Below are 288358 nucleotides of genomic sequence, written 5' to 3' on the forward strand. Positions count from 1 at the left end.
TCCATGCTCTAACCGCTGACCCAAACCAGCCAGGACCAGTAACCTATCTCTTAAAGCCACCTGTAGGACTTCCCTGATCGTACCACTCACTCATCCCATTTATCCCAAGTTGAGTAACTCATTCCTCCAAACTTGCTGGAAATTTATTTCTACCTCTTAAGGAATGTAATACTTTCTACCAGCATTAAATTTTCTGTACATATAATAAACATACATATTACATATATAACTTTACAGAATGTAAGCTCATCTTATTCATCTTTCTATTTCTGCCAATACTGTGCTAGTGTATTTTATACATGACATGGCGAAGATTCACAATCTGCCAACATGTAATGTTACCATAACTACAAAGCCTCACCCGAGGACATTAAAAGACTTTACAAATATAAAAGTGAGTTGCTAGAATCTCATTAAGTTAAAAGAATATTTAAGACTACAATAATTCTTTCTGTATACAGTAGTGGCTGAAATCTAAATGAATCAACACAAAATATACTAAGAAACAATGTAACACTTAAATGAGACAGAAATTGCAAATTAAACCAATAGAAATTAAGTAGATCGGTTTATTTTTCTGTATATATCACAAGTATAATTTTGGAAGGGCTATTTAACAGATTTCAGCATTAACTGCCAACTCTATAGACATATTCAACAACAAAGGCATTTATTCTTGGCCCTTTTACACAGGAGCAGTGTCATTGCATCACAAATGGTAAGAGATGTGATAACATATTTGAGGGCATATTAAAAGAATTAGATATTTCCTTCCAAATGCCATTTAGTTCTTAACACAAACATACATTAATGGTTATGACCACCAGTGACTTGCAGAATAAAACTTATAGGCCTACCTACTTAAAAGACTAAAACTATTAAAATAGGTGTTTTTACTTATTTTCACAATCCCAGAATGAGATTTTCTTTTGTCTTAATTTTACAAGGTGTCGTGGGGAAAACCGGCAGTGTATGCTGAGTTGCAGAGTTGGGACAGTGGCTCAAATTCATCATTATCCAGATTAAGATAAATGTTTTAGAAAATTTAAAATATGTCCTTAATTATATTCCTATTGGGAATGATAGTAAGGATTGATAAGTCACCAGCCCTAAACACCATTTAATAAAAGCCATTAGGAGGCTTAAATAAGCGAATGAGGGATGTAGTAAAATGAGGTGAAAAGCAAAACGAAGAGTGACAATGTGTTTGAATGTTGGGGAATGTGAAAAGGCCACCAAAGAAACTACTTTAGTCACCACTCAGATGTGCTCTTCCTACAGATACCTGCACCTGGCTCACCAAACACCAAGTTTAGAGCACAGTTTAAGTTGAGATTACATTTCAGCTATGATAAAACTCCACTAATTTGGGCTGAGAAAGAATATGTCTGGTTTAGTAAAAAGCATCAATAATATTCAGAGGTATGGTTTTGTTACAAAAGAGCAACTAATTCCAACTGTTCAAGTTATAACAAGAAGAGGCCTTACCTCAATGAACAGTTAAGACTATTTTTAGGTCAGAAACAGAAGGTTGAGTAACTTGTAAATAGACTGCAAATATGCTCCTTCCAGTTCTTCAACAATTATTACTATCCCAAATGCCAAGAACTATAATTATTTTAGTCAGCTGTAGCTTTCAAAAGTGGCATTTTTCTCAAAACTGCACTATCAAGTAGGAGCTACTGAAACAGGTAATTTATTTCAGATGTTAGCCAAGACTTTCATGAAGTATTTATCTTCACTTTACTTCAGCATTCATTTATAATAAACAGGACGATTAAAATTAGCCATTTCTCAAACCACAACTCCACAATCAAAGAAATAGATGATTATGACTGAGCTCATCTAGTCAAAATCTTCATTTTAGCAATGGTGAAACAGCCTGCAAATGTCTTCAAACTAAGTGTTGAGGCAGAATCAAAAATAGAAAAATTTTAAAACTTCTATCCCAAGCACCGATAATGGAGGCTAAGCAATTATACCTACAAATCCTTAAATGACAGGTCTTTCCCAGTGGAAAATCCTGAGATTTTAAGCATGGTGACTTTATAGAAGGCAGGTTGGTTTAATGAGGAAATTTACTTTTAATAAAAAGACAATCAACAATATTTTATTTTGGGCACTTATTCAGTATTTCACAGATCCTCAAGTTTTGAGGTAGGTTAATTAGCATTGTATTTTACAAACTAAAACTCAGACAAAGGTTACATCACTTATCGCAAACCACAGCAGAAGAACCACATGTCAAGAATAACATGGTCTAATATTTCAGATTAATTTTCTCTGGTGCGTAGATTTAATGGTGATAGCTTGCACATATTCATTTAAAAAGACGAGATATTGCAGAAATTCTACTTTGGAGTATTTTGTAATTCTTTTTTTCTTTTAAAATATGGAACACTTCACAAATTTCCATGTCATCCCTGCACAGGGACCATGCTAATTAATCTCTGTAACATTCCAATTTTAGTATATGTGCACCAAAGCGAGCACTATTTTGTAATTCTTAAATCAATCCTACAATAATTATATATATATTGTGGAATAACCTACTTGTTCCTATTTCTTAAAATTACATATTAGCACAGTACTGATTTTTTTTTTTCTGCTTTTTGGGGTGGGTAGAGCAGAAAGATAATCAGCCAGCTTTCTTCAAAGCATTAGGCTGTCTTCAAGTGCAGGTGCTATATACTCAAGGCACCATCTACAATTCTTGGGGTCATAGGAAAGCAGGTACACAAATGGAGCCAAGATCCAAAAAAGATGTCTGGATCCAAAAGAAGGGAGGCCCTGTGCAAGTCAAAGATGAAGAGAAAAACTGTATCATCTCAGATTATTGATCCTCATTATCATACTACAGCATTATGACAACTTATTCGGGAAGCGCTCCTAATAGAGCAGTAAATTTGTCCCAGTAAAGTCTGTTCAAGTTCTTACTAGATTTTGTTTTTTTTAAAAAAAAGCAAAAATAAATTGATAGTTTATTAAAGTGACATCTACAGAAGCAAAACATCTGAATATATTAGTATGCGTATGTTCCACCTATCATGTAAATTCCTCTGTCACAAGCCTAATTTACTTAGCTCATCAGAATTTCTTAAAATTATTTACCAGAGTTTAGCTCATCCTGACATAGGTTTCCTGGGCCAGTCTTCTCAAGTATTTGTCTCATTATAAAGTTCCTTTTATTTAAACAACTGTCAAATATTAATAATAATACAGGAATAAGAATGATTAACTGAAAAGTGTAAGGAAAACATGATTATAAAATACAGCAGTCAGCAGAGCAAATTTCAAGAGCAAGAACACAGACACCTATGCTTCCAAATAGGGTGAACAGCACAGCCCAGCATGATTTGAGTCAAAAAAAAGGCAAGAAAAAAAGGAGGGAGGGGCCACAGGAAGCAGAGCATCGAAACCTTTTATAGTAGTGTCCCCAAAACTGGCTGTGGAAGTAAAAAGTTTCTACATTTAAAAAGTTTATATAAATTACATAAATTGTAATTTTCATAAAAGTCAAAATGAAATGTTCTGCATAGGACAAAAGATATGCCTAAGCAACATATCATATTTGCACAAGGCCACTGAATGTCATGGATATTAGGAACAAATGAAAAAGCTTAAGTCTATGGCAGACTGAGCAAAGATTTCAGTTTGGTATTCTAGTAAGCCCAAGATTATAAACTAGTCTTACTATATAAAGGCTCTAATGACATACAGAGTTTTGTGTAGGAACTTTTGTGCTTCTGGTTGGCACATCATCTACTTTTTAATATACGAAATTAATACAGACATTTGTGAGAGGTTGTGCAAAACTATTGTATTTACAAAAATGGCACAAAAGTGAATTCAACAGTCAATGCACATGCATACTTCATTCATATCTTTAATAACAAAAGGTACTCTAACTACAGAACTGATTAAGAATATTAGCTTCAACGGCAGTTGTTAAGCACTAGGGTCACATAAGTTACACCAGAATGGGCAAATATTGCCCAAGTAAACTTCTATTGTTAAAGCTGAAACAGGTTTAAGGCCATTCAAGTTCAAGCACAGAAATACAAATCTTTTGGAGCCCCATCTATTTGTGTTTGAAATATGTGACTTTTCTTCCAACTTGTGGTCTTAAACATCTGTTTATAAAATCCAAAAGGAAGATACAGAAGTCAATACAATAGAGGTTAATTAAATAAGAATAACATACAAAGCGATAATTAGGATGAATTAAAGAAAGCCAAAACATTAAAAATGTAAAACTTGCTTGGTAGTTGTTAGGACCAATCCTACACTAGGAGTTAGGTAATATATACAATTATTTTCAAGTAGATTACTTTATGTTGCTCTAACGTGTTCTCTTCATCAGTGCACTGTTAAACTAATCAAAAACTCTACACATGTATCTTCCTTTACAATAGCAGCACACACTACCACTACCTGCAAAGCTGTCACTCTCAAATGACTTAGTGAATGAACGGAAATAAAAAGCGGGGAAGTAACAGATTAAGGAAAAACGATGCGAATTAGAAGATTCATGCAGTTCCACTCTTTTAATCAGCCGGCCAGCTTGCTAGCAACAAGGGATGGTTTCCGTTGAGGAAGGTCCTGTGGAGTGGGAATGTGGTCACCAGTGACCTCTGTCTTATCCGGGGCTGCAGTAGGAAGCTGCTTGTTCTTCATTTTTGCTTTAGCCATGTTGTAATCTCCAGAATCAAAATATTTTTGCTACAAGGAAAAAAAAATTCAGAGAATTCAAAAGTCTTCATATGCCAATTACACTGGTTTAAAGTTGTAGATATGACCTTATACTGTCAGTATAAAATAAGTTATTGTAACAAAATTTAAATGAAACAGCTATGTCTCTGTGTAGAATTTCAGCACAAGTTAGCAACCAAGAAGTCAAGCAACAACCCCTCCCTTCAGGCTTACTTATATCATTCTGGTTTTAGGACAGAACACTCAAGATTGACATCAACTTCCGTGTTAATCCATCCAGGAACGAACAGTCCTGGACTAAAAGAGTGAAATGCAAATCTTTCATTTACTAATGGGAAAAGCAAGCTGATATTCTTAAGTGATTTTGAAAATAAATTGCATAAACTCACCAACTTGAGATTAGGATGTGCCACCCACTTTCAAGTAACCTTATAGTTATTAAAACTATTATTTATGATTGCCTGTACTATTACCTAGGATAAACATATCTGCAAGGATTAAAATCATTTAGTTGAACCAGAGTAGTTCACTAAAATAAAAATTAAGGTTAACATTACTGTTTTAAGTATACAAGGTGGTGTGGGTGCTCAAAGGAGAGGAAACTAACACCTCAGTCTAGGATAGGCAAGAGGGAATAATCCAGGTATGAGATGGGGCCCTGGACAAAGGGTGAGAGGGGAAAAAGCAAATACTCTCTTTTGAGACTTAAGGAATACTTTATGTGGTAAATGAAGTAGCTGGGAACTCAGAGCTTAGCAGTATAAGATTGAGTGGCTTGAGAAATGGTCTCATTGGCTGCCTCCCTCCAGGGACTATTCTTTGATAAACCAGATCTGGTGTAAGGCCAAAGGGTCTGAAGTTAGAAATCGCTTTTCATTTGTTGTTACGTGTAAACACATTGAGCAATAACAAGGAAACTGGGACCAGGCCTTTCTAAGACTTGCTGCAGCTTCATTTCTGCATGGTATAGTGAAAAATAATCTCCGAACTTCTTATGCGCTACTTGTATCAGAGAGCTACTACTTACTTGGTTAGTAGCCTCTAGAGGAGAACAAAGCAGCCTGCCGAGTTCTTTTACTGAGTCAAAAGCACAAAATGAAATATTTAACACACCATACAAATTGTAGGCAGATTTGCCCCAATGTAATTTCTAATGACACCTATTTTTTTTGTTAATTCTCACCTGAGGATATTTTCCCACTGATTTCTAGAAAGAGTGGTAGGGGAGAGGGGAAGGGAGGGAGGGAGAGGCAGGCAAGCAGACATCGATGTGAGAGGGACACATTGACTAGTCACCTCCCACACAAACCCTGACAGGGGCTGAGAACTGAATCTGCAACCCAGGTAAGTGCCTTTGACCAGGGATCAAACCCAGGACCCTTTGGTCCTCAGGCGGACGCTCTAACCTCTGAGTCAAACTTGACCAAGGCTCTAATGATACCTATTTTATAGTAAGCAAAAGTTCATCATAAGGAGATTGCACTTAACTGTAGATTAGGCTACTGTGCTCGGGAAAAGGAACTAAATGTATTTTGTGCAGCTACAGGCAAAACTAAAATCAATGCTTAGCAATTATAACTGCTCTAGGTAGAAGAGTAAAGAGATAAATGTTTCTCATATTGGGACAGTTACAGCCTAAGAAGACAATATTAGTTGTCTTTAACAATTTTTAAATTTTGTGTTTTTTTAATATAAAAAAATCTTTTTTTTTTTAATCCTCACCCGAGGATATTTTTCTATTTTTGTTCAGGTAGAGTGGGAGGGAGAAAGAGGAACAGAGAGAGAGAGAGAAACATCGATGTGAAAGGAACACATCGAGTGGCTGCCACCCGCACAACCGACCAGGGCTGGGGACAAACTGCAACCGAGGTACGCGCCCTTAGCGGGAACCGAACCCGGGTCTCTCAGGACCGCAGGCCGATGCTCTAACCACTGAGCCAAACCGGCCAGGGCTAAAAAAATCTTTAAAAGTTAACAAAACATATCTGGATCATCTGGATGACAATCTTATAAAACCTCTTCCCATCCATATTTAGGGTGCACATTTACATCAATCTTTATATTTGCACTGACACTAAGTGATCACCTAAGTAACAATGTTGAACTTTTAAGACTATGTTTCATAAAACTGGATCCTCAGTTTTCTTGGGACTTCACAAACTCCCCAAATAGGAAAAAACAAACAGACATGGACTGGTTCACGATATCCTACACAGCTCTGACAGTCTATGTGGTCATTATGTATAGATCATATTGTTAAAGCCTAAACTAGGTATCAATTCTTGACATCTCATAATAACATTGGGAAGTACAGTGAAACAGAAAGGGACCTCAAATAAGTAACATCTAACCAATCCTCTCAAATTAAGAAGAAACTAAAGATATAATGCAATTTGTCAGCTTGCTATTACAACAGAGAAAAACTAAAACCCAGGACTCTGTGATACAGGCTTCTTTAAAAAATCAACTCTTAACATAGAATTATGGTGTATAGTTATTTCTTGCTTCAGTGGCATTTTTCTCATTTGCAACTATTTACACCTACAATACTAACTTCAAGATAACACTTTGTTCACTTATCACGATGTAACCATCTCCGTGCTTTTCAATAGTGCTGCGGCTTCTAATTATAGATAAAGCTACAATGAGTATCTTCAAACTTAAAAATATGATTGTTCTTATTTACATTTCACCGATATCTATCATGGGTATTTTTCTCAGTGTTTAATATCTATCTATATTTCATGTTAAAATCCTTAACTTAGAGGCTCCTTAATGTTTTTCTTGTATATGTGAAAGATTTCTTTATGTAGTACAGATAATATCTATCAGTTTTGTAATAACTACCCCACTAAATTACTTCTCATGGAACAGTTTTTACATTTTTATATGTTTGGTATAACTCTTCCTTGACATCCTATTATTTTCAAAACGGTGAGTGTTATTTCAAGTAAGATAAGAAAAATAACATTCAATTATTATTAATAAGTAATCTTCTTTAAAGCCAGAAAAGTTAAAAAATACAATAAATTCTGTTTTGGCTATAAATAAAATATTGACACTAAAAAAAAAAAAGCTCTGGACAGTGTGGCTCAGTGAGTTGGAGTGTCTTCCCATACACAGTATACCGAAAGGTCACAGGTTCAATTGCTGGTCAGGGTATTTACTTAGGTTTGAGTTCAATCCCCACCCCCAGTCAGGGCATGTGCAGGAGACAACCTATCTTGGTAGAAAGACACATTGTATGTGATCTCATTTATATGTGGAATCTAAAAGCATCAAACTCACAGACACAGAGTAGGATGGTGGATGACAGGGCTAAGGGGTAGGGGAAATGGGGAGATGCTGGTCAAAGGATGTAAACTTTCGATTGTAAAATGAGTAAGTTCTAGGGATCTAATGTGCAGTATGATGACTATAGTTAACAATACTGGATTGCACACTTCAAAGTTGCTAATAAGAGTAGAGCTTTAAGGGCCTCATTATAACAAAAAAAAATGGTAATTACGCAAGATAAAGGATGTGTCAACTTATTGTGGTAAGCATTTCACAGTATATACATGTATCATTGTACACCTTAAACTTACACAAAGATGTATGTCAATTACATCTCAATAAAGCTGGAAAAAATATCCTTTTGGAATATGATTTGAGAAAATAATACATATAATTATAGCTAATATACACATATAAACATACAGACATGTTTTTGTAATCAAGCTGCAGATAATCAGAATTTAAAAAAATTTTTTTAATTTACTGATTTTAGAGAGGGAAGGAGGGAGGAAGGGGTGGAGGGAGAAAGTGATTTGTTCCACTTACTTATGTATTCATTGGTTGCTTCTTATATGTGCCCTGACCTGGGCTCAAACCTGCAACCTTGGCGTTTAGGGACAACACTCTAACCAACTGAGCTACCCAGCCAGGGCTAGATACCAGCATATTTAAAGTATTCATTTAGGAAGAAACATGATCTGACATCTGATTCAATAAACAATTCTCTTCCATAAGCAATATTTCATTCTTCCCTGCTCCCTGTATGGTAAATAATTTTAATGTGCTTAGACCAAAGATGGAGCTCTTAAATTTTTTATAAACGAAGGAGATAGAAAAGAAGACAAGAACAACCTAAGGAACAAACATGTAACATTATGTCAGTTCAGATCTCATTCTTAAAAAATAATGGTTTCTACCTCAGAAAGTATGGTAACATTTCAAAATGCAACAATTTGAACTAGTAAAATGACAATGAATAAATTCTATCAGAGTAACTGACTGTGAAATGTATTATGTAAGGGAAATAGTAAGCTATTGAAATACTTTTAGTTAAAAGTGATGAGTCCTGGATTGTGAATTCTTTTTTCTTTTTAAATTGTTATTGATTTTTATAGAGAGAGGGAGAGGGGGAGAGAGAGAGAACTGTCCATGTGAAAGAGAAAACGAATCCGCTGCCACCTGCAAGCTCCCAACTGGGGCTCAAGCCCACAACCCAGGCATTTGCTCTCACTGGGAATCAAATCGGTGACTCTGCTTTTTGGTTATTGGGACAACACTCTACCAACTGAGCCACACCAGCTAGGGCTTAAATTCATTTTTAAAAGACTTTTTTATGGAAATAGAATTCTATGTTAACATTTTCTTTTCTTCCTGCAATTTAAAAATGGTATTCACTGTCTTCTCACTTCCATTATTGACAAGTGAATGATCAGTGCTATTGCTTCTCCTTTGAAAGTAATGTGTTCCCACCCCCACCCTTGGCTGTTTTTAATGCTTTCTCTGTTTTGTTTTTTTGGCAGCTTGAGTATGGTATATAGTATGGTATACCTAGATTAAGCTTTCTTTTTGTTTATCCTGCTTGGAGGTCATTAAGCTTCCTCTGGATTGTTAATTCTTATCACAGAATGAACAGTTTAAAATATTGGGGAAAACACACACACGTGCACACACATATAGAGCTATATACTCAGACACCCATTTCACAATCCCTATCAGCAAACTGAGTTTATAAAATTTAAGTATTTGAAGATTACACATAAGAACTTACCCCTTTCTGCAATCGTTTCCTTAAGAAATCTGAACCTCCAGGCTTTTGCCCCAGATGAGGATACCTTGCTTTCAATTTTGCTTCTTCAGCTTTCTCTGGATTAGTCACTTTATCTTCCATTTCCTGGAATAATTTAAAATTACTTCTCTATTACAATTCAGTTATTTAAAATAATTCACCTTTCAATATCTGGATTCTGACTTTAGTTGTCTAATGCCAAATAATGCAGCATCTGACTAAAAAATCAAACACAGAAGCTTTTAAAACATCTCTTGTTTTTCCAGATGATCCATGTGATAGCTCTATTATAGCTGTGTGATGCATGTGTAGCACCCCACACATGGGATAAAAATATCAAGACAGCTCAGCTCTGAAGTCTTGCTTGCCATTACTTTTCAGTCATGTATAATACATTTATAGTTAGTTACCTTCTATGGAATTCATCAGCTCTTTGCCTATATATAGAAAATCATCTTAATACTGTTAAAATACAAAAGGTCTTTTTGATCACCTATTTATCCAAAATCATGCATGATTGGAAGCTCCTGAGATTCTTTAATACAAATTAGCAGCAGCTTACTTACCAGCACATTTTTCCTGAATAATTAAATACAGAAGACTTTTGATATTTGTAAAGGAAACATCATCTTTGTTGATTTTCACATCTGTGTATATTATTGCCTAATTATCCCCGAAAATTAATTAACCTGTTCATGCATTCTTTAATGTATCAAAAACATATTTTCTGTCCTTGCCAGTGGTTAGAGCATTAGCTCATGGATCAAAGAGTCATGAGTTCAATTCCTAATCAAGGGTATGTACCTGGGTTGCAGGTTCAATCCCCAGCCCCCGTGGTTCAGGAGGCAACCAGTGGATGCACATCGATGTTTCTTTCTTTCTGTCTCTCCCCCTTCCTCCCTCCCACTCTAAAGAATCAATGGAAAAAATATCCTCAGGTGAGGATTAAAACACAAAACGTGTTTTCTGACCAAGGACTGTCAACATTTTAAGGCTATTCACTTTTAACACCAGCCTTGATATAGTGTACTTTCTTCCTAAGAGCAACTTTTATAGAAGCAGTGTTCATTGCTTTATGGCAAGTAGTGCGGAAGAATGAATCAAGAAAAACAGAGATGCCCTGATAATGGGAGGCTGGGCAATGGTGAAGTGCACTTTGTAGCTAATGTACTCATTTCCACATGCCAGCTCAGCAAAATGACACACCCCTGCATATCCCAATACTCCCAGGTTATTTATGAATAGTCAAAATGCAGGAATGCTAAATCCATAAATGTCAAACCTACTGTTCCTGTAGAACAAGTAAAATTTATCAATCTAGGAACTGAAGAAACAACTTTTGTACAAGTTTTGCATATATTTCCCTCAAAATTATATTCATATATGTTTTATAATTAGTTTTATTCACCTTATATATTGTCGATATTTCCCTCATCTTGAACAACTTCGTGTATTGTTACATCTTCTCATTTTTAGTCTTAGAGGATTTTGAGAATAAAGCTGCTTCTGTCAAATATACTTGTTCTATGGGGCTTTTTTTTTTTATGTATAGGCTCCCTTCTGCTTCAAGTGTTTCACTTTCCACCTTTTATGCTGCAGTTTCATACATCTATTTTGATTTTTAGTCTCTTTACAGTGGTCACATCATTCACTCACTTGATGTACACAAAATTCAACTATGTGTGTTCAGCCAGAGATAAAGACTCTAAACAGCATCATTGATTCTGCCAGTCACTCCATTCAAGGGTTGGCTCCAGAGAGTTGAAGTGTGAGGTTTGTGATGCAAACCTCCCATTCCCATGGTCTCAATCCCTGGGCATCAGTTGAGAGTGTAAGCAAATATACATACTATTTATCATTCTAGTGATGAAAAACTCAGCCTCTACAACACAAGCCTACTACCTCAGCTAACAATCAAATGAAGAAATCAGCCCAGCCATCTGTTCAAACACTAGACAAGAAAGTGAATACTTACTTGACCTACTGAGATTGATGAGACACTTTCCAATATGATCATAACTTTGTTGGGATTTTTTTCAAGTGGGATTTTAGTTATATGTGATTTTGCCTTACAAACTTAAAAAAATTTTTTTTCTGCCCTGGCCAGTTTGGCTCAGCGGTTAGGACGCTGACCTGCGGACTAAAGAGTCCCAGGTTCGATTCCAGCCAAGGGCACATACCTCGGTTGCAGTTCGTCCCTGGCCCTGGTTGGGGTCTTGTGGGTGGCAACCAATTGATGTGTCTCTCTCACATCGATGTTTCTCTCTCTCTCTCTCTCCCTCCCTTCATCCCTCCTGCTCTATCTGAAGATAAATGTAAAAATATCCTTGAGTGAGAGTAAAAAAAAAATTTTGTTTTTTTTCTTTACTGATTTGAGAGATATAGAAACCGATGAGAGAGATCATCGATTGGCCGCCTCCTACATGCCCCCCACTGGGGATTGGGCCCACAATCTGGGCATGTGCCCTGACCAGGAATCAAACCAGTGACCTCTTGGTGCATGGGTTGATGCTCAACCACTGAGCCCTACCGGTCAGGCCTTACTAACTTTAAATTTAAGGTTACCAGTTTCATGTATTAGGTGGTCTGGGTCACTGCAATTTATTCTCTGTGACTCTGCCTTCACTCAGGCATCTACTATGGCCCCAGGGTATTTGCAGCGCTACAATTCAGAAGTGGAATTGGGAGGAAGGACCTACACTTGAGTTCCATTGTAAATTTGTTTTTTAAACTGGTTGACATTAAATTTGGACGTGGGTTAGAAAGGACTCCAACCTGATTGCAGCCTTCTGAGCAAATTAAAGGGTGTTAACTGAGTCCCACATTTCCATTAAAACCATCCAGCTTTCTTGGGCCGAGGAAATAAAAGTGCTCTTCTTCTCCCTTTGTTTGAGTATTGGTTCTCTGTATTTAAGAGAGATTCCTTAAAATTTCTTGTATAAGTGTAGCAACTTACCCTAATTTGCAGTATATCTTCAGGTTTTCCCCATTTTACCTGGCATCCCCTTATTATTTTAATAAGGAAAACATTTATATATTTATGTATATAATAGTAATTATGTTCAATTAAAATAATATACTATAGAAAAAAGTTTGGGGGCAAAACAGCAACTACGGCTGAAAAGATCATTTAGGTTCAGAATGGATTTATGTGTTCTGAAAAAAACAAAACAATTCCTGGACTTTCTTGCCAAATACATGACACAAGGCAACTCCTTGCTAGATGCAAATTCATAGCCAGATTCATAATTTGAGCTGTACTTAACACCAAAGGGTGAAAATATGACCAAAACATAGGAAGTTACTTTTAAACATAGTAAATACCATCAAGATGTCCACAATACTTTTCATGGATCATAAAAAACCATCTTAACCTTCGGCAGATGAACAGTTCTAGGATCTTACTGGTAAGCAAGTTTAAATGCTTGTTGGATATTCACCAACACTCTGACACAGCTACAGATTTGTTTGTGGAGTAAAGTATAAATAACACGGCAGGTGGCAGACTGGGTCCACTGGCATTCAGCGGAGTTACCCTTTTCTAAAAACTCCCCTGAGCCCTGGCCAATTTGGCTCAGCGGTTGAGCATCGGCCTGAGGACCAGAGAGTCCCGGGTTCAGTTCCTGCTAGGGGCACGTACCACAAAAAAATAAAAATAAAAACTCCCCTGAATCAGTAGTTCGAAGCCTGTAACAACATTTCCCAGACTGAATTCCTATTAGGTTCTGCTAATGGTACCTACACCAGATTAAAAAGCATGCAAGAAAGAATCTATTCTGTTCCTGATGTTGCCACCAACAATGTAGCAGTGGCTCCTGTAGGGGGGCATGGAGCAGATAATCTGGGGTAATGTAGCAATTACATTAGAGTGAGTATGGAGGACAATGGGCTCAGAACAGTGCTCACTCTTGCAGGGTCAACGCCTTTCCCCTCACTACTGGAAACATTATCTTCCCCCTTTGCTCTTCTATCCCTTCTCATACTTTGTAAACTAATCCCCTAAATCACCCCTTTCTGTTTGAAATACCCCAAAGGGTTTCTATCCTCCAGATAGGACACCAACAGATAAACTCTGGTAAAATAAGCAACTTATCCCTATGGTCATGTTTATTTTCTTTCTTTTTTTTGTTAATCCTCACTCGAGCATATTTTTCTATTCATTTTTAGAGAGAATGGAAGAGAGGGATGGAGGAAGAGAGAGATAGAAACATCGATGTTAGAGAGATACATCAATTGGCTGCCTTCCGCACAACCCGATTTGGACTGAAGTTGGAACCTACAACCCAGGTATATGCACTTGACCCGAGCTGAACTCGAGACCCTTCCATCTGAGGGCTGACACTCTAACCACTTAGCAAAACCGGCCAGGGCTCTATAGTCACGTTTTAAAAATGCAAAAGGGGACAAAGAATTTAGTGTGATTACATGTTTCTGAACATCCTTCAAAAGAATTCCTGAACATTTAATTATTTAAAATTGATCTTCAGAGCGAGAGAGAGAGAGAAACAAATCAGTTGCCTCCTACACTCCTTGACTCACCAGGGATCAAATATACAACCTAGGTATGTGCCCTGACCAGGAATTGAACCCATGACCCTTGGATATATGGGATGGCACTCCAACCAACTGACTCACACCAGCTAGGGCTATTTCTGAACATTTATTTCAGCTATAATTAAAATAAATCCCCCAAAAGATATGAGATGTAGAAGAAACTAGCAAACAAAGAAATTGCTAAATGTACATATATAGTGACAAACTAGTCACTTTTCTCATTTTTTCCTTAGCTTTGAGATATAATTAACATTCACTTTTCTTATTTATTTTTTAAATTAAAAAACAATTTTTTTGCCCTGGCCGGTTTGGCTCAGCAGTTAAGAGCGTCAGCCTGTGGACCAATTCCAGTCAAGGACACGTACCTCGGCTGCAGTTCGTCCCCAGCCCTGGTCGGGTCATGTGGGAGGCAACCAGTTTATGTGGCTCTATCACATCGATGTTCCTCTCTTCCACTCTATCTGAAAATAAGTAGAAAAATATCCTCAGGTGAGGAATTAAAAAAAAACAACAACAATAAAAAATTTTTTTGCTTTACTGATTTTAGAGAGAAAAGGAGAGAGATAGAAACATCGATCAGAGAGAACATCGAATGGCTGCCTCCTACATGGTCCCCACTGGAGATCAGACCCACAACCTGAGCATGTGCCCTGACCGGGAATCGAACTGGCAACCTCTTGGTGCATGGGTCGATGCTCAACCACTGTGCCATACCAGCCAGGCAACACTTTTCTTCTTTTAAAGTCTTACTATAAGGTTAAAAACAAACAACAGGAAGGAGGGGGTCAATGGGGGAAAAAATGGGAGACATCTGTAATACTTTCAACAATAAAGATTTTTTAAAATACTATACAACAGCATAGTATTTTTAGTTTAAGTGTTCTATGGTCCCATATTGTTTAAAAAAGGATTTATGGTATTAATTTTACAATCTGTTTAATTAAGGTGAAATGATAAAATGTCAAGGGGATCCCTGGCCAGTTTGGCTCAGCGGTTAGAGCATCGGCCTGCAGATCAGAGAGTCCCAAGTTTAGTTCCCACTAGGGGCACATAACTCAGTTGTGGATCATCCCCAGCCCCAGCTGGGGTTGTGCGGGTGGCAACCAGTTGATGTGTCTCTTGCACATCGATGTTTCTCTCTCTCCCTCTCCCGCTCTATCTGAAGATAAACGCAGAAATGTACTCAGGTCAGGATAAAAAAGGGCCCCGGCCGGTTTGGCTCAGCGGTTAGAGCGTTGGCCTGCAGTCCGGAGACACCCAGGTTCAGTTCCCGCTAAGGGCATGTACTTCGGTTGCAGTTTGTCCCCGGCTCTGGTTGGTCGTGCGTGTGGCAGCCACTTGATATGTCCCTTTCACGTCGATGTTCCTCTCTCTCTCTCTCTTCCTCTCTCTCCCTCCCACTCTATCTGTACAAAAAATGGAAAAATGTCCTCGGGTGAGGATAAAAAAAAAAAAAGAAAGAAAACAAAACAATAAAAACCCTCTGTATAAATAAAGTCACAGTTGAATGTAAACCTATGGGGAAAAAACAACATACCTGGTAAACACTAACCAAAACAAAGCCAGTGCACCTATGTAAAGATCAGATAAAAGACTTTGAGAGAAAAACCACTATTAGGAGACAGAAGAGCTAAATATTCATGTCTCTAAAAGAAGACTCAAAATATATAAAGCAAAATTTGACGTAATAAAGGGAGCAACTGACAAGTCTATCTGCACAGGTTTCAACACACCTTCCTCAACTATTTACAGGTGAAAAATAAAAAGTTGTCAAGATACCTGATTTTAGTTCTCTACCCAACAATTAATATGCATTTTCTTCTCAAGCACATGAAAAAAGTGACTAAATACTAGGCCATAAGGTAAGTCTTAACCATTTCCATCCAGACCACCATCTATGACTGCAATTCATTAGGTTAGAAGTCAACAATAAGCCCTGGCCGGTTTGCCTCAAAGGTTAGAGCATCAGCCCGTGGACCAGAGTCACAGGTTCGATTCTGGCCAAGGGCATGTACCTCAGTTTCGGTTCGGTCCCCGGCCCTGGTAGGGGTTGTGCAGGAGGCAACCAATCAATGTGTCTCTCTCACATCAATGTTTCTCTCCCCCTACACCTCACTCTCTCTGAAAATAAATGGAAAAGTATCCTTGGGTGAGGATTTTTTAAAAAAAGAGCCATCACACAGAGCTTACATACAAATCAATAAATAAAAAAGAGACTAAATGTATTTTTTAAAAAGTCAATAAGAAAAATTTGTTTATATTCCTGCCATTTGGAAAGTAGAATCCATTACTAAATAATTAATGACTTAAAAAGTAATCAAAAAATACTTGGAACTCACTAATAATAAAAATTCTATACATAACAAATTTGTGGGAAACAAGTGTTCCTTAATGGCTTATATTAGAGAGAAAAAATAAAAAGAACACAAAACTCAATGAGCTATGCATCTAACTTAAGAAATCAGACAAAGAACGGAACTGAAAGAGAATATGAGAAAATAAAAAGCAAAAAATTAATGAAACAGAAAACAAAGATACAATTCAGAGGCTCAACAAAGGGGGGAAATGACAAACTTAACCAAAAGTATTTTTAAAAATTCAAACCTGGTTTTGGAATTGTATTCTCCAAGAAACCTCTGATGCATAGCAATTTTACTACTGTTTAGAAATAGATGGTAGAGAGTGAATGAATTTATTTAGCTGATAATGCCTTTGGGAGCGAGGAAGAGAGGGAGAAGTAGCACCATTAGGATTCTGCAGCTTTTTACTATAGGTACAAACTGAGAAAGCAGAAACTCAGGATATCGTAACAAATATGCTTATGATGTACAAAAAATAATTAAAGCCCAGCTGGTGTGGCTCAGTGGATTGAACGTTGTCCCACGGACTAGAAGGTCCTGGTTTGATTCCCTATCAGGGCATATGTCTGGGGTTGCAGGTTCACAGCAGGCAGCTGATGTTTCTCTCACATCAATGTTTCTAACTCTCTCTAAAAAAAATCAATAAAAACATGTTTTTAAAAACCAGCCCAGCTGGTGTGCCTCAGTGGTTGAGGGTCAACCCATGCACCAAGAGGTTGCTGGTTTGATTCCGGGTAAGGGCACGTGCCCAGGTTGTGGGCCCGGTCCCCAGTGGGGGACATGCAGGAGGCAGCCAATGTTCTCTCTTGTCAATGTTTCTGTCTCTCTCTCCCCAAAAACCAATAAAGAAAAAAAATATTTAAAAAACAAAACAAACAACAAAAAAACTGTATTTTAAACCAGTTATCCTCTTGACAAGTACCTATGCCCTCAAATAATTTTCACTGTATACTCTATACCTAGCACAAGGCCTAACATTTATTGTTAGGCACTTGCATTTTTGAGAACTAGTCTACTGAAATACATTAGATATCCTGTCTGTAGATATGTGGGGTATAAGGTTTAAATACATACACACATATAAAAAAGACATTCACATACTTAAGGATAATTTTGTAGTCTATCATGGACTGATATTAAGTCTGAATGACTGATACCAATTTTCAGCCTTCAGCAAAAAGTTACACAGCAACACCAACAATAAAAATCTGACCACTCTTAAGCAAATTTTCCTCTACCTGCCAAGCAATACGTTCACTGATGCACTGATTTATGAACAAGTAGAAAAGATGAATAAAAGCAACAAATCCTCTGGGATATTGCCAGAAAGGTACCAATACTGTCAACCTCTCTGGGAAAATACTGTCGTCATCTTAAGTCCTTGCTGCTTGCCCAGTGCCTGGCATTTAATGGGTATTCAACAAATACAATGATGTACTCCAATTGTTTCAATAAAGCTAAGGAACCTTCTATCTAAACACCTGATAATTTCACCATCAGCTTATCTTTGGAATATTTCATGTTATAGCAGACACAGGGTTCAGGAATAGAAGTTGGTATTAAAGTCTTGCACAAACAGAAGCAAGCCTAACTGCTGTATGGTAAACTATTAAACTAGTAAGGAGAAATATTTTAAACTTTTCTGAGGTTTACCCCTAGACTGCTAAGGATCAACAGTTGCACACAAACCAAACTAGTACATTGAGCTCTGAATTGAAAATACTCTTAAGCCGTTTAGTTACCAAAGGTATTGTCAAAACAACCCTAGAAAATGCCAGTATTAATTGCACTTTTTAATAAATGGAGAAAACAGGAAAGCAATTTATATCTACTCTTTACTGGTGACATATGAAAGTAATTTAAATACCAGTTCTTTTCTTCTACCACTCAAAAAAAGGACCAAGCATATTTTCTAAATTGACAGAAATAATTTAGTTGAAAGCTCTACCTGAGTTAGCCTCCTCCAAGACATCTTAACTAACTTAACTTGATGAATATTGTAATAAAATTTCTAGAAATCATGCTATTGAGATCTTTTTATTTAAGTTTTTTATCCTCACCCAAGGACATTTTTGCATTTATCTTCAGATAGAGCAGGATGGAGAGAGAGAAACATGGATGTGAAAGGGACACATCGACACAACCCCAACCAGGGCCAGGGACAAGTTGCAAACAAGGTACATGCCCTTAGCGGGAACTGAACCCAGGGCTCTCTGGTCCACGGGCCAACACTAACCGCTGAACCAAACTGGCCAGGGCAACAGGTGTTTTTTTTTTTTTTTTTTTTTTTATCCTCACCCGAGGACACTTTTCCATTTTTTGTTCAGGTAGAGTGGGAGGCAGAGAGAGAGAAACATCGACATGAAAGGAACACGTCGAGTGGCTACCACCCGCACAGCACGACCAACCAGGGCCAGGGACAAACTGCAACCGAGGTATGTGCCCTTAGCGGGAACCGAACCCGGGTCTCTCTGGACCGCAGGTCGACGCTCTAACCGCTGAGCCAAACCGGCCAGGGCAGGGCGAGATCTTTTTAAAAAACATAAAAGCCAGAATTTATGTGGGGAAAATTTTATATACACACATCCCTTAATTTTGTAAAAATTTATTTTTTAAATAATTGATTCTAGAGAAATAGAGAGACATCAATGTTAGAGAGAAAAACATCGATCAGCTGCCTTTCATACACACCCTGACCAGGGACTGAACCTGCAACCTGGGTATGTACCTTGATTGGGAATGGAACCTGCCACCTTTCAGTGTACGGAATGACACTCCAACCAACTGAGCCACACTGGCCAGGGCTGTAAAAATTTATTCTTAAGTATAGTTGACATATATTAGTTTCAGGTGTATTACACACTGATTCAGCATTTGTATACCTTACAAAGCCATCACCACAGTAAGTCTAGTAACCATCTGTCGCTATGCATAGTTAGTATGATTATTATTGACTCTACTCCCTATGCTGCACATTACATCCCTGTGACTTACTTTATAACTGCAAGTTTGTATTTCTTACTCCCCTTCCACTTTTCACTAAGACTGAAGTGGGTCTAAGCTTTTTATATTACCATGGTTTATACCTCTCTTGCTCTCTTTTTTAACGGTGGTACTAGCATTGCCATTTGTATTAGAATAGTAGTTTGGCAATAGTTTCAATGGAAAAATTCTGAGAAAAATTCATTCAACATTTTCTGAACAATTGTTGTATGGGAGATATGGGAGAAAAGATAAATAAAAGAGGGTCCTGCCCTGGCCACTGTGGCTCAGTTGGTTGGAGGGTCGTCCCATATACCAAAAGGTGGCAGGTTCAATTCCCAGTCAGGGCACAAACCCAGGTTGCAGGTTTGATCCCTGATTGGGGCATGTATGAGAGGCACCAATTGATGTCTCTCTCTTCCTCTAAAATAATAAATAAAAAAATAAAGACATAAATAAAGAGTCCTTCAGCTTAAAATATTCACAATGAAAGCAGAATTATGTATTTTGTCTCCAAAATACATAAGCCTCTTCTCACCCTCATTGCCAAAGAGCATGTCTTTCTTAGCTTAGTAGCAAAGTGGAATTCACAGATAATAAATTCATAGTGCCTCTGCTAAAACTTTTTTACTTATTTTTTTTAATATTTTTTCTTTATTGATTTTAGAGAGAAGAAAGGAGAAAGAGACAGAAACATTGATGAGCCTGGCCGGTGTGGCTCAATGGTTGAGCATCGACTTATGCACCTAGAGGTCGCTGGTTCAATTCCCGGTCAGGGCACATGCCCAGGTTGTAGGCCAAATCCTCAGTGTGGAGCATGCAGGAGGTGGCCAATTCATATTCTCTCTCATCGATATTTCTGTCTCTCTCCCTCTCCCTTCCTCTCTCTCTAAAATTAATTTTTAAATTTTTTTTTAAAACTACTAACTGTATGAAAATTAAAATAAAATAAAAAACATTGATGAGAACATCAATGACAGAGAACATCAACTGGTCACCTCCTGCACACCCCACACTGGGGACCAGGTCCACAACCGCACCTCGACTGGGAATCGAACTGGTGACTTTTTGGTGAATGGGTCAACCTTCAATCACTGAGCCATACAAGCAGGGCAAAACTTTAATATTTTGTTTTCACTTCAGTGATAATCTAAAAGATCACCCATAAGCATATTCTTGGGCATTTGAATTGCCATCTTATAAGTAGAGCTATGTGACTTCCTTGTCTGAGCTTTCATTTACAACCACAAACTAAGCAGTTTTACTCCTATTGTCCAGGGTGAGAAAAGAACAGAGTTGAATTACAATTTAAATGATGTATCTATGACTCTACAGTTAAATAACCACACAGTTTACTTGTAATGAGAACTGAGTCATCAGATGGTCTTGGGCGTGTTAACTTGCAATACTCAAAAAGCTCCTGAACTTTAACAATTGCTACCATATTCTCAATACATTGGAAATTTTCACCAAAATACCATAGGACTCAGAAATAATAGTTTTAGACTGGTTTTGTTTGTATTTAATTTGTTTTAGTTTTAGGGTAGTATAAAAGATAATCGCTTAAACATATGTAATTAATATCCCAATAAAAATATTGTTCTTTAAAGTTTTTTTCTCTTAAAAAGGATACTCACACTACTCAAGTAGAGAAATAGTAGTCTAGCTCTTACTCCATGGACTCATTTCTTTGCCTTAATTTTTCAGAGGCTAACATACATGAATCTATAAAGGTATTTTAGCTGAACACTGGCTCTAATTAAAAGGTCATTTGGGTACATAGACAATAATCCAATGTTTTAGGTCATCTAACTATTCTTCCAAATAGAAAAAGCAGGTGATTTGGCCCATTGGAACACAGAAGTGACTCTGCACATTTTCCTAATGTTTAGGAATGGTATCCATGTTACCGGTACTCAATATTTACAGCCAATCCTTAATTCAAGAAGGGACATTATATTACTAACACTCTTTGGTGTTAATGACAACAACCCTAAAACTAAAGGACCTGAAATAAGTAACTTGGCCTATTACTTATACTATACATGTTTTCTTGTTTTGCTCCAGTTACTTTACAAGTAAACAGAACGATCCAGCTCAGGAAAAGTTACCGTGGATAAGAACACATGGAATGGGTTAGGTGCAACATTAAGCAAAAACCCTTACAAAGTCCAAGCCTTAGAACAAATCCTATTTATGATAATGCAGACTGGTGTTTTTTAAAAAAAGAAAATGTTGGTAACACTCGATAAACAATTTAGGAAACAATTTATCATGGACCTTTGTGAACCAGCCACAAGTATCCAGGAAGGCAGGGCAACAGAAATAACTAGTGGAAGGGGCAGGCACTAGTCCAGACAAAATATAAAGCCTGTACATTCGTCATTTGGGTCATACCGATTCATGGTATATTTCCCTATACAACAAAGTTATTACAAGTGAGTTTATAAAATATTCCTATTTTTCCACGGAAAACCTTATCAACTAAGTTGGTCAAAAATTTTAATTCCGCCCTGCGGTTTGGCTCAGCGGTTGGAGCGTCGGCCTGCGGACCGGAGAGTCCCGGGTTCGGTTCCCGCTAGCGGCACATACCCCACCCCACCCCCATCAAAATTTAATTCCAACCTTCCGATTTTGAGTCGATTACCATATGCAAATATCACTGGCTCACATTTCTGAACACAGACAGCGCTCAATACTGTCAATTACCCACGTCATTTAAGCCTCACAACCACCATATGAAGCAAGTACTAGAACTCATTTTACAGAGGCGGCGGCTGGAGCCGGAAGAGTTTACTACCTGACCAGGAGTACGAGGCCCACAGGGACTGGAGCTGAAATCCCAACCCTGGCCCGCCCAAACACGAGATCCCGCCTTGGGAATCGGCGCGCAGACAACACAATAGGACACTTAGTTCTTCAAGGGCAAAATAAAGCATCCTAAACCAAGCTACGGAAAGACAGGTTCCACGCATAAGGGCTGACCCTGGGGCCTCGCGTGTATTGAGGGGAGATGTCGGACGCACCGAGGCGTCTTACAAAGGCACGTTTCAGGGAGGACCTGGCGAAGGTTCAAAGTCCCAGCACGTTGGCGCTCACTAGCTGAGTTACTGCGGGCAGTGGATCTCGGAGTGTTGAGCCTCCGCGCCGAGGCGCAAGGGCACAGCCCACTCTGCACCCGGCGCGCGGGCCGGGCTCCCGCGGCCCCGCCGCAGGGCGCCAGCTGGCCGCCCGCCAGGCCCGGCCCCCGGCAGGGGCGGCTCGGAGCCTCCCGCGCTCCCCGGGCCCATTCCCCCCCACTCACCTTCTGCTCCTCCACGGAGGCTGCCTCGGGGACTTCCGCGGACATAGCGCTCCCTCTGCAGACGAGACGCCGGGGTAAAAGGCAGTTACCGGGTGGCTGAGGCCGCCCAGCCGCCGCAGGCCCGCCCGCCCCCGCTCGCTGAGCGCCCACCCGGGCCGCCTCCGCCCGCGAAAATGGCCGCCACCTGTGACGACACAGAGTTCCGGGGCGCCCGGCGACCCCCTCTCGCCGTCGCCCACCCCGCGCCGCAGCCCTGCCTACCTTACCCAGCTTCTCCCGCACCGCGAAGCCGAAGCACTTCCTTTCTTCCTTCAAGGGTCGCGGCTCGGGCTCCCTCACTTCCGCCAGCCCACTGCTTTCTGGGACTTGTAGTTTGTACGCCTCTCCCCACCCTTTCTGGCCTATTTCCACTCCCCTGACTCGCCTAGTCCACACTCCTCCTGGCCAGACGCTCAGCAGCCGCGCAGGTTTTCGTCTGGGCGCCCCAGGCCTCTGCTGCTTCCCCGCACACGTCTCTCCCCGTCTGCTTCAGCCACGTAACCCTATTGGTCTCTCACGGAGCAGCTCTGCGTCTTTGCCGCAGGAAATCTCATTGCCAGGCGCTACCCTGGATCCAACCACCTCCTCAACACCATCACATCTCTGTATAAGTCAACAACACACTGTATCATCACACAGTAATTGTTATTCCTTTATTGATGTCAGCTTTTCTGCTCAATAAGCCACATTAGTGCAGGAGCATCATCCATATTTGCTTCTATTTCACCCCACAGCCCAGCATATCTTAAATAACCAATAAATAACTAAGGAATTCGACCTCCCTCATCTGTGGCCTCCTGGGAGCAGCCACTCCCTCTACACAAACTGCTGACGCCAGATTCCTCCCATGACTTTCTCAACTGCCAAATCCTTTGGCTTTACATTTAATCCTCACTCTACTTGCCATTTGAATAGCTACTGGCATTACATGGCGGCTCCAATGAAGTGTTTTTTCAGAAATCTGGAAATAAGATTGCCTTCTGAGAGTTAAACTAGTGAAAAGCAAGATGACTAGAATTCTGTGGGAATTTGTAAACCATCAAAACTCAACCAGGCTATCCAGAGTAGAATCTCAGACTGGAAGAATTGTACTGACATTTGCAATTTAAAAACAAGAATTATACTGCACTCCTTTTGGAGGAAGTGTCAACATAAGAAACAGTCAAACCTGTAGAGAATTTTGTGAATTTCTGAGCCAAACTGTTGACAATGGTCAAGAAGCAAAAATCTCAAAGGATTGAGAAAATGCTCCAGAGAATGGCAGTTTCGCATCTTATTTTATATACAATCGGCCCTCGTTTATCGCGGTTAGTCAGTTCCAGACTCTACCGGGATAAATGAATTTCCCCGAAGGAGAATTCTTTGTTTATGTACAGTCATCCCTCTCCACTTGGTGCTTCCACTTTCGGGGCTTCACTCTATTGCAGCTGAAAAGCGCGAAGTGGCAAGGGACAACTATATTACAATCAAAACAGAAAACCTAAGTGGGTACAGAAAATCCATTTGTGATAGATTTGGGCGACAGAAGAAGGTGAAGTTGAGAAACCTCTGGGATTGGATAAAAAGTAAGATGGTAGAAACTTGTTTTATATAGGTGGGTAGAGTGTTAACAGTCAATAATTAACATAAGAATAACAATGAAAGGATTTGTACATTGGTGGTCCCCTGATAGGTCCTGAAAAGGGAAGTTGCCCTGACATTCCAAAGGTATATTATGGTAGATGCAAAAGACAAAAGACAGCCTTAATTAAGATAAAGGTTGACTTTTATCAGGGAAGAATCTAACTTAGGACATGACTACCTGCCATGTACTGCTTTTAGTTCAAAAGTTTTCATTTCAGACTATCCTATGTGGTTACTTTAAGTCTCTGAGTTTCTAAGGCCTTCATGCAGGCCTTCCTTGAGCTTGTCAGGCTTAGTATGTGACCCCTTTTCGTCCACAAAAGGAAGAGATTTGGATCCAGGAGGCAGCCAATTGATGTTCTCTCTCATCGATGTTTCTGCCTCTCTTTCCCTCTCCCTTCCTTTAAATATCAACGAATAAAAATAAAAATAAAAAAAATGACGGCTTCACAGGGGAGTTTTACCAAACCTTCAAAGAAGATCTAACACCCATTCTCCTCAAACTATTCCAAAAAAATCCAAGAAGACAGAAGACTTCCAAACTCATTTTATGAGCCCTGGCCGGTTTGGCTCAGCGGTTAGAGCGTCGGCCTGCGGTCCAGAGAGACCCGGGTTCAGTTCCCACTAGGGGTGCGTACCTCGGTTGCAGTTTGTCCCCGACCCTGGTTGGGTTGTGTGGGTGGCAGCCACTCCATGTGTCCCTTTCACATCAATGTTTCCCTCTCACTCGCTCTCTTCCTCTCTCTCCCTCCTACTCTATCTGAACAAAAAATGGAAAAGTGTCCTCAGGTGAAGATAAAACAAACAAACAAACAAAAAAACTCATTTTATGAGGCCAGCATAATCCTAATTCCAAAACTGGATAAAGACACTACAAAAAAGAAAACTACAGCCTGACCATTTGGCTCAGTGGTAAAGCATCAGCCCATGGACCAATGAGTCATGGGTTCGATTCTGGCCAAGGGTATGTACCTTGGTTGTGGTTCGTGGTTCGTCCCTGGCCCTGGTCGGGGTTGTGCAGAAGGCAACCAGTTGATATGTCTCTCTCACACTACAGGCCAACATCCCCAATGAACACAGATGCCAAAATCCTTAACAAAATATTAGCAAATTGGGTCCAGTGATACATCAAAAAAATTATTCATCATGACCAAGTGGGATTCATCCCACGGAAGCAAGGATGGTACAATATTTGCAAATCAATAAATGTGATACACAACATAAACAAAATGAAAGATAATCTATGATCTTATCAATAGATACTGAAAAAGCATTCGACAAAATCCAGCACCCATTTCTGATAAAAAAGCTCAGCAGTGTGGAAATAGAGGGATCATATTTTGACATAATAAAAGCTATATATGAAAAACTACAGCCAACATCATACTCAATGGGCAAAAATTAAAAGCATTTTCCTTAAGATCAGGAACAAGACAGGGACACCCACTTTCGCCACTCTTATTTAACATAGTACTGGAAGTCTTAGTTACAGCAATTAGACATGAAGAAAACTAAAAGAAATTTAAATTGGAAAGGAGGAACTGAAACTGTCATTTATTTGTGAATGACATGATATTCTACATAGAAAACCCTAAAGACCCCATCAAAAATCTACTAGATGTAATAAATGAATTTGGCAAAGTAGCAGGATACAAAATTAACATTAAGAAATCAACGGCATTCTTATACACCAATGATGAATTCACAGAAAGAGACTAAAAAAAATCCCATTTACCGTCACAGCAAAAAAATAAAGATAGCCCTGGCCGGTTTGGCTCAGCGGTTAGAGCATTGGCCTGTGGTCCCTAGAGACCTGGGTTCAGTTTCCTCTAAGGGCACATACCTCAGTTGCAGTTTGTCCGCAGCCCTGGTTGGGTCGTGCAGGTGGCCACCACTCGATGTGTCCCTTTCACATCAATGTTTCTCTCTCTCTCTCTTTCTCACACTCTATCTAAACAAAAAATGGGAAAAAAATGTCCTCGGGTGAGGATAAAAAAAAATTAAGATACCTAGGAATAAACAACCAAAGAAGTAAAGGACCTCCTCACAGAAAAACTACAGGTCATTGAAAAAAGAAATAGAGGAAGATATAAAAAAGTGGAAGCATATACCGTGTTCATGGACTGGAAGAATTAACATCATTAAAATGTCCATACATCTTACCCAAAGCAATCTACAGATTCAATGCAATCCCCATGAAAATACCAATGACATATTTCACAGAACTAGAACAATACTCCAAAAGTTTATATGGAACCAAAAAAGATCTCGAATAGCCACAGCAACCTTGAAAAAGAAGAACAAGTAGGAAGAATCATAATACCAGATATCAGGTTATACTACAAAGCTACTATAATCCAAACAGCCTGGTACTGGCACAAGAACAGCAGATAGATCAATGGAACAGAACAGAGAACCCAGAAATTGACCCAAGACAATATGCTCAATTAATATTTGACAAAGGTGGCAAGAGCATACAGTGGAGTTAAGACAGCCTCTTCAATAAATGGTGTTGGGCCCTGGCCGGTTTGGCTCAGCGGTTAGAGCGTCCGCCTGCGGTCCTGAGAGACCCAGGTTCGGTTCCCGCTAAGGGCACGTACCTCGGTTGCAGTTTGTCCCCGGCCCTGGTTGGTCGTGCGGGTGGCCACTCGATGTGTCCCTTTCACATCGATGTTTCCCTCTCTCTCTCTCTCTTCCTCTCTCTCCCTCCCACTCTGTCTGTATAAAAGATGGAGAAATGTCCTCGGATGAGGATAAAAAATAAATAAATAAATAAATGGTGTTGGGAAAATTGGACAGCTACATGCAATAAAATGAAGCTAGACCACCAACTTACACCATACACAAGAATAAACTCAAAATGGATAAAAGACTTCAATGTGACTTATAAATCCATAAAAAACATAGAAGAAAATGTAGACAGCAAAATTTTAGACATCACACATAGCAGAATTTTCACTGACACAAAACCTAAGGCAAGAGAAACAAAGGAAAAATGAACACATGGGACTACATCAAACTAAAAAGCTTCTGCACAGCAAAAGAAACAACCATCAAAATGGAAAGAGAACCCACTATATGGGAGAGCATAATTGCCAATGATACATCAGATAAGGGGTTAATTCCCAAAATATATAGAGTGCTCATACAACTCAACCAAAGGAAGACAGAGAACCCAATTAAAAAAATGGGCAGAGTGTGGCTCAGTGGAAGTCCCAGTTCAATTCCTGGTCAGGGCACATGCCCAGGTTTCAGGCTCGATCCCCAGAGGGGTTCATGCAAGAGGCAGCCAATCGATGTTTCTCTCTCACATCAATGTTTCTATCTCTCTCTCCCTTCCTCTGTCTCTGAAAAATCAATAAAAACATATAAAACAAAACAAAACAAAAAAAATGGGCAGAGGACCTAAAGAGACACCTCTCCAAACTGGACATACAAATGGCCAAGAGACATGAAAAAATGCTCAACATCACTAATCATCAGAGAGATGCAAATTAAAACAACAATGAGGCATCACCTCACACCTGTCAGAATGGCTGCCATCAACTAATCATCAAACAACGAGTGCTGACGAGGGTGTGGAGAAAAAAAGACCCTAGTACACTGCCGGTGGGAATGCAGACTGGTTCAGCCACTATGGAAGACAATATGGTGTTACATCAAAAAGTTAAAAATTGGCCCTGGCTGCTTTGGATCAGCAGTTAGGGCACCAGCCTGCGGTCCAGAGAGACCTGGGTTCGGTTCCTGCTAAGGGCACATACCTTGGTTGCAGTTTGTCCCCGGCCCTATTTGGGTCGTGTGGGTGGCAGCCGCTCGATGTGTCCCTTTCGTGTCGATGTTTTTCTCTCTCTCTCTCTTCCTCTCTCTCCCCCCCTGCTCTATCTGAACAAAAAATGGAAAAATGTCCTCGGTGAGGATAAAAAAAAAAAAAGAAAGTTAAAAATTGAACTGCCATTTGACCCAGTGATTCTACTTCTAGGAATATATCCTAAGAAGCCTGAAGCAACGATCAGAAAGAATATATGTACCCCTATGTTCATAGCAGCACTATTTACAATCACTAAGACCTGGAAACAGTCCAAGTGTCCATCAGTAGATGAGTGGATAAACAAACCGTGGTACATATACACAATGGAATACTATGCAGCTGTAAGAAAGAAAGATCTCTTACCCTTCGAGACAACATGGAGGGACCTAGAGAATATTTTCCTGAGCGAAACAAGCCAATCAGAGAAAGACAAATATTACATGATCTCACTTATTTGTGGAATATAATGAACAAAACAGATGAATAAAATAGACTCAGAGACATAGTAGTAGGGTACAGATTGACAAACCTCAGAAGAGGGGATTTGGGGGGAAGGGAAGGAAGAGATAAACCACAGAACTTATATGCATGTATGCATAACCATGGACATAGACAACAATGCTGGGGACGGGTGTGGGGGCAGGATTGGGAGAAGGGTGTCAATGGAGGAAAAAGGAGAAATATCTGTAAGAAAAGTAAATTAATAAAAAAATTTTTAAAAAAGGAAGATATTTGGGGAGGAGGTACTTAAACTGTAAAAGTTCAAGCCCTCTGCCTGTGTGGCTCAGTGGATCAAGCGTCCTCCGTGGACTAAGGTCCTGGTTCAATTCCGTCAGGGCACATGCCCAGGTAGAAGGCTCAATCCCCATTAGGGGGTGTGCGGGAGGCAGGCAATCCATGTTTCTCTCACGTTGATGTTTCTTTCTTTCTTTTTTTTATCCTCACCCAAGGACATTTTTCCATTTTTTGTGGGAGGGAGAGAGAGGAAGAGAGAGAGAGAGAAACATCGAAGTGAAAGGGACACATCGAGTGGTTGCCACCCGCAGGACCCATGCAGGGCCGGGGACAAACTGCAACCGAGGTACACGCCCTTAGGGGGAACCGAACTCGGGTCTCTCTGGACCACAGGCTGACGCTCTAACTGCTGAGCCAAACCGGCCAGGCTAAAGTCCACACTTTTATTAAAGAAAAACTTATAGGTACTTTCCCTCTGGGGAGCAGTCCCGGCATTCCCTTTCCCCTTTTCTTCCTTCACAGGTATACATTTCCTAAACTTTAAGGGACCCCCCCAAGACTTGCAACCAGAGAGGCAATGGATAGTGGCATCTCGTCCCTTTATTGATTTTAGATAGAGAGGAAGTGAGAGGGAGAGAGAGAGAAACATCGATTGGTCGCTTCCAGCATGCCCCACACTAGGGATCGGGCCCACAACCTGGGCATGTGCCCTGATCAGGAATCGAATTGTTGACCTCTTGGTGCATGGGTTGACACTCAACCACTGAGCCACACCAGCCAGGGTGTAATTTGTTTCTTGAGGCTATTTCTTCTACTGCTTACTTCTATGGCTGTGACTTTCTAAATAAACTTTCTCTTATAACTAGAGTCTTGACTCTGAATTCTTTCTTAGCCAGAACTCAAGTACCTGTGTGGGGAGCCATCCTTATCCAAGTAAAACCCCTTTACATCATCAACCATGAAGCTTCATGTTTATTGCACACTGTTCACCAACACCTTGTTTCTTAAAACTTTCTTCTCTTGACCTCTAGGATACCACTCTCTTATTCTCTGGCCATTTCTTTTTGTGTGTGTGTGTAAACAAGTGTGGTTTATTCATGTGTGCCAGGGTGGTTAACATTAATATGTACTTTAAAAAAAAATTTTTTTTAGTCCTCACCAGAGGACATTTTTTGCATTTATCTTCAGATAGAGGGAGAGAGGGAGGAAGAGAAAGAGAAACATCTATGTGAGAGAGATACACTTAGTGGTTGCCACCCACACGATCCCAACGGGGGCTGGGGACAAACTGCAACCACAGTACGTGCCCTTAGTGGGAAGCAAACCCAGGACTCTCTGGTCCCTGGGCCAACACTCTAACCACTGAGCCACACCGGCCAGGGCCATTAATATGTATTTTTATGCAATTTTATAATTAAGTAAATTAAAGAAGAAAAACCATATGAATCATTTCAATAAATTCTGAAAAAGCATTGAATAAAAGTCCAGTAGTTTAATGTTCTTTTAAAAAAGAAAAAAACAGGGTGCTGCTTCCATTCTTGTCCCAGATTCCATTCTATTCTCAACCTTAGCCAGTATGTTTAGTATGAAAGTCATTAAGTCCCGGCCGGTTTGGCTCAGCGGTTAGAGTGTCGGCCCGCGGACCAGAGAGTCCCGGGTTCGGTTTCCGCTAAGGGCATGTACCTCGGTTGCAGTTTGTCCCCGGCCCTGGTTGGGGTCATGTGGATGGCAACCACTTGATGTGTCTCTCTCACGTCGATGTTTCTCTCTCTCTCTTCTTCCCTCTCTCCCTCCTGCTCTATCTGAAGATAAATGAAAAATATCCTCAGTGAGGATGAAAAAAAAAAAAAAGTCATTAAGATTATGTTACTACCTTGCACAGAATCTGGCCATTCCTTCCTCATCTCCTTTGATAAGGCTTTGCTTGCCTCTTAATAGAAAAACTCTAACAATTCTGTTCTTGGAACGCGTTTTCTTCTTGTTTTGCACACTTCCACCCTCACAGCTTCAATTGCTGTCTATATATTTATTCTAGATCAGTGCTGTCCAACAGAACTTTCTGTAATGATGGGAATACTCTGTATCTGTGCTATCCAACATGGTAGTCACTAGCCACATACAACTATTGAATATTTGAGATGTAACTAATGCAAATGAGAAACCGAATTTAAATTTAATTTAAATTTAATTGACAAAATTCACCACAGGGATTAGAATCACTGACAAAAATTACTGACAGAGATTCTTATTAAGTCTGGAGCAAGGCCCAAGAACTGATGTTTAACCAAAGCTCCCCCTGGTGATTCTGATGCACACATGCACAAAAAATTTTTGGCTTAGTATTTGGTAGGTATATAAAAACTTTTAAAAAGATCAGGGGGTCTTGCCCAGCTGGTGTGGCTCAGTGGTTGAGGATGGACCTCTGCACCAAGAGGTCATTGGTTCAATTCCCGGTCAGGGCACATGCCCAGGTTGTGGGTCAAATACCCAGTGGGGGGCATGCAGGAGGTGGTCAATCAATGTTCTCTCTCATCGATGTTTCTATCTCTCTCTCCTTTTCCCTTCCTCTTTCACTAAAATTAATTTAAAAAAAAAAAAAAAAAAAAAAAAGATCAGGGGTCTTTTTGAGGTTTAATTGGTAGAAGTTTGAGTGAAGATGAGACCATATCCACCCATTCATTCCTCAAAGATATCAGAGAGGAAGTCCACCTGCATCATTGCTGATATTATAGCAAATACCAGGAACAGAAAACATTTTTTCTTTATTTTTTAAATTATTTTTTTTATTACAGATGTCCCTCCTTTCCCCCACTTTGACACCCTCCTCCCAAACCCCTCCCAAGAACAGAATACATTTTTTAAAAATATTTTTTTTCTTTATTGATTTGAGAGAGAGAGAGAGGAAGGGAGAAGGAAAGATGGAAACATCAATGACAGAGAACATCGATTGGCCGCCTCCTGCATGCCCTACACTCGAGATCGGGCCCACAAACTGGGAATGTGCCCTGACCAGGAATCAAACTGGTAACCTCTTGGTGCATGGGTCGATGCTCAACCAGTAAGCCACATTGGCTGGGCCAGAATACATTTTTAAAGAAAGGAAGATATAGGAAGACACTGGAAGATCAACTCAGGAAAACCAAGTGAGTTACAGAGTGCCAAAAACCCTGGGGATAAGTGAGCAAAGCCTGGGGAAACTTACCTGAATAAGCAGGTCAGATAACTGTAAAAAGAGTTGTTTCAACAGCTTGAATGTTGGAAATAGAACCTAGAAAGTGGAGGTTGCCACTTCTCTAGGGATTTAGTGAGAAGAGAGACCTTTATATGAACTGGAAAGGTTAGAACAAAAAATTTGAATGAATTAAAAAGAATAATGGCCCTGACTGGTTTGGCTCAGTGTTTAAAGCGTCGGCCTGTGGACCCTAGTCTCAGGTTCAATTCCAATCAAGGGCACGTACCTCAGTTGTTCAATCCCCAGCCCTACCTGGGATTGTGTGGGAGGCAGCCAATCGATGTGTCTTTCTCACACTGATGTTTCTCTCTCCCTTCCACCCTATCTGAAAATCAATGGAAAAATATCCTTGGGTGGAGATAAAAAAATAATAATAATAAAAAGAACGATAGCCCTGGTCGGTTTGGCTCAGCGGTTGGAGCATCGGCCTGCGCTACAGGGAGACCCGGGTTCGGTTCCCGCTGAGGGCATGTACCTCCGTTGCAGTTTGTCCCCGGCCCTGGTTGGTCGTGCGGGTGGCGGCCACTCAATGTGTCCCTTCACATCGATGTTTCTCTCTCTCTCTCTTCCTCTCTCTCCCTCCCACTCTAGCTGAACAAGGAATGGAAAAATGTCCTCGGGTGAGGATAAAAAAAGAAAAGAACGATAAACAGTGAGGTTTGGAAGAGACTTAAAACCTGAAACCTTGCCCTGGCTGGTTTGGCTCAGCGGTTGGAGCATTGGCCTGTGGTCCAGAGAGACCGGGGTTCGGTTCCCGCTAAGGGCACGTACCTCGGTTGCAGTTTGTCCCCGGCCCTGGTTGGTCGTGCGGGTGGCAAGCACTGGATGTGTCCCTTTCACATCGATCTCTCTCTCTCTCTCCTTCTCACGCTATCTGAACAAAAAATGGGAAAATGTCCTCGGGTGAGGATGAAAACAAACAAACAAAAAAACCTGAAACCTTTAAAATCTCATGAAGTATTTGCCACAATGTGTTTCTAAAACTACCCTCAACTAGCCCAGCTGATGTTGCTCAGTGGATTGAGAGGTCCCAGTTCAATTCCCAGTTAGGAGACATGCCTGGGTTTCAGGCTCGATCCTCAGGAAGGGGTGCGCAGGAGGCAACTGATTAATGTTTCTCTCTCTCTCCCTTCTTCTCTCTATAAAAAAATCAATAAAAAAGTTTACCACAAGAGGTCCCTGGTTCATATCTGGGTGCCCCTCCAAAAAAACAAAACAAAACAAAAAAATTTAGCAGCCCTGGCCGGTTTGGCTCAGTGGTTAGCCCGCAGACCAGAGAAACCCAGGTTCGGTTCCTGCTGAGGGCACGTACCTCATTTGCAGTTTGTCCCCGGCCCTGGTTGGGATCGTGTGGGTGGCAACCAGTTGATGTCTCTCTCTCACATCGATGTTTTTCTCTCTCTCTCTTCCTCCCTCTCTCCTTACCACTCTATCTGAAGATAAATGCAAAAATGTCCTTGGGTGAGGATTAAAAAAAAAAAAAGTTTACCAGAATATGCACATAATATTAAAAATTAAAAAATAAGCCCAGTTTGTCTCAGCAGTTAGAGCATCGGCCCACAGACCAGAGAGTCCTGGGTTCAGATCCCACTAAGGGCTTGTGCCTCAGTTGAAGTTTGTCTCTGGCCCTGGTTGGGTCGTGTGGGTGGCAGCCACTCGATGTGTCCCTTTCACATCGATGTTTCTCTCTCTCCCTCCCACTCTATCTGAACAAAAAATGGAAAAAAAATGTCCTCGGGTGAGGATAAAATAAATAAATAAATAAATAAACCTTTTCTCAACTATATTTTCATGTCTCCTGACAGTAAACTAAGTTGAATGGCTTCTGAGTTGCTTTAGAATATTCCTTCCTAAAGTTTTTTTTTAAAAAGTCAGTCTTTTTTCCCCTAATGATTAATAGACATTGCTTTAGTATATATCTCACCTATCACATGGCAAATTATAAACTTTATTGCCAAAAATATTGATGAAAAGTATATTTTAATGTCAGGCCACAATTACTAGAAAAAAAAAAAGAGTGAAAAAAAGCAAAATACCAGTGTAGTAGAGTAGGAAAAAAATAAACTTTAACTTAGATTTGAATCCTGGATCTTCTGCTTACTGTGTGATTTTGGGAAGCTCTTCAAGCTCCTTTTCTCTCATTGTAGAATATATCTATACTGTCTCTAAAGTATGACTTTACGCCCTGGCCGGTTTGGCTCAGCGGTTAGATCATCGGCCTGTGGTCTGGAGAGATCCGGGTTCGGTTCCCGCCAAGGGCATGTACCTGGGTTGCAGTTTGTCCCCGGCCCTGGTTGGGTCGTGTGGGTGGCAGCCACTCGATGTGTCCCTTTCACATCGATGTTTCTCTCTCTCTCTCTCCCTCCCACTCTATCTCAACAAAATGTTGAAAAATGTCCTCTGGTGAGGATTAAAAAAATGTTTTTTTAAAGTATGACTTTACGTATTAAATCAGTATCAACTGCTTACAGGGACTTGCACATAGTATGTATCCATGTTCTGTTCCTCCACCCACAGTGTCCAAGGTTAAAACACTTAATCTCTCACAGATAATTCAAGATGGAGTAGATAGAATGGGCAGACTCTGATAGGAGGGTCGTAGGGACTGAGTTAATTCCTACTGTGATGAAAAGCCTACTTCCCACCTAGACTGACACTGTGTTCCTAAGCCTAGCACACCATATGGAGCCATTTACCCAAATTTTAACAGTGACCATCTCTGTAAAGTGATACCTAGAAGGCAGACAGAGGGAAGGATTTTCACATTTAACATATATATGTAGTATGAAAATTTTTATAATAAACATATAGTCCCGCAGGTATGGCTCAGTGGTTAAGCATCAGCCCATACACCAAGAGGTCACCAGTTCGATTCCTGACCAGGACACGTGCCCAGGTTGTGGACCAAATCCCCAGTGAGGGCATGCAGGAGGCGGCCAACCAATGTTCTCATTGATGTTTCTATCTCTCTCCCTCTCCCTTCCTCTCTCCCTAAAATCAATAAAGGAAAAAAAAAATCAATAAACATATATTGTATAAGTTTTAAAAATGGAATTTTAGAAAGAATCACTGCTTCATTAACAAAACAATTCAGGGAAGAGCACAGATCCCAAGGATGATGTTTCTGAAGGAGAAATTGTTTCCTTTCTTTAACCCGGTGAGAATGACACATGGTGGGGAAAATGGCAGGAGGGATCCAATGCCTTCTACCCAGACCCCATTTAATAACTTATTAATATTTTTCATTCTCTTCTGGTAAGAAATTCTGGAGTTCTTTTCTAAAGGAAGTTATCAGTTATGACTCATTTTGTTAGTCTGTTAAACTGCCAACTGAACCTGAAGTGAGGCAATTTCTGTTATCTACCCGAATAGATAATAGATTGTCTGCTGGGATCTTGACCTGCGTGCCAACACTCAATCTACTGACATGATCTGTGAATGCAGAGGAGTGATGTAGAAAGTGTGGTCAAACCTCAGCCTATAACCAAAGGGTGGAAAAGAACCATTATGATAGGTACCAGGGCAGCGAGAACAGACAGGTGCTGGGTGGCCACGCCTCACTGGGAAAAGCAACAGGGGAAAAGAAGGCCCTATAAGTAGAGCGACAAAATGTTAGCATGTTTCCCTTGCCAGGAAGAGCACAAGATGTGCCAGATGCTTCAATCAGCTTCTTGAAATTTTCTAAAAAAATGCCCAGAAAGGTGGAAAACCATTTACTAGAAAAAATTCTGTAAAGATTACAAAACACATTTCTAATTTTTGGATTACTGTAGAGGTCAAAGAAGCAATAACTTAAAAAAAATTATTTTTTTTTTGCCCTGGTCAGTTTTGCTCAGTGGTTAGAGCATCAGCCCGTGGACCAATGAATCATGGGTTCGATTCTGGTCAAGGGCAGGTACCTCGGTTGTGGTTCGTCCCAAGCCCTGGTTGGGGTCATGCAGGAGGCAACCAGTTGATGTGTCCCTCTCCCGTCAATGTTTCTCCGTCTCTCTCTATCTTAAGACAAATAGAAAAAAAATGTCCTTGGGTGAGTATTGGAAAAAAAAAAAAAAGAATAAGATAAATAATAAAAAAATACATACTTTTTAAAGCATTATTTTTAACTACTTGGTGTTTTCCAAGTTTAATACAAAATTATCAATATTAACTTTTGTCAAATGTATAAGAAGTCTATGTATGTGTACTGAAATACTTATTCCAAGAACTAGATGACAGAATTTAAAAAGAAAGGTACCTTAATGACACTGTCACCCCATCTTCTCAATCACACAGACCCAGAGGGTTAGCGGATTCTTGGAGTCACTCCCATCAGATACCATTAGAGGTAGGATTATAATCCAACATTTTGGATTCCAATCTCATGTTATTTCCACACAGCCTGATGATTGAGAACAAATCTTTCTACATTTGTGCCACTGAAAACTTTTTTTACTGTTATAAAATACAAATAGCCTTTTCTCATCTGGTATTTTAAAATACATTTATGAGACTTCTTGCTGGCCAATGCATACTCATCACCTGTACAGATTCTTTTGAATAGTCTATTAGCCAGGTTCCAAAATAAAAACCTTCCAGTCTCTCAAATTCCAGACTGCTCACCTGGTTCTAGACCAGGACTCTTGGGTCTGGCCTACTTGAGTGGTACCTATTTCCTAACTTGCACCTTGTCCCAGTATTTGTGCTTTGCCATTTGATCTGCTGTTGCCTACTGTCTCTACACAAACATCTAAAACCACTCTTCTTTCTAACGGGGATGAAGAGGCTTATTAATGCATTCAAATTCCCTCGCTCGGTGGTGTTCTAGGTTGCCAAATGCCTTTCATTATGACCCTGAATAAGAAAGTAAATTGGGCCCTGGACGATGTGGCCCAGTCGGTTGGGTGTTGTCCCATACCAGGAGGTTGCTGATTCATGTTGTGCTCTCACATCAATGTGTGTGTGTCTCTCTCTCAAAACAAAAGATTTAAAAAAAAAAAAAAAAAGTAAATTGGGACAAGGCTCAAGACATCTTACCCTCCCCTCTGGTCAGCCGTAAAGCTAGAACAGAAGTTGTCTGATGGCTATTAAAAATGCACTCAATCGCATATATATCTCGTCTAAAAATAAAAGCCAAATACACATTTCTTTGTTGTTGTTTTTTTTCATATATTTACAATATAAATACTAATTTGTTTTCAAAGTACATACTCTTTTAACAATTTGCAAAAGTTATCTAGCACGGGACAGCAATTTAATGTAAAGCCTCTCTAGTAGTGATTACGGAAAAATAGAACTGTTTTGAGGATCTGGGATTCTGGGAGGAATATGACTGGGCACGATAATCCGAACCTGCGAGGGGAATGAGAAGCAGCTGAGTCCACATCGCACTGCCAATACAGAATGCTACAGGTCTACCATGTGAGACAGCAACCTGGAAGGGGTGTTGGAAAAACTAAACTCGGGAGATATAAAAAGTACACATGCTTGCATAGTGCGTTAATCTTAAAGAAGCTCAACATTCCATTCTCATTTTCAGTAACTTAAATGAATAATACTTAAAACACATCACACAAAATTAAAGACTTGTGCATATATTTCAGATTTAAACATTAACGTCAAAAATACATAGTATGATTTTACATAGGATTTGTGCTACATTAGAACACTAGAGACAAACATCACTTGAGTATTAAGGAAAACATTAAATATTAAATAACTGAGAAGTAAAATGTGTAAACACTAATCTAACAGGGGTTTTACTATTGCAACATGTCCCATGAAGTGGTTTCAACAGTACAAAAAGGCTTAGGACATGAGTGTTTCCAGTCTACTTGGAATATGTGGATCTCTTCCAGGAATCCTTTAATAAAAACTGGTCCAGGTTAACAGGAGAGGATCCACTCTCCTGGTTTTAATTTGGTACACTCTGTTCTACACTATTTTTCCTTTCAAACTCGGGTACTGAGCGTATACTTTAAACTGTCACTCGTTATCAACATCTTGGTGAAAACTGAGGGTTTGTTGGCGATTCAGTGTAAGATTTGAGTTCATATGCAGCACCGCTATCAACTTCCATTGACTTTCTAGAGAACAGGAGCCGTACATCTCTATGGAGGTAGATCTTTCCAGATTTAGAACTCTGGAACCTAAACAAACAAAAAGATGCATCATTTAGGGAATGAGTCTTTAAAACAAAACAAAGCAAAACCCCCAAATAATTACAATGTAAAGGTAGGAAGAATTAATCTTGCCACAATATTAATAGTAACTTTTTAACAAGTTATTTCAGGTCTTACATTGCCAAAGCATGTGCTGCCATATAAGTGCCTCTCCCTTACTATTCCCTAAACACTTCATACTCCCCTTTCCCTTGTGCAATGCCAGAGATGCTTCCTTCTGTAAATGTGGCACATACACTCCTACCTCCCATCCCTCACACCACATCACATGCACCTTTCCTTACCTACAGTGTCTAATTTCAGTTCACATCAGCCAATTTATACCACATTTTGGGCTTTGCAGCTCTAGCACCTTCTAGCCACACAGATTGGTCCATTTCACAGAACTTGCCCTTCCACAATTTTGAGTACATTAAATTGATTCCATACTAGAAAAGTTGCCACATAAAATAATCAAATTTTAAGGACAATCACAGGATGAGAAAGAACTGCTACCATCAGTAGTGGCTACCTAAATAAAGCCTAATTATCAGTAATACTCATTTAAAAAGTTAGCAGTGAAATGAAAATGGTTATCAAAACTGTGTATGAAAAAAAAAAACTATATGGAAAGGTTTCTACTCCTGCTAATTAATATTTATAGCATAACACAGGGCATTAGAATCTTTAATCATATAAACTTATCTGGCAGATAGTGAAACACAGCCTTTAGTGCTCATTTCTCTGCTTTTCCCTTTGCATAGCAGAAATGCTCTCTGGGTTTGTGGTTTTTGTTCCTAAATTAGCTGAATAATCTGGTGGTCAGTTGTATATATTAAAGCAGACCCCTCTGACTGTCTCACTCTTTTCTTCTCTGTAAAGGTTTTCATTATCTCAGTCTGAAGGAGAACATGGTGAGCTTTGGGAACTATGCCATGCTTTGCAAAGAGTTGTTTTTTTTTTTAGAGCATTTAAATTATCTAATCATTACATATGGATTATAAAAGCTGGGGAAATTTATTTTTATTTTGGTAAATGTCGGTTACATATGGCTATGGTTGGTAAAACTTCAAGAGAAATGGTATCAAATGGAAGTTTAAAGAGAGTTGAATCTCTTCCTAGATTGGGCTGGGAGCTATTCTTATATGCTGCTATTTAATACCAGTTCTTTATTTAAAAAAAATTTTTTTTCTTTATTGATTTTAGAGAGTGAGGAAGGGAGGGAGAGACAGAAACATCGATGAGAGAGAACATCAATAGGTTGCCTTCTGGCATGCCCCTTACTGGGGATCCGGCCCACAACCTGGGAACATGCCCAGACCGGGAATCGAACCAGAGACCTCTTGGTGCATGGGTCAATAATCAACCACTGAGCCACACTGGCTGGGCCCATTTCTCTTTTTAAAAGTCAACCCTGCCCTGGCCAGTTTGGCTCAGCGGTTAGAGCATCTGCCTGCGGTCTAGAGAGACCCGGGTTCGGTTCCCGCTAAGGGCATGTACCTCGGTTGCAGTTTGTCCCCGGCCCTGGTTGGTTGTGCGGGTGGCGGCCACTCGATGTGTCCCTTTCACATCGATGTTTCCCTCTCTCTCTCTTCCTCTCTCTCCCTCCCACTCTATCTATACAAAAAATGGAAAAATGTCCTCGGTTGAGGATTAAATAAATAAATAAATAAATAAATAAATAAAAGTCAACCCTGGCCGGTTTGGAGCCAGCAGTTAGAGTGTCAGCCTGCGGTCCACAGAGACCCGGGTCCGGTACCCACTAAGGGCATGTACCTCGATTGCAGTTTGTCCCTGGCCCTGGTTGGGTCATGCAGGAGGCAGCGACTCGATGTGTCCCTTTCATGTCGATGTGTCTTTCTCTTTCTCTCTCTTTCTCTCCCCTCTTCCCTCCCTCCCACTCTATCTGAACAAAAGGTAGAGAAATATCCTCGAATGAGGATAAAAAAATAAAAAAATAAAAAATAAAAGTCTTCCAAGCCCTGGCCGGTTTTGCTCAGTGGTTAGAGTGTTGGCCCTCAGACAAATGAGTTGCAAGTTTAATTCCAGTCAAGGGCATGTACCTCGGTTGCAGTTCATCCACCGACCTTGGTCGGGGTGGTGCTGGAGGCAACCAGTCGATATGTCTCTTGCATTGATGTTTCTCTCTCTCTCTCCCCCTCCCTCCTTCCCACTCTATCTGAAGATAAATAGAAAAATATCCTCAGGTGAGAATTTAAAAAAAAGTAAGTCTTCAAATCTGTTTTGGTATATTTTTCATTCCCAAAGTTTGTACATTTCCCATGAGGCTCATGTCAGGTGGTGCCCAGTTGGGTTTCACATACATTGTGCTGGTCAACATATCCTTAGTTTTGAAACACCAAGCAGAAGACTCCATGATAAGAGTACCAATTAAATCAGTGCTATGGGGGATGGGAGGGGAAGTTACCAATTAACTTAATAGACTTAATTAAGTGTATAGCTGACTCCTTATTCACTCTAGATCACAAGGCAAATCTACTGAAAGATAGTGGGTGGTCACCATCAGTAACAGATTTTAAAGAAGTCCTCTGCCTGGGCCCGGAATGAAAGATGCCTCCTCCTGATGAATAGGGCTTTTGGAATAAGAAGTTAAATTAAGATGAATTACTGTCACTGATATAATTGAGGACTTGGTACGAATGGCATCAGAAAAATATTAGGAATAGAGTTACAGGCAAAACACTATTGAGCTCTCTCTTAACCAACAGACTTGCTCATTAATCCTGAGAGCTAAACTAGGATTTCCGGTCTGAAAACCTTCCTCTAGGATGCTGGTGACATGGACCTCAAGGGTAAACAAGTGCTTTCTCACAACCTACAGCTGTGAGCTGGGTAGTAAAAGCTACAGAAAATATTTTGAATGGAATCACTAAAACATAAGCTCTATGAGAGCAGAGATTTTGTCACAGCTGTTTCCTAGTGCCTAGAAGCATACCTAACACATATTTATGGAAAGAATGAATGAAGATTAAGACTCCCCCTGTCTAATTCAGCAGCCACTAGCCACTTGTAGCTACTGAGCACTTGAAATATGGCTAGTTCATTTATTTATTTATTCTTAAACAATATTTTTTTCCTTTATTGATTTTAGAGACAGAGGAAGTGAAAGGGAGAGACAGAAACATCGATGAGAAAGACCATCGATTGGCCACCTCCTGCATGCCCCTGACTGGGGATTGGGCCCACAACCTGGGCATGTGCCCTGACTGGGAATTGAACTGGCAAGCTCTTGGTGCATGGGTTGATGCTCAACTACTGAGCCACACAGGCTGGACTAAATATGGCAAGTTAAAATTGAATTGTGTGCTATCGTAAAATACATCCTTGATTTTAAATATTCAGTATAAATAACAAAGAATATAAATATCTTGTTCCTATTTATATTTATAATAATAAATATATTTATAATAATAAACAATATAAAATCTCATAAGATTTATGTTGATTACATATTCAAATTATAACATTTGTATATATTAGGTTAAATAAAATATATTAATTTTTCCTTTTTCTTAATACTTTTAAATGTAGCTACTAGAAAACACAGAGCTATATATATGGCTCATATTATAATTGTACTGAACAGCATTGGTTTAGAAAAAGTGTCTCACTGCCCCAGATTTGTCAGCATTTGTTTTGATATAAAATATTTTGCAGCCCTGGCTGGTATGCCTCAGCGGTTAGAGCATCGGCCTGTAGACCAGAGAGACCTGGGTTCGGTTCCCGCTAAGAGCATGAACCTCAGTTGCAGTTTGTCCCTGGCCCCGGTTGGGGTCGTGTGGGTGGCAACCACTCGATGTGTCTCTCCCATATCGATGTTTCTCTCTCTCTCTTCCTCCCTCTCTCCCTGCTGCTCTCTCTCAAGATAAATGCAAAAATGTCCTCAGGCGAGGATAAAAATATATATGTATACTTTGCATTACACCGGTATAAGTGAAAAACTCCCCTAATTCAAGAAGTAATAATGACTGCAGGAAGATATTCCATGTGTTGTCTTGGCACATCATCACAGTTTCCAAGTTAAGCAAATTCCAAGGGGCTATGGTCTAGTGAGAGTAACAGTTTTTATTTTATTTTATTATTTTTTTAATCCTCACCTGAGGACATTTTTCCATTTTTTGTTTAGATAGAGTGGGAGGGAGAGAGAGGAAGAGAGAGAGAGAGAAACATCGATGTGAAAGGGACACATCGAGTAGCTGCCACCCACATGACCCAACCAGGGCCGGGGACAAACTGCAACCGAGGTACGTGCCCTTAGCGGGAACCAAACCCGGGTCTCTCTGGACTGTAAGCTGACGCTCTAACCGCTGAGCCAAACCGGCCAGGGCTGAGAGTGACAGTTTTTAAAAATAAACTAAAAATTTTAGAGTTGTTGTTCTAAAATTTAATCTCATTCCAAACATTACCTCAGATGTATGAGGTAGCGTAGTAACCTTTCTTCTGTATGTCGGATGTTCTCTTTATTAACACTTCTCTTCATTTCTTGTTTAACCGGTACAGAAAAAGTTCTTTGTCGTAGGAATGTCTGATGATTGGCTGGCATATCTCGTAAGTCATATATCACAACAAACATCTTCACCACAGTCTTATTAGGATTAAATAAGGTCTGAAGAAACAATATAGAAATTCTTTGTTAAAAACGATGATTTGTTGATTTGACTCAAAATGGTTGTGCCAATAATAAAATAGATTTTGGAATAATAAATTAATCCCAGTGGACAAAATTCAGTTTTGGGGACTAAAGTTAATAAAATTAAAGAAGTTTATGAGGTGATATTTCATATTTTTAAAAAATTGTTTAATTTATATACTTTTATTTAATAATATAAAATCCTAAAAAAAATCAAAATCTTTAGCCACACATTTATTTCATATTAATAATAGACAATACATAACTTTTACTCCCACACATTTATTTCATATTAATAATAGACAATACATAACTTTTACTCCTTGTTCATATTTTAAGATATCATTCCACTAGACTAAAACAAAATATACCCCACTAGATTAAAACATTCATTTATTTCAAGCATTAGCTTTATTTATTAAAGTATATCAACTGCAAATTTCTCAAAATAGAATTTAAATTTTCCTCACATTTTAATAGTAAGTAGAATTTTTTTAAAAATTAAAAGCTTAGTAAAACTAGACTTTTTAGTGTTTTAGGTACATATGGTTATTATAAAATTTAAAATATGTTCTCAAAAAAGAGACTTTTTCTTATTTGAAATGCTTCTAAGTTTAGAAAATGAAGTTCATTATTATTAGTTACAAAGTAGGCTAAATAAAACTTCATGTTCTCTTAGTTGGATTCATTTCAAAAACTGCAGTAATACTTTTAAAAATCATCATCAATATTATAAATAGACTAAAATATGTTGGTGAAGGCTGAATTATATTCAACTGATACTTGGCTATGAATAATCAAAGGAGTATTGTTTTTTTAAATACTGATTTATAAACAAAATCCCAAGCTGCTGATCTGACTTTAACCAAATTACCAACACATCAATAGGTAACTTGGTGCCCATGCTTTCTGAAGCTCATCCGTGGCACTGGACATCACTCACTGAATCAAAATGAGAAATATATCAATATTATGATCCAATTTCTTTAAATCTGGTGAGTCTTAAGATTAAGACTAATACATTCAACAAACCACACAACTAGCAAGCCAGGAGTTCAAACCATGCGTATACGTAATTAAATTATATAAGACAATAAAGGCATACCTAATTTTCATATTTAAGATTAACTATTAAAGTTGGCAGCCCTCAAACAAGAGGTGAATGTGCTGCCTTTGTGTTTATGCCTCATTATAATGACAACCAATAGCTATACAGCCAGAGGCAAGAGAATAGCTTATCCTTCTTTTAGTTCAAGATTTCCATTCAACATAACATTAGTTTAATATGCAGTGATTCTTCCTCAATAAAACGTATATATGTATATATTGCAATATACACACACACTTATATATTGCATAGCACTATTTCATTCTTGTGTGATATGCACTAAACAAATGTATAGACTCCTTTGCTGTACCAGAACAAAGGTGATAAGCAAAAGAGGTCTGGTGAGCACTAACCACACCAAAGCCAAAGGTCATACAAAGTTTTGCTGAATTATACCATATCCTAAGTGTGAGGAACTCACTAGATTCTTTCTTTTTTTTTAATTTCAGCTTTATTGAGGTATAATTGACAAATATCAGAGAGATTCTTTTTAGTCTGCAAGGGCCAACTCTGTAATAGACTTCTGGGCTTTCAGGATTATCCTGGGTCTGACTTGGAGATGAACTCAGAGGCACAATGGCCTTGATATCAAATCACTCTTGTGAGAACCTTAGACCAAGGATGATGAAGAATTGCTTTGGGCCAGAAGTTTTCCTGAACCCAAACTAGATCAACACAGAAAGGAAACATGCTTTCTCTGCCCTGACATCTGTCAGACTACATTTTGTGTAACCATCTCATGAGATCAATGTAGAAATTATTACCCTAGGAATATATAATTTTGTTTCCTAAGTTTTCGTGCCAAAGCAATGCTAATATTTGGGGTCTGCTTTTGAATAGGTTGATCTCAATCTGGCTTACTATATTAAATAGAAGGCACTAATAACGCTAGGTTCTGATTATATTGAAAATAGCTCTACTTAAGTTGTGTAAACTGTCATATACTGTTTTTCTAATGCGTTCACCTTGATTAGCTTATTAATGCTTTCCTTTTATGGAGGTCCCCAAATGGTCATTCCTGGGGCAGAGCAGGGAAACTCCAAACAAAGCTGCAGCCCCACTGTTACTTACCAAAGTTGTTGCAGCAGCAGTAGCAGGAGAAAGGGTTAAGTTCTATATGTGTGTGAGAGAATGATTATTGCAATTGTAGGCTATAAAACACATACCACTTGTATTGTTCCTGAAGGAGGTACTCGATAACCCCTTTTACCAAGGGACTCTAAAGTAATCACACCCTTGAAATAAAAGAAGACAAATTGAGTACAAACTGATGCATATGTATATAGAAGACTAAAATAATAATAATAAATCAGATAATTACTAAAATTTCAGAATTCTATTTGTATGAAAAAACATTCACACTGCATTAATAGAGATATATTATATAGTATGAAATAGTGAGTCCCACTTGTAAATTGTTGTATGAAAACAATTTACTATTCTTCCTGGAGATGTTGCAATAAATAATATATAATATCAAGTATGCAATAAATGACAAATATATCAAATAAACAATAATTATATAACACCATACTGCTTGAAATTTCTATTAAGATATAAGATATGAAAGAAGTTCTTTAACTAAAATGGATAAAGGGAGGTGACAGGATTATTCCCTTGTATCATGTGGGAGGAGGGAAATGAAGCAAAACAGTTCACTGATCTTTGGACATATAAAATGTCAGGAATATGGAAGGATCTAAGTCTTGGTCAAAAATGCAGTCAATTCTTTAGTCATATGTATTAGAGACAGACCATCATTATCTTTATCACCTGTGAACTTGTTAGAAATGCAGAATTACGGGCTTCTCCCCAGACCTACCAAATCAAAAATGCATTTTAACCAGACTTCCCAGATGATATCATACACACATTAACTTTGAGAAGCACTGCTATGCTATATAATGTTTCCTGAGAAGGATGTTCTGATCATTGCAGCAGTACCCAAAGAGGAAAGAAGCACAAATCGAAACAAAGAAAAGCTTTGATTGAATATGTGGAGATTTCTAGATAACCAGGATAACCAAATAATGACAGGACAGGCAGGAATTGTAATACTTGATTCTCAGATAGCTTTAAGAAAAGAATGTTGATTTGCCCGGCTGGTGTGGCTCAGTGGTTGAGCATCGACCCATGCACCAAGAAGTTGCCAGTTCGATTCCCGGTCAGGACACATGCCCAGGTTGTGGGCCCGATCCCCAGTCAGGGGCATGCAGGAGGCGGACAATCGATGTTGTCTCTCATCAATGTTTCTATCTCTCTCTCTCTCCCTTCCTCTTTATCTAAAACCAATAAAAGAAAATAAAAATAAAAGCAGAATGCTGATTCATTTGTTTTAACTGGGCTTTCGAGTAGTTAAGTAGAATAATTGCACACTCTACATTTCATATACCACTGTTTTATGTCATGCATGCCAAAACACGTCAACTTCATGTAAAAGTAAATATAAAACAAGACTGTCCCATCAGGCAACATCCATGTGTTTGAAACACAGGCCAGGGCAGGGATAGGAGGTAAAAGGGAGTGGCCAAAGGTAAAAGGAAAAAACAGACTCAGATTTGGAAATACCACAATTCCAAGTGAACAGCACTTGACATCAGACTGTTAAATTAACATGTTAATATTGGGAAATGTTCATGAAACCAGGCACTGAGAAGAAACGTGGTTCTTGACAAATATGATTTATCACATGGCCATTTAAAACATGGAAACAATGTATCAACAAACTATATACTTAACCAAAATAGCAATGAGCTTTAAACATTTTCTCTCTTACAAACTGCTCTGTATGAAAAATGTAATGGCATATACTGCCCTTCTTCTTCCTAGTTCCAAGAAAAAAAAAGTAAAATAGATATAAATAATAGCTACCTTTATAATTACATTGCTATAGGCAATATATTACTGTTCCTCCTTGTCACCCTCCCCTAAATAAATAAAGGCAGACCCTGGCTAATGTGGCTCAGTTGGCTGGGCATCCTCCAGTGCACTGAAAGGATGCTGATTCAATTCCCAGTCATGGCACATGCCCGGGTTGCAGCTGAATCCCCCACCGGGGGAATGCGGGAGGCAGCCAATTGATGTTTCTCTCTCTGCCCCCCGCTTCCTCTCTCTAAGTTCAAAAAAAATATTTAAATAAATAAATACATCAATAAATGTGGTGACTAAAAAACTATCAAGCCTATATTTATTTCCTCTAATGTATACAGTTCTAATAGTTTTCAGAACATGATACTAGTAACTAAATGAATTTATAAAGAAAGAATATAATTTGTTTAGAGTACATTTATCAAAGCTGGGTACAGTGAAACAAGGAAGGGCTTAGGATAGAAGAAGCAACAAAGGTTTAGGGGGTTAGCCTGGGATGAGCTGCTACTGACCACTGCTACCCTGGTGCAAGTCTTGTGGTGACCCTTAGGGTTTAGGAGATGCACGCCTGAGAGGGAAGAAGGGAAAGGTGTGGGGGTGCTCCCGGGAGGGGGAGTGAGCCAAGAATATAGATTTAAAAACAAAACTTTCAAGTTTAAAGCAACACTTTACAATTTCTAAGCAACGTAAGACCAGTACGGCACTGGCAAATTAGGAATTAGAAAGGAATTGAGAAAGTATTTGAAATTCTATGATTATTATTATTAAAGTTCTTCTTATTATAATTGGTCAGCACATCAATATTTCTATGTAGAAAAGGTTACTGTATTTCTGGCATTTTAGGATGGAATAGAAAGGTTAAGATAAATAAATTGAGTCAAATCTTATACAAAAACTTATTCTTAAATGATTGTGGAATAGAGAATATACAAAGCTAAGTAAATCAAGAATAAGTTTATCTTTTTCTTTTTCTTTTTTTAATCCTCACCCGAGGACATTTTTCCATTTTTTGTTCAGATAGAGTGGGAGGGAGGGAGGGAGGAAGAGAGAGAGAGAGAGAGAGAGAGAGAGAGAGAGAGAGAGAGAGAGAGAGAGAGAGAGAAACAGCAATATGAAAGGGACACATCGAGTGGCTGCCACCCACACAGCCCAACCAGGGCTGGGGACAAACTGCAACCAAGGTACATGCCCTTAGCAGGAACCAAACCGGAGTTGCTCTGGACCGCAGGCCAATGCTCTAACTGCTGAGCCAAACCGGCCAGGGCAGAGTAAGTTTATCTTAATTTGGTTACTTACAAATAGAAGAAAATAATATATGCCCCCGTTAATATGATGATAATACAAGTTATACCATGAAATTGCTATTGGCACACCTGCTTTAGACCTTTCTGCTTGATCCCACCATGTAATAGTTTCTAAACTGTGAAAAGTTGTCATATTATACAATACTCGAAGAACATTTTTACCTCTGACACCCAAGTGGAGAGAGATATTACAAAGCTTTGAGTTAATCTCTAAGGAATTATTTAATGAAAAGTCCTATAACCACTTCTATACCACAAAGACAAAGTTTTCTGTGCTAAAATTTTACCTTTGTGAGTCATTTGTGTAGTTTGTAATGCAAGGTCCCAAGGTTATTTTCAGAGTAATAAATAGGAGTTTAGTGTCTTAGCTCTGCTGGTCGGTAATATGTATTATCTTATCAAAACATGATCAATATTTTGAAAGCAGACAGAATTCCCAATATATAAATAAAATTCCCTGAAGAACAAGATTAATTTTATTAATTACAGTAGGAAAGATCTGTGGACTAAGATTTGAACTGCATCATTTGCAAAGGGAACCCATTTCTTATGAGTAAACTGACTTAGGAAAAATTATACAGTGGAAAGTTTATTGAAAATATTATCAGAAAAAAGTAAATCAGAAATTCTTTAAGAATAGACTAACTCAATAACCTGATTCAAATTCTTTCCAGTATCTATTCAAAATCTGTAACCATTTGAGTGTGTTTACTGAAGACAGAGTGACAAAAGCCTTTATCTCTTAATCCTTCCTTTATTAAAAAATTAAAAACATTTTTTTTTCTTTATTGATTTTTAGAGAAAGATGAAGGGAGAGGGAGAGAGAGATAGAAACATCAATAAGTGAGAACATTGATTGGTTGCCTCCTGCATGTCCCCCACTGGGGATCGGGCTCACAACCTGGGCATGCGCACCGACCAGGAATCGAACTGGTGACCTCTTGGTGCATGGGTCGATACTCAACCACTGAACCACACTGGCCAGGCTTAATCCTTCCTTTTTTAGATGTCAACCAAGGTCAAGGATTAATGCTGTTTTGCTTTTTTAAAGCATAGTTCAAATGACCTCTTGCTCATGAATTTCACTCAAAGATATTTATTTGAGCTGATTTTCAGCCAATTCACACTTTTATCTTATTTCTCAGCCATCCTAATGGTTATCAGGACTCTGTACCCTAATGACAGATTACAGTATTTTAGACCTTATCTTTCAATTCTCTATCACTGTGTGTCAGTAGAATACATGAAACTGATGAGACTTCGTGATGTCCTGGTAAAGCAAAACAGACATCTTCACAGTCTTATTCTAATATTGTAAGCATTCCAGTAGGACATACTTTATCCTGATATTGAACTTATCTCAGTGGTACTTTCCATTATATTAATTATCTAAAATTAGCAGTTATTTTTTAAAAATTAAACCAGATAAGTGGATACCTCTTCCTATGGTAAATGACTAACAGGTGGCTTATATGATAAAAGAGCAGGTTTGTACAGGAGTGGGCCTCACTTTTTGTAATAATCAATGCTATGTATCATTATCATTATGATTATGATCCACAAGAGCAAATATTATTGGGAAAAGGAAACTTTAAATAAATGAGCAGACACCAGTAAGAAATGCTGATCAGGATCTTGACTAAAAATTTCACCCTTGGGATGAAGTAAGGCTTCCTTGAGCAACCTGGGCCAATAATAAGTAGGCTATATTTAGGTCCCTAAAAAACTTCCTTCCTCTGTTGTTTCTCTCTTATGTAGAATTCCCTTTTCACAACTTTTATTAATAAAAGACACTTATTAAGGTCCTTGAAAGTCTAAAAGATGGGGGAGAGGAGGCACCTGGGCCAGGTGTTAGACAGGACATTCAAGTAGCAAGACCAGAGCTGTCTATTTCTTTTTTTTTTTATCCTCACCCGAGGACATTTTTCCATTTTTGTTCAGATAGAGTGGGAGGGAGAGAGAGGAAGAGAGAGAAACATCGACGTGAAAGGGACACATTGAGTGGCTGCCACCCGCATGACCAACCAGGGCCGGGGACAAACTGCAACTGAGGTACGTGCCCTTAGCGGGAACCGAACCCGGGTCTCTCTGGGTCGCAGGCCGACGCTCCAACCGCTGAGCCAAACCGGCCAGGGCCAGAGCTGTCTATTTCTATGCCTATGGCAATATATATTTTTCTCAAAGTGTGACCAAACATGAAAACCCAGCTCTGACTCCAGAACTGATATGTCACTGTAAACTTTTATAGACTTGCACTGCAGGCCACATTCTCCCTCTTTGTGTTTTGGGAAAGGGCTGAAACTAATCATACTCCAGGACTCGGTATCATTTTTGCAGTAGAAGGCTTATTTTATGCTAATTCATTAGAATAAAAAATGGGAAATACCTCCCTGGCCAGTTTGGCCCAGCCATTAGCGTGTCAGTCAAGAGCACGTACATAGGCTGCAGGTTTGAACCCTGTTTGAGGTAGTACAGGAGGCAACCAATCAATGTTTTCTCTCTCTCCCTCCCTTCCACTCTATCTAAAAATTCATGGAAAATTATCCCCAAGTGAGAATTAACCAAAAAATAAATAAAAAGGGAAAGATGAAATAATTGGACTATAAGGCTAAAAACTTCTCTAATTCCCCTTAACTATGTTAGTCTCCAGTAAAACATTAGCATGCAGTCAGAAATAACTAATATTCTCAAGGACCCTAGGATTACAATAAAATGGTCCAAAGACAAACTAAACAGGAGAAAGTGGGTAAAAGGGCCTCACCGAAACCTTAGGTTACCAAATCTTTACCTCAATTCTACTGAGATGAAGATCACATGTGAAGGCAACCTTTGTGGGAGCAGAGCACACAGTAAGCACTAGAGAATTTGTGTGAACTCAGCAAGATATGGAATTACAGTGTCAGTAATAACATTTTTATCATTTTTTCAAATTACATAGAAACAAGTAAATTTCCAACACTACTGTCAAATGCAAAAGAGGATATCTATTGTTACAGCCCACTCAGAAATAAGTTGTGAGGTAACATGTCGTTTGGTATATTAATGTGTCTCTATTCAGCCTTTAATCTTCTCTTAGGAACTACTTTGTATTTTCAAGCATTGCACCAAAGCAGTCCTCAATCTCTTTAAACTTAAAGACATTTGTCATTACCTTGGTTGATTTTAGCAGAAAAAAACAATTTTAAAAAATACTTGCCATATACGGAGAGGGAGCATTATCATCTGAGACACTGTAGAATGACACTTCAACCGGCAGAATCAAATGTGTAGGGCAGAAAACACCACTTGCCCCTACCTCCGCAGTAAAACCATCAACAATGCCGAGAGGATCTAAACGATAGTTCAAGACAGATTCCTGGGAGACAAAATCATTTTCAAGATAAAAACTTTAAAAGTTAACACATTCATTTTGTTTTCTAATTAAAGAAATGCATTACTATTCCTTCAGACACTAGAAAAGTGGTTGCTGTCACTGCAGTGCCCTCATTTCTGAGGTTCATCTGACCTAAAATTAACCCTTCCTCCATCCATCTCCTACCATTTTATAAAGCTTGGCCTCCTCTCACTATTCCAACCCATGCTGAACTATCCTGGAGTTTTATCATTAGTTAGACCTAATTGTTTAATGTGCTATTCTTATTTCTGTAAACAACAACAACAAAAACTCTACCAGAGCAGGTATAATATCAGAAATTTTGTTGATCCTCACAGAGCCTATTCATGGTACTAGCTACAGAGAAGCACTTGTAAACTTGTTACTACGTCATATATAAACATTTTTTTTTCTTTATTGATTTTAGAGAGAGAGGAAGAGAAAGGGAGAGAGAGACAGAAACATCGATGAGAGAGAACATTAATTGGCCACCTTTTGTATGCCCGACACTGAGGATCGGGCCTACAACCTGGGCATGTGCCCTGACTAGGGAATCAAACCGGCAACCTCTTTGTGCATGGGTCGACGCTCAACCACTGAGCCACACCTGCTGGTCCTAGGTCATATACAGAACTTCCATCAAAAGAGAAAGCCAAGCACTTATAAATTTAACCGAGAAATAATTGCTCTTTAAAAGAAAAAATTACTGGCGTATGTGACATATATTAAAAAATTTAAATGTACAGAATTACAAACAGTAAAGATCCTTGTCCATCTCTTCCAATCTCACTTGTTGAGATAAAACCATTTTAACAATTTAGAGTTTATCTTTCCAGGTATGAGAAACATTTTAAATCTTGCACAAGCTCTCACATGCATACACCAACACATATATGCACGCATATATGATACTATATGAATAGCATTTTTTGTTCAGTTATTCTTTGAAAAGGAACTCTGCAAGCCTTGTGAGTCTGATAGCCTGTAGTATACTCTAAATCTGAAATAGTGAATCGGTAATTCTAAAGTCTCCTGGTCAAAAAGATAAGATCAAGAGACCCATATCACAACAACCTTCCCTATCTTCTTCCTGCCCTGAAATCAATCCAATCCATAGCCTGGTGATTTGATGTCTCACTCAAATGGCCTCAGCTCTTCTCTGACCACCACTAACTAAGCTCACTCAGGCTCTCACCACCTTTCTTCCAAACAAATGTAACATCTAAGTAGTCTTTCCGTCTCTAATAAATCCCCTGTATCAATGCCAATGTTGTCTTTCTTTTTTGTTCAATGTCTTATATCACTCACCAGGTTAAAAACTTTGTGTTTCTGATATCTACAGGATGAAGTCAAATCTTTATAGCATGGCATGTAAGCCCCCTGTACCTTTCTTGCTTCATCCCTCCCCACCTGCAGAGTCCCATGCTCCAGTTCTGCTTGATGCTTTAAAACATCTCCAGACTCTTTTATTACTTTGGCACATGTACCTTTGTACCTGTAGTTCCCTCTGTCTGGAATCCCTTGCTACTCCCCACACTAATTTACTTGGCAAATTCCTATTCTTCGTTTGTAGCCAAGCTCAACTGACAATTCCTCAGCAAAACTTTCCCCAATCTCTTAGCAGACAGAGTGGGCATATGAAGACTGAGGAAACTTCTATTTCTTGGGTTAAAATTGATTTACATATCCATCTTTTTCAGTAGACTGTAAACTTCCATAAGGCAGGAATTTTATCATTTAGCTTTGTCTTTATAGCACACAGCACAACACATAGTAGATAATAAATGTTTCTCTAAGCCCAGTCGGTGTGGCTCAGTGGTTGAGTGTTGACCCATACACCAAGAGGTCACCGGGTCGATTCCCAGTCAAAGCACCTACCCAGGTTGTGGGCTCGATCCCCAGTGGGGGGCATGCAGGAGGCGGCCTATGGATGTTTCCTCCCATCAATGTTTCTATCTCTCTTTCCCCTGCCCATCCCCCCTCTCTCTAATATCAATAAAAAAACCCAAAAATTAAAAAAATAAAATGAAACTACAGTATGAGCCCTGGCTGGTGTGGTTCACTTGGTTGGAACATCCTCCCATGCACCAAAAGGAGGTGGCAGGTTCGATTCCCAGTCAGGGCACATACCCAGGTTGTGGATTTGATCCTCGTGTGGGAGGCAACCAACTGCTGCTTCTTTCTCTCACTCAAAAAAGAAAACAAAAAACTACAGTACAATAGCATTATACACACACTAGAATGGATAAAATAAAAAGACTGACCTTTGAAATATCTTATGATTTCACTTATATGTGGGATCTAAAGAACAAAATAAATGAACAAAGAACAGAATAATGGCTGCCAGAGGAGAGGGGTCGGAGGACTGAGTGAAAAAGATAAAGGGATTAAGAAGTACAAATTGGTAGTTACAAAATAGTCATGGAGACGTCAAGTTCAACATAAGAAATACAGTTGATAATATTACAAAAACTATGTATGGTGTCAGGTGGGCAATGGAAATATCGGGGGTAACATTTTGTAAAGTATATGATTGTCTAACCACTATGTTGTGTACCTGAAACTAATACAGAATAATATTGAATGTAAACTGTAAATGAAAAATAAAATAAAAGGATATAAGATAATTTCATGGAATCTAAATTTGGAAAATACAGTTTGGCCTTAAGGAAACTCATTTAAACACATCCTTAGATTAAAAAAAAAAGACTGACCATTGCAAACATTGGCAAGGATGTAGAGGAACTAGAACTGTCATACACTGCTGGTGGGAATTAAAAATGGTTTAACTAGTTTGGAAAATAGCTTGGAAGTTTCTTTTCTTTCGTTTTAAAAAAAAAAAAAGTTTTTTTTTAATTAATATTTTATAGAGGAAGGGAGGGAGAGATAGAAACATCAATGTGAGGTATATCAATCGGCCGCCTCCTGCACACCCCCTACTGAGGATCGAAACCAGGGCATGTGCCCTGACTGACCAGGAATCAAACCAGGACCGCTCAGTCCCTGGGACGATGCTCAATCTACTCAGCCACACTGGCCAGGCAGTTTGGTGATTTCTTAAAAGTGAAACATACACCTAACCATACTACCCAGACATTCCATTCCTAGGTAGCTACCCAAGTGAAATAAAAACTTCTGTTCACACAAAAACATGAATATTCATAGCAGCTTTAGTTGTAATACCTTAAAACTGAAAATGACCCAAATGTCTAGAATCAAGTGCATCAATAAACAAACTGTGCTATATCCACATAATAGCTATAAAAAGGAATGAACTTTTGATGCATAGGACAACACGGATAACTTAAAAATAATGGTGAATGAAAGAAACTCCTGACCCCCCACTCCAAGAGAATATACTGAATGACTCTACTTATATAAAATTTTAGAAAATGCAAGCTATTTTATAGTGATAGAAATTACTGGGGTTCCCTCATGCAGGAAAAAAATAACCCATTTCTAATGGTTGTCAGTATTGTGCTGGACTGAACTGATGAAGAAGAGATTCACAAGACAGATGAGGAATGTATGAAGAAAGGTTTTTGGAGTAGAAACCTTTAATTCAAAAAAAATAACTGGGAGAGGCGAGAGGCTATTGAGTTGTATAAGTTTGTTGTATATTTTGGATATTAACCCCTTATCAGATAGTAAATTCTAAATGGTAGCAAGAAAAAATAACTAGTCTAAGAAATCAGATAGACAGCCTTCTATTTGGGCGTTACTCTGTCAATGTGTTTCTAGACTACACCTAAACCCCCCAAATAATGTCAAAACATCCGGATTTCCCTCCACAACTTTGCAGGGTAAGGTTTTGCCCTGTTTCATGAAATAAGACCTGTGTGTCAGTTTATTTATTCAAGTCTATCTTCTCCCCTTTTTAAAACTGCTAACAGAAAGTTAAATTCACTGCATGAAATAAATATCCTCAGGGATTTATTGGGGAGAGCGTCTACTTCATTATAAATTAAAGAGGACCTATGAGTTGGACAGTCGCAGAACTTCTCTGTGATTTTCTACTGAAACCACATGAAAATTTATGCATATCTGCACAGAATCGTGTAAAAAGAACACTGTACTGATCTTTTAACCATTCTCCCTTTCCTAAAATTTCCACATATCAAAGCTCTCTTTTCCCCTCATAAATGTTCTTGAATATACTAATCAAAGGTTTCAGAGGACCTGACCCTTATAATAGCCTTATGTAATTTTATTTATTTATTTAAATTTTTTGTTGTAGTTTATCCAAACCTGAGGGTATTTTTCCATTGATTTTTTTTTTTAGAGTGCGAGAGAGGAAGGGAGGGAAGGAGGGAAATAAATATCGATGTGAGAGAGACACACCGATTGGTTGCCTCCCATTCAACCCCATCGAGGGCTGGGGGTTGAGAACCTGCAACCAGGTACCTGCTCTTGACCAGGAATCGAACCCACAACTCTTTGTTCCACAGGCCAAAGCTCTAACCCCTGAGCCAAACAGACCAGGGCAGCCTTATGTAATTTTAAACTGATGACAAACAAGAATAGAGAGATCAACATCTCTGAACTGACACCTTGGACAGTGACATGAAAAAGAGATCAACATAACATAAAATATATTTTCTTTTGTTGCTACTAAAACTTTGAAAGATAGCCTCAACATGCCTGGGTTGCCAGCTTGATCCCCAGCAGTGGGCATGCAGGAGGCAGCCCATCGATGTATCTCTCTCTCCTTTCTTCTCTAAAAAAAATCAATAAAATATATTTTAAAAATACAGCCCTGGCCAGTATGGGGCAGTGGTTAGAGTGTCAGCACATGCACCGAAGGGTTGTGGGTTTGATTCACAATCAAAGGCACATACTTGGGTTGCAGGTTCGATCCTGGCCCCAGTTGGGGCAGGTGCAGGAGGCAACCAATCGATGTGTCTCATTGATGTTTCTCTCCCTCTCTCTCTTTTTCCCCCTCAATCTCTCCCCTCTCTCCCTCCCTTCCAATCTATCTAAAAATCAATGGAATAAATATACTCGAGTGAGATTTAAAAAAACAAAACAAAAAAACCACACCACAAATTTTAACTTCTTTTCCCATAAAAATTACCAATGAAAATAACTTTTATTTACTTATTATTTTTCTTAATTGATTTTTAGAGAGAGAGAGGAAAGAGGAGAGAGGGAGAGATAGAAACATCGATGAGAAAACATCAATTGGCCACCTCCAGCATGCCCCCCACTGGAGATTGGGCCCATAACCTGGGCATGTGCCCTGCCTGAGAATTGAATTGGTGACCTCTTGGTAAATGGGTCCATGCTCAATCACTGAGCTACACCAGCCAGGCTAAAATAACTTTCAAAATGTCACTAACCAGTTCATGTTTAAGGCTTTTTTCTAATTAATGACAACCAAACCCATAATAATACACTTGATCCCAAGTAGAAATATCCATACTAAATAAAGCAGTACATGTACTGGAGACCTTTAATCATTTGATTTAAAAAAAAAAAATGCCTGGCCAGTGTGTCTCAGTGGGTTGAGCATCGTCCCATGGACTGAGTGGTCCTGGTTTGATTCCCAGTCAAGGCACATGGCCAGGCTGTGGGCTCGATCCCCAGTAGGGGGACGTGCATAAGGCATCTAATCAATTTTTCTCTCTTACATTGATGTTTTTATCTCTCTCTCCCTTCCTTCCTCTCCCTTATAAAAAAATCAATAAAGCCCTGGCCAGTTTGGCTCAGCAGTTAGAGCGTCAGCCTGCAGACCAGAGAGCCCCGGGTTTGGTTCCCACTAAGGGCACATGCCTTGGTTGCAGTTTGTCCCTGGCCCCGTTGGGGTCGTGTGGGTGGTGACCACTTGGTGTGTCTCTCTCACATCCATGTTTCTCTCTCTCTCCCTTCCTCTTTCCTTCCCGTTCTATCTGAAGATAAATGCAAAAAAATGTCCTCCCTCAGGTGAGGATGAAAAAAAAAAATCAATAAAAATATATTAGAAAAAAAAAATAATTTTATTTTAGAATAGATTTAGATATACAGAGAAATTGCAAAAGTGAGTCAAGTCTATCCTGCAGCTAGAGCAGCAGATAGTCCAATCCAACCTGATTAAATGAAGTTCTCTGTCTCCTCTACCAGCTATCCAGTTCTAAGATATCACTGCTAACAATTCTCCCAACTTCACTTCTCAGGAAAGGGAAAGGGGAAAGGAATAAGAAAAAGGAAGGCAAGAAGGTGATTTCCAGACTTTGGAAAAACACAAACCATTTATTTCCCTTTCATAAACAAATGACATAAATTATACACTAGGTTTAGCTTAAGAAACTTCAACTCTTAAAATAGTTTCCAAAAAAAACATTACCTCAAAATTTCCTAGGAGACTAAGACTTGTTATAGGTGGAGCACTAGAACTCAGAAATGGTTTTTCATGGATTTCTGGATCGTCTTCAGTGTTTAAACATAGCTGAGGACTTAAAAAAAAAAAAAAGAAGTCAGCAAATGGATATTAACCACAATATTTTCTAATTTACTGCTGTATTATAATCTAATTAAATTGACTTAAACTAGCGTTAACAAAAAATTAATCTAACCAAATTTTAAGATGTGAAATATAGTTTAACATTCCTGATTAGATTTTATAATCATTATTATAATATTTGATAAAGAATATATATAACATCCTGGAAGGTTTCATGGTGGAATTTATAACATATCACATAATGGCATCTACTGGAATATATAATAATGCAGTCTCCTATATCAATCTTTGTTTTCCGTTAAAAATCTGAATATAAGGGCAAAATTATGTTATTAAAGAATGACACTGCCCGGCTGATGTGGCTCAGTGGACTGAGCTGTGTACCATGGACTGAGAGGTCCTGGTTTGATTCACTATCAGGGCACATGCCCGGGTTGCAGGCTTGATCCCCAGTGGAGGTGTGCAGGAGGCAGCCAATCGATGTTTCTCTCTCTCATTGATGTCTCTCTCTCTCTCTCCCCCTTCCTCACTCTCTCTAAAAAAATCAATAAAAATATATTTAAAAAAGAAAGAATGACAGTATTGCCTGGCCAGTGTGGCTTAGTGGATTGAGGATCGTCACATGGACTGAGAGGTCCCGGTTCCATTACGGGTCAGGGCACATGGCCAGGTTTCGGGCTTGATCCCTAGTAGGGGGTGTGCAGGAGGCAGCCGATCGATGTTTCTCTCTCTCTCTCTCTCTCTCTCTCTCTCTCTCTCTCTCTCCCTTCCTCTCTCTTTAAAAAAATCAATAAAATATTTTTTTAAAAAGAATGGCAGTATTATCCCTGGCTGGTGTGGCTCATTTAGTTGAGAGTTGTCCTGTGCACTAAAAGGTTGCAGGTTCAATCCCCAGACAGGGGGATGAGAAGCAACCGATTGATGTTGCTCTCTAAAATCAGTAAAATTATATTAAAAAAAGTAAAAAGAATGACAGTATTATATGACAACATGGAACAAATGCCGAGGGTTTTTTGCAAAGCAGTGTAGGGCAAAAGAAGAGGTGAATGACCAGAAATGTACAAACCCACTTAAATGTTAAAACCAATTGGAAAATAAGATTTCTGTTTATTTTTTTAGAGCTAACATTATTTATTATAAAAGGCCAGAATTTTGTATAATACTATTTCATATACACAAATGAATTTTAAGATAAATACCTTCTAGATGATAAGCTTTTCAGATGCAGTAACGAAGAATCGAGATCAAAGCAACCTGATTGTGTCTTTCTTTGAGGAACCTAAGGCCAAAATAATCATTTGTGAAATTAATAAAGACTATAATTTTTCTTGAATTGACAGAATAGTTTTCAAAATAGAGTTAATTGTGTCTTAAAAATAATAAACTTTCTCCCATATCAGCTTACTTAAAATCATGCTCTTTATTACATATTGTTTTTTTCTTATTTTATTAGCTAGTTTGGAAAAAAACATGATTAATAAAAGCACTTTTACCAGGTTTTGAAATTTTTTTAAAGAAGCAGGACCAGTTTTTTCTAAAACCAAACCCTACACAGAATTCCAATATATAATAAGATGTTTTTATTTTATATACTTCTGTATTTGGGGAGTGGAAATAAAAGACTTATCGCTTTAAAGTAAAAAGAAGAATTAAATGGCAAGGAGAGCCTGGGGTCTGGCCAGCTGTGCTGCTCCTCTGCATATTCCCACTGTGCTGCACATTTCTAAGCAACCTGGGGCTTCACAGCCAACAGATTTGAAAAACACTATACTCTGGAGTTAGAAGCACCACAGTATACAAATGACCGTCTAGCTCAAAATATCCTAAAAATGAATGACCCAAGTGTAAATTAAAGGTAAAATCATATACAACATGCAAGTTAGACAGATGTTTCTAGAATTAATATTAAGTATGTACAAGTATCTGAATGATTAGTCTAACTGTGACTAAGAAAAAACAGATGATACTGAAAGTCTATACAACCTCAGTATTTTTGAGTTGTACAACTACACCATGCTATTTTTTGTAGTCAGCACTTAATGTGAAAATTTCAATCTAAACTCTCATTCAATTCTGGAAAGGTCTCTACCTTTATTTCTATGAATACTGCCTTTTCCTTATTCTATCTAGTCCTCCTGTTAGAATTTCTACTAGATTTTTATTGAGAATCTCGTTTTATCTTCCATGGCTTTCATATTTTACCCTCTTCCTTTCTATGCATCATTCTATTTTTTTGTTTTTGGGCTTTTTTGGTTTGTTTGTTTTTGGTTTGTGCCCTAGCGGAAACCAAACCCGGGACTCTCTGGTCTGCTGGCTGAAGCTCCAACCGCTGAGCCAAACAGGCCAGGGCTCTATGCATCATTCTAAATACTTCCTTTTCTTTTTTTTTCTTCTAAGTGCTTTCTTAATATCTGTCTAATCCATTGACTAACTCTCTATTCATCTAATTCTAGTCCACTGTTTAATCCATCTGTACGTACACTTGTGTGTATACTTCAATTATAATATTTTTTCATATTTAGAATGTCTATTTAGTTCTCTTTCAAATCCACATGTTCTTTCATCTTAATCCCCCATCTTTATCTTCATTTATTTCTTGGAACATTTTAAACAGAATTATTTTTTACTCTCAGGTTGCTCTGATAACAGGATTCCTAAATGTGAATTCTCCCATTTCTTGCTTGTGCCAATTCTTTTACGGTGCTTTGTGGTGTTTTTCCTCTGAGATCATCTTCAGCAAGAGTTATTTTCCATGAAAATAAATGCTTGGTGCTACGGGTTATAGATGTGGGATAGTTTCATGTTTCTTCTGCTTGGACTCAATGGATTTCACAGGTTTCTATTTAGATTATGGTTATTTCTTATCTAGATGTTTCTGAACCTCACAGACAGCACAAATTCAGAACTCCTATCATGGGTGGCTTAGGTTTAAGTAAAAATTCTTTTTGGGGGCTCATTTTCCTACCCACTATACACCTCCCTGTTGTACCCTTAAGTATATAGGTGAATTTTTTCCTTCTCTCCCAGTTCTAGAAGGGCAGTTCAACCTTGTTTCAAGTTTTATGAATAGTCTGGTTTTTAGGTCCCAGCTATGACTGGAGCAGACTTGCAGCCCTGACTCCTGTCCCGGCAGGGGCATTAAACCATAGCTCTATCTTAAGTCAGATATCCTAGAGGGCTATAATTTGCCCAAGTATTCAGATGTGTTCCTTTCTTGCTCTTATACTATATTAGTATGTGTTTATAAGTCGTGTTATGTTTTACCCAGGATTTCTGTGTTTGGGAAGGAAGAAGGAGGTCTTCCTGCATCAACTCAGTGCACCATATTGAATAGAAGTCTATAGTGATTTTTACACTGGAATGATGCTGATAAATGATTTGCAAACATTTTAGATAGTTGCAAGTTTTAAACATGAGATCGGAGAAAAATACTTACAGGACTTGAAAGAAGAGGCAATCCAGTCCGAGGATGAAAGGCTCTGGTTAAGGTTCCATCCAAGGAATGAAAATTATGTTTCCGCCAGACATTTGAATGTTTCAGTGGCATAGTCCTCTGCTGGGAAAAGAATTTGATTTCAATATTTTTTGGTCTTAGACTTATTTCTAATATGTACTGAGGTTACTACATCCTTGGTGATGAAGCTAGTGATCTATATATCTGTATCTCTACATACACATACATATATACACACACTTTAATCAGAAAACTTTGTCTAAGTTTTTTTCTAAGATGCTGAATAAATTCAAATATTCTAAAGAAAGTTTGTTCAAATACTTTATCAACATCTGGTCACATTTATAAATATTTGGATTCTAGCATCTAGTAAGGTAATATTTGATTGTTTTCATTTGTGAAAATAAAAACAACTACTCACAGGTAAAAAAATAGCATAATCTAAAATATAAAACTATGTAAATATCAAGAGGCATTCTCAGAGGATATAAATTGGTGGGGCATAATATATAGCAATATAACAAACATGAATTTTAAAATATATCTAATACAGCCTGACCAGTGTGGCTCAGTGGATTGAGCATTGTCCTATTGACTGAGAGGTCCCAGTTCAATTCTGGGTCAGGGCACATGCCTGGGGTGTGGGCTTAATCCCCAGTAGGTGGCGTGCAGGAGGTAGCCAAGCAAAGTTTCTCTCTCACATCAATGTTTCTATCTCTTTCTCCCTTCCTCTCTCTCTAAAAAAATCAATAAGTACATATTTAAAAAAATAAAATATATCTAATATAGTACCACATTTTTGAAGTAAAACAGGAAATCGGCTAATTCTTAAGAATTTACACAAGTTTATACCCAAAGATCAAAAATTCATAAAAACATATGAATAAAAATCAGAAAAGACTAATTTGGGTTCTGGCTCTACCATTTACTACCATTACTTTGTGATCTTAGGCAAGTTACTTAACCTCTCCAGGGTTAGGGTTCTCATTTGTAAATTTGAGTCAATAATAGAACATAGCCTTGGCGCGGCAGCTCATTTGGTTAGAGCATCATCCTGATACACCAAGGTTGCAGGTTTGATCCCTAGTCAGAGCATATCCAGGAATTAACCAATGAATGCATAACTAAGTGGAACAACAAATCAATTAAATAAATAAATCAGAACATAATACTTTATAGTGAATTTGAAGTATTAATTTAAGTCAGTCAACATCGGTAAAATATTCAGAAGAGAGCCTGGACACACAGTAAATGCTACATGATCGAGCCTGCAAATAGGGCATGTGCCCTGATGAGGAATCGAACAGGGGACCTCTTCGTGCAGGGGACGATGCTCAACCAACTGAGCCACATCTGCCTGGGCTACATGATTACACCTTTTTTTTTATCCTTACCTGAGGACGTTTTTGCATTTATCTTCAGATAGAGTGAGAGGGAGAGTGGGAGGAAGAGAGAGAAACATCAGTGTGAGAGAGACACACTGAGTGGTTGCCACCCACATGACCCCAACTGAGGCCGGGGACAAACTGCAACCAAGGTACATGCCCTTAGCAGGAACTGAACCCAAGACTCTCCAGTCCATGGGCCGACGCTCTAACTGCTGAGCCAAACCAGCGAAGGCTACATGATTACATTTTTAACAAGTGCATGAAAAAATAAAACTTAATGGCTTGAAAAATACCAGGGCCAAAGTAAGCCTCCCTCTTAGGTTCCAGAAAGGATCACGGAAAGCTGATATTCTTAAGGCCAAGGTAGCTTTTTGAGACAATTATAGTTTTAAGAAATTAGAAACTACCATTTGATTAAACCCACATGTTAAAGAGATGAGATCTTCTGTTTAAGAACATAAATTGTAAACATGGCACTATTTTAAAACTCTAATGTCCAGCAAAATAAATTTGAGTGAGGAAGAAGATAAACTAAGTCATTCAGTTTTGAATCAAGTTTTCTATATACCTGAGATATAAATTTGTGATACTACTTAGAGAAATACATAAAATTTGAGCCTAATAATATTCTAAGGTTAAAAAGTGGTTTAGTGGAATATAATTGAAAAAAATATATTTTATTTACATTGTGCATTAAAGGTTTACAAAATATTTTAAAATCTATTATTTGATTGTCACTACAACTCTGAGACAGGCAAAAGAGACATTTTTTTTAACTTTTTTTTTTTTTAAATCCTCACCCATGGACATTTTTGCATTTATCTTCAGATAGAGCGGGCGGGAGAGAGGGACGAAGAGAGAGAGAGAGAAACATCGATGTGAGAAAGACACATTGACTGGCTGTCACCCACACGGCCCCAACTGGGGCCGGGACAAACTGCAACCGAGGTACATGCCCTTAGTGGGAACAAAACCCGGGTCTTTCTGGTCCGCGGGCAGACACTCTCACAGCTGAACCATTTTATTTTAAAATGAAGAAGACTGAGCCCTGGCCGGTTTGGCTCAGCGGTTGGAGCGTTGGCCTGCGGTACAGAGAGACTCGGGTTCGGTTCCCGCTAAGGGCACGTATCTCGGTTGCAGTTTGTCCCCGGCCCTGGTTGGTCGTGCGGGTGGCAGCCACTCAATGTGTCCCTTTCACATTGATGTTTCTCTCTCTCTCTCTCTCTTCCTCTCTCTCCCTCCCGCTCTATCTGAACAAAAATAAAATAAAATAAAATAAAATAAAATAAAATAAAATAAAATAAAATGAAGAAGACTGAGGTTTTTAGAAGTTATGTGATTTATTCAGTGTCACTCAAGGACCAATTTGTGAAGTCAGGACTGGAACCCAGGTGTTTTGACCAACAGCCTAGTGATTTCACTGCAGATATTCCTAACATCTTTAGCTGAGCAGTGGCATAACACGATGAGCCACTGTGTCGCACACTGCCAGAACAATGAATCAACATGTTAAGGTATGGAACAGAATAACAGATCTTAGTTGTTGGGAGGGGAGGGAACAGGAAGAGATTAACTAAGGAATTTATATGAATTATATGCATAACTCGTGGACACAACAGTAGTGCGGTGAAGGCCTGGGGTGGGGTGTGGGTTGGGTGGAGGGGGGCAAAATGGGGAGAAAATGGGAGACATCTATCTGTAAGACTGTCAACAATAAAAAAATTAAAACAAACAAAAAAATGTTAAGTTAAAATACATTTTATTTCTGACTCCTATTTACTCTCCAGAAATTGTTCATAATATTGAAATAAACAAAAAAGGGCAACAGGAAGAATTTACCTAGTGAGCGGGTTATTTGCAAGGATATTAATACTAGTTCTGTAGCAGGTTTGTTATATCAGAGTGTATGTTTTTTAAAAAATAATCTTCACCTGAGTATATTTTTCCATTTATCTTCAGATGGGGGGGGGGGGGCGGTCAGAGAAACATTGATGTGAGACAGACACATAGATTGGGTGCCTCCGACATGATCCAAACCAGGGCCAGGGACCGAACTGCAACTGAGGTACGTGCCCTTGACTGGAATCAAACCTGCGACTCTCTAGTCCGCGGGCTGACGCTCTAACCGCTGACCCAAATAGGCCAGGGCGAGACTGTATGTTCTATAGATAATGGGAACCTTGGGCCTTTACAACTAGACCTCCTGTAAACAAAAATCAAACCGTAACAAATATTTAAGAATATTTGAAATATTAGATATTACTCACCAACACCTCTGTATTCTTCATTTGTTCACATGTAGACAAACCATCATTTATACTCTTTCTCTGAGGGCAGTTTTGAAATTTTTCATCAGTTGGATCTTCTTTCTTATCCTGTTCATTTTTTAAATGGTTTAGCCTTTTGCATTTGAAATCTTCCTTATCTTTACTGAGATAATTTTCTATACTGTTAAGTTGCATATTTTGCTTGCATGTTGTAGGCCTTGTCGAGTGTTTATTTGAGCACTTATTTTCTTGTTTGTTCAAATACCCAGACATTTCCAATACAGTAACTTTTCCTTCTGAGTCATTATTTTTGGAATTATCAAATTGGTGATTGTTAAATGATTCTGGATTACAATGTTCATTTTTTATTATTTTTTCCTTATATTTATTTGTGCAAATCTGTTTATCAATACTGTTGCAATTTGAATACCGTTTATCAGTTCCATTGCTAATTTCTTGCTCCTTAAACTGACACCCAGAAAGTGTATTTTCCAATCTGATTGTCAAATCTAAGTTATTTTCTTTGCAATGAGACATATTTGAAGAAGCCAGTAAACTTGTGGCTTTGTTCTGTATCCCTTGAAATGTACTTTGGATGACTTCACTAGGATTGTCCTGATATAGATTTTTTATTTGAGGTTTCAAAGAGGACTTGACTTTACTACTGCATTTAAAAGCACTAAAAATTTTAGTAGGTATTAAGTTTTCTCCTTCACTGCAGTCTTCTAACAAGGAAAATTTTGTGTTAGAAATGGAAACAGAGGCATCGTCCTTGTTTTTCTTCAACAAATTTTTGTTTTCATATGAACTCCTAAACACTTTAGAAGGAACCAAAGCAGAGTCATGCATGTTGAGTGATTGCCGGGGTATATGTGATGCCGTTGGATCAATATGCTCCAGGTGCTGAGCAATTCGTGCAATAACATCTTGCCGCTCCTGGAGTAATGAGCCTATTAAAGGATTAGTCTCACCAACAGACCGATGAGAATAAAGACCATTAGAAGTGCAAGTTTCACTTTGAGGAATTTCTGGTTTTACTCGGATTTTCCCCTCATTGGTGTCTTCCAAGAAGGTAAGCTCTGGACTACCAAAAGAAATGGAGAAAGCTTCTTTACATTTTCTCACATTTTCGTTTTCTTGTGGAACCCGGAAAAGTTTTGAATTAAGTGAACTAGGCTCTTGTGTATTAAATACATGTCCAGAAACATGTGAACTGCTTGGATCACAGTGAATCAAATGCTGAGCAATTCTTGCAATGACTTCTTGTCGATCCTGAATTAAAGAGCATACTAAAGGATTAGTCTCACCAACTGACTGCCAGGAACTCTGGCGACTAGAGACACTGGAGTCAATCACTGAAAATGATTTTAAAGTTCTCACTGATGTTTCATGTGACTTTTTATCTCCGATACCACTGAAGCCCAGAATATTGGCTTGACAAGTTCCACAGTCAGATTGACTGCCAGTGCTTGGATATAGTTTGCCATTTTTGACAGCTGCAGTATATTCTGGAGGGGTGCCATTTTTTGCATGTAATACGCTTTCGGGTGCCATGGTCCAAGTTTGTTTACTACACAGACGCTGGGAACTGTTTGTACTACACTGTTCTGCTTCATTAGAATTTCGGCGCTGATGGGCTTTCAGTTCATGCTCTTGAAGTCTTTTCTCATAAAGGCCAATATTAGTGTGAATACTACATGTCAAAACTGGGTAATTAGATTGTCTGGGCAAGGACTGAACGCTGACTTTCAAGGCCACATTGTGAGAAACATTGGGAACAGGAAACACATGTTCAATTGGAGCCTGTGAGAAATTCCACTGTAGATCTACATCAGCAGCACTGATTCTAGAATCACACAGAAAAATATGGAATCAATGGGTTATAAAATATGTATCACTATTCTATATTATATAGTTATCTTTGTTTGCATTAATTATGATTGCGGTTTTACTTTTAGCTACTTTGCCATGCATGCCATTCTGATAAAACCAACATAAGACGTACAGTGGATTATGCTTGGAATAGAGATGATCTTTTTAAGAACACTAGACCACTTAAGCATTAAATCTCAAGAATATTAAAATTTAAAATTACTTGTCAAAACAGAAGGTAAAAAAGGACTCAGTATTTACCACTAAATAAATGGATTCAGCTAATTCTATTGTGCAAAGTGATTAAGAGATACTCTGTCTCATGGCCACCTGCCTAAAGAGACAATTAGACAGTTGTTCAGCAGTTTGTATGTTTGTAGTTATCAAAATGCCAAAAATTAAGTCTGCAATTATGGAAATTCAGCAGCCTAGAAAGTTTTTCTGCTTCACTTATAATGGCAGCACTAAGTTCACTGTTGGTTCTATAAAGTAAGCATTCAAGTTCTCTGAAAACTATTCCTCATCAAATTTAACCGAGTAAACAAAATTCATACCGATTCACATCAACATTTCTCTAACTTGCTTTGAGAAAAATGTCAATAAATTGTATCCACTTATATTTAGAAATGAAGGAAATAAAATATGTAAAAGTAAAATATCAGTCAGTAGCTAACCAATGTAGTTGAATACACTGTCCTTCTTGTGCCTACACATACCTGTAAAGAATATTTCGTGGAATAGCACCATGAGAAACACTCAGCCACGCACTTAATTGAGAGAAAAACACAAATGAGCGGACAGCCAATAGAAGGGTCTTTTCTTCAATAAATCGATCGCCACTCCTAAGAGAAGTGTGAAAAAAAAATCATCTAAACGTCAGCAAGTACAAAATGACTGAGTTTTAGAAATATAGAAGCTGAAATAAACACATCACTCAGAATGTCTGCTTTTAAGAGCATAGGAGTGGATTTACCAGTGTCACCTAAAGTTATATCAGTATTAAATACCTAAATTTTACTACGTAAATAGAGGGATTCTAAGAAAGGACTTCTTCTTCTTCCTATTATTATTATTATTATTATTATACTATTCCTTACCTGAGGATATTTTCCTACTTATTATCAGATAAGAGTGGGAGGAAGGGAGAGAGAGAGACAGAGAGAAAACATCGATGTGATAGACCCACATCAACTGATTGCCTCCCTCACGACCCAGCCAGGGGCGAGGACAAACCGCAACTGAGGTCCGTGACCTTGACCAGCATCGAACCTGCAATTCACTGGTTCATGGGCCGACACTCTAACCACTGAGCCAAACCGGCCAGGGCAAAAAAGATATATTATTAAAATAAGTTAGACAGTTATGGAAAACCTGATTTACCAAGAACAACTTCAAACTCAGTTCTACCACTTACTGTCGAGGAACTGGCTCCAATACCCATCTTTCTAATAACAATGCATCTTGCTTAATTGCAGGATCATTGAGATCAATCCCATCTGTGGTGGGCCCATCATCGCTGTAGCAGCAGTCTGGGAGTAGCATCACTTCCACCATGATTGGAAGGTTATTCTTCCACAACAATGTGACCTCAGATCTGGTTCGTCTGGCTTGGCGACACTTAGAGGAAATGAATATAAACAAAACGTCTCAGTAAACCCCACAATTTTATATTTTAATTGGAAAATTATGATTGTAAAGTATACATCCATATGAGAAATGAGCCATCACTTATAGAACTTGCTTAGACCTGTCTATTTAGGTTTCCTCATTAAATAATTAATTCATACTAGTGAGCTCTGAAGTTTGGATTAGTATGGAACAACATTTATGATGAAAATATTCTTGGGGAAAGCTGATATCTTTGCTCTATCTCTAGGCTATCTTTGCCCAGCCTTGCCTAGTTTGTTAATTACATCATCATTAAATAGGAAAGATTCATTCTAAGCAAAGACCAAAATATTAAAAACTCATTTTCATTACATGCTCAATATATACAAGATTAAATATATAAATAATATATACAAGTTAATAAGTATATATAATATATACTTAAGAAGCTAACTGGGAGAAAAATCCTCACAAAAAATTATACAGTACTTACCAAAAAAAATTATTAACAGTATTTTTTTATTATTATTTTTAAAATTTATCATTATTGTTGAAAGAATTACAGATGTCCCCCTTTTCCCAATTACCCCCTTCTCCCTGCTAAAGCCCTCCGCCTTTACCACACTATTGTGGTCATTGCTTATGCATATAATTAACAGTATTTTATACAAAAACACTAATATGATAGTAAAATGTATCCTCCCATTTAAAAAAGAGGAATAAAAACAGAAATTGGTTAATGTGTGGAAAGTAATTATTAACATCCATCTACTAAATAAACAAGAACAGAAAGTAGACGAGCCAGGGCTGAAGACTCTAAAAATAAAGCTGAATCACAGCAGCAAATATAACCTTAAATCTGGTGCATTAGAAGGCAGGTATGAAATTGGTTGCCCAGTCCTGGCCAGTTGGCTCAGCAGTTAGAGCATCAGCCCACAGACTGAAGGGTCTTGGGTTCAAGTCCTGATCATGGGCGAGTACCTGGGTTGCAAATTTGATTTCCGGCCCGGGTTGGGGTGCGTGCAGGAGGCAACAATCGATGTATTTCTCTCACATTCATGTTTCTTTCTCTCTCTCTCCCTCCCTTCCACTTTATCTAAAATAAAAATCAATGAAAAAATATCCTCGGGTAAGGATTAACAACAACAACAATAAAAGAAATTGGCTGCCCACCTGCCTGCTGATCAGCAAAACTACCCACTGTGCCTTCAAGAGCCATGTTTAAGAGTCAAGGTTATTGACTATGGTCCAGGATTAGAATTTTTCTTTATGATTGTGACTGATTTTTTTTTTATCCTCACCCGAGGACATTTTTGCATTTATCTTGAGATAGAGCAGGAGGGAGAGAGGGAGGAAGAGAGAGAGAGAAACATCGATGTGAGAGAAACACACCGAGTGGTCACCACCCACATGACCCCAACCGGGGCCAGGGACCAACCGCAACTGAGTTACGTGCCCTTAGCCCAAACTGAACCCAGGACTTTCCAGTCTGCGGGCCAACGTTCTAACCGCTGAGCCAAACTGTGACTGATTTTTTTATATTTAAATGTAGGCATTATAATTGCAGTGTAACAAAGGTGATGACAGAATTTGTATAGTTTATATAAAAGACAAATAAAAAGCATTCAACACACAATTCTTACCTGGGCCAACTTGTCACTACATTCATGTTTGGTAGTTACTGGGTAACAGGACTGTGCTGGAGGGCAATGGGAACTTTCTGAGCGGCCTTTTACAGAACATTCAGGTGTTCGTCCTTCTGTTATTAACAAGGCCAAAGAGACCAAGAACTCCTCTGCATCGTATTCAAAATATTCATCTAGAGTATCTGGTATTTAAAAAAAAAGAAAGAAAGAAGAGCCTTTGCTTTAATGTACTCTTGATAAGAACTCATCTTTTATGCATAAAATAACTGTCACATTCCATACTCAAGTATATGCACTAACAAAGACTGAAAAGAGAATAAAAATGAGGCAATTAAAATAAACTCTTAATTCACAAAGCACAGAGAGTCAGGAGATGATGAATAATTCAAAATTCCAGTTAAGGCAAAGCTGGTAAAAATTATGGCATAAAATTGATTTTATGTGAACTTCAGTTAAAATACGGAAGATTTCGCCCTGACTGGTATGGCTCAGTTGGTTGTGCGTTGTTTCATGCACCAGAGGTTTCCGGTTCGATTCTCAGTCAGAGCACATACCCAGGTTATGGGTTCAATCCCAGATTGGGGTGTGTACAGGAGGTAACCAATTAATAATTCTCTCTCACATCAATGTTTCTATCTCTCTCTAAAATTAATAAAAACATATTTTTAAAAAAATATGAAAGATTTGGGAATACATTTTTAATCTTATAGATAATTATGTTTTTGGATGTCGAGTATAATAGTTTTCACACACAAACCTTCACCACTGGCCAAAGGTTAAAATGTTTTATTATGTCATATTTTTAGCTAAGATGTTTTATTACTATTATTAAATATTAGAAAAAAGATGCCAATCCAAATTCATTTCTCTTCCCTTTTCTCCCTTCCTTAACTAGTGCCTCGTTCTTGCAGCCCTAATTCTGTGGTATGGGCATTCATAGCCACAGGGTCCTTCTCTGCCTTTCCTAGCAGCTTCTCTGCCTGTCCTAGTAGCTTCAGAGGGAGAAATGCTACAATTATCCATCAGGAGAAGCAGGCCTGAATTGCAATATATGAATTGTGATTTTTTTTTTTGGTTACTAAGCAATTCCAAACAACCTAATCTGCAAATATTTTCATTTATTTGTAGTACTTAAATTTCTCACAAGTGCTCTAATTTTTCAAAACAGTTTATTTTCAAAATTTCTAACCTGCTCCACGCACACACAAGTATACACACATGCACACACAAAATTTGATTTGTTATGCAAGCCAATTAAAATATACAACACATATTTTAAGTACCTACTATACTGTACTAGGTCACAGGAGGACACAGAGTTATACTTTACATAGCTCCTAATCTCATATGGTTTATGATTCAGAGATGATATTAAAAACAAATAGAACACTGCAACATTTAATATATTCCAAAGGAGTTCAGATAACAGTGGTAAAATCTTGCAAAAGAGGTAGTTGTTGAGCACAACCATGAGACAGAAAGTGCAACTTGAGTGGAAAATGTGTACAGAGACAATGTGGAAAGGGCAGGACTGGAGCTGACTGTGAACAGCCTCGAAAGGTGTGATGGAAAATGCCCATTCAAGAAGGCTTACCAGGAAAAGAAGGAGCCTTGAACACCAACTTTATTGAGCTGGTATTTTAAGGCCATTTAGAAAAGTTTCCTTTAAGTTGACCATTTGTAACATATAAAATAAGAGCTAACACGTAGTAACACTGTCAAGGCATTGCCAGTTTTAAGTACTTTCTATACATGAACTCATTTAGTCTTTACAACAGCTCTAGAAGGTGAGAACTATTACCACCATTTTACAGATAACTAAAGCAGAGAGAGGTTAAGTAACCTGTGCAAAGAAGTAGCAAAGTAGCAATTTGAACCTATACAGTCTGGCTCTAGAATCTGGGTTCTTAACTCCCCCATACATGTCTTCTTTTATTGTGGCTATAAATTTTGCTTTTATATACTTTAATATGATGGTTGTAAAAATATAAATGAAAATAATATATATTCAACATATATTTTAATAATACACTTTGGAATGTTTACGGTATAGAATTAGTTCCCAGGAATAGTACTCGTATTTATTACAATACGCAACGGGGAAAAAAAAAAAGAGGTCTCAACTTTCAACTCTCCTCCAGGAACCAATGAGGTCATAAATCAAGGGTTTCCTGTGTTCTCCTGGGACTCACTGAGTTAAATCATGGTGTCCTTCAGAGGGGAGTAGAAGATGTAAAAAAGATTCCATTCAGTCTCTTTCTCTGATGGTTCTGCAGGTTTTCAAGGCTAGCTCAGGCTTGCCATGGGCTACATGGCATTTTAGCTTCCGGGATAATTCTCTGGGCTCAGCCTGCTCCCTGCATCAGCTTGTGAGATAATCCTGGAGAACTAGGAATTGTGGCAGAGCTGTGGTTCCTGATCTATGGAATGCTGAGTGGTGCCAAACTGTCAGCTACTCCATGTGAGTAATGAGGATGGCCCACAGCCCAAGCAATGTCTTGTATTTATGTGCTACTAAAAAAAAAATGTATAGTAATTTTTACTGCTGAGAGAAAACTACCAGGGCAGATTAAGAAGGGGGGACGGGCATGCAGAAAGGGGAGCATGAGAATGTTTTTATTGTCTTTTGGGCTACCAAAACCCCATCATTCATTATCCTTATACTTGCAAAACTGTAATTCATCTCGAAAGCCCTAGAAGGAATTGCTTACTTATATACTAGAAATCATCAAGTTTAAAGTGATAAAAACTGAAATGTTATGAAAAAGCACTTTTTAAAAAATCCTCACTGGAAGTTATTTTCCACTGATTTTTTTTTTTTAGACAGAGTGGGAGGGAGGGAGGAGAAGAGCAAAACATTGATGAGAGAGACACATCAATTGGTTGCCTCCCACGTGACCTGGGGATCAAACCTGAAACTGAGGTATGTGCCCTTGACTGGGAATCGAACCTACCACTCTTTGGTCTGTGGGCCAACACTCTAACCACTGAGCTACACCAGCCAGGGCAAAAGAGCACTTTTTTTTGTTTGTTTAAAGATAGGTTTTTATTGATTTTTTTAGAGAGAGAGGAAACAAGAGAGATAGAAACATCGATGTGAGAAACATCAATCAGCTGCCTCCTGTATGCCCCATACTGGGGATGGAGCCCACAACCCAGGCATGTGCCCTGATGGGGAATCGAACGGGATCTCTCAGTCCATGGGATGATGCTCAATCCACTGAGCCACACCAGCTGGGCAAAAAAAAACCCTTTTGAATAATACAATATTTGATTAAAATTAGGTTGCTTTGGTAATTATCTCCTCAGATAGTAAACTCCAAAACAATGATTTTTGATCCTATGGATGACTTATTGAACTTAGCCAGAGTAGTGAATATTTATATGAAAACTTTGAAACAAAGATTAGAAATGACAGCGGTCATCTGTGAAACTATTACATAAGCTTTGCAAGGAATAGTATGAACTATACAATGGTATTATGAAACACATAAAATACTACCTAAGTACATGTGACTATGTGATAACAACCTTTGGGAATTTCTCAGGAAAAATTTATGGGTGTCTGAATTTTAATAAATGAAAATACTAAATCACCATAGTCATTAGAAAGTTGCACGGTTTAAATTTTGATAATGTCAACCTCTAAAATACCAGAGAGCAGAGTTTACAGTAGTAAAATATATGAATAGTAAATGGGAAATCTCATGTCATGCTAAAGAAAACTCAATAGATATAACCTGATATTTTGATACTTAACTTACCCCAGAAATAAATTATGATTTTTGGGCCTCTAAAAACAATTCACCTTTACAAAAACAAGAAGTGTTTCAAATCTAGGCAAATGTGCCTAGGCTTACCTATTAGCTACACATTTTAAACGAGACAAATGATCTGATATAAAACATAACATAGAAGAAAACAGAAAGAATGTTATAAATTTTCACAGGCTATGAAAGACAGATCACTGGAGATTGGGAAGTAATCAATCAAAACAGTTCAGAGTCCGTGTTCCTCCAAGGCCTCAATGAGGATTGCGCTTACACCAAAGTCTGACTGGGAGCCACGAGTGGACTTGCTGCCTTTTTAGTGACATACTCTTCTGGCTCCGGAATTTAATTTTTTTTTTTTAAATCTTCACCCGAGAACATTTTTTCATATTTTGTTCAGATAGAGTGGGAGAGGGAGAGAGAGAGAGAGAGAGAGAGAAACATCAACGTGAAAGGGACACATCAAGTGGTTGTCACACGCACGACCCAACCAGGGCTGGGGACAAACCGCAACCGAGGTACGTGCCCTTAGCAGGAACTGAACCTGGGTCTCTCTGGACCACAGGCCGACGCTCTAACTGCTGAGTCAAACCAGGCAGGGCTGGCTCCAGAGTTTAGACATATTCTTAAAGTTTGCCATCTTTTCTGTCCAACAAAAAAGGTGAATAATTTGGTCACTGGAAAAGGTCTGAACAATCAGAGTCATGCGCAGATGAAAACACTAATTTGGGAAGTAAATTCTTCATCATGGGTATTCAAGGACAGACTGATAAACAATTGCCAGGGGTGTCTTTGAAGGGATTTATTTATTTATTTTTTTTATCCTCACCCGAGGACATTTTTCCATTTTTTGTACAGATAGAGTGGGAGGGAGAGAGAGAGTAAGGGAGAGAGAGAGAAACATCGACGTGAAGGGACACATCGAGTGGCTGCCACCCGCACGACCAACCAGGGCCGGGGACAAACTGCAACCGAGGTACATGCCCTTAGCGGGAACCGAACCCGGGTCTCTCCGGACCGCAGGCCAACGCTCTAACCGCTGAGCCAAACTGGCCAGGGCAGGATTTAAACTTAAATGTCCAATAATATGGGACTGGCTAAATATACTGTGGTACAGTTATATCTAATATGATATAAATCTACTTTTGACAAGTAGAGACATCTACAGTGTAAGTGAAAATACAATGTTTCATAAGAATGTTTGTGCATTTGTGGGATTACATAAGCATACAAGCATAGAAAGATATACATACAACATGTTATCAATCCTATAAAGCAAACACAAACACATAAGTGAAATTCTATCATTATCTTTTTAAAATTGATTTTAGAGAGAGAGGAGGGGACACAAAGAGAGTGAGAGCAAAAACTGATGTGAGAAAGAAACATTGATTAGTTGCCTTCTGTACGTTCCCCAACTGGGAATTGAACCCAAGACCTGGGTATGAGCCCTAACTGGGAATCAAACCTGCAACCTTTCAGTGTACGGGATGACACTCCACACCAGTAGGAGCCATAAACTAAATCTAAAATAAATTACTATTCTCTGATCAAGATTAGATAAATGGTAAGACCTATTAACTGAAAAATAACATGTAAATAAAAATATTACCTAATTCATGTATTTTTTAATTGATTTTTTTTATGAGGGAGAGAGAGATAGAAACATGGATGAGAGAGAAACATCTGTCTGCTGCCTCCTGCATGCCCCCTACTGGGGATTGAGCCCACAACCCGGGCATGGGTCCTGACCGGGAATCGAACCAGGATCTCTCAGTCCATGGAACTATGCTCAATCCACTGAGCCATACCGGCCAGGCTACTATCATATATTTTAATTAATTAGAGTTATTGTTTGTAGAACCCTTACTAGGTAGGTCACAGTTTGGTTACTTAATACAGGAATTTGTGGCCTTCCTCTTTCCTCTTGGAACCTGCGGAGGCCTGCTGGGAACAGGGCTTGTAAAACAGTTAAGTACGTGTGGAAGGCTGTGCTCTAAGCCCATTTGTGCTGACTATAAGCAGGGTCTCTGGAACCAGGGGGAGCACACAGCTCTTCTTAAAACTGAAGGTATTGAGAAATAAGCCAGTCAGAGAAAGACAAATACCATATGATCTCACTCATATGTGGAATCTAATCGACAAAATAAACTGACGTAAACTGACAAACAAAATAGAAACAGTGGCATGGATACATGGAACAGACTGACAGAGGGGAGGGGGGACTGGATGAAAGAAAGTGAAGAGATTAGCCAAAGAACATATATGCATAACCCATAGACAGACAAAAGTGTGGTGGTGGTGATGCGGGGGCTGGGTGGAGGTGGGCAAGAAGCAGGGATGGGGACATCTGTAATAGTGTAAACAAACAAACAAACAAAAAACTGAAGGTGTCTGTGCTTGAGATGAAACTGAATTCTATCTAGGCAAGAGCTGTGCTTATGTGTACAAGGCAAAGAATACAGTGACTCCTGATGGGAAACTTAATAAAACCAGAGTAATCTGGGGAAAGGTAACTCATGCTCATGGAAACAGTGCCATGGTTTGTGACAAATTCTAAGACAACCTTTCTGCTGAGGCCATTGGACACCGAATCCATGTAATGCTGTACCCCTCAAGGATGTAAAATTATTGAAAAGTAAATAAATATGGCCCGGCCAGTGTGACTCAGTGGATTGATCCCCAGTAGGGAGTGTGCAGGAGGCAGCGGATCAACATTTCTCTCTCACATCAATGTTTCTATCTCTCCCTAAAAAATCAATAAAAACATATTTTAAAAAAGTAAATAAATACAAGTAGATTTGTTCTATTATACATATATGTGAATTTGTGAAGACATAAATGGGAAACAGCACATTGGTTCTAGTGTTAAAAACTGGAACATAGCAGTTTGTAAACTTTTTTATTTCTTTTCAGAAATAAAATTTTAAAATCCTCACTATGTTTACTGATTTTGGGGAGAGAAATATCAACGTGAGAAAGAAATATCAGTTGGTTGCCTCTCATATGTGCCCCAACTGGGGACCAAAACTGCAAACTAGTTATGTGTCCTGACTGGGAACCGAACCCGCAACCTTTTGGTATACGGGACGATACTCCAACCAACTGAGCCACACTAGCCAGGGCTTAACAATAAATATTTTTAAAAAATTAGGTAAAGCCCTAGCTGGTTTGGCTCAGCAGTTAGAGTGTTGGCCCACAGACTGGAGAGTCCCAGGTTCGGTTCCCACCAAGGGCACGTACCTTGGTTTCAGTTTGTCCCCAGCCCTGGTTGGGTTGTGTGAGTGGCAGCCAGTTGATATGTCTCTCTCACCTCCCTCTCTCTCTCTCTCTCTCTCCCTCCCTCTCCCTCCCTCACTCCCTCTCTCCCTCCTGCTCTATTTGAAGATGCAAAAAATAAATAAATAAATTTTTTTTTTAAATAAAACTTAGGTAAAAACTAGAATTTCATATTGATGAGAAACAGATATAGATGAATCTGAGAACAGGTGTTAAAAATTAGCAGAAGCCCTGGCTGGTTTGGCTCAGTGATTAGAGCATTGGCCTGCAGTCTGGAGAGACCTGGGTTCGGTTCCCGCTAAGGGCATGAACCTCGGTTGCAGTTTGTCCCCAGCCCTGGTTGGGTTGTGTGGGTGGCAACCACTCAATGTGTCCCTTTCATGTTGATGTTTCTCTCTCTCTCTCCCTTCCACTCTATCTGAACAAAATATCGAAAAATGTCCTCGGGTGAGGATTAAAAAAAATTAGCAGAAGAGGTTATGCTCAAAGAATTGGTGTTTTAGTTCACTTAACCAGTATGTAGGCATTAAGACTTCATTTATTCAACAAATATTTATCATACACCTACTATGTGCCAGGCACTTTCCTAGACACTGAGACCTGGAGCTTATATTCTAGTGGCAGCAGAGAAAAACAAATTAATAAAAAAAATATCAGATGGTGCTAAGTGCTGTGCCGTAACTGTAAAAGGCTGACATGAGAGTGACTGTGTGACTGCTTTACATCGAGTATTCAGGGGAGGCTTTTCTAAGCAAACAACATTTAAGCTGAGATCTGAACAAGAAGCTAACCTTTCAAAATTAGAACAGAGTATTCTGAGCAGAGTGTATAGGTGAGAATAAATGGGTAATTCTACGAAACTAAAATAAGCTGGAATAGTAGTGAGAGAAAGGAAAAGTGGTAGGAGAAGAAGTTTAGAATGGTGGGCAGGGGCTAGATTATACAGGGTTTTGAAGCTAAAACAAGGGTTTAGATTTTATCCTAAAGGCCAGGGAAAGCTACTGAAGGGTTTTAACTATGGAAATGGCATGATCTGATTTACATTTTAAAATGATCACCCTGCCCCACCAATATAGCTCACTGGTTGAGTTTCGACCCATACACAAGAGGTTGCCAGTTCGATCCCAGGTCAGGGCACATGCCCAGGTTGTGGGCCCAATCCCCAATGGGAGGCATGCTGGAGGTGGCCAATTGATATTCTCTCTCATCGATGTTTCTCTCTCTCTCTCTCTCTTTCTCTCTCTCAAATCAGTAAAGAAAAAATATTAAGCCCTGGCTGGTTTGGCTCAGCGGTTAGAGCGTAGGCCTGCGGACTAAAGTGTCTAGGGTTCAATTTTGGTCAAGGGCACGAACCTGGGTTGCAGTTCAATCCCGGCCCTAGTTTGAGGTCGTCCTGGAGGCAACCAACTGATGTGTATCTTTCACACTGATGTTTCTCTTTCTCTCTCTCTCTCCCTCCCACTCTATCTGAAAAAAATCAATGGAAAAATATCCTCGGGTGAGGATTAAAAAAGAAAGAAAGAAAGAAAAAATATTAAAATGATCGCCCTGGCTGCTATGTGATAATAAAACAGGAAAAAGATTCAAAGTAGTAGGTATATTATTTAGAAGGTTATTATAGTTGTGCAGGGTTGAAGATTTGGGAATCATTGGCATTTGGAAAATATTTAGAGATTTAGAGTCAAGAGTTATTTAGAGGAATATGTAGGGAATTCATGACAGAGCCGTGATGTACTCCAACGAGAAGCAATCGGGTAGATGGATGAACCACTAAAAAGGAGCTGTCAAGTATGGTAATTGAAAAACACAAGAAAAAAATGTTTCAAGGAGGGTGTGGTAAATAGTATCAAACACTGGAGAGGTTTAATAAAATATAAACAAAGCACCCGGCCAGTGTGGCTCAGTGGTTGAGCATGGACCCATTCACCAAGAGGTCACCGGTTTGATTCCTGGTCAGGACACATGCCCCGGTTGTGGGCTAAATCCCCAGTGTGGGGCATACAGGAGGTGGCCAGTCGATGTTCTCTCTCATTGACATTTCTATCTCCCTCACCCTCTCCCTTCCTCTGTCTCTAAAATCAATAAAGAAAAAAAATAAAATAAAGAAGAGCCCACTGGATTTCACAATAAGAAAGTCATTGGTACCCTGGCTGGTTTGGCTCAGCGGTTAGAGCGTCAGTCTGCGGTCCAGAGAGACCTGGGTTCGGTTCCTGCTAAGAGCACGTACCTCGGTTGCAGTTTGTCCCCGGCCCTGGTTGGGTTGTGTGGATGGCAGCCACTCGATGTGTCCCTTTCACATTGATGTTTCTCTCTCTCTCTTCCTTGCTTTCCCTCCCACTCTATCTGAACAAAATGGAAAAATGTGCTCGGATGAGGATAAAAAAAAAAAAGAAAGTCATTGGTGACCTTGACAATAGTGCTCTCAGTAGATGGTGATGATGGAAGATTGAACAAATGTCAATTATTGTGATTGTCAATTATTCTGAAGGATATAGATGATAAATACAAAAGCCTACTTTTCCTAGTCCTCTCTCACCACAATGGCCATTCATGTAACACAATAGCCCTTTCTACAAAAGCAAGATAAGTATTAAATATGCAATATAATCACTCATACAAAATTGTTGCCAAATTCTAAAACAGAAGAAAAGAAGTTCCTTTCTAAGTCTATGGGATAGGGGCAGGAGATTCTCCCTCTTTATGGCCCTGAAATCCAGTCACTAAATCTTACTGATGTGTTATTTTACAGTTGTCCTGGAATTAAATACTTCGTTTTTAACTTCAAGACAATTACCTCATTATTTCACACCTGAATCGCTACAACGGTCTCCTAGCCACTGAATCCAATGTAAATGCATAAGCCTGGCATCAGGGCCAGAGCCACCACACAGGGCACTGCCAGATTCTGATGTGAATGCTGCTGCTTGCAATTATACAGAGGTGCCCTGCTTAAGACTCACCTTCGAGGTCTCGACTGTTTCCCCTTCTGCTTTCTCATCTCATCCTCTACTGGTCCCTACGGGGTCTCTCTGTTGCCGTCAAACTGTTCTCTCCATCATGCTCTACTCATTTCCCACCTGGCACCTGGCATCTCGTTCAGCTATTAAACATGCCTTCCTTCTCTCCTTTCTCCCAGCGATGAGCTTTCTGAAGCGCTTTCCTGACTGCATAATTTTTTTCACAAAATAATTCTTTCCTAACTCATTTCCACTGATCTTTCACTTACTTTGTACTCTTCCCCAGAGCTCACGTAAGCCATCTGGGCTATGAATGGTTACTTCATGGTGCTGGCACACAGTCTTAAGGTCATGAATTTCACCACCACGTGGGTAAGTCTCACTCTGTTCCGTGGACAGACTGTACTGCTACCTTCAGCCAACCTTCTCCCAAACTTGGGGCACCGACCACAAATGTGACCATGAAAAAGGACAGGACAGATCCGTGCGACTCAACCATCAACTTCAGGGAAAATTCAGCTCGTTTACCAGCTCCCATCCCTTTCTTTATAGCAACATTCTTAATATTTCATGGATATATATGGGTTATATTCTACATACATTGAAATATGGTTTCTAATCTTATGTTTCAATCTCAAAGGTATTTATTGTGTGTTTCTGTTTTGACTGAGAAAAGAGTCTTAGAAATCATGTAGCCTAATCCACCTTATTTCTAGATGAAGAAAATAAGGTACAAAGATATTAATTTTCTTGTTCAAAGCTGTATATCGCAAACTAGAATCCAGGTTTCTTTACTTTTAGTGCAACTTGATTTATATACCAGAGAATAAAAGGTAAAGTGGACTTTAATGACAAGTGGAAAATATAGTGGCTGTAAACAAAAGAACGATTTTAAATGTTCACTATTATTTTACAAATATTAGTTACACAAAGATATTTTCACATATAGAATAGTACCTTCAAATATAAAAATGTTCTTTTTTTTTTAATCCTCACCCGAGGACATTTTTTCCATTTTTTGTTCAGATAGAGTGGGAGGGAGAGAGAGGAAGAGAGAGAGAGAGAGAGAGAGGAACATCGACATGAAAGGGACACATAAATAGTTGCCACCTGCACAACCAACCAGGGCCGGGGACAAACTGCAACCGAGGTACATGCCCTTAGAGGGAACCGAACCCAGGTCTCTCTGGACCACAGGCCGACGCTTTAACTGCTGAGCCAAACTGGCCAGGACTTCTTTATCTTTTTGTTAAGCAACAACAAAATTAACTGAATTTTTAAAAATCCTCAGCACTTTATTATGAAAAAAGAAAGTGATCTGTACACAGACTTATAGACTGACTTTTAAAAGCAACTTTCTGTACATGGAAGTGGTTTGTTTGAATTTAACCAAATATTTCTGCTATATATCTACATCATATAATAACTACCAAAGTTAAAATTATGATTAAAGCATTGCAATATTCTGAGGTGCAATTTGAAACACCACATCAAATGAATGTTTTTTATAATAATTTAGCACATTGAAAATTGGCTCTAAATTTTCATTGCCACATAATCCAAACACTCAATTTAAACAAAGATGATCACCATCATTTTGAGTTGCAAAGTGTTTTAGCAAGTACTTCTTCATTTTAATTCTCATGATGTAGCACAGAGTAACATTAAGAGCACAAATTTGGGCCCTGGCAGGTTTGGTTCAGCGTTAGAGCTTCAGCTTGCAGTCTAGAGAAACCTGGGTTCGGTTCCCACTAAGGGCACATACCTTGGTTGCAGTTTGTCCCCGGCCCTGGTTGGTCGTGCTGGAGGCAGCCACTTGATGTGTCCCTTTCACGTCAATGTTTCTCTCTCTCTCTCTCTCTCTCTCTTCCTCTCTCTCCCTCCTACTCTTATCTGAACAAAAAAATAAAGAGCATGAACTTGGAGCTCATGCAACCAGTCCCATTACTTGCTGATTGTTCGGCTTTGTACAAGTTACACAACTTCTCTTTGCCTCAGTTTTTTAATCTATTAAATGGGAATAATAATAGTATCAACATTTAGAGGGTAGTTACAAGGATTGAGTTATTATCTGTAAAATTTGTAGAATACTGCCTGACACCTAATGAGTCTCACATAAGTGTTTGTTAAATTTAAAACAAAAATAAAGGCAATGAAGAGGTAGGGGCATTTTAAAAGAAAGTAACCAGTAAAGAATAAAAGAATATATGCATATATGCATAACCAATGAACACAGACATTAGGCTGGGAAAGGGGGTGAGAAAGGGAGAGAGGGGCCAATGGGGGAAAAAAGGGACATCTGTAATACTTTCAACAATAAAAAAAGAATAAAAGAATAAGTGAATAAGAATTAGAATCAAAATAAGGGGAGGAAATAGCAGGGAGATGGAAAATGAATGAAGAGGAAAAAAGAACAGGAAAGAAAAGGGGGAAAACACAAAAGGAAGAAGAAAGGACAGAGTAGAGCTACAGGAAGCTGACTAGATGAGGGGAAAAAACTTTTAAGGAAAGCCATTACTGTTTCCTAATTGTTTCCCAGACTCTTTTTTTAAACTCCCATCTTTCAAATGTCCCAAAGCAGGTGCCCCTGTCTTCTCACACATTCCACCAGCATCCCTGCGAAAAGGGCTCGAGACTGCTAAAAGAACTGTGTTCTAGAACTTTGTTTTCCAGGTTGGTTACTGAGAGTTCAGAACAGTATTTGATTCATTTAATTTTTAAAATATGTTTTTTTTATTTTTTTATTGAGAGGGAAATAAAACATTGATGTGAGAAACACTGACTGGCTGCCTCCTGCACACCCCCTACTGGGGATCGAGCCCACAACCCAGGCATGTTCCCTGACCCAGAATTGAACTGGGACCTCTCAGTCCATAGGATGACGCTCAAGCCCCGAGCCTATCAGCCGGGCAAATTTAAAAGGATTGAAATCATCCAAAATGTGTTCTCTAACTACAATGGAATTAAATTAGAAGTCAGTAAGAGAAAGATACATCTGGAAAATCTCTAAATATTTGGAAACAAAATGACTGGTGTGATTTTAATAGTCAATGGTCCATCCATTTACTCTGAAGTGAGGTTACCAAGTGCTATGGACTGAATAGTGTCCCCCTAAAATTCATGAAGCCTTAACCCCCAAATTGACTGTATTTGGAAATAGGGCTTTTAGGAGGTAATTGGGGTTAAACAAAGCCTTTAGGTCCTAAGTCTACAGAATTGGTGGCCTTATGAGAAGAGATCCCTCCCCCTCTCTCTCCAGGCACACGCACCCAGGAAAGATCACGTGAACACACAGCAAGAAGGCGTCAGCCTGCAAGCCAGGAACAGAACCCTTACCAGAAACCAAATCAGCTGTCATTAGGATCCTGGACTTCTCAGCCTCCATAACTGTGAGAAAATTAACTTCTGTTGATTAAACCACCCAGTCTGTGGTATTTTGTTATGGTGGCCCTAGCAAACTAATACAACAAAGCTATAAGTTAGGAATTTGCCTCCATATTTCCTGTCCCTTCCTGAAACTCAGAGGAGGTAGTCTTACACTTAGTTGCAGATTTCTGGATACAGGAGTCGCACCTGTGCAGCCTGTGCCTAGAGCCGAGATGTTCTCAAGTAATATAAGAGGGAGTGAAGCCCTGCTCAGTTGGGGTCATGGGTTCAATCCCTAGCCCCAGGGCTGAGCTGCAGGCAACCAATCGATGGGTCTCTCTCACATTGATGTTTCTCTCTCTGTCTTTCCCTCCCTTCTACTCTATCTAAAAACCAATGGAAAAATATCCTCAGAGGAGGATTAACAACAACAACAAAAAGAGTGAAAATACCAGGCATAAACGGGTTTCCAGAAGCATTGCACTTGGGGGATTATAGGGTGTGTGCCCAGTTTAATAAAGTGATACTTTATTTCTTATTCTACTATCAAACATGTGTGTACATAATTCCAGTTAGAACTCAGAGGGAGAAACGGTGAGTAGTTCCATGAATCACTAGCAATTATAATGACTTATCGACACCTTGCAAAATTGTTGTGAGGATCAGAAGTGGGCTATGTCAAGCACTGATTCATTAAATTAGTCTTACTCAAAAGGAAAACAAACAGCCTTTGTTCTATGTCATAGCTACTTAGTAAAGTCAAGGTGGGGTCAAGGGGAGAAAATAGAAAGAAAAAGAACGAGGAATAAAGGGGGAAAAATATGATAAATACATGTAGAATTCACTAAGTCCAACATTATAATTTACTCTCCCTTATTACCCATGTTCCTCCAAACCCAAATTTGCCCCTCCTTGAGTTCCCTATACAGGGTAGGGCAAAAGCTGGTTTACAGTTGTGAGTATGGGAAACACAACTGTAAACCTACTTTTGCTCCACCCTGTATAGTCTAATATTATCTATTTTCAACTGCCCAACCCCAAAACTCGGCAATTGAATCCCAGAAGTTGTACCTTCTATAACAGATCTAGCCATTTTTTTCCTCATTCTATAATGCATGCCATTACTACTAAGGCCACCTCTTACATTTAAAATTAAAATAGCTCTGTGATTGGTCTCCATGCATCTAGTCTCTTATCCATCTCATATCCCTTGTTAAAATTCTATTTAAAATATAATGTGATTATGTTGTCTTAAATCTCCATAATGGTTCCCACTGTTTACAATTTAAAGCCCGGACTTTTACTCTTTAAGAACCAATTTAAAAATCACTTAATAGAGGCATAAACAAAATTTCCCTTACTCCCTCAGGCAGATATTTCTTATTATACTATTGGTATTAAAGTTAAAAACCAGTGAGTTTCTTGAAGATAGAGGCTAGCTCATTAATTTCTGTATCTTATATAAATAATCCTATATAAATAATCATGTCACTACAAATTATTTTATTTCTTTCCAGTCTATGCTTATTTTTTTCTTTTACTTACTGTACTGCAATGGCTAGGTATACAATGTGGCACAGAAATGGCTAGACTAAATACCTTCTTTCTGATCTTAGCAAGAAAGTGTTCAATATTTTATCTCTAAGTATAATATTAGGTAGAGATTTTTCATAGATGTCCTTTATCAGGTTGAGAAGATTTATAAGGTCACTTTGGTTTGGTAAATATGTAAAAGAAATTCCTCAAGGAAATGCCATCTTTTACTTAATTTAGAATGTGCCAACTAAATGTTTAAAAAACAAAATACCTCTGGACAAGAATTGCTGAAGAATACACTGTTTTTTCAATGTATATTATTTACTTTTAGTTAAAAAATAGTCCTATGTTAATATTTGCCTCCTATAAAACTCTAGAAAAAAAAGTCTTTATTTACCAAGAGTGAACCTGAATGTAAACTATGATCTTTTGGTGATGCTGATGTATCCACAGAGGTTCACTGACTGTAACAGATGTACCACTGTGGCATGGAACATGCATAGTGGGGGAGGCTGTGCATCTATCTGTGGGGATAGGGCATTGTATGACAACTCTATACTTTTTTTTTTTTTTTTTTTTGTGGTATGTGCCCCTAGCGGAAACTGAACCCAGAACTCTCTGGTCCGCAGGCCAACGCTCAACCGCTGAGCCAAACTGGCCAGGGTGACAACTCTATACTTTTTATTCACTTTTGATATAAACCTAAAATTGTTCTAAAAAAATAAGTTTATTAATTTAAAAAGTACTTCCAGTAAAATAAAAGAAAAATATTTTTATTTGTTTTTTATTTTTTTTGCAGATTAAAACAAAATCAGTAATGAAAATAATCTATTCACTTATGCTAAAACTATACTCAAGAAGTTTCCCTAAGGAAGCATGAATTATAAAGGAAAAAACCCACAAAAATTATAGAAGGAAATTTCAAACACACACACACACAAATTATCAAAGTTTAGATGAGTCTTTACTGTCTCAGGACCAAAAAAAAGGCCTTCTGTACAAACTTGAATTAACACCGTTTGTTTTATATTAAGCATTTTAATGGCTGATAAGTATAAATACACTTAGATGTCTTCAGGGTTTGAAAAAAATTGGTTAGTCACCGGAATAAAGGGAGAAATGCTACTTCTATAACATTGTTATTATACTTGTATTACAAGTAAAAAAATGAAGTTACTGTGGGAAGCACAGTTCTTACAATAGTGGCATTCTCAAAACCTATTGACAATAACTTGTTTCTCATATAACCTCTGGTGCTGCTTTCCTTGGACAATATTCCCCTGGACCAGACTATTGAATATCTATATTAAATTCTAAATTTTGAGAATATGCCAGAATAAGAGTCCCGATTGAGCAGTACAGAATATTATATAATAATGGTTTTCAGCATTCTGTAAATACAGCAGTCTGGAAAATATCAATTTAATGCCAGTCAGATTTCTGTTTACAAAGGGATCTGTGCATACAAAATGGTTAAAAACAGTTGATTTCCTTCCTTTACACTGAGTAAAAGACTAATGGAACACCTCTCTGGCCTGTGGTTGTGGATCCATCCTGCTGTTTATACACTAACAGTTATAATGTTATAGTAACAGCTGAAACTGCTTAAACTCTTAGTATGTGCCAGATACTATGATGAATATTTTATCTTATGTAATGTTCACAACAATACTAATACTACATCATATTGTTTTACCACCAAAAATAGGACAATTATATATGGAACAGTCATCTCATGTACAATTACTGTTAATTCATCAAATGTAAGATGCCATCAATTTTAAGATATATGACTATTTTATCTTTCACTGAGAAAGAAAAAAAAAATCTTCCAACTAAACTACAATGTTCCATCAAGTATAAGAAAGAATCTAATTTCAAAGATTTAAAATATAGAAAATGTATGTGTTAAAATCAACCAAAGCCCTGCCCAGTATTCTCAGTGGTTAGAGCATCGGCCCACACACTGAAGGGTCTTGGATTCGAATCCCAGTTAAGGTCACATACCTGGGTTACAGATTTGATCCTCAGCCCTGCTTAGGGTGCATTCAGGAGGCAACCAATCAATGTGTCTCTCTCACATCCATGTTTCTCTCTCTCCTCCTCCTCCTCCCTTCCTCCACCTTCCACTCTCTCTATAAAAATTTTTTTAAAATTATTTTCCTTAAACAGTTTTGAGGAGTATTGAAGAGACATAATAGGTTCAAATTTTGGTTCCATTTTATGATGGGACGGAGGCTTTCAACTTCTCATAAAATCTTTTTTAAAAAATATGGTGTCTTTTTGTTTGTTTGTTTTTTATCATCACCCGAGGACATTTTATGTATGTATGTATGTATGTATGTATGTATTTATTTTTTATTTTTTTATCCTCACCCGAGGACATTTCTGCATCCATCTTCAGAGTGGGAGGGAGAGAGGAAGGAAGAGAGAGAGAGACATTGATGTGAGAGAGACTCATCAAGTGGCTGCCACCCACACGACCCTGACCAGGGCCAGGGACAAATTGCAACTGAGGTACATGCCCTTGGCTGGAACTGAACCCGCGACTCATTGGCCCACAGGCCGACGCTCTAACCGCTAAGCCAAACCAACCAGCACTAAAAATATGTTTTATTAATTTTTTAGAGAGAGAGATATAGAAACATCAATGAGAGAGACATATGGATCAGCTGCCTCCTGCACGCCCCACCCTGAGGATCAAGTCCACAACCCGGGAATACGCCCTGACTGGGAATTGAATCAGAGAACTCTTGGTCCATGGGTCAATGCTCAAAAACTGAGCCACACTGGCTGGTCTCTTATAAAATCTTTAAGTGCTCTCTCCCTCTGTCTCACTCAGTCTCAGTGTCTCTGTCTCTCCATTATCCTTGAAGTTAGCAAAAAGTCATGAAGTCACACTTAGCCTTTAAAAATACATGAGTCTGGCCAGTGTGGCTCAGTGTTTGAGCGTCGACCCATGCACCCAAGAGGTTTCCTGTTCGACTCCTGGTCAGGATACATGCCCAGGTTGTAGGCCCAATCCCCAGTGGGGGGCATGCAGGAGGCGGACAATCAGTGTTCCCTCTCAACGATGTTTCTCTCTCTCTCTTCCGCTCTCAAAACCAATAAAGAAAAAAAAAATACATAAGAGACTTTTTAAAAATGAGCCAGGCTCCATTATTAATTTTTTTCACCTGCATCTTAAAGTCCATCTCAATGTCCAATTTATGCACATTTTTATATTTCAGGCCCAGTATTTTTAGAATCAATTGTTTTAACTGCATTAAAATCAATATGGCATGTTTTCTTTATGTTGTAATTTTTCTGAGTCATATGTACTTTCATGTAGTTTACCTCAATTATGTTCACAAATTTTCTCAGTGAAAGATTAAAGAAGTATCAGAAAAACTCCAGACAGGTTATGTAACCTTCCCAAAAATACATGGAAAATCTCTAGAACTAACAAATCTTAGTCCCATTTCAGTACTTAGTTTCCTAGTCAACACTGCCTGTGAGCCAAATGCAGATCTCATTACCAATTTTCTTGTTTTTTTAAACAATTGAAATAGAATTGGCCCAAATGAAGTTTCTGGGGTTTAATGATTTAGAAATGGTTTAATCCTAAATGTTGTTATTATATTTGATTATAATTTGAAACCACTGAAAATATTTTATTGAGTTTAAAAAAGAAATGTCTACTTTTCTATAATTTTTCTACTTTTCAGTAAAAAATTTTAATTGATTAAACTATTAAGCTTTTTAATATTGCTGATTTGAACTAACATGAAAAACTGCTAAGATATATCAAGTAAAACAAAAAAGTTGTAGAACAATGAATATAAAAATGCATAACACTTATGCCATTATACACTGATAATTAATTTCTACAGAAAAAAATCCAAAACAGAAACACATACCAAACTGCTTATTACAGTTAACTTTGGGGCTCTAAGATAGGATTATGGGGAGTAATTTACTTTCTATGTTTATGGTTGCCCAATCTAGCAAATAATAATAAAGAATGTCTAATTAAGTTTAATTTCAGCATAGGACACACTTATACTAAAAAATTACTCATTTATCTGAAATTCAAATTTAACAGGCATCTTGTATTTTATTTATTTTTTGTTTTTTTATCCTTACTCAAGGACATTTTTCGGTATTTTGTTCAGATAGAGTGGGAGGGAGAGAGAGAGAAAGAGAAACATCGACGTGAAAGGGACACATCAAGTGGTTGCCACCCACACGACCCAACCAGGGCCGGGGACAAATTGCAACTGAGGTACGTGCCCTTAGCGGGAACCGAACCCAGGTCTCTCCAGACCTTAGACCAATGCTCTAACCACTGAGCCAAACCAGCCAGGGCATATTTTAAGTGTCTGAGCAAGCCTATGTTCTATATAGCTAATGCCTGAATTTCTATGTCTATTATGTTGCATATGAGTTTGTAATGTTATATGTCTATACAACAAAAAATACCTCTGATATAAAGGTGATTTATATAATAAATAGGTATAATAAACAAGCTGAATGATAAATTTGTTTTGTAAAGTATGTTTTTGTTGATTGTTTTAGGGAGAGAGAAAGAGAAACATTGATGTGAGACAGAAACACATTGATAGGCTGCCTCCTGCATGCCCCCTACTGGGGATCGAGCCCGAAACCCAGGCACATGCCCTGACAGGGACTGGAACCCGGCAGGATGTCTCAGTTCGTGGGACAAAGCTCACTCCACCAAACCATACCAGCCAGGCCATGAATGACCAAGACTTTAAAAGATCAAGTTATGGACAATAGATATAATATAATTCCATTTTAGTTTTTAAAAGTTTTAAGCTATCTAATATTATGCCTACTTATATGAGGAGAGGGGAAGTGTGGAGATACATGCACAAAACTGTAGACTGTTTGTCCCTGGGGAAGTAAGCAGACCAGGAGGTAAGAAGGAATTGGAAGTTTTCCCTATTTGTTTATATATTTCGATTGTTTAAGTTTTGTTTCAAACATGCATTACTTATATTGTTTATTTTATTTTTTTAATCCTCACTTGAGGGTATTTTTCCATTGATTTTTAAAGTGGGAGGAAATGAGGGAGACACAGAGAGAGAAACAGCAATGTGAGAAAGACACATCAATTGGTTGCCTCCCACACAACCCCAACCAGGGCCAGGGTGGAACTGCAACTAAGGCACATGCCCTTGACCAGAATCGAACCTCAACTCTTTGTTCCTCTGGCCGATGCACTAACTGCTGAGCTGAACTGGCTAGGGCACTTCTCTTATTTTTTAATCAAATTTTTCAAAACTGGGCGGTGGAAATCAAACAAAAAGACACGTGCAAGATGCATGTGCCTTTAACAGCTTTTATTTTATTTTATTTTTTTATTTATTGATTTTAGAGAGAGGGCAAGGGAGAGGGAAAGAAATGTAGAAACATCGATTGGCTGCATGCCCCCCACTGGGGATCAGGCCCACAACCTGGGCATGTGCCCTGACCAGGAATTGAACTGGCAACCTCTTGGTGCACGGGCTGACGCTCAACCACTGAGCCACACCGGCCGGGCCCTTTAACAGCTTTTAAATTCACAGGTAAGAAATACAAAAACACTAGAGGACTACCAGCTTTTTATTTTGTTAGATAATTTTTAAAATACTGAAATAAAATGGAGAGTTCTCAAAATGATTAAGTACATATAAAACTTTAAACCCTCTGCCCTGGCTGGTTTGGCTCAGCCATTGGAGCATCGGACCAGAGAGTCTCCGGTTCAAATCCGGTCAAGGACCTGTACCTCAGTTGCAGGTTTGATCCCCGGCCCTGATCAGGGTTGTGTGGCAGGCAACCAATCAATAATAAGTAAATTAATAATAATAAATAAATAATTTTTAAAATTAAAAAAAAGAGAGAGAGAAAGGCAGGAGGTCAGAGAGGAGAGAAGATACTACAATGCTAGCTCTGAAGAAAGATGGAAGGGGCCATGAGCCAAGAATACAGGAGGCCTCTAAAAAAGTCAGATAGACAGACAGACTTTCCCCTAGAATCTCCAGAGGACCCATTTTAAACTTCTGACCTCCAGAACTGTGGGACCATAAATTTGTGTTGTTTTATGTCAAAAGAGTTACATTAAAATATAATTTTAATGGGGAAAACTAGCCGAATATTCAATATGTATTTATCTGACCTATGGAATAATAAGAAGTTTCTCAGCTTGTAAAAAAAACAAACAAACAACAACAACAAAAAAAACAGAAAAACACACCAAGGAAAATATTCTAAATATTCCTGAAAGATAAAAAACAGAAGGGGAAATAGTTCTATAACATATGGTTGACAAAGTGTTTCTATTTCTATTATATCATTCTATATGTTATTTTTAACGACTGCTATTTCAAAAGTTAAATAAAAATAAAAAGAATTTATTCACATAAAGTAAAATAAAAAGAGTAAACACAGAGGAAGGTTTAATTTCTCTAGAGAGGATGTTTAATCAAAGACATAAAAATTAAAACCCATTGAAAATTCCTGTTATATCTACTATAACAGGAAAATTTTAAAGATTTTTAAAATTATGGAAAAATGATTTGAGTAATGTTATGTCAACATGATAAAAAGATCCTACAGCCATTAAAATAATTGTATTATTTAGAAAAATGCACAATGAAGTCCATTTAGTTAAATAGCAACATACAATTTTATATTTCCTTTTTTGAGGGTTTTTAAATATAAATTTATTAACTTTGTTATATTTCTTATGATATTTTTCAATAATGCATAAACATATAAAATTATCTGCATCAATGACAATGTAAAAAATTAAAGCAGGCTTGTTAAAGTTTGTCTGCTTGCTGAAGTTTGCTAAAATAAGCTTGCTAAAGCTCCTTACTAAGGAGCTTTACAACTAAAAAAATGTACTATTTCATTTCTTGTTATTTTTTTCTTTTATTGATTTTTAGAGAGAGAGGGAAAGAGAGATAGAAACATCAATGAGAGAGAACATTGATTGACCATCTCCTGCATGCCTCCCACCAGGGACTGGCCCCACAACCTGGGCATGTGCCCTGACCAGGAATCGAACCAGCGACCTCTTGGTGCATGGGTCGACGCTCAACCACTGAGCCACACTGGCCAGGCGACTTTCACTTCTTAAAAGCAAAATTAGAAGAAAATACTACCTATCTTTTACTTTCACCATCATTTCAAAAAAGAAAAGATGTCCAGCTGGGTGGCTCAGTGGTTGAGGGTCAACCCATGCACCAAGTGGTCACCAGGTTCAATCCAGTCAGGGTGAACCAATCACCAGTGAAAGGCATGCAGGAGGTGGCTGATTCATGTTCCCTCTCATGGATGTTTCTATTTCTCTCTCCCTCTCTAAAATCAATAAAAGAAAATTCATTAAAAAAAAAAAAAGGCATTTATTAACAAAAAGTTTGGAAGGCAAGATCTCAGAAAAAGGTCAGTCCCTTTTGAGAAAGGCTGCCGTCTTTGCCATGAACAAATGAAAAGCTGATGTTAGATCAGCATAGGTCTAAGGACCAGCCTTTGGGAACCACTACCATAAGGTACTAAGCTGAAAGCTATCTGACTTCAGCCTCTGTGTGAATAGTAACCAAGAGTCAACCTACAGTTCTATGGAGTCCTGCCCCTCCCTGCCCACTGCTCCCACTTCAATCAGCCTGAAAAGCGAATCTATCATTTGAAGGAGCCATGATGGGCAGGGTAGAGACCACAAAGTGGAAAACTGCCAATTCTTAAAAAAGGGGCAATGGACCAGAAGTCTATGAGAAGGATAGCTTGCAAAAAAAAACAACAACACACAGATGTAAAAGCGCTAAGAATACCCACTGGTTCCTCAGTGGTTCAATCTCTTGAAGGCAGACAATGCCACCCTTGTAACCATTTGTTTGTTCAAATGCATTCATTCATTAACCTCTGCACAAATGTGGAGAGATCAATTATTCAGAATGGAAAATTACAATTTAATTGTAAACAGCTATCATAAAGATATACCTTGGTATATATAAGGTTGGTAAAAACAAAAACAAGTTTTGCTCCCTAATTTTTTTCCTCAAAGGTGGTTTCATATTATTCCTCTTTCCCTATAACATAGTACTCTGCCAGAGGCAGTATCCTTTGACAAAATAATGATCAAGCAGTAAGGTTTAATGCTAATGTAATGCTTTTAATTAATGTTTTATGGAATGACTCTGTGGTCATTATCAACTTCAGCCAGCCAAGTATAGAATATTTTCTAGAACCAGATTAAACTGGTTTTAGTTCAGCCAATTCACAAACACAACTATAGTCAATTGTGTATAGCTATTACAATCAAGCAATTATTTACTGTTGTATTATTCTAAAATCATCTCTTTAGAAGATACATATGCTGCCCTGGCCGGTTTGCAGAGTGGTTAGAGCGTCGGCCTGCGGTCCAGAGGGACCCGGGTTCAGTACCCACTAAGGGCACGTACCTCGATTGCAGTTTGTTCCTGGCCCTGGTTGGGTTATGTGGGAGGCAGCCACTTGATGTGTCCCTTTCACGTCGATGTTTCTCTCTCTCCCTCTCCCTCCCACTCAATCTGAACAAAAAATGGAAAAATGTCCTCGGGTGAAGATAAAAAAAAAGAAAATATATATGCCAGTTTGCTTTCATAATAAACTAGCCTCAAGACCTTGGAAAAGGTCAATTAAACTCTGTGATCCTCACTCAGCAAACTCACCTGTAAAATGAAGGTGTGCCCTGGCCAGTTTGGCTCAGCGGTTAGAGCATCGGCCTGTGGACCGAAAGGTCGTAGGTTCGATTTCCGGAAAAGTACATACCTGAGTTACAGGTTCAATCCCTGGCTCTGGATAGAGTCATGCAGGAGGCAACCAATCAATGTGTCTCTCTCACATCGATTTCTCTCTCTCTCTCTCTCTATCCCTCCCTCCCTTCTACACCCTCTTCCAAAATCAATAATAAAGTACCCTCAAATGAGGATTAACCCTCCATCCCAAAAGAAGGTGTGTGAAACTAGATGGCCCTCCAATTTAAATATCTGATTCTATGCGTGCCAATTTGGGGAGTTAAAAAGTAATACCATCCTATTTATTGTTAGTACCACTTTTGTCACAAACACAGAAATAGGAACACTGTGTCTACCATATGTTATAGAGCTATTTCTGCTTCTATTTTTTATCTTTCAGGAATATTTAGATTTTTATACATTTTAGCCTACCACAAACTAAAAATAATCATGGGGGTGCTGATCGGAGTACAAAACTTATGCCAACCACAGCTATTTTTGCTTTCTGTGACTAACAATGTTAGAATCACAATGCCTCATTCCATTCTTTTGTTCCCAATAAGCCATCAATGGTTAAAGTCTGACTGCTTCTATTAACGACTTTCCATACCTGACCCCTCACCATCCTTTCTAGAGCCACCTCAAGGTGTTCGTCCTCTGTGATATTATTCCACTGAATCACTAGAATTCCTCCTGCTTCCAGCACTCCCCTCCTGGCAGGCCACATGGCCCCACCTTAGCTGTTGCAATCCTTCTCTCCAATTACGCCAGTCTTCTTAAGCCACACCATGGAAAAACTTTGCGGTGAGGAGATGACATCATTTTGTGTATCAGGAAAGCACTCCCAACTTTTATTGCTTTTCTGGTGTTCAGTAATTTATCAATGATTCCCTAAAATTATAGCTAGTGACTCAAAGATCATTTAATCTACCTTTTTAAAAACTTCATTTGAAAGGTTCATATCTCTCCACTTATATAAGCCTTTTAAAACATTCTTTGGTAGAGTTTTAACATGTTCTTAATAAAGGTCCTGAATATTTCCATAAAGTTCACGAAGATTAGATTCGTGTGCTGTTCTTGTACAAGAGAATTTTTTCATTACATTTTTTTTTTTTTTTTATCCTCACCCGAAGACATTTTTCCATTTTTTGTTCAGGTAGAGTGGGAGGGAGAGAGAGGAACAGAGAGAGAGAGAGAAACATCGATGTGAAAGGGACACATCGAGTGGCTGCCACCCGCACAACCGACCAGGGCCAGGGACAAACTGCAACCGAGGTACGTGCCCTTAGCGGGAACCGAACCCGGGTCTCTCAGGACCGCAGGCCGACACTCTAACCGCTGAGCCAAACCGGCCAGGGCTTCATTACATTTTCTAACAGAATTTCTACTTTTATGAAGTTAAAAGTTTAACTCTGCCACTTGATTACAAGTTCTACAGATTTTTTAAAAAAGGTTATGAAATAATGAGACGATAGATCACTATTTCAGCTTAAACATATAATACTTCAATAAGTTTTATCCCAGCTCATCCAGTCCCATTACTCTCTTCTATGGCTTTTTATTTTTCTTAGGAGAAGAGCTCATGGTAACTTACATTCTTCCTTCCTAAAACATAGCACAAATAAAATTAAATCAGTATTTGCATCTCTCCTCCAACCCATTAAGTTCCATGAGAACAAATTGGTCTTCCTTCTTTTTTTTTATCCTCACTTGAGGACATTTTTCCATGTTTTGTTCAGACAGAGCAGGAGGGAGAGAGAAAACCATCGACATAAAAGGGACACATTGAGTGGCTGCCACCCGCATGACCCAACCAGGGCCAGGGACAAACTGCAACCAAAGTACATGCCCTTAGCGGGAACCGAACCCGGGTCTCTCTGGACAGCAGGCTGATGCTCTAACCACTGAGCCAAACCGGCCAGGGCCAAGTTGGTCTTCTTGTCCCGCACAGGGCTTAGCATGAATTAGACTTGAACACATGTTGAAATAATGAATGGTCAATGTTCCATGATATGTGGTTTTCTTCCTATTTCAGCTTATTTCTGTTTAAAGTAATAAAACCTTGCTGTTACCCTTTCCAGATTATTATTTTATTCTTCTCTTGGTTTTGATATTTTAATTGCCAACTGTTTCTAGATTTTTTCAAATTAAAAAGTCAAAGTTGGAAATAAAATTCTACAACTATATCAGCTAAAACAATACACTAAACCTAATTTCCTGAACTTTCTTTGCTTTCTAAAGCAAGTTTTAGTTTAAGTCAAGAGGGGTCTAGTTTCCACCCTTTCTTTTATACTGAAATAGTTTTGTGAGTTTGTGTGTGTGTCTGTGTGTGTGCGTGTGTGTGTTTTCTTTATTGGTTTTTATAGAGAGGAAGGTAGAGGGAGAGAGAGAAACATCGATGAGAGAGAACATTGACTGGCTGCCTCCTGTATGCCCCACACTGGGGATTTGGCCCACAACCTGGGCATGTGCCCTGACCGGGAATCGAACTGGCAACCTCTCGGCGCATGAGTTGATGCTCAGCCACTGAGCTACACGGACCGGGCTCATGAGTTGTTTTTAATGCCCTTTATCAATATAATTCTCTTAAGTGGGACAAGGAAACATTTGTTTTTAAAATAATGAAATTGCATTAGGTAATCACCAAATCTCTAGCCCAGGGCAAAAACATTTAAGTTGTTAAAAATAAAAATGAGAGAGAGAGAGCAACTTTCTAAGTTCTCATTTCCAAACTAATTATTGGAATTTCTGTGCCCCACAGTCTTTTAAGGGAATAGAGAAAAAATTCTTCACAGGAACCTCCTGATGAGTTGGGGGCAACTCAATCTCTGGAAAGAGAACTGAATTAAAAAAAAAAAAAAGTTTCTATTGATTTTTTAGAGAGAAGAAGGGAGATAGAGATAGAAACATTGATGTAAGAAACATTGATCGGCTGCCTGCTGCATGCCCCCTACAGGGGTTCAAGCTTAAAACCCAATATGTGTCCTGACCAGGAATCAAACTGGGACGTCTCAGTCCATGAAAAGATGCTCAATCCACTGAGCCACACCAGCCAGGCTGAATTTTTTGTTGTTGTTAATCCTCACCCTAGGATATCCCCATTGATTTTTAGAGAGAGAGTGGGAGGGAGGGGGGAGGAGGGAGGAGGGAGGGGGGGGGGAGAGAGAGAGAGAGAGAGAGAGAGAGAGAGAGAGAGAAACATCAATATGAGAGAGAGATTGACTGGTTACTACCCACGCGTGCCCCCACCTGGACTGGAGGTAGAAGAACTTACACCCTTGACTGAAAATTGAACCTGTGACCCTTTAGTGCGCAAGCCGACACTCTAACCACTGAGTAACACCAGCCAGGGCAAGAGAACTGAATTTTAAGAAATTTTAAAGATTGGGTAGAAAAGAGTGGGAAAGAGAACTACCTATATGTTGAGGACTGTCAGTGAAGTTCAGCTCTTCTCCAGAGGCAATGGGAGAACAAGCTGCCTTTGAGTTAAAGAGAGTATCATGGAGAGGATACGGATCAACCTGATTCATGGTCATGTGGTAAATGATAACAGAGGAAGATCAGGATGCTATGAGAATGCTCAGGCAGAAAATCAATCCTGGACATCAGAGAAAGCTCCCGGAAGACTTGGTATTTAAAATGTAAGAATTAGAACTAGTCAGTGTTACTTTGAAATTTTACTGGTGTCTATTTGTTTCGCCTCCTTCAAGTTCAGGCAGCCAGAATTATGCTTTTAGCCATGCCATCACAGATGCATGGGCACAAACTTGGAGCTACACAGATTTTATTCATTTCCTTCTTACCTATACTAATCCTATTTAATTTCCTTTTTCTGTGCTCTCTGTAAGCCATTAGACCTAATTTATCACTGTTTTAGGGCTTGGAAATCCTCAAGTAGTCCTTTTCACTGTCCTTTGTGGGAATATTCCTGATTACATGGTTCTATCACTCCACATCCCATGCAGAAAGAACCTTGGGACAAAGAAGCTGAGAAAATATTGTCACAGAAGGAAACAAAATTCTGTCTCTCAAAACCACAAGTTCTAGATTTAGCTATACACTCAGAAGACAATCCTGTGCTAAAAAAGCAACACTCACTATTCTAGTTCAGTTTTGTTTTGTTCCAGCTTTACTAATCCCAGATAACTGGCACATAACTTTCCAAAATTATCCTCAAGCTTAACCTAATTTAGTCTTACATTTTTACCTCATGGGAGTATGATTACAACACAGGCTGGTCCCAAAAAATACACTCTGTCCTTTCAACCTCCTTCCCTCTACCACATGCATGACCCCTACTTCTAAGTACTCTCAATATTCATATTTTCCACTGAGTGTGTGTTTGTATGTGTGAAACCTAAAACTCCTGCAAAAATAAAAGTGGGTGGAAAAGTTGTTTTCAATTAAGAGTTGAGAAACTTGAGCGCATAGTAAGATCTGTTCTGCTCAGTTCTCTCAAACAAAGATGGCACTAGGTGACATCCGTAGCAATGGACCTGTCTCTTCTAGTACACAATGATTTCTGGAATAGATTCCAGGTGGTAGCCTAGGGCCAAAGGAGTATCTTTTAGGTCTCCTCTAATAGTCTACAATTCAGAGATGGCACGCAAGTCCTGGGTACCTAAACACTGCATTCCAGGCCTGGTCCTTTTGAGAATGATCAATAAAATAATTAGAATGATCAAAATCCCATCTAGAATACAGGGATTAGCAGGAACATGGGATATACCCCAGGGCAAATCTATCGGCAAGAGTACTAATGTATGGAGAACATGCTGGAACATTTTACCATCTCCCTAAGAAGCAACAAAACAGAGCTCCCTGCTCACTACTTAACACTTTGCTTGCACACATATCCTGAAGTCCTTATCTAGTCTGTTTTAAGCCTCAGTTTTTAAAAATTAACGCTTTTATTCTCTGACTAAAATAATGTTTAACAAGATTGCTTAACCTGAGAGAATTTATGAACATCTGGCTGTTTTACACAAAATTATGTGTATATATATACAGAGATGCATTTTTCTTTTCCAGCAAGGGAACTGACAGTTCAGCAGATTTTCAAAAGAATCAGTATGCCAAACTGAGAAACACTAACATAGTCATGTCTTCTGATCTTTCTCTGTTTGGATTTTTTTGATTTAAGGTAAGTATGTATTACTCCAAACAAACACACAAATGCAATGCGATCAAGTAAAACCAGGATACTTACTTTTGAAAAGGTTCTCTTACCCTTTCTGTCAGTTGCAAAGCAGTCTCTTTGCAGAAGCCACTTGGGCAGTACTACTGAACGCATTGACAGTGATAAAATAGAGTAGACTTGGAAGAAATTCTTTACATTTGTTAGTTCTCTAATTCTCAATAACTGAACTGTATCTTCGTAAATTGGATGGCTAAATAATATAAACTTATGTAGGAATCACAAAATCTTAGCACTTGAAAATAGGAAAACCAGGATGGGAACCCAAAATAAACCTCTCTCCCAAAATAACAAAATTACAACCTCTGAAAGCAATGAAAATTCTGTGGTCAGTTGAAATATTGGTAATAATTAGAATGATCAATAAAAGAGCATTTTCTGAACATTTTGGCTTAGAAATCTGAGTTTTCAAAACTTAGCCCCACACCATGAGATTTTTATTCTGGAAGTTCTTATATTTTAAGACAATTACATTCATCATATATCTGATGATATTTAATTTCTGGCTCCCAAGCAGCTGGCCTGACCCTTGTCATTAATATGGGTGGCAAATACAAGGTCACCCTTAGCCCAATCCTCACTGAGGAATTCAAAATAAAAGTCAGACAAGTTACTTCCCAGTAAACAAATCCCCAGTGGACTTAGCAACTCTAATTAGTCAGCTCAGCATCTATGGACACTAGTGTGTGTGTACTCACACTCACGCTCACGCACACACATGCACGCATGCACACACACACGCACCAAAAATAACACTCCATCAAACAGCAAAATGTTTTCTTCTGCCTTTTTTTCTTTATCTTCCCATTTTACTCATATTTTCTTACCATTACTATTATCTTTCTTCAGAGATTCAGTCATGTACTTTTCTATAAACTCTGTCCTTTCTTCCACCTAAATTCCCTTATTTCCATAATCATGAAGTATCTACCTTAGAAAGTTGAGAAACCTGAAAGTATACCTGCATATACAGTGATACCTCGGTTCTCGAACATAATTCGTTCCAGGAGGACGGTCGAGAACCGAATTGTTCGAGAACCGAAGCAATGAAACCCAATAGGAAAGCGGACTCCACAAAGCGTGACTCTCTCTCTGCACTCACACTGATGACGCAAGCAAGGCGCGCTGGGCCGAATGAACGCCATTCGGCTCAACTCGGAAGTTCGAGTTCCAAATATTTGTTCGGATTCCGAGACAAAAGTTTCTCGAATCCTGATTTGGTCGAAAACCGAGGCGTTCGAGAACCGAGATATCACTGTATATAAAAGAGGGGGAGTGTCTAAAAAAACTATACTGAAAATTCTCAGAATTTTAAAATGTAGAATAATTTTAAAGAAAAGTTTATTATAATAAAATCTCATATTTTTATTGAGCCTCAATGTGGTATCACTAATCTAAATAGTTTTCATACATTCTCTCAATTTAAACTCCACAATTACCCTGAGACCTCTTTATATTGGTGAGGAAACTGAGGCTCAAAGAGGTGAAACCATGCACAGTATCACACAGCTAAATAATAATAAATCATACAGGATAGGTAAGACAAGCTATACCAAATTTGACCTTAATAAATTAAAACTCAAAATATTAAGAAAACAGAAACCAACTTAAATTGTAATGGCCAAATTAGCAATAAAATGTTAAATAACAAGGACATTGAAAATTGGGAATTTTCCTTTTATACTCTGGATGACAAAAAGCTTACAGCAAAATCTGAGGCCCAACTATTTATGAGCCTTATTTTTCTACCCTATCTTGACTACTTACTATAATTTATTATTTTAATGTCCCTGGGCTTATCATAAACTTTATAATTCAAATCCTTTGATGTTCAGAAGTCTTTGAATGAATCAGACCAGTGAAGAAAGAACAAGATACTTCCAGTTTCTCAATTAATAGTCTTCGTGCAACCACTTTTAATTTGGCCTCATCATAAAATATTATATACTCTGCCCTGGCCAGTTTGGCTCAGTGGTTAGAGTGTCAGCCCGCGGACCAGAGAGGCCCGAGTTCAGTTTCCGCTAAGGGCACGTACTTTGGTTGCAGTTTGTCCCTGGCCCCAGTTGGGATTGTGTGGGTGGCAACCACTCAATGTGTCTCTCTCATTGATGTTTCTCTCTCTTCCTCCCTCTCTCCCTCCTGCTGTGTCTGGAGATAAATGCAAAAATGTCCTTGGGTGAGGATAAAAAAATTATATACTATTGCAAAAACAATACAGCTTATGTAATGGCACTACTGCCATGTGACAAAATGTTGTCAGGATTAAGCTTCCCTGCCCAGCTGATTATGATAATCAAATATTTTTTTAAAAAAATCAGAATATGAATTAACTAATGAAATTTCTGCAAGAAAGAGCCAAAGAAACATGTCACATAGCACTTACAGCCTACATACAGGCCATGGCCAGTGTGGCTCAGTTGGTTGGAGTATCATCCATGCACCAAAAGGTTGCTGGTTCAATTCCTGACTAGGGCCTATACCTAATAACTAGATTTCAGGTTTGATGTCCAGAGGGGGCACATACGGGAGACAGCCAATCATCTTTCTCTTATACATTAATGTCTCTCTCTCTGCCTGTCTGTCTCTCTCTCTCCCTTTCCCTCTACCCTCTCTAAAATCAGTAAAACATACCCTTAGGTGAGGATGAGGAAAAAAAGCGAAAAAGTACCTGAAACATTTTCTTTTTAAAACATACATATAGGAATCAAACATCTGAGATAATACTTGAAATAGGAATGATTTTTAAAAATATTTCACAGATTTTTAGAGAAAAAGAAAAACTCAAATTGTTATCCCTTCCCAACCTGAAATTTTAAATTACAGAATTTTCTGAAAAACTGTAAATGAGATACTACTAACATAATATTGCCTGGTGATTTCAAAGTAAACAAAAAATATTTTTGTTTAAAATAAGTTATAGCAATCGCTGCATCTGATAAATATGAACACTTCTATTTGCTATTCTCTATCAAGTGACCAAGACAAAAAAGAAATCATTATTTTTTTAAACAGACTCATAGACACAGAGAACAGACTGATCATTGCCAGAGGGGAGGGAAGTTAAGGAACTGAGTGAAAAAAGTGAAGGGATTGAGAAATACAGATTAGTAGTTAAAAAACAGTCACAGGGATGTAAAGTACAACATAGTGAATATAGTCAATAATATTATAATAACTATGTATGGTGGCAGGTGATTACTGAAAGTATCAGAGGGAACATTCTGTAAAGTATATGACTGACCATTATGCTGGACCTAATACAAAATTATATTGAATGTAAACTGTAATTGAAAAATAAAATTTTAAGTTCTTTTTTTTATCACTATTTTTGAAAACTAAAGTATTTTTCTACTTGTAAGTATACAAAAGTATAACTGATTTAGATTTCAAGATCTGACAAAGATTTTATTGTCAAATAAATAGATCAATTCAGAGGCTTGAAATACTCTAGCAATGTTACTACATTTGATCAAATTATAAACATTAGTTATTATCCTGAGGTTGTGATACTGAACAGGAACTTTCATTTATTTTAAAAAAACAAAAACAATCTTTAGGTTCCAAGAACAAAAATAAATTTGGGATTCTTCCAAGACTATTCCTCCTGCAGCACAAAGGCATAGCTTTTGTGTGACACAGCAATAGACCCAACTTTCCTGCCAATATCACATTCTTTTATCTTTTGCAGTATATGAATGAAATTAGCCTGCTCTTGGAAGTCTATTAATTAACAGGGGAAATAAACCAAGGGGAAAAGGGTAGCAAACCAATTCAAGCAGAATTTTGGTATTTGTGGTTCTATAATTTTTTTTAAAAAATAGTAATTGAGGAGAATGATAGTTTAAAAAATGGAAATGACTAGGCTGACCTCCATACCATTAATTATTTAATCTTCTCAACATATCCCTACCTCCCATCCCTCATCCCTCCCCTCACAGCTACTCTTCTGCAAATGAGTGCTTTATATTGGGGACACCACTGAGTCCAAAAAATATAATAGCTTTTATTATCTTGTTATAATTTTTATAACTCCTATGAAGTTCAAGTTTTGGACTACACCTAACAACTAGAAAAACTGAGAAGTGCCAGTCTTTTAAATTTCAGCAACATGTCAGTTCATGTGAAACATTCCTTTAATGTTTAAGGACAATTTATTTTGTATGTTTACATCTACTATTTGAAGTTTTTAATTTAGTACAAGTATTACATGTGTATTATTAATTATGATCAGTAATGGGTGCAAAAACATGAGATATATTTTGAGTTCTTTTCAAAGAAAAGAAATATCTCTCATCACTTATCAAATAATGCTAACACTGATTGCTAAGCCTTTCTAATGACAGGTACTTCTTGAAAAGAACATCATCATCAAAACCAATCCAATTCCAAAATATATTTGTAGAGATAAGAAACAAAGCTTGAATATTAACTTTGAATTTATAATATACTAATTTACTCATCAGACATAAATCACTAATTAAAAAGGAGCCACTAACACAACCAGTTGAAACTGAGTAAGCAAAAGAAAACTGTTCATAAATGGGCAATATGTTAATTAGTCTTCTGTTCTGATTTAATTAATTTAAAAGAATCATTGCCTAAATCAACTATGTAAACTATAATTTCACAGTATTTGAGAACATGTAAAAAACTTTTGTTTATCTAAAATATTTTAAAACTTTCTTATAATCAGTTAGATACAGTGGTTTTTCCAGATCCCATAAAACCAAACTATAACCCATATGCTGTTCAATTATTATAAATATTGAATTAGTGAGGTTTTATTTAATAAGATTCTACTATATTTTACTAGTATTGACTAAGTCAGATATGGAATGATTACATTTAAGAGGCCTACTTTAATTTTAAAATATGATCTTAACCATTTATGATATGTTGTGTTCAAAATCCTTTATTTTTCCATTTTCTAGTTGGACATTTAATAGAACACAACGCTGACTTTGCGGCTGGATTATACTACTATCTTTTATCTGAACTGCACTGAATTAGTCAACAGATCAAATAATCAGGGGAGTGTATAATCTGCTGTAGCATCTCCAGAAATCCTTTGTAAAAATATAGTACATCAATTCCTTAAACTATGTCAAAATTCTCACTAACCTAAATTCTGACAGTCTCTGTCAAATTCATAAACAACAAAACATGTAACTTATTTTAAATATATTCTCCTTAACAGCTTTTATTTAAAACAACAACAACAACAAAAAACCTCCTGCCCCCAAATACAGTTAATGGTTCTGGCTAACCCTATTCTCTTCCCAGTATTCTCATTTTTATCTTATTTTACACCCCATTAAAGTGAGCGCATTGTATTTTGGTTTCTTTTCTTCCTACTCATTGTTCAGATCAGCATTTTAATAATCTCTAAAGCAATGCTGTTCAAAGAAAAGCTATATGAAGCTAAATAAAATTCCCTAAGTTCGATGTTTTTCAAAGTGAGATCATTTTCCTTGGCCTACTTATTAAAAATCCATGCAAAGCAAAACACCACAACTGGTAAACAGCTACAGAAAATTGGAAGCTTAAAAATAACGCCGTTAAAAACACTTCATTACACACCTTCTCTGTGAAGCCCTTTGTTTCCACTGAAAACCATACTGGAATCCTTGTATAAAAGAAGTTGCCTTCTGGCTGTCAATTGCTATACAGTCAGTAACTGAGGGATCCAGATGTCTGCAGTGGTTAAAACAAATGTTCAGTGGTGGGTGCTGATTCCGCTTCCCTCTAAGGTTTTTCACAAAGGCAGCAGAGTAAGAGCGCACATAGCAACAGCACTCACAGCTGATTGGATGGAGGGTGTGCTCAGCCGCCCCTGCTCGCTGGGTCCACTACGGCTTCCTGTCTACTTGGCAGCACTATTCTGTAGTCTTTTGCTCCTCTTACCAACTCAGCTGTGTTTAGGCAACTTGACGGGAAAGAACAGTAGAGCGATAATGACAGAGTATTCTAGCATGAGCCCCTAAAATGTGCGTCTCTGGGTGCTTTTCAAAAGACAAATGTGTAAGGCAAACATTTCAGTCAGTGTTTCACATAAAACTGAGGACAAAGTGAGCAATGGAGGGAATCGATTTATTACTTCGCATTTCAAGTAAATCAGGTTCTACCAAGTGAAACCCCCTGAAAACTCAGAAATACAAAAATTTACAATGAGAATAAAGCATCAACCTCTATCCACCTAGAGCTATTAATTACTTCACCATAAACTTCACAATTCCTAGAAAAGCACAACCAGTTAATTAAAATAGGTGAGGGCCTAAAACATTCCCCTCTCAAATGTATGCAGTGCCTTTTAAGTGGGCAAGGAAATCTGAGGTTAATAGATTGATTAGAAAAAGATTTTAAAAGGAAAAATAACCAGTTACTTAGTAAACTCTGACAACAATAAGATATTTAACTAGGTACTGACCTTAAAACATCTCTTCTTGGTGGTGAACATACAATACAATGTGCACATGATGTATTGTAGAATTGTACCCCTGAAACCCACATAATTTTAGTAACCAATGTCACCCCGATAAATCCAATAAAAAGATAACATTGAAAATAGAAAAAAAATAAATTAACAAAAAAAAATCTCTTCTTACATAAAACAACAATGACATTTAGCCTGAATTTATTTACTTTCTCTATCATAAAATTATCTGGAAATACAAAGGCATAGGAGGCTTTTTTTTAGATTTCAAGAACCGGGCTTCAATGTACTCGAGAATACACTATTCCACAAGCTTTAAGAACAACAAAATCCCTCCCCAACTTACAGAGAAGTTTAGGGGAGTTAATGCAGGTAGTAGCAGATAAGCAGATGTGAAGGGTCAGGAAAAAAAACACCTCATTTAGGAAATACTTCCCCAGAATGTCACATAAACTAGGATAGTGTTTTTAAAACTTTTAAAACGACGGAATACTTTTTACTTTCATTCTTCCAATAAAATGCATTAGTAGTGGTGGTTTTAGTATTTTTACACAGGGGAGGTTTGTGGGAGTAGGCAGAGGCTACAGCAGAAGCACATTGTTATTACTCAGATATTTGTTTATCTGGAGTGTCTTGGGGGTAGGGAGCAGAGGATGATGGAAATGTTGGCTCTATTAAATCACCCCATGAGCACCACGAGGCTATTTTTAAATGAGAGGCCACAAACAACACTGCAGTGTCCTATGAGCCCCAGAATCCACAAGATTCCAACCCCTGAAAAAGCTTCTAGGATCCCCAGAGTTCTAGAGCAGTGATTTTCAATCAGTATGCCTCAAGAATTTTAAAACATGCAATACCTGACTGTTTAGTCAGGGCCACTGACCTCTTTCTTCCTTAGATTGTCAAATTTAAAAATGACAACAGTCAAAACAATAGCTGTCTGGTGTGAACAAATCAAAATTAGACCTTTTTTTTTTAACATTTATTTTTTTGGTCAGCTTGGCAAAAAAAAAATTTTTTGGTGTGCCACAGAATTTTAGTAATTAGTTTATGTGTGCCATGAGATGGAAAAGATTGAAAATCGCTCTTCTATAGTATACAAGAGTACACAGTATACAACCTATAAGAATTAGGCCTTTGCCCTGGCCGGTTTGGCTCAGCGGTTGGAGCGTTGGCCTGCGGTACAGAGAGACCCGGGTTCGGTTCCTGCTAAGGGCACGTACCTTGGTTGCAGTTTGTCCCCGGCCCTGGTTGGTCGTGCGGGTGGCAGCCACTCGATGTGTCCCTTTCACATCGATGTTTCTCTCTCTCTCTCTTCCTCTCTCTCCCTCCCGCTCTATCTGAACAAAAAATGGAAAAATGTCCTCGGGTGAGGATAAAAAAAAAAAAAAAGAATTAGGCCTCATTATTTTCTTAAGCATAAAGAAAGAACCTGATCACTGGCTCCACAATTAGCCAGAGGGAGAGCTGCAAAGCCCTCTGAGAAATAACAAGAGGGAAGATGTGTTTGGGAGCAGAGTGAACCTGTGAGGAAAGTGACTCAGAGAAAAGACTGGCACAGAAGACAGAAGGATTTTAGAGTTAGGCCAGACAACCTGGGTCCAAAATGTGAATCTGCCACTGACAAACAGCAAGACTCTGTATGAATTACTGAACCATTCTGAGCTTCAGTTTTCTTATCTGTAAAATAGTTAACTCACAGGGCTATTGTGAAGGTTAAAGTGGCTTACTGCCAGCCAGACTAGACTTTTGCTTACTAAAGACCCTTAAGCTTCTTTGCAAATATGATTCCTCTTCTAGTAGGAGTGGTCTCCCACAACCCCTTCACCTGATGTCTCAGCTTAAATTTCTCTTCCCCAGGCAGCTTTCATCTAGATGCAAGACTAGTCAGGTACCCTGTACTTTTTTCTTAGTACTTACCTCATAGAGTGTTAAATAATTATTTGCAAACTGACTGGTTTAATAAAATTCTCCACCACACTGTAAGTGCTTTAAAGGAAGGTATTATATTTGTCTATGTTATTACTTACCTAGTACCATGCCTGATTTATATACATATACTGTTTGATTTGATTTCACAACTATGGGAAGTAAATAGAACAAGTATCATTATTTGCATTTTTCAAATAAGAAAATAAGTTCCAAAGTCTGATTGCTCAAGTCACACAACTAGAAAACAAAGGAAAGAAATTTTTTAAAATTTTTGGATGAATAATTAAAAATTAACCTCTTCCTATATCTTTCAAAAAAGGAATAATATATAATCCCTAGTTTGTTTTTTTGACTGTTTTCAGTTATAATCCTTAAACTTTTTAATTAAAGGCTAATGATATCCCATATCTACAATCTAAAACAATTGGTTAACATCATATACATAAAGAACTTACAGAAAAAAATTAAATTTAGTCAGAAACATGTAATTATAAGTGAATAAAATACACTCCAAGAGACATGCCATCTTCAGAAGTAAAGCCTAACCAAGAGATTTATGTGAAATGCTTCTGATGTGCTGCCAGTTTTCCAATAAATTTCAAAATGGCACTTTATATAATTCTGAAAACTGCTTGCTTCTCTCTGTTTTGTTCATCTTGGTATACAAAGCTATAAATAAGTGTGCTATAACGTAATGATACATTATCTACTTTGCAGATCTCAAGAGTCTATAAGTTAGGAATCTAAATAATATGAAATAGTCCCAGGTTCTTAATTCTTCACCCCCAGCCATGAAAAACCCCCTATTCCCTTGCATCTCACCTAACATGGTCATAAGTGTGCTCTCCAAACAACCAGCTCAAGACATATAAATTACTTATATTATTATAATGTAAGGAAATAAATAAGAAAGCAGATTTTGCCTTGCCAGTATGTCTCAGTAAATTGAGTGTTGTCCCATGGACTGAGAGGTCTGGGTTCAATTCCCGGTTGGGGCACATGCCCAGATTGTGGGCTCAATCCCCAGTGGTGTGTGTGTGTGTGTGTGTGTGTGTGTGTGTGTGTAGGCAGCCAATCGATGTGTGTGTGTATGTCTGTGTGTATGTGTGTGAAGGAGGCAGCCAATTGATTTTTTTCTTTCACATCAATGTTTCTATCTCTTTCTCCCTACCTCTCTCTCTAAAAAAGATCAATAAAAACATTTTTAAAAAAGCTTTCATAAGTTTTTTAAACTACATATTTCAAATATAAAATGAAATAATTTTAAATATCAATTGTTTCAGATCACCTACATTCTCTGACAGGAGAAATAATTGAAAACTATATACTTTAGAGATAATCATGGACACATTCTAAACAAAAAGAAATATTGTCATTAGAAAAAAAAGAACTCATCAAAGGTAATAATTAAATAGCTACTGTATATGTAAGGCCCATTGGCCAGGCATGGTGCTAATCTCTTTACATACCCATCTCCTCTGGCCTGTGGTAGTTACTATCCCCACAGATGAGGAAACCGGCCTGCTCCTTGCCCAGGTAACCAGAACTAAGCCAGCAAATCCAGGATTCAAATTTAGGTCTTCCTAAATCTAACATGCGTGCTCTTAACCACTACTATCATTGCCTTAACAATTCCTTTCTTACATACGTTTCCATAGAGCAAATGTGGCATCACACGAGAATAAAGTTTAAATACAGAAATCTCAAGTCAATATTTCCCATTATTACTTATTCAATAACCACCACTACAGCCCATTACACCTCAAAACTATCATACTTGTAACAAATGAAAACAGGATTTGACTGCTAAACAGGGAGCCAGGCTATAGCTGTAGTGTGATTACTATATAACACAAAAGATTCAGTCTGTTTATTTTATTTATTTTTTATTTTTTATCCTCACCCGAGGACATTTTTTCATTTTTTTGTTCAGACAGTGAGAGGGAAAGAGAGGAAGAGAGAGAGAAACATCGATGTGAAAGGGACACATTGAGTGGCTGCCACCTGCACATCCCAACCAGGGCCGGGGACAAAGTGCAACCGAGGTACATGCCCTTAGCAGGAACCGAACCCAGGTCTCTTGGGACCACAGGCCGATGCTCTAACTGCTGACCAAAACTGGCCAGGGCAAGAGATTCAGTCTGAAAAACTTCACTATTTTATGAGCAGAGATCACATACTCAGTCTAGAGAAGGTAAAGGAAGAAGAAAAGGGCATTAAACCAGGGATCACAGATCTTGGTTCTAATCTAAACTCCACCTCTCATCAGCTTTGTGAACTCAAGCACTTCTCTGAAATTGCTCAAGTTTAAGTCAGGAACCTTTTTTTGCATGCCATGTTGATATGTTGTAAGGATCAAATAAGATAGGATAAAATTATTTTAAAAACAGCAATGTGCTATACTAATAGAATTATTGTCATCCCTGGTGGTCTTCTAGGGGACAGCAGTATAAACATGTTGACACAAAATCTAATCTCATTACTGGAAAGATCCCTTAAAGTAGCAGACACAATAGAGAAGAGCCAGATAGGCTAGGGCTCAAGTCCTTTCCACTTAACAAGCTGTACAAACCAGTCCTGGCCGGTTTGGCTCAGTGGTTGGAGCATCGGCCTGCGGACCAGGTTCGGTTCCCGCTAGGGGCACATACCAAAAAAAAAACAAAACAAGCTGTACTATCAAATTATTTAACCTATCTGAACCTATTTCTTCTGTAAAGTGGGAATAATGATTTCTTTAAGAGTTATAAGCCATCTAGCTGAGTATTTGGCTCTTAAGTAATTTAAGTGTCCTCTTTTTCTAGGCAAACATCAAGTGCAAAGATGTTAATAAAGTGTAAATGTGCATGGGTGTACACACACACACACACACAGATTTGCACCCATCCAACACATAAAAGGTGATACGTTAACAGTATCCCATATTAATAACAATGGGGATGAAATTTGACTGCCAAAGAAAGATTTTTATGACACTGGTATTTTTAGGTTTCTTAAATATGTCACATTTAACAACACACTTCACAGCTCAATAACTACTTTGCAAGAAAGACTAAACAATAGCTAAATTTAACATTGTTATCAGTTTGGGAAATTTATAGTTTTTCTCATTAAATCACTTTTTATTCAAAACCAAAATGGTATGCTGTTAGATCAGTACTGGGATAAATTAAGCCATAATAAATCACATTAATTTCCATTCCCATGGAGATTCCTAGCAATCATTATTGCTGAAATTACTCAGTGATTTATATTTCATTATAACATGGCACAAATAAGCCAAGTGGCCAAACAACAATCCAAGAATACTGTGTTTCTAAGAGCTAAAATACCTCTTCATTTTAAAATACTAAGAAGTAACTAAGAGTCTTAATTGGGGTTTCTCATCTTTCAAAAGATTTGGGTTATAATGACCTAGATTAGTTCCAGGAGCAGAGTCCTGTTTACAAAATCTACGATCTTGGAGAGAAGAAAATGTTCTAGCCTGTTTTTTGGCATCGTTCATACTACATTGTTTAAAATGAGCTAGAACAGCGGTTATTTATAATCTAAGCTACTAGACAAATGCTTTGTCTAATAATATCTTGTACACACACAAGTCAGATTTAATAAGTATCAAGATCAGGTATAAGAATTCACTTTTAATAGCCTATATAGTCTTTATAAGTTAATATCACCATTATTACATAAAATGTGTGCCAAGATGCACATGGGTTTCCCTTTACCTACACCCTTTCCCTTTCCCTATACTCCTTTCAAGACATGTTCTGGGATATTGTTAATCGCTTGCTATTACAGTGTAAAGACTAATATGCTTGATTCACTTGTAATTCTAGAACCAATCACGAATATTTTTATTCTGATAAAATGTTTTACTATAAGTATTCTCATGGAGATAACGTATGCTACAGTTACCTGTCCCATTAGATCAATATAACTTTATGAAAAAAGAATATTCTTTTTTTTTTTTTTTTTATCCTCACCCGAGGACATTTTTCCATTTTTTGTACAGACAGAGTGGGAGGGAGAGAGAGGAAGAGAGAGAGAGGGAAACATCGATGTGAAAGGGACACATCGAGTGGCTGCCACCCGCACGACCAACCAGGGCCGGGGACAAACTGCAACCGAGGTACATGCCCTCAGCGTGAACCGAACCCGGGTCTCTCTGGACCACAGGTGGACGCTCTAACCGCTGAGCCAAACCGGCCAGGGCAAAAAAAAGAATATTCTTTAGATGAAGAGTTTAAAGCAGCTGGTGGGTTTACCTAGTTAATTTCAAGTGTAGTTTTTTTCCCATATCTACATATCATTGGTAGATGTCATTACCTCTATAAATCACATCAATAGTCATACAAATGACAAATTGTGTATTTTAAGTTTTGGAGAATTTTAGGAGAAAACTGAAAAAGTAAACCAGTTGTGTGGATTTAAGTAAACCTCATATAGCTTTAAGAAAGACTCAATCATGCCCTGGCCAGTTTGGCTCAGCGGTTGGAGCGTCAGCCTGCGGTACAGAGAGACCCGGGTTCGGTTCCCACTAAGGGCACGTACCTCAGTTGCAGTTTGTCCCCGGCCCTGGTCGGTCGTGGGGGTGGCAGGCACTCGATCACATCGATGTTTCTCTCTCTCTCTCTGTTCCTCTCTCTCCCTCCCACTCTACCTGAACAAAAAAATGGGAAAGTGTCCTCGGGTGAGGATTAAAAAAAAAGAAAGAAAGACTCAATCAGCCTTGGCTGGTTTGACTCAGCAGTTAGAGCGTCGGCCTGCGATCCAGAGAGACCCAGGTTCGGTTCCCGCTAAGGGCATGTACAAGGGCATGTACCTCGGTTGCAGTTTGTCCCCGGCCCTGGTTGGGTCATGTGGGTGGTAACCACTCAATGTGTCCCTTTCACATCGATGTTTCTCTCTCTCTCTTCCTCTCCTTCCCTCCCACTCTATCTGAACAAAAAATGAAAAAAAAAGAAAGACTCAATCAGCCCTGGCTGGTTTGGCTCAGCAGTTAGAGCATCGGTCCGCAGACCAGAGAGTCTGGGGTTCACTTCCCACTAAGGGTACGTACCTCGGTTGCAGTTTGTCCCCGGCCCTGGTTGGGGTCGTGTGGGTGGCAACCACTCGATGTGTCTCTCTCAGATCGATGTTTCTCTCTCTCTCTTCCGCCTTCTCTCCCTCCCACTCTATCTAAAGATAAATGCAAAAAAAAAAAAAAGACTCAATCATTGAGTCCCCGAAGTTCTATACTCTACTTGCCTGCATTTTTTAAATTTGCTAATCTCAGACTATTTCATAGAGTCTTGTTTCCAAATGATATGACTAAACTCTTCTGGCTACCTATAACACCTCAAACTCCAATGTATCTAAAAATGAATTAGTTCCCCTCTGAAGAAGATTCACCATTATTATCACTCTCAATCCCCTAAACTAACAAACTTTGGAGAGAATCAAAATAGTCATTGATTATGTGTTTATTAACTGCCTGGCGCAACCAATTAACTCGGGTTATGTTATTAAAAAAAAAAAAAAAAACCTATAAAATGAATACGCTGTCTCAGTTTTAACCAATGAGAAAACTGAAGCCCAGAAAAGTTAAGTATTTTTATCAAACTTACATACAAGTGACAAAACCAGAACTCAAACCCAAGTCATTCTAGTTCTAAATGCCAAATCAATCATTCTGTAGGATTAAATGTGCTGTGAAATTAAAGATGCTGGGACTATCATTTTCTTTTTAAATAAAATAAGAAAAACACCAGCCACCATTTCATGAGCAAGATTAAGTAAAGACTATTTTGGGGGAAAAGGAGTGTGGTTATAGGGAGGCAACATCATTTTTCTTTATAATTGTGAGAGTCAAAAAACAATTTTTTTAATCCTCACCCAAGGATATGTTTTTCACTAATTCTAGAGAGAAAGGAAGGGAGCGGGGAGAGAGAAACATCGAAAGGTTGCCTTTTATATGCACAAATCAAACCGGAAACCTGGGTATGTGCCCTGACTGGGAATTGAACCCGCAACACTTTGGTGCTTGGGAGGACACTCTAACCAGCTGCACCACCCTGCCAGGGTGGCAGTAAAAAAAAATAAATAAATAAAAATCAAAGCCACTGTTTCATGTGATAACTGTTTCTCAGTTATCACCATCCCCTACAATGTCCCAAATAGGTATTTGGTTTCACCTTATCACGTTCAACCAACATGTGCTTCAAAAGCATATATTCAAGGTTGATATTTCTATTTTTATTAAATAGAGTTTGATAAAGAAGTATTTGGCCAGTGTGGCTTAGTTAGTTGGGTATTGTCCCATGCACCAAAAGGTTGCTAGTTTGATTCCTGGTCAGGGCGTGCAGGAGACAGCTGATCCAGACAGCTGATCCATGTTCATTCCACTCTCACATCCATGTTTCTTTCTCTCCCTCTCGCTTCCCTTCTCTCTCTAAAAAACTTAATTAAAATATTAAATAAATAAATAGCTAAAGATTTACAAACAGAATTCACACACCTCACAGGCTGCCATAACTCAGTTCTACAAACCTTTCTTTACTAGAGCTGACACTACACTACCAGAGTCACAGACGTACAGATTCCAAAGGAATATGTCCACTGAATATAACACCTTTTTGTGTAGAGGGAGACAGTTTTCTTTTTTCTCACACAAATGCTACAGTCAATCTTTCTATCAAAGCTCTCTATTTACAACACAATTTCCGTTAATACAATCATTTTACCCAGCAAGCAGGGGAAAGTACTTATGATGTGACCATCTCCATAGTTTCTAACCTTTTAGACCAGGAAGTTTTCAGCTACACTGCCTAGAGGGGAAAAATCAATAAGGCCTCGTGAACTGAGCACCTCACTTGAAACATGCACTCACTGAGAATAAATTTCCACTCCTCATTCTCAAAAACAAAGCAAAACAGCACGTACACACACACTCAAACCAAAACTATTTGAGACCACCACAAACAAAAGAATAGTGGAATGTGGGAGTTCTGCAAGTCTGTGCAGGCCATCTGATACTCTTCTCTTAGGTTACTTCCCCTGCTCCCCACTTGTGCCTCTTCCAAAACAGCACATGGTAACTTCCAGTCCTGATTTGTCTGTTGACTCTGGAAAAAAGTCAGGAAAGACTACATTTGACTACAAGTTGCACACGCCAGAGGCCATGTTAGTTCTTGCTCATCATTTTATTTCCAGCACATACAGGAGCAAAAGTAGATTTACAGTTGTGAGTGCACGACACAATTTATTATTTTATCATTATTATTAATTCTCACCCAGGGACTTTATTTTATTTTATTATTTAAAAAATATTTTTATTGATTTTGTTAGAGAGAAGAAGGGAGAGGGAGAAAGAAAAACATCAGTGTGAGAGTAGAACATCAATCGGCTCCTGCACACTCCCTACCAGAGATTGAGCCCACAACCCAGGCATGTGCCCTGAAGGGGAATGGAACCAGCAAGCTTTTAGTGCATGGGATGATGCCCAACCAACTGAGCCACATGAGTTAGGGATTTTTTACTGACTGTAGAGGGAGAGAAAGGGGGGTAGAGAGAAAGCAAGAGAGAGAGAGAGAGAGAGAGAAAAAACATTGATTGTTGCCTGCTGCATATACCTTGACCAGGGATCAAAATCAAACCCACAACCTTTTGGTGTACAGGACGATGCTCCAACCAACTGAGCCACATTGTCCAGAGCACTTGTATAATTATTTATTATTATAGTGTTTTCCATATGAACTGTAAACCTACTTTTGCCCCACCCTGGATATATTAACTAGAGAACAATTCAAAATATAACCACCTAGCCTTTGTTTCTTTCAAGTTCCTTAAGGAAGGCTAGATGACCATTATATCATTTCTGGTGCCAGAACTTAGAGGTAACTGTGCTCTGTGCTCTTGCTAGAGGTAGTAAAATATAGAAAATACTCAACTGGCTAACAGGAAATTCAAGTTTTACTTCTGTAGTTGAACAGATTACTTTTTTCTCTGGGCTTTATGTTTTCTCAACGGTAAAAATGAAAGAGACAATCTCTAAGGAACTTTCCAACTCTCATTGCTAGCAATACCATGATTTTTAGAGTAATTTCAGCATAATAATAGCATTTTCATGTCTTAAACTCTTCATAATGGAATTAAATCTGTACCTCCATGTAACCTAGAATTTTTTTTTCTTTCTTTCATTGTTAGCCATTCAGAGTCCCCTAGCAGATACTTGAACTCTGCAAGATAAGCTACAAGAAAAAGCACAGGCCAGGATTGTTATATACTGGACACAGAAATATGCCTGGGCACTAACATTCAATCAACACAGTAATTACTAAGATTTGAATACTCTTCCTCAAAGACATAGGTATGTTCCTTATCCTACCTTCTGAATAGTAAGTATATCAACTTAAGAACACACATTCCCAGAGAAACAATTTTTAAGAAAGGAATTATAAATGATAGACTCTAAGACTGATTTCCTGTTTTGTGCTCTTTTACTGAACAAATACTTCCTATGGCCAAAAATTTTTTTTCTTGAAGCTCTGGTGTGAAAGTGTTTATCTGGTTGGGTAATAGAGAAGATATGAGTCCATTCTCTCTTTAATATAGCTAGGAAATTTTATCAGCATTGAAGGGATCTCCTTGCTCTCATAACACTTGTGATCTTGGAAGATACAAGGGCCTCTAATCCCACAGAGTTTATTACGTTTTTGCTAGCAATAGTCTGAAATGATGGAAGGAATCTCCAACTTCATCCTCTTTTTCTCCCCTGTATTTGTTTTATAACACAGATATTTTATAATAAATAGTGCAATTTATGACTGACAAGAGTATCATAAAACAATAGCTACGGTATTGTCAGTATTGTATGCTATATTACTATTCCCAAGATTTCCATAAAAGGAAAACACTAATTTCTCATATATTACAAAGAATGGTGTCAAAGGGAAAATTGAGAAACAATCCCTCCAATTCATATTCGTTTACGTGCTATACCCTGAACATCTTAATTGTTCAGAATGTCCTCTATTCCAGTACTTTCCCTCTCAAACTCTATAAATGTCCATCTATCCCAATCATACCTGTCTTTTAAGGCTCAATCCAGCTGCTTGACTCTGCCAAAAGACAGCCTCTGCCCGGAAATTAATCACCCCAGCTGAAATTAATCATTCCCTATGAACTCTGATAGTAGACATTACTTTTTACCATTTATTCAGTTATCAAATGTCTTGCATTATGTTTGTTTGTATAGTTATCTCATTTGATCTCCCAATAACCTTGAGAAGTGGACATAAATATCCCCATTTAGAAACAAAAACCGACACTAGAGAATACTTAGGGTTACAAAGCCAACAAATCACAGAAAAGAATGCATAACATTTTCCAGTCATAATAACTTAAGGCTTCACCACAAAGATGCTAAAATGCAAGCAAGCAGTCATTTAACAATAAATATTTATTGAGCAGCTACTAAATGCCAACCACCAGTCCACACATAGGGAAACAGCAGTGAACAAATGTCACTAAGTCCCTATCCTTATGAAGCTTAAATTCTTATTGGGGAGAAAAACAAATAAACAAAGAACATCAGGTTAAGCAGAGATAGGACTATAAGGAAGACGAATGCAGAGTCAAGAGAGAACAGCAGTACTCTTTCCTGATAGGATGATCAGGAAGCCTTCTTTGAGGAGGTGACAATCCAGCAGAAAGTCAAATGAAATAAAGGATGCAGCCATGAATCTGTATTCCCAAAAACAACAGTAAATGCAAAGGCCCCACAGTGTCAATGTCTTTGTGATGACTGAAGAACAGAAAGATCACTGTGTTCAAAGTGCAAGCGGAGGGCCCATCCAGTGTGGTTCAGTGGTTGAGCGTCGACCCATGCACCAGGAGGTCGCCGGTTCAAGTCCTGGTCAGGGCACATGCCCAGGTTGTGAGCCCAATCCCCAGTGAGGGGCATGCAGAAGGTGGCCATTCGATGTTCTCTCTCATAGATGTCTCTCTCTTTCTCTCTCTCTCTCCCCCTCTCCCTTCTTCTCTCTCTCTAAAACCAATAAAGAAAAAAAAATTTTTTTTTAAAGTGCAAGGAACCTTAGAATACTAAGAAATGAAGTCAGAGAGATGGCTAAAGCTTTAGGATTAAAAATATAATTCTTCCAATCCAAATATAATTCCTTTTCAATTGAAAAAAAACTTGAAATTTCATCAATACTCTATTTCTCTTAAATCCATTTTGTCCAAATAATGTTTTTCTAAAAGAAAATTTGGTAGGCTAGTAGTCTAGGAATCTAGTCATAACTCACATTATTTATAAATAATAATATTTATTCCAAGTATAACCATTATTCAGTTAAAAACGTATCCTTTTGGGAGTACAACCAAACAGAATAAGGAAAAACTGCTAAAAATCTTAATTAACTCTCAATTTTATATGACCTAATTGCTTTTTCTCAAAAGCTAGTAATTTTACTCACTTCCACCTTTACCTGTTCTTACAGTATACTCTAAAACCTTTCGAAATGTAGTCCAACGTGAGTGTAACTCCATTTCTGTAACAGGAAGCAACTTACTTCCTTAAAGGGCGATGTGACTAAAGATAATATTGGGATGACTAGAGAAATGTGAATGTAAACTGCACAGTAGATATTAGTACTGCGTCAGCATTAGATTTCTGGAGTGTGATACTGAATTGCAGGTATGTGGGAGAAAGTTCTTATTGTTAGAGAATATGCACAGTGTGTGATAATAAATGTTAAACAGCTGGCTCCAGAGAAAAAAGCTCTGGTTTGTTGCAATGTCAGTTTCCATGATATAAATATTGCCACTATTGCTGACTTCAAGCACCCAACTTGATGCAAAGTTGGGAAAAAATGTACATCAGTTTTCATGTGCTGATGCTAGCAGGCTCCATGTACACGGGATTGAAATGTCATGATGCTGCAATGTACTCTCAAATTATAAAAATAAAAAACATAAGAAACCTCTGTCTATCTAATCTACCTATCTACCTACCTATCTAGTAAGAGATAAAACAAAAGCAGTAAAATGTTCACAATCAATCTATGAAAAGGTATTTGGATATTACTTGTATGAGTCCAACTTTTCTGTGGATTTGAAATTTTAAAAAATAATATGTAAATTAAATTACAGAGCAAACAAAGTAGGTACATTTTTTAAATATCCTTATGGCCAAATCTTTTGCAAAATGAATAAATCAGAATTTCTTGTATATCAGTATCTTGTATATCATCAAGTATACCAAATATGATATAAAGCTTTAACCTAAAATTAATTTTAAACCTAAACCTCAAAAACAAAAAGCAATTTGCCAAGAGTAAGTACTAAAGTTACACATTCTCTATTATAAATTTAAGTAGAAATGACCCACTATCATGTGACAAACCATGATATCTCTTCACAAAGGAAAATTGGTGATTTGGTTTAAAAATGTAAAAATATTTCCTAGATGTCAGGATCAAGTTTTTAAATGGCCTGATTTTAAGTGGGAAAATTAAGAAATGGAAAGTTCATATTAATTTAAAATGTTAATTCCCAACTACAAATTGGTTGTATTCCCAAAAGGATATGTTTTTAGGTAAATAATGGTCATACTTGGAATAAATATTATTTATAAATAATGTGAGTTGTGACTAGATTCCTAGACTACTAGCCTACCGAACTTTTCTTAACCTGTAATGGTCATTACTTGCAGCATTCAGAGACAAGTCTAAATCCTGAGTCACATAAGCAGAAGGGCCATGTTCTACTGAATCAATCCTAGGTAAGTTCTGAAATAAAGAAAAAAGCAATTTTGGGCACTATCTCACCCCTCTTATATTTTTCATCAACCTCCTTCTAGTGTCCAGCCCAACCCCAATCTCTCTGCCTAGCGCTGGTCTGAGTGCTGATTATGATATGTTATTGCCCAGAAATAGTTGGTGTGCTCGAGTTACCTACTTTCCCTCTCACACTGCATGTGCGTCACAGGTGTATAGCTTAATGCCAGTTTTCAGTTCCTCTGGTTGTATGTGGCAGAATGTGTTTCAGAGTGACACAATACGGGTCTGTTGGTCCGTTATGCCTGTTTTGACTGGCTTTCCCAACAGAGCATTGAAACACTTTCTTTTCTGTGGCAGGTATTAGAATGACTTTGTGACAACCTCCATCTCCCCTGAAGCAGGTCATAAGACCCTCCTGTGAGAGGTGCCCTCTCTATACCCAGAGGAAAGGAGCATTCTTATCTCCAAAGGCAGAGGGAAGCCTAAAGGAATCTGAATAAACAGGTCTTGCTAATTTTCTCTTAGTTTACTTCCCTTAGCTTATATCTATCACATTTTCCCACAACTCACCAACCTTCATCAAACCTAGTAAAAAAACTCTCAGGTTTACCCATTTCTTTAGATCTTCCTTATAAATGTTAAATAAAGTGTATACGTTTCTGTTAGTAGAAAAAAAGAAAAAGGAAGGAAGGAAAGAAGGAGGAAGGAAAGGAGGGAAGGAGGGAGAGAAAGGGAGAGAGGGAAGAAAGAAAGACTCATTTTCTCAGTGTGGCTAATCCAAGTTGTGTACCCTTGGAAGTAAAGGATTTACCAGTCCCTACCCTTTGCCAGGTATATTCTAGGTGCTAAACCATAAGTTCTCGGTCTCTCCCACAATCCTTACGGTTGATGGTGTTAGAACAAAAAGAACTGAAGTTTAGACAGGTTATGTAATTTCCTCAAGGTCATTTGGCTGGTAAGCACTGAAGTTAGAATTTCTAAGTTAAACTGTAAAGCCTTAGGCCCTAGGGTATCAACTCTTCCTACATTACAGCATGTTACTAAGAAGGACCCGTTTGAGCTAATTTTATATCAGAGTACAGCCATCATTTCAATAGTTCTCAAACATGTGTAACTAAATATACATTTATTAATCTAAATAAGTTTCTAGCTGGTATGTCAGGACAACAAAGGAAAACTTTAAAAATAATAAAAATCAGGCTGTGTGAATGAGTATTTTTAGACAGTGGCCCCAACTAAAATGCAGCTGGCAGGACTTGGAAGCATCTGGCCCCCTGCTCATCTATACAAACGTTCCTGCCCAGCCCAACCAGTGTGGTTCATTGGTTGAGCATCAACCCATGCACCAAGAGGTCATTGGTTCGATTCCCAGTCAGGGCACATGCCCAGGTTGTAGGCCAGATCCCCAGTGTGGGACATGCAGGAGGCAGCCAATCAATGTTCACTTTCATCGATGTTTCTAACTCTCTCTCCCTCTCCCTTCCTCTTTCTCTAAAAATCAATAAAGAAAAAAAATTTTTTTGAATCAATAAAGGAAAAAAAATCATAAAGCCTGAAAAAAAAAATTCCTGCCCATAGGTAAACTAGTCAACACGTATACAGCACTTCACAGCTTAGAGAGTTCTCTGACACATTATCTCATCTGAGCTCTGAACCAACACTTTGAGCTCAATACATGTCTCGGATGAGAAAACCTTTAAGTGACAGAATGGCTCCCAAATCTGAACAAACTTAGACGGGAAGAATGAGGGCAGAGTGCTTCTCCAAATGTTTGTGTGTGGATCCCTTGTACTACAATTTTTATTTTTTTATTACAAAAAAGTCAGTATTAAGTTATTCTAAGTTTAATATTCCCTTGGTTTTCAAAGTCCTTATTCTAAAATGGGGGGGGGGGTGTTAAACATTAGCATAATTAGATACAAAGTTGAGAAGGAAAAAAGAATCAATATATATGTTCTTCATTTAACAATGCAGAATGCTCAGGCCTCAAGGTTTCTTCACTTTGTTTGTGTGTGTTTGTTTTTTAGTTCTCACCAGAGGATATATTATTCCATTTATTTTCAGACAGAGTGGAGGGAGAGAGAGAGAGAGAGAGAGAAACATCAATGTAAGAGGGACACATAGACTGGTTGCCTCCCGCACAACCCTGACCAGGGCTGGGGACTAACTGCAACTGAGGTATGTGCCCTTCACCAGAATCGAACCCATGACTCTTTGGTCGGCGGACCAACACTCTAACCACTAAGCCAAACCAGCCAGGACTTCACTTTTTGAAAGGAAAACCAACTTTTTAAAAAAAATCCTCACCCAAGGATATGTTTTTGAAATTGATTATATAGACAGGAAGGGAGAGAGAATGATGGATTAGCTGCCTTCCATATACACCTTGATGGGGGATGGAACCCGAAACCTAGGTATGTGCCCTGACTGGCAATCAAACCCGAAATCTTTTTAGTGTATAGGACAATGCTCCAACTGAGCCATCTGGCCAGCGCAAGGGAAATCAACTTTTAAATCACTCTTCCTACATACACATTTGCCTCTCAATTCTGCCTTCCAATGACTGTGTTCCATCCACTGAGTCATTTCCTTCTTAATGAATGATGAGCAAAAATATACACAAGGAAACTCTATGTCAATCTCTTTAGTATCTGAATCTCAGAAGTTGTATCAAGCCAGCAAAATATTTGACAGCTACTGATATGTCAAGACCCATCAATGCAAATGAATGGCACACCAACAGTAGCCAGTTTTTGACTTGAGATTACAGTGAGTATACAAAACACGTACAGCTAAGTTAACCTTTTATCCTCCCGCTTTTCCAAAATGATTGACGACTTAATTTAGAATATGTCCAACAACAATAGCAGCTCACTTTTGAATATTTACCATGTACCAGCCACTATTCTAAGCACATTACATACATTAACATATTTAATCCTCAAAATAACCCAAAGAAAAAAATACTATTACTTCCCCCACTATAAAGATGAAGAAGCAGTGAAATAGAGAAGATAAGGAGTTTTACAAGATCATGCTACTTAGCAAATCTGTTCTGAGTTTTCCTCAAGCCTATTTTTAAACCAATGTGGTCCCAATATTTTATATTTTAACAAAAGTTACTGCTGTCAATCAGAGGGTTAAGAGCATGTACTTGAGCTTATGTCAAATCCAGGATAACCCTCTTATTAGCTGTGTAACATTGGGTAAGTTACCAAACTCCTCTCTGTGACTCAGTTTCATTTACCGACATGACAATAGCATCTACTTCCTTGAGCAACAATGAGGATTAAATGAGTTATATATGCAAACTAATTGGAACAGTGCCTAGCACATAGTATTGACAAGTATTAGCTGTTATAATTAATACTACCACCACCATCTTCACCTGGGAAGTTAGCAAAAAGCTACTCTATTTAATCTAGCCAACATTTCTTTTATTTTCTCCCAAAATCTATCATTTCTATTGTTTGATTTACATTGGCTGACAATGAACTATTTTTAGCAAGTAAGCAATGCAGCTAATTCCCTTGCTATTTTTTTTTCTAATCCTTACCACTTCTTTCCTCCTATTTCAATTGACCAGGAAGGAACTGTTTGAGGTTAACAGGGTTGCATTAAACTATAGGTAAGTTCATAAGCCACTGCAATGCTAAGACTGAAGCCTAAACTATTAATATAATCAGAAAGGAGGTATTGTAGTCCATTTGGGCTGCTATAACAAAATACCATAAGCTAGGTGGCTGAAGAGACACTTCTCCAAAGAGATATACAGATGGCCAAGAGACATATGAAAAGATGTTCAATGTCACTAATCATCAGAGAAATGCAAATTAAAACCATAATGAGATATCACCTCAACCTGTCAGAATGGATATCATCCAAAAATCAACAATCAACAAGTGTTGGTGAGGATGTGGAACAAAAGGAACCATAGTGCACTGTTTGTGGGAATGCACACTGTGCAGCCACAGTGGAAAGCAGTATGGAGTGTCCTCAAAAATTAAAAATGGAATTGCCTTATGCTCTAGCAATTCCACTTCTGGGAATGTATCTGAAGAAACCTGAAACACTAATTGGAAAGAATATATGCACCCCTATGTTCATTGCAGCAGTATTTGCAATAGCCAAGATTTGGAAGCAGCTCAAATGTCTATCAGTGGATGAATGGATAAAAAGCTGTGGTTCATTACACAATAGAATACTACTCAGCTGTAAAAAAGAAGAAAATCTGCCCTGGCTGGTTTGGCTCAGCTGTTAAGAGTGTCGGCCTGCGGTCCAGAGGGACCCGGGTTCAGTTCCCGCTAAAGGCGCGTACCTCAGTTGCAATTTGTCCCTGGCCCTAGTTGGGTCATGCGGGTGGCAACCACTTGATGTGTCCCTTTCATGTCAATGTTTATCTCTCTCTCTCCCTCCCTCCCACTCTATCTTAAACAAAATATCGAAAAATGTCCTCAGATGAGGGTAAGAATAAAAAGAAGAAGAAAATCATACCCTTTTGTGACAGTATGGATGGACTTGGAGAGTATTACAAGTGAAATAAGCCAGTCAGAGAAAGACAAGTACCATATGATTTCACTCATATGTGGAATTTAATGAACAAAATAAACTAACAAAACAGAAACAGACTCACAGATAGAGAACAGACTGACAACTGTTAGAGGGGAAGCTGGGTTGCTGGGCTGGGTGAAAAAGGTGAAGGGATTAAGCAAAAAAAAAAAAGAAAAAAAAAACCTGGCCAGTGTGGCTCAGTTTGCTGGAACATCATCCCTTGCACCAAAACATGGCAGGTTTCCATTCCAATCAAGACACATACCCAGGCTGCAGTTCAATTCCTGCCTGGGGCATGTGCGGGAGGCCACCAATCAATGTTCTCTCTCTCTCTCTCTCTCTCTCTCTCTCTCTCTCTCTCTCTCTCTCTCTCCTTTCCTTTCTAAAATCAATTTAAAACAAACAAAACACCTCACATATACAAAACAACAGTATGGTGATTACTAGAGGGAAAGGGTGGAGGATGAAGAAAGGTCGAAGAGGGTATAGAGAGATAAACAGTGATGGAAGGAGATTTGATTTGTGGTGGTGAATACACAATATAATATACAGATGATATATTCTAGAATTGAACACCTGAAACCTATACAATTTTATTAACCAATGTCACCCTAATAAATTCAATAAAAAACAAAAGAGCTAGGCAGGTGTGACTCAGTTGATTGAGTGTCATCCCCTGCACCAAGAGGTCTATGGTTCGATTCCAGTCAGGGCACATGCCCCAGTTGTGGGCTCGATCCCCAGTAGGGGGCACACAGGAGGCTGCAGATTTATATTCTGCTCTCACATATATATTTCTCTCTCTCTCCCCCTTCCTCTCTTTCTAAAAATCAATAAAAATATTTTTAAAAATAAAAAATATCAAAAAAATAAATAAGAAAAAAATTAGGTGGCTTATAAACAACAGAAGTTTATTTGTCACAGTTCGGGAGGCTGGGAAATCTAAGATCTAGGCGCCAGCAGATTTGGTTTCCTTGTAGATGGCTGTCTCTTCACTATATCCTCAGATGGTTAAAGGGATGAGGAAGTTTTCCTGGGCCTCTTTTATAAGGACACTAATACCATTCATGAAGGCTCCACCCTCACAACCTCATCACCTTCCAAAGCCTCCATCTCTTCCCACCCACCTTGTGGGTTAGGATTTTGACATGTAAAGTTTGGGGGAAACATTCAATCTATAGCAGGGATAAACACTAGGACAGCACTTGTTTCTGTTTTAACCTCAAAAAAATAAAATTGGTATTTTGCTTGTGGAATAGGTTTTGCACAAATAGCTTTAACTTAAGAATCATAAACAGTCTGCAACGTGAAGTGAAACACAGTATGTTTAAATTATTTATTGATGATTTACTAGATTTTATAGGCCTTTATCTTTCATAAGTTAATAAGCTCACATAACACTCTAAAAATGTCTGATGAAAAAACAGTCTAACCAAAACATAATGCATAGCAAACTGACATTTATCTTTTAAATTAAAAAGATTTTGCCAGAGCCCAGCCGGTGTGGCTCAGTGGTTGAGCGTCAACCCATGCACCAAGAGGTCACCAGTTTGATTCCCAGACAGGGCACAGCCGAGGTTGTGGGCCAAATCCCTGGTGGGGGGCATGCAGGAGACAGCCAATCTATGTTCTCTCTCATTGATGTTTCTAACTCTCTCTCCCTCTCCCTCTCTCTAAAATCAACAAAGAAAAAAAAATATTTTTTTTTAATTAAAAAAAGATTTTGCCTGACCAGTGTGGCTAAGTGGATTGAGTGTCATCCCATGGACTGAGAGGTCCCAGTTCGATTCCTGCTCAGGGTACATGCCAGGGTTGCAGGCTCCATCCCCAGTAGGGGGCAAGAAGGAGGCAGCCGATGGATGTCTCTGTCACACATCCATGTTTCTATCTCTCTTCCTCTCTCTCTAAAAAAAAAAATCAATAAAAACATATTTAATAATAATAATAATAAATAAAAAGATTTTGGTTCTTCTCAGATTATTGTACAATACCATAAACTTAAGACTTTGAAACTTTGGGAACTTTTGAAATAAAAATGTGAGGTTATGTTCCATTATTTTGAAATATGTTTTCATAGGAAAAAACACTTTATTTAAAAACAAATATAATTAGAAATACCATACATTTATAACACAATATAATGTTTTAATTACTTCTACATGAAGATCACACTTTGGACTTCTCTTGAAACACTGTACATATTCAATACATGTCTATGACCAGGTCCAAACTTGACAAACTTGAATACAGATGGAGTAATGTTATGTAACCTTTCCAGCTGCCCAGCTTTACTCAGCAGTTAACATCCTCGAAAACACTATTCCTAGGAAGCTTAGTCCATCCATTGTGACCTCTTACATAAAGCAATTAAACTATAATAATAACAAATGACAATATAAAGACATAAGTTACATATATGGCAAGCATCTTTTAGTATTTATATTATCTCATAACTATATATTAAAAGCCGATTAAATCTGCTTGAGCCTTAGCAAGTTGAACACTATGAATATAAAACAAAACAAAATAGTGTTAGATTATTGCACATTTGATTATTTCCTTACCTTGGTTGAACATATTTTGTAACTAACATATAAGCATCCATCTTGTTTAACATGACCAAGGTTATCATTTAATTTATATCTCTGTGCCAAACACTGTCATATTTCACTCTAACAACTATGAGAAATTGGAATTATCCCCATTTTACAGACAAAGAACCTGAGACTCCCGGGGATTAAGTAATTTGATGAGGAATACATAGCTAGTAAGTAATGTAACAAGGATACGAATACAGGTCTGGTTCCAAAGCCTGTGCTAATAACATGAAAGTGTCCTCTTTGGCAGTATTGCCCAAGTAATGTTATGTAACTGCTTAAAAATAAAATAAAAATAAAATTATTTACCTCAGACAGTAGTAAAATACTCGGGACTATAGTGAAATGTAGCCACTGCACTATACAGTAACATCTTGATTATCAGAAAGTATGGTAGAGGCTCACCTGCCTTTCTCTTAACCAGCTAGCAAGATTGACCAATACTTTCCATACCCTCCATAAAAGCACACTAAAAGACACTAATAGCTAATACGGTACAGCAGATCCTTGGAAATGTTTCATTATAACATTGACGAGGAAAAAAAATCTATTTCTGAATGGGACACTGTGTAGAATTAGCATGTTCTCCCATGTCTTCATGGGTTTCCTCTAGTTTGCTCCCACATTCCAAAGATGTGCATGTGAGGTGAATGACATATCTAAATTGGGTTCAGTTCCAGTCAAGGGCACGGACCTCGGTTTTGGTTGGTCCCCAGCCCTGGTCAGGGTAATTCGGGAGGCAACCAGTCAATGTGTCCCTGTCACATAAATGTTTCTCTCTCTCTCTCCCTCCCACTCTATCTGAAGATAAATAGAAAAATATCCTTGGGTGAGGATTAAAAAAAATAATAATAGATAAAAAATAAATTGTCCCAGACTGAGTATGATGCATCCTGCAGTGGAAGGGAGTCAGGTCCAGGGTGGTTCCTGTCTTGTGCCCTGAGCTGCTGGGAAAGGATCCAGCCACCTGCGACCCTGAACTGGAATAAGTGGGTTGGAAAACAATTATCTTCTTTGTTGTTTTTGTTTTATCTTCCTTGTTTTTATTAATCTTCTTAAATGTATGTAGAGCTCACATTTACTTCAATGTTTAATATTAGAAGTGTTTGAAGTCTTTATTTAAAAGTTCGGTGATGGTTTTGTGACTAGCAATATGCCATAGGAACTTAACTCTTGTTTATATCAATTAGCCAATGGTAATACTGGTTTTGCTATACATTGTTTTGCTTAAAGTTGCAATTTCCAAGAATCTATCCATGACATTAAGTGAGGGCTTACTGTACTTTCTAGTTGCCTGCATGCTTTTACTTCCACTAGTAGAGTTGTATGTTTAACTAGCATCTGGTGTTTTTTCCCAAATCTGTTTATGCCACCCAAAATTAATTTATTTAAATATTGCCCTGGCCGGTTTGGCTCAGCAGCTGGAGCGCTGGCCTGCAGTCTGGAGAGACCCGGGTTCGGTTCCCACTGGGGGCACGTATCTTGGTTGCAGTTTGTCCCCGGCCCTAGTTGGGTCGTGTGGGTGGCGACCACTCGATGTGTCCCTTTCACATCGATGTTTCTCTCTCTCTCTCTCTCTCTCTTCCTCCCACTCTATCTGAACAAAATATAAAAAAATGTCCTCGGGTGAGGAATAAATAAATAAGTAAACATTATATAAACCAATGAAATAAGTGCAAAAAAAAAAAGTTATTTCAGCGAAAACTATGTTGAATGCTTTGGAGAAAGCCTACTTTGATCAACATAATTCTGGTGAACATATACTCCCTCTTCCCCCAAAACAAATTCCTGTAGAATATATGTATATAAGACACCTAACACCTAAAAAATTGTATTAAACATTTAAAATAATTTTTAAAATTTAAAATTCAGAAGAAGCTACCCTCAAGATTGCTCTACAAAGTCTTATTGCACTTAAAAAATCAAAACTAGGTATTCATTACTGGTGTGGTTTATACAAAAAAGATCATATCTAACTCTGAAAAAGAGTCCCATTTCACCCCCCCAAAGGGCCTGATCTTACATCAAAAGATAGGTGAAAAAATTAAGGGTGTTTGTTTGTTTTTTTTAATAATTTCTCACTTAAACTGACTTTTTCAACTAGCCAACCATCACACCCAATCATGTTGTACTTATTTAGAAAGTCTCTGAAGCACAGCTGTATCTCACTAAGCCAATGTCTCAAACTTTCTACATTAGAATTCTACACTTTACTCTGATTCTGAGTGAACATCTGAAGGGCTTTCCTATTTACTCTCATTTTATAGAGAACTCCGTGTTGAGCATGGTGGTTGTCCAGCTCTCTAGCCCAGAGACTTAAAACCGTGAAATAAAAAGGAGGCAAGAATAAGCATAGTATTAGCAACAAAAACTGTTGACAGCATGAGAATTTAAAATCAAATCTAAAAAACAAAAATCTGCTAAAGTGGTTTAAGCTAGAGACCGAAAAATAAAAATCTTACAATGCCCCTTTATCGTTAAGATTAAACTACACTAATTCTATATATCTTTTTTTTTTTTTTTTTTTTTTTTTTAAGGCAAGGAAGCATTACTATTTTAGAGATCTGCCCACATATCATGATTATAACTGAAAATATTTTTGGCACTTAAAGATTCAAGTTTCAATTACCCAGAAAATACACTCATAGAGAAAAGTTTCTTAGACACCAATGTAGAAAAAATAAATTATCACTGTCGTCTAGATAAGTGTTGCCCAGAACTGTGCCTTTCCAACTGCAGGTCAAGAAATCAGTTCAATGGGTTGTGACAGCAATTTTTAAAAATAGAAATAGAACAGTAAATACAAGCCACATTGCGCAAAGCAAAGTAAATTTGTTGTGTGAAAAGTTTATTTAAGTATTTCTATACTACTTTGCAAAGTAAAAGATATTACTTACTCTGGGTTCCAGTCAAAAGCCAGCCATGGGCCTAAAGACTCAAATTATTATTATGAAATATAACTACAATACTAAATTTGCAATCCCATCATTTTTATACCATCATGCTTAAGAAAGATACAATTTTAGAGGGGGAAAAAGTTACTTCTTCAGGAGTCTTGATGAATAAATTTATTTATTTTCCCTAATAATCTATATCAGTATGTAACATTTTATTGTGTTTAGTACTAGTTTTGGCTAAAACAGAGTTTGTGTGCAAATATTTTTAAACTGTTTACACAACCTTAATGCAACTTTAAACAACAACAAAACACCCTACAACAAATAGTGACTTTGATTTCATTTGTTTATTCTGAGATGCAATTACTGACCTTGATGCCATTTTTCCAATGTCACTGATGTAATCTAAAAGTTTAAATAAACCTGGGATTCTACACAAACAAACTGCTTAGTAGCAGTATACTTACTAAAACTTCATGCATAAATAGCTGATTTTAAGAAACAGCCAAATACTTAAAACTAATTTAAGCCACTAAATTAAGTATGGCTTTCTCCACTTCTTTCTAGTGAATTTCAAAAGACACTAGTTCCAAAGGCACAGAGTAACTAGAAAAGAAAATATTTATCTTTCTAATCCACTTTGGGAAAAAATATGGATAAGTAACCAGTTTAATACATATCTTTTTTGTTTTGTTTTGGTTTTTGGTTTTGGTACGTGCTCCTAGCGGGAACTGAACCCGGGACTCTCTGGTCCGCAGGCGAACACTCCAACCGCTGGGCCAAACTGGCCAGGGCTAATACATATCTTTTTTAAAATGAGCATCTAGCCCTGGCCGGTTTAGCTAAGCAGTTAGAGCGTGGGCCCTTGGACCAATGAGTCCTGGGTTCAATTCTAGTCAAGGGCACATACCTCAGTTGCAGTTGGTCCCCAGCCATGGTTGGGGTCATTCGGGAGGCAACCAGTGGATGTGTTTCTTTTGCATCGATGTTTCTCTCTCTCCCTCCTTCCCACTCTATCTGAAGATAAATAGAAAAATACCCTCGAAAATTATAAAAAAATAAAAATTAAATTAAAATAAGCATCTAATTCATATGAAGTTAAATGAACATTTCCACTCCTGAAGTCTCAGATTTGAAAGGAACTTTGTCATTTAGTCCAACTCCCTACAATACAAGAATCCTCTTCTTACAATCTTCCTTGAAATCAAATACCTTTCCAACTGAAAAGCTTTCACTCCTAAATACTATTATATTAAAATCTTATCTTGGTCCATGTCATTAATCAAAAGAAAACTGATAAATGAGTTTTCAATTCCTCCGAAGTCCTTACAAAACACAGTGCAGACATTATTCTCCTAAATCCTGCAAATACAGATTTGGAAAGGAAATGACACATTGACTTGTCATTAGGGATTTCAATAGCCCTAACTGTCCATATATCGATATATTGAGTAAGGCTCTAGAGTATTATGCAATGTTTTAGTTTGCCTAAAGCACAAAAATCAGCTAATAAAATCAAAACTAATGATAAAATAGTATTTTTTAACCCAACCTTAAACTAAAATTTCTCAACTTATCAAGTTAAAGTTCTTAAGTTGAAAAAGCTTGCAAACCTCTTTAAAATTGAAGTTAGATTGACTTTACCTAAAATGAGTAATAGAACTCTAAAATGATACTAAGTATTGTGGCAACAGTTACAAATGCTGTTCTTGACTATTTCATTTTAAGTTACAACAAAATCTCTCTTGAAACTCCTTCAGTCTTGAAGCCTATATCCTCCCACGTAGATCCTAACTCTCTCTTCCAAGTACCTACCCTTTTCTACTTTACCAGCTGGAACGTTGAACAGAAACAAGTAATCGTATGTAATACACAAAGAGTTGATCCTCTCACAGAACTAGGTTAACGCTTCTAAAATGGGGCACAGGGGAAAAAAAAACTACTTAAATAAATCATTTACCTCGGTCTGGCTTCATTTTCACATCCAATTTCCACCCGGGGTGCTGTGAAATACAGGTGTGGGTTCTTTCAACAGGCTCGCCGCCGATTCTGTGGCTACTGTTGTTTGCAAAACTCTAAAAGAGACCAACGTAGTATTAATCAGGTCCTGCTCTAACACTCAGACCTTGCAAGAAAACTACTGTTAATAGTTAGGCCTCTTCCTGGCACTAACTGCGGTGACAGCACCATCAGCAGGTTTGAAAAAATCAGAACTCTTTCTGCACCGCCTCCCCCAGCTCCTCGAGACCGAGCACCCCTCTTCCCCGCCCCTGTGCTCTCTAGGCCAAAGTGTCCTTCTTTGACACAGTGTCTCTAAACCAAAAGGAAGATCTATTTATAACCTGGAGGTACAAGCAAGGAAAAAAAAAAAAAAGACTCAAGCAACACAAGCTAACTAACCCCTTTGTAAAAAACGCCGCTGGGAACAGTGGCACCTCCGCAGTGGCTGGTCTAGAAATTCTCCGACCTGGTGGCCTGGGCGCAGGAAACTCTTCAAGCCCCCCTGGCGCCTCCCCAAGTGCTGCTCCCGCCCCGCCCGGCCTCACCTGTGTAATCACCCTCGGGCTAGCCTTCCTGCCGCAACTGCGGCCAAGTTTACACAATAAGAGGGTCAGAAAGCAACGCGAGTCATCGCCTCGCGCCCAGCCCCCGCCCCAGACGAACTCCGCCGGGCTGTCCCGAGTCGCCCCTACACCCCAGCTCTGCGCGGCCAGGCCTGAGGTCGCCCGGGCAGGGTTCCCGGCGGGGCGCTCGCCCTGCTCTGCGCAGCCGTCCCGCGCGGCCCCGGACTTCCTTCAGCCCCGCCGCACCGAGCGCCGCGCCAGCCCCTCTCCCCACCCGGGAGTTGTTTGCATGGCTCCCGTGGCCGACCTCTGCTGCCCCACTCGCTCTCCTCCGCGGTCCCGATCCCCCCTCCTCTGGGCACTTCTCCCGGCCGCTCGCCCGGCAACTCACATCACACTCCCACCTCAGACCCGAGGCTCGGAGAGGCGCAGGGCCGGCGAGAGCGGAGAGCGGCGCGCAGCGCCCCCCGGGGCTGCGTTAGGGGACCATGGGGGCCCGAGACGACAAGTCCGACGCGGCTCCCCGGCGCCCCTGTGGCCATCCACCCCCGCCTCAGCTGCCGCCTCGCTCCGCTCCCAGCACCCAGCCCCTCGCCCTGCCCGACTCGCACCCGAGCCCCGCGGCCCCCAGCCGGCCCGCCTGCCCCGCGTCTCTGCCAGCTCTCCGCCCGCCCGCTGTCTAGCTCTGGCGCCCCGCTCCCTGTCCCCCTCGCTCGCCCAGTTCTTTCTCTGCTGTTTGCCCTGTCAAAACACTGCCCGGGTCACGTGTCCCAACAACAGCCAACCCACCGCTCGTCACTTCCTCCCCGGCGGCCTCCGCGGCTGGCGCCCAGTTGTTATGGCAACGCCCCGCGCGCCCCGGGGCGCTAGTTGGGGGGGCGTGGGTGCAGGTGCCCCCAGGCTGTGAGGGCGCAGGGGGTGGCGGCTGCGTGCGGCCGGGGGCGCCGGAGGCCCGAGCGGCGCGGTCGCCTCCAGTCCGAGTTCTGAGCTCTGAGCCCTGAGCCGGCTGCAGCGCGTCTGGGACCAGGAATCCGAGCTGCGCTATTAGAACACAGGGTAACTGGGGAGATGTCATCCGAGGGCCTGCCCCAGACGTGGAGGATAATTTTAGTCTCCTCCTCCTCCTCCTCCTCCTCCTCCACACGCGATGCTGGCGCAGAGCTGTGACCGGGCCCCAAGTGGATTGCCGCACACGGTGGAACCGGGTCCAAGGTGTTCTGGACAGGAGAGTGGGCAGCCATGCGCATCAGGCATTAGGGAGTTTGAGAACAAGCCCCCGCACCCTAGATTTTCCCTGATCACTAGGGATTTTAGTAGGATTCGGAACCCAAGCTCCCGAGGCACTCGCTGTGCTAAAAATAACTTTTAAAACTCCTAAAGCACTGACTCATGCCAGGAGGACACTTTTGACACCGTGTTATTGTTGGGGAGCTGTAATTTTCTTGTTGTGCTATACCAGTGTGACATTACATTTGGTGTTGTGATGTTCTGTCATCACTCAAACATAAACAGATGACAAGAATCGGCTGTAATTTTAAAAAGCAATCCTAACAGGCACTGAAGCTATTGACTCCTCAGTTAATAGGCAAAGTACATACGGGGTTGTGATCTCAAAACAGAGGCAAGAAGAACAGAAATTTGCCATGCCCTTTGGTTTCATTAGAAAAAGATTTTTTTAGAAAGAATTTTGCATACAAGAATCACAACAGGAAAGGTCTATAGGTGATTTACTTTTGTCTTTGTACTCTTCTGTGGTTTCCAAGGTTTTACAACGAGTATTATTACCTTTACATTGGAAAAGTTTTTGTAAAGTACAAGATTGGAAATCGCATTTTTTTGCCGCATATCTCCCAAATATATGAAATTTCTTTTATGAAAAATCAGTAATGTATTCTAGATGTGTTGATATGCACTATAAAGTTACACTCACAACTGCAATTATCAGCCTTAACTCTAAGATTTTATCTAATCAAAACAGGGCATCCCTAGCCAGGTGGCTCAGTGGGTTGGAGCTTTGATCCTTACAACAAAAGTTTCAGGTTTGATTCTGGTCAGGGCACATACCTGGGTGAGGGGGGAGGGCCTAACCAATGTCTCTCTCTTTCTCTCCCTCCCTCTCTCTAAAATCAATAAAACAAACAACAACAAACAAATAGGGCAGAACAGCTTTGACTGGGATGAGCATTATCCCTATACAAACCAAATTGTAGGTTTGATCCTGGTCAGGACACATTCAAGAATCAACCAATGAATGCATAAATAAGTGGAACAACACATCGATGTTTCTCTCTCCCTTCCTCTCTCTCTCTCTCTCTAAACTCAATAAGAAAGACAGAATAAGAAAGAAAGAAAAAACAAGGTAGGACATACAGAAAAGTAACATTTTGTTTTCAAGGAAATGTTCTGATGAAGATGACACTTCTGACCAATGGCAACAGTTTCTTAATCTGTATAATGGCTACAAATGTAAACTCCCAGAGGATTTGACTCTGATATTATTGAATACTGTATTATGTAGTTTCTTTTACGAACTACAGTTTCACTTGTTCTACAATCACTTCTGGTAATGGGAGACAGAAAGAACAGTTACAGTAATCCAAAATCCTAAATTTAGCACAACAGCTGGGACCAGATAACAACTATTGTAAAAGGCTTACTGGGTGAACAAGGTAGCAAGATCTGTGATTTAGTTCCCCGTTCTCTGCTTAATTTTCAAGAGGTATAAAGACCAGACAAACAATGTTGAGAGCCAAAGCTCTCAACATTGGATAATCTGGAACACAAACTAACAGATTCTCTTTTTTAAATAAGTTAACAGCACATGAATAAATTATACTGTTTAAGCATTTGTTAGACTACCTTGAAACTTTTTATTGAGAATTTTAGATCTGTTTAAAAATTGGAGCTCATGCCCTGGCTATTGTTGCTCAGTGGTTAGGGCATTGGCTCCAAAGGGTTTGATTCCTGATCAGGGGCACGTACCTGGGTTGCAGGTTTGGGAAGCATCCAATTGATGTATTTCTCTCCCCACCCCCCTTCTGATCTTTTTAAAAATCAGTGGAGCCCTGGCAGGTTTGGTTCAGCGGTTAGAACGTCGGCCCATGGACTAGAGAGACCCGGGTTCGGTTCGCGCTAAGGGCATGTACCTCAGTTGCAGTTTGTCTCTGGCCTAGTTGGGGTTGTATGGGTGGCAACCAGTCAATGTGTCTCTCTCACATTGATGTTTCTCTCTCTCTCTTTCCGTCCCTCTCTCCCTCCCGCTCTAGCTGAAGATAAGTGCAAAAATGTCCTCAGGTGAGGATAAAAATTTTAAAAAAATCAATGGAAAAAATACCCTAGGGTGAGGATTAACAAAGAAAATTAGAGATCATTATGACAGTGCAAAATGTGTATTTTTGACTCATTCGTTCATTCATTATTCAAATTATTATTTAATTCCCTTAGCACACATTTGCTGAGCACTCAATATTTGCTAGGCACATACTAATCACTGAAAATACAAAGGTCACCAAAAACAGGTGACTATTCTCATGAAGCTTCCAGTACTGACTACTGTAGTTGCCAGCAATGGTCAGTTCACATTCTTCAGCCTTCTTTTACCTATAAAAATGAGGTGTTTGGACTCTGACAATAAATAATCTCTTTCCTTTCTAATTCTAAATCAATCCTGTATTTGTATAACACATGTCCAGAGTGTTTAGATGTAAGGACCTACCTACAATAGCAACTCTAAATGTTGGCATTAAGTGTGTTTGCATCTTGGGGCACCCAAGCAAAACAAACATCTCTGGTTCATACTTTGAGAGGAGTAGAGATAGGTGAAGCAAGAAAGTAAAAACAACTGGCAGGCCTGGCCCGTGTGGCTCAGTGGTTGAGCTTTGACCCATGCACCAAGAGGTCACTGGTTTGATTCCCAGTCAGAGTACATGCCCAGGTTGTGGGCCAAATCCCCAGTGGGGGGTATGCAGGAGGCAGCCAATCAATGTTCTCTCTCATTGATGTTTCTGTCTCTCCCTCTCACTTCCTCTCTTTCTAAAAAAAATCAATGAAGAAAAAAACATTTTTTAAAAAACTTAAATGGACATTCCTAATAAAAACTTGTGGATATAGATATAGATATATAAAAAAACACACCATACCTCTTTTCCATCTGATTTGTTCTCCTTTTTCTTTTCTTTTTTTTTTTTCTTTATTGATTTTTAGAGAGAGAGGAAGGGAGAGGTAGAGAGCGATAGAAACATCGATGAGAAAGAACATAGATTGGTTGCCTCCTGAATGTCCCCCCACAGCGTATTTGGCCCACAACCTGGGCATGTGCCCTGACTGGGAATTAATTGAACCAGCGACTTCTTGGTGCATGAGTAGATGCTCAACCACTGAGCCACACTGGCTGGGCCTACATTTTGCTTCCTCCTAGTGTTACAAAGATTTATGAGCATTTAACTTCAAAAAAAATTAATTTATCTTCAGCAAGGAAGTAATCCCTTCAACTTTTACAGGTTTTGTTGAAATGGGCAGTATATAACAAAATTGTGTATTTAATAGAGGTCTCTATAAATTCTTTTACTAAGGTGATTAGAATAGCTGGTTTACTCACTTTATTAATACAAGGTTGTTACCATAGCCAAGGTCATGGAACCAGTCCAGGCTACAATAATAAGCTCCATCAAAGTGGAGACTAGTGCCCTTTTTTTTTTTATTGTGTCTCTAGCACCAAGCAAAGGACCTGGCACAGGGTAGCGCAATACATGTTAGCCTTTATAATGACCAATAAAATTTTCTTGTACATGCCCACAAATTGTACCACTAATACAACTGACATTTCTGCCTAGTGGGATAAAGCTCAAGAGTTGGGAAAGCAGTGGGTGGCACAAACTTCATATGTGAAGAATACATCCTCATTGCACTTTTGGTATTATCTCATAATAGTGGGAATGTGTTATGGATTGAATTGTCTCCCCACCCCAAAATGATATGTTGAAATCCTAGACCCTGTACCTGTGAATGCGACCTGATTTGGAAATAGGGCTTTTGAGATATAATAAAGTTAAGATGAAGTCTTGCCGGATTGGCATGGAAGCTAAATCCAATTACTAGTATCCTTTAAAATGACAGAGATATGAGGACAGAAGAGACACAGAGAAGATGGGTGTGTCACAAGGTAACAGAGATTGGAATGATGCAGCTGCATATCAAAGAATGCAAAAGGTTGCCTGGAGCCACCAGAATCTAGTAAGAGGCAGGTAAATATCCCCCCCCCCCCCCATTGCACTGGTAGTTTGGTCCAGCAGTTAGAGTGTGGACCTGAAGACCAAAGAGTCACAGGTTCAATTCCCGTCAAGGGCACGTACCTCAGTTGCAACCAATCATGTGTGTGTCTCTCTCCCTCCCTCCTACTCTGTCTGAAGATAAATGAAAAAATAACCTCGGGTGAAGATTAAAAAAAAAAAAAGATTTTCCCCAGTGATGTCAGAGGGCGGATGGCCCTGCTGCTAATACTCTGACTTTGTACTTTTTTCCTTCAGAAAACTATGAAAGAATAAATTTCTATTGTTTTCAACCACTCAAGTTTGTTGTCTTTTGTTACTGTAGCCCTAGGAAACTTATGTAGAACTCTGGCAAAGAATACTGTAGTATTTTTTTCTTGTCCTGTATGCTGTGTTGCTGATATTGCAAATTTTCTAAAATGGTCCATGTTCTAAATTAGCGGTTCTCAACCTGTGGGTCGCGACTCCTTTGGAGGTCAAACGACCTTTTCACAGGGGTCACCTAAGACATAACAGTAGCAAAATTATAGTTATGAAGTAGCAACAGAAATAATTTTATGGTTGAGGGTCACCACAACATGAGGAACTGTATTAAAGGGTCGCAGCATTAGGAAGGTTGAGAACCACTGAGTGGTCACCAAACCACGGAGGCCTTTAATTCTGTAAAAATTACAGTAAATTTGTTGCAAATGTAAAGAAAATCTCTCAAGTGTCGCAAAGGAACAATCCTGTAACCTACAGCCAAGGAATGATTATGAATAAGTAATTGGAAATCATCAAATGAAAATACAATATTTTAAATATAGCCCTGGCTGGTTTGGCTTAACAGTTAGAGTGTTGGCCTGCGGTCCAGAGAGACCCGGGTTCAGTTCCCGCTAAGGGCATGTACCTCGGTTGCAGTTTGTCCCCGGCCCTGGTTGGTTGTGCGTGTGGCAGCCACTCGATGTGTCCCTTTTACGTTGATGTTTCTCTCTCTCTCTCTTCCTCTCTCTCCCTCCCAGTCTACCTGAACAAAAAATGGAAAAATATCCTCGGGTGAGGATGAAAAAAAAAAAAAACGGTGACTAGTAGATCTGTGGATCATCAAGCATCGTGGTAGTAAATAATAAATACAATTAATGACCCAGCTGGGTGGCTCAGTTGGTTGGAGTGTCGTCCCGTACACCAAAGGTTGCTGGTTCAATTCCTGGTCATGGCACATACCTAGGTTTCAGGTTCCATCTCCAGTACAGGCATGTAAGGGAGGCAATGCATCATTGTTTCTTTCTCACATAGATGTTTCTCTCTCTCTCTCTCCCTAAAATCAATAAACATATCCTCAAGTGCAGTATTAAAAAATAATAATAAGCGCTGGCTGGTTTGGGTCAGTGGTTACAGCATCAACCTGTGGACTGAAGAGTCGCAGGTTTGAGTCTGGTCAAGGGCATGTGCCTCAGTTGCGATTAAGTCCTCAGCCCTGGTTGGGGTCGTGTGGGAGGCAACCAGTCGATATGTCTCTTTCTTTCACATTGATATTTCTCTCTCTTTTCCATCCTCTCTCTCTCTCCCCCTCCCACTCTATCTGAAGATTAATGGAAAAATATTCTCAGATGAGGATTTAAAAAAATAATAAAATGGCCTTGGCCGGTTTGGCTCAGCAGTTAGAGTGTCGCCCTGCAGTCCAGAGAGACCTGGGTTCGGTTCCTGCTAAGGGCATGTACCTCAGTTGCAGTTTGCCCCCAGCCCTGGTCGGTTGTGCGGGTGGCAACCACTGGATGTGTCCCTTTCACGTTGATGTTTCTCTCTCTCTCTCTCTCTCTCCCTCCCACTCTATCTGAACAAAAAATGGAAAAAAATGTCCTCAGATGAGGATAAAAAATATAATAAATAAATAAACAAACAAACAAACAAATAAATAAATAAATAAATAAATAAATAAAATAGTACAATGAACTAAAATGTACAGGTAAATCTAGTCTTGCTAAGTAAAAAAATCAAATTGTGTTCTTTTAGTTCTTGAAGAAATAAGATGAAAGAGAAGCTATTCTGCCCTGACTGGTGTAGCTCAGTTGGTTGAGCATTGTCTGGTATACCCAAAGGTCACCAGTTCAACTCCCAGTCAGAGCCCATACCCAGGCTGCAGGTTCGGTCCCATCCCTATCAGAGCGTGTGCAGTCGCAGTTTACCTCTCACATCGATGTTTCTCTCTCTCTCCCTTTCCCTTCCTCTCTCTCTAAAATCAATAAAAACATTAAAAAAAAATTAAAAAATACATATATATTAAAAAAAAAAAAAAGGACAAGCTATCCTTTTAATAGCTAAATTGTTTCCAGTGGTTCACTTAAATTCATTGCAGTTCACTTGTTTTCTAAAGAGAAAGATCATGGAGTCATTGCTAAGATACTGGTTCAAGTAAACAACCCTCCCCCTTCCCTGGCTAGTCTGTCCTTTTTTGAGGCTCCTGTTTGTCTACCTTCTGTAACCACAGGTATAAGGAAGTGAAAAATGATTCTTTCTGGTTCCTGCCTGCATAAGTGACTGTAGTACTTAGAAAATTACAAAAGCCTATTAACTTCAAGCCGTAGAAACCTTTCATCTGAAGGTTTGCTGGCTGCTGGAGGTCTCTGGGCCATCAATACCTAAGATGGTTTTAAAAATTAACAAGGCCCTGGCTGGGTAGCTCAGTTGGTTAGAGCATCATCCCGATACTCCAAGGTTGCAGGTTCCATCCCTGGTCAGTGCACACACAAAAAATCAACCAATGAGCCCAGCTGGTGTAGCTCAGTGGATTGAGCATAGTCCCATGGACAGAGAGGTCCTGGTTTGATTCCTGGTCAGGGCACATGCTCAGGTTGTGGGCTCGGTCCCCAGTGGGGGGCATGCAGGAGGCAGCCAATCCATGTTTCTCTTTCACATTAATGTTTCTATCTCTCTCTCTAAAAAAATCAATAAAAACATATTAAAAAGAATCAACCAATGAATGCATAAATAAGTGGAACAATGAATCAATGTTTCTCTTTCTCTCTCTCTCCCCACCTTCTTCTCTCTCTAAAATCAATTTTTAAAAAGTAGTAAGCACTATGTTGAGTGCTTTATAGGTATTAGTTCATTTATTCCTCACAACATTCCTATGAAGTATTAGTAACCCTATTTTATAACTGAAGAAACAGGAGAAGGGAATTTAAGTAACATGCACATAATCAAACAATTAGGAAGCGACAGCTGGATTCACATCCAAAGAGCATGACTGTGGAGCATAAATTCTTCTCTTTTTTTTTTTTCTTTTTCTTTTTTATCATCCTCACCCGAGGACATTTTTCCATTTTTTGTTCAGGTAGAGTGGGAGAGAGAGAGAGAGGAACAGAGAGAGAGAGAAACATCGACGTGAAAGGGACACATTAAGTGGTTGCCACCCGCACAACCAACCAGGGCCGGGGACAAACTGCAACCGAGGTACATGCCCTTAGCGGGAACTGAACCCGGGTCTCTCCGGACCGCAGGCTGATGCTCTACCCGCTGAGCCAAACCGGCCAGGGCCTCTTTTCTTTTTTTATGGAATGCTTCACGAATTTGTGTGATCCTTGCTCGGGGCCATGCTATCTTCTCTGTATCATTCCAATTTTTAGTATGTGTGTGGAGCAAGCACTGTGGAGCATAACTTCTTAACCACTACCTGGTATTGGTCCCATTTAGTTGGGTTCTCCACCCAAAACCTGAACCTTCCTGCCACTAGGCTTTTGCTATTTCTCCCACATAAGGTCCCTCCCCACTTCTATTCAAACGCTTGTGGACCCAAAGCCTTACCTTGCAACACCTTCTACAGCCTATGCTCACACACACCCATCTGTTTTTGTCTCTGAACACATATTTTATTTATGATCTGAAAACCACATACTCATTTTATCTTTTAAGGGCAGAGATGAAATGTGGCTTCCAGTTCCTTTGTATTTCTTATGTTGAGTGGCACCAGCCTGGGCATGAAGACGCAAATAATTACTGAGGCCCTGAGACCATCACTATTCCCTAGAATTCCTCCAGCCAATATGGTAGCCGCTCATCACAGATGGTTACGGAACACTGGAAATTTGATCAGTGAAACTGAGAAACTGAATTTTTAATGTTAATTAATTTAGATATAAGTTTAATCACTAGTTCTTGATCCAATTATTAGAAAACTAAGCATGTTTGGTGTATGAATCTAATTTTTCCAACAGCAAATTTTAGGAAATCAAAATATTAATCAATTATTTCTAATAACAATTTCTCATCCCATTTGAAATGTGCTGTAAGTATAAAATATACACTATGTTTGAAAGACTTACTATGAAAAAAAAAGTAAAATGTCTCCATGAATAGTTTATAAATATTGATTACATGTGGAAATGATCATATTTTAGATATATTGAGTTTCTTTTCATTTTTTTTAAATGTGGGAACTGGAAAATGTAAAGTTATATATGGAGCTAACTTCTTATTTCTATTAGATAGAACTGCTCTAGGACTTAGTGGCTTAGCAGCAACAACATAAAAGACATTTGAAAATCAGCTCTGCTCCTTAACCAAGTAATGCCTTCTAGCAGTGCAAATGTGCAGCTTTTCTTGACCCAATCAAGAGTTCCATGCAGTCTCAGACTTGAACACACACACATTAAATCCAGTAGAGTTTTCACAGAAATTATTTTAGCCCTGGCTGGGTAGCTGAGTTGGTTAGAGCTTCATCCCCATATGTCAAGGTTGTGGGTTCAATCAGGGCACATATAAGAAGCAACCAACAAATGCATAAATAAGTGCAATAGCAAACCAATGTTTCTCTCTCTCTTTCTCTCCCTCTTTCTCCCTAAAATCAATTAAAAAGAAAAAGAAATCATTTTTCTCTTCATGCCTATTAGAGAATCACTGAGCTATTTTCAGAAGCAGTAATGTGTGGACTTCACTAAACAGTTAAACTCTCCATGATCTGATGGAGATATTAAGTCTATTATAAATCAAGTTACCGATTCTTTTTTTTTTTAATTTTTAAATTAATCAATTTATTTTTGTTACAGATGTTTCTCCTTTTTCCCTCACTGATTCCTCCCTCTCTCCTCCCCACCCTGTCCCCACCTTTGTTGTCCATGTCCATTGTTCATGCATACATGCATATAAGTTCTGTGGTTTATCTCCCCCTCCCACTCCCTCTTCTGGGGATTGTCAGTCTGTATCCCACTTCCACGTCTCTGGGTCTACCCTGTTCCTCAGAATATTATGTTCATTATATTCCACAAATAAGTGAGATCATGTAGTATTTGTCTTTCTCTGCTTGGTTTGTTTCGCTTAGGATAATACTTTCTAAGTCCCTCCATGTCGTCTCAAAGGATAAGAGATCTTTCTTTCTTACAGCTGCATAGTACTCCATTGTGTATATGTACTACTGCTTTTTTTATCCATTTGTCTACTGATGGACATTTGGGCTGTTTCCAGATCTTAGCTATTGTAAATAGTGCTGCTACAAACATGGGGGTACATATATTCTTTCTGACTGGTGTTTCAGGCTTCTTAGGGTATATTCCTAGAAGGGGGATCACTGGGTCGAATGGAAGTTCAATTTTTAATTTTTTGAGGTAACAACATATTGTTTTCCATAGTGGCTGCACCAGTCTGCATTCCCACCAGCAGTGTACTAGAGTCCCCTTTTCTCTACACCCTCGCCAATACTTGTTGTTTGTAATTCTTTTTTTTTAATTAAAAACATTTTTTCTTTCTTTATTTTTATTAATTTGTTTTTGTTACAGATGTTTCTCATTTTCCCCCCATTGACACCCTTCTCCCCTTCCCCCCCCCACCCCCAGCTTTGTTGTCTATGTTCATTGGTCATGCATACATGCATGTAAGTTCTGTGGTTTATCTCTTGCCCCTCAACACCCTGTCCTCTGAGGCTTCTTTATTTTTAGAGAGAGAGGATAGAAGAGGAAGAGAGAGATAGAAACGTTGATGAGAGAACATCGATTGGCTGCCTCCTGCATGCCCCCCACTGGGGACCAGGCCCACAACCTGGGCATGTGCCCTGACTGGGATTCGAACTGGCAACCTCTTGGTGCATGGGTTGATGCTCAACCACTGAGCCACATCAGCCGGGCAAGTTACTGATTCTTTAAATCTTTTTATCAGAATATATCAGTTCATTGCATTCTAATGAGAATTCTATGATAGTGCTTTACATGGTAAAAAAAAGTAATCCATACCATTTGTCGAAAAGTAGATAAAAACAGCAGTAGTGATTTCTGTTTCAAAATATACATGATAAACTAAATGATCAGATATTTCAGAAAAAAAAGTTTTTTAGTTTTATCCTTCAAAATTTTTATAAGAAGAATCTTTTCTTATGTTATGTTATTATCTTAGGTTTTTAAGAAAGAAATCAAAGGTTTGTAAGTTTACACAAAAATAATGCAGAAAATCCTTAACTCCTTTTCACAAATGGAAATATTCATAGTTGAAACTAAAATCTTCACATGTACTAGGTGAAGCATGATAAAGTAATCTGTAATATTTTTAATAAGTCAAAATTCTGTTGCTTCTATCTATCAGAACCCAAAAGCTCAATGCAGTCTAAAGAGAATTCTAGAAGTGATTTCTTTATTTGCTTGATGAGTATCTCTCAATAATTTCATACTGCCATGCTTCAGAGAGAACAGAACATTAGCTACCTTCTTACTCCAAATTGCTTAGAAAAATTCTGTACTTGCAACTCAATGTAATTGGTCTTTATTTCCAAAATGTCCCTTCTGTCTAACATAAGTTTAATTCAATTCAGCATTCATTGAACTTTGTATGCCAAATACTTTGCTGGGCCCCAGAGAGATAGAGACCAGAAAAGCAAGTACTAACGCTCAAAAATTTCATTACTCTAAAAGGATACAGCCATGTAACTAACTACAATTTAGTTTGCTAAAGACAAAAAACATGCATAAAGAAAACAGAAGACACAAAGAAGAAAAAATTATTTCTCTCTAGAACAGAGTTGCTAAAGAAGAAAAAAAAAAACATGCCCTGGCTGGTTTTGCTCAGTGGTTAGAGCATTGGCCTGCGGACCAATGAGTCACGGGTTCGTTTCTGGTCGAGGGCACATACCTTGGTTGCAACTCCCTGGTGGGAGTCATTCAGGAAGAAACCAATCGATGTGTCTCTCTCACATCAATGTTTCTTTCTCCCTCCCACTTTCTCTGAAGATAAACAGAAAAAAATATCCTCGGGTGAGGATTAAAAAACTAAAGAAAGAAAAAAAGAACATACAAGGTGAGCCAAAAGTAGGTTTACAGTTGTTCATATGGAAAATAATACAATAATTAATAAATAATAATACAAGAATAAACTCGGCGTACCATGTACTCACAACTGTAAACCTACTTTTGCCCCGCCCTATATTGACTATGTTTTGAAGGATGAAGAGGATTCATCAGACAGGCAAATGGGGTGGGATGAAGATGAGACAGCATGTCACCGAGGCATGACAGAACATATTTTGTTCATGACGCTACATTAGAAGGTCAGATTCAAGGAAGTTAAATGCAAGTGATAGGTACAATATTAGACAGAGGTTTTTTCTTTTCTTTCTTTCTTTTTTTTACCATTGGCCCCAGGTTTTCATCCCTCCCCATATATGTGCCTTTCCCATGTAACTTGCAGTCTCTCCCAGTCGAATACATTTCCCAGCTCCAGGTGAACCACGTGACTTGCTTGAGTGAACAGAAGTGACAGTTTTGAGCTATACCTTAGGAAATCTAGGCTATTTGTTCTATTGTGCCTCAGTGATTACTGGGAAAGACAAATAGATGCCTAGGCTAACCTGCTGGTCCCCAGACGAATAGCCACCTCAGTTGATCCACAGATCAACCCTTTGATTAGCTTTGATTAGCAGAACCGCTATACCCAACCCATACAGCTATGAGTATAACTTTAAGTCACTATGTTTGGGAATGGTTTGTTATGCAGAATTATTGCAGTAATAGCAAACCAATTCAGCCATAGTAGTGAATTGGGATTTTATCTTGTGGGTGGCAGAAAACTATAAAGGATTTAAATAAATAAATAAGTAGGTTATTTTAGAAAGATGACTTTAGCAGCAAACTGGAAGACGGAGTTGGAAAGAGGATGGTGGGAGAGGATGGCAAAGAAGCTATTCCAATGGTCCAACACCCCCCCACCTTCAGCAATGGCAATGGGACAGAGTAGAGAAGATAGACTGGAGAGAGATTTGGAAGGTAGAATTGATAGAATTTGGGTAGTGATTGACTGTACTCAAAGAGAAAGGGCAACATTCTTGCCCCCACCACTCTGTCCCACCTGGACTTGAAACAGTTGCCCATCTTGTAGATAGGAAATACAAGAGAATGATCAGAGAGTCCACTGAGGGCTGGGCTAGGGGTGGAGAACAGGGAGGATATAAGGTATTCAGTTTTAGACACATTAAGTTTGAAAAATCCATAAGCATTCAGGGGTAGGGAACCTTTTTTCTTCCAAGGGCCATTTGGATATTTATAACATAATTTTCAGGCCATACAAAATTATCAACTTAAAAATTAGCCTGCTAGCCCTGACCTGTTTGGCCCAGCGGTTAGAATGTTGGCCTGTGGACCAGAGTCCTGGGTTCGGTTCCCGCTAAGGGCACATACCTCGGTTGTGGTTTGTTCCCGGCCCTGGTTGGGGTCGTGTGGATGGCAACCAGTCGATGAGTCTCTCTCACATCAATGTTTCTCTCTCTCTCTTCCTCCCTCTCTCCTGTTCTATCTGAAGATAAATGCAAAAATGTCCTTGGGTGAGGATTAAAAAAAAAAATTAGCCTGCTATATTGGTAAATATAGCAGGCTAATTTGGTCGGGTGTGTGATGTTAACTGGTTTTGATTTCGCAGGCCTTATATGGCCTGTGGCCAGACGTGCCCCAACCCTGATTGACAGACATTCTGAAAGCAGAGAAAGATTCTACACTGTAGCTTGGGGATGAGGTCCATCCAGATAAACATATTACTCAGAAGCCATCAGCATACAAATGGTAGTTACTCCATGGGAGTACATGAAGATATCATGGGATACACAAAGGAAAGATTCTCAGTGATGTTGGCTGCTGTGGAGAAGTCAAATGAGGTAAGGACTGAAAAATATTCTTTTGATTTGGCAGTCATGTCATCCATAAGAGAAGGAACCATTTTCAAACCTCTTGCAAATGGATAGCAGTGGCCTGGACCCAACTGAATTCACTGTGTATTCAGAAAATACCCCACAACTGGGAAATTCACAGTACCACTGCTTTGAATCAGATCACTACATCATACCAGGTCAGTATGGCATAATTCTGAGAATAGTCAATAGATTTGCCCTGAACACATATTTGGGGAATTCAACATCATTTGTAGTATATCCCAGAAAGACCATTATCCTTGATTTCATGAAGTTTTCCAGCTAAATCCGACATGCAGAAATTTCACAGAAACTGTTTTTCTGAGAGTAATGTACTTCAGAAATGTTTTCTGATTTATAGGAATGCCACACATGAAAAAAAATTTTAAACCCTCTCCAGCTCTTATTCATAATTGCCCATGTATTAAATTTATCTTCAGTATGCTGTAATACATGAAATCTTCCTCTCGATAAATTGTGGCTCATTTCTGGCTCTTCATCAGGATAAACCATTATGACAGGGAACATGACTGGATATTGATGGCTTGTCTAGCAAGTGAAATCTGCACAACAAACACTGTGGCAACGTGAATATGAAATAAAACCAGTATAGCTGTTTGGATTGTTAGTTATTGATATGGGACAGACCCTGGTTATTGTTTTTTTATCCTCACCCGAGGACATTTTTGCATTTGTCTTCAGATAGAGCGGGAGGGAGAGAGGGAGGAAGAGAGAAAGAGAAACGTCGATGTGAGAGAGACACGTTGAGTGGTTGCCACCCACATGACCCCAACAGGGGCTGGGGACAAACTGCAACCGAGGTACGTGCCCTTAGCGGGAACCAAACCTGGGACTCTCTGGTCCCCGGGCCCACACTCAAACCGCTGATCCAAACGGGCCAGGGCTTATTGTTTTTAATAGTAAGGTAGCACTAAGCCATGCACGGTGCCTCAGAATACCTGCCTCATTAGTAGCCTCTTTTTGCCACATGACCCTTCTTCCCTGGCCACAAGTGATTAAACCAAGGCTCAATACCTGACCTACAGGTGACCCTCTCTAGGCTGGCAATGTCTTCTTAAGCCAAGAGCTGCAATTAGGCTGCTGGAGGTGCTGTCAGCCCCAGGTGGCGGGAATGATGGCCTCTTTTCTGCAAAGCCTAGCTGTATACCTGTTGAGATTTTTTGTCTTCCTTTTATGGCTCCATAAATCCTTCCAATAAACCCCTAGAGCAAAGGCATCCTGAACATCTCTGATACTTGAAACTTGGAAGCATCTAACACAATTTTACATTGCTCTCAAATCATGAGTAAAAATGTTAAGATACTTTATTGAATTAGATTCTTTACATATGTCAATTAAGTATTCAGTCAGCAGTATGTACTGATTATCTACTCTGTGCCAAACACATGTTCACATGCTCGTATTAAGAATTTAGTGATGAACAAGATTGACACGACCCCTGCCTGCATGGGGCTGTGGTCTTGCCCGGAATACTTAGATTACTTGGGTCTTAATATGCACTAAACTTAATATTTCTCAGAAGCTTTGCTCTACATTTGTTTTCTTTTGTTTTAAATATTCATGGTTTACCAAATATATATTACATTGATAAGGGTATAGCGTTAAAACCCATGTGTTAATGTTTTAATGATACCTACATCTATATCAGAATCAAGTTTAGTTCAGAGCTTTCTAAGATTGACCACATCTGAAACAAAGCAAACAACAGGATTTACACAACTATAAACTATTAACTAGAACATGATTCCTGAGAAGAGCCAGGAGCAAAGTAACAAGATGAGGCCTGCACAAATCAATGGTAGAAGAAAAAGTGATGACATTTATATTTCAGCGTTTTGCAACAGTGGTAATATGCCGCCTACGAGGTAAGTGAGTCCTGAAGTAAGAAGGCTGAATATTTTTCTTCATCCTAAGGAACAGATAACTGAAAATTAATGGCATGGTTTGCCCTAGATAACAAGGCTGAAAATAAAGATATAGGTGATTCATTAAACGAGATTGAAGAAAAATGGAGAAGATGGAATCTGGTGCTTGGTGAAATTGAAATGTCAAGAAATTGACATTGATGCATCCTGCTGGTAACTCAATAGTCAAGCAAAAAATTATAATGCTGTATTTCTTAGACTGACTAAAATTAAGAGTGAATGTCGCTCTCACTGGAGATAAGATGTGCCTGTGAGAGCAGAGAGTTAGAACATTGTTAAGTTTTTCAGAGTTTCTCGGACTCTCCAGCTGTTTGTTTTACTTGGAATATCAAGGAACTTAAATGCTCTTATTTATATTCTACCATCTGTTTTTTTTTGTTTTGTTTTGTTTTGTTTTTCAGGCTCTCCTTCCAAAATGCCTAAATCCCCAAACACCTAAATTTCTAATTGCTGTATTAAGCTTAGTCTGGTGGCTATAGCGCTGCTATACAAATCATCTGTCTTCAGTTCAATAGGCTGCAGTTTAAATGTCTGCAGCTCTCTAAGCAGGGAACACAGACAACATTAGAAATGAGAGAGATGATATAACTATAGCTACAGAAGATAATTTTAATTACAAAAATTGTATTTGTATAATTTCATACAAACAAATATGAGAGTTAATATGAAGTGGATGATCTCACGGAAATATAAACCATAAAATGGAACCAAGAATAGAGAATCTGACTGGACCAGCCATCATCTAAGAAATAGAAAAGTTAGTCAAAGATCTACTCCTCGAAGATGCCATGACCAGAAGAGTTTCAGAGAATTCTAACAAACCGTAAAAGAACAGAAATCTCTTTGTTTTGTTTTTTTTATTCTCACCCAAGGACATTCTTGCATTTATCTTCAGCTAGAGAGGGAGGGAGAGGAGGAGGAAGAGAAAGAGAAACATCGATGTGAGAGAGACATATAAACTGGTTGCTACCCACATGACCCCAACCAAAGCCGGGGACAAACTGCAATTGAGGTACGTGCCCTTAGCGGGAACTGAACCCAGGACTCTGGTCTGTGGGCCAATTCTCCAACCACTGAGCCATACCGGCCAGGGCCAGATAACTCTTTTGTTATATAAACTGGCTAGGGCAAAGAAAGAAATAAAAAGCTTCCCTTTTCATTCTCAGACTAACATAATTCTGATAACAAAACAAAATGGAAAGTACTTGCCCCACCATCAGAAAAAAAAAAAACCTACAAAAAGCAAATTTCATTATGAATATAGAAGCCGAAATCCCCACTACAGTATTAGCAGAGAATCTGGCAGTTTATTAAAGAAATATTACATTGTGACCAAGAACGTTTATTCTAGGAATACAGGACTGCTTCAATGTTACCAAGTCTATTAATACAAATCACCATCCTATCTGGTTAAAGGAAAGAGAAACCAAATGATGATCTTATGCTGAAAAACACACTTGATAAAATTTAATACCATTTCTATCAAAATGCCTTAGAGAGCTAAGAAGAAAGGAAAACTTTCATATATAGAATTACCACAACCTTTTATTAGCATCATACTTAATAGTGGAACATTCAAAGCAGCCTTTCCCTTGAAAAGACAAGAATATCTTCTCCACCATTACAATTTGCTATTATATTTGAGATTTTAGGAAAAGAGACATATGATACAAGTACATGGAAAGGCTGAGACAAAACCATTTCAGAAGTTATGGTTAAACTAGTAGTACTAATGAAGGAATTTAGTACTATAGTTGAATATATGATCAACATTTGAAAAGTTAATAGCTTCTATTACTTGAACAATAACCAGGTCGAAAATGTTAGAAAAAAAGGATCACAATAGTAACAAAGCCATTACTTTGCTTAGAAATAAAACTAATGAAAAATGTTAAAGACTTACAGGAAAAAAAAAACAATAACATGAAAGAAGCTTTAAATAACTGGCCCTGGCTGGTTTGGCTCAGCAGTTAGAGTGTCGGCCTTCGGTCCAGAGAGACCCGGGTTCAGTGTCTGCTAAGGGCATGTACCTCGGTTGCAGTTTGTCCCCGGCCCTGGTTGGTTGTGCGGGTGGCAGCCACTCGATGTGTCCCTTTCACATCAATGTTTCTCTCTCTCTCCCTCCCACTCTATCTGAATAAAAAATGGAAAAATGTCCTCGGGTGAGGATAAAAAAATAAAAATAACTGGAAAGACTGTCTAAGTTCCTGGATGGGAAGACTCGGTGTTTTAAAGATAAGCTTTCTCAGTCTATAAATTTAATGCAAAATTAATCAAAATCTCCATAGAAAATTTTTATGGAATTTATTGGGGGATGGACATTGGTTAATAAAATTAGATTTCAGGTGTACAATTCTATAATACATCATCTGTATATTGTATTGTGCATCACCACCCTTCAAATAAATTTTTAATGAAATTGACAAGCTGATTACAAAACTTTACACGAAACACTAGAATTATACTTAATACAGTGTTATGTGAAAAGTATGTGAAAACTAATTCAAACTAATGGAATTACCTCTTTACTCCTTGCTTCTCAGGCTCACACAGAAAAAGATATTGGTGGAGGGAAATGGCAGATATGAGAGCCTGCACTGCTGAAATTGTTCCCTTCTCTCACACCTAGATATCCTTTCTTTTGTTTAACCGCTACAGGTGAGTTCTCTAAAAAAGTGCACCACACGATGTGACTTCTTTGCACTTTGATGCATGCCTTTCAAATATACAATCTAGAATTTTGCGAGTTTTCAAATCATTTTTTTTTTTTTTGCATTTTCACACTTAAACTTCCAACTGGGTATATTTTAATATATAATTGCTTAGAATTAAAGCAGATAATCGCCATTTCTCCTTTGAGACTCAAAGAGCCATAGATAGAAATTTGAGCTGGTGCCTTTGTGTTAAGTCAGCTAGAAAACACCAACAATGTTGAAACAAATCATTTGTAATATACACAAAACCCTACTGTTTTACAACAGCACTGTTGACAAAATTAGAAAAACGTGTTACACATTTTAAAAATCTAATTAAAAAATATATTTGTGTTGCCCTGGCCAGTTTGGTTCAGTAGTTAGAGCGTCCGTCCTCGGACCAAAGGGTTGTGGGTTTGATTCCTGGCCAGGGGCATGTGCCTGGGTTGCAAGTTTGATCCCCGACCCCAACCAGGGCCATGCAGGAGGCAACCAATCTATGTTTTTCTCTCACATGGATGTTTCTTTCTCTCTCTCTCTCTCTCTCTCTCTCTCTCTCTCTCTCTCTCTCTTCCTCCTTTTCTCCCTTCCACCCTATCTAAAATCAATGGAAAAATATCCTTGGGTGAGGATTAACAGCAAGATACATACATATACATATATAGATTATATTTGTCTCACCGATTTCCCTGGATCACCATACTTTTCACTTTTTTTTTTATCCTCACTCAAGGACATTTTTTGCATTTATCTTCAAATAGAGTGGGAGGGAGAGAGGGGGAAAGAGAGAGAGAAACATCGATGTGAGAGAGACACATTGACTGGTTGCCATCCACACAACCCCAACCAGGGCTGGGGAAAAACTGAAACTAAGGTACATGCCCTTAGCAGAAACCAAACCCAGGACCCTCTGGTCTGCGCAATGCTCTAACTGCTGAGCCAAACCGGCCAGGACTCCACTTTTAAATTTAGTAATTACTTTATGTTCTCTGATAGCAAAAGAAATAAAGAACAATAGAAAAAGCTGTCATCTCTTTTCTGACTGCTTTTTAAATGCTAGTTTTCCCCCTAAATGTATCGATTTTCTTCTTTCCTCAGTTTACAGCTATCCTCTAGACAAGCTCAAGGTTCAACTATCTCCTCTATGCTTATTAGCTTCCAAGTCTCAGATTTTGTACCAATCACCCTGAACTCCAGACCTTCCAGCTCTCTGCATCCCCCAGGATGACCCACAGATCCTGCCTTAGTATATTAAATCAATACATTCTCTTTATTCCCCAAAGGCTTCTACTCCTCTCGCCTTTCCTTTTTTGGAGATGCGTCACCATCTCCTCTTCATTCACACAATATCTACAGAGCACCTGCTCTGTGTCAATCATGTTTGGAACTACAGTGACCAAAACAAAGACCCCTGTCCTCGTGGGGCTTACATTCTAGAGAGAGGAGATGGACAATAAATTAAGTGATGTGGTATATAAAAGGCAGGAAAGAAATTGAACAGTGCTAGTGGGGCTTGAGGAGAGGCTATTTTAAATAGGGTTGTCAGGGTACACCTCATCTTTGTGGTTTGAAGGTTAGGGGAGCAAAGACTTGAAGAGGTTTGAGCAAAGACTTCACCGGAGTTAAGGAAGTTAGCATGTGGCTATCTCTGTTCCAGATTGAGGGAAGAGTCACTGCAAAGGCCCAAGGCAGGAACTTTATCCTGTATGTTTGAGAAGAGCAAGTGTGTCTGGAGCAAGTGCATGGAGACAATAGGAGCTGAGGTCAGAAGGAAGATGGGAGGTCCAGGTCACATGGGGCATAAGGACTATTGTAGGGACTTTGGCCCCAAATGGGCTAAATGGCAGGGCCTTGAGCAGAGACATTATGTAATCTTGCTTCGGTTTTAAAAGTCCACTCTGACTGCTCTGTTGAAATTAGACTATAGTGGGGCAAGAACAGACACTACTAGCCAGTTAGTAGCTACTACTGCAATCCAGGTGAGCTAGTGTGGCTTGGACGGCCATCACTCCTCACCTAGTCATTCCTCTCTCCCAGCCCCAGCCATGTTCCTACCTACTCCCTACACACACACCCAATTTTATCTTTAAATGCCAGGCACTGCCCTCCACTCCAGACCACAGCCTCCATTTAGGTCTATCTGGCCCACTGGAATGACCTCCTTACAAGCCTCCCCGCCTTGTTTATCCCTTCTAGTCCATCCTTTCAGCCAGGGTGCCTTCCAGTCACAGGGAATCTTGATCCGGGATGCCTACATTGAATTCACTGGGTCTATGACCTTAGTGACTAAAGTACTTTTTTTGTTTTAACCTTCACTAACATCTCACTGAAATTTCTTTTGGTTATAAATGTAAACCACAAACCATAGTATTAGCAGAACCCATGACTGTCATCAATAGAAATTATAGATACTTTCCTATCACATTATAGTTGAAACATATATCTCAAGACATCACTTACTCTCATTATTACCTTGACATTTTTATAATTATTAAATCTGCCACTACATCTTTTTAAAAATGTGTTAATAGCCCTGGCCGGTTTTGCTCAGTGGTTAGAGTGTTGGCCTGTGGACCGGAGAGTCCCACTAAGGACACGTACCTTGGTTGCAGTTTGTCCCTGGCCCCAGTTGGGGTCCTGTGGGTGGCAACCAGTTGATGCATCTCTCTCACATTGATGTTTCTCTCTCCCTCTTCCTCCTTCTCTCCCTCCTGCCCTATCTGAAGATAAACGCAAAAATGTCCTTAGGTGAGGATAAAAGAAATAAAAATGTGTTAATAATGGAGCAGATATCATAATTAAGAAATATTTTGTATTTTCAACATGATTGGATTCCTTTTCATTCCTATATATCTGAATTTACATTTAAAATGATTATTCTGGGGGGTGGGGAAGAGTGGGGAGGAGGATGTCAAAAGGGGGGAAAGGAAAGAAATCTGTAATAAAAAATTAATAAATTAAGTATTAAAAAATAAAGTTTCGCCCTCGCCGGTTTGGCTCAGCGGTTGGAGCGTCGGCCTGCGGTACAGAGAGACCCGGGTTCGGTTCCCGCTAAGGGCATGTACCTCGGTTGCAGTTTGTCCCCAGCCCTGGTTGGTCGTGCGGGTGGCAGCCACTTGATGTGTCCCTTCACATTGATGTTTCTCTCTCTCTCTCTCTCTCTCTCTTCCTCTCTCTCCCTCCTGCTCTATCTGCACAAAAAATGGAAAAATGTCCTCAGGTGAGGATAAAAAAAATAAAAATAAAAAAAATAAAAAATAAAAAAATAAAGTTTCGCCCTGGCCGGTTTGGCTCAGCGGTTAGAGTGTCGGCCTGCGGTCCCAAGAGACCCGGGTTCGGTTCCCGCTAAGGGCACATGCCTCGGTTGCAGTTTGTCCCCGGCCCTGGTTGGTCGTGCAGATGGCTGCCACTCAATGTGTCCTTTTCACATCGATTTTTCTCTTTCTCTCTCTCTCCCTCCCACTCTATCTGAACAAAAAATGGAAAAATGTCCTCAGGAGAGGATTAAAAAAATAATAATAATAAAAAAAATAGTTTCAACTTAAAAAATAAATAAATAAAAATAAAATTATTGCCCTGGCCGGTTTGGCTCAGCGGTTAGAGTGTTGGCCTGCGGTCCTGAGAGACCCGGGTTCGGTTCCCGCTGGGGGCACGTGCCTCGGTTGCAGTTTGTCCCCGGCCCTGGTTGGTCGTGCGGGTGGCGGCCACTCGATGTGTCCCTTCACGTCGATGTTTCTCTCTCTCTCTTCCTCTCTCTCCCTCCCGCTCTATCTGAACAAAAAATGGAAAAGTGTCCTTGGGTGAGGATAAAAAAAATAAAAAATAAAATAAAATAAAATAAAATAAAATAAAATAAAATAAAATAAAATTATTATTCTTAGGAATTCATAGGCTTTACCAGACTTCCAAAGAAGTTCAAGACTAGAAAAGATTAAAACTCCTGTTCTAATCATATCTAATCTGTTGAGACCTAATCTTATTACCTGCATACTTTCAAAATTTTCAGGTGGCTTGCCAGCACAGGATCAATCCCAACTTTTAACCGTGCTGACAAGGTTCTCCACGTCTTTGCTGGGCCAACTCTCCTGCTTTATTGCCAGTCATTCCTTATCTCCTTTACTCTGAATGCTGGCCGCCCTGGAGCCCTGCTGCCCCTTGGCACTCGGCCTCTCACTCCTCTGGGCATCTGCTGTTTATGTCCCCTTTCCCTGCAAAGCCCAGCCGGCTGTGGAAAACTCCTGCTCCATCTTCAAGACCCACCCTTTTCTAGCACTGTCTCCTCTCAGGCCTTTGTTCCTATTCCCCCTGCACATCATACACATTCCCACACCCTGTGGTGGTCTTGGTCTTGCTGGACAGGAACACCTCGTGGGAAGAGATTATCTTACACACCTTGGAATCCCTAAAGGGCATTGATAGGTGCTTGATGAATGACCTGTTGAACTGAACTAAGCATCTTTTTAGAAAATTGATCTGATAATATGACTCCTTTAATTTATAAGAATATGATAACATATGCCTCAGAATTTTTTCCCTCAGCCTTCTTATAATCTTTAGTTTCAGACTATGAAATTCTATTTGCTTATACATTTGCTAACACGTCACAGGCTAGGAGAAGATATTTGCAATATATATATTGGACAAAGGTTTCAGAATTACCATGAAAACAGACTCCTACAAATCAATAAGAAAAACACAACCAATCCAATAAAAAATTGGGCAAAAAAACATGAAAAGGAACTTGGAAAAAGAGGATATTCAAAGGGTCAATAGACATCTGACGTAAAGCTCACCAGGGCTTTAGATGACTCATCAGGGAAATACAAATTCAAACCACAATGACAGACCACTGTTCTCTTTCCAGAAAGTCTAAGATTTAGAAGGCAGGTAATATCAAATGTTTTCAAGGTTGTAGTTCTCATGTATAGTTGGTAGGAATGAGGGTGCAAAATGACATAATCTCTTTGGAAAACCATTGATAGTTTGTACTAGAGTTAAATATGCATTTGCTTCATTATACAACAATTTGATTCTTTTTTTTTTATCCTCACCGAGGACATTTTTCCATTTTTTGTTCAGATAGAGCAGGAGGGAGAGAGAGGAAGAGAGAGAGAGAGAGAAACATTGACATGAAAGGGACACATCGAGTGACTGCCACCGGCACAACCCAACCAGGGCCGGGGACAAACTGCAACCGAGGTACGTGCCCTTGGCGGGAACTGAACCCAGGTCTCTCTGTACCACAGGCCGACGCTCTAACTGCTGAGCCAAACCGTCCAGGGCAACAATTTCATTCTTTATCTCCAAGAGAAATGAGTGTATATGTCCTCTCATTTGGACATTATATTCATAGCAGCTTTATTCATGGTATCCAAAAGATAAAACAACCCAATTGTTCATCAACAGACAAACAGATAAACTGTGATAAATGTATATAATGGAACACTACCCATCAATTAAAAGAAGAAATAATTGGCCCTAGCAACAAAATGGAGAACTCTCACAGACACTATTTACATGAAGCCAGATATGAAAGAGTTCTAGTATATGATTCCATTTATATAAAGCTTAAGAACAAACAAAGTAAAAGATGTTTCTAGAAGTCAGGAAAGTGAGTAACCCTTCAGGGAATAGAATGAAAAGTGCACAAGAGTCCTGGCCGGTTAGAACATCAGCCCGAGGACCAAAGAGTCGCGGGTTCGATTTGGGTCAAGGGCACGTACCTCAGTGGCAGTTTGGTCCCCGGCCCTGGTCGGGGTCCTCTGGGTGGCAACCAATTGATGTGTCTCTCTCGCATCAATGTTTGTCTCTCTCTCTCCCCACCTCCCACTCTATCTGAAGATAAATAGAAAAATATCCTTGGGTGAGGATTTAAAAAAAAGTACGCAATAGAATCTCATGGGATGCAGGAAATAGTCTAGTTTAATCTTAATGGTGGTTATCCAGATGTATACATATGTAAAAACTCAAACTCTATGCTTAAGATTAGTGCACTTTATGCACTATATGTATGTTATTACTCACTAAGTAAAAATAATAAAGTTGGTCAAGTCTGCAGAAGTGGTAGTGTTTTGGGAAATTCAAACCATAGCAAAACCATTTGGAAAATGGTTTTAATATAGTTCAAAACAAACTATCAGTTGACCCAGTGGAAAGAATAAAATAGTTATACTTGGATGAGTAAAAAAGAGAATGAAAATAGAAGTATTTTGAAAGCGAAAGCACACTATGCAAATGTCCCATGTTCACACAAGTGTGCTTGCCTTGGACCAATAACAACCTGGGTTAAGCCAATGGTTCAGAAATCACTGAACATGGTGACAGTGGGATTGGCCTCCTAACCATTAATATATGTATTCTTTTGTTTTGTTTTTTTAGTCCTAAGGATATGGTTTTATTGATTTGACAGGGAGAGAGGGAGGGAGAGAGAGAGAGAGACATCGATGTGAGAGAGGAATATCAATCAGTTGCCTCCCATACGCACCCAACCAGGCGACTGAACCTGTAACCTAGGTATGTGCCTTGACGGGGAATAGAATCCACAGGATGTACAGGATGTTGCTCCAATCAACTGAGTCATCCAGCCACAGCTTTTTAAAGTTTACTTTTATTGAGATAAAATTGACATATAACATTGTGTAAGTTTAAGGTGTACAATGTATTTATATGGTACATTTAATATATTATAATACGATTACCGTGGGGTTAGCTAACATCTCTATCATGTCTACTTCCTATTTGCTCTTCTTTCTTGACTGTGTCTTCACACTGGTAGCACTTGAGACTGAAGAACATTTTATTCTTTTTGCAGCCAGGCATGAGATGGAAAAATGACTTTGAGAGAGATCATCTGGCTAGAGAGAAAGAGGCTTATGGGGTGTGATCTCCAAGGCCTGACACTCCCACATCCTTGTAAGTATACCCCATCGTCCTGGATGGTTCCTCCTAATGCAACCGCCGAACCCCTTCAGCCCTGCCTATGTCTTCCACTGTCTTTACTGCAGTCTCCTAGATAGTCTTCTTGCTTCAGATATCCTCACCACCCCCAATCCACTCTCCAACAGCCAGAGTGATTCACCCAAAAAGTAGATCTGATCATGTCTTTCCACTTAGGTGGGTTCCCTTTGTCTCAGAAAAAAAATCTGAAATATATGATGGTAAACAAGGCCGTTTAGGATCTGTCGATGCATAGCTTCCTCTCCAGTAATCTGTGCATGTCCTTAGAATGTGGTATCGATGTCCCCAGGTTAGCCTTCAGAGGATCACTGTGACCCAGCGTCCTAGGGGTGTCTTACTCTTGCTGCCTACTGTAGCATTTGGATTTAGTATTTGTGAGAATCTGAAGGATGCTAGTGATGTCAGCAGCAGTTCTGTCATTTGCCTTCTTGCCTTTATCTTCTAGAATTGTCAGCTCTAGAGTGAGATTTCCAAATCAGAAGTAGATTAAATACTGGACACGGGGCTTTGGAGAACACACCTCCTCTTCCTTAATGCTCAGAATATGTATGGGTATGGCATCAAGTATTTCATTCTCGACGTATACAGCCTTTAGAATCTAAAGCTTAAATTCTTAGTATGGAATGAGATTAACCACTGGTAGAGGAAGAAGGGAGATACTCTCTTTTCTACTACTTTCATAGGGACAACACTGTGGTCTTCTTGGTGGGGTTTTGCATGTCAAATTAAAATGTGCTCAGAACCAAATTATGTTAAGTTACAAGTCTCTCAGAAAAAATGCAAAGGCATAAATAATATGTATTAATGTCAATGGGTACACTGACCAAAGCTGGACATTGTCTAGGCAGCTGTAGGTTTGTCAGCCTATAATCTGTAGTGCTGGGGTTCAAAACTAGCATCAAAGAATTAGCTTCAGGAGTCTCTGTCCCCCACCTCCCATATGGAAAAATATTGTGAGCTTATGTATTTTGGGAGAAAGGAAGCCCATAGCTTTCAGATTATCAAAGGGATCTAACACACCTTAAAAAACCAACCAGCCAACAGACAAAAAACCCTAGAGTGATTAGGCCTATTATTAATACCTAGAAGCCACTACCCTTCGTATTTACCCAAAGCACACTCAAAAAAAGTGATATATGCACACCAAACCACTTACAATTCCTGAACACAAAAGTTACAGGTAACAAGAGAAAAAATAGACAAATTTGACTCATGAAAATCTTTAAAAATTTTGCATCAAAAAATACTACCCACAACCGTGGCTGGTTTGGCTCAGTGGTTGGCGTGTCCAGAGAGTCCCGGCTTTGGTTCCCGCTAGGGGCATGTACCAAAAAAACAAAAACAAACAAACAAACAAAAACTTTAAAAAGGTGATGTAACCATTTTAAAAAACAAACAAAAAAACACTACCCACGAAGTAAAAAGGCAACCCACAAAAAGAGAGAAAATATTTGCAACTCATATCTGATAAGGGGTTAGTATCTAAATACAGAGAACTCCTAAAACTCAAAGAAAACAAACAAACAAAACCCAATTAAAAAATGAACAAAGGACCCGAATGGACATTTCCCCAAAGAAGATAGACAAATGGCCAATAATCACATGAAAATATGCTAAACATCACTAATCATTAGGGAAATGCACATCAAAACTATAGTGAGCCCTGGCCAGTTTGGCTCAGCGATTAGAGCATCGGCCCGTGAACCAGAGAGTCCTGGGTTTGGTTCCTGCTAAGGGCATGTACCTCAGATGCAGTTTTTCCCTGGCCCCAATTGGGGCCATGTGGGTGGCAACCACTTGATGTGTCTCTCTCATATGGATGTTTCTCTCTCTCCCTCTCGTTCTATCTGAAGATAAATGCAAAAAATGTCCTTGAGTGAGGATAAAAAAAAAAAACTACAGTGAGATACCACCTCACACCTGTTACAATGGTTACTACCCAAAAGAGAGAAGACAAGTGCTGGCGAGGATGTAGAGAAACTGGAACACTTGTGCACTATTGATGGGAAATAAAATAATATAGTAGCTATAGAAAACAGTATGGCATTCCTCAAATAATGAAAAATAGAATTACTATATGATCCAGCAATTCCATTTCTAAGTAGACACTCAAAAGTATTAAAAGCAGCGTCTGGCCCTGGCCGATTTGGCTCAGCGGTTAGAGCCTTGGCCTGCGGTCTGGAGAGACCCGGGTTCGGTTCCTGCTAAGGGCACGAACCTCGGTTGCAGTTTGTCCCCGGCCCTGGTTGGGTCGTGTGGGTGGCAACCACTCGATGTGTCCCTTTCACGTTGATGTTTCTCTCTCTGTCTCTTCCTCTCTCTCCCTCCCACTCTATCTGAACAAAAAACAAAAAAATGTCCTCGGGTGAGGATAAAAAAAAAAAAAAAGCAGGGTCTGGGGGAGACATTTGTACACCCATGTTCACAGCAACATTATTCACAATAGTTAAAGCTTGGAAGCAACCCAAGCATTTATCAATGGATGAATGGATAAGCAAAATGTGGTATACACATACAATGGAATATTTCAGCCTTAAAAGGGAAAGAAAGTCTGAAACATACTACAACCTGGATGAAACTATAGGATCTTATGCTAAGTGAAATAAACTAGTCACAAAAAGACAAATGCTTTATGATTCCACTGAGAGTAGTTAAAGACAGAGAGGATAGTGGTGGTTGCCAGCGGCTGGGGGGAGGGGAGAAAAGGCTGTTACTGTTTCACAAGTATAGAATTTTGGTTTCACAAAGAGTTATGGGGATGGGTGACGGTGATGGTTGCACAGTATGAATACATTTAGTACCACTGAACTTTACAGTTACAAATGGTTAAGATGGTGGGTTTTATGTTATGTGTATTTTTTCATAATAAAGAGAAAACCACTGAACTGTACATTTTGAAAGAATGACTTAATGATATGGTTTGTGAATTATGTCACTGAAGCAGTAAACAAACAAAATGGCATAGGAAGGAAGATTCCTCCTTACAACGATGTCATTTGATAAATATAGCAGCAGTGATGGTATACGTAATAGGAGAGTTATGATTTTGCAACCATTATGGAAAAAAAAATGGCTTGAACAAGAATAAATGCTAAATCAAGAAGAAAAACTTTGATGAGGAGCAGGGCATTTGCATGGCCCCATTGTCTTTCCCAAGATTGTTTATTGGTTATAAAGGTACAGTAATAGATATACAGTGAAAAAATAAACAATGATGGGTGGTTAAAACTAACATCACCCAATAGATGCATAAAGATATCATGTGTCTCCAGGTGTGATTGTCTGGGAGAACAAAAATCACCTATGTAATAATCTACCTAGAGATGCATAATCTGAATTTAATTATGAGAAAACACAAGATAAACCAATTGAAGAACATAAACAATAATTGGCCTACATCCTTCAAAAATGTCAAGGTCAGAAAAGCCAAAGAAAGACTGAGGAAATATTCCAGATTATAGGAGATTAAAGGCACATGATATAATCTTTTTTTTTAGTTTTTTTTTTTTTTTCTTTATTGATTTTTTAGAGGTAGGAAGAGAAAGAGATAGAAACATCAGTGAGAGAGAACATCAACTGGCTACCTCCTGCATGCCCCTCGCTGGGGATTTGGCCCACAACCTGGGCATATGCCCTGACCAGGAAATGAACCGGCAACCTCTTGGTGCATGGGTCAATGCTCAACCACTGAGCACACCAGCCAGGCAGCATGATATAATCTCATACAGTAGGGGGAAAATGTTATTTGGACAATTGACAAAGTTGGAATATAGACTCTAAATTAGATAAAATGATTTCATTATTATTAAATTTTTGGCATTTGTTAATATATTGTTCTTATATAAAAGAATATCCTTGTTTTTAGGAAATATGCACTAAAGGGGCACTACGTAATGTCAAATGGTTCAGAAAAAAACAGTGTGGGAGAAGGGTAGGAAGGGAAGAAAAGAATGTTAAAGCAAATGTTGAAAACCTGGTGTTTGGGTACAGAATATATAGAAGCCTTCTGGATAAATACCTGAAATTGAGCTGAATGGAAGTCCTACAACTACAAAATTAAAAAAGAAGCCACATAGAGACTGGTAGGAGGTGCAGAGACGTGGACAGGCTGGTCCCACGCCCACGTGTGGCGGATAAAAATCAGGAGGATACCTCAGCTGGGAAGGTCCTCCTGGAGGAGGGAGGGGTCCCTGTCCCACACCAGGGACCCAGCTCAGGGTTCCAGTGCCAGGAAGAGAAGTCCCCATAACTTCTGGCTGTAAAAACCAGTGGCAACTGAGGCTCAGGGAGGGTGAGGCTGCTGGAGCCCCAGGCAGTTCCTCATAAAAGGCCCCATGCACAGATTTACGGACTTACTCCGACTCTCACCCTCCAGGCTCCAGCGTGGGGGAGGCAACTTGAAAGGCACCAGAGACATACAGTGGAGAACTGAGTTGCTTGGTATCAGGGCAAGAGCTGGAGGGGCAGCTTTCTACCAGACAGAGTGCTGGTGGAGGCCTGCGGAGGCCGTTGTTCCTCTGCTGAGCCCTTCCCCCGGGTGGCAGATGGTCACCATATCTGGGACTCCAGCAACCTGGCTCACACTATTTGCCTGGCCCTGGTAATTCCCTCAGGCCCTGTCCTACCCAACTTTTGAGCCTACCCAAGCTGTTTTCAGTGGCTTTACCATATAATTGACCTGTCTTGGATCCTACTTTAGATTTTCCTAAAATCTCTCAAACAAGCAGCATCTGGTCTCAGCCAGCCCCATACCTCTTATTAAGTGGCCCCAGGCCTGGCACTAGAAGCAGCCAGTCTTGGTTCACAACTTGGCTTTTCCTGGGCATCTCCAAGCCCAGCACATCTGCAGATTACTTTGTAGCTTATGCCGGGTGGCCCTGGATAGAACACAGGCAGTGGCTGACCTTGCCCCAGAGCCAGCACACCCAGTGGACAGCTCAGACCACATCAAATGACTACCACCAAACCACCTCTACAAGTGACACAGTCAATGAATGGACTCAGTGGGTACCAGAACCCCGCTGAAGTAAGCCTTTCTTTGCGTAGTGAGCCCCTGCACAACTGATCATCCAAAGTAGTCAGAGGCCAGTGGTCAGTGGGCACAGCCAGTCCTTGCAGCTGATCAGCCTGAGTAAGTCCCTGGCATTGACATACCAACAGCGATCAAGACTCAATTACAACAGAAGGGTGTGCAGTCCACATGAGGGGTGCACCTTGCGGGCCCAGCTGGGGTGATCGGGGAGGCTGTGCCACTGGATACCACAGGACACCTACAACAATAGGCCACCCTACAAAGCCTAGGAGACATAGCAACTCTACCTAATATACAGAAATTACAGGGAAGCAGCCAAAATGAGGAGACAAAGAAACATGCCCCAAGTGAAAGAACAGAACAAAATTCCAGGAAAAGAAGTAAACAAAATGGAGATAAGTAATCAATCAGATGCAGAGTTCAAAACCCTGGTTATAAGGATGCTCAAGGAACTTAGTGAGACCTTCAAGGAATTTAAGGAGAACTCCAAAGAAATTAATGAGAACATCAACAACGTAAAGGACCAATTAGAAATGAAGGATGCACTAAATAAAATAAAGAATAATTAACAGGGGTGGGGAGGGGGGTGTCAATGGGATAAAAAAGGAGGAACATCTGTAACAAAAATAAAATTAAAGAAAAAAAAAGAAAATAATTTACAGCCTTGGCCAGTTTTGCTCAGTGGTTAGAGCGTCGGCCTGCGATCCAGAGAGACCTGGGTTCGGTTCCCTCTAAGGGCACGTACCTTGGTTGCGGTTTGTCCCCGGCCCTGGTTGGCTCGTGTGGGAGGCGGCCACTTGATATGTCCCTTTCACGTCGATGTTTCTCTCTCTCCCTCTTCCTGTCTTTCCCTCCAACTCTATCTGAACAAAAAATGGAAAAATGTTCTCGGGTGAGGATAAAAAAAAAAAAAAAGAATAATTTACAGGGAATCAACAGTAGAGTAGGTGAAGCCAAGAAGCAAATCTTTGATTGGAATATAAGGAAGCAAAAACACCCAATCAAGGGCACAGAAATGGGGTAAAAAAGGAGAGACATCTGTAACAAAAAAATAAATTAAAAAACAAAACAAAACAAAAAAACACCCAATCAGAACAACAGAAAGAAAAAAGAATCCATAAAAAATTAGGACAGTGTAAGGAGCCTCTGGGACAACTTCAAGCGTGCCAACATTTGCATCATGGGGGTCCCAGAAGGAAAAGAGAGAGAGCAAGAAATTGTAAACCTATTTGAAAAAATAATGACAGAAAACTTCCCTAATTTGGTGAAGGAAACAGACATACAAGTCCAGGAAGCACAGAGAGTCACAAACAAGATGAATTCAAAGGGGTCCACACCAAGACACATCATCATCAAAATACCAAAGTTTAAAAAGAGACAAAATTTTTATTTTTTTAAATTTTTGGTACGTGCCCTTAGCGGGAACCGAACCTGGGACTCTCTGGTCCGCAGGCTGATGCTCCAACCGCTGAGCCACACTGGCCAGGGCATAAGAGAGAATCTTAAAAGCAGCAAGAGAAAAGCAGTTTGTTACCTAAAAAGGAAATTCTATACGACTGTCAGCTGTTTTCTCAAGAGAAACTTTGCAGGCCAGAAAGGAGTGGCAAGAGATATTCAAGGGAATGAATGACAAGCAACGACCTACAACCAAGATTATGCTATCCTGCAAAGCTATCATTTAGAATCAATTGACATATCAAGAGTTTCCCAGACAAGAAAAAGCTAAAGGAGTCCATCACCACCAAACCAGTATTATATGAAATGTTGAAGGATCTTCTTGAAGGAGAAGACCAAAAATATGAACAATAAAATGGCAATAAATACATATCTATCAACAATTGAATCTACAAACAAAATAAGCAAGCAGAACAGAAACAGACTCATAGATACAGAGAAGTTTTTCTTGTTTGCCAGATGGGAGGGGGTTGGGGGGATTGATGAAAAAGATGAAGGAATTAAGAAGTACAAATTTGTTGTTAGACTGATGAACTTCAAAGGGAAGGGGGGAGGGAGGGTGGGATGAGATAAACCAAGGAACTTCCATGCATATATGCATAACCAATGGACACAGACAATAGTGTGGGCAAGGCAGGAGGGGGGCGGGATTGGGGAGGAGGGGGTCAATGGGGACAAAAAGCGAGGACATCTGTAATACATTCAACAGTAAAGATAAATTAAAAATAATAGGCCCTGGCCGGTTTGGCTCAGCGGTTAGAGCGTCAGCCTGCGGTCCGGGTTCGGTTCCTGCTAAGGGCGCGTGCCTCGGTTGCAGTTTGTCCCCGGCCCTGGTTGGTCGTGTGGGTGGCAGCCACTGGATGTGTCCCTTTCACGTCGATGTTTCCCTCTCTCTCTCTCTTCCTCTCTCTCCCTTCCACTCTATCTGTACAAAAGGTGGAAAAGTGTCCTCGGGTGAGGATATAAAAATATATATATATATATATAATAATAATAGAAGCTCTCTGTACTGCTCTTAAAGTAAATAAAAGTTTAATAAAAGTGTGTTTGTAAGAAATGCCCATTAAAGTTACAAAATGATATTGTTAAACTCATTTGCCTTTCACATGTGAGCCCCTGAAGGCAGTTTTGCTTATCCAAAGAGGATGAAGTAGCAAAACCCTAGGCCCAAATCCACACTATCTCTATGTCACAGAAAACTTGCTACTAGACAGTGAACCACAGGAGGCCTAGAGATATTTTTTGGGACTACAAGAAAAGAGTGGAGTTTCCCAGGGGAAAAACACAGTGAATATGAAATAACAATAGTAGTAAATAGAACTTTTAAAGAAGAACAATTGAACTGAGTACAGTTGACTATCTAATTGACTTTATTAAATGATTTATAAATCAAGCAGTATCCCATGCAATGAAACAGAAAGGTGCTCCGGGGAGCTGAATGAGAGGGACGACTTTTATAGCCAGAAACAGCTGGACAACAGAGTTGAAAGAATGAATTATTTCAGGCAAGGACACCTTCCCTTAGGTGAAGGCAGGGGATCTTATCAGGCAGACAACCTCACTAGAACAGACCAGGAAATTCCAGACTAATTGGTTTAGAATTCCACTCCTGGGAGTGGTTGAAACTGCAATCAGGTTAGGTATTCAATCTTAGTGGGGCTTACCACAAGTGACTCCATTTTGGGTTGGTTGTTTCTTTTTAACAAGACAAAGTGAAAAAATGAACAAAATGAAGGGAAGGTCAATCTCTCTGAGTGGAGCTGGGGTCCATCCTAGGGTTCCTGCTGAGCCACTTAATGATATCATTGTTATTAAACTGTAGAACACAAACTCTCCTGCTCCCAGGATTTAGGGACTTTGTTTATCAGACTGGCTTTATAACAGAGATCAGGTTTTGGAGGACCTTTAGAAATCAAGGTCTAGATGTTAAATTAAGGCACTTTTCTTTGCTTCAGTTTCTTAATCTGTAATGTGGGAATAGTTTTGTAAAACCTACCTCACAAAATTGTTGGGACTGAAGAGATAACTTCTGTTAAATTGCTTTAGGAAAGAAAGAATATAGCACCAATTTAAAATTGTATATATTTTTTTCTATTCCATTTGGTGTGAACAAATTCTCCTTGAGCCTCTTTAACCCCTAGGTCACTCACCTCAATATTACCCAATTATTTACAGATAGTTAATTGTTTCATTAACATATTATGAGAGTCTTCTCCTTCCTCCCTGGTAAAATGAGGTTTCTTAGTTGACAAGGGGTCTCCACCTCAAATCCTCCAGGATGGAATAAGGTAACACAATTCTGTGCAGCTGACCCATGTGAGGTGAGCATTAGGGAGTGGTGAGGACCAGGCCAATGGAGATAGCATGCCCTGTGTGAAAGCCTTCACATACAAAATACATCCAGGTAAGTGGGTCAGTTTTGCCCTCTCCAGATTAGAGCATGTCCAAATTCCCTTTTAGCTCCCCAATCCTGTGATTGTTTTGAAGTTTCACATTTGGCATGTTAAATGGCCTAGAGCCTTTTCCCCAGTACTGATTAACCTGCATAGATCTTGCTGGTCACACATCATTGCAAAATCTTTGGCCTTTATTTGGTAGAGTCGTTACTACTGAGAAGTTCATATAAAATGTTTCATGTTCAGTTGACCCTTGAACAACGAGGGGGTTAGGGGTGCTGATCCCCAATGTGGTTGAAAATCCACATATAATTTTGACTCCCCCAAAACTTTACTAATAACCCACTGTTCACTGGAAGCCTTACTGATAGCAGAGTCAGTTAACATATTTTGTATGTTATATGTATTATATACTGCTCTCTTACAATAAAGAAGCTAGAGAAAGAAAAATGTTAAGAAAATCACAAGGAAGAGAAAATAAGTTTATAGTACAGTATGTATTTATTGAAAAAAACCTGCATGTAAGTGGACCTGCACAGTTCTTTTTTTATCCTCACCCAAGGACATTTTTGCATTTATCTTCAGACAGAGTGGGAGGGAGAGAGGAAGAAAGAGAGAAAGAAAAACATCAGTGTGAAAGAGACACATCGACTGGTTGCCACCCACACGACCTCAAATGGGGCTGGGGACAAACTGCAACTGAGGTACGTGCCCTTAGCGGGAAACGAACCCGGGACTCTCTGGTCCGCAGGCCAACGCTCCAACCGCTGAGCCAAACCAGCCAGGGCGAACCTGCATAGTTCAAACCCATGTTGTTCAAGGGTCAGCTGCGTTTGCAGAACTTTGCCCCAAAACTCAAATTCTACTGTCTTTCTTAAAGGATCAGGCTACTGGTTACAAAATCACAAGTTATGGATTATTTTTCACATCGGCCATTTTTTTTTTTTTTTCCCATCTCATATCATCGATATGAGAGAGATACATTGATTGTCTACCTCCTGCACGACCCCAACCAGGGCTGGGGATCAAACCTGCAATCCAGGTACGCGCCCTTGACTGGGAATCAAACCTGAGACCCTTCGGTCCCAGGGCCGACGCTCTAAACCCTGAGCCAAACAGGCCACCGCTCACATTGACCTTTTAACTTAAAATGTATACAGGCTCCTTTCGTCCCTGCCAAGATTGCACCCAATTTTCATCTGTTCCCCTTGACTACCCCAGATAACTCTTACCTCATCCAAGTACAAACTATTTGAGCCCCTCATCTTACCTAGTCTCCTCAGCCTCTTCACACCCACCCCGTACCCCCATATACCCCTTTCCCATCTTTTATCTCCTCAATCTCCCTTCACACTCTCCCCTTCTCCAGACACATGCCTACTAGGTCTTGTTCCAAGGGGCCAGAAGTGCTCCCTGCCCCAGACGATGAGACAGCAGCCTAGGTCGCTGCTTCAACTGTAGAGGGTCAAGTCTGTGGGAGGGGAAACACCAGAGAAGTTCTTGAGAGAGAGGTGAGGAGCCCTGGCTTGCTGGAGGGAGTTGCTGGACTGGCACAGCCTGACTAATCCCAAATAAGGCCTGGTTCCCAATACTGCAGTCTTCGTCCAAAAGACAGTAAAGCAGCTCAGGGTGTCTTTATTGTTGTAATGCTAATGATGTTGAACCAGGGTGACATCTGCCCCACAAGAACTCAGAAGTCCTAGGGCGAGTGAGTTGCTGACTAGTCCCCGGTGTGCTGTATTGCTGACAGCTGACCCCAAAGAAAGGCAGCAGTGAGGTCAGGTGTCCTGAGGTTCAGAGGCCTGGTGTGAGAGTGAGCACCTGGAAGGTTGCAGCTGTAACTAGTACAGTTTCTATTCCTGCTGTATGTGTATTGGTGTTATTTTAGGTCCATGAGGGACAGGCCTGGGCCTACCAGCTCCTTTGCACTTGTTACAACTAACCCCTCTGCACCCCCTGGAATCAGGCCCTATCAGGCCTGCAAGGCCCTCCCTGCTCTGCCCCTGCTAACAGCTCAGCTTTATCCCTACCATGTGACCTTCCTCTGTGCTCAATTACACTGTGTTCTAAACGTCCCATATCCCTTAAACAAGCCAAACAAGTTCTGCCTCTGGACCTTTGCACCGGCTATTTCTGCAACTGGAACACTCACCCCACTGCTACTGCTCTTCCTTTACCTAAACATCTGGCTCCCCAACATTCATTATTAGTCAGTTCATTGAGTAACAGTCTTTCTAAGGATTTCCACTCAAAGATTGTTTCTCGGTTTAAGGGTACAGTAACAAAGAGTACAGGACACTATTTTGTTTTCTTTATTGCTATTAGCACTACCTAAAATTATTATTTTTTTCTTTCTTTTTTGTTGTTGTTGTTTTGTTTTGTTTGTTTCTTTTATTGGCACTACCTGAATTAATGAGTTTATTTGTTTACTTGGGTATTTCTTCAGTTGCCTCCCCTCATTAGATTATAAGTGTCATGAGGGAAGATTTGGGCCTGTGTTGCTCATAACATTACCTGTACCTCCAAAATTAATACCTGACACATAGGTGGTGTCCAATGTATGTGCATTAACTAAATGAATGGGACACCATTCATTACTGACTAAATATGATTCTGTACTTGGTGTGTACCAGCCACTGTGCTTAATGCGGGAGATATAACTAAACAAGACAGGAAGAGGCAATGCATAAATAAATAGAACAAATCTATGTCTGTCTGTCTGTCTCTCGAATCAATAAGTAAAAAATTTTTAAAAAGATAGGCAGAGGATCCCCCAAGGAGAGGCTTCCAATCTAGAAAGGAAAATCAGTTTTAATCAATTAATTTAAAATGTCTTTAAAAAATAATCAACAAATAAAAAATTGCTTGTTTGCTCACAGATTGCTATGAATATACCTCCTAGGAGTGTTGGTGGGGGAGGTGAGCTGTCGGCCACAGAGCTCAGAATTCTCAGGACTCCAAGCCATGTTTACAAATTGATAAAAGCATTTTATTCCTGAAAACGTGATAAGATCCCATGGGACAAATGACCGTGTTTCCAGTTCTCAGACTAATTTTCTGCTGAGGAGTCCAATCAAGACCACTCTGTGGCACCAGCATACTCAGCAGGCTCTGTGAGTTGGAGAATAACTTTTGAATTCGTGTTTCAACATCCAAAGAACTCAGATTTGGGGGATGTCCCAGGGCTCTGAGTGTCCTTTGGAGCTTGTAAAAGAGATCTGGCATGAGGCAGGGATTGCAGTGGGTCAATAGGGCTTCCTGTAGTTTCAAAAGGGAAGGTGGGACCAGGTCACTTTCATCTAGTTCTAGGAGAAGTCACACACCAGTGATATTGTTGGACCCTTCTCATTTCCCCGAGTCCTTAAATCTCTACTTGACTCACTTCTTTTACCTGTCGGGCCCCTGAAGGCATTTCATTCTGTGAGTCCAGCTTCTCGACCTTGGATTGCACATGATGAGAATTTGGTAGGATTCTGAAATCCTTGGGAAATTTTTGTTAAACAAAAATGATTTGGGGAAAGTCAAATGCCAAAATGCTGGTGATTTGGGTGCCAAATCCAGAAATCTTCAATACCAAAAAGTCCAAGAGGCTAGGATTGTACATCTTAAAGATTCATTCATAAAGTAAAACTATGTTGGCACCTTTTTTTTTTTTTTAAATTTTCTCAGCAGGAACCAACTTTATCCTTTGGTGGTGGTTATGTTGCTTACAGCCTAACAAACCACCCTGAAACTTAAGGACATAAAATAATCATTTTATTATGCTCATGGGTTCTGTGGGTTAGGAATTCTGACAGAGCAGGGAGGGGACAATTATCTCTGCTCTGTGATTTTGGGTCCTCAGCTGGGGTGATTCCATGGCTAAAGGTTGGTATCAGATGGAGACTCCATCACGCATGTCCGGCAGTTGACGTGGGCTGTTTGTGAGGCACATCTGCACGTGATCTCTCAGTGTGGTCTCTGCAGAGGCCTGTCTGCACCTCCTCACAGCGTGGTAGCTGGGTTCCAAGAATGAGGGTCCCACCAGAGCAAGGCAGAGGTGTATGACACTTTCATGGTCTGACTCAAGGTCTCGTTGTAAGAAGAGCATGGGGGATGAGATCTTACAGGCATCTTTGGAAAATACAACCTGCCACTGTGGTAGATTTTACTTTAAAAAAATAGCTAAAAATCACCTGGCTGGTTCGATTCCTGGTCAGGGCCCAGGTTGTGGGCCCAATCCCCAGTGGGGGTCATGAAGGAGGCTGCCAATTGATGTTCTCTCTCATCGATGTTTCTATTTCTCTCTCCCTCTCCCTTCCTCACTCTCTAAAATCAATAAAGAAAAAAAATTAAAATTAAAAAAAAATTTTTTTTCTGAAATAAAAGATACAAAACAATTTTTTAAATATCGATGAGTAGAGAAAGCTGTTTGGTATACACAAAATGAGGAGTGTAAATATTAAATAATAAAAACATTTCCTTCTGTGGATTACACGCAATCCAGAATTCATTTTCAAAAGAACACTTCTGGCACTTTTAAAGCAACCAACATTGAAAATACCTTGAGAAAAAAATGAAATAAAACAACCAACATCATTCCACCAGTTACCATGGTGGATTTAACTGGGCATTGCATTAAGTATATAATATCCTAGAGAGGATATGACAGGTACATTCTTGCGTTTGGGTTTATTAGAAAACAAATAGCCTCAACATCTTTTTTTTTTTTTTTGCCTCAGCATCTTCTATCATATCTTATATCACATCATCTTATATTACAGCCATCACCAAAAGCTACACTTTGCTTTGGGGATAAACTCTGAGGTGCTGGCAACAATCAGTAGATTCCAAACACTTTCTAATGGTGTTTTCCAAAACTATGTTCTGAGCACTAGTTCTTGGGGGATGAGAAATCTTCCTCCTGGAGATTTATAATTAATAATCCATATAAGTGTTAAAAGATCTCCACACACAAAAATATCTGTTTGACATTGTTTAACACAGTGACCAAAAAAACCAAAAACCAAAAAACAAAGAAAAAAAAAAACCCCTCCCTTTTCTAGGAGATCCTATTAATATACCTTGGAACTGGTTTACTGTGGAAAATACTGCCCTGTGGTCTTGTCCCTAAAAATGTCTGGAAATAGCAACCAAAAAAATAATTTTGGTTTGCCATTTTGTCCCCAGTGTTTATTTTTAACTTCTGATTAAACTGGTGCCAGTTGATCTGATTAGCCAGTGGGGATGGAGGACAACCTGGGGCCATTTGATAAAGACTCATTAATATAACACAGCCACGTTGCCTGGGTTTCAGGGCCACTCTCACAGATGTGAAAAGCAATCTGGGGTATAGACTGTAAACCAACCACAGAGCTGGAAGAAACCTTAGCAATGATCCACTTAGACTCCTTTATCTTGAAGATGGAAACTGAGGCCTACCTCTGTTGGACGACTTCCCCAAGAAACATTCATCAGTGCCAAATCAGAACTGGAAGCCAGACATACTTTCCTAGGGCACGTTTCCCAATATACACAGTGTATCTGTATGTCTTAGAGTAAGTCTGGATCCTGCACCTCTTAGAAGCAAGAAGTTGAAATCAGGCCTTAGGAGACTCTGCCATTTATTAACTGTATAATTTTAGGCAATTTACTAATTCATTAAAATTCTCCAAGCCTGTTTTCTCACCTATGCATGGGAATGAGATTGCTCCCTAGCCGCCCTGCAGGGGTCATTGTAAAGGTCAAATGGGGTGAGATACTGTAGGGAGACTTCTGCAAATGGTTGATTGGTTTGCTTGCTCTCTGCTAGTGTGTAGCTCTCTCAGTTCATAGAAATAATGTGACTCTGGACTCCTTAACAATTTGATTTGTTGGAGATGTTGATGGACTCACCAATGCAGTTAGTCATTTAAACAAGCTGCTTTTTTTTTTTACCTTTTTTGTAAATGACACAGAATGAATAACTGAGGACAAAAATCTCAAAGCACATTTCCAAAGATTCTTAGAGATTAAGCCTAAAATACCACTGATGTCTCCCCATTGTGCTTAGGAGCTGGAGGAGCTACTGTTCATGAAAAATTCTGGATGTAGGGAGGCCAGGTATGCAGGTGTTCTGCTAATGCTAGCAGGGCTTGGGCAAAAGTACAGACAGAAGCCTACATATCATACGTCTAACTATTTAAAAGTTGTAAATAAAGCTAACCAATTGCTAAATAAAATATGTTTTATCCTCCTGACTTCAAAACAACCTGGAGAGCCTGGTTTGAGTTTTTATTTAAAAAAATTTTTTTTTTCTTTATTGATTTTTAGAGAGAAAGAAAGGGAGAGGGAGAGAGAGAGAGAAACCTTAATGACAGAGAACATTGATTGGCTGCCTTCTGCATGCCCCACACTGGGGACTGGGCCACAACCTGGGCATGTGCCCTGACTGGGAATTGAACTAGCAACCTCTTGGTGCATGGGTTGACGCTCAGCCGCTGAGCCACACCTGCCAGGAAAGCCAGGTTTGAGTTTTAAATTCTCAGGAACTCATATCAAAATGTGGCATCACAGAAAAAGCTGAACTCTGTCCCGGAGCCCAGCCCCCTTTCTTCCCCAGCCACCATCTAACTCTGTGAAGGCTTCTCCCACATCCATACGCCCTTGAAACAGCCACCCCTAGGCCACTCTTTAGAAGCAGGATCTAACATTCACTGCTGGGAGGATAGACCCCAGGAAAAAGCCTGCAGTCTCTGGAAGCAGGCTCAAGACTATTTGCACAAGAAATTCCAGCATCTGAATAACGGTGTTCCTGTAGTGGTGTAGCATGGGGGTTTGGACTCCGAGTGGCATGTCCCTCAGCTCTGCAGTCTCTTTTAGTGGAGAAGGGCTCAGCCAGGGGAGGGCCAGGGCAGGCCCCCCACCTGGGGCTAAGAACAGCACTGCAGTTAGAGGCTCTTGCAAAAGTCCCAGTGAAGCCCTGGCCAGTTTGGCTCAGCGGTTAGAGCGTCGGCCTGTGGTCCAGAGAAACCCGGGTTCGGTTCCCGCTAAGGGCACGTACTTCGGTTGCAGTTTGTCCCCGGCCCTGGTTGGTCGTGCGGGTGGCAGCCACTCGATGTGTCCCTTCACGTCGATGTTTCTCACTCTCTCTCCCTCCCATTTTATCTGTACAAAAAATGGAAAAATATCCTCGGGTGAAGATAAAAAAAAAAAAAAGTCCCAGTGAAGGGTGACAAGGCTGTGACCAAGGGAATGAAAAGGACACAACGGGAAGGTCACACGGGGTAGACTGTGTGACCAAGATGTGGGGAATAAAGGAGCAAGCAGGCAACAGAAGATGCCAAATTTTGAATCCTAGGTTATTGGTCAGGCCGGGGGAAACCTGTGACATAGGAAACCTCAAATTTATGAGGCTTAGCATGTATGATTTTTTGTGACTGAGCAACACTGTTTCTCAAATATTTTCAAACAGAATTGTCCCCCATTCTTATGTGCTCAGAATAATACAGCTATTTAAGCATTTGCTCTAAGCATCAGATAATAAGAACACTTCTGCTTAGAAGTGTGTATTAACAGCAATATCTAATAGCAACATACTTCAGGAAAATGTGCGATTTCTACTTAAACATTTTTCTTCTTTATTGATATTAGAGAGAGAGAAAGGAAGGTAGAGAGACAAAGAAATAGAAACATCAATGAGAGAGAACATTGATTGTTCTGCATGCCCCCCTCACTGGAAATCTGACCCACAACTTGGGCATGTGCCCTGAACAGAAGTCAAACCAGTGACCTCTTGGTGCATGGGTCCATGCTCAACTACTGAGCCACCCCAGCAGGGCATGATTTCTATTTAAATATTACATTACTTCAAGAGATGCAAATGAACTTCATTCTATAGCTGTTATGGCTAAGAATTTGATCAGCTGAAAAATGGGGCTATTAAAATTGCTTTACCACTAATTTTGAAAGCCTACTTCTAGAGTAGAATGGGGTGAGATTTTACTAAGCCTGAGTCCTCAAATATCTGATATATAACTTTTCCTATGACCAGTCAATCCAGTTTAATCATAGGTAAAAAATATACAGATGGAATATAATTATTCCAATTGGAATATGGCCATGACAGCCAGTCAGCCAACATTCCAGACATAAATACAATGTTTAATTTTTTGTTTCATTGCTTTTTATGAGACATTGCAATAATGGTTTGTGCCAGATAACTCTGACAATGTAGTACTGTAGTTGAATTCTAGAGTTATTGTTTAAACCCTCTGGTAACATGAGAACAAAAATGTATCTTTCTTTAAAAGTAATACATCAAATCTTTGCTTGAAAGATAAAAATATTTAGTCCTATGAAAGGTACACTGAGAAATAATAGATTACAGTACTCCCACAGTGGCTTTTCATAAATAGTAATAATTTTTAAAATGTTCCACTCTTTCTCTTCATACTGATAACTGTGTAGGAAAACCATATACACTTCACTGTACCTTGGGTTGAGAGCCCTTAGAGAATTCCAAATACCCTAGTAAGCCACAGTGTGCCCCAAACCAGAGCCTGAGGGACACTAAAAATGTGTTTTAAAAACAGGGGTGAGGGGGATATAATTTGTGAGTGACTAGGCCCTCATCTTCAACTTCAGTTCTTCTCTAACGCACAGAAAACATCTTACAAACTCCAGGTCTCAAATGAGGCTGGGGAAGGTGAAGGTAGGGATGGTGTTGAGAGTAGGGGTAAGATCTCTAGGAAAATATATCAGAGTTGATTCGCATTGTTCAGAGGGCACTGAGAAGCAGGGGAGTAGAGCTCTTTGCTAAGCAATGGTCTTCGAGCCATTGTTGACATCTCAGGGATGCCGTCAGTCACGTGCTCCCACCTTTCTGGTTCTGAATTAGTTGAGAAATGGGCATACAAGTCTCGTGGGAATAAAACCACATCTTTATTAATGGTACAGCTGGACTAGAGGACACAGCTGGCACCTGTGGCCTAGGTGGGATCTCAGTTCTATCTACTGTGGATGGGGAGATGTTCTGCAGAGCACCCTTGCCCTGCCTCTGCCACAAAGGCAGTTTCTGCCCTCACTCCCTGTGGGATTCAGAGGGACCTACTGCAGATGGCAGGCCCTGGAGTCCCCACCCAGCTCTGTTTCACGGGCATGTACAGATAGGTCTTAGCCAGAGAGAGTGAGCAGGCGGTGTGAACTTTACCCCTATCTGCCCAGTCATATCAGTCACCCCTCCCTAAAGATCAGAGCTGGGAGCAGCTTTCTTGCTACCCTGAGAGGACAAAATGTGGGCAGAAGTAACTAATTTAGGGGTCAATGATAGAACATGAGAATAAGGAGAAAAGTGTTCTTTAGTTGTATTGTCCTCTCATAAAAACATTTCAGAACAGGTGGGTACTGGAAGTTATATTTTTGAATGAGCCCATGTTTTAATCAGAGCAGAGCTGGGTAACATTCATTCCCTCTTGCTCATGGAGTGAGCAGGGAAAGGCAGGTATAATTTGTAGTTCGAGCATTTGCAACTGAAACTCTGAGATCAATCCCAGAAAGGAACCAAGGACTCCCTCCTGAGAACCCACAGGACTTGTCTGCAGGGAAGACAGTCATTTCTATTTGCTTTGACTTGAAGCAGCCCCAAGGAATGAAAGGTGTCTCCCTTCTGAGCCTGTCAGGGGAGAAGCCAGAGTGGGGGTGAGAAGCTTGAAGGGGAAACCTAGATATGTGTATATGGGCAACACCGAGTTTTGAAAAAGTTTGAAAATTAGGTTCATTACTGGTATCCTCATCCTGCTCTTCATTTGACCAAAGCCCTCCCGCATGCACCCCCCGTCCTGTAGACGACCTTTCCTCCCTCTAAACTTGTCAAAACAAGCATTTCCTCATTCCTTCCAGTGCAGTTCATAGGTAGGTGGTAGCAGAAAAATAGATTAATTAAAATAATTAACAACAAAGTGTGAACCTTAGCTCTCTTTAACCACCTTGGATACGTTTGTGTTTTAAAAGAAAACAGGGGTTTGCAGGTATAAATATCTCAGTGGTTTAAATTTCAGGCAGAATTCTGAAGCTGTTTGCCTGGGAATCAGGGATGGACTCGTTCCCAGCGCAGAACAGACAATACAGCCTTCTGTGAAAACATGGAATGCGTGGGCCAGGCACCGCTTCAGCAGAGGTCAAGAAGGATGAGGACAAAGAAATGACCAGCGACTGGCATAGAATGAGGTCACTGGTAACTTAAAGGAATGGGGAGAAACAGTAGCAGCAATGATGGGAAATAATACAGGTAGTATGGATTCAATTCAGCCAGCAGTTTCAAGGCACTCGTTATCAACCGAGCCCTGGGCTAGATACAACACAAGTCACAGGAACAGAATACATTCACTTGGAAGAATGGGGCCATGCTTGGGAAGTGTAGCAGAATAAAACATTTTACAGTTGACCCTTGAACAATGTGGGGCCGGGTAGGGGTGGTGGTGGAGTGGTTAGCGGCACCCACCCCACCCTGCCTCAGTCTAAAATCCACGTATCATTTTTTTTTTTTAATTATTTTTTTCTTTATTGATTTTAGAGAGAGAGGAAGTTATAGAGCGTTTGCGCCAGAGAAACATTGATGAGAGAGACATCCATTGGCCGCCTTCTGCGAGCCCCCCACTGGGGATCGGCCCCACAACCTGGGCATGTGTCCTGACCAGGATCAAACTGGGGACCTCTGGGTGCATAGGTCGACGCTCACTCACGGAGCCACACCGGCAGGACCACGTATCACTTTTGACTCTACAGTTGGCTCTTTCTGTCCTCGGACTCCATTTGTGGTTGGGTATCCACAATTGGGAATGTGAAAATACTGCTTTTTGGTCTATGGTTGCTTGAATCCATGGATGCAAAACCCACGGATGACAGGCCAACTGTATTTATTGAAAAAAAAAAAAAATCTGGTAAGGGGGCCCACGCAATTATCTGGACATCTGAACTGGTAAGTACAGTTGACTTTTTTCTAAGCAAACCCTAGAGTTGAACAAAGAAAACACCAATGGCTTTCCGGAGAACCGACGACATGGCTGAAGTGGAGCAGAAGAAGCCGACCATCCACAAGTTCACCTGCCACGCGTGGATCTCCACCAGCTGCCTGATGAGTCCTAAGCAGCTGATGCAGCGCGTGGCAGCGGCAGCTGACCCCGGCCTGCGGAGGAGCAGTTGCTGCTGAAGCGCCTGCGCGAGGCTAGGAAGGAGGCACCGCCCACGGAGAAGCCCGAGGTGGTGAAGACACCCTCCTGGGACGTGATCATCCTGCGGGAGATGGTGGGCAACGTGGCGGGCGCGTGAAATGGCAAGATCATCAACCAGGTGGAAATCAAGCCTGAGATGATTGGCTGCTTCCTGGGCAAGTTCTCCATAACCTGCAAGCAGTCTGGCCGGGCATCCCGCCCACCCACTGCTCCCACTTCATCCCTCTCAAGTAATCAGTAAAAACACAGACTTCTCTAGCTGCAGGATGCATGCACAGGTGGTACCTTGATGATGGGGTCTACCCGGAGTCAGTCTCCTTATCCATGTAAATATGGGTTCTCTTTCTCCCCTTGGCAATCCATCTTCTCAGCCAAGAGCATCCTACTTATACCGTATATTCTTCATACATCTGTCCTTGCCTCTGCTCTGTTCCTCCCTGTCCATTCCCCCTCCCCTCTTCTGGGCTGTTCCTGCCCTCCAGAATCCTGCATATCTTTCTTTTTTATTTTATTTTATTTTTTGTTTATTGATTTTAGAAAGAAAGGAAGGGAGAGAGAGAGAGAGAAACATCGATGAGAGAGAACATCGACTGGTTGCCTCCTGCATGTCCCCCACTGGGGACCTGGCCCACAACCTGGGCATGTGTCCTGACCGGGAATCAAACTGGCAACCTTCTGGTGCATGGGTCAATGATCTACTACTGAGCCACACCAGCTGAGCATCCTGTACATCTTTCAAAGCCGGCTCAGATTCTGATACTTCCTTCTCTGGGCAGACTTTCCTGAATACCAGGATCCCTGATACAATATTATCATATTAATAATCACCATGGCAATGATCAGAGCAATAATAATGTCTTATATTTAAATAGTGCTAAGAATTTTTCAAAGTGCTGACACATATTTTGTTACATTTGTGCATCATAGGATTATTCAAAAGATAGCAAGGGATTGATATTAATTCTGCCTAAAAACAAAACAAAAATCAACAAAAAAAGTGAAGTCTAGAAAGAATAAATGTTTCTCCCCAGGCTGCATATCCCAGGATGCATTGTAGCTGCCATTTTGGTCATTCTGATTTAAGATTTCTGATTAAATGTTATCTTGCACTGTTTTCATATTATTTCCTGTTGCTATTCTTCACTGTCTCATAAGATTCTATATACTTTTCTTTGGGGCAGGAAAAATCTCTTGTGTATTTTGGTGTCAGCACCCAGAATTATATTGAGCACACAGTTTCGGCTTAGAAAATGCTACATTGATGCTGTGGAGGGTCCCATGTTTCTGTGCCTGCACATTGTGTAAGTATGGACATTTGAGTTGCTGGAAGGCTCCACAGCCTAGGAGCCCATTTGACCTTATTTTGGGTGTGGAGATCCTGGGGTGCACAAGACTGAGGAGTAGCTCTCTGAGATGGTGGCTACCACCACTAATCTAAAAGGACTTTAGTGTTATGTAAAGATGGGAAGGAATAAAATATCTCTACTTAATGGGTCATCTCCATAGCCTTATAATATTAATTTGAAAACATGTGCCCTGCCCTCTTGAACCATCTGATTTGAAATTCCTTGCCTCCCTCTCTGCCACTGATAGTGGCATCTGACCTGTGCCAGGTTCAGCCAGGGGGAAGGAAAGCCCTGACTCTGTGATTGGTCGACATGGTGATAATACTAGCCAAGAGAGCCAGCTGGGAGGGTTGGCCACTGTGCTGGCAGCTTTGGCTATTGGAGAGGGAAACGGAGGCACGAGCTGGCTCTCTCTCCTGGGGCTTTGGGGAGGAAGGATGGTGTGTGGGTTACTGCTCTGGCTCAGTGGTTGACCCTTGAGGGAGAAAAAAGAGGGGAGATCAGCTCAGTTTCCAAACCAGATTCCTCGAAGGTGATGCTACTGAAGGTCATGTGGGGTTCAGTTCAGGGATAGGCTGACCCCGTGTCCGAGGAGCGATGGACCCATTGGTTGATTTATCTACTGGCTTGTTGCCATGTGGATTTATGTCCCCCAGTTAGGGTGTGCAGTCTCAAAATATAATGACATCATGAAGATTTGCTTTAAGTTACATCTGTAAATATAGTGCAACATTGCAGTTGCAATACTTGGAGCAAATTCTACCAACTATTGATCATTTACAAAATATTAATTTAAACCAGCATTCAAATTCAAGTATGTAAGCAGGCCAGCAAGATTACCGAGGCAAAAAATATCAATGTACCCTGGTTTCTGAATCACTCTTGTGGATCACTTTTAATAAACATGTAACACCTACTTCATCTCTGAATAATGACATCAAATGTTCCAGGGAAATTGACCTTCTCCAGAGGGAAATCAATCAAACTATAACAAAATACCATCCTGGAACAAACATAAGAGCAGGGGAAATAAAAAGAATATTTATTTTGAAAAGAATTATTTCCAAGAATTGGCCTTGAAGTAGAAACAAAGAAAGTCATCTTAAAATTCTGTCAGAAAATATTTATTTTACACAGATTAAAGTATAAATCTTATTAAAGATTCAAGACTAGCATGAGAATATAACTCAAAAACTTGAATCAGAGAGACTGAAGTGGCAGATACAATGCATGAATGTTAATATACATTTACAGTTTAACTCGTGATTGAAAGTAAAATAGCAATTATAATGCTAATTATATGCCAGGCACTATTCTAAGTGATTTAAATATATTAACTAATTTAATTCTCATAACAGCCCAATGAGATAGGTCTTATCATACACATTTTACAGATGATGAAAGTGTGGCACAGACCAGTATTTTGCCCAAGGTCACACAGCCAGTAAATGAGAGTGCTAGGATATGACCACAGACAGTTCCAAAGTCTTTGATCTTAGCCACTTGGCATCGTATAATTCTTCTGTCAGAAGTAATGATAATAGTCCAGCTGGTGTGGCTCAGTGGTTGAGTGTCAACCCATGCACCAAGAGGTCGCAGGTTTGATTCCCAGGCAGGACACATGCCCAGGTTGTGGGCCTGATCCCCAGTGGGGGGCATGCGGGAGGTGGCTGGCTAATCGATGTTCTCTCATCATCAATGTTTCTATCTCTCTCTCCCTCTCACTTCCTCTCTCTGTAAAATCAATAAAGGAAAAAGAAAAAAAAATTTTTTTTTTTTTTTTTATCCTCACCCGAGGACATTTTTTGATATTTTGTTCAGATAGAGTGGGAGGGAGAGAGAGAGAGAGAGAGAGAAACATCGACGTGAAAGGGACACATCGAGTGGTTGCCACCCACACAACCCAACCAGGGCCGGGGACAAACTGCAACCGAGGTATGTGCCCTTAGCGGGGACCGAACCCGGGTCTCACGAGACCGCAGGCCGATGCTCTAACTACTGAGCCAAACCAGCCAGGGCAGAAAAAAAATTTTTAAAAAAGTAGTGATAATAACTTTTAAATTGATATTTCTTATGTTAATACACAAAGTAAACCTTCAGGTAGTAAGTGAAATATATGCATGCATACCATTGGCCTTTTTTATAAAATAAACCACATCTAGAATATTCCATCTTCTTATGTCCCAGACTATAATGGACATACTCGATTAGGCAACCTGCTCATTACCCAGCTCACTTATTCAAAGCTTCAAGTTGGTGGTAGGCTCACAGTCCATTCTGAGGAGTTCCTTATACATAGGTTGCTCTAATTTGTGCCGTGGAGATGTGACCTGATACCCCAGGCATGAACACATACTCCAAAGGCAGACATCTAAAGTCTGGCCAGTGAATGGATTGGCCTCACCTGAGCCCTTTGGCCAACACTGTGGGGCTTAGACCAGTTAGATTCTCTCCTTTGAGACTTTTACTATGAGGCAGAGAGGGGATGCTGAATGAATGAATTGGGGCTGAACTGGAGGGAGACACAGAGAAATTAGCAAAGAGAAGTCATGAGGGAGTAGATACGATGATTAAGCAGGAGTCATGAGAAAAAAACAGGAGAACAGGCCCTGGCCGGTTTAGCTCAGAGGTAGAGCATCAACCTGCGGACCAAGGAGCTGTGGGTTTGATTCTGGTCAAGGGCACGTACCTCAGTTGTGGTTCGGTCCCTGGCCCCGGTGTGGGTCACACGGGAGGCAACCAATTGATGTGCCCCTCTCATGTCGATGTTTCTCTTTCTCTCTTCCTCCACCCCCACTTTATCTGAAGATAAATGGAATAAAGTATCCTCTGGTAAAGATTAAAAAAAAACAAAAACACAGGAGAACAAGATCTGAGGAACTGAGTCACAAATTTAGCCACTGATGGGGATTGTAGTCGAGCCCTGAGTTGAGACCGGATTACCAGAGCCACATGGTGTCTTGAAATGGCATAAGTGACATTTTCACAAAGCCAGCAATGCGGTTATGAAGATGGTTCCTTGTCCCCTCTAGGTTTGCATGGATCTTTACAGTACACTCCCATTCATGGAGGTATTTTGAATATATTTTTGCGTCTTGCAACCTGACAAAACTGACTAACCCAGGGACTTAGAATCCTAGCCTTCTCCTTCTCCCATATGCCATTACCAAATTCTGCCAAAGTTGTCCTCAGACCCCTCCTTTCCACACCTAGCTCTTGACTGAAGGTCATAACCCTCCTATCCACATGGGTGCAGTGTCCTTCCAGCAGGGCCTGCTGAAAAAACACAGAAACATAATTTTCAAATGTGTTTAAAAATTATTCTGATGAGGAATTTCAGTGAGATTTGTACTCAGTTGTTTAAAAAAGTATAAATCAGACCCTTCTGATTAGTATGCTATTACCACTAATTGAAATCAGAGAACATGGAAATTTCCTAGATGAATAAAAAAAAAATGCTTGCATAATGGGTATGTGGGACTAATAAAATAAAAATGATCATGTTCTATGAGCACAATTCTTCCTTTGGGTCTGCTTTACTTTGGTGAGGTATCTTTTATCAGCCATGACAGCCACTAAAACCCGATGTCAAGATATACTCATCTTCTATATGTCAAGATTTCCAAAATAATGACTCATAGCCAAGCTTAACGCTCATACCTAAATTATTAATGTTGTCTTTAGGAAGAAAAAATATTAAAAAACTTATTATAACTAATCGATCACACTTTAAAAATTCTTTTTGAGTATCTTTTATAATGTATGTATTAGTAATATAGGACAAGTATTACACATAAAGGTATGAGCTCAAAACATATTAATGGATAAAGTGTGTAACTTTCAAAACTGGGCTAAGAGTTCTCAACACAAGGAGAACTTATTTTCCTTCTCTTTTTATTGTGTCTATATGAGATGATAGATGTTAACCAAATATATTGTGGTTATCATTTCACAATATATGTAAGTCAAACTACCATGCTGTATGCCTTGAACTTATACAGTCATGTATGCTAATTATTCTCAATACAACTGGACAAAAAAATTGGAGATCCCTGGCCTCTAGGGTAAAATGTTGTCTTCAAGGTTTTTCTCCAGCATCCTCCCCTTGGCTTACCTCTCCAGCCATCCCCCACCACACCTCCTCCACTCCAATCAAGTTTGCCATTTCTGGAGGCTTATGCTACTCCAAGCTTCTCTTCCATCGGTAACCGCAGGTGACATACCGGTATCCTCCTTCTACCAATCTAAACTGTCAGATTTTATTCTTCTAAAAAAAAAGTATGGTCTTTAACTTTTCATTTCCCCCCCATAATAATGATGCAGGCTCTAATTTAAAATATGCTAGTATCCAATATTTTAGTTATGTTCTGTTTTGATTTGTTTTGAACTACAAATTAGATACTAACATTATAATTTTATGCTAACAGTGTTTATTTAGATGTAACTACATAGTCGCCAAAGTATTGGCTCATTATTGTGTACAGCACACCAGGCCTTCTGCTTCCACTATCACTGTGCAGGTTTCCTGTAGTACCTGGGGAGTAGACTTTGCCAGGGGCCTGTGTCCCACCAACACTTACCATTTCCAAGCTCAGCTGGCCAACCTCCTACTCAGCACCTGAAACTGGGCCTGAGTTCTCTGGTGGCTGCCCAGCCCCTTGCTCCTGTCCGGTACAGGCATGAGTGTCAGGGGAGGAATGTGTCACGGGAGCAGCCTCCACCATGGGCTGGGGAATTGGGGGATCGCCAGCTCTCTTGCCCTCCAGGCAGGAAAACTAAGACATTTTCTACACAGGCCCCAGTGGGTTCCTCAGTGGGATGAAGCTCGGGTGGCCCATGGTGGTGGCTTGCTTGGTAATGCGCCTTTTCTGGCTTCCTTTTGTTTCCTTCTCACTTCCTCATGGCTCCAAAAGTGTTTCCTGAAATTACCTCTCAAATAAACAAGAGTTTCCCTTGAACTACTGGGGTTTGAACTGAAGGGGTCCACTCACATGCAAATTTCTTTCAGTAAATGCAGTTGGCCCATCCTATCCACAGATTCCACAAAGAGCATATTGAAAACATTATTTCCGCATTCCCATCTGCCATTTCCCAGCCACAGATTCCCAAACCCAGACCCAATATACTGTTTTTGACCCATGGATACAAACGGCTAAATGTTGAGTCGAAAGTGCCCCTAATTCCCACTTTGCTCAGGGGCCAATCAGGGTATACTTTTGAGGGAAGCCAAACGAAGACAAGATCCTTTAGAAGTTCCTTAGTGGGAATTTATCGGTGGCCAATTCATTTTGTGTATCTGGAAACATCTTCATTTATTCGTATTCTTAGAAAATACTTTTGCTGGATATACAGCCTATTTGTTTGATTTTGATCTGTAGGAACCTTTGTTACAGGTCCACACCATGTGCCCGAGTTTGGAGTAAGGAAGGGTTTGCTGATAGAGAAGTCGCAAACCGAGAAGATGGGAGCCATGGTGGTATTCAAATTCATCTTTGTGTGCGTGTGTATTTTTCTTTTTTTTTTCTTCCTCTGTTTTTTAAAAACGTATTTATTGTTGAATGTATTACAGATGTTCCCTCTTTTTTCCCCCATTGACCCTCTCCTTCCCAATACCACCCCCCTCCTGCCTTCCCCACACTTTTGTCTGCATTCATTGTTTATGCATATAAGTTCTTTGGTTTATCTCATCCCGCCCTCCCTCCCCTCTTCCCTTTGAGGTTCATCAGTCTAACAACCAATTTGTACTTTTTAATTCCTTCATCTTTTTCACCCAGCCCCCAGCCCCCACCCATCTGGCAAGCAACAAAAAGTTCTCTGTATCTATGAGTCTAATTTTGTTCTGCTTGCTCATTTTGTTTGTAGATTCAATTGTTGATAGATATGTATTTATTGCCATTTTATTGTTCATATTTTTGGTCTTCTCCTTCAGGAAGATCCTTCAACATTTCATATAATACTGGTTTGGTGGTGATGAACTCCTTTAGCTTTTTCTTGTCTGGGAAACTCTTGATATGTCCATTGATGATAGATTTACAGGACAGAGTAACCTTAGATGCAGGTCTTTGCTTTTCATCACTTTGAATATCTCTTGCCACTCCTTTCTGGCCTGCACAGTTTCTTTTGAGAAAACAGCTGACAGTCTTAAGGGAGCTCTGTTGTAGGTAACAAATTGCTTTGCTCTTGGTGCTTTTAAGATTCTCTCTTTGTGCCCAGCCACTGTAGCTCAGTGATTGAGCATTGACCCACACACCAGGAAGTCGCTGGATTGATTCTTGGTCAGGGCACATATCCACATTTTGGGCCCAATCCTCAGTGGGGGGCGTGCAAGAGGTGGCCAGTCAGTGTTCTCTCTCATCAATGTTTCTCTCTTCCTCTCCCTTCCGTTCTCTCTAAAACTCAATAAAGAAAAAAATCTAAAAAAAAAGATTCTCTCTTTGTAAATTAATAAAAATTGCAAAATAAAATAAAATGTCATCACCATAAAAGAAAAAAAAAGATTCTCTCTTTGTTTAACCTTTGGCATTTTACGATGATGTGTCTTGGTGTGGACCTCTTTGGGTTCATCTTGTTTGGGACTCTCTGTGCTTCCTGGACTTGTATGTCTGTTTCCTTCACCAAGTCAGGGAAGTTTTCTGTCATTATTGTTTCAAATAGATTTTCAATTCCATGCTCTCTCCTCCTTCTGGCACCCTCATGATGCAAATGTTGGCACACCTGAAGTTGTCCCAGAGGCTTCTTACACTATTCTCATTTTTTCTTTAATTCTTTTTTCTTTTTGCTGTTCTGATTGGGTGTTTTTTTTGCTTCCCTATACTCCAATTGATAATTTGCTTCTTGGCTTCACCTACTCTACTGTTGAGTCTCTGTAAATTATTCCTTATTTCAGTTAGTGCCTCCTTCATTTCTGACTGGTCCTATATGTTGTTGACGTTCTCACTAATTTCCTTGGAGTTCTCCTTAAGTTCCTTGAAGGTCTCACTAAGTTCCTTGAGCATCCTTATAACCAGGGTTTTGAACTCTGCATCTGATTGATTACTTATCTCCATTTTGTTTACGTCTTTTCCTGGAATTTTGTTCTGTTCTTTCATTTGGGGCATGTTTCTTTGTCTCCTCATTTTGGCTGCTTCCCTGTAATTTCTGTATATTAGGTAGAGTTGCTACGTCTCCTAGGCTTTGTAGGGTGGCCTATTGTTGTAGGTGTCCTGTGGTATCCAGTGGCACAACCTCCCTGATCACCCCAGTTGGGCCCTCGAGGTACACCCCTCATGTGGACTGTACACCCTTCTGTTGTAATTGAGTTTTGATTGCTGTTGACATGTCAATGGGAGGGATTTATTCAGGCTGATCAGCTGCAAGGACTGGCTGTGCCCACTGACCACTGGCCTCCGACTATCTTGGAGGATCAGCTGTGTCAGGGCCCACCACACTGAGCAAGACTTACTTCAGCAGGGCTCTGGTACCCACTGAGTCCACTCATTGAGTGTGTCACTTGTGGAGGTGGTTGGGTGGTAGTCTAAAGCTGTTCACTGGGTGTGCTGGCTCTGGGTCAAGGTCAGCCACTGCCTGTGTTCTACCCAGGACCACCCAGCATAAGCTATAAAGTGATCTGCAGAATGGCTGCTTCTTGTGCTGGGCTTGGAGGTGCCGGGGAAGAACCAAATTGTGAATCAAGGCTGGCTGCTTCTAGTGCCAGGCCTGTGGCCACTTAATGAGAGGTATGGGGCTGGCTGAGACAAGATGCTGCTTGTTTGAAAGAATTTAGGAAAATTTGAAGCAGGATCCAAGATAGGCCAATTCTATGGTAAAGCGACTGGAAACAGCTTGGGTGGGCCTGAAAGTTGGGTGGGGCAGAGCCTCAGGGTAATCACCAGGGTGGGGCTACCAGTGTGAGTCAGGTTGCTGGAGTCCTAGATATGGGGGCCATCTGCCACCCCAGGGAAGGGCTCCCCAAAGGAACAACAGCCTCCCATAGCAAGTCTGTCTAGGAGAAAGCTGTCCCTTCAGCTCTTACCCTGATGCCACACAACTCAGTTCTTCCCTGTATGTCTCTGGTGCCTTTCAAGCTGCCTTCCCAATACTGGAGCCCAGAAGGAATGAGTCAGAGTAAGTCCGTGTGTGGGCCCTTTAAGAGGAACTGCCTGAAGCTCCAGCAGCCTCAACCTCCCTCGGCCTCAGGCTTAGTTCCTGCTGTTTTTACAGCCAGAAGTTATGGGGACTTCTCTTCCTGGCCCTGGAACCCTGAGCTGGGAGCCTGGTCTGGGATGAGGACCCCTCCCTCCTCAGGGAGGACCTGCACAGCCGAGGGGTCCTCCTGATTTTTATCTGCCACACGTGGGTGTGAGACCAGCCCAGCGCTCCTCCGCCCTCCTACCAGTCCGGATGTGGCTGCTTCTTTAATTTTGTAGTTGTAGGCCCTGGCCGGTTTGGATCAGCAGTTAGAGCGTCGGCCTGCGGTCTGGAGAGACCCAGATTCGGTGCCCGCTGAGGGCATGTACCTCGGTTGTGGTTTGTCCTTGCCCCTTGTTGGTCGTGGGTAGCAGCCCTTAGATGTGTCCCTTTTATGTCAATGGTTCTCTTTCTCTCTCTCTCTCCCTCCCACTCTATCTGAACAAAAAATGGAAAAAAAAATGTCCTTGGGTGTGGATAAAAAATATATATATTTTTGTAGTCGTAGGACTTCCATTCACCTCAATGTCAGGCAGTTCTGAATGATGGTTGTTCTGCAGTTTTTCTTCATTAATTTTTAAATTTTATTTTAGAGAGAGAGAGGAATGGAGAGAGAGAGAGAAACATTGATGAGCGAGAACATGGATTGGCCGCCTCCTGCATGCCCCCACTGGGGATCAGGCACAACCTGGGCATGTGTCCTGACTGGGAATGGAAACCACGACCTTTTGGTGCATGGGTCGATGCTAACCACTGAGCCACATGGGCCCTGCAGATAGTTGTAATTTTGATGTGGTTGTGGGAGGAGGAGAGTACCACATTTACCTACGCCACCATCCTACAGGAAGTCTTAAGAAAGTAGCGTTCAGCCCTCTTTTCTGTGGAGGGAAGGGGAAATGGGAGGGGCTGTTTTTGTAAAATTCAAACTGCAAGCAAAATTCCTCTAATGATTAGCTTGTCTACATACAAGACTAAGCAGGAGCTCTTAGCCTGAAGGCCATGGGAACAAAGTGTCAAAGAGAAACCTAGCCTTTCACTCTATTATACCCTCAGGGCCTAAACTGGGGTTACTTTCCTTCAGAGGAAATTTTCATTTGCTCCTGCAAACAGGGGGCACTACCTACTGGAAACTTTTGGCCCCTTCCAGGTTTCTTGGCTTAACCTGGAGACTAAGGGTCAGCTCCCTCACTTTGCTGCGGACACAAGGCAGCTCTGTTATGGGCTGAATTGTGTCCACCCCTCAATTCAAGTCCCAATGCCCAGTAGCTCAGAATGTCACTTTTTAGGCCCTGGCCAGTGTGCCTTAGTGGGTTGGGGCATTATCCCATGTACCAAAAGTTTGCGGGTTCAATTCATGGTCAGGGCACATACCTAGGTTTCAGGTTCAATCCCTGGTTGGGGCATGTTTAGGAGGTAACTGATTGATGTTTCTCTCTCCCCCTCCCGCCCACCCCCAAAGTCAGTAAAAACATATCCTCTGGTGAAGATTAAAAAAAATAAAAGTATGTAACCTATTAGATGATAAAGTCTATAAGGAGGTGATAAAGTTAAAATGAGGCTGTTAGCATGGGGCCTTAATCTACTATGACTAGTGTCCTTATAAAACAGGGACAAGGAAACTTTTTTTTTTTTTTTGCCAAGGGCCATTTGGATATTTATAACATCATTTGAGGGCCGTACAAAATTATCAACTTAAAAATTAGCCTGCTATATTTGGTCAAACATTTAATTAACTCACCCCTACTGTAATGGCTGGAGCTGCTTCTCTTTGGTGAGGCGGTGATGTTAGCTGGTATTGATGCCGCTGCTACTCCCAACTGCTTGTCCAGGTTTTTGTAGTTCAGTCTGGAGCACAGTCGACTGGTTGCGATGGTAAGTTTGGAAAAGAACTGCTCGCAGCAGTAAGTTGTTCAGAACACAGATGCGTATTTCAATGCATGTTTTCTCAAGATGGGAAATTCATCATTGCTTAGGTAACAGTTATAGAACTCAAGCAGTGGGAGGTTGTTGGACCTAACTTTCAGCTCATCATAGCTTTGCTGCTGAATAATTTTGTGTTGTAGGTTATCAGGCACATCAGCTGGAAGCACATTGAATGGTGCAGCAAAGATGTTCAATACATTTGTATACTTTTCACTCCTTGAATCTTTCATTAAACGCCTCAGTTAGTTTCTCACATTCACCAACATATACAAGTGTTGTAGAAGGTGTTTGTCCTTCCACAGGAGGGAAATGCACCGTGTTATTCCTTTCTCATTACACTTTCCACAGCCTTAATTGAGCTTCAAAGGATTTCATGTTTGAAAGCAGGGAGCTGAGAAGCTGCTTGGGGCCCTGCAGCATGATGTTCAGCTCTGAGAGGTACTTGGTAATGCCCATCATGAATGCTAAATCACACAGCCGCTTGCTATCATTGAGTTCCCTGACAGGTTTTCCCTTCATCTCCATTAACTGCTTGACTTTATCCTATAGTTCGTAAAACCTCATGAGCATGTTCCCATAACTCAGCCACCACACTTCACAGTGATAAACAAGATCGCCGTAATTAGTCAAGATCATTCATGCCTGGCTGGTGTGGCTCAGTGTTAACCCATGTACCACCAAGAGGTCACTGGTTTGATTCCTGGTCAGGGCACATGCCCAGGTTGTGGGCCCGATCCCCAGTAAGGGGTATGCAGGAGGCGGCCAATGAATGTTCTCTCTCATTGATGTTTCTAATCTCTCTCTCCCTCTCCCTTCCCCTCTCTCTCTCTCTCAAAATAATAAAAGAACATTTTTTTAAAAAAAGATTATTCAGTAACTTCTTAAACTGGAGGCTGTTAAACCTATTTTTGACATAATTTGTGCATGACACTTCTGTTGACATCACATTGTTGAGCCGAAACGACTGTGCACAGAGACTGTCTTGGTGTATGATGCAGTGGCATGTAATTAAATCACCTGGATCAAGACTGAGATGATTCCGTTCTTTCTTGACAAATGCAAGTAACCCTTTTTTTGAGCCAACCATGGCTGGAGCTCCATCTGTAGTAAGGCCACTTAACTTTTCAGATGTTCACTCAAGTTTTCTTCATCGATAAAACGAGTCTCAAACAAGTCCTCAGTCTTGTAGTGCCATGGCTTCCAGCGACAGCAGTTCTCTCGCATGTCAAATTCGGCACTTATCCCACAAACAAAAACAGCCAGTTGGGCAGTATTTGTTATTTCCCCGTCTCATCACAAGCCAGAGAGAAAAATTGAAAATCTCCTGCAGAATCCTTCAATGTTTTTTCCAATATCTTGTGCTAAGTCAGTAATTCGATCTGAGATGGTTCTGGGAGACAAACTAACACAATGAAACAATTTCACTTTGTCTGGTGCTAACAACCCTGCAGCAGCTACCAGGGGCTCTTTCCCAAACTCTCCCTCTGCAGGAGGCCTCTGCTTCTTTGGGATTAGCTCGCTCATGCTCACTACGTGTAACTCGTAACTCATCTGTAACTTGTCTGAGTAACGTTGTCCGTGTCACAATGAGGGCTAGTGAAAGCATCTTGTTGTGATTCCAAACTCCCCTGAAAAGCATTGATTTTATCCAGACACATTTGGCCCTCCAGTTCATTGAGTTTAGCATGTTCTGAGCTATAATGATGCTCCAGATCGGCTTTTCTCATTACTGCTAATGCATCGCCACAAACTAGGCACACAGGTTTGCCTTTGACTTCAACAACAAAAAAAATCATTTGTCCTTTTCTCTTGGAAAGATCAACACTTTGCATCAACTTTTCTTTTCTTTGCAGTCTCCATTTATAGGATGTCACACCACTTAAGTTTTAATAACTATGGAGTGTGTGTGTCACCAACGGTGCGATTATTTTGCTTTGATCATTGTTCTAATCCTGCATCTTGGATTTAGAACATATCCAATGTTCCTATCATTGACTCTTGAGATCTTTTCTGTGTCCTGTAATGTCCTTAATCTTTATCTGAGAATCAGTTTTTTCGAGGATTGTTGATCATGAATGTGCGGATAAAGGTCGGATTGGAATTATCGTCTGTGTCGACAAAGAAGTTGACAGCGTTGTCGTCAGTCATGGGAGGCAAGGTCTTCAACATCTTGAGGCGTCATCTCGTCACATCTTGTGGCGTCATCTCGTCACATCTCGTCTCCTCCTCACGGGATCAGTGTAGTTTTGTCACAGTGTGTTAACACTTTTGCAACGTGTACACTCCCAGCCTGCCTGCCACTGAGTCACCACAATACAGGCAGATGGGCCCCGGGCAGCTGATAAGAAGCATTTGAGGGGGTCCCATCCTGTACTCGCCTGTGTCCTGTCTATCCTGTAAGGGACGCTCCTTGCTTGTCTGTGGGTATTACATGATCCAGATAGATTTTAACAACACAAAGAGCACATCTGAGGCCTGATTCACACAGAGTCTTGAAGGAGCTCATGAAAAGACCTTCCACTATTGGCCAGAAACACCCCTGAAGGAAACGAAAAGCAAAGTGAATCAGAGCGGTAACTCCTAGTCTATTTCGCAAGCCCTGCTCTTCCTGAAAAACAATAAAAATAGTGAAACTAAATTTATCCCGCACTGCCTCACACCAGAAAGGAAAACACAGTCGCCTGAGTGACTCAGGCAGTCTATTTGGCAATGATTTCCAGATTCTTCTTCCAGTTAAGAAGCAAGACCGAAGCACCCAGATAGCTTAGTTAAGCCTGTGTGGCACTGCGGGTTACGCCAAAATGACATGAAGTCGCTCACAATATGGGGACCTAGTCTATAGATGGATTCTGACTTTGAAAATGACCGAGACTTCATATTTCTTCCATCATGTCGTTGGATGTGGCTTAAAGACATAAAAAGGAATTAAGTGAAAAAAATAAAGACTGAAGGGCTGTAGAGCCCTGTGGCCAGGATTACTGTATTATTTTGGAGTCTGAAGAAGAGGGAGGAGTATTTGGGAGGGAGGAGTGGAGGTGTGACCTGCAGGGATGCGGCGCGGGAGTTAGGTACCCAAGCTACTTTTTAGAGATGATGCAGACATCTGGAAGCAGAGCGCCTCTTTCCTGCCCGGAGGGGCTCCAGACAGGCCTTCGCAATCGAACAAGGCAGACAGCTGTAAACTGCCTGCTGCCCCATCCCGCCTTGCACCAGCTGCAGTCTCCGTCAGGGGCTCAAGAGGAGCTAGTCCTTCCTTCATCGCGATGAGAGACTTCAAGGAGCAGGTTTGTGCTCAGACTGGTGTGACCCCTGAAGACTTAGACTGAATGTGCTCTGTCATCTTCGGTGAACTCTATTTTATGAAGGGCCGTGGAATTTAAGAATCACATAGCCTCATGATCAGACGTTTTGATGCCTCTATAGACTTATCTTCCTCTTGTATTTATTTTTTGAAACAAACTCACTCCCTGATTATGTTTGCCTTATCTCCTAAGGAAAGGGATGTTTCTCCCCAAACAGGCCCAGACTTGTTTCTTTCTAGCCCAGCTCTAATGTCCCTGGTGCCTTGCAGGATATATACTTCCTTAAATGTCCGTATCCCTCTTTTTTTTTTTACATTTACTTTCCTATCAGTTTTTTTTTTTTTTATTAATTTATTTTTGTTACAGATGTTTCTCCTTTTTTCCCCATTGACACCCTCCTCCCCATCCCCGCACCACGTCCCCAGCTTTGTTGTCCATGTCCATCGGTTATGCATACATAAATATAAGTTCTGTGGTTTATCTCTTTCCTCCCCCCCACCCCCTCTTCTGAGGGTTGTCAGTCTGTACCCTACTTCCACGTCTTTGGGTCTACCCTGTTCCTCAGACTGTTATGTGCATTATATTCCACAAATAAGTGAGATCATGTGATATTTGTCTTTCTCTGCTTGGCTTGTTTCACTTAGCAAAATACTCTCCAGGTCCCTCCATGTCGTCTCAAAGGATAAGAGATCTTTCTTTCTTACAGCTTCATAGTACTCCATTGTGAATATGTACCACAGCTTTTTTATCCATTCATCTACTGATGGACACTTGGGCTGTTTCCAGATCTTAGCTATTGTAAATAGTGCTGCTATGAACATGGGGGTACATATATTCTTCCTGATTGGTGTTTCAGGCTTCTTAGGGTATATTCCTAGAAGTGGGATTACTGGGTCAAATGGAAGTTCAATTTTTAATTTTTTGAGGTAACACCATATTGTTTTCTACAGCGGCTGCACCAGTCTGCATCCCCACCAGCAGTGTACTAGAGTCCCCTTTTCTCCACACCCTCGCCAACACTTGTTGTTTGATGATTTGTTGATGGTGGCCATTCTGACAGGTGTGAGGTGATACTTCATTGTTGTTTTAATTTGCATGTCTCTGATGATTAGTGATGTTGAGCATTTCTTCATATGTCTCTTGGCCATTTGCATGTCCTGTTTGGAGAGGTGTCTATTTAGTTCCTCTACCCATTTTTTAATTGGGTTCTTTGTCTTCCTTTTGTTGAGTTGTATGAGCACTCTATATATTTTGGAAATTAACCCCTTATCTGATGTATCATTGGCAATTATGTTCTCCCATACAGTGGGTTCCCTTTCCGTTTTGATGGTTGTTTCCATATCCCCCTTTTGTTATAACAAATCTATAAATCAGTATTCCTTCATTTTCTCCTTTGGTGAGGAAAAAAACAAAAACAAAAACAAACAAACCATGATCCCTGGAATCTCCTAAGAATTTTCTGTGTCGCACACATACTTCAACTTTTGTCCAATCTCCCAGACAATGTGATCAATTTCCTGTTGACTTGATTTGTCTCATGCACTTGCCATTAGATCTCATGACTAATGCACGCCACCTTCTGAAGAGGACCTGTATAACTACCTGTAATTCTAGTTCTTTTGTAATAGAGCCACATCTGGTTTCTCTTCCTGGTCTAGTTGAGGCAGGTGATATGAAGGTCATTTTTCTATGCCAGTGATTTTTAACCAGTGTGCTGCAAGAATTTTTTTTAAATCCTCACCCGAGAATATTTTTCCATTTATCTTCAGATAGAGTGTGTGTGTGTGTGTGTGTGGGAAACATTGATGTGAGAGAGACACATCAATTGGTTGCCTCCTGTACAACCCCAACCAGGGCCAGGGACCGAACCCCAACCGAGGTACATGCCCTTGACCAGCATCACATCCGAGACTCTTTGGTCCGCGGGCTGACGCTCTAAGCGCTGAGCCGAACCGGCCAGGGCTGCTGCAAGAATTTTTAAAACCTGCAATACCTGACTATTTAGCCAGGGGCAGTGACCTCTTTTCTCTTATATTGTCAAATAAAAAAATGACAATAGCCATCTGGTATGAATGAATCAAAATTATACCTATTTTGTGTGTGTGTGAGATTGGCAAAAAATATAACACATTTTGGTGTGCCGCAGAATTTTAGTAACTAGTTTGTGTGTGCCATGAGATGAAAAGGTTGAAAATTGCTGTTCTGTCCCTTTCCCCATGGGGGTAGGGGGTGGGCTTTGCTGCCCATCTCTGCACTGCACTTCTGTGTCAGAAACAAAAGAAAGATGATATCCAAAGGGTTTCTAGGGAAGTATAATAAATAGTTTTCACTTATTACAGCTTTTAAAGTCCAATTCTCCAAGGTGCTTAAAACCGGCACATTGAGTTAGGGCAAATGAGTCTAAGCGTCAGAGCTCAGCTTTCTTGTCTCATAGTACACCCCAGAGAATACCTGAACCTCTGTGCAAGCCAACACCGAGGTTAAAAATACCTCCCTCTGTTCTGCTGGGGGAGAGCGGGCTCCGCCGAGGAGAGGGGCGTGAAGGCCACAGCCAGCCTGCTTGCCCAGGGCGTCCCTTTGCAGCCCAGCCAGGCCTCCCCGAAGCACCGTGGCACAGTCTGCAGCTGTCATCATAATTTCAGAAGACTTGGGAAAAGCTTTCTCCTGGGTGCAATGTCTTCCCTCTCCTGATAACCAGACACCTGAAATTCTCTCTCCAAAGGCATTCAGATGCCTTTAGCTGAAGACTCCTGAAAGGGCAAATCTTCCCCAGAAGGGTAACATTATATAGATCAGTGTCTTCAACATTAACAACAGCAAAACTTGTGGTTGTTGAAGTCACACATGCACATGGTAGGAAAAGATTCCAGTAGTGCAAAAGCTAATGCATTAAAGTCAGTCTCCTTCCCACTCCATACCTTCGGGGCCCCCAGCCCTGCCACTAGCAGTGACATCATCAGACTCCTACATATCCTTTGAGGAATATCCCATACATATTCAGACACAGGGAAAGTAGATGTCACCCTAACTGGTTTGACTCAGTGGTTAGAGCGGCGGCCCGTGGACCAGAGAGTCCTGGGTTTGGTTCCCACTAAGGGCACGGACCTCAGTTGCAGTTTGTCCCGGCCCCGTTGGGGTTGTGTGGGTGGCAAGCAGTCGATGTGTCTCTCTCACATCGATGTCTCTCTCTCTCTTCTTCCCTCTCTCCCTCCTGCTCTATCTGAACATAAATGCGCTCCTCAGGTGAGGATAAAAAGGAAGAAGGGAGATGTCCCTTTATGGCCTCCTCTTTTTTACCTACATATGAGCAGAGATATGTGGCTCCTCCACCCTCACCCCAACCTTGTTTTTTTCCCTAGTTTTTTTTTTTTTTAATGGCGCCCTGTCCAGGGATACTGCAACCCCTGCGCATTGGGACAACGCTCCAAGCACCTGAGCTAACCGTCCAGGGCCTTCCTCGCCCCTTTCACAGACTGATTTAACGGAGGGTAACTTGGCCCCTGGCGACGCAGCCGCTCCTTCCCGGCCCGGCCCGTTGTTTGGGGATCCCCACAGCAGAGTGCAGAGCTGACGGGGCAAGGTGGTCCCGAGGCTCCCCATTTCCTTGAACAATAGAAATGGCCAAAATCATTTACGGTGGCTTCTTTGGGTACGACCCAAACTCACAGAACAAATTATTTTTTCGACGAAGTGTGGTAAAATAGTTAGATTTGGGGGTAACTTAAGTTTTTTTTTCCTCACACGAGGACATTTTTTCATTTTTTGTTCAGATAGAATGGGAGGGAGGGAGTGAGAGAGAAACATCAATGTGAAAGGGACACATCAAGTGGCTGCCACCCGCACGACCAACCAGGGCCGGGGACAAACTGCAACCGAGGTACGTGCCCTTAGCGGAAACCGAACCCGGGTCTCTCTGGACCGCAGGCTGATGCTCTAACCGCTGAGCCAAACTGGCCAGGGCGGTAACTTAAGTTTTGACATTTGAAGCTCTTATATTAACTTTGAGAACATGGCAGAATGTCCAACATCCAACCTTCTACCTGGGTTTGTGGTTGCTGCTCTTGACTGGTCACCGAGGGGACAGGGCTGAATTAGGGACCAGACAGAGCAGTTGGAAAGTAACTGGGTTTGGTCTCAGACTAGAACCAGTGGGGGCAGGATAGGCTCGTGAGTCAAAAAATGGAAACAGCCCAGCCGGCTAGTGTGACTCAGTGGATTGAGCATCCTCCCAAGGACTGAGAGGTCCCAGTTCTATTCCCGGTTGGGGCACATGCCCGAGTTGTGGGCTCAATCCCCAGTAGGAGGCAGCCAATGGATGTTTGTCTCTCACATCAATGTTTTTGTCTCTCTCCCTTCCTCTCTCTTAGAGTAAGGAGGGGGGGGGGGGTGTCAATAAAAAAAATATAAAAAAAATAAAAGGAAACAGATCCATTTCCCAAGAGCAAACAGGAGTGTTTCCTGTAGAAGGTTTAAATATTCTGATTTCTTTTATGTCATCTTCCCCCAAGCCCTATTGGACCATGTGTTTGTGACTTATGAGATTCTTTTTTTTTTTTATCCTCACCTGAGGACACTTTTTCCATTTTTGTTCAGATAGAGTAGGAGGGAGAGAGAGGAAGAGAAAGAGAGAGAAAGAAAGAGAGAGAGAAATATCGACGTGAAAGGGACACATCTAATGGCTGCCTCCCACATGACCCCATCCAGGGGCAGGGAGAAATTACAACCGAGGTACATGCCCTTGACCAGAATCGAACCTGTGACTCATTGGTCCGCTGGCTGACACTCTAACCACTGAGCCAAACCGGCCAGGGCGACTTATGAGATTCTACAGGTAGAATTATAAGGAGACTCCCGTCTGTATGATCAATATGTAAGCAAGTGTTGTGTTTTATGAAGGTAAGATAAATGTGGTTTAACAGCAGTACCAGTCAATACATGTGTGATACTTTGTGTGATGTGGGCCACTGTCATCTATATCAGTCAGCTTTTCTGTGGGATACTTTCCCAATTTTATCAAATATACTTAGAATTCTGGCATGTTAAAAATGTTTAGCCTGCATCTAACTTTTAGACCTAATTTCCAGATTACAGGAAATTCAAGGGATAGAGAAACAAGCTAAACCACATCTGAAAGTAGCCATCAGACATGCCCAGGTGTTCTACAAGCCCACTGACCCATGTCTCCAAAGTCAATAGCTTGAAGGAAGGTCACAGTTGTAAATTAAGAAATGATAAGGACATAAAAACAGGTGCAATGTACGGTTCTGTTATTGGATCCTAGTTTAGACAAACCAACTATAAAGGACAATTTGGAGGAATTTGAATTTTAACTGGGAATTGTATATATTAAGGAATATAATTATATACTTTAACTAGGTTAAATGTAAAATGTTATTTTGATGAATTAAAAAACAAAACACCAAAAAATTCTTATTTTAAAAAGATGTACACTGAAGCTAAAAAACAAATAGCCAACATCCCCCGCCCCATCCCTGGGAACTTTGAGTCCTTAAAATGAAGGTTTACCAGACCAGTATAGGATGACAAAGCTGTGCTATGTCTTTATTTTTTTTTAAATTTCATTATTATTTTTTAATAATGTTTTTTGTCCTCACCCGAGGATTTTTTTTTGCATTTATTTTCAGATAGAGCGGGAGAGAGAGCAGGAGGAAGAGAGAGAGAGAAACATCGATCTGAGAGAGACACATCGACTGGTTGCCACCCACACGACCCCAACCAGCGCCAGGGACAAACTGCAACCGAGGTATGTGCCCTTAGCGGGAACTGAATCTGGGTCTCTCTGGTCCGCGGGCCGACACTCTAACCGCTGAGCCAAACCAGCCAGGGCTATTTTCATTTTGGTTAAAAGCAAGCATCACCCTGGCCTGTTTGGCTCAGTGGTTAGACCGTTGGCCCGTGGACCACAGAGACCCAGGTTCAGTTCCCGCTAAGGGCACATACCTCGGTTGCAGTTTGTCCCTGGCCCTGGTTGGGGTCGTGTGGGTGGCAACCAGTCCATGTGTCTCTCTCACATCGATGTTTCTCTCTCTCTTCCTCCCTCTCTCTTTCCCGCTCTATCTGAAGATAAATGCAAAAATGTCCTCAGGTGAGGATAAAAACAAAAACAAAAAAAGCAAGTGTCATCATTGACAACTGGGGATGGGGTGTGTAGGGAGGAAAGTACAGCAACTCAAAATGTTTGCAGCCGGGCATGGCTGTCCTTGAGTCGCCTCTTTGTGGGTATTGAGTTCTTGTATCAATTTTACGCTGTCAGCAGAACGGGCCGTGTGTTATCTAAAGCCATGGATTCTTGCATCACAGTATTCAAGCCCTGTCACCCACATTCTGTTACATTCAGCTGCAGATGTGGCCAGAAACTCCAAAGCAGCACAGAAAGCCTGCCCCCAAGACAGCAACCTGTGCCCTGGGCCTCAGTGTATTGTGGGTCAAAGTGGGAGCAAGCCCTCAGGTTGGAAGGGGAGGCAGATGGAGTCACCTGGGACTTCAGTGTCCCCGCAGGCATCCATGCTTCAGAATTATGCTGGTGCCTCTACATTCTAAGGAGTCCCTTTTCAGGAGTAGCCATTGAGAAGAACCATTTATGTTCGGGGCCCTTCGGCTACTGGGTTTGGACTAGGACCCTAAGACTCCCACAGTGATAGCTTCCCTCATGGCCCTGACCTGGGCCTGGAGCAGAAACACAAAACAGCTCCTGTTGGAACTGACTCTTTAAGCTCATCCCTGTCAGTCCTAATATCTCTCAAGCCTAGGCCCCAGGGATCCCTGCTGCTTCTGGCTGCTTCTGAAGGCCATGTCCTTCCACACATCCTCGCAACCTGCTGCTTTGCAGAATGAGCTGTGAGGGGGTGGGGGTTGGGGGGAGTTCCAGGATGCCAGGCACGGAGTGTTAACTGAGTATTTTAATACTGGGGGGAGCTCTCTGAACTGGCACCACAGTGCCCATCTGTCCATTAGCAGAAGGCTATGGATTAGGAGTGGTAGAAAGGGTATCTTTAAATAGATTTTTTTGTTTGTTTGGTTTCAGGCCTAGTGATTGAGGTCACTCTGGGAGAAGCTTCAGCAGTAGCAGGAAGCTCTGGTCAGAAGCTTTGGGTTTTACATTTCATGACCATTATCCTCCCACTTCAATGAGGGAAAGAAAAGGTTAGCCGGGTGTGGTTGTGGAATGAGGAACAAAAGTTCTCAGTCTAGGAAAATCAGAATATAAAACATTATTAAAACACATATTTTATATGTCTTGACCATGGCAGGGAGGGTTCAGCTTAGTTAGTGCAACTCAATTTCATCAGGCAGACCTTGGTGCTCAGCGCCGGAAATCAACCCAGATTCCTGGCCCCTTTGAGCCCAGTCCTTCACAGATAAAAGGAAGGAGCTCGGAATGGGTTTAAACTCTGGTAGGAGTTGAGGGAGGGCTGGAATCATCCAAAGTCTGGTTTTAAATCCTACCTCTGGCACTTGCTGGCTGTGGTATTTTAAACAAGTCTCTTGACCTGCCCAGGGCTCAGCAACAACTAAAGATAGCTAGATAACTCAGGTTTTAGACTTTGCTGGTAGCAGTTCTGGGATTTGAGAGAGAAGACAGAGAAAAAGAATTGAGTGGAGTTCCCTCCAGGCTCACAATTCTAAGAAAAACCAACAAAAATTTTGGTAAGAGTCTTATATAAAAATTATTAAAAGTCTTACACTATTAATGATTTATTGTTTATTTGTAATTCATTCTTTGAAAGTCTTAAAAAAATCTGCAAGTCACCTTTTGTTATTCTTTAACAAGTGTGGGCCATTAGCATCCCAGAGGAGGTGATGCCTTGGCTCCTTCCTGACGCCCCAGGCTCGGGTGGGGTTGATAACTTTGCCTAAAAGCTTTACATCACTGTTTACAAGTTCTTTCCTCCATGCCTCATCACTTAAGTGCCCATAGAAATGGCATCTTTCTGTAGTGACTGTACATTGTCACCCTCAGCTTGCTTGTCAGGGAAGTCGCATGTTTTACCTCCCTCCCACTGTTCAATTTCAGCTGTTTTTCTTTCTGGGGTTTTCTGATGAGAAACTGGTCAAGTGCTTCCACCTACTGGCCAAGGTATATATAACCGAGGAGCCCTGGCATGGAAAATGTTAAAACTTGTTTCCAAGACAACGTGCTGTGTTGTTTCTTTCACATCAGTCTGTTAGCAACCTATAAGGCAAAGAAGGGGTCTGCAACTGTACTTTCAGAGAAAAATGAATCTGCACATAGTTGTTTAAATAATGTATTTAAAACTTTTATGTTGAAATGATTTTAGACACAGAAAAGTTGTACAAATTATAGGGAGTTCCATTTACCCTTTGCCCAGCCTCCTTGATATTAACATCTTACACAGTCATAGTGCAATTATTGAAACCAGGAAACTAATATGGATACGATACGCTACAAACAGTATAAAGCATCTGATCAGAGCTCCTCCTACCCTACAGACTTATTTGAATTTTGACCATTTTCTCATTAATGGCCTTTTTCTTGTCCAGCACCCAATCCAGGAGCTCACATTGCCATCTCCTTTGTCTCCTCCAAAAGTGACAGTTTCCCAGTCTTTCTTGACTCTAACACATTTTAAAAAAAATCCTCACCCAAGGATGTTTTTCTATTTTTCTTCATATAGAATGGGAGGAAGAGAGAGGGAGAGAAAGGGAGAGACAGAGAGAAACATCAATGTGAAAGGGACACATTGACTAGTTGCCTCATGCAGGACATCAACCAGGGCTGGGATAAACCGCAACCAAGGGATGTGCCCTTGGTCGGAATCCAACCTGCGACTCCTTGGTCCACCGCTGACACTCTTAACTGCTGAGCCAAACTGTCCAGGGCTTGACTCGAACACTTTTGAAGAGGTCTAGTCAATTATTTTGTATAATGTCCTCAGTGTGTCTGATATTTTCTTATGATTAGATTGAAGACATATTTTTGGCAGTGCATCATATCAGGAAATACATGATGTTGACACATCTTATTTATAGATAGTGATGCTAACTTTAATCTCTTGGTTAATGAGGTGAGGTGTCTGTCAGGTTTCTCTATTGTATGTAAAGTTGCTACTTTCCTGTTTGTCATTAGTAAGAATCTGGTGGGAGGATATTTTGTTATTGGTGGAAGTGAGGTATCTCTTCCCCCAATGAGTGCTGGCGGTGGAGTCCTTATAATATCTCGAGAAGAAGGATTTTCTGAGACTCTCACGGGAGGATGAATGATTTAAAATTTTTTTTTTTAATCTTCAGATAGAGTGAGAGGGAGAGAGGGAGGAAAAGAGAGAGAGAAACATTGATGTGAGAGACACACAACGTGTGGCTGCCACCCACACGACCCTAACCAGGGCCGGGGACAAACTGCAACCGAGGTATGTGCCCTTGGCGGGAACTGAACTCGGGACTCTCTGGTCCGCGGGCCGATGCTCTAACTGGCCAGGGCAGGATGAATGATTTTTATTTGCATGGAATTATACCCCTGGGTTTCCAAAGTTTCATTTTCCCTAGTCCAGTCATAGAAGAAGTGTAGCTGGGGCTTCAGTAGAGCTAGGAGCAAAGTCGGTGTCCAGAGTTTCTGTTCCATGTTGCTGTCAGGTCAGTTCAGTGTCAGGTTAGTTGCAGTCCATTAGTCCATTGAGTGTGGAGTCCACATGGCCATGCAGGGGAGCAGGAGCATGAGAGCCCCGAAAGCCAGGAGTCAAGAGATCGAGTTCCTTTAGAGGATTAAATCTCTCAGATCTTCATGCACTTGCAGTGGCCCGCATGTACTTTGCCCAATGCCCTGTTGCCAGGTGTGACTGACAGCAAGCACCTTTACTAGTCCCCCCAACTTTACTGGGCATGTGTCTGTTCTTCCCTTTGCTGGACCCCTGGGGAGTGTAAAGTTGTAGCTGCCTGGTGAAGCTGCCTAAATGACATGCCTGTAATATTTAGCTTTCCCTTTGCTCCTTTCCTGTTATTAATAACTAGGTTAATTACAATGGTATCACTTTGAGATTTTACACATGTCCAATTTCTCATCATACTTTTCGCTACTAATTTTAGCATCTATTAATAATTGTGGCCTGCAGCAATTATTATTGTGGTGATTACCTATTTCTACCTCTCCCTCTACAATTTTTTTTTTATACTCATCCGAGGACATTTTTGCATTTATCTTCAGATAGAGCAGGAGAGAGAGAGGGAGGAGGAGAGAGAGAGAAAATCGATGTGAGAGAGACACATCGACTGGTTGCCACACACATGACACCAACCGGGGTGGGGACAAACTGCAACTGAGGTACGTGCCCTTAGTGGAAACCGAAGTCGGGACTCTCTGGTCTGCAGGTTGATGCTCTAACCACTGAGCCACCGGCCAGGGCTCCCTCTACATTTTTAAATTGGAAGTCTACTGTAAGGAAGGGCTGGTCCTTTCCTCATTTACTTATTCATTTATTTATATCAACATGAATTCATGGATATTTATTTTATTTTAAATATTCTCATTTATTTTGTTGTTCAAATGATCCAAGCTTAGGCCTTTGGGAGCTTTTAGAAGTCTGCTTCTGTGCCCTTCGACATGTGCCGTCATTTTTAAAATAACAACACTAGTCCTGGTTGGTTTGGCTCAGCAGTTAGAGCACTGGCCAGCGGACCAAAGAGTCTTGGGTTCACTTCCAATGAAGGGCATGCACCTCAGTTGCAGTTTGGTCCCTGGCCCTGGTTGGGGTCGTGCAGAGGCAGCCAGTTGATGTTTCTCTCTCTCTCTCTTTCTCTCTCTCCCCCTCTCTGCCTCCACTCTGTCTGAAGATAAATGGAAAAAAAAACTTCAGGTGAGGATTAAAAAATAATAATAATAAAACACCAGCATTAGTGAAATATAATTTACATATCATAAAATTCACCCTTTTAATGTATATGATTCAATCGTTTTTATTTTTATTTTGTTTATTGATTTTAGAGAGAGAGGAAGGGAGAGGGAGAGAGAGATAGAAACACCGATTGGCTGTCTTCTGCATACCCCTCACTGGGGATTTGGCCCACAACCTGGGCATGTGCCCGAGCAGGAATTGAACCAGTAACCTGTTGGTGCATGGGTCGACGCTCAACCACTGAGCCACACTGGCTGAGCATATTTACTTGCTTTTTTATATGCATTTACCTATCCTGGATATTTCATATAAATGGACTCATACAATATGTGGCCTTTTGTGTTTGACTTCTTTCACTTGGTGTAATTCTTTAAGATTCACTCATGTTGTAGCATGTGTCAGTTCTTTTTGTGGCTGAATAATAGTCCAGTATACGGACATACTACATTTTGTTTATCCGTTAACTGGTTAATGCACATTTGACTTGTTCCCATTTTTTTTTTTGTTTTTTTTATCCTCACCTGAGGACATTTTTCCATTTTTTGTTCAGGTAGAGTGGGAGGGAGAGAGAGGAACAGAGAGAGAGAGAGAGAAACATCGATGTGAAAGGGACACATCGAGTGGCTGCCACCCGCACAACCGACCAGGGCCGGGGACAAACTGCAACCGAGGTACATGCCCCTAGCGGGAATCGAACCCGGGTCTCTCAGGGCCGCAGGCCGACGCTCTAACCGCTGAGCCAAACCGGCCAGGGCAGACTTGTTCCCATTTTTTTGGCTATTATGACCAATGATGCTATGAACATTTGTGTACAGGTTTTTGTATGAGTGTATGTTTTTAGTTATTTTGGTTATATGCCTACAAGTAGAATTGCTGGATCAAATGGTAATTCTATGACTCACTTTTTGAGGAACTACCAGAATGTTTTCTAAAGCAGCTGAACCTTTTATATTCCCACCAGTAATGTTTGAGGGTTCCGATTTCTCTACATCCTTGTCAACACTTATTATCTTTTTTTTTTTTTTTTTTTAATTACAGCTTTCCTAGTGAGTATGAAGTAATATTTCTTTGTGGTTTAGATTTGCATTTTCCGAATGACTAATGATGTTGAGCATCTTTTCATGTGCTTACGTGCCATTTGTATATCTTATTTTGATTTACTTAGATTGTTTTGAATTTCTTGCAATAATGTATAACAGTTTTCAAGGTATAAATCTTGCACTTCCTTTGTTAAATGTATTCCTATTTTATTCTTTTTGATGCTAATGTGAATACATTTTTTCTTAATTTTTCTTTCAGATTGTTCATTGGTAGTGTATAGAAATATAATTGATTTTTGTATAATGATGTTGTGTCCTCCAACCTTGCTGAATTTACTATTTTTTTTGTAGATCTCTTAGAATTGTCTATATATGAGATTATGCCATCTGTGAATAGAGCTAGTTTTACTTCTTCCTTTTCCAGTCTGGATGACTTTTTATTTCTTCTTCTTGCCCTGGCTAGAACTTGTAAGTGCAATTTTGAATAGAAGTGGTGATACTGGACTTGTCTCCAGTCTTAGGAGGAAAGCAATCAGTCTTAGGCCATTAAATATGATGTGAGCTGTGAAAGTTTCATAGATGTGTTTTTATTAGGTTGAGGAAGTTCCCTTCCATTTCTGGTTCATTGAGAGTTTTCATCATGAAAGAACACTGAATGTTGTCAAATGCTTTTTCTACATCTTCTAAGATGTTAATATGGAGTTCGTTCCTTGTTGTGTTAACATGGTGTATTACATTAATTGATACTCAGATATTAAGCCAGCCTTGCATTCTTAGGATGAGTGGATGATTTCAGACAAGGACAGATTACCTATTGGGACGGCAGGGGGTCTTATCAGGCCTTGCTAGTGTTGACCAGGAAATTCTAGACTGATCGGTTTAAAAAGTCCACTCCTGGGAGAGGCTGAAGCTGCAGTTAGGTTAGGGAGTAAGTGTTGGAAGGATTGAGCAAAAGTGATTCCATTTTGAGTCTGTTGTTTCTTTTTTTTAAAATTCTCACCCAAGGACATTTTTCCATTTTTTGTTCAGAGAGAGTGGGAGGGAGAGAAAGGAAGAGAGAGAGAGAGAGAAACATCAACGTGAAAGGGACACATCAAGTGGCTGCCACCTGCACAACCCAACCAGGGCGGGAGACAAACCACAACCGAGGTACGTGCCCTTAGCGGGAATCGAACCTGGGGCTCTCTGGACCGCAGGTCAACACTCTAACCGTTGAGCCAAATTGGCTGTTGTTTCTTTTTAACAGCATACACACCCTGTCAGGTTATTCCTTACAAAATATCTGACCATCACTGTGCTTAGATTTTATGTTTGCAACTATCAAAATATCATCTGCAGTGACCGGCTTGAAGACCATTCCAGAGCCAGATGTGCGCGGGCTTTCTCAGGGCCCTCAGATAACATGCCACAAGGTGCTCATGTGAGCTCAGCTACACGCATGTCATCTTCCCTGATCACAGGTCACCGTGCCCGGCAGAGGCCCCAGAATCTCTGCGCTTTACCCTGTGCAGAAACAGACCCGGCGTGGCGAAAATAACCACGGAGATGTCACAAAGGTGGAAGACAATCTAGGAGTTTTAAAGATCGTGACCACTGCCTTGTGGTTGCCGGCTGCCGTCCGGAGAGGGCATCTGGACATCACCTTCAGGGCAGGGGGTGGCAGAGGAAGGGTCTTCAAAAAGCCACTCCTCTGTAAGACCAATGACAACGCTGGCAAAAAGAATCAAAATCAACTTTTTCAGAACTCTGGAGTTAGCCAAAGGCTTGCCTCATTGTGAGGAGTGTTTGTTTAAGAAAAATAGTTGAGCCCTGGCTGGTTCGGCCCAGTGGGAGAGCGTCCGCCCGCGGACCAATGAGTCTCAGGTTCGATTCCGGTCAAGGGCAGGTACCTCGGTTGCGGTTTGTCCCTGGCCCTGGTCGGCCTCCTGCAGGAGGCAGCCAGTCGATGTATCTCTCTCACATCGATGTTTCTCTCTCTCGCCCCCACTCCATCTGAAGATGAATAGAAAAATATTCTCGGGTGAGGATTAAAAAAGAAAAATAGTTGAATCTCAGTAGGTACAGCTAGCTTTGTGTTATTATTTGAATCTGTGCTATTCCCATACACTTCCCCTTCTCGGTTCTGCGGTAGCCTGGAAAGCAACAGCCCTGAAATCAGAGCGAAACCAGCAGCCTAGCAGCCACCAGAGCGGAGCACATGGGACTGGAGCTCTCCCAACACCATTCTCAGACAACTATTATTTGACCCATCAGGAAATTCCCTCAAACCCTCCATTCACAGGGCTTTTTTTTTTTTTCTTTTTAATCTGACCTAACTCAGAGCTTGCTCAGTTGTGAAAACCTTGTCCCTGAGGCATTTGTCAAAAATAATCAGGGACACTTGCCTAACCTGTAGCTGCCTGAGACAGTGGCAACAGTGGAGGAAAACTAGACACTCACCAAAAATCTTCAAAGGAAAAGCTGGGGAATGAGATACCCATAAAGGACTTTGACAAGCTCTGACGTAGTTCTGAGAATCAGAACATCTTTTTGCACCCGTGTGGGATAATCTCCTTTACTTGAAGCCGACGAATTATGAACAATAATAACATCCATCAAGTACCATCTAGATGAGTGTCTGACTGAGTAACTGGGGACTAGCGACTAGCCAAGTTGACACATAACACTGACCATCACGGGAGAGAACAGAAGCAGAGAGGAACAGGATTTGTATACACTATTGAAGTAAAGCTGGTATCGATTATCCTGGGGTCAGGGCTCAGCATACGGCTCACCCCCTGGCAGGCCCAAGGTGACACAGCCAGCAATCAGCACCCCAGGAATTCCAAGCCTAGCTGCCCTGTACCTTAAACCAGGCCTCTTAATCAATCACTACCCTCTATTAAATAGACGAGGATCTGATTTCCGAGCCCCCCACCTCCCACCGTGGCAGGATAGCAGGAAGCTCGGGAAATTCCAGGGCAAGAGGAATCGGGAAACCGAGACAAGAAAATTGAACAAGCCCAAGCAGTTTGGACAGCGTGCAGCTGGCTTGTAAATACCAAGCCATTATTTCCCCAAACAAGGACACTTGAGAGCAAATGGTTAAAGGAGAGAGTGCAGGGAAGGAGCGGGGAAGGGGACAGGAAAAAAGGGCACTTTTATTTCACTCTCTAAAGAGAAAGCCAGTCTGTCTCCGGGTTTGGCGAGATAAAATTGCTAGGAGCTTCTCACAAAGTCTGGGAAAGCCACAACAAAGTAAAAGGGGACCTTGACAATTAATCTGTACCAAGATATTTGGCAGAAGAATTTACAAATCTATAGCTAGAAAAGTATATAAGCAGAAACCCCCCACCCCACCTGCTCCTCAGATTAGCTGAGAGCCCATCCATGCTTTATGCCGGGTGATGGATTTGCTTGCTTTGCTTCTTCCATGAATTTGCATGCTTTGCTTTCTTAATAAGGTAGCTTTATCACAACATAGTCATCTGGAGTCACTTGTTTGAATTCATTCATACAAGAAGACAAGAACTGAGGAGGGGACAGCCCTCCTCTTCGGACTCAGGGGGCTATCCAATAACACCTTTCCTGGTGTTTTAGTTGCCTGTAATACCCCCAACACCCCAGCTCCTGAGACCGACAGACAGATAGGACAGACTGGCAGACAGATAGGACGCCCTCCCACACACATTATTTGACTGGAGAGGACTTTTTAAGGCCATCCTCCCATCATTTTATTTCTTCTGCACCCCATTCACAGATAGGACAGACTGGCAGACAGATAGGACGCCCTCCCACACACATTATTTGACTGGAGAGGACTTTTTAAGGCCATCCTCCCATCATTTTATTTCTTCTGCACCCCATTCCATTTAAAAACATCCTGTCCCGCTAGAGAACCCCTCCTTCTTTCCCCCCTTAGGTAATCTTTCTTTTAAAATGGCACCGGCTTTAGTTGGAAAGCATGATGTGCTCTCAGCTACACCCTTCCTCCAAAGAAAATCCATGAGCTACTCGCTGAGGTTCACAGAGAGAATAAAAACAAAAGAAGGCAAGAATTGTCTAAATTTAAAGTGCTGGAAAATCCAACATTTTATTTACTACATTTTGGTGACTACATAAATGCTGAAACATTTTAACACTGAAAAGCATGATGGCATCATCACTTGCTTTTTTTTTTCTTCTTTTTTTCTTTTTTGCTTAGCAAACACAGCAGATGATATTGCACGGCATAAAGTGAGAACAGTAGCGAAGCTTAAAAAAAAAAAAAGAAACCTTAATGCAGTACAGGAAATACTCATAAACAAACCAGAATAATGCCTAATGCATTACACTTTTTTGTTGCTACACACAAAAATACAGAAGAAGCATTGGACAGAGAGAAAGAGAGAGAGAGACAAAATTTTAGCAAACAACCATAACTGGATACAATGATCGTCTCATCTGAAATGTAGATGCAACGTAGAAACTACCACTGCTTTCTAATCGACAAAGAAAATGACAGCAACATTTGTCTTTTATCAAAAAATCTTCTAAGCCCCTCATGGTTAGGTTTTTAAATTAATTATTTAATTCTGTATTTACGTTTTCTTTCCCCTACCCCATTGCTAAGGAAGAACTCCCTCTGCTCTTGGAAGATTTTCTACTCTACTGATTTTTTTTTTTCCATTTTATTTTTATTTTTTACCTGATGATTGTCTTAGGCACCCTCCTTACATAATAAACCATCAAGCTAACTTGAACAGGGAAACTGAGTCACACTCAAACAACAGCTAAGGTCGAAAGTATATTGAAAACAGAAGAGGGGGATGGGACAGTCTAACAAGTGAGTGACAGGTGGGCTGACTTCAGAAGGGACAAGAAACACAGGGAGATATGAAGACGACTACCCAAGCAAGTGGAAGACAAATGTTTTAAAGTTTATTTTGTTAAAAATACTTGTCACTTGGTTCCGACGGCAAATCTAAAATGAGCCCACAATGATTATGCAATAAATGCAGAACATACCACGAAAAAATCGAGACTAACACAGAAACAGGAAATGGGACCTTATAAATACAACTCGGTTCAGCGTTTCACCACTGATGGTCAAAGTCTTCCCCCTCCGCCATCTTCCTGGGCTTTCTGTAGCTCACTGCACAGCGTTTGTATGAAAAAACAAATAATCAGTCAATGCTTACCCACAGAGCACTGAGTGAGCCTGCGACCCAGAGCAGATTTTATTGCCCTATTAGAACACATAACGAGTATAAAAATGCTTCTAAGAAACTGTAACATTTGACCCAAAGTCTAAGCCCTCCCTTTCCTTCCCCACCCCAAACACCCTTGCAGGAGAAAATAATGTAAATTTCGTGTATTGAGAAGAACAGTATTTACATCTACGGATTTCTGCCATGTAGTTGAAGCGATTTATTTCAGCAAAATCAAGCAAAATGCTAGGCACTGGGTGTTCTGAGGACGCCGGGAACTGGCTGGGAAATCTGTGTGTGCTGATCTGAAAGCAGAGCCCAGTGTCTGAGCAGCCTGGAGGCGCCTGAGGCAGGGACCGTCTCTAGTGTGTGGAAAAGAAACTAGTGGCAAGATGAAGAGTGAGAAGAGACAAACTCAAATAGGCCTGGAGTCCATTCACCAGGGGACGCTGACAATGTTGATGGGGTGTGAGGGGTGGGAGGAACTGGCGGGTAACAGATTCCAAGAAATAGATGTGGGATTGGAATACGTAACTGGGAAAACATTTTCTTTAAACTTGACCCATAATGGGGGCTGAGCAATCCTGTTTTGCTTCTTCCATGGGTTGGCTGGATGGGCAGGGGCCAAGTCCGCTGCCCCTCAGCCTGGACTTTCTCGTAAGGGCCTGAAGCCAAGGAGCTGCGGCTTCTTCCCTGCCCCCTGCCTTGAAGCAATTCGGAAACTTGGTGAAACTTAAGAGGATTTCCAAATTCAAGTTAGCTTGTCTCTTTGAGTGTTTATACTTTACTTCTCATACCCGTGCGAATGGCTAAAAAAAAAAAAAAAAAAAAAAAAAAAAAGTAGCAAAGTATCTCACAAATGCCGGTGCTTTAGAACATTAAACAAGTCTTACATTCTTTGGAATTTCAGGTCTAACCTGCAAAGTAATCTTTTCTTAAAAAAAAAAAAATTAATAAATTAAAGGAAGAACACGAATAATGCCTTTCTTCTTTCTAAGCGACGAAAAGGACTACCTTGAACACTCGTTTTGGCATGTACAAGTTTTCTGGGAGGGGGCCCGGCAGTGTTCACAACACACACTGAAGTGCCTGCTGGGAAAAGCTAAAGCTACACCCTGCAGTTGAGAGAAGCACTTGCCTTCAGCTCATCTTAGCATCAAGAACAAAAAGATTGTAACACAAAGCTTTGGCCATTTGGATTCTACTATATACATTTAAAAAAACTACACAGTCATAAATTAAAGCAGTGATTAAATAAGCTCATATAAAATGTAATTAAATTAAAAAAATCACAGCACATTATAGAGAAAATAGAAACCAGTTTCACAAAAAAGAGATTATATATATATATATATAGATAGATAGATAGATAGATAGATAGATTTGTTTTTTTTTTACCCTGTGGAAACAAATTTACTACGAAACACAAAAACTTCATAAGTAATCATCAAAATGAAAAGCATTTCTTATTCCATTCTTGCATTTTTACATAACCCTTAACCCACGTGGGGAACATTTCCAGAAATTAAGTCTTCCTTGAGCAACAGAGCAGTTCTGCCAGGAAAATAAACCCCAAACCGAAGCAGGGAGGGGGCGGACATCCCAAACATACAAACTACAAAATAAATAAGAATTATAAAGTTTCTTTTAAAAGTAACCTTAACAGTTATCAAACTAGTAAGTTCTGCCTTATCACATAGACTCTCTATACAACGTAACCCTAAAACTTTGTTACTATGAGGTATTTGGAGGAATTGGTAAAAGTGATGCACGGCCTGTCTGGTGAAGGGACTCGGTGAAGGGGGGGGGAGGGGGGGCTCGAGAGGGACCAAGGAGGAGGAGGAGCTTTGGTTTCTCAGCAAGAATTGGGAAAAAAAAGTCATCCTTTGGTATCAAAGAAAGTTTCATTGCATGGTTGCACGGAAAAAGCACCACGGTGAATAATTATTCCTTTTTTTTTTTTTTTTTTTTTCATTAGTGGCCTTTCTAAGAGGCTGAGGTATTCAAAGAGTATAAGGTGAGAGAGGTCAACAGCGGTTTAACACTTTGGTTCAAGCAAGGCACTCGTCCTAGGAGTTTACAAAGTTTGCAACATGTTTGCCTAGAGATTTACAAGTAGAACTAGCAGTAATAAGAGTAGTATTTCCTAATGTTGTTGTTGTTGTGGTATCGTTATTATTAAGAATGCAGACAAGTTTACACACTGAGTGAAGAGTGAGGAGGGGCGAGGAGGTGGGAGAAGGGACAGGGCAGAGTTCCCTCTGCAGACTGAGGCCGTGCATGAAAATATCTTTGGTATTCTTTGGTATCATATCAACGTGATTAAAATCACCAATGGAAATTGAGTGAGGTAGCGTCTTTGGTTCACACTATAAATAGTAGATCTTTACACATTTTTTTTTTTTTTTTTTACACGTGGAAGTAGCTATTTCTTACCTTCTGCTTCTTTGTCCTTTCTATTTAGGAAATAGTTACCAAATGCACTGTAAAGCTAACCACACCACAAGAATAATCCAGAAGGCCAAGCGCATCTCAAAATGGCCTCTGGTGTTTGAATGCACCCTAAACAACTAGATAGGACAGGGAGAAGTGCTTTCTCTTTGTTTGCTAAATGCATAGTTTTCATCCTTTATGTACAAAGAAGGGAGGACCTTTTTTAGGGAGGATGCCTTTATAGCTCATGTGAAAATGTCCTAGGACTCTTTGGTATAACAAAGTTTGCATTTAACCTGCAAAGATGGGTCATTCACCTGGGGTAGCAACGGGAGGGGCACGAGTCCAAATGTAGCATAGTGCGTTTTACTTTTTCTCCTGGAAAATTAATTATGCTTTTTTTGGGGGGAAGGGGGTAGAGTGAGTGACATGTTCAGTTAGAACTTCTGAATTTCCCCAAGCATTTTCTTTGGTTTTTGGGGTCTATTCCCGCTGCATCCAGGGCCCGGAACACTCAGTTCCCGACATCCAGAATTCTTTTACCTGAACATTTACTGAAGTCTGGGCTACTGGGGTGTCCAGACCTTTCTTTCTCTTGGCTCCCTTTCAAGGAAGCTTCTGTCGTGAGAGGACATATATGATTTATGGCCCCAAACAGTCTGACTTCCATTCTACAAAGGCAAAAAACCAAAACGTGTTATCTGAAGTGCAGTTTTGGAATAAACATACATACAAATAAAAGACTGAGATATCTTTTTAGGTGAATTTTGTTCAAGGACTGAGAAATGATGGGTGAACAGTAGTATGATCTACTCGGGTAGGGTAGGTATAGAGTCCGAGCCATAAATTAATGCTCTGCAACAGAACGGAAGCATTTTCCCTCGATGTGACATGCTGGAAGCAACAAAGAATCAGTCGTACATGATGGAATCAGTGTATTGCTTGTGAGAAGCTGAGTTTGTCTATTGTGATTTCTAAGAAGCAGAGGTTGTGAGGATGCTTAAATAGTCAAGTAAAAAAATTGCTCTTCAGGCTCGGATTTGTGCATCTGTTTATGAGAAAATATATCTCTAGGCCCTGAAATTGCATAATGGGTGCACATTCAATGCTGGTATGACAATTATCTTTGGTGTTAGCAAATAGAATCACAGGTTATTTTTCAAAAAACCATTATGGTGAGAGTATTAAAAATGTGGTAATATTCTTTGAGACTGTGTCTACACAGTACCAAAATAATTGGTTGAAAACTGAAAATGCAGTTAGATTAATTGGACAGGGCAATGTAGTAAAAATAAAGCAAAAAAAAAAACAAACCAAAAAACAACAAAAAAACCCACATTGTTGTCTGATTTCAACTTTTGTTTTTCCTGGGATACTGAATTTGGTAAGATTGGGTGTAGACACAGCTTGAATTTCCCTGCATTTAAAATTCTCATGTTTTAAATAAATAAGGCTTTCCTCCCTCCTAAAGTATAAATACATTATATAGCTGTACTCATGGCCCCTCTATTCCTGGAGAGAGAGAAAACGCAAACCGGTTTTTTCCTTTTAGTTTGTCACTGACAAGGTTGAATTTTTAGCAAATCTTGGACTGTGGCCATTGAAACAGTCTCTTTTAATAGCTGAATTGTCATTGTGCCATATTTAGAAGGGACAATTTTAAGCTGGAACTTGGGGCAAGATAAAGAAAATAGACAAAATGTGTCAAGGCAAATGCGCTCTTTCATTCCAGGGGGCGTGTGTGTGGGTTTCCGTTGCTCATTCCAAGCAGGCAGGAAGGAGACAGACGGTCGTTGGTTTGCCTCCTCTCTCCGGGTACCTGCCTCTTCTCGACTAGACCAGATGCTGAGAGGTGATCCTAAGGGGTTCGATTTTATTTCAAGATGGTTTAATTTTTTTTTTATAGCATTTTAATGACTCTCAATAAACAACTTATTGTTGAGATAACATTTAATTTTATATTTCTACTTAGATGTGCTAATTAATCAAGACTACCTAGTTCTTTACCTAATAGTACAAAACACATCCACTTATATGAGTGACAATTCAGTGGCATTCAGAGAGAATTTGGGGGGAGGGGAGAATCAAGTGATTCACTTGGGTACTACTAGTACAACTGTATTATCTTTTGGTGTTTTTTTGTTTTGATTTCTATAGCCCTAGTTAAGAGATTTGGGAAAATAGAAATTTAAATGTTTATATTTGGAGGTTTAGGTGTAGTTTTTATCTCTCCCTGTTAGAGTGGAATCTATGTTATAAAATTTCCAGCTTAATGCAGTAGCAAGAAAGAATGTAGTATGCTTTGGAGGCTTTGCTTAATGAAGTAAATAGCTGAACACCTACAGAACCTACAGCCTTGTCTTCCACTAGAATGCTGCCTTTTTCTACGTTCTATCATGTCTTGGTTGTATCTGTTATTTTTATTGATGTCCAAGTCATAAAATGTCTGGAATTAGCAATAAAACCAGTTTGATTATATTTTTAGAATGATTATAAATATCAGATAGTTCATTTTAATAATAAAGTTGGTCTGCTTACTTTGTGTGTTTGTAAATGGTGTCAACTGCATACAGCAAATTTGTCAAATTAATCTGAGTACGGAGTCCTTTATTCTGTGGTCTTTTTACTAAAAAGCATTACTTTAAATACATTTTCTAATTTAGTTACCTGCCCTGTTAAACTTAGTTTTCTAGTTTACAAATGGGATCCTGCTTTGGAAGATTTACCAGGTTTTGTCAGCCATACGCAGATTCTGGAATCATGTTTATATGTCTGCTTAAGCGACACTGACGGATCCCGACAGGGAGTGTGCCAACTGGATGTCCATGGGTCCGACCTCTCTGTTAGGCTAGCAACTGCTTCCCTGAAGCTACGTTCTTTCTTGCCAGTTCTGAAAACAAATATTTCAAATGCTTCAAGAGTCATAAATCATAGTCATGATTCTATGTGGCATGTGTATTACAGCTAGATCAGTTCATACGTATAACTTTACATAGTATTTTGTGTAAAAATAGCTTTGGTTATTAAAATCATTGCAATAAAATACCTGCACTATAATATTAAGTGTGTTCTTTGGTACCTAGGTGATTTTTTATTTTAATGGATGGACTCTTGTTTCATTTCTTAAAAAATATCTGAACATTCCTTAACAAACAAAGAGAATGCACTAGTTTAGGTGTCATTCAAATTTTCTTTGCTGGGTTTGAATCTGCATCTAGGTTGCGGGCCTGGCAGGTTCAAACAATTAGGCTAGACTAGTGAAATCACACTCCTAATCCAATGAACTCAGACAACCCCACACTGTTGGTTGCACTCCTACAGTACAACCCTTCCTGAAGACCAGCCCTGCCTAAGTCCCTAACCACTGGTGGTGTGTGTGTGTGTGTGTGTGTGTGTGTGTGTGTGTACACGCACGCACCCACACGCAGTACTGAGACACCATACACCTTCATGGCGCGGTGGAACAGATGAGAACGTCTGATCTTAAAAGAGGTCCACTCAATGGCTCAAAATCACTATGCTCCAAACCATGAAAACAGCCAAGCACAGTGAGAATGATCAAGGGTTGAAAGTGTGAGATCCAGTGGTGTTTTCCTGCTCATAATTTTTCTTGCCAAGTCGTCGCCCCGCTGAAGTGTGTGTCTCCGAACTAAGTCAGAATTCAGGTGAGCTAAGTCTTTGGTTTCTTTGGACTATAAATAACACTTTTTTTTTCCTTCTTCAAATATTTCTAAGTATAAACCTGCTATCTTGAGGTCCTGGTCTTTTAAAAATTTTTTTTATTTAAAGCTTTTCCACCGAGGTTTTAGTTTGTGGTTATTCCTTCATGCTTTGGTACAAGTGCTTGATGAAGAAGATGAGTTGCCTGAATTGGAGCTGCCCTCATCCTGCCATTTGTCCAGACTCCTCCTCCTTGCGTTCATGAAGAAGTTGCTGACGGTGCTCAACTCCAACCCCAGCTGCTGGGAAATGGTGATTTGCAATTCTTTGGATGGACGCTTGTTTTCCTTGAATATTGCATGTAGAGTTCGACGCTGGACATCTGTGAAGACCAACCTGGGTTTTTTGGGTGTGTTGCCTCTATCCTTCCCGTGTTCTTGCTCTTTCCTTTTGCACGCTGCAAAGAAACACAGAGGTGTTAGAACAAACTGCCTGGGGGAGTTAGGAGTGGAAAGGCAGAGCCAATAAGATGTGTTAGTCATTCCTCATGCTGGCTTTCTGCCTGCTGACCTCTGATTTTAGCACCGGGGGGTGGGGGGCAGTGCAATAAAATGCTGGAGAATCAGGAGAAGGTGGAGTTCTGTGAGTCCTGTGCATGAGTCCTGGCTTTGAGGCTTTGATAGTACCTGCATTTTGTCTGTGGTAAACCAGTTAGCCCCACCTGGGCCTCAGAGTCCACAACTGCAGAATATAGAATTTGGGCCAAACTTATTGTTTGCATTAAAAAAAATTTTTTTCTTTATTGATTTTAGAGAGAGAGGAAGGTATAGGGAGAGAGAGATAGAAACATCTATGAGAGAGAACATCGATTGGTTGCCTCCTGCATGCCCCCCACTGGGGATCAGGCCCACAACCTGGGCATGTGTCCTGACTGGGAATTTAACTGATGGCTTCTTGGTACATGGGTCGATGCTCAACCACTGAGCCACACCAGCTGGGTGAATTTTTTTTAAAACACCATCTGCAAAATGGGTATAAGAATACCTACCTGGCTGGGTTGTGGTAAGGATACAGGAAATAGTATATGTAAAAGTTTTTGTTAACTGAAGTGCTTTATAAGTACAAAGTCTGATCAGCGGGATGTGACTGCAGCCTTCAAAGGGTTTACAGTCTGCTGCTGGTAGAACACGAGGAGCCTAACTGAGAGTCTGGGTTCCCTCTGATCTTTGTTTCCTATGTGCTGAGACACTGTGTGCAGTGTCCTGTGACGCTCGTCCGACAGCAGTCTGCCGGTTCTCTAGTGGAACCAGGACTTGTGGAGATGTGAAGGCTGCTTCTCGCCGTCAGGACTGAACTTGTCACATTAGGCATATTCACCGTTGGGGTCTCTCTGGGTCTCCTTTTTGCTCTTTGTGAAAGACTTGCTCTTGGAGTGCCGCTTTGCCTCATCTCCCACTAAGAAGGTCCCTTCCCTGCTCATGCCTCTTGTATCATGAAGCTGCTTCTTGGCTATTAGAGCTATTCTGGAGACCATCCCAGTGTGGCCCTGGCCCCCAGGGTTTGGTGCTGGGTCTCTTCTCATCTCAGATGCCACACTCCTCTTTCTAGCCTAATGTGGCTCACTGGCTTCCATTGGCCAAAGGGGCACTACAGGCTGCCTTGCTAACACCCTCCCCCTACCCACTTTTCCACCATCAATCAATCCCCAAATAACTGTATAGCCCAGATGAAAACAGTGCTCTGGTTATGCTAATGCAATGTGCAGACCAGGCTTCTGTGCCCTGACACCCATCAGATTGTTGCTTCTCATCCCCTACCTCGGCAGTCCAGAGCAGACATTGCTATCTTTGCATCTGGTTGGCTATGCTCTGACGTGAGCTCCAACCACAGTGAGAGACAGGTGGCACATCTTCCTCGTGGAGGCAGGGACTGACGCCCTTTCACATGTCCTCAGACTCCAGTTAGCTGCCCTGCCCACTGCTGTCTCCTGCTCCACCTCCTGGCTCTTTGTATTCCAGGTCTTCAATTACTTTCTAGATGGTTCCCCACCTCTGGCAAGATGCACTCTCTGTGTTCTCTCTAGATAGCCCTGCTCCTCTGCCTGCCTCTACCTTTCATTTCTAACTGCTCCAGGTCCCGGATTTCAGAGTTCCCTTAAGGCCTTAAATGCCCACTAGTGCAAATTAGCTCAGCAATTGGATCAGCAGGAAAGCTAATGGGTGAAGGCCGAAGAAGCCACCAGTCTTTGGAGTACAATCTAGAGGTATCCAAGGTTTTTTAAAAACCATAAGCTACTTAGTAAAAAATGATTTGTGTGTACACTTACTAATACTATTTATTTATAAATTATATATACACATGTATTACTATATTATGCACATTATAAGGCATACACAAAACACACAAAAGTTTAAAGGGGTAAAATGAAAATAAAGAGACATGGAAATTCTCTTCTATGGATGCATTAACCTGCCCTGACCTGAGAGAATATTCACTGCACTGAGATTCCAAAATGGCAGCAGAGTGAATGGAAGCTACAAAGACCGTCTCCCAGGACCAGACTGGAATTACAACTAAAATAAAGACAAATCATCAGGAAAAAGCAGCAGAAGAGCAGCTTGCAAGGATCATATAACCAGGGACACTGACTCAGTCCTGGTAGGATTGCTGAGGTGAGAGAGGGGGGCTGAAAGCCCAAAGACAGCAGTGGCCTTACCTGTGAGCAGCACCCTCAGGTTAAACTCCCAAGCGACTCAACAGCCCAGATCCAGGACAGAGGCTAAAATAGCCACAGCCACTCACCTTGGGCTCCGGCAGAGGGAGGGTGGACTGGACTGGAACTGTGTGGGGACACTTGGGATTTGGAGGGTGCTCAGAGCGTTTGCTGAGTTGCAGCCATGCCGGACGGTGGCCATCTTACTTCTTCCCAGGGTTCTGGGGAGAGGCAGCGGCCCCTCACTTGGAGATTTAACCCCACCCAGGTGGGCCATTAAAATGCAAATTGAGGCTCATTAACAACCAGCATCTGCCTCACCTTCTAGAAATCCCCTTATGCGGAGCAAGTGAGGGAGTTTTTCATTCAACTGAGAATCCAAGGCTCTTCAAGTCAGCCCTACTGATAGCCTCCAGGCAAAAAGCTAGAGGATAACTGAACCATTCCTGGGCTAGCAACTCTAACCAGGAAAGTAAGACTTGACAGTGGTGTTTAACGTGGGTCCTCCATTGCTCATCCAAACCCAGGAGAGGTAGGCACAAACAGCAGAACACCAACACCCACAGAGAAAATTTGGCAGACTCCAAAGCCCACCGAGATAGCCAAAATGGTGAAACAAAGAAACAAAAGCCAAATGAAAGAACAAGAGACCTCTACTGAAGATGAGATAAATGTGGAGCAGTTAAGCAAGTTAACAGAGCTAGAATTCAGAGCCATGATCTTGAGGAAGCTCAACAGCATGAGTAAGGACATCAACACTATGAGTAAAGACATAGAAATGTTGAAAATCAACCAGTTGGAAATTAAAAACCACCAAAAATAAATCAAGAATTACATATCAGAAATAAAGAACACATTGGAAGGTTTAAACAGCAGAGTAGAGGAAGCTGAGGACCGGATCAGTGAATTAGAATACAGGGTAGAAAAAATCACCCAGCCCTGGCCGGTTTGGCTCAGCGGTTAGAGCGTCAGCCTGCGGTACAGAGAGACCCCGGTTCAGTTCCTGCTAAGGGCACGTACCTCGGTTGCAGTTTGTCCCCGGCCCTGGTTGGTCGTGCGGGTGGCAACCACTCGATGTGTCCCTTCACATCGATGTTTCTCTCTCTCTCTCTTCCTCTCTCTCTCTCCCACTAAGTGTCCTTGGGTGAGGATGAAAGAAAGAAAGAAAGAAAGAAAGAAAGAAAGAAAAGAAAAAATCACCCAATCAGAAAACCAAAAGGAAAAACAATGAAAAAACAGGAAGACAGCTTAAGAGAACTGTGGAACAACTGGAAACATAATAATATTCGCATCATCAGAGTCCCAGAAGAAGAAGAAAACGAGCAAGGGTTAGAGAATATATTTGAAGAAATAGTGACAGAAAACTCCTAACTTGGTGAAGGAAGAAGGTATTCAAATTCAAGAAGCACAGAGAGCCCCAAGTTAGAAGAACCCAAACAGGCCCACACCAAAACACATAGTAATTAAAATGCCAAAAATTAAAGACAAAGAGAGAATCCTAAAAGCAGCAAGAAATAAGCAACAGGTTACCTACAAAGGAACCCCCATAAGGCTCTCAGCTGACTTCTCAACAGAAACACTACAGGTCAGAAGGAAATGGCATAAAGTAATCAAGGTCTTGAAAAACAAGGATCTGAATCCAAGACTACTCTACCCAGCAAGGCTATCATTCAAAATAGAAGGTCTAATAAAGACCTTTCCAGACAAAAAAAAGGCTAAGGGAATACATTAGCACCAAACCAGCACTGCAAGAAATGTTAAAAGGACTACTGTAATTAGTAGAAGAAACAGGAAGAAAAATATAACCAAACTAAACAAAAATGGCACAAAATAAGTACATATCAATAATCACCTTAAAAGTAAATGGACTGAATGTTCCGATAAAAAGACACAGAGTAGCTGATTGGATAAGAAAGCATGACTATCTATATGTTGTTTACAAGAGACCCACCTCACAACAAAAGACTCACATAAGTTGAAAGTGAAGGGATGGAAAAAAATCTTCCAAGCAAACAGAAAGGAAAAAAAAGGTGGGGTAGCAATACACGTATCTGATAAAATAGATTTCAAAATAAAGGCCATAACTAGAGACATAGAAGGGCACTACATAATATTGAAAGGATCTATCCAACAGGAAGATATAACCTTGATAAACATATATGCACCCAATATAGGAGCACCAAAATATATTAAAAATCTTCTGGAGGACTTCAAAGGAGAAATTGATAGCAATACAATCATAGCAGGGGACTTCAACACCCCGCTGACATCACTTGATAGATCCTCTAGACAAAAAAATTACCAAGGAAACAGAGACTCTAAATGAAGCACTAGACCAAATGGATTTAATAGATATCTACAGAGAATTACACCCCAAAGCTACAGAATTCACATTCTTCTCAAGTGCACATGGGACATTCTCAAAGATAGACCACATGTTAGGACACAAACTAAGCCTCTACAAATTTAAGAAGATTGAAATTATATCAAGCATCTTCTCAGATCATAATGGCATGAAACTAGAAATCAATTGCAACAAAAACATGCAAAGACATTTGAACACATGGAGGCTAAATAGCATGTTATTAAACAACGAATGGGTTACCGAGGATATCAAGGAAGAAATAAAAAACTTTCTGGAGACCAATGAAAATGAACACACAACAGCACAAAATCTATGGGATGCGGTGAAAGCAGTTCTGAGAGGGAAGTTCATAGCACTACAGGCCTACCTCAAGAAACAAGAAAAATCTCTAATAGACTGTCTAACCTCACAACTTAAACAATGAGAAAGCAAACAAAAAGAAAACCCCAGAGCAAGTAGAAGGAAGGAAATAGTAAATATCAGAGCAGAAATAAATGACATAGAGTCCAATAAAACAATTCAAAAAATCAATGAAACAAAGAGCTGGTTTTCCGAAAGGATAAACAAGATCGATGGACCCTTAGCTAGACTCACCAAGAAACAAAGAGAGAGAACCCAAATACACAAAATCAGAAATGAAAGAGGAAAGGTAACAACTGACACCACAGAAATACAAAAGATCATTAACTACTACTATGAACAATTATATAGCAACAAATTTGACAATCTAAGCAAAATGGACAAATTTCTAGAAACACATAGTCTCCCAAAATTGGACCGGGAAGAGATAGAAAACTTGAACAGACCAATAACAACTAAGGAAATTGAAGAGGTAATCAAGATTCTCCTGGCAAACAAAAGCCCAGGCCTGGATGGCTTCACGGGGGAGTTTTACAGAACATTCAAGAAAGAACTAACACCCATTCTCCTCAAACTATTTCAAAAAATTCAAGAAGAAGGAAGACTTCCAAACTAATTTTATGAGGCTAGCATAATTCTAATTCCAAAACCAGAAAAAGACACTACAAAGAAAGAAAATTACAGGCCAATATCCCTGATGAACATAGATGCCAAAATCCTGAACAAAATACTAGCAAATCAAATCCAGCAATACATCAAAACAATTATTCATCATGACCAAGTGGGATTCATCCCAGGGATGCAAGGCTGGTACAATATTCACAAATCAATGAATGTGATACACCACATAAATAAAGTGAATAAAAACCACATGATCATATCAATAGATGCTGAAAAAGTATTCGACAAAATCCAGCATCCATTTCTGATAAAAACGTTCAGCAATGTGGGAATACAGGGATCATATCTCGACATAATAAAGGCCATATAGGAAAGACCTACAGCCAACATCATACTCAATGGGCAGAAACTAAAAGCATTTCCCTTAGAACAGAAACAAGACAGGGATACCCACTTTTGCCACTCTTATTTAACATAGTACTGGAAGTCTTAGCCACAGCAATTAGACATGAAGAAAAAATAAAAAAGATCCAAATTGGAAAATAAAAAGTGAAACTGTCATTATTTGCAGATGACATGATATTATACATAGAAAACCCTAGAGACTCCATCAAAAATCTACTAGACTTAATAAATAGATTTCGCAAAGCAGCAGGATACAAAATTAATATCAAGAAATCAATGGCATTCTTATACACCAATGATGAACTCACAGAAAGAGAAACTAAAAAAAAATCCCATTTATCATCATGGCAAAAAAAAGTACGATACCTAGGAATAAACTAACCAAAGAAGTAAAGGACCTATTTGCAGAAAACTACAGGACATTGAAAAAAGAAATTGAGCCCTGGCCGGTTTGGCTCAGAGGTTGGAGTGTCGGCCTGTGGTACAGAGAGACCCGGGTTCAGTTCCCACTAAGGGCACGTACCTCGGTTGCAGTTAGTCCCCGGCCCTGGTTGGTCGTGCGGGTGGCAGCCACTCGATGTGTCCCTTCACATTGATGTTTCTCTCTCTCTCTCTTCCTCTCTCTCCCTCCCACTCTATCTGAACAAAAAATGGAAAAATATCCTCGGGTGAGGATAAAAAAAAAAAAGAAAAGAAAAAAGAAATCGAGAAAGATATAAAAAGTGGAAGCACATACCTTGTTCATGGACTGAAAGAATTAACATCATTAAAATGTCCATATTACCCAAAGCAATCTATAGATCCAATGCAATCCCCATTAAAATACTAATGACATATTTCACAGAACTAGAACAAATACTTCAATAGTTCATATGGAACCAAAAAAGACCCCAAATAGCCACAGCAATCTTGAAAAAGAAGGACAAAGTAGGTGGGATCACAATACCAAATATCAGGTTATACTACAAAGCTACTGTAATCAAAACAGCCTGGTACTGGCACAAGAACAGGCATATAGACCAGTGGAACAGAATAGAAAACCCAGAAACTGACCTAAGACATTATGCTCAATTAATATTTGACAAATGAGGCAAGAACATACAATGGAGTAAAGACAGCCTCTTTAATAAATGGTGTTGGGAAAATTGGACAGTTACATGCAAAAAAATGAAACTAGACCATCAACTTACACCATACACAAAAATAAAGTCAAAATGGATAAAAGACTTAAATGTGACCTGTGAATCCATAAAAATTCTAGAAGAAAATGTAGGCAACAAAATTTTGGACATCATAGGCAGCAGAATTTTTACTGATACATCACCTAAGGCAACAGAAACAAAGGAAAAATGAACACATGGGACTACATCAAACTCAAAAGCTTCTGCACAGCAAAAGAAACAACCATCAAAATGGAAAGGGAACCCACTGTATGGGAGAGCATAATTGCCAATAATATATCAGATAAGGGGTTAATTTCCAAAATATATAGAGTACTCATACAACTCAACAAAAGGAAGACAAACCCAATTAAAAATTGGGCGGAGGAGCTGAATAGACACCTCTCCAAATGACATACAAATGGCCAAAAGACATATCAAGAAATGCTCAACATCACTAATCATCAGAGAGATGCAAATTAAAACAACAATGAGGTATCACTTTACACCTGTCAGAATGGCCACCATCAACAAATCATCCAACAACAAAGGCTGGCAGGGGTGTGGAGAAAAGGGGATTCTAGTACACTGCTGGAGGGAATGCAGAATGGTGCAGCCACTATGGAAAACAATATGGTGTTACCTCAAAAAATTAAAAATTGAACTGCCATTTGACTCAGTGATCCCACTTCTAGGAATATACCCTAAGAAGCCTGAAACACCAATCAGAAAGAATATATGTACCCCTATGTTCATAGCAGCACTATTTACAATAGCTAAGATCTGGAAACAGCCCAAGTGTCCATCAGTAGACAAATGCCTAACAAAGCAGTGGTACATATACACAATGGAGTACTATGCAGCTGTAAGAAAGAAAGATCTCTTATCCTTTGAGATGACATGGAGGGACCTGGAAAGTATTATCCTAAGCGAAACAAGCCAAGCAGAAAAAGACAAATACTATATGATCTCACTTATTTGTGGAATATAATGAACATAACAGTCTGAGAAATAGGGTAGACCCAGAGACATGGAAGTAGGGTACAGACTGACAACCCTCAGAAGAGGGGGTGGTGGGGGAAGGGAAGAGAGAAACCACAGAACTTATATGCATGTACGCATAACCAATGGACATAGACAACAAAGCCGGGGACAGGGTGGGGGGAATGGGGAGGAGGGTGTCAATGGGGTAAAAAAGGAAAAACAAACATCTGTAACAAAAATAAAAAATAAAAATCTTGTTAATAATAAAAAAAAGAGAGAATATTCACTGTACTGAAGGAACCACTGATCCCATCATAGAAAATATAGTGTAGGAACTGAATAATGAACATAAGGGAAGACCTCAGTTATAAAAGAGAGATTTGGAGGCAAGTCAGGCCACATGGTGCCTTTGATAACACATCCCGTAGGTCATGGGTACATCCCTTTCCCAACAGTATCAACATAATGGCAAGTATTTATTCACCCACAGAGCATTGACAGCTGTACACCAAACCAGCTGAATTTCCCCAGAGTCCCTCCCCCAGGGACCTACAGCCCTCATTGAACAACTAGATTAAGTCCCTGAAAAAAAAGCTGACTAGACAGAAACTCCAGTTAATTTGAGTCAGTCCATGTAGACGTAGCTTTATACAAGACTGATGTGCACGGCTGAGTCATTCATTCACACTTGAAGATGAATATGACACAGACTTGACTCTTAAGGAGGTCAGTCTTATGGTCACGTGAGGAAATAACTGCAAGTGTAGAAAAAGAGTATACAGGATATTACCTCTGCTTGAGGATATTAAGGAAGACATCACAGGGGAGGGTGTGTGTACACTGGGCCCCGAAGGATGAAGAGGAGTTTGCTAGTGAGAGAAGTGGGACAAACTCATACTCAGCAGGTGGAGCAGCATTCATGAAGGACTGGTAAGTATTAGTAGATTGGTATTAGTGGGGCAGGCAGGCAGAGATCAGAACCTAATTATCTTGTAGATAAGGAGGAGCAATTGAAAGGTTATGAGTAAGGGTGTAGTGCGATTAAACTTGGGTTTAGAAAAAATCTGGTGGTGTCATGAAGGATGTATTGATACATGGAGGATGTATTGAAAAGCAGCAAGATTAGGGCACAGGATGCTGTTATGCCACCCTGATCCCCTCAGGACTAAGGCACTCATTCTTCCACCTGCTGGAAGACTTGGTGGTTGGTGGCTCTCAGTCGAGGTCTGTTCTGAGAATTGCCCTTGGCTACCCTGGGGTGAGGAAGAGAGGTTGGTATAGATGGCAGAGATTAAGAGTAGAAATGTGTTGGTTTAAGGTCCCCAACTCCGGCCCCTTGCATCAAGTTGGGACAACTCTAAAGGGTCATCCAGTTCCGCAGTGCTCTGTAGGACTGATTGAAGCTACCCTTGCAACTACACTGACATTCGACTTCTCCCTCTGCCTGGTCTTACCATCCCTTCACCCCTACCTCCCACAGGGGCTATTCCCCAAAGCTTCCTCCGATTATCTTCCTGTATGTATGTTTCAGAAATCCAGAGTCTTTCCCCCGGAAAACCTAACTTAAATGGAAGCCATTAGAAAACATGAGGACCCCAAAGTAGACAATGGCAATTGAAGATGCAGTACAGGGAGCAAATTCAAGATCTTCTTGGAATGTAGAAGGAATTAAGAGGACTTAACACCACCTGGCTTGGAGGATGGCGTTCAGCACATCTTCCAGGTGTCTGGTTGGATGGTAGTAATGAGGCCATTGGGAAATGCAGGCGGAGAAGTGAATCTTATGAGGGCAGTAATCACTTGTATGTGGGACAAACTGCATGTGAAGTGCTTGTTGGACATTCTGTTAAAGATCTCCAATAGGTGGTTGTCCAGCAGACAGCACGATATATGGGGTCTGTAGCTCAGGGGAGAGGTTGGGTTAGGAACAGAGACTGGGAAGTCATTAGGGCTCTAGGTGGTAATTACATAGACGGCATACCTGTGGAAAAGTAAATAACTGAGCACTGGGTGCGGACTCAAGGTATTTATCATTTGAAAGGCGGAGTGAAGGGAAATCACAAAGATACCCATTTTCCACCTAACCAGGGTGTATGTCTGCCTGACTTCCATCTGGCCCTCAGCGTTTGCCAGGGCGGAATGGGCTGAAGCTGCTTCTGAGCCGGCGTGTCTCCAACGGCATCCAAGGAATATCTCAGACGGGCTCCTTGAAACGATGGTTTGTAGGCCAAGAACACTTACAAAACCTACTATATACAGCCTCCTCCTCAAAATTCATAATATGTGTTAGCACATGTAATTCTGTTTCCCAAATTTTAACCCTGGAATCCTTTCTGGTGGTGACTGTCTATTAATGTCTCCTACAAGACTAATGTTGGGGAAACACAGTTTGGAAGCTCCTGCCCCGAGCTCTCCAGCACTGCAGACGGCACAGTATCAGAATGTGGGAGGCAAACTCTCCCAGAGCAGAGAGCCTGACTGACTTTTCTACGATGCAGGGCCTCTCTGCAGAAGTTGGAGCTGCTGAATATGAAAGCAGAGATATCGGTAGTCTAGAGAGTGGACTAAAGCTGGTTGAGAGTCCCTGGGTGACCTCAACAAGTAGGCTAGGAGGAACAACCCTCAGAAATAAAATCATACTTCTGGAAGCTTGTATAGAACTATAGCTGTTAGGACCAGTAAGAGCATATGAATGAAAGCAATGATTTGGAATTTCCATGGAATTATTTCAGGGTGCAGATGACCTGTTCTAAGGTGAGAAACCACCAGCTGGGGGCCCGGAGAGTCCACACAGGGTGCAACTTGAGAGAAAGAGAGAGAAGGAAGCTCGAGTGGAGCACAGCAGGTACTGCTGCTTAGGGAACGGCAATACGTGTGTTTTAGGTGAAAGTGATGCTCCGTGTGTGGGTATACAGTTTCCATGAAAAATAGACAAGTATTTGCCATAGAACTGGATTTATGGGAAGAGGATTCCTCTTGTCTGTGAAAGGCAATACTGAAGAGGAAGATGACCTGTCATGAGTCTCCTCTGTGAAGGCGGGGAAGCAAATGTTATCTTCAAGATGCAGTGGCAAAGTGTAGTGGGGGCTTTCTCAGGCAACTGTGACCTTCTTTATGGTGACATCACCCGCAGTGAGTCCTATGTGGGAGGCAGAAGGAGGCACGAAAGTTGGTAAAAGGCAGAGCATGACTTTGTGCACTATGGAACAAAAGATTAGAGAGAATTATTTTAAAAGGCAGCACACGAGGTGTGGACAAAGGACAGAGACTTTCATTTCAGGCATATCCGTGGCCTGTGCTTTATCCATTATTTGACGAGACAGAGCCAAGGCTATTTCACGAAATATGACTTCTGCAAGATGTTGAAAGGTATTTCATGATCAATGAGTTTTTGAGGTCAGTCAATTTGGGAAAGGCTGAGTTAATTGATGACTAAACCAGCTTCTTTAATGCAGGACTTCTCAGAGCCTTTAATATGCTAATGTGCACTGATACTTTCTAGCTTATGGTGTCTCCCAAACTTATTTGATTAAGGAACTCAATTCAGAGATTTCTCTTAGGAGTGGCATTGCTGAGAACAGTGTTTTCTCAATGTGTGGTAGGCAGACCTGAAGCAGGATCAGTACAGAAAACAGAATTAGCAGTTAGAAATTTTTGTGGTGGTTTGACATTACTGCAACATTCAAGTATGTGATTGTTGTTCTAGGAATAATTTTTCATTGTATTATCAAAATTATTGGTCCAGGGCAGATGGAAATTAAAAACAAAAAACTAGCCCTGGCTGGTTTGGCTCAGTGGTTACAGCGTTGACCAGCGGACCAAAGGGTTGAAGGTTCAATTCTGGTTCAGTGCATGTACCTTGGTTGCGGTTCAGACCCCAGCGCTGGTCGGGATTGTGCGAGAGGCAACCAGGAAAGTGTGTCCCTCTCACGTCAATGTTTCTCTTCCTCCCTCTTTCTCCCTCCCTCCCACTCTATCTGAAGATAAATAGAAAAATATCCTTGGGTGAGGATTAAAAACAACAACAACAACAAAACAGAAACAAACAACTAGTCCTTCACTACGTAGAGCTTAAGAAGCCTTGTCTCAGAACACTTTGTAAAACATGGTATACACTAGCATCCTACAATGAGCTATTAGCCAAGCATTTGTGTAACCAACTTATATCAATTTTCCCAATTTAATGACACAAAAGACTTTACAACATCTAAAGTGCTGATCGAGCAACACAAAAGTCTGCCAAGAACTTGTCTGGGAATATGTGGGCACGGGCATACAGCCTGGAAGACACTTACAAAGCCGGATAGATTTATAATACAACTTCTCAAGTGAACCCGGACACACAGGACACTAGCTCAAGTCCCAGCTCTGTGGGGCTGATAGATGTGTGATATTGGGCACGTCCTTCATCTTCTCCGAGCCTTAGTTTACTCAGCTGCAGAACAGAGGAAATGGCCTTCTTTCCTCACAGGACTGTAATAAGCATTAAACAAGATAAAAATGTTGAGATAATTATTAAAACTAAACCCTTGCGGAGCATTCTAGATGTTTGCAAATTAATTTTCTAATGCTTTCTTCCTTCTTTAGTCAAGGTGCAAGTATACATATTGAACTGACACAGCAGGCTGGAACATTTGCTTTGTCTCCAGCCTGTGGTATGAAGTGGGACACATCCCATGGTCTCTTTCTCTGCATCCTTTAAATGAGCAGGTTGTTATCTACGGCCCCCGCGGGCGCAAACGCCCTGAGTCAATGAATGCCAGGTTGCAATATCTCCTGGTTTCCGGTCCATTTAAAAATTTCCAAGGTAGCCCTGGCCGGGTGGCTCAGTTGGTTGGAGCATTGTCCTGTGCATCAAAAGGTTGTGGGTTCGATTCCCGGTCAGGGCACAGACCTAGGTTTCGGGTGCGACCCTAGTTGGGGTGCATATGAAGTCAACCATTGTTTCTCTCTCTCTTTCCCCTTCCCCTCTCTGAAATCAATAAACATATCCTCAGGTGAGGATTAAAAAGAAATGTTTCAAGGTAACTGTAGTCTGTCTTTTAGAGTATGTACCCACAATGTTTACTTCTCCACGGCACCCTGGCCACCCTGTGGCTTCTCGGGAAGAGCAGGGACACCCGCCAGTCCTGCAGACAGTCCAGGTCCACGTCCGTCTGAATGAAGGTGATAGAACACAAACTCACGCTCCTCACAGCTGCTCTCACTTTCTGAATGTATGAGCTTTACAGATGAAAACAGATACCGCCCCCACTCCCGCAGACCCTGCGGACAGTTAAGCACCTGCCTTCCTAGGACTCTGAGCCATTAAACAGTAGTTGGTTTGTATGTTTAGCAAGTTTCTACTTTTTAAATTAAAATTGTAGGACAACTTATTTAACTCGTTTCCTGGCATTCTCAGTCTGCTTGTCCCCGAGTCGGCTGCTTCTCGGAGGATGGAACCGTGGGTTCGAGCGAGCTGTCTTCTTGGGGGCAATGTACTTACTGAAAGTGCCTCGAGGGTCCAGGTATGGTGAGAGCGTTCTCCACAGTCCTGCTCGATCAGGGAGGACGCTTCTCTAAAAAGCACTACACTAGTTGTTCAGAACTTCTGGGTTCTGAACCAAGTGGAGTCTGGCTTCCTTAACTGTGTAACGAGGGGATTGGACTAGATAACTTACAGCCCTTCTAGGTGCAGCTCTATGACCAGATGTCTGTAAACGCTTTCAACCTGGAGGGAGGTGGGGAGGGGGAAGCAGGTGGTACAGACCCTGTCCATTTGGTTTCTGCATGTAAATGGGCTCCTGGAGAAGTATGAGGGTCGCACTATTCATTCTAGAGATGGCTGGGCCACCCTTCCACCCCACAGCCCCTTTTGTCAGACTTTCCACGTAGGGCTGACTCTCTCTCCCTCCTGGCAAGCAGAGGTGGGGTTGGGACTGGGACAGAATGCCTTTGGGCCTGAGCACCTTCAGATGAGGTAGAAAGGGGAACAAGACCTCAGTGCTTAGTGAACAGTATTATCAGGAAATAGGACTTCATAAATTGAGTTATTCTTAGACATCATTTGTAAAGGTCCTTTAGAAAACTGTAGCTTATGTTAGTTACACGAAGGAGGGATAGAAGCGTGTGTTTCTTTTGCGGGTGTGGATACGCATACAAAGTGACAATCAGTGGTCAGCACGCTTCTAGGAAGCTGTGGTATCTGGCAGAATACGGTGGGAATGGAGCCAAAAGAATGGCATGCCTATCGTGCCCCCAAAGACCCTCTCTAGACAGCTGACGCTGCTTTCCAAAGTAAACTCTACAGGACAATATATATGGAGGAGCAAGTGCGCAAATAAGACAGATAGGGGTGGGAGAGGCGTAAAAGGGGAACTGCGAAGTGAACGTGGCAGGTCTACCCCTGTGCCCGTTTTACAGGCCAGTACCCACATTGTGGGGAGCAAAGAGCCATGGGTGGGCCAGGACAGCTTCAGGATTAGAGCTCAGACTCCAGGCGTCCAGAGTCATAATGTTATCTGATCTGCCTTGAGTTATTTTGCTGTACCGTGCATAATTTTATAAGATGGAGCTCCTAATAGTTTTTGGAATGAGGCAGCTATTAAGTGGCAAATTTAGAGGGCACAGCACAATGTACACTTTGAAAAGCAACTCCAGTGAGTTCTAATGGATGTGGCCAAGGGCAGCCTTTGCTCAGGAGGCGAAGCCCCGCGCAGACTGCCTGGAAGCCGTGGTGCCCAGCAGAGGGAGACAAAGCCCACACAGCCTGCTTGTGCCTGCGCGTGTGGGCAGCCAGAGCGCCTGTGGAAACTCTTCTGGGAGTGCACATGAAAGGCTCCACAAAACCCAGGAAGAGCAGACATTCACAGTCAGGAATGATCGCGATAACCCGGCTCTGAATCTTGCTTTACCTCTGTTAAAGCATCCCCTGGGAGCCCCACAAACTCAGGCGAGATAGTAATGGGTATTATTTCTTTTTCTGCAGATGAAGAAACACTGTCAGAGAGCGCAGGTAGCTTGCCTGTGGGCATGCAGCCGGTTAGTGGGGGACCTCCACATGCAGGTGCCTGGCTGCATCGTGAAAACTTTGCCCAGGCTGGGGAAGCGGGCGGGAGCAGCTGGTGGTGGGGAGCCCAGGAAACCCGCAGCCCGGAGCGCAGAGCGGGAGCAGTTGGCCAGCTGGGCAGCAGGCTGCGTGTCAGTTGGCCCGTTCAGGAAAGTGGGCTGCGGGAAGCTGAGATGGAGGGCATTTGGGCAGCGCAGGGGACAGCAGCTCCGCTGGCCTGGGGGAGGGGCGGCAGCGGGTCCAGTTCAGTAGAAGACGGAGGGGCACGAGCTACGGCCTCGCTAAGGTAGCGGCTTTGAGAGGAAGCTGAAGGAAACCGCTGACCTTGTGCAAGGGAAAGGTGGGAGCAGTAGGCTAAAGCTAGGACATGTCCGCTCCATCAAATCCAGGTGGGGAAAATCACCCACACCTCTCACCACTCCACCTATTTGCTTTTTTTTTAACCCTCAGCCGAGGATATTTTTTACCATTGATTTTTAGAGAGAGTGAAAGGGAGAGAGGTGTGTGTGTGGGGGGGGGAGAGGGGGGGAGAGGGAGAGAGAGAGAGAGAGAGAGAGAGAGAGAGAGAGACATCAATATGAGAGACTCATCAATTGGTTGCTCCTGCATGTGCCCCAACCAGGGTTGGGGAATCGAACCTGCAACCCAGGCACGTGCCCTTGACCAGGAATTGAACCCATGACCATGGGGTCCACAGGCTGAGGCTCTAACCACTGAACAGCACCGTCCAGCGCCCACCTATTTGCTTATTTATCAGAGCTGCCGAGGACAGAGTCCTGCCTTCTCATGCATCTGCTGCCTGGGGTCCTGGAGTCAGCATATAAAACAATTCCATTCACCTCTCTTTTCCAGGTAAAGCTCGGTAGCTGTAGCCAAGGAGAGGGAAATCCAGGGGGCCTTGTGATCAAAGGAAGCCGTATGGCTTCTTCCCCTGTGCTAAGCCCACCTGTGTTGTGTTATTACCTTCCAGAGCCTCACAGCACCTATGGGAGGTCCAAAGTATTATTATCTCCAGTTTACAAATGAGTCTCAGGGATGAAGGGTCTCGGTCCCAGGTTACCCTGACAGTAAATGGTGGAGCTGGCATTAGAGCCAGAATGGGGCCCAGCGACAATACTGGACACTAGGCGTGGCCCAGGTATTCCTCAGGCACAGGTTGGGGGAAAATCAGAGAATCATACAGTAGGTCCTCACTTAACTTCATCCATAGGTTCTGCGACTTTAAGTGAAATGACTTACAACAAAACCAATTTTACCACAGTCTAATAAGTAGGAGTTTAGTTCCTAAGCATCTCATCAACATTATAATGAAACTATGTTGTTGGAGGACTTGCTGTAGCAGCTTTCACTTTGCATGGCCCCTCAAACAGCCCCTTTTCTGTGATTCTAGACTGTCTTGGTTCTTCTCCTCACAGTTTGTCTTCTCACTTTTGTTCTGTGTTCCCTCTAGCACAGGCTGAACCTGAGACAGAAAGGTGAGCTGGGACTCCTCACTGAATGAATGCATGTTCATACCCCATGATGCTTGCATTGTTGTCTTGCTGGCCATTCATGCTCACATGCAAACAATGTCCTCAGCACAGGCTCAAGCTTTGTGCTATTCATAGGAAGCGATACCCACTGCCTGGCCCTTCCCTCCATGAAGCTCTTTCCCCTGCATGGCAGCTTCAAAGCAACCGGTGGGAAGAGAGCTGCCGTCTTGCACCTGCTTGTCTGTTCAGGACAAAAGGTCATGTGACTGTTTTCTGAAAGGTTGGCTCAGAAATTCTGATTTTTACATTTGTAAACTTCTTTTAATGCCCGACCCATTGGAATTTTATTACATCAGTGTCCCTCATCTTGAAGAGTCCCTCCATAGTTAGGACCCCAATAATTGGAAATATGTGATACTGATGCCCTAGTTATGATGTTGATTCTACAAGACAAATGGCACCCCTGATAAATTACATGCGTATTATGCACTATTAACTCACATAAGCCTATTGGGAATTGTTAAATCTTAGTTTTACGATCCCATTTCTTTCATTAACGGTTGTATATAATACCTTATAATATTCATAGCAGTTGAAAGTTATAAAATGGAATTCCTTAAAAAATAACCTACATTTGACTTTGCACTAAGTCTTCAGACATTTTCCACAAGTAATTTCAAACAAGTGGTTTGCATTTCTGGAAAGTTGTCTGTAGAGTCCAGTCGTAAACGCTGTTCTCCCAGTGACACGTATCACACAATTAGCTTTACAAGGGTCTCCCAAAAGTTTGAGAGGAAAGCCCTGGGTGGGTGATCCACCATGACATTCAAGGATCTTGACACTGACCCAACCACTTTTCCCATCTCATTTCCCACGACGGCCCACCTACCACACACAGTGAGCCACTCGGCTCAGAAGTCAGTCCTCAGTCATATGAACTTGCACGCCCTCATTCCTCTGCTCAAGTTGTTCCCTCCACCGAGATGCCCATCCTTCTCTTTCGTTTCCATGTAGAAAGTTCCCCGTGTAATCAAGACCCAGCTCAAGCATCTCATTTTCTACTAAGCCTTCTCTGTCTCCTCTCCCACCCAGGGAGAACTGCTGTCAACTGTGCTCACAGAGCCCCTGGATAATTAGTTATTTACCTACCCAGCTCTCTCACTAGATCATGAGATCCACACAGTATACCGTGGATTATTTCATTGGCATACTCAGTGTCCTTGTTGCATAAATAAGCTGGATGTGGCCCCAGAGAAAATGTAGACACCCAAGATACAGTCTTTATCTTCTAAAAATAGAGTGTAGTTCCATGAGATTGCCTTAATCCTTTACTGGGTAATTATTTTGAAGGGCTTTAATGGCACTGTGGGGGCTATTTCTGAATTGTCATTGACAAGTCATTGGAAATGGCCGAGCCCTTGTGAAGAAAGCTGAAGGTTTGGAGGGGCTGAATTTGGGCTGGGGCATTTAAATAAGCTGGCCCTCCCAGATGAGGTGCCCTGGTGGAGGGGTCACGGGGTCCCAGAAGGCAGAGGGATGCTATCTGTGTCTGTCCTTGCTAACTCTGGGTGGTGACTGGTCCACAGGTCCCTTAGTCAAATATAGAGTTGATAGGGATCTGATTTATGGAGAATGTCAGCAAATATCCACACAGAGTTGGTGTGGTAGAAACCATACAATAATTCACATGAGAGGACCTCAGGGGAATAGTTTTGGAGGAATTCAAGTTCAAGGGATGAAGGATGCAGATAAACAATGCTTTAAAAATAAGGTGTGATGACAAACTATTTTCTTTATTTATTTTTTCTAGCAACTTCCATGTCAGTGGAATTTTTGAATTGGTGCCCTGGGTCCATGGGTGAAGGTGTCATTCCTTTAACTTGGACTTCACGGCTGGCCTGGATTCGGCAGTGAGAGCCTGGAAGGACCCTCAAAATCCTTAGCCTGGACTATGAACTGGAATCACCTGAGATTTCTGAAAGCTCCCCCAGTCATTCTAACACATATCTGAGGCTGAGAACCACTACTCTCAATCAGTGCTTCTCAGATGTGAATGTATAAACTCGAACTACTTAGACATCTTGTTACGAGAAGATTCTGACTCAGTGAGTCTGGGCAGGGCCTGAACGTCTGCCAGGCTCCCAGGTGATGCCCTGCTGCTGGTCCAGGACCACACTCTGAGTAACCAGGGTCCAGAGTGTTCAAAATGCATAGAATGCTCTCCTGTCCCTACTGGACGAGATTCTCTGAGAGGGGGATTCACGAACACACACTCTGAACAAGCTTCCCACCCACGTAATGTAGACGCCCGACGAAGTTGGAGAGCCCCTTGCTCCTATGCTAGTATTTCAAACCTCGCCAAGATCCAAAGAATCATGCCCCACACCTGTCAAAGACGCAGAAGACTGAATCAGACTTTTAGGAGTGGCCAGGGAAGAGGACCAGGTAATCCCTCTGATTTCAGGTGTAGGAAAGGCTGCTTGGTGGGATCTTCTGGTGCAGTTGGGGAAGGCCCAGGTAGCTCTCCGCCCTCTCTGCCACTGTAAAGTGCAGCTCCAGTGACTGTCACAGACAGTCTGCAGAGGAAAAGTGCATGTGTGGGGGCTGGGGTAGGCCGGCAGGTGGAAATGTCCAGGTGTTCAATGCTGGAAGCAGAGAGTTTTGTTCTGTGATTCTGAGGAGAGAGGAAGTTGGGTGTGAACAGGGGGAAAGGATCAGATTCACAGCTGTGAGCTTTTCAACACTGACAAGGCTTCCTCCACCTTGAGTTTGCCGCGCATGTCTACAGGGAGGTGCCGGAGCTGTGGACCTGGGGAGCACCTCCTGACACCAGTACGGGTGCTTCCGCACCCACCCGCCCCTTTCCCCGGCTGGCATCAGGAGGGTCTGTTTACTTCCACAGCCTCATCCCACACCCACGCTGGACAACAGGGCCCCTACTAGTCTGCGCTGGCCCTGTTTCATGGCCCTTACATTTTGAATATGTTGAAAGTATTATTTTACCTAATGACTTGTGGGTGCATGGGCGCACACTTCTACCCATATCGCAAACCCATGCTGCATATTTCAGGCTGTGCTTCTCAAATTCTAGCATGCATTAGAATCCCTTCCAGAGCTTATCAAAACTCACATTCCTGGGTTCAATTCTGGAGTCTCTGAATCAGTATGATTTCTAACAAGGTCCCAAGTAAGACCTGAATGTATATGTGTGGGAAGAATTGCAGATGAATCCTACCTAAAAATATTTTAGCAGGTTTACTTTATGAGTATGGGCAAAACAATTTGGAAAGTATTTTAGATGTAGTATTGAATTGAGTAAATGCATGTTATGAGGGGGGTGGGGGGAGAGGTTATTGGTGTCAGGTTCTCAGAGAGGAAGGGACGTATAACTATGGAATGGGGGAAGGCAATAAAACATCTTATGGGGATATATTTTGATGGAATGTGGAGGTACTGGTGTGAACTCAGAACTTTAAAAATATGTGCATAAGCATGTTTATGTGCACATATGTATTATGTGTGTATGAGTGTGTGTATGTACGTGTGTGTGTGTGTGTGTACACATACAAGCTTAGTTTTCTTGGATTTGTTTGAGAGGGCCAAAAACAGTGTCACACTAGTAGCCCTGAGCATACCTGGTTGCTCTGATCTTCTTGGTCTCTAATACCATTCCCCACCAAGAAAAACCAGGGCTTATCAAAGAAGGGGCAGATTCTAGGGCTGGGGCAACAAATGAGCTTCAAATATTGTATTATGATGCCAGAAAGTTAAAAAAAAAAAGAAAAATACAGGAGCCAAATTAAAGGAACTCCCACTGATTAAATCCGGAGCACTGAAATAGTGAAGTATAGTAATGAATTATAAACATTGAGAAAAATGAATGTATGAGTCTGCACCAGTAAGAAGTGGAAAAGTAACCAAGAGGCAAGGAGACTCTTGCCCACAGTAGAAAATGAGAGCTGATTGTTAAATACGGCAGGAGTGCTGGAGATGGAAAATCACTTTGAAACCGTTGTGATAAAGACTCGATCAGGCAAGAATCAACAGATGCTAAATCTATGGGGAGTTTTGATGATGAGGAGGATGTTTGCATGGTTTTAAAGTGTATCCCCAAAGACTGCCTATTAGTTGTAAGGGAGGGGAAAAAGAGCCCCAGTGATCATACAGTGGAGAAACTAGCCAACACTGTGACTGGATGGTCAAAGTGAACTCTCCAGTTAAGCGAGGGATAGACAGACTTCATGGGCCTCCAAATGCGATCCCCTGGGAAGGACACACCTCACCACACAGCCTTCTGGGCAGGAAAGGATCTCCTCAATCTAACCATGAGGAACCATCAGATAAACACAAAATGAGAAGTATTTTTTAAATTTATATTTATTTATTTAATCCTCACCTGAAGACATTTTTTGTTCAGATAGAGTGGGAGGGAGAGAGAGGAAGAGAGAGAGACAGAGAAAAATCGACGTGAAAGGGTCACATTGAGTGGCTGCCACCTGCATGACCAACCAGGGCCGGGGACAAACTGCAACCAAGGTACATGCCCTTAGCGGGAACCAAACCCGGGTCTCTCTGGACTGTAGGCCGACGCTCTAGCTGCTGAGCCAAACTGGCCAGGGCGAGAAGCATTTTTTTTTTTTTTTTTTTAAAGTGGTGACTATATTTTTCAAACAAGCCAATGTTATGAAAGGTAAAGAAAGGTCATGGAAATGTTTCAGATTAAAGAAAAAAGATCTATGACAACCTAACACATGACTGAATGGAGGATAACAATGCCATAGAAGACTTTACTAGGTTCACTGATGAAAGTGAATTGTGGTTACATAAAGGAATATCCCTACCCTTGGAAATACACTCAAGTGTTTAGGAATAAGGGGCATGATGTTTGTAGTTTATCCTCCACTGGTGCATAAAATAATTCTGTGTGTGTGTGTGTGTGTGTGTGTGGTGTGCAAGAGTGAGAGAAAGAGAGAGAGAAAGAAAATGTGAACAAGCCAAAGATAAAACAAGTAGGGCCAAATGTTAGAAATTAGATAAAGAGTATATGGATATTCTCTGTATTACTTATTTTTGTTCAATTAAAAACGTTGAAATCATTTCCAAATAAAATTATTTAAAATAATGTTTTAAAATAATATTTAATGACATTGACCAGACTGAGTAGCTCAATTGGCTAGAGCATGGTCCCAATACGCCAAGGTTGTGGGTTCGATCTCCAGTCAGGGCACATACAAGAATGAACGAATGAATGCATAAATAAGTAGAACAACAAATTGATGTTTTTCTCTCTCTCCTTTCCTTCCTCTCTCTCTAAATCAATAAATAAAAAATAAAAAAATTTAATGACATAAAGATATGTTTAGTTGTAAATTCTCTCTGAGCTCAATTTTGTGAAAATTAAAAACTGAAAATGTATCTTATTTATATACTTTTAAAAAGCTGAAAGGAAACACACCAACATATAAACAGGCACAATCTCTGGGTTATGAAATTAGAGGTGATTCGATTCTGTTGTATTGTTTATAATGTTTCATCTTCCAAAGTTCTACACTGAGTATGTATTATTTCAATAATTAGGGGGAAATTAGCTTTGAAAGAGGAAAACAACATTTCAATAAAGTTTTATGTATAATGTTGTTGACTTCTATCATTCAACAACTGAAATTACTGAAATGTCCGATGATGGGGGAAGTTGTTGGAAAGATTGTGTAAATCCTGATTCTTCTAGAATACTATAAAGTCATACAAATTTATGTTTACCCAATCAATTTTTGGGCCAACCAAAGTGTCCAAAATAGAAGGTTGATTAAATTATAGCATATCTATAAAATAGAAAATGTATAGGTTTTCTGACATGGTGTGCTCCAGGAGCCAAGGGATGGCTTTTACCTTTTTCTCTGCTGTCTTGCAAATAGTGAAACTCTAGCTCTACACATGTTTGAATGAATGGATGCTTCTTATGAGGCATTTGGGAGGGGGCAGGGATGGTGGAATTACCAGGGATTTTTATGGTCTCCATTATTCTTTTCAAATATTTAATAACATGGAATTTTTAATTTAAAAAGTTACAATTTAAAAAGTTTCATAGAAGAAAGACTAGAATGATAGTCACAACAGAAGGGGGCTTACCTCTGAGTGGGAGTGTTATGAGTGATTCTTGTCTTCTTTTTTTTTTTTGGTTAATCCTCACAAGAGGATGTTTTTTCCATTGATTTTTAGAGAGAGCAGAAGGGAGCGGAGAAAGGGAGAAAGAGAGAAACATCGACTGGTTGCCTCCACATGCGCCCTGACCAGGGCCAAAGATCAAACTTGCAACCCAGGTACATACCCTTGACTGGGAATTGAACCTGTATATTATACTTTTACAAGAATAAGTTACCACTCTGGCTGGTTTGGCTCAGCGGTTAGAGCGTCGGCCCGTGGACTAGAGAGACCAGGGTTTGGTTCCCGCTAAGGGCACGTGCCTCGGTTGCAGTTTGTCCCCGGCCCTGGTTGGATCGTGTGGGTGGCAGCTACTCAGTGTGTCCCTTTCACGTTGATGTTTTTTTCGCTCTTTCTCTTCCTCCCCCTCTCCCTCCCACTCTATCTGAAGATAAATGCAAAAATGTCCTTGGGTGAGGATTAAAAAAAAAAAAAAGGAGTTACTTTTTATTTATTTATTTATTTTTTTCCTCACCCCAGGACATTTTTACATTTATCTTCAGATACAGCGGGAGGGAGAGAGGGAGGAAGAGAAACATTATGTGAAAGAGACACATCAAGTGGCTGCCACCCACACGACCCCAACCAGAACCGGGGACAAACTGCAACCGAGGCACGTGCCCTTAGCGGGAACCGAACCCAGAACTCTCTGGTCCACAGGCCAACGCTCTAACCACTGAGCAAAATCAGCCAGGGCATTTATTTTTAATAATAAGTTGCCTTTAAATAAGCATTGGAGCTAAATAAGATTTAAAAATAAGATACAAGATGTTGGACGTGATAAGTACGCAAAAATGGTAAAAGAATGTAATAGAGCTATATCATGACAAAAGCAGGATCCAACATTATATATACACAGTACAATAACTGACTTGTTAGAAGAAAAGCCTTCACTCTTGTGTTGAAGGCCCTAAAGTGATACAGTAGGTGTGTCTAGGTCAGCGGTTCTCAACCTGTGGGTTGCGACCCCTTTGGGGGTCGAATGACCCTTTCACAGGGGTTGCCTAAGACATAACAGTAGCAAGATTATAGTTATAAAGTAGCAACAAAAATAAATTTTATGGTTGGGGGTCACCACAATGTGAGAAACTGTATTAAAGAGTCGCGGCATTAGGAAGGTTGAGAACCACTGGTCTAGGTGTTGCATTACTTAAAAATAGGGAGGCTGGGTGGTAGCTAGAATATATTTTTATAAGCTTACAGTTTGGACTACTTCCGTATACTGAATCGTCTTTAATAAAAGAGCTGATGAAGGAGACAGCCACTGAAGCACCTGAGACCATTGTCAACATACCCAGAAGGGTGGGCACCCCGTGCTAAACCTTTAATTTCATCGCTCAGATCATTGCACTGGGCATCACCTTGTCGGCATGTAAATATATTTCCAGGAAGGCAACTGTCAGTCAAAACAGCAGAATTTTGCAAGAGGAAGCAAGAGGCATTCACTATTTCCCCCAGAGTTATTGTCTGGAAGACAGAAGAGGCCCTTGATTATTATTAAAAAAATTTTTTTTTCCTTTATTGATTTGAGAGAGAGAGGAAGTGAGAAGAAGAGAGAGACAGAAATATCAATGAGAGAGAACATCGACTGGCCACCTCCTGCATGCCCCCACTGGGGATCGGGCCCACAACCTGGGCATGTGCCCTGACTGGAAATCGAACCAGCGATCTCTTGGTGCATGGGTCGAAGCTCAACCACTGAGCCACACCGGCCAGACGGCCCTTGATTATATTTAAATATGGACACACACACACACACACATGCACACACACGTGCGCGCGTGGGCTTACACACTTGAAAAGCCATAGGCTATCTCTGAAGAACACACAACAAAATGGTGACAAGGATTGTTTCTAGGGAAGGAGGGCTGATAACGTGGGAGTTGGTTTGGAGGAAAACTTTGTTTTCTCTGTATACCTTTTTATGCTGTTTAACTTTAAAAAATGATGTGCCCATTGTATATACTAAAAAATAAATATTTATTCCTTAAAAACAATTTTAAAAAACTTGGGGCTTGTGGGCAACCATGAAAACAAGAAAAAAAGGAATATTTTCTTTTGTGTGAGAATATGCTTGACTTTGGAATGGTTAGTTTCCCTCCCAAACTGATCTGAAAGTGACTAAAACCAAGACTTGCCAACACTTGTCTGTCCGTCCAACTGGTCTGTGCTTCTATCTCCTGTCCTGTTGCCTTCGATTATAGACAGAAGCTCCGGACCCACGGTTACTGGGGATCCTTCTGCTTCTCTACCAGCAGGAAGGGCTTGGGGCTAACCTTCACAGTGGTTCTTCGTGGCTCTTGTGTGCCCAACGGCACGCTGGCGGCTGGACTCAGAGGGCCCGCCACTGCCCACCAGCACTGGGAAGTGAAAACCAGACCTGAAGGGCTGAACCCACATTCTTTACCTCATTAGCATCATGCTGACACCATGTTACCCCTGTTAAGTGACGTGTTCTGGCGAGGCAAGGACAATGGACCTGATTTTATGTATCAAATATGTGGGGGGGAGGGGGGGTAGCTTGAGAGTGTGGACTATTCTGAAACGTTGTAACTTTATATCTACCTGACCACAGCCACTCCACAGCGAAAGGTGTGCCCACGCGCCCTCTTCCGGAGCCAGAACTGCAGGGGTCAGTTCCTCTTCCATTTTCACTCTCCTCAATGTCTCCTGGATTTTACTTCAGAAATGTCTCTCAAATTTTGCCCACCCATCTTCTCCACTTCTGCCAACTACAACACAATCAGAGCCTCATCGCCTGTTGCCGCCCCTCCTAGCTAGTCCCCTGCGACGACCTCTTCTCCTGTTATCTCCCACTCAAGCTTTGCAAAGCACAAATCCCACATCTTCACTCCGCGAGAAAAACAACTTCCTTTAGCTCCTACTGTCATAGGCCCAAATCCCTTGGACCACACAGACAGACTGGGTTCTTTGTAGTCTCTTTTCAGTCTTCTTTCTACTTTCCTTTCCTGCTCCCACGGAACTTCATTCCTACGGGGACGCTGGCACTCAGCAGAGACACTGTAAGTATTTAATGACCTGCACACGTCCCCTCTGCGATGTCCTCCAGGGACTGACACATCAGTCCTCTTTCGAGCTCCAGCACTTAGCCCAAGGCTGGGACACGGGAGGCACCCAGTCTGTGTTCTGGTGAATGAAGGAAAACAGACCTTTTGGGTGATGTGATAGGACCCTCAATGGTACGTCGCCGACTTGAAAATGCACGTGAATCTCCTGGGGATCTTGTCAAGATGCAGATTCAGATTCAGTAGGTCTGGGGTAGAACCCGAGAGTCTGCATTTCTCTGTAAGTTCCCAGAGGAGACCAGTGCTGTTGGTCTGGGAACCACACTTTGAGTGGGAAGGACCAAAAGAACAGTACAAACTTTTCAGATGGAGGAGAGTATGGAAACAATTATTTCTATGAGAATTTTGAATTATTGAGTAAATTTTGATCTCAAAAGAGATAAAGAGAAGTGAAATATATAATGATAGATAACATTATATATTATGTAATAATATGCAGGGCAGGGGAAAAGTAGGTTTACAGTTGTTTATATGGAAAATAATATCATAATAAATAAATAATACAAGAATAAACTCTGTACCGTTGTGAGTAAATAAAACAGAGTTTATTCTTGTTTTATTACTTATTAGTTATGGTATTATTTTTCATATGAACAACTGTTAACCTACCTTTACCCACCCCATATTTAAGCTATGGAACTATAGGTTATTTTAGAAAAAGGGGAAAATAAATAAATGATAAGAGTCATTTGCTCTTAAACTCTCAATGTCAATATTCTAATTCTCAACTTGGAGTTTTATTAGAATCACACGGGAGGCTTTTTACCCAACATGTATTCTCCCTGACCTCTCCTCCACCAACCTGATTTGCTCTCCTAGAGGGATATCAAACCCTCCCACCACCGACAACCACAGCCTTGGAGAAGGCCTGTGTTGCTGACGGGAAGGTATGTAGCACTCGGCTGTGCTAGGGGAAAAACAGGCCTCCAGTCTGAGGAGGCAGATCCAAGAAATGCACAGAGGGGTTTCAGGCAGGGCCTCCACACACGCTCTTGTTTCCTTTGCTTGGAAGCCTCTTCCTCCATTTCTGACCCAAGTCCGACTCATTTTCCAGATCCTCAAAATGTCACTTCATCACACCCTGAACCTCTTCTTGGCGCAGAGAAACAACGAAGGAGGATGTGGACAGTGACTTGTCTTTCTTCCCCACTGGACGTGAGTTCCAAGAGACCAGTCCCCTGTACACGCCGTCCCCAGGACTGAGCGCAGCCTGCTATGGTAGGGGCTCAGACGAATAAAGTATGTCTCCTCTTTCCATGTCTAACGACATTACCCCTTTCACTTCGTACAAAATGGGTGAATGTAATTCCCAAGAGTGCTGACCATCAGTACAGGGCTAGGAACTGGGTAAACAACAATACAAATACTGTGGGGTTTGTTTGGTACAAATTGCTTGGGTTGGGGAACCACAAATAATCTTTCTCCTTCCCAATGTTAAAGTTAATAATGTTTACTGCCTACGAAACAATACGTATCATATATTTAAGACAGGAAGTAGAGTAACAAATTAAATATCTGTGAAGGCAGCACCCAACAAAAGAACTGGAAGATGAGCTGCCTTGTGAACCTACAAGGGTGTTCTCTCCTCCGATCACCTGGCTTTCCCCTACCAAATGTAACCACTCTCCTGAGTTTGTATTCATTATTCATTTGTTTTTTAAAACAATACTTAAGTATCTCCCAACAATAACTTATTTAAAAAAAAATTTTTTTTTTTAATCCTCACCCAAGGATATTTTCCCATTTATCTTCAGATAGAGCAGGAGGGAGTGAGGGCGGAAGGGAGAGAGAGAGAGAGAGAGAGAAACATCGATGTGAGAGAGACACACCGACTGGTTGCCTCCTGCACGACACCGACCAGGGATGAACCGCAACCGAGGTACGTGCCCTTGACTGGATCGAACTCAGGATGCTTTGGTCCGCGGGCCTACGCTCTACTCACTGAGCCAAACCGGCCAGGGTCCATCAATAACTTATTTAGCATTGCTTGCTTCTGAGCTTTATAAAAATGATATTGTTCTGGTATGATCTTCTACAGCTTGTCCTTTCTTTAAAAAGAAAAAAAAAAGAACATTGTTTTTAAGACTGAACTATGGCCCTGGCCGGTTTGGCTCAGCGGTTAGAGTGTCGACCTGTGGTCCAGAGAGACCCGGGTTTGGTTCCCACTAGGGGCATGTACCTCAGTTGCAGTTTGTCCCTGGCCCTGGTTGGGTCATGCGGGTGGCAGCTACTCAATGTGTCCCTTTCACATCGATGTTTCTCTCTCTCTCCCTCCCACTCTATCTGAACAAAATATGGAAAAATGTTCTCGGGTGAGGATAAAAAAAACGACTGAACTATGCTGTTGTGTATAGCTGTGGCTCATTCATTTTCATCACAGTATATTACTGCATTATATGAATATGTCAATTTATTATTTATTTAATTAATTTATTTAAATATCCCACATCATCTTTGTCTCTTTATTTATTTTCTATTCTCATTCAAGGAGAAAGAAAGTGAAAGAGAGAGAGAGAGGGAGAGAGAGAGAGAGAGAGAGAGAGAGAGAGAGAGAAACATCAATCAACTAGTTGTCTTCCTGTATGTGCCCTGACTGGGGATCGAACCTGGGTAGGTGCCCTGCCTGGCAATCAAACCTGAAACCTTTTGGTGTTCAGGATGACACTCCAACCAACTGAGCCTTCCTGCCACATCCACCACAATTTATTTATGCATTCCTCATCAGTGGACATTTTGGCTGTTTCTGTTCTCTTTTTTTCTCCTCCAATGAACAATGCTGCTACAAACAGTTTTGCACACATCTCCAGGAACATCTATAAGTTTATCTTGAGTAGATAGCAAAGAGTTAGAATTGCTAGATAGGAGCAGGTGCAGGTTTATAACACACTATCTACCTTTTGAAGCAGCAATGCTGATTTACCTTCCCACCAGCAGTGTTTGACTTCCTGATGATTCATATCCTTGCCAACAGCTTGTACTCTTAGGATACAGAAACTGCAATCTCAAACTGCAGCATCTTTGTGCCAGAAGGCAGCACTCCTGACTGGATGGACTGTTTCCTCCTGACCATCCGACAGGACAGCCTGGCACTGAGACCCTGCCCAAGAGATGGGCCCCTAGGCTTCACACCCTGTTGAACCCTGACTTTGGGACAGAGCACGGAGCTGAGAGAATGGACTTTGCTGTGGACAAACAGTCACCATAAAAGGCAATTGATCATAGAATGTGAGACCTGGAAGCACCCTAAAGCCAAATCCTTCCTTCTACATTTAAGGAGACTGAGGCCCCGAAGGCTCGATGACTCGCGAGCTCTCAGAGCTAACTAGTGCAAGAGCCTGTCTCTGGGGCTCTTGATGTTTACTTCAGGGTCTTAGAAGATGTGTTTGTTTGTTTTAGTAATTTAAGGTGGCATAACATGACCTATTAAATTAATAATGACTCTGTAACTATTCAAATAACTGACTATTTTTAAAAGGTGGCTGTCTGACTTAAGTGACCGATAACTTTAGCTTCTTTGCTTATGAAGTCAACAGGGGTAATACTAAATTTCAATGAGATAACTAGGGGAAAGATGCACTGTCCACAATTATGGTTTTAAATATGCAAATTTAACAGTATTAAAAGATACCCATCTCCTGGGGGGGAAGAATCCCCAATTTTCCGACTGAACATTTTTGGATCATCCCTGCCCAACTCCCACTCCCAGTCAAACAATAGGCACTGCATTAAGAAGTCAGTGTGTGCCCAGCCAGTGTGGCTCAGAGGTTGAGCGTTGACCCATGCACCAAGAAGTCGCCGGTTCAATTCCTGGTCAGGGCATATGCCCAGGTTGTGGCCAAACCCCCAGTGTGGGGCATGCAGGAGGCAGCCCATCGATGTTCTCTCTCATCAATGTTTCTATCTCCCTCCCTCTCCCTTCCTCTCTCTCTAATAAAAAGAAAAAGGAAGTCATTTTGTAAGGAAGGCAAACTTCAAATTCAGTAAGTTTCTCTTCCTCCCGCACTATTATGAACACCCATAATTAAGCTATGGCAAGAGGCTGGGAACTATGTGCACATTATGGCAAAATAGTCTCAGTAACCTGATGGTTTATACTCTCCCATGGCTTTACGTGAGAATGTAGAGAAACACGGAAGAGAGACCAATTTGCAGCTGAGGTACTTAACGCTCTTCACAGTGCGCTAATAACCAAACAGGGCATGCCCCGGCGCAGAGGAATCTGTCTCCATGAATCAAAAAGCAGTAAAAGGTGGAACTAGGGAGGGGGAGAAGGACTGCAAGGGTGTTTGTGTGGAGACTGTGGCTCTGAAGCCTCCCGTGGACACTTTCATTCAGGAGCACCCCACCTCACACACAGACACACTCCGCTTGTCCACCTCTACGCCAATGATTTACTTACCATTTTAAAATCTCTTTTGGTTTAAAAATGTCTGTAGGTTGGCAATAAAAGATTTCTGCGAGCCCATCCCTCTTTTAACATCAGGATAAAACTCAGGAGCTGTTTATTACTTGGGGTGGGAGAGAACACCAAGTAATTTTGCTGGGAATGCTGAGCAAACCGTACTGAGGTACTCCTGGTTCAGGTTTTCCTCCGAGCAGTCATTTTAATCAGCACTTCCCCTATTTAATGAGCTTGTAGTGCCATTACATAATCACCCAGCTCACTAGATTAATGATGAAAAGAGGAACTGATTTTTCCAGTTGCATCATTTGAAGTAAATGTTAACTTTCTTTCTGAGTCCTTAGTTAACCGCATTAGTGTGACAAATATGTCTTTGTCTAGCATAAGTAATTAGAATTTAATCACTTTAACTGCATCTTAATTACCCCAAATGAATTGAAGGGACATTTAATAGCAAAGATTAAATTGCCTTAATGAACGATTTTTGTGACTCCATCAATACTTGAATCGCGTTAGCCACTCCTCTCACGCACTTTACCTGCAGTGAGCACGGGGGCCACTAGGTGGCGCGCTTCGCTCGCTTATTTATTTAATTTCCCCCATTGATCTGTTTCAGAAGACAACAGGAAAGAAAGCGAAAAGCACATAGTTTATTGTGTTCCTTTGATAACCTCTCTTTGGGACTATGAGATCATCATCAGATGCGAAAACGAAAGCAGTGATGGTAGAAACTGTCGATTCTGAGTGCCCTATGGCATATGCAAAGGGAGATGAGAAACACATGGATAACTGGAAACATACCGTGTTTGATGGAAATTGCAAGTTGCCCTCTGGATGATTGCCAACATATATACAAAGTTTTAGTCAATTTATTATTTCTTAGTGCAGAGTCCTAAAATATGAATAATAGGCAAGCTTTGGAATAGCAAGGCCGGCGCTGACATGAAGCCAAGAAATGTAATTGCTGTGCAAGTGCAGATCAGAAGACCAATGCCTGAAAGTATGGGAGGTTTGGGCCTTTGGGCCCTTCTCCAGGCATGGGTCCCAATGGACCCGTCCTACCCGCAGAACACATCTAATGAGATGGGTCTTGCCCATCAATAATTGTTTAAGTGAACAAATGGATTTGGGTTCCACATCTAGCTCTCTTACTGCCTCACATTCCCTCTGGCTGCTTCTTTAGAAGACAGCAATAAAAAGTCTCTCTCATAAGTCTTGAGTAAAAAGGAAATAAGTTTCCATAAGTAACTCTCTTTGAGAGTCCCAGAGGGAAGACACACACTCTCTAATTTCAAGACCTTTATTATGCAGAGACTTTCTAGATTGGGTGCTTATGACAGAGAACCAGACACTTCTGCATTTGGGGGCCACTGACCTGGCAGACTGTACTAGTAATAGAGGCACAGGGAAGAGGGTAAGAGGGTTCTGGGCTGTGAGCTGAGAAACCTGAGTTCTGGGCATCAGTGATTTCCAGCTGTGCTATCACAGGTAAGTTATTTAACCCCATTGTATAGAGAAACAAAGGAAGTAATGGTAACCACCACATAAACTAGTGGTTCCCAAACTTTGCTGCACATTAACATCACCTCAAGCTCTTAAAAATCCTAACACTCAGGGGATGCCCTATATCAATTATAGCAGAATATCTAGGGTTGTAGCCAGGAATCATGTTTTAAAAAAGATCACAAAGTGATTCCAATGTGTAGCACAAGTTGGGAGCCACTGGTATAGACAGTGAATATTCAGTGAGAACATCTATGTGCCTAGCATGTATCTGACTAACAGAAAGTGCACAGCAGACATAAGCTCCTTCCTTAGAAATTGCCATGAAAATATGATGGGGTTGTACTTCAGGGTCTGGTTCTGTTCAGCTGTTGCCTTATCAAATTATGTCACCTAAATGAGAAAAAAATTTCTAGAAACTAGTTTGTTCCAACTTTATGATAATATAATATCTTTTGGGAGGAATATAATGTGATCACTTTATAGTAAGACCCTGCCATAAAGCACAAATCTGTATGTTTGTATCATGACTGGCCATCTCATCCAATCATATCATTTCAGGAGGAAAATAAAGCTTCATTAGTATTAGTATATTTGTGTTAAAATAAAAACTTGTGTTAAAATGAAAACCTGTATAGATCTATTGATAGAAGACAGGAGTTTATGACTGTTCACTATATTCATTCACATTACAAATAAGTTTTTCTTTTTACTGAACTCTCTGAGGCTGACACTTTCCATGTGGAAATAATATAGCTTTTTCCTCCCAAATGTGCTTATTCATCTTATTTAAATAGACACATAATGAAAATAGTATTTAATGAATACTTGATAAGTGCTTTTATCCAGAACTATAAGAAATCTACCCTCTTCCATGATTTCAATAAGACCCTCCTTGTGTTGCTATCCTAGGGGACCATTCAATTTTACCAAGAGTGTGGAAATTCTGCTGTTTAAACAGGGAATAAAATGAAACTAGTCGTTTTTCATCCAATCCAAGAAGGCTTCTTGGTTAATTTAAACATTAAGTTGGTGTTTAATATGATATGTGGAGTTTACAAAGAGCACCGGGCACTGTTCCTGGAAGGGCAAGGCTCCTAACTATGGATTCTGAGGAGCAAGACACCAAAAACCTCCTTGTTAATTAGATTTCAGGATTTTCTTTCTTACAAGGAAATCAACAATACGTTTTACTGATATACTCTGTAAGAACTATTTCTTTTGAAAACTTTGGGTAGCTGCATCTGTTTGATTAGCTGAATTCACCACGAAAGTGGAAATGATGACATCAAAACAGCCCATGTAACAACCTCCTTAAAGACCTCGTAGATTAGAGATGACTATAGATTTTCCTCAGCACGGATCAAAGGGACTGAATTGAACGTTTTAGCTTAATGATCCAACCCCTGTCACACCCATAGGGACTCGAATTCCGATTTTATAAGCAGATGTGCACATGCACTCAGATGCTCACAGAAAGCTGCCAGAGAAGGAGGAAAAGATCAACTACCAGATCGACAAGAAGAGGTTTGATCTTTTCCATTACTTGACTGTGGCGGTGTATATTACTGGTGGGCTCTTATGATTTCTCACAAACTTCTGAATATTAGCTGTTAATTTTCGTTTTCTCACTACAACTCTTCAAAGACACCCCAGCCGCTTTCCAGGGGCCAAGAGAAACTGGACCAGGTGGCCTGCCTACGGAGCCCTGTCCGGGGCCCTGTCCAGGGTCCTGACTCTGCAGCAAGGCTGTAAGCCGAACGTCCACACAACAAGGGAGGAAACAAAGACCGCCAAGCTCAAGGCCTCAGAGCAGTTAGCTGGAAGGGGAAACAACAAAACAAAGGAACCACTAATCTGTTCTCTCATCAACCCCAACCTCCTACTTCAGACAGCCAGAGTCACCTCTATTCTGACCCTGCTTTTCTCAAATAAAAACATGCGAGCAAAAGTACAATTTGGATAGAAAATTCAAACACGTATCTTGTTTGGATAGGTTAGAGTTGGTGTGTACTTGTGTGTGTGTGTGTGTGTGTGTGTGGCAATTCTGTGTCGTCACTGGGGTAATACTAAGACATTGTTGGGGGCCAAGACAGATCCACTAGCTATCTGTTTCTTCCTTCTGCACACCCTCTTCCTATCAAAATAGTTACCGTTTTGAAATCCAGGGGACAATTCCACAGCAGGTCGAACCACGGATTGCTGGGCGCCAGGCCCGCAGGGGGCGCACGCAGCTGTCGCAGCACAGCCCATCCCGCTACCGGGAGAGAAGGTGAGCCCACAGGGAGGGCAGGAGCCCAGCTCCCCGAGGCGCGCCACCGACGCTAAGGACTCGAACTTGCAGATAAAGAAAGTAGGGCTATGGCCTTTTAGTCTCTCTGCTGCAACAACACAACTTGCTATTGGATGGCACAGTTCGTCCCAACTGCCAGTCGCAAAGCAGCGACGGCAGGGCTGGGTCTCTAGTGACCACAGCAGGGGGATAGCTCCAGCCAACTCCTGTCACCCTCCGGGTGCTTCCGCGGGGCTCCAGTCTGAATCGCTGGCAGGACAGCCAGCCGGCCTTTGGACAGGCCGCGGTGTTTACTTATCTCAGTCTAGGGTCCTCGGTAGGCTGATAGCCGAGTCACCGCACAATAACCGTCAGGCCTCCTCAAGCCCGAGAAGGTCTTCCCCACCCCAGTCAAACCACATGCAGACTTATTCTTCACCCCACGGGCTCCTTTCTCCCCTCACGGAGGTTTGTGCTCCCCAGTGGGGATGGCAGGAGGAAACTTTTGTCTCGAGGGGTCAGACAAGGGCTGCAAGAAAGGCCCATGTAGAACCTTCTGGTAATTGTCCCCAAGTGCGAGGCCTTTTGGTTTCCCGAGGAACCGGTTGTGTGGGGTCTCTAGCCAATTTTCAGAATGCACAGCCACCACTGGGCAGGGTGTGTGTGTGTGTGTGCAGGGTCTGGGATCTCTAGGTCTCCGTCTGACAACTGGCCAAGTCCCCAGCCATTCTGGGAGGAGGCCATCCCTGGCCTTCGGAGAAGGCACTCCTCACCCGTATTCGAGACAGCCGCAGTCAGCCGCGCCCCGCTGGCCCTTTGTTCGAGCCGCAGGCGGCCGGGAGCAGCTGCACTGCGCGAGAGACCCAGCGCGCCAAGACGTGGGGCGCGAGGGAACCAATCCGCTTGGCGCCTTCTCTTCCTACTCAAGGACTCAGGCACTCCTCCAGCTCCTGCAGCCCACACACCCAATCCTGGCTTTTCTCCCGGCCCCGGAGTCTTTAAGGATTGTGGAAGTGGGGTTCCCAGAGCCAGCACCACACTCTTGCTTGGCTCCCGTGGCCCAGGGAAGCGCGCGGACAGTTGAAATGTCACCCGCCGGGATAAATATTAACAAAAAGCAAATGAACTTGCGCGGGGGCCTGTTATCAATCAACCAGGCTGCAAGGCCACTTATGGCAAACAGAGTCCAGGTTGGCTGGGGCGAGACTTTCTCATGGCCACCTCCTGGGCTGACACCCCCCCCCCCCCCGCCTCCTCCTAGGCCCTTTTCTAAATCGCTCTGGAACAAATTCCAGACTGGAAGGGGGCGCAGGCCGGGTGTAGGAGACCCGGCGGGATCCGTGGCGCCGTTTGGAGATTTCCTTGCCTCCAGGTACCAAAAGATCCCAGTGGCCCAGCCAGAACCCAGGGCCTGCGGGCCTAGCCTCCCAGGTCTCCGGTGCTGTGCCGCTGGTGGATGCTAGTTGCAGCCTCTTCCTGCACTGACAGCTCCCCTAGTGTAGTGGACGCCTTCTGGAATCTTTAATTGGAAACTAATCTCCTCGTGTCTTAATAGGCGCGCACGTCAGAGGCGGGGCACCCACCCGAACAGCACAGCCCGCCCACCCCACCTGGGGATGAGATGCGGCGCGATTCTGATTTTAATGGGGGCAGCTGCAAGTATTGCATTGAGGGAACATATATCGATTTTTAAAAGGTGGTTACATTTGGTGAGAATTTCCTCCTGTCTCCCGTTTCCAGCAGCAGATGTAATTTCTTAAGGAGAAGGCGCCTCTCCAAACACGCTGCAACATGTGGAGGGCTTGACTCTCCACAGCAAACTGCGCAGAACCTGGGGTACAGGGAGGGGCACAGGGAAGCCACTCTCCCGCCACCGATGGAACCGACCATGTTGAGCCCCAGCTTCGCATGGGGTAGGGACTGGGTTGAAGGGTCTTTGAGTGCAACAGCCAGCAAAGCTGCAAGGAGCATCTTGGTGAATGGGAAGTGACGGTGGGGAGGAGGCGGCAATGTGGCACAGCGGCAGCCAACATGCCCTGCAATCTGTTCCAAGTCTCCTGCAAAGCCCAGTAGACATCATTGAGAGGGTTCAGGAAATGGCCTCATTTTTATTTATTTTTATAAACAACAATGTTAACAGAACTTCTCGTTGTTCCTCCGTGACTTAAAAATAGGTCGTGGCTTTTGAAGCATAACGGAATTGCTCCCGGTTCGCTCCACACGCGCCCTCATTCCAGCCCTCCCCACCCCTTTAATTAAGCTAAAGAAAGGACAATGAAAGAGACGACGCTCCATCCGGGTCTTAGGATGCGGGGTCCGTTTGGGATTAGGGGGCCAAATGGGTGTCCTACTAGTCTCGGATCCCCACCTCCCCTTCGAAAAGGCCACAAGCCTGGCGCCGAGGGTGACAAGGCTTGTGCTGCTGGGTACCAAACAGGCACCCATTCTATAGTCTCCTAGGTCCCGTGATCCTCCGCCAACAGGCCGCCCGCCCCTCCCGTGTGCGAGTCGCAATACTCCCCTTCAGCAGCGCTGCGGCGCCCAGGTGTGGAGGTCAGAGGGCGCTCACGCAGGACTGGGCCCCAGACAGTTTCCAGAAACTGTCAGTCGTTCTTCAGGCGGCAACAGGAGGCAATGAGAAAGGGTCATTGGAGTTCCGAGCAAGCGCCTTCACGGGGTGGCGGATAGGGGACGGGCTTCCCTGGGGGCACCCCTCCATTTCCACCAACCGTCCACTCCCACTCCCACTCCCACTCCCGCCGGCACTGACCGGGTACAAGTTCATTAAGCAGTGTTCGAGTGTAGCGTAGGTGTGTGAAAAGGCCCTGATCACCTTGCAGAAGCGGAGCAGTCGGGAGAGGAGTAGCAGTTTCTCCCACCTCCTCGAACTTCAGCTGCCCTCGGGTCTCGGTCAGCCCAAGCGGGCAGGGGAGGGGGGAGGCGACACGGTGACTGCACTCAAAGCTAGAGAGTGGAGTTGCGGAAGCCCAGAGGGCACCTGGTCAACCTCTCTCCTTCTCGTTCCCCTACACCTGGCTTCCCCGCGTGGGGTCTTTGCTTGGAGGGAACCAGCACCGGACTGAGGCTCAGCCAGCGCGGCGCTCGGGCGGGGAGGCCAGGCGCTCCAGACTCGATTGCTTTGGGTTGCATCCGGGCTCGAGTCGCAGGCTGGAGGGTACGCCAGCACCTGCCTCCTTCTAGCTTCTCATTGGCCGATACGAGGTGGGGGAGGGGGCTCTGGCCTCTCGCTTTGATTTTAGTCTGTGAAACTGCTCAGTGCCCCCGGCTCTGAGCGGATTGACTGTCTCTCGTTCTCCAGGGACGAATTAATAGAGAACGATCAGTTAATTAACAAACCCGCATACCGGCTTTTACCTTTCTCTTAGCCAGGACCCAGGCCAGGGCGCCGAGGCTGAGATTAGGGGGTGTGTGTGTGCGGGAAGATGAACTCAGGAGCACATCAGCTCAGCCCAGGTCTCATCAAACCAAGTCCTCCCTCTGCTACTCCTGGCTCTACCTCCCCGCATGTCCTCCCTCCTTCGGAGGTTGCGGGAATGCGCACAAAATCCCCTGTGCCATTCAGGCTGGGTTTAGCGGTCTCCTAGGCTAGTCGGCCGTCCAAAGCCGCGTTCGCACCTTGGCTTAAAGAGGCGAGGGGAGCTCGGCGCTGTGTCTGCAGCGCCACTGAGACACTCCCCCTAAACTCCGAGACGCCCGGAATTTAAGTTTTCGGGTCGGGAGACCTCTGCTCGCAGACTTGGGGGCCATTTCCACACTTCCAAACTCCCACCCTCCCCTGCATTTGGATTCATTAAGACGAAAAATCATGCAAAGCAATAATGAAAATGCGAAGTTCTAAGCGAATAGGCAGCGAAGGCTGTCCCTCGGCTCAGCTGGAAGCTCCCTTGTTGCTCCGTCGCCCTCACCCGCACCTGCTCACCGTTTGTCTCCCTCTCCTTTCCACAGCCCGTTTTCAAGCGCGCGCTAACCTTTGCACAGTGTCTGCGCCAGACATCCACCGCCTAGAGGCTTTAGAACCTTTTGCCGGAACTAACTGCGCCGCCTCCCTCCCCCGCGCCAATAGTTAGTGAGGGAGCTGGGTTACTACAGCTAGTTCAGCTCAACATGGGCAAGCAGCTCCAGCCACGCGCCGGGGTATGTGCCAGGCGCGTCGTTCCATGCACGCTTTGCCTCTCTCTTCCCAAACGCGAGTGCCCAACGGAGAAGCGACGCACAGACCGTGTCTGGCCAGGAGCGGGAATTTTTCTCCGCTTCAGGCATTGAGAGCTTCCCTTGCTCCCAGCACAAATGCTCCTGAGCAGTCGCAGAGACCGCGATACTCAGCTTCCGGAGCCTTCCACAGCCCAACGCACTAAGTCCTGGAGGAGGTGGTCTGCAGCCTGGAGCCGCGTGTTGGTTCTTCCAGGACCAAAGACCCCCTCTCGGGAAAAGGAGGACGGAGTGAAGCTGTCCCAGCCCTCTCTCCTTCCCGCCCTCCTTCGGTCCCTAGGCTTCCCCATTCCTTCTATCCCCGCGCATTCAAACTCCCTGACCCGCTCACCTGCTAAGCGGAGCGCAGACATACGTTGGAACTCTGGCTCCTGCAGCCACTTCCACATCCTCCGGAAGGTCTCCCGGCCGGACTTGAGTTTGCTCCAAGGTTTGGGGTTGCGCAGCAGGTCCGAGAGGGTCCCTTGGGAGCGGCAGAGCACCCTCTGAGCGAAGATGGCCTGTGGGATGCTGTAGCGCTTGAGCTCGGTGGTGATACGCTGCGCCACCTCTTTGGTATTGATCTCTTCCATCTGCCCTGAATTACTTCCATTGCTGACCTGCGCACCGGTCACGGAAGGGTTGGGCTCCCGGGCTGAGCCCAGGAGCTGCCCGTGGCCCTGGGCGTTCAGGTGGGCGTGGGGGTGGTGCGGAGGAAGGCCGTTGATGGGTACCATGCCGGCCGAGGTGGGCGTGAGGTGCTGCTCCCCGTGACGGCCGAGCATGGCCGGGTGGTGGGCTTCGAAGCCGTTGGGGGTGAGCATCTTGTCGGTGGGCATGGCAGCGCCAGGGTGAGCATAGTGGGGCAGCCCTTGCTGGGAGTTGTGGATGCCGCCTAGACCGGAACCGGAGAGGGGCGAGAGGCTCTGGCCCATGCCAGCCACGTCCTTGTGGTAGGGGGTATAGAGGTTATTCATGGAGGCCAGCCCGCGCTCGTCCCGCATGAGTGTGAAGCTACCGCTCACGTTGCCCGCCAGGCGCTGGTGGTGGTGCGGGTGGTGGTGATGGTGGTGGTGGTGGTGGTGATGGTGGGGGAACTTGTCCGATACGGTGGAGATGGGCGGCAGCGGCTGCAGAGGGGTTAAGGTGGTGTAGGTGGTGGGCATGCTCATACCTGGGGGAGTCTCGCAGGCCATGGTCATCGTGGGGTGAAGGGGGCCGGCCAGGCTGTGCTCGGGGGCCCGGTGGTGGTGGTGGTAATCGCCGCCGCCGCCACCGCCGCCGTCCAGCAGGGACGCCATGCCCATGGAGCGTGGGTGCGCGGGGGGCAGGTGGCTGCCGCGGTGCGCCACGGAGCTTCGCGCGTGGGGGCTGCCACCCAGCAGGTCGGCAGGGGCGGGCACCGGCTCATGGCTCACCCCGTGCAGCTCGCCGATCGCCTCCATGGTCAGCTGCGCATTCATCGTGATTCGGGCGAGCGGGCGGCGGACACAACATCGATGAGGCCGGACAGAGGCGGCAAAGGGCGCACGGAGTCCGGTCTTCACATAGGCTGACGACGACTGTTGCCTTCCTTCCTTCCTCTCACTGTGGGGCTCTGTCTCCCTCTCTGTGTGTCTCGCCTTTCCTCTTGCCCCCACCTTCCCCTCTGAGTCCTCGTTTTTTTTTTTTTTTTTTTTTTAATATTAATTTCCAAAAAGGATCCTCACCGTTGGGTGAGCGCTGTGTCCCCAGCCCCCTCGTCCCCGACCCCCTCTCGCCCCTCTCCTTCTTAGAATTGTGAGGTCCCCGGCTCCCCTGACGCAGCCCGCGCGCCTTCCGCGGCTGCTGCCTGCCCGCGCCGCTGGCCAGCTGGAGCCATGGCTCGGTTACTGTTGCAGACTCTGTGGCCGCGGTTCCGCTGCCTCAGCCGCCGCCACCGTTGCCGCCGCGGCCCGCCCTCACGCCCGCTGGGCGCAGCGCGCACGCGCGCGGCTCGGCCCCGCCCTCTCGGCCCCCCGCGCGCGCTGCGGGTGACGTCCCAGTGCAAATGTAGGAGGGGTCCTGCGCCTCACCGGCGGCGCCCGGTGGCCGGATTTGAGGCGCGCACGTGGGAAGACCCAGCATACAGAGCGACCTGGGGCTGCCACCACTACCCGGGAGACTTGCGCCCCTCTGGGTCCCCTGGCTCGGGTCCCGGGTGGGCTCGCCTCCCAGCCCTGGGCTGCACTTGCAGGGCTTTCGTACTTGGTGGTGCGCTATGCCTGAAGAGTCGTCGACCTTCTCTCCAGCTGCCGCCTCCCGGCGCAGTTTGCCCGGGATGCTGAGACTGTCATTACTCCTCCATCCCTAGCCCACTAAGCTTTATTTCCCGGAGGGCTTCTGGGAGTCCACGTTCTTCCTATCCTCAGGGGACAAATATCTTAAAGGCCTTGGTCATTTTGGTGGCTGTGGATCCAGAAATCTCGGACCTCCCTAATAATCCTCTGCCCACCCCTTCCTCCTCTTCCATGCTTTGGGAGAGGAGCGCTTAGTGCTAAGAGTCCCAGCCCGGGCCTACCTCGCTGTCTCCCGCCGGCTGGGTCCTTCTTTGGCTCAGCTGACAAGACGGCGCGTCTGCTTCACCAATGACTGAGTGTGTGTGTGTGTGTGTGTGTGTGTGTGTGTGTGTGTTAGGGGTGAGGAGTGCCCTAGTGGGTTCCCATGTTAACTTCTGGGTGCTGGTGGGGCCGCTGAGGCTCAAGCCGGTCCTGCGTTTTCTCCATGGCCCTCCTGGTAAAGCACCCAGAAGCCACTGCTTGTGGGGAGGACTGACACCGGCAGGGTGGACCAGGCTGGCCGGACTCCGCATGGCCCTTGGGGACACCCTCTTCCCGGCGTCCCCACGAGAAGCCTCCAGATTTGAAAATCAATTCAGCTTGAGGCGTAATTGTCCGCTTCTCACAATCACGCTCCAATCTGGAATCGAACATGGTCTTTGGGCCTGGTGGGGACGCGTGGGGAGGCCCTCAGTGTGGGATGTACACCCGGCCACCACATGCCGCGGCTTTCTTTCATTTACAAAGAAAATAAAAAAAAATCTGTAACAAAAGGCAGAGCCGTGTCCGCTTAGGTGCTTTCATCCCTCAGAGAAAGGACAGATGTGCCCATTGTCAGGCTCTTGGCAGTTACGACCGGGTCAGCGCCAAGCCTCAGCCCCGGGCAAACGGTGGTCACAATGAGGACTGCCTCTCAAAGCCTGGGTGTCTGGGTCTGGATATGGAACAAAGTGTGTGTGGCCTGTACTGGTCCAAACTCAAATCGTAGGTTCCTTTGCTAGGACACCTGGTTGAAGCTCATCAGTGATGTCTCTACTGGAAATGTTCCTAGATCCTAGGGCAGACCAGGACTGAAGTGTTGGTAGTAGAGGTGATGGGTTCCCCTAGGCAAAAGCTTGGGTAGGCCCACCATTGGGGGAAACTTCCCACCAACCAAGGCATGAGCAGGCCCATCTCTTTGCCCAGGTTCTTGCCACCACCAGGACAACATTATGATCCAGGTAGGTCAAGACTGGTGGGTACAGTCCGTCAACCTGACTTCCCTGAAAGTGGTCATGTCCTGGAATTGGTTAATCTGGCTGGTTTTTGTCTTGTCCAAACAACGCCTACGGAGGCCCTGGAAATGGGAATCTACCTCAGTGAACTTAGCATCAACTTGAACAGTGAACACTTAGGAATTTAAAGCCCCAGAGAAGAAATGATATTTGGGAAAAATACACTGACATAAAGGAACTCAGAAAACAGAATTATTTAAATTTGTATTTATATTTATCTATTATTACACAGAAGCATAAAGTGTTATTTTCTGCCTAGTGGATCATAATATGTTGGTGGGAACCCACATTCTTGTTTCCTTATTGTTTCTGTTCTTTTTTGTTATAGCATAGTGTCTAGCTCTCATATGAGACCAAACAATGGGTTAAAGTAGCAGACAGCCTTTGAGCTAAACTGTTGTGTCTCCCCACACCCCCATATTTTAATCCCTTGGAAATTATTGATTTGCCCTTATGACAACTCTCTTCCCAAAAGGCAGTTTGTTAAAAGAAAGAAGTAAATACCACCAAGTGCACACATTGTTCATGGTTTTCCCTTTGTATAACTAATTAGGGATTTGATCCTGGAAACCCTCCTTCATGTGAGGTTTCTGGCTGAGTCCCTAGAAGCTACCTGAAGAGGGTTGGGATCAGGTGAGATAAACTCCCCTACTGCCCTTATGAAAAGAGGGACTGGTTCAGTGTTGGTCCCTAAAGGAGAAGTCAAAGAAAAGATCTAGTCCAGTATTATATATGTTATATATAGCATGTGTGCAGGACTTGCTTTGGTTTGCAAATCTCCCTAATCTTTCTTGGCTATTCAGGCTATTTAACCATTGTTTTCCTGTAGTTGACTGAGTTGCAGTGATTTTTCAGAAACATTTTATTCTTACTTGACCTCTTGGAAAATTTTCCTATACTAAGGAAAGGGATGAATTCTCTTAGGCCTAAAGTGAATGTGTATGTGTGTGTGTGTGTGTGTGTAAGAGAGAGAGAGACAGAGAGACAGAGAGACAGAGAGACTAGACAGATTGCCAATTGCTAGAAGGGCTGGGATAGCTTTTGTTCATTTTGACCCTCTCCTCCCTTCCCACTTCCAGAGCCTAGCCTAATGCCTGGCACCCATCAGGTGCACTATTGGGGAATGAAACAATTAAAACCCAAGGAGGAGTTCCTTGAAACTGCTTGATTGGTCAAGTGTATTACAGGATGCTGCACAATTCTTCATAACAGCCAAGAAGTTTGAGGGGAGGGTTTACTGTCAGCTGGTTAGATTTTGGAGTAGTTGCAGGAAACTTAAAACAAACAAACAAACAAACAAACAAACAAACAAACAAACAAACAAAAACAACAGCGTTGCCCTCCCATATGTGGCTCAGTGGCTGAGCATGGACCCATGCACCAAGAGGTCACCGGTTTGATCACGGGTTCTATCCCCTGTCAGGGCACAGGCCCAGGCTGTGGGCCAAATCCCCAGTTGGGGGCATGTGGGAGGTGGCCAATCGGTATTCTCTCTCATCAATGTTCCTGTCTCTCTCTTCTTCTCTTTTCCTCTCTCTCTAAAAATCAATAAAGAAAACAACAACAACGTCAATCTTCACTACAAAATTACATACATGTATATATTTAAGAAAAAAGCAAATAAGACTATTGGCTGGATATTTGTTGCTGGTGATATTTTCAGCGTGGAAACAAGAATTTTGTAAATACTGGGGTGGTGGTGATGGTGATGGGGCAGGTACAATCTTTCCTATGCTGGGTGGACTAGAGCTTGCCTGGTGACCCATCAAGCTTAGAAAAGAGAATGAAAACAAGTCAGTTCATCCACATAAGCTTTTCTGAAATCTTCCTTCAGTTTCAGAGTTACCGCTTTCATTTTCTTTGTGAGTAATAGAGAGGTAACATATGGATCCCAGTCCCAGTTTTCAGGGCCATTCCAAAGAAATGTTTCCAGGCTCTCTGAAACATCAACGGTTTACTTCCCATTTGTTGACCACACAAACAGCAAGCCTGGGTGTCAGGACAGATCTTCCTAACCAGGGTCCAGTGGGAGGCTGACTCTTTGGCCAGAGCTTCAGAATGTAATTCACCAGTGTTTCTGATGCCTGTAACAAGTCTAGAATTACACTTCTGGTGCAGAACCATTTCTTTGGTGTCTGGCAACAGTATACTGGTCACAACTTGAGAGCTAGGGGGTGAAGGGTTTGGTGGTGCTTTCTGCTAGTTGTCTTCCTCCCAACTCTGGAGAAATTTAATTCAGAAAATTGCTGCTGGCTTAGAATAGAACACCAAGACATTCAGAAAGGGGTGGTCTGGTGATTCACTGTTGAAAACCAGGGGGAAAAAAAAATTAATCAATGACTTCACTCTCTGGGGGCCAAGGAAAGGGTAACCAATTATTCTAGCCCTCTTCATCAATCTTTGATATTCTATTTATCATATAGTTTTTAATCCATCGGTTCAGTTATCTTTTCCTTTTTTAACCTAAATTACGTTTTTTGCCCATGACAATATGTATATTTTATACTCTGTATTTTTGCACTCTCCTTTGTTCTATCGCCTACCCACCCCTCCAAACCCAAAGAGAAGATGCCCTGGTGAAGGGCTCCCCATAGCTGGTGTCAACTCCAGCTGACACGGGATTCTAAGAGATGCAGACGGTAGCCAGGACAGCGGTGCCAGGATGTCAGACCCCTCTTTAAGCATCTACAGTTACTTCCTTTCTTCGGCTATCCGATAAACTAGAAGTGGCTCTCTTGGGTTTAAATCTGTTTCTGAGGTCCCCAATTTCCACGAGGGCTTTTCAAAGCCTCAGGCCTTCCTTCAGATGCACTGAAGGAAGAAGGGGTGTCCTAAGTCTCCCTGGTGATGCTCTGGCTGCATTCCTCAGCCAGTTCGATTCTGGGGGATTTGGCCTTTTGTCGTCAAACTTTCAGTGGATTTTCTTTCTTGGTCTTATCTTTATATCTTTATATCGTTGAAATATATTACAAAAGAGACCAGTCCGGACTGCGGGGGCGGGAGGGGGTGGTTGATGAATTTTCCAGATATGGGGCGGTGGTTAAGAATCCTCTTCCAGTGCCTAGAATTTGGGGTTCCACTAGGATTAGGTGCGCGCGAAGGTAGAGTGCCAGGGCAGGAGGGTGGTGGGGTGGTGGCGCGCGGCCGGGAGGACAGGGCAAGGGACAAGGGGTCCGCGAGCAAATGCAGTTCTAAGCGACTCGAGGTGGAGAAAACTCGTAGCAAAAAGGGCAGGCGGAGGCCAACGTCGGCTCAGGATAGTCTCCAGGTGCGCCATCCTCCCGCCTTGGAGGACAGGAAGGACGGAAGTCGCAGGTCGAAGCCCAGCTCGGAGCCTCAGGTCGGCGGGGGCGGACCAGTGACACCGCCCCACCCCACCCTGGGCCGATCGCGGGCTCTTCGGCCCCGCGCGGCCCACTTTGCGAACTCCTACTCAGCCTCGCAGGATGACGCCTACCCGGGCCCAAGAGCAGCTGCACTTGGGAAGGAAAACTCTTAAAACAAATCATTTTGGTGTCTAATCAATTAGTGTTTGCGCAGTCAAGTACCATAGATTTAACAGAATAATCGTTACCGTCCTTGTCTTTATTTGACACGCAGACACCTAGAAGATTTAAAAATGAAAGGCGGGTGTTCTGGGCTCCCCACCCCTTGCCTGCGCCTTCGTCCGAGCCTGCTCGCCCCTCTGGCCTTTTGTTTCCTCCAGGCTGAGCCTCCTCTTTCCTTCCTTCCGTCTTTCCTTTCCTCTTCTCACTTGGTACACTTTTCTTTCTTTTCTTGCCCATCATGCCTTGTCCACCTTGCATGTCTCGACCTCCTTATCCCTTCATTCCCATGGCTGGCAGACCATTGGGGCTCTGGGCGAGCCCGCTAGCCCATTGGCCCAGCGCTATCCCCGCGCAGGATTATAGGGGTGTGAAGCGCCCAGAAGTCCCCCCTCAACCTCGTCCTCTAACTCTGATGCTCACCCTCTGGCACCCTCCTGAACCGTCCAAGACCTAAGTGGCCTGTGCGTAGCCTTTAGCTTCGGTGGAGCTTGGAAAAGACCTTTACCTTCGAGGTGGAGCTGCGTGCCTCACAGGGTCTTTGTCCCTATGTGTGGTGACCTAGGGCTCAGGACTGAGGTTGCAAAGAAAAACTGAGTGCGGCCTTGGCCCCCGATGTCTGAATGCTAGGCGAGAAGGCCGAGTGCGGGAGGTGGTGTCCCTGGGGACCAATGTTTGGAGTATGTGTGTTGCCTCTGAGGCACACTTCTCTGGGCAGGGCCGGTGCCCAAGGTCAAAGGGTCGGAGTCTGGGGTCTGGAGGGCCCCAGGTGCTTGTGAATCGATGCTCCTGTGTCTCTCTCCCCACCTCGTGCTCCCCCGCCCCCAGGATGTGGGTGCACGTCTATTCGTGTGTGCACGTCTACTCGTGTGTGCATATATTTGTATAGAGGCGCCAGTGATGCTCCCCGCCATGCCTCAGGCCACCAGGGCTGGGATGTGGGCGCCTCAGGAGGGTTGTAGGGATGGTCACCAGACCCGAGACCTGGAGGCTTGGCTTGGAGGCTGTGAGGATGATGGGTGGGCGCAGTGAGAACTGAAGGGAACCCAGGGGGCCAAGAATACTTCCACTCCTCAGTTTCTCTAATCATCATCTAACCCAACAGAGAGGCGGAGCCTGACACACCTAGGCAGTGGGTTGGTTAAACATGGGCTGTAATTGGAAAAGTGGGGGGAAGAATGAGCTGGAGGTGAAGCCCTCTCTGGTCAGGCACTACCAGACACTGGGGATTTGGGCTGCCCCAGCCTGAGCCTGGATGGTTTCAAAAGCCCCTGGAACTGTCTCGCAGTTTCAAGTCTCAGACACTCACCTGAGAGACTTTGGCTCTCAACAATAGATGATTATAATGTACTTGACTAATGTCTGTATTTTCCTGTTTAACATACATTAATCCAAAGTAACAAAAAAATCAATATTGCTAACAATATTGCAAACAAATCTTAGTCTCTCATACAAAAACTTCGTCAGATTTTCAGTCACTTCTACCTACTTGAATTTTACTATTTCTCCTAGCCCACTGGTAGCTCCTGGCTAGTCTGGAATTCAGTCCTGACTTTCAGTAGCCTTTCTCTAAAAATCCTGATATTTGTTTTTGCAATTGAGGAGAACCTGGAACCCTCCCAATCCCAGTCTCTTCTCTCCCCAAGGCCCTTTGGGGACTTTAAGGGTTTACTTCAAACCCTGTCTCTTCCTGCCCCAGCAAATGCCCAAAGTCACTGCTCAATGATTTTGGGTTGTATTTTTCCTCTCTTAACAAACCCCCTATATGGCAACCCCCAGCCCCTCCCAGAGCTGGAGACCTCATAGTTGTTCTCCCTGCCAATCCTCCTCACCCTTGCAGCCTGAAGCTAATTGCAGCCTGAGGTTCTCGGCCGTAGTTTATTACGATTCTTCTTATTTTTAAAAAATTGGTGTTTTCCACCTGGAGAAAACAAACCAGAGGGGGCTGGCTAATGAAGGAAGTTAGGTTTGCAAAACACTGTAAATAATTTAGTATTGTATTTCAAGGAAAAAAAATAGCTTTCTTAAATCATCCCTGCAATATAAATTGCAGACTTACAGTATGGTCCTGGTAAGTCTAAATTTTTAAAGGAGCAATATTCAAAGAGACATAGATGTCTGTATTAATTATTTATTCGCTGGTGCCTTCCTTCGTTTCTAACTTATTATTAATTAGGCGCCTCTAGTCTTTCGAAGAGCGCTCCACCGAGCCGGTTGCAGCTTTAAATATGAATTAAAAGCAAATCCAAGCTACTGTAATGCGAAAATTATTCCGTGTCTTGCATGGCAGAGATGAATAGCTGCGTGGATCAATACCGTGAAACTCGGCTTCGAACGACAGGGTTATTGATAGCTTATATTAATGATGTTAATGATGGAAAAAGGAAAACAACAGCCCACCCGACTTAGAAACTTTTTGCCGCTGAAACCCCGCAATAAAAACGGGAAGGGAGCAGGACTAGGGCTTAAGTGTAATAAGAAAATTATTTATGAAACCGGATAAATGACTTCAGAGCCTTGATGCATTTGAACCTAACGCTCTAGGCTCCTGGCGGCCCGGCTCCAGCTGGGGAGACCGCGAAAACCCCAAGCCGCTGGGAGCTGGGGGGCGGGGAGGGGGACGCTCCCCCCACCTCGGCAGCCTCCGGTTTGCAGCCGCCTTCCCTAGTGCCCCGCAGGAGATCCCTCTGGGGCGACCTACGGTCGCAGGGCTTTTGGAAGTCAGTGGAATGGGGCAGGCGCGAGGAATGCTCTACCGGCGGGGACAGTAAGTCCGTCAGCGGGTCCCGGCAGCCTGGACTTTGGCCCGATTTCTTCACCGGTTCTCTTGGCACTTGCTCCCAGAGTGGAGTCAAAGGCTTCGGGCGTGAGTGGGGCACAGGTCTGGCTCCGCACTGTCGCCTCCCGCCCATCTGGCCGGCCTCTCGGAATCCCCAAAATGCAAAAGGGTAGCTGGTTTTTGGAGGTGGGGGAGCTTTGGATGAAGAGAAACTGCTCTCAACAGGCCAGAAAATGTGGGAAAGATGCCCATTTTTCTCCTCCGTGCCTCAGCTGGGTCTTGGCCAGGGTTTAATTGGGCCTTGCCAGCCAGCGCCGGGCAAGTGCGCGATCCTTGAGACTCGGTTTCCTCGGCCTGCGGAGAAAATGAGCGCGCTGGTTTGGGCTGCACCCACGTGCAGTTCAGCCTAGGCTCCGCCGCCTCCCCTGATGGTCTCAAATATCGACCCACTCTCCTTTTCTCACTTGCCGAGGGCCACCGAGTGGCGGGTGGGGGTGGGTAGCGTGGGGGAGCAAAAGGTTAAATACTGACCCTAGAGGACTGCGGGAAAGGTCAGAGCCCCAGGGTTTTCGCTGGCCCGAGGTTCCATCCCCCTAGCCTGGAGTTGAGCCCCCCAATCCCCTCCCCCAGCCAGGGTCCTCCGCCCAGGGAAGCGAGGAGTTGGAGGAGGGTGAAGCTAGGGTAGCGCGTGTGTGTCCGCTGGATTTCGAGGTCAGGTGACCTGAGTCTAGTCTTTTGGATTGGAGTAGGAAGTCGAGGGGCTTTTAATTTATGCTTGGGATTGCCATTTGTTCTGCGTTTTAGGAGGGAGGAGAAGCCGCCTGTAGCTGCAGTGAAAGGCCCAGGTAGTCTATCAAGGCAATCAATCAGTTTCCCCCCCCAAAGATGGTAACTTTGTATATTTTAAAAATTAAAATCTGTTTTTCCTCCTTCTTGTCTTTTTTCTCCTTCATCGTTGTATTCATTTCTCCTTTTCCCTTTCTTTTATTTTCCTCCTTCCTTCCGTTCGTTCTTTTCACTTCTCCTTTCTTACTTTGTGTTTCCTCTCCCTCCATTCCTTTCTTTCACTCCACCTCTCCCCACCCCCTCACACGCTTCCTCTTTTTCCCTCTATAAGTAGGTGGAGGCCCGGCCAACTCCTCTGCTCCTTGAGTCTATTATTCAAAAAGTGCCAACTCCATTTGGCATTGACATAAAATAATCTTGTTTTTGCAAAAGGAAAGGCAAGTGAGCACCAGAATTCGGAGGGAGCATCAGGACCTCTGGGCCCTTTTGCTGTAACTGGCTCCCTTGACCCTACTTTGTAGGTTGGACCTTCGCAGTGGGGGACATCCTGGGGCTCAGGGTCCCGCCCCTTTCTGGAGTTTGGGGCTTCCTAAATCAGGAGAGTGTGCTCCTGTTGCTAACACTCCCCAGGCGTCATTGGGGCCCCTGACATACCAAGATTTTTGAATTGTTTTATTTTGAAAAAAATTTAAGCGAAGTGAATCTCTGAGGCCATAGTTCTGAAAAGCGCCAGCCAGCCTCACATCTATTCTGGGGCAACGGAGGTGGCCCAGTTGAAACCACTGTCTAGATAATTAGACAAAAACCAAATTTCCTGTCACCCAGCAAGAGCCCCCTGTCAGCTATCTGGCTTCAAAGCCTACAATAAACTACAGTACGTGTTTCAGATGAGCGCTGCTGTAGACACAGCCTTATAGCGACATAATGTACCAGCAAAGGCCCTTCCTCCGAAAGGAAACACAACAGATGCTACAAAATCACTTGATTCTGAGAAAAAAAATCAATATCGAAATTAGGTTTATTGTCTGCTTATATGATTAAAAATGACAAAGTGTTGCCTTTTATTTTCATAAAAAGACAGAAGGCTGAACAAAATAATTTACTATCGAGTCCTGCTCCTTTCATTTGCCTGGTAAAACCTGGAAGAGGCCGAAAAGGCGGTTGCAAAGCACAGTGGTGGAGGCAGCCCCCCCAAACCCAACTTCACCAGCACAGGGGTGAGCTGGCCATCGGAGGAGGTAGGTGCTGCTGTGCGTTCCAGAATACATTTCCTAATCTCTAGTCTGCAGCCATGTTGGTCCAGCTGGGTAGTTCTCAGTTCTGCTACGTTCCAAAGAAATGTTGGGCATTCTATCCCTAGCCCCTTCTTTATCTTAAACTCAGGTCACAGGTCTTGTTCCCCAAAATACTGTTCAGGATGGCTCTGCTTTAGTTGTTGCACGACTCCTGAAGCGCCAGAGCCTTCCTGGCTCACTCAGGCGTGGCTTCCCAGACCCCTGCACCCAGCCGCCCCCGATCTTCGATCCTACGAAGCATTGCCTCCGTTAGTGTGTGTGTGTCAGGTTGCTTGACCCAGATCAAGGGGTTCCGAAACCTCCGTGGGCTGGATTCTCCAGTTGTGACTGGTGGCGAGCCGCAAGCGGGGGGATAAAGCTGCATTTGGGTACGCGCTGGTTACACCAACGCCGGGGGTTATTCATCTATGTTAAAAACAAAAAGGAAAACCAAAAAACATCCACCATGTGAATCTCATCGCAAACTCCCATCCCTTAGCACCTTACTCCCAAAACCTAGTTAGAATTTATCCTTCTTTCTCCATTGCTGCTCTTCGATGAGAGCACAGCATGCGCAGAACACGCTCCTATCCGTTCACTGCCTTGTTCTAGAACAAAGTGGCTCCCAAAGGCTCCAGGGTTCATGGAGCGCAGCCCACGAGAGAGTGCCAATAGCTTCACGCACACTTAAAAGCACCATTAGGGAAATGACTAGCAAACCGGGTCCCTCGGAGTCCCTACATGCGCCTTCCCATTTGGAACCTGCGCAATTTAGCGGGTGCGCGCGCCTCAGGCTCATTTGTTAAAGTCCTTAATGGGTCCTTCTTTTATTCTGGACTAGAGGGTGCTTATCTCCTAGTGGTTGTGAAAATGAATCCAACCAAACCATCTCCTCCACGGAGTCCCTGGGGCATGGTTCCTCCAACTTCATCCAGGCCTTCTCTTGGGCACCAGGGCTTAAGGAGAAGCGGAGGTGGATACTTTTTTACTTCAAAATCTGAGAGGCCTCCACGCCACGCTAGCAGTGGTCCAACCCCACCGGCTCAGCCGCCCACTGTCCGCCTCCACGTCTATCTTATCTCTCTCTTTGCCTTTGTCGTGTCAGGCCAGAGCACCATCCAGTCGGTGCAACCTTCCCTGACGCCAAAGGGAGGCGGCGAGGGCGCGTGGTTCCAGACAGGCAGACCTGAGGAGGCCACCTTGGGGTGGAGGAAGGCAGCCAGTGGGTTGGGGCATTGGGTGGCCCCACTTCTTGGGGAGGGGGCAGCTTGGGCTTCTTTCTGCATGCAGGCGGCAGATTCATCCACCAGTTTTCCTGGGAACAAACCCGGCCTCTCCTTACCTCTCTGGTCCCTCTCTCCAGTCTTTTTTCCCTATCAGCCTTCCTCTTCAGCCTTTTGCCCCAAGCAGCCAGTCCGAGGGTCAAAGGTCAGGCCTTCACTAAGCAAAGCCACTGGCTTGAGCTCCAGAGTCGCCCAGCCCCTCATTTCCCACTGGGTGCTCATTGCAATCAAAGAGAGAACAGATACAGATCTCAGAGCTCCCTCCTCCTCTATGTAACCCTCTCTGAATGGCAAGGGGTCTTGGGTGGCGTGGGGATGGGCAGAGTAATTTAGGAAATTATGTTGAGAGTACGTTATTTGAGATTTGGGGGGTGGTGGTGTTTAATGATTTTTGTACATATCCAAATTGGTGTGGTTGTCATTTTTCTTGCCCAAACCCTGGCCAGAGCTGGAAAGAAGTTGCCAGAAGTGATCTAGAAGAGACAAACAAAGCCCAGTCCTTCAAGTAGGCCGATCTGTTCCAAAGGGGCCGACCTTTCGCATGAGTGGGGGCAAGGCCAGCAGAATAAAAAGTAGATTTCTATGCATGTTCACGCGGCCCAATGTAATGAACACATCTCCATCAGTTCCTGGAGGCAGAGGGCACAATTTATTTTGGTTTTAGAGGAGAACATCCTCAGCCTCAGCTCTGACTGACTACAGAGCAGCTAAGTAGTTAGAATTTTCTCTCCAATGAATGCGATGGTCAATAGAATTCTCGGTATCAAATGAGCAATAATTTGCTGTGGCTACATGCTGGATAATGAAAGATGTTAGCGGGATCAATAAAAAATGAAAACACTTTTACTTACATCTTGAGTTACTGTTTTAAGAGTAAGAGGGATGCAACAAACCCAAAGCTAAGTTCAGAGCCTCCCCATGGCCCCCTCAGACCCTCAAAGCTCAGTCACCATCAGACAGAAGCTTCTTGCCACCAGGGCCTTCTCCTGCTTTCCTTCCAGCTCAAAGATGAGTAGGTTATTTACATCAAAATTAACCCCTTAGCAACCAGTGATAATTTAACTATCAGGGTTAAATTTTTTTTTCTCTACAGTCATAAATAAATTTTAAATTGGTTTCATCAGAATTAAAGGTCACCTAACTGTATATAATTTACTGGAAAAGTAGGAAAGCATCCCAAAGCTGAATTGTTCTTTGAAATGCCTCTAAATATGGTTGACCGAGACACTCAGGAGGGCCTGTGTTCTTTGGTTGTGCATACATAGGCAAAGGAATAGATTTAATTCCTTTTGATTTGTTATGTGTGGCCATAATATTAAAAAATTCAGACCTTAAACTTGCTGTTTCCAGATTAGTTAATTCTCTCATCTTTCACAATCATTTCATCTGTTCAATTTGTTTTCAATTTGCATTGGGTTTATTTGTACCTTCTAGTCTGCTTTTCTTATAATTCAATCCCAAACACTCCCCTACAGAACTGGTCCCTAAGAAATCTATTGTGAAATCAGGGGGGAGGCATTCTCTCTATATATATTTTAAGATATCAAGACTTAAAGAAAATGAGAAAATATCCCGAGTGCTCTGCATAAAACAGGCACATTTGAAATAGTTTATGGCCAGCTAGCTTCCAGCACGCGAACCAAATAAGCAAAGAGCACTGGGAAATGTGTTTGGATGCTTCCATAGGCGTAAGAAACCTACATTTTCTCAGCACTTAAAAAAAAAAAAGAAAAAGAAAAAGGCGAATTTAGCCGCCGCTTTATGTCATCTGACCAGAGATCTGGTTCTGCCACAAATATAACGGTCAGTGCTGCAAGGACAGTGGACTGCAATAATCTTTAGCATGTTTGGGCTGGATCTGGAGAGACAGCCCAACAACCTGGGAGATTTAGAAATCGGGAACCAGCCTGAAAGTGTAGACAGGTCCCAATTTGGGGATTTCCCCAGGTGAGCGAATCTGGCTGGCTCCCTTTATACATAACTGGCACGAACACGGATGCCGATCTGCCGCCGCACGCTGCTTAGCGGGAGAACCGCGCACTGACCGCTGACACGCTCTCGCTCTCGTACAGGCCTCCGTGCTGGGCTAACCCGGATTTTTACACCCAGTTTGGGAGGCTTCCTCCCACCCTCATTTGTGACTTTAAACTCGACAGGAGGACCTGTTAGTGGCCCTGGCTGGGAGGGAAGGCTTGGGAGAGTGGCGCCCCCGCTTGGCTCTCTGGCTGTGAGGCCGTTGCTGCCCTCTGCCCTCTGCTCCCTCCCTGTTGGTGTGGACACAAATTCAGCAGTGGACCAGAGTGGCGGGGCCGGTGGAGCCCCTGCCCTGGCTACCCCCCACCGCCCCCACGCCTGCGCCTGTGAGACTGGCTTACCCCAGTGGGCGAGTCGCAGCGCATTAGCGGATTTCATGGCAAGTTGCTTCTGTGACAAGCGGTCAGGTTCCCGTTTGAGGATTTGTCCCCTAGGAGGGAGGGAGAGGAGAGTCAATCTGCATAATTTCAAATGAGAAAGAAACTTTAACCGGGACCCTAATTTCACCCCCCCCCCAAAGCTCCCTTTCCCTTAACCTGTAGCCCACTCCCTCTCCCGGCACAAAGCACAGTAAGAAAAAGTAATCCATCCGTACATGTCGCAGGTGATACCTTTTATTGCGCTCATTTTTAAGACAGGGACAGGATGGTCATGGCCCCCTCCATGAAGCCTTTCTCGGCAGCCCGGGGTAGGTGGGTCAGCCAGGCCGCTCCCGGGCCGGCGGATTCCTGCAAGGTCGCGAGGTGAGGGGTGCAGGGAAGAAACATCTCGGGCTCCGTGCCAAGCGGCTCCCTTCGGCGCCCAGGGTCTGAGACAGACGCGCAAACCCAAATTCCCTCCAGCGCCTTCGGCTCCATCTTTAAGTCCAAGCAAAGATCAATTCTCCCTCTCTCGCTCGCACACATTTGCAGCCATAAATAAACAGCTCCCAGCTAAATCAGGAACGAGAGAAGAAAAAAGAGAGAAGAAAGGAGAAAAGAGGAGGACGAGAACTGATGCACGGGGCTCGCTTTGCCCGGGCGACGGATGGCTCTTTCTAGTCAGGCCAGCCTTGCATTTGGGGTTGCAACTTGCATTTGAATAGCTGCCTGGGCTTGTTATGGACCCGGGAAAGCTCTGAAAGGGAATCACTATGCAAATTGTCCCAGTTACAATCGAAAGGTTCGATCTCTAGGAGCTGCCTGACGGAAGTTGATGTCAGCTATCTGTGCATTAGGGTTGCATTACCGCCTTCCCGCCCTCCTCACCCCCACTCGTGCCTGCCGGGGAGGCTTTTCATTCTTTTTTTTTTTTTCCCTTCTGCGTATGTATATATTTTCCCTCAGTAATTAAAAAGGGGAAAAAAAGGTTGAAGGTGGCGGCGTAGATGACTCGGGCCTGAGAGGCCCACGGGCAGAGGGGAGGAGGTACGGCCTCTCGGGCGGGGTGTGTGTGTGTGTGTGTGTGTGTGTGTGTGTGTGATTCTTTGCAGCAGGTGTTGATGGTGCATCTGAAATCAAACATTTAGAAACGGTTTTTCAGGGCTCTGCAGGGCTAGGCGGCAGCGAAGGGTGGGGGCGGCGATGTCTGCCTTCGCCCGCCTGCTCGCTTCTACAATGCCGGCTGCAGATCAATACCCGCTCACTGTAATCCCAGTAATTGTAGGGCTCGCAGCTTTTATTTTAAAGAATAGGACGCTAGTGCGCGGGCGGGTAGCTGTGGCAGCGACGTCCGGCCACCGGCTTCCGGGCGCCTTGTGGGGCGCCTCTCTCTTACCCTAGCGTCCTGAAATCTCCGCGCACTGCGGTCATTTTGCGATTCCAACGCGCGTGCATGACCGGGGTGGACCTGGGGACCCGCCCCGACCACGAGGCTCGCGAGGCCTCGGCTCCCGAAGGGGCCTCCCGCGAAGGCGCTCTCGGCGGCTCCGGGCAGGCCGCGTGCGGCCGGCGGGCCCGGCCCGCCGATGGGCAAATTGGGCTTGGACGCCGGCCCGCGGGACTGGGGCCGCGCAGGCTTCAGACCTCGACGCTCGGCTCCGAGAACGCTGGAACCTGGGCCTTCCGGCCTTGAAGGCGAGAAGTTCTGTTCCTCTTCGGCCGCCTTCCAGGGCCGGAGGCCGGGCTAGGCTCGCGGCTGCCCGGGGGACGCCGAGCCACAGGCCTGCGTCGGGCGCCTGGCCGGGGAGGCTGGCAGAGGCTCTGGGATCCAACCATTTTTCGCCGGCGCGGCCCCTTGGCTCTGTTGTCCTCTGGCAGTGCGGGGCTGCGCGTTCGGCCGAGGCCCGCAGACCCTGGCCGCGCCCGCGGGCCGGGCACGTCCCGAAGGCCGCCTGCTGCCTCCGCCGCCCGCCCCTTGCTGGCAGAGCCCGGGCAGGACCGCGGGGGCCTGGGGCCGCGGTCCCCGCCCGGCGGCAGCCCGCAGCTTCTGGCGCCCCTGAAGATGACCATCTGTCATTCAATTAAGGTTTCAAGGCAGCTGATGGGGGAGCTAGGGTCAGCGACCCCAGGACAAAACGGCCTGCTGCCTCGGATAGGAGAAGTTCAAATGTTAAATGCAGAACATTGTGCCCTCTCCCAGTCCCGGACCCCTCCCGGCCGCAGGTCCGGCCGGTGGACAGCAGCGGGGTGAAGGGCAGCGGTCATTAGCACTTAGATTTCAGCTCTGGGCCGGGCTCCTTCTGTTGGGTCATTTTGACCAGAGAACCTTTAACCCTTTCATGCCAGCCCTCCCTCTAGGGAAGTCCAGCATGAGGAAAGAGAGAGAAGGGGATCAGATGTACCCGTAGAAAGAGGGGTAAACTCTTTCTGGTCACTTCTCCATAGGAGAAAGCTTACAAAATAGAAGTAAAATAGTTCATTACCGCCCAAACAAACTAAAAGGTCTTTACAAAGTTTTATTTTTAGTTCTGAGGAAGAACTACATTACTAAATATGATCGTGGAACTAATGGGCCAATGTGGGCAGAGGGGGTTTGTAAAAAATTCCAGGTTTTCCTCCCATAACTAAGTTTGTTTGCCCAAATGTGTGTGAGTGGTGATGAGCATCCAGCTACAGACAACGCCATTAAAAGTGTTGGCGATGAAAAGTGTCCCCTGCAGCTGGCCTCATCTACAGTTGAAAATAGGTTGGACAGTTGGTCTTTCCTTTCTGGGATTTTCCCATAATAAAATGAGGTAAAAAAAATAATTGTAACTAACAGAATTCATGAGATACCTTCATTGAGCATCCACAGGCTGTGGACATTTAGGTGTTAGTAATGTTGGTTTTCCTACACCAGACAGAGGGAGAAGCAGCCACCTAGCAGTTTTCAGTATGAAATCCAAGTATTCCTCTCAATTCTTTTCTTTTGATTTTGTCAATCCTCACCTGAGGATATTTTTTCCATTGGTTTTATTTTTATTTTTTTCGAGAGAGTGGCGCGGGAGGGAGAGAAACATCGCTGTGAGACAGACACATCGATTGGTTGCCTCCCTCACACAGTTGGGGCAGGATGAAACTTTAGGTATGTGCCCCTGACCAGAATGGAACTGAGACCCACCCTTCCGTGTGCAGGCTGATGCTCTAACCACTGAGAACACTTGCCAAGTCTTCCTCTCAATTATTAACCATGAAGCTTGAAAACAACTCTATTAGCAAGACATCATTTCAAGACATAGAAAACTAGGTCCTTCAGCAGACTAGTTAGTAATAGAAGAAGGACCCAGGGCTTCTGGCTTCCAGCCCTAGTTCTCTACATTAAGTCTAGTCCCTACTTTTTGGAAGTAACTATCAAATCAATTAATCAATCAGACATTCAGCATTGAGGCACCTTAGCAAATTTTTCATTGGATAACAATGAATAATGCATGGCCCTCCAGTATATTGACTGTGGTAAATGATCTTTAAAGTAAGGTGCTGCAACAAGTACCTTTAAATAAAATCAAAATAAAAAGTTTACCACAATCATAATAAATTGTTCAGTCATCTTCCTATTGACTCACATAGCATCTTTCTTCAGGGGCATTTGGAGTTATTTTTTTCCCCCTTACAAACAGACCAGAACAAATTGATGAATTGAGCTTTCACTATGCTAATTTAGACATTATAAATATTTAATTAACATCCCTAATAGCCAGTCATAGAGAGCCCCCTCTCTACTTTACACTGTTCTTAATCTAAAGTAAATGCTTTTCCCATTAATAGCCTGATGCCATATTAGCAGCTTCCTCAGTAAAAGGGCCCCATTTAGTCCAAAAGGAGGGAGACATTGAGTAGTCTGCATTAGAGAGGGGTTTATTCCTGTTTGTAAGGGTCCTAGGAACAGCAGGAAGTCTTTACAAATTTCACCTTTCTCAGCTCTTGCTCAAGTGAGGCTATCCTAAGAATAAGGGCAACCTCTCAGTTTTATTTTTCTAAACAAGGTAATCTTTGGGGTTGTATTAGAATACAATGCATTTAATTTAGTAAGAATTACGTTGAGAGGTGATTCATAGGTAATGGGTGACACATTTCCAACCATGGAATGTACTAGTCTTTTCAACAGAGTTATGCAGTGGAAAGAATTCTGAACCAGGAGTCAAAGGACCTCAGTTCAAATTCTGTGGCAGTGACTAGCAGTGGGATCCTTGGAAGGGATTTAACCCCTTGTGAACCTCAGTTTTCTCTTTTAATGTGGCTATAATTAATGTCTAGGCCACAGGGTTACTTTAAAGATTAAATGGGAGAAATATATGTGAAATTGCTTGGTATATACTTAATTAATACTGGGTTAGATCCAAAATGACTGCCAAATATCCATTAACATGTCTTTCCCCTTATATTTATTTTTGTCTTCTCTAAAATTATCTTGTTATAATCTAACATTATATTTGCAAATGTTATTTGTCTCATCAATTACTGTATCATCGATTCTTGGAAGTAGGGAGAAACTGGGGAACTTACACCCTGACCAAGAAGCAATATGAGAACAGATATTGGAACTTAGATTTTCAAGAGCTCTGAGTCATAAACTCAGATCCCTGAAATGTCCTTACACAACAGTCCTTGTGTGGTTTAGAAAGATTCCAGAAGCGGCATTATATTTCCCAGGCGGGGTGGTGGGGGTTGGGGAGTGGGGAATCTGATCAGAACTGAGAGTTCAAGAAATAGAAACACTTCAGGCTGATCTAACTCTGGGACTAGAATCTGCAGATACTAAACATTAAACAGCTGAAGAAAGGAAAAGAAGCATCAGACAATTTAAATGTAAAACATTGCAAAGATAAGCCATCTTATTCTGAGACTATTTTCAAAGAATTTGAGGGAAAAACTGAATTAATTGTTGGATGCAGCTGGTTACAAAGACAGTAGGAGCCCTGGATTATTCTCATTTACAAGCACAAAGTGAATACTACTTAATGTAATATAGGCATTAATATGGACATGAAAGAAGTTTATCTGGATTTAGTAAATACCTTGTAAAATCACATCATTTCGATTTTGGGGGGCAAACCAAATTTTTCTTCTTATTTGGTTGGCATTGGAAAGACCCAGATAGAAAGATCAATGTAAAAGGGGCAAAGACTTGGCTGGGATGATTTCCCAAGTAGCAGGGGTAGTAGGAGATATGTGTCGATTCCAGCAGACTCTGGCACTGGAGAACTCACTCATTCTTCCTTGCTCTGCTCCTCCTTTCTCATTCTCTCTCTTTAATCTGTGATGATCCATGAAATAGAAAGAGAAACATTTTTACACCCTTTGCCCTCAACATTTTGTTTTGAGACACCCATGGGGAAAATTTTTGACAAATGGCTCCTAGAGGGGTGTCCCAGAGTGTTACCTCCTGAGGATACCAATTTGTTCTATGGGAATGCTTGGCGTGGGCTTAGAGAACTCTTGTTTTCTACTTGTCTGTCCTCCTGAGCGAGGGCAGTGGGCCTCTTGGAGTTAAGCTGTGGCCAGTTGCTCCGGAAGCTCGTAGAAACATGGTGGGGAGTGATTTGCAGCATGGAAAACTTCATGTTTGCCTAGCCATCTACTGCCCACTGTGTGTCAGGCACCTCGCTAGGCACTGGGGTTAAGAGGAAATAAGAAGTGGTCCCTGTTCCTAATCTGAGGGAAGTGACAGATATTTAGATGCTCTTTCGGAGATCTGAAGAAAGCTGTGAGAGGAGAGAGGAGTGTGGGTAGCTGCCCAGGGTAGGGGATTTGTCATGGGAGGCTTTACCCAAGGAAGCAACCCCTCAAACTTAGGGTGGATGGAGTTGGGCAGGAGGAGATGAGGATGGAGGAAGAACACAGAGCAAAGATAATGAATATTATGTGCAAAGGTATTCCAGTCTGAATGTTCAGTGCAGCAGATGTGAGGGTGTACAGCTCCAGAAGAAAGTCAGCTGGGGCCTATGAAGGCCCTTGTTGCCAAGTTGGGTTTGGATTTTATTTTTTTATCCTCACCCGAGGACATTTTTTGATATTTTGTTCAGATACAGTGGGAGGGAGAGCGAGAGAGAGAAAGATCGACATGAAAGGGACACATCGAGTGGTTGCCACCCACACGACCCAACCAGGGCCGGGGACAAACTGCAACCGAGGTACGTGCCCTCAGCGGGAACCGAACCCGGGTCTCTCTGGACTGCAGGCTGACGCTCTAACTGCTGAGCCAAACCGGCCAGAGTGGGCTTGGAGTTTACTATTGATGCAACAGGGAACCAATAGAAGTCTTTAAGCAGGCAAGTGAGATGAGCAGATTTGTTGTTTAGGAAAATTAACTGGTAGTAGAATGAGGAGTTTGGAGATAGGAAGGTCAGTCTAAAAACAAAAAAACTCCCAGCAAAACAAAATAAAACTGGTATCCATACTATTGGTGTATATAAAGCCCTAATTCATTAAATTATTTCTTTTCAAATCTTCATTTTTAATCCAGTCACAGAGAAATCATAGTATCAAATTTATCTGAGGAGAATAAGTGTGATTATTTTTGCCTGTTCACTATTACTTTTGTTTAATTTTCCCTTCTATTACAATAAGTACTCCATTAGCTTTACCTTGGAATCTGTTCTTGTTCTCTGTTGAACTTAATTTGCATGTTTTGGGAGGACAGCCATTGTCCCTAGGCTTGTCTTCAGTGGCGGTGTGAGTTGATCATATTCAAGCGAAACACAAAGCAACTCAAAAAGCCTTGAAGTGGAGCTTCAGTCTCTTGTTGACAGTGTCTGAAAACCTGCACGTTCTTATACAGCAATCCACATGTGAAACTTCCTAAAGTTCACCTTTAGACATCTCTTAATCCCCGCTCAAATTCTGCCCCTTCTTTCTTAGTAATGACATTTCTATATTTTTGATGTAGCAATATGTCCAGGTATGCAGCTGTATCTCCCAATCTCTCTTGCAGAAGAGGGTAGTAGTCCAAGAAAGGTAAGCAGGTGTGTTGTGGTGAGACTTCCAGAAAAGTACTTTAAAGGAGGCTGAACCAGCTGGAATGTCACCTTTGGTCTTTGCCCATTTATTTCCTGAGGCCTGGATCATGCACTTGATGGCTGGAGCTACAGTGATCATCTTGTAACTATGAGGATAAAGATGGTGCAGCAGAAAGGTAGAAGGAGCCTGGTTCCTGATGATGATGGAGCCACGATTTTACCACTTAACTGTGTACCTCTGGATTTCTTTTTTTCTTTTTTATTAATTAATTTTTGTTACAGATGTTTCTCCTTTTCCCCCCACTGATTCTCCCCTCCCCCTCCCTCCCTGCCCTGTCCCCAGTTTGTTGTCCTTGTCCACTGTTCATGCATAAACGCATATAAGTTCTGTGGTTTATCTCTCCCCCACCACCCCCTCTTCTGGGGATTGTCAGTCTGTACCCTACTTCCACGTCTTGGGGACTACCCCATGCCTCAGACTATTATGTTCATTATATTCCACAAATAAGTGAGATCATATGATACTTGTCTTTCTCTGTTTGGCTTGTTTCACTTAGGATGATACTTTCCAGGTCCCTCCATGTCATCTCAAAGGATAAGAGATCTTTCTTTCTTACAGCTGTGTAGTACTCCATTGTGTATATGTACCACAGCTTTTTTATCCATTCATCTGCTGATGGACTAAGATCTGGATTTCTTTTTTTATAAGAGAGAAATAGGCTTTTATTATACTTAAGATTATTTCAGATGTGTTACTAAAAGCTGAATGTATTTCTTTTTTTTTTTTTTATCCTCACCCGAGGATATTTTTCCATTTTTTGTACAGATAGAGTGGGAGGGAGAGAGAGAGAGAAACATCGACGTGAAGGGACACATCGAGTGGCTGCCACCCGCACGACCAACCAGGGCCGGGGACAAACTGCAACCGAAGTACGTGCCCTTAGCGGGAACCGAACCTGGGTCTCTCTGGACCGCAGGCCAACACTCTAACCACTGAGCCAAACTGGCCAGGGCAGCTGAATGTATTTCTAAGTGATACAACGTCATAGACTTTGAAAGGAGATTCTAAAATCTGGCTATCCTGGCAGGGGTGTACTGGTATTATTAATCAGTCCAAAAAATATCATATCATATCAAGTTTCTCATTTTCTTCACTTTCACAGTTTGTAACTTGTCATGACATATTAAAATTTTTTTCTTTATTCATTTTCAGAGAGAGAAAAAGGGAGAGAGAGAGAGAACATCGATGAGCAAGAACACTAATTGGCCACCTCCCACATGCCCCCCACTGGGGATGTACATCTTGGGCATGTGCCCTGACTGGGAGTTAAACCAGTGACCTCTTGGTGCATGGGTTGAGCACACCGGCTGGGCTGTCATTACATACTGGTTATTTCCCTTTTTGTCTTTTTTTAAAAATCCTCACCCTAGGATATTTTTGCATTTTTCTTCAGACAGAGTAGGAGGGAGAGAGGGGGAAGAGAGAGAGAGAGAGAAACATCAATGACAGAGAGACATATCGACTGGTTGCCACCCACACGACCCCAACCAGGGCTGGGGACAAACTGCAACTGAGGTACATGCCCTTAGCAGGACCTGAACCTGGGACTCTGGTCTGTGGGCGGATGCTCTAACCGCTGAGCCAAACCAGCCAGGGCGATTTTGAAATGTTTATTTTTAAATAATACATTGCTTAATTTTTTTTTATGTTTTTATCCTCACCCGAGGATATTTTTCCATTTTTTGTACAGATAGAGTGGGAGGGAGAGAGAGAGAGAAACATCGACGTGAAGGGACACATCGAGTGGCTGCCACCCGCACGACCAACCAGGGCCGGGGACAAACTGCAACCGAAGCACGTGCCCTTAGCGAGAACCGAACCCGGGTCTCTCCGGACCGCAGGCCGACACTCTAACCGCTGAGCCAAACTGGCCAGGGCCATTGCTTAATTTTTATTTCTTATTTACATCACTATTTGGTCCTTATTAACTATGTGCATTAGTAGGCTATATGATTAATTCATTTTGCTTTAGAATAATAAAGGAGACACAACAAAACATTTGTTAATAAAGGGGGTATTGGTTCTGATTGGCTTGGGCAGTGCTCTTCCAGACCCATGCTACATAAAATATCTGATTACCCAGGTTGACGTGGGCTGGTCCTTGAGGCAGGCCTGCATCCAGGTGGTGCTTAAAGTGATGAAGACTATTATGTATCTACTGAAAACAATGAAACATTGGTTAGTGAGAGGCTGTCCTACATGGCCTTGTCCACAAGACATGCAATTAAGGGCTTCTCTTGTGCTTGAGTTTGATTTATCTATTCCTGTCTCCTTTGAAACTTATAGCATTTTTTTTTCTGTTGTGATATACACTCTTCCATTCAGATTTATTGATACAAGTAGCAAAATCCCCAAATCTGTAGAAGTTTGTGTTCATATGCCTTTTTATATTATTGTTTTTATTTTCAGCACCGGAACATTTACCTTTAATCTACTGACTTTTATTGTTATTATCGAGCAGGATGCCCATTTATGCATTATAATGGCCGGTGTCTTATGGCTCCTAAAACAAAATACTGAAACCTGAAAATGCTGAATCTGTTTCTTGAAATATATTCTTCCCCCACCACTTTGTATTTCAGAAATTTAAAACTCATAGTCACTGTAAATGTTGTATCTGGAAACAGAATAAAAACAGAGTGAATCCTATAAGGAGAGAGAAAATAATAGGCATTGAAATAGGAATAAAAATAGAAATAATACTTTAAGTAAAAAACAAAACAAGTTATGATGCTTCTTAAATTTGTGTTATAAAATCGATAATTTTCAGTAGGACTAAAAGTAAAATTTCAGCAATTTCTGCAGATTATAAAGCAGGAATCTTATAAATCCTAGGTTCCTCTTAGGGAAATTGGGGTAAAGCAGTGGCTGTGCAGGTTTTTATCTTCACTCAAACCACAGAAACCCCACTTTCTAAAGATATTTTGGGTATGAATAAGTTCGAGTAAAGACCTTATCTCCAAAAGCAATGGGGAAGCATTGTTTGGTACTCTTTTTGTTGACCTGAAGTAGGCATACGTAATCAGCATTTTCAGTACCTCTGGGTAGCTGAGTTCTCCTCGTTCTTAGGAAAATCTGTGATTACTAACAAATGGGTAGATACAATGAAAAATTCTCTTTTAAAAATTAATTTTAGTGCCCTGGCCAGTTTTGCTCAGTGGTCAGAGCATCGGCCTGCGGACCAAAGAGTTGCGATTTCGATTCCAGTCAATGGCACGTACCTCGGTTGCAGTTCATCCTGGCCCTCCCTGGTCGGGGTCGTGCAGGAGGCAACCAACTGATGTGTCTCTCTCCTGTAGATGTTTCTTTCTCTCTCCCTCTCCCACTCTATCTGAAGATAAATAAAAAAATATCCTCGGGTGAAGATTTAAAAAAGATTAATTTTAGCATTGAAATAAAAACAAATCTTGACTCATATTGATTAAAACATTCCACTTGTTTTTTTAAAAATTAATTAATTAATTTTTGTTACAGATGTTTCTCCTTTTTCCCCCACTGATTCCCCCCTCCCCCTCCCTCCCCACCCTGTCCCCAACTTTGTTGTCCATGTCCATTGTTCATACATACGTGCATATAAGCTCTGAAGTTCTGTGGTTTATCTCTCCCCCCCACCCCCTCTTCTGGGGATTGTCAGTCTGTACCCCACTTCCACGTCTCTGGGACTACCCCGTTCCTCAGACTGTAATGTTCATTATATTCCACAAATAAGTGAGATCATGTGATACTTGTCTTTCTCTGCTTGGCTTGTTTCGCAGAGGAAAATACTTTCTAGGTCTTTCCATATCATCTCAAAGAATAAGAGATCTTTCTTTCTTACAGCTGCATAGTACTTCATTGTGTATATGTACCACAGCTTTTTTATCCATTCGTCTACTGATAGACATTTGGGCTGTTTCCAGATCTTAGCTATTGTAAATAGTGCTGCTATAAACATGGGGGTACATATATTCTTTCTGATTGGTGTTTCAAGCTACTTAGGGTCCACTTTTTTTTTTTCTTTTTTTTTTTTTTTTTTAATTTTTATTTTTTTTATCCTCACCCGAGGACATTTCTTCCATTTTATGTTTAGATAGAGTGGGAGGAAGGGAGAGAGAGAGAAATATCGACGTGAAAGGGACACATCGAGTGGTTGCCACCCACACGACCCAACCAGGGCCGGGGACAAACTGCAACCGAGATACATGCCCTTAGCGGGAACCGAACCCGGGTCTCTCAGGACCGCAGGCCGACGCTCTAACCGCTGAGCCAAACCGGCCAGGGCTTTTTTTTCTTTCTGAGTTTTTAGTTTTGTTTTAAAATGTTAATGATTCCTAACTACATTTCTGACAGTAGAAAATTAATGATAGTTCCCCATTAATATGGGTGGTTTATGTATTTGAAGATTTTTTTTGCGATATAACAATACGAATGCAATTTTGCTCTACAGAGATAATGTGAATTGGAATAATATCACAATTTTCAGAGATAGACAATGATGCAGGAGTTTAATTCATAATTCTTTAAAAAATGTAAGGGATGTAACATTATAGTTCTTAAGACTTTTTGCAATACAGGGCTTATGTTTGATGCTGACTTAATGAAGGGTGAACTGTAGTCTGAAGTTCCATTAATATTTACATTTAAGTTGAGGTAGAGATGGCTGGTTAATGCATTATTACCTCTGCATGTTTCAGTGTTCCAGTTGTCAAAGGAGAACATTGGTATCTGCCTACTTTTTTCAAATTTTATTTAAGAGGTACAATGAAGTCAATGTGAATGTTAATTTTTTTTTTTCTAAAAAGGACAGCGAAGGAAGTATTAGGATAACAATTCTTTTTGTGTGATGATATAGTTTACCATTTTCCCTCTGTTAACCCCCAAAAAGTTGAAATATATTTGCTCAAATCAATAAATCTATCTGTTAAGATGGACTAATTTGGTATTTAAAAAATAATAATTGAGTGTTAGAGTGGCACAAGGCAAGACTGGAGACTCGGGCAGGGACTGGACTACGTAGGGCCTCTCGGGCCATGATGAAGATGTCTGTATTGTATTCCAAGTGCATTGGGAAGTCATTGAAGAATTTAGAAGACAGTGATGTGATCTAATTTGTGTTTTAAAAGATTCTTTTGGCTGCTGTATGGGGAATAAATAGTAGAGGTTTAAGAGTTCAAGTGGTCACCTGAAACTAATACAAAATAATACTGAATGTAATCTGTAATTGAAGAAAGAAAAAAGAATGGATGTGGTGAATGCTTTAGGCGAGAGGTGATGGTTTCGACTAAGGTGTTGGCTATGGAGAGGGAGAAAGATGAAGCTTTGAATGCCAATCCTTCTCAAACTCCTACAAAATACGGAAAAGGAAAGGACACTGCCACACTCACAGACAAGGCCCACATGACCTTGGTATCTAGACACAACAGATACCAAAAGAAGAGGAAACGACAGGCTCACATCCCTGATGAACATTGTGATAATCTGAAATATATATTTGGTCTTCACCCCCACTTCTGGCACAGAGCTCCGAATAATACCCTTGGAATTTCCTAAGTGGTCAGAGCTATAAAGGTGTCTTTTGTTATATTAACTAGGTGACATTTGGACCACACCTGAAGACGGCGGCTGCGTGCCAGGAGACTCAACCAGGTGATTAAAGTGTTGGAACTTTCAGTCCTATCCCCCGACCTCCAGGGAGGGGAAGGGGCTGAAGGTTGAATTGATATTAGCCAGTGATCAGTGATTTAATCAATCATGTCTGTGTAATGAAGCTTTGGTGAAAACCCAAAGGAACCAGGTTCGGAGAGCTTCTGGATCGGTGCACAGATGGAGGTGCAGGGAGAGTGGCATGGAAGCCCCACATCCTTTCCCCGCACTCTGCCCCAGGCATCTCTTCCATCCGGCTGTTCCTGAGTTACATCCTTTTATAGAAAACTGCTGGTCTAGTAAGTAGTAGGTTTCTCTGAGTTCTGTGAGCCACTCTAGCAAATTTTACCAAAGGAGGGGGTTTTGGGAACCTCAGATTTATAACCCATTAGTCAAAGTGCTAGTGACAATGTGGGCTTATGACTGGCATCTGAAGTGGCGATGGGGGAAGTCTTGTAGGACTTAAATTATTTTATTTTATTTTATTTTTTTAAAATTATAAATCTTTATTGTTGTATGTATTACAGATGTTCCACATATTTCCCCCATTGACCCCTCCTCCCCACTCCCACCTTTTCCCACACTATTGTCTGTGTCCATTGGTTATGCATATAAGTTCTTTGGTTTATTTCTTCCCACCTCCCCAACCCCTTTCCCTTTGAGGTTTGTCAGTCTAGCAATGAATTTGTACTTCTTAATCCCTTCACCTTTTTCACCCATTCCCCCAAACCCCCTCCCATCTGGCAACCAACAAAATGTTCTCTGTATCTATGAGAATGTTTCTGTTCTTCCTGTTCATTTTGTTTGTAGATTCCATTGTTGATAGATATGTATTCATTGCCATTTTGTTTGTTCATACATTTTATTTTATTTTTTCAAAAAGACCCTTCATCATTTCATATAATAACGGTTTGGTGGTGATGAACTCCTTTAACTTTTTCTTGTCTGGGAAACTCTTTATATGGCCATCAATTCTAAATGACAGCTTTGTAAGACAGAGTAATCTTGGTTGTAGGTTCTTGCTTTTCATCACTCTGAATATTTCTTGCCACTCCCTTCTGGCCTGCAAAGTTTCTTTTGAGAAATCAGCTGACAGCCTTATGGGAACTCCCTTGTAGGTAACTAGCTGTCTTTCTCTTGCTGCTTTTAAGATTCTCTCTTTGTCTTGAACCTTTTGCATTTTGATGATGATGTGCCTTGGTGTGGGCCTCTTGGGGTTCATCTTGTTTGGGACTCTCTGTGCTTCCTGGACTTGTATGTCTGTTTCCTTCACCAAGTTAGGAAAGTTTTCTGCCATTATTGTTTCAAACAGGTTTTCAATTTCTTGTTCTCTCTCTTCTCCTTATGGCACCCCCAAGATGCGAATGTTGGCACGCTTGAAGTTGTCCTAGAGGCTCCTTACACTCTCCTCATTTTTTGAATTCCTTTTTCTTTTTGCTGTTCTGATTGGGCGTTTTTTGCTTCCTTATATTCCAAATCAATGGTTTGCTTCTTGGATTTACGTACTCTACTATTGAATCTGTGTAAATTATTCTTTATTTCAGTTAAAGCCTCCTTTGTTTCTAACTGTGCCTCCATCATTTCTGACTGGTCCTTTTTTATGCTCTTGAGGCCCTCGCTAAGTTCATTGAGCATCCTTATAAGCAATATTTTGAACTCAGCATCTGTCAAGTTGCTTATCTCCATTTCGCTTAGTTCTTTTCTTGGGGTTTTATTCTGTTCTTTCATTTGGGACCTGTTTTTTGTCTCCTCATTTTGGCTGCCTCCCTGTGTTTGTTTCTGTGTATTACTTAATGAGAGGTATGGGGCTATCTGAGACCAGATGCTGCTTGTTTGAAAGAATTTAGGAACACCTGAAGCAGGATCCAAGACAGGTCAATCCTATGGTGAAGCAACTGGCAACAGCTTGGGTGGGCCTGAAAGTTGGTTGGGGCGGGGCCTCAGGGAGTCACCAGGGCGGGGCAACCAGTGTGAGCCAGGTTGCTGGAGTCTCAGATATGGCGACTGTCTGCCGCCCCAGGGAAGGTTCTCACCAAAGGAACAAAGGCCTCTGACAGCACGTTTGTCCCAGAGAAAGACCCTTCTCCAGCCCTCGCTCTAATGCCAAACAGCTCAGTCCTTCCCTGTATGTCTCTGGTGCCCCTCGAGCTGCCTCCCCTCCAAGCTTAGAGGGAGTGAGTCTGATAAGTCCGTGCATGGGCACTTTAAGAGGAGTTGCCTGGGGCTCCAGCCGCCTGAGCCTCCCTGAGCCTCAGTTCCTGCTGGTTTTTCCAGCCAGAAGTTATGGGGATTCTCTTCCTGGCACTGGAACCCTGAGCCGGGCGTCTGGTGTGGGACAAAGACCCCTCAGTCCTCAGGGAGGACCTTCCCAGCTGAGGTATCCTCTTGATTTTTATCCGCCACATGTGGGTGTGGGACCAGCCTGTCTGCCTCCACTCCTCCTACCAGTCTTGATGTGGCTGCTGCTTTAATTCCGTAGTTGTAGGACTTTCATTCAGCTCGATTTCAGGCAGTTTTGAATAATGGTTGTTCTGTAGTTTAGTTGTAACTTTGATGTGGTTGTGGGAGGATCCGATACCGTGTTTACCTACGTCACCATCTTGACTGGAAGTCCCAGGACTTAAATTCTTAACCTATGGGATCTGATGCTATCTCTGGGTAGATAATTTCAGAATTGAATTGAATTACAGGACATCCAGCTGGTGTTAGAGAATTGCTTGTTGGAAGTGTGTGAGCACCTCTTGCCCCATACATTGTAATTGGTGCCAAGACACCTTTTAAACATAGATGCAAAAAATCTTCAAAATACTAGCAACCCAAATTCAACAGTACATTAAAAAGATTATACACCATGACCAAGTGGGATTTATCCCTGGGATGTAAGGATGGTTCAACATACAAAAATCAATTAATGTGATGCACCACTTCAGCAGAATAAAGAATAAAAATTGCATGATCATCTCAATAGATGCATAAAAAGCCTTTGGTGATATGAAACACCATTTTATGATAAAAACTTAAAAAAAAAATAGACATAGAGGGAAATAACCACAACATAATAAAGGCCATATATGAAAAGCCCATAGCTAACATCATAGTCAATGGTGAAAACTGAAAGCTTTTTCATCATGATCAAGAACAAGACAATATATTATTGGAAACCCTAGCCAGAACTACTAGGCAAGAAAAAGAGCTAAAAGGCATCAAAACTGGAATGGAAGAAGTAAAATTGTCCCTGTTTATAGATGACATGATCTTATATTTAGAAAACTCTATAGACTCTACCAAATAAAACTTGTTAGAACTAATAAATGAATTCAGTACAGTTGCACGATACAAAATCAACATACAAACCAGTTGTATTTCTATTCACTAATAACTAATATAAAGTGATTGGAATTAATAAAGCAATTCAATTTATAATAACATAAACATTAATAAAACACTTAGCAATGAACTTAACTAAGGAAATGAAGCACTTGTATACTGAAAACTACAAAACATTGTTGAAAGTAGTTGAAGAAGACACATACAAATGGAAAGACATCCCATGTTTATGGATGAACATGTTCATGGATGTTCCTAAAATGTTCATATTACTCAAAGCAGTCTGTAGATTCAATGTGATTCCTATTAAAATGCCAATGGCGTCCTGGCCGGTTTGGCTCAGTGGTTAGAATGTCAGCCCACAGACCAATGAGTCCCAGGTTTGATTCTGGTTAAGGGCATGTACCTTGGTTGAGGTTCATCCCTGGCCCTGGTCATGTCATGCAGATGGCAACCAGTTGATGTGTCTCTCTCACACCGATGTTTCTCTATCTCGCTCTCTCTCTTTCTACCTCCTTCCCATTCTACTGATGATAAAGAGAAAAATATCCTTGGGTGAGGATTAAAAAAAATCCCAATGGCATCTTTGCAGAAATAGAACAAACATTTCTAGAATTCATATGAAACCATAAAAGATCTTGAATAGCTAAATTAATCCTGAAAAAGAAGATCAAAGCTAGAGGCATCACACTTTCTGATTTTAATATATATCACAAGGCTACAGTAATTAAAACAGTATAGTACTGGTATAAAGACAGATATATAGATAAATGAAATAGGATAGAGAGCCCAGAAATAAACCCACACATATATGGTCAATTAACCACTGACAAGAGTCCCAATAATACACAATGGGGAAAGAATAGTCTCTTCAACAAATTGTGCTGGGAAAACTGGATAACCATATGCAAAATAATGAAATTGGACTCTTATCTTACCCCTTACACAAAAATCAACTCAAAATGGATTAAAGAGTTAAACATAATACCTGAAACTGTAAAAATCCTTGAAGAAATATAGGGTAAAGCTTCATGACATTGGTCTTGGCAGAGATTTAATGGATATGACACCAATGCACAGGCAACTAAAACAAAAATAGATAAGTGGGACTACATCAATCTAAGAAGCTTCTGCATAGAAAAAAAAAAAAGACAATCAGTAGAGTGAAAAGGCAACCTCTGGAATGGAAGAAAAAATTTGCAAACCATATAGCTGCTAAGGGGTTAATATCCAAAATAAACCAGTAGACATGGACAACAAAACTGGGGATGGGGTGGGAGGGGTTGGGGAGGAGGGTGTCAATGGGGTAAAAAAGGAGAAATATCTGTAACAAAAATAAAATTAAAATAAATAAATAAACAAATAAACCTTAAAAAAATCCAAAATATATAAGAAATGCTGTAATTCAATAGTAAATAACCCCATTAAAAATAGACTAAAAACTTGAATAGATATTTCTCCAAAGAAGTCATACAGATGGTCCACAAGCAGATGAAAAGATGATCAACATCACTAATCATTAGGGAAATGCAAATAAAAAACCATGAGATATTATTTTATACCGGTTGTGTTGTCTATTACAGAAGAAACAAAACACAGGTATTGCTGGCATTAGGAAGAAATAATAACCCTTATACACTATTGGTGGGAATGCAAAATGTTGTAGCACAATGGAAAACAGTATGGCAGTTCCTTAAAATATTAAAAATAGAAAAAGAGTAGAAAAGTGGTTGCCAGGGGCTGGGGGTGGGGGAAATAGGGAGAAGTTGGTGAAAGTGTACAAACTTGCAGCTGTAAGATAAATAAGGTCTTAGGATCTA

The 288358-nt window shown here is 41.4% G+C and overlaps 3 protein-coding genes, 1 non-coding gene and 1 pseudogene across 8 annotated transcripts; all 5 read right to left on the reverse strand.

Annotated features, from left to right (window-relative positions):
* Positions 1–568: 568 nt before the first annotated feature.
* Positions 569–23303, reverse strand: ARPP19 (cAMP regulated phosphoprotein 19). Of its 4 annotated transcripts, none has more exons than XM_036271556.1 (4): positions 23237–23303; positions 22976–23030; positions 9758–9880; positions 3799–4722 (listed from the first exon to the last, which is right to left on the reverse strand). In XM_036271556.1, the coding sequence occupies exons 2-4, from the start codon at positions 23018–23020 to the stop codon at positions 4552–4554; spliced, it is 339 nt and encodes a 112-aa protein (XP_036127449.1). In that variant the 5' UTR covers positions 23021–23030; positions 23237–23303; the 3' UTR covers positions 3799–4551. The 4 variants fall into 4 exon arrangements, with proteins under 4 accessions (XP_036127461.1, XP_036127466.1, XP_036127449.1 ...); XM_036271563.1 differs by having other exon boundaries at positions 23242–23298; XM_036271568.1 differs by lacking the exon at positions 22976–23030 and having other exon boundaries at positions 569–4722; positions 23242–23297.
* Positions 2387–2493, reverse strand: LOC118621606. Its single transcript, XR_004957737.1, has one exon. It is a non-coding gene; the product is annotated as a U6 spliceosomal RNA (small nuclear RNA).
* A 14302-nt stretch (positions 23304–37605) lies between the features above and the next one.
* Positions 37606–132660, reverse strand: FAM214A (family with sequence similarity 214 member A). Of its 2 annotated transcripts, XM_036252868.1 has the most exons (14): positions 132519–132541; positions 131964–132038; positions 131524–131638; positions 70525–70709; positions 68688–68890; positions 67990–68115; positions 65402–67247; positions 61729–61848; positions 59492–59571; positions 58176–58284; positions 51677–51835; positions 45475–45543; positions 42977–43176; positions 37606–38537 (listed from the first exon to the last, which is right to left on the reverse strand). In XM_036252868.1, the coding sequence occupies exons 3-14, from the start codon at positions 131537–131539 to the stop codon at positions 38384–38386; spliced, it is 3267 nt and encodes a 1088-aa protein (XP_036108761.1). In that variant the 5' UTR covers positions 131540–131638; positions 131964–132038; positions 132519–132541; the 3' UTR covers positions 37606–38383. The 2 variants fall into 2 exon arrangements, with proteins under 2 accessions (XP_036108761.1, XP_036108768.1); XM_036252875.1 differs by lacking the exon at positions 131964–132038 and having other exon boundaries at positions 132519–132660.
* An 8259-nt stretch (positions 132661–140919) lies between these two features.
* LOC118621920 lies at positions 140920–141019 on the reverse strand (annotated as a pseudogene).
* Positions 141020–216222: 75203 nt separating this feature from the next.
* Positions 216223–256491, reverse strand: ONECUT1 (one cut homeobox 1). Its single transcript, XM_036240481.1, has 2 exons — positions 255255–256491; positions 216223–216558 (listed from the first exon to the last, which is right to left on the reverse strand). Exons 1-2 carry the CDS (start codon positions 256363–256365, stop codon positions 216266–216268), a joined length of 1404 nt encoding a protein of 467 aa, XP_036096374.1. The 5' UTR covers positions 256366–256491; the 3' UTR covers positions 216223–216265.
* Between the last annotated feature and the right edge of the window lie 31867 nt (positions 256492–288358).

This window comes from Molossus molossus, unplaced genomic scaffold (assembly GCF_014108415.1).
Source record: "Molossus molossus isolate mMolMol1 unplaced genomic scaffold, mMolMol1.p scaffold_m16_p_1, whole genome shotgun sequence".
Classification (NCBI taxonomy): domain Eukaryota; kingdom Metazoa; phylum Chordata; class Mammalia; order Chiroptera; family Molossidae; genus Molossus; species Molossus molossus.

Bases quoted from the DNA above. Each gene is read 5' to 3' on its own strand.
- FAM214A (XM_036252875.1), bottom strand. The intron at 68,891-70,524 runs GTAAGAATTGTG...ATTTCCTCTAAG, and splicing joins GTAGTGACAAGTTGGCCCAG to TGTCGCCAAGCCAGACGAAC. The intron at 38,538-42,976 runs GTAATGTTTGGA...TTGTTTGTTTAG, and splicing joins CGCTACCTCATACATCTGAG to GTTCCAGAGTTCTAAATCTG.
- ARPP19 (XM_036271556.1), bottom strand. From the start codon at position 23,020: ATGTCCGCGGAAGTCCCCGAGGCAGCCTCCGTGGAGGAGCAGAAG. The intron at 9,881-22,975 runs GTGAGTGGGGGG...AAATTATTCCAG, and splicing joins CCTCCGTGGAGGAGCAGAAG to GAAATGGAAGATAAAGTGAC. The intron at 4,723-9,757 runs GTAAGTTCTTAT...TTTTCCTTGTAG, and splicing joins GGAAACGATTGCAGAAAGGG to CAAAAATATTTTGATTCTGG.
- ONECUT1 (XM_036240481.1), bottom strand. From the start codon at position 256,365: ATGAATGCGCAGCTGACCATGGAGGCGATCGGCGAGCTGCACGGGGTG. The intron at 216,559-255,254 runs GTGAGCGGGTCA...GTTTCTTTGCAG, and splicing joins GTCTGCGCTCCGCTTAGCAG to CGTGCAAAAGGAAAGAGCAA.